The 237,702-nt window shown below is 45.9% G+C and overlaps 1 protein-coding gene, 1 long non-coding RNA gene and 1 pseudogene across 6 annotated transcripts; all 3 read left to right on the top strand.

The window, feature by feature from the left end:
• The first annotated feature begins 30,850 nt into the window (after positions 1-30,850).
• Positions 30,851-42,340, top strand: LOC132346005 (uncharacterized). Its single transcript, XR_009495679.1, has 3 exons — positions 30,851-31,321; positions 36,561-36,645; positions 37,710-42,340. It is a non-coding gene; the product is annotated as an uncharacterized lncRNA (long non-coding RNA).
• Positions 42,341-62,422: 20,082 nt separating this feature from the next.
• On the top strand, positions 62,423-229,845 carry PTPN3 (protein tyrosine phosphatase non-receptor type 3). 5 transcript variants are annotated; one of them, XM_010808232.4, is made up of 27 exons: positions 62,423-62,526; positions 148,732-148,886; positions 154,472-154,579; positions 154,656-154,698; positions 157,331-157,409; positions 162,162-162,206; positions 165,612-165,664; positions 170,253-170,373; positions 171,519-171,606; positions 176,757-176,845; positions 177,973-178,036; positions 179,451-179,623; positions 183,209-183,343; positions 185,682-185,858; positions 192,204-192,299; positions 194,798-194,984; positions 195,154-195,228; positions 196,508-196,564; positions 197,582-197,738; positions 200,189-200,349; positions 212,686-212,776; positions 213,050-213,111; positions 215,034-215,180; positions 222,338-222,466; positions 223,396-223,541; positions 223,999-224,134; positions 226,280-229,845. In XM_010808232.4, the coding sequence occupies exons 1-27, from the start codon at positions 62,478-62,480 to the stop codon at positions 226,355-226,357; spliced, it is 2,901 nt and encodes a 966-aa protein (XP_010806534.2). In that variant the 5' UTR covers positions 62,423-62,477; the 3' UTR covers positions 226,358-229,845. The 5 variants fall into 5 exon arrangements, with proteins under 5 accessions (XP_010806534.2, XP_059745007.1, XP_005210556.1 ...); XM_059889024.1 differs by lacking the exon at positions 62,423-62,526 and adding an exon at positions 108,715-108,809 and having other exon boundaries at positions 194,798-194,933; XM_005210499.5 differs by lacking the exon at positions 62,423-62,526 and adding an exon at positions 108,715-108,809.
• LOC112447939 (uncharacterized) lies at positions 163,522-163,639 on the top strand (annotated as a pseudogene).
• Positions 229,846-237,702: the final 7,857 nt, after the last annotated feature.

Below are 237,702 nucleotides of genomic sequence, written 5' to 3'. Positions count from 1 at the left end.
AACAGTGGAAACAGTGTCAGACTTTATTTTGGGGGGCTCCAAAACCACTGCAGATGGTGACTGCAGCCATGAAATTAAAAGATGCTTACTCCTTGGAAGGAAAGTTATGACCAACCTAGATAGCATATTCAAAAGCAGAGACATTACTTTGCCAACAAAGGTCCATCTAGTCAAGGCTATGGTTTTTCCTGTGGTCATGTATGGATGTGAGAGTTGGACTGTGAAGAAGGCTGAGCGCCAAAGAATTGATGCTTTTGAACTGTGGTGTTGCAGAAGACTCTTGAGAGTCCCTTGGACTGCAAGGAGATCCAACCAGTCCATTCTGAAGGAGATCAGCCCTGGGATTTCTTTGGAAGGAATGATGCTAAAGCTGAAACTCCAGTACTTTGGCCACCTCATGCGAAGAGTTGACTCATTGGAAAAGACTCTGATGCTGGGAGGGATTGGGGGCAGGAGGAGAAGGGGATGACAGAGGATGAGATGGCTGGATGGCATCACTGACTCGATGGACGTGAGTCTGAGTGAACTCCGGGAGTTGGTGATGGACAGGGAGGCCTGGCGTCCTGCGATTCATGGAGTCGCAAAGAGTTGGACACGACTGAGCAACTGAACTGAACTGAACTGAACTAGCCCATAAAATATACCATCAAATACTAAATGAATTAACTTCATTTTGTTATATAGACTATAATATTATCCAGCTGCCTTAATAGTTTTAGAACAGTGGAATTTTAGTAAATAGATATATTATTTATATTTGACTTCCTGGTGGCTCAGACTGTAAAGAATCTGCCTGCAATGCAGGAGACTGGGGTTCAATCCCTGGGTTGGCCAGATCCCCTGAAGAAGGGAATGGCTGTCCACTCCAGTATTCTTTCCTGGAGAATCTCATGAACAGAGGAGCCTGGTGAGCTACAGTCCATATGGTTGCAAAGAGTCAAACACGACAGAGCAACTGAACTGAACTGAAGAAAGTACAGTGTGCAAATACATTCAACATGCCCACAACTACTGATGCCTTATTTCCTAATCTCGGGAGTCACTAAGGCCTTGAGTGATTTACATCTATGTGCTATCTCCTGGAGATATCCAAGGGGGCTACCATTTTCCTTTCAGTCCTGACGTTATTTTCATAACCGTTTCCTCCTCCTCTGACCTGGGAGGCTCTTGCCTACCTTCTGGGGCTCTGATCTGTTCTTTCCCAGGAACATCCTGGTCTCAAGACCAGGTGAGTGCCAGAAACCCTACGAAGGCAAAGGGCACAATGGAGTTCCCCCAAAGCCGAAACTTTTTGCTTTGGGGGAACATTTCATTCTGCTGCACACCCTTTAGCTATTTTGTTTTCAGCTGGCCAAAGAGCATTTTATCGTGATTCCATCCTCAAGTAGCTCTTTGTAATTCATAGTATTCCAACACGTGCCTTGGAATCCAAGTTCTCTATGTTGCAAATGGACTTATACTACTTTGATCATCCAAGACTCAGGCTCTTGTCTTGGCCAGACTCAAAAGTAGCTCACCTCTGCAACCTTGCTACCAGGTTGTTATGAAAGCAGGTCTCAGACCAAATTCTGCCACATGTACAGATATCAACTAAACAGACTCTAATAGTGAGTAAGCACAAACCAGGTTATATAAGCCCTCTTGGTTTTTAGATGCTCTGATTCTATCTTACGTGGAACATTAACCAGAGGCAGATGCCTCAACGTCCCAGAGGCAGATGCCTCAACGTCCCAGAGGCAGGATTCTGCCACCCTAATTGTCCACAGACAGCAGCCAGAATCATTCCACTCTGCAACCTGACATAGAACTACTTAAGGACAAACCCCAGGGGCCATCCCCACGAGAGCAGGCTCTAAGACTGGCAAGGGTGGCAACTGTCTCTATAGTCTAGACAATTCACACATCGGGAGGCCCTTTAATTTCCACTAAGAAGTGCCTGTTTCTAACATCTGTTACGTAGATTAACAAGACATACATTTCATCCGTGAAAACTCATTTCTGACATTCATTATGCCAATTAATAAAGGCTCTGGTGGTGATTGAGATATAGACAGCTTAAATGCTGTAGCAGCTGCCTTTAGGGTCTGGCCTTTCTGATTAAGTACTAGCTGATCACCCCTGGGGTGTAAATTGTTGACTAAGGCAACTGACAGCCCCTCAAGAGCTGCTTAGAGCTCATACAAACACACACATGCTTATTATACACACACACACACACACACACACACACATTCACACATATACACAGTCATATCTATGCTGAAGTAATTTAAAGTTATAGACATAATGCTGCTGCTGCTGCTGCTAAGTCACTTCAGTCGTGTCTGACTCTGTGTGACCCCATAGACAGCAGCCCACCAGGCTCCCCCGTCCCTGGGATTCTCCAGGCAAGAACACTGGAGTGGGTTGCCATTTCCTTCTCCAACGCATGAAAGTGAAGAGTGAGAGTGAAGTCACTCAGTCGTGTCCGACTCTGTGCGACCCCATGGACTGCAGTGCACCAGGCTCCTCTGATAACAACATACAAATAGGAAAAAATATCGGCCCCAAAGTATCTCTTCTGGCATTGCTTTAATTGCCATTCATGACATTACATAGAAAACTGATTTAAATAATATAGAAATAATGAAATGTATTGATTTTATTCTTACAAAACTCCACCTTTCCATTTTCTAATTTGGGAAGCATACACAGCATGATACCTCAACCACAACTACAACCACAGTCAAAATCAACCACAACCCTACTTAGAACTTAAGTTAAAGGAAAATAATCATTTTTTTACATACACACAATAGATACACACTTTATTTTACAAAACTGGATAATCCTGAATGTTACACCATGAACATTTTCATTTGTCATTAAATATTTTTTCAAACACTCAAATTCAGATGGCTACATATTATTATGTCACACCACAAATTGATAAACTAATCCCCTACAATTTGTGATTATTTTAGGTTGTTGCTGATGTTTTAGTAACATAAAACATTTCGTACCTATCACTCAGCGGGAGAGTTTATACCCTTACGTTGGGAAATTTAAGCCGAGCTTAATAAAAGCACTACTACAAAGTCAAGGGGAGGGTTTAGGAAAAGCAACCAATGAAGGGCACACTACCTGGAACCTTGAAATGCCAGGGAGCTGGTACCTGATGGAGAATCAGCACGCACCAGGAACTCGGGAGAACACAGGAAGAGGACGTCCAGACGGGAGCTGCAGCCCACGGTAGAGGAAACATCCCAGCCACAGTGACCTGGCATGGAGGGAGCTCTGGGATGAACCATCCCCTCACTCCAAGTCCTCTGTCTGTGCTCCTGCTGCTACAACCGAAACAGAAGCCAGAGGGCAAGGAAGCCCATGGATGTAGTCAGACTACTGACATGGAGCAGAGTAAAGGATAGAAGTGAACCCAGAGCCACATGTGTGCCACGACCATGAGAAATATTAGTCATTTTCACGCCAAAGTCCACAAAAGATGTATATGTGGAAAGAAAGGTAAGTATAGGATAAGTAGTGTCAGCATTAAGAGACAGTATTGGTAAGCACAGTAAGGCAAAGGAAGTGAGTTCTCTCCAGGACAGGCTTCAAGGACCCAGCTGCCTGATCTTCTGATGAATCAAGCTACCATTGCATCATAATGTAGGACTGAGCAGGTTGAATCCCCACGGATCCAGCAGGGAGGAGGTGTTTATGTTTGGCAGGGATTCTCATTCGTGTGGGTGGGTCGATGAGGTGCAAGTCTGCTACAAGAACACTCTCATAATTACAGTTCCCATAGTTCTAACCCTTACTACCTGTTTAGAGCCTTGAACACTTTATCTCATTTAACACTCTTACTTAGTAAGACCAGAATTGCTTTATGAAGAAATAGTGGAAATGTGGTGAATGAAGACTGAACCATCCCAGGAAAAGTCTGTCAAGAATTAAAGGAAGAAGGAAAGATTTGGGGGAAGCAGCAGTACTAAGAGTACTGCCTGGGTTATACTATCATTTAAAATAATAACAAGCATTAGTCATTTTCAGAGATTGCTAGGATATCAATTCACTATTCTGAAAATTGACAAAAGGCAAGAATTGAGAATTTATCTTGATTTTCCTCTATGAACTATATTTCAGGATAACCAAATGGTTGATGAGTAAGTGGTTCTTTATAGAAGAATTCCAGATAACACATGTAGAAGTAATAATAAAATTTAAAAGACCACTTTGCAACCCATAATTAAAGAGTGTATCTACACAACAATCGTTGATGGATGTTAAATAATTGAGTTGATGGGAAATTTTTTAAATTTTGTTTTACTTTTAATTGGAGGATGATTTCAATATTATGATGGTTTCTGCCATACATCAACATGAATCAGCCATAGATATACATATGTCCCCTCCCTCTTAAACCTCCCTGCCACCTCCCTCCCCATCCCACCCTTCTAGGTTGTCACAGAGCACCAGCTTTGGGTTCCCTGTGTCACACAGCAAATTGATGGGAAATTTTTTAATGAATGGATCAGACGGACAACTCTTAAGCCTGTTGATCATCTTAGCATCACACAAAAACTGGGGGAAATGGAGCATTTATGCATCAATGTGAAGCACAGGCAAAACTGAACCTGGATCTAATTGAGTGCCTGGACCTAGCTACCGCTCTAGAGAAATTACAGAATCTAGAAGGATAGAAAAACAAGCTCAACTACACAAGAAGCAACTAGCCAAGTCCAGAATGGAGGAAAGTCTGCAGGAGAAACGACCATATGTCTTCCACAAATGAATGGTTTGACAAAGTGGGAAGAGGGGATTCAAAGAGATTTAAGAAAGCAACTGCTACTAATTTTTCCACTTTACACACTTCTGTATCTGTTACCTGGCCTATGAAAATTCTCTTTTCCAAGGTGACCTAGCCCACCTTGAAGCAGGACTCCACGGTTCATCTCAGCCTGCAACAACTACCTTCTGCAAGGCAGAGTGAGAAATATAAACTTTACCCAAGATTGTATTGACATGTTGGAGAGAGGCTCTCACAATCCACTGATCCCTATCCTACACATGCTGCCTCCCCAAAATCTTTCCACTTGGCTGCCCTCTGTTCGGTCTCGAATCCCAGAATGCCCAGGGTTATTATTCCGAGAAAGACTTTGCTTTCAGCAAACAAAAGAATGTTTAAGCACAACTAATCAACAGGAAAGTTATAAATTATGAGTAATTTTTCCTATCACACAAGCTAATGCCACCCATTCCTTAGACTGCTACACAAACATCGTATTTTTCCATTTTTCTCACTTTCCTAGACAAACACTTGAATTTCTTCAGTTTAGGTGTATCTGTCTTCATGTGTGGAACCAGAACCAGATGTAAAATCATAGTCTGAGCTGAAGAAACATCAAAAGGGGTCCTAATCTCTGTCTGTCTAATATTACTGCTGTAGGACTTCCCTGGTGGTTCAGTGGTTAAGAATTTGCCAACCAATGCAGGGGACATGGGTTCGATCCCTGGTCGGGGAAGATGCCACACGCCTTGGAGCAACCAAGCCCTCACACCACGACTACTGAGCCCACTTGCCCTAGAGCCCCTGCTCTGCAACAAAAACGAAGCCACAGTGAGAAGCCTGCACACTGCAGCTAGACAGTGGCCCCCACTCACTGCAACCAGAGAAAAGCCTGCACAGCAACAAAGACCCAGCACGGCCAAAAGTTAATTAATTAATCAGTTTACTGATACAGCCTAGGATCCCAAAATTCTGTATAGGCATCACTTTTCACCAGCTGTTTTTGTTGAGATTCCTGGCAACAGGAATTCTTTTCATGCATGCTTCTGCTAAACCATGTCTTTCCCTGATCTTACACCTGGGACTCTGCTTTCAGACTCAAGGGTTGAAATCTACAAGTTTTCCCTATTAAATATAATTTTAACAGACTAGTCTATCAAGTTACCTTTTCTCCATCAATCAACATTCTTAATGAGTGCTGCTGATCTCTTTATTTTCTAAATGTTCCCAAGTAGGATAGTTGACTGTCCTTCAGTTTTCCCAAGGATCACATCACACTCCTATTCTATAATTTCCTATAACCTACCATTTTTTTCTCCTAAAATCAGAGACTCTGTGCAAGGACTACCGGCGATACATTACTTAAGTGTGTCACTTATAAGGAGGGATGACATACACAGCAGATACTGTAGATTTGAGCACTGAATATTATAAAAATTGTTCTAGCAGAAGGCTGTAAAGTGTCCTACTCTTTAAAAATGATATTGTGATAATTTTCCAGCAGGTGGAAGCAAAATATCTGAAGAGGTGTCTTTTGCTAAATCACACAAAGACTCCATATAGGCCAGTGATGGCTTGCTGAAAACTGTGTTAACGTGTACTATAGACTGAATTTTCACGTCCCCCCAGAAAATTCTATGTTGAAACCTAACCTCCAGTGTGAGCATATTTGGAGTCAAGGCCTTCGGGAGGTGATCAGGTCATGAGAGTAGACCCTCACAAATGGGATTCTTACCCTTAAAAGAGACCCCCACAGTTCTTTGTCCCCTTCTGCTACGTGAGAACACAATAAAGACAGCCTTCTATGAGCTAGGAATAGGGTATTCACTAGACACTGAATCTGCCGGCACCTTGACCTTGGATTCCCAGCCTCTAGAACGTGACAAATAATTTTTTTGCTGTTTATTAACTAACCAGTCTTTGGTATTTTGTTATAGAATCCCCAGTGGACTAAGACAATCTGCCTGACAACACTAATTTTCTACAATTTCTCATAAATTATTGACAACAGCTTCAAATAGTCCTAACTCCTTAAATCTCTGGAATAGAGTTCATCTGGGCCTGGTTCTCCCTATTTCCTTACCAATACGTGGTTGCGATTCCCTTTCACACACTCTTTGTCCTACCTTGCCGGTTTGAAAACCGTGTCCTTGAGAGAGAGGATGGAAGGACAGATTGGAATCATTCTGCCTCCTTTGTCAATAGCCTCTGAGCCAAGCTTGTGACCCTATCATTCTCCTCCTTTATCCCCTCCTCCCCAGCTTCCTGTCCCCACTCTTCTCCCAAGTGTGGTCCAATATTGTCTGCCAGTTGTCCGGGGCTTTCTCTCTGATCCCATGTCACTGATTACTGCTATTGATGTAGCTTCTGTTCTCACACCTGCCTCGATGCTACTTGTTCTCATCAACTTAATGTGATTCTCAAGTTCTCCCTTTTTTGAAACAAAGATCTCCTTACAGGGTCCACTTTCCTTTCCCTATAACCCCAAAGTATAAATCCTTTCTGAGTCAGTTTCCTGTTGTGAAAGACCCACTGTTCATTTTATCAGGACTGCACCCCAGTTGGCCTGTGACTTGTCCCTGGAAGCCCCTTCCTCATGAGGCTATAAAAGCTTCCGCTGAGACAAAGCCACTGCTACACCTGTACACAGCATGCTCTGACAAACCCATGATTCCTCTCTTTTCACTCTAAAATTCTCATTGATTTTTCTCCACAGAGACAATAAAGCCTTTCTACCATAAGGTCAACAATGCCTTTCCTTTTATTTTTTAAAGTCACCTTCAACTTGTCACTTCCTTGAATAAATGTTTTCCTTCAAGCATTCTCTAATTTTGCTTTTCACATTTCCCGAGTGTCCCTCTCTGTCAGGAAAGCCATTGTTTATTATTAACTTTATTTGGAGCTGCTGGTCACTGTCACAGCACCTCCTCGAGTCAGCAGAGTTGTCAAATTATTGAGGATGGAAGGCCCCAATTGTAAGATTTTTGTCCTAGCAAATTGACACCTGTTCATTCATCCATGTGTGCATTTGCTCTAGAGTTATGGATTGAGGATCTACTATATGGCCAGCACTGAGATGGATAAACTCACAATCTCCATCATTAGAAACCTGAAATCATATTTCAAATGTAACTGGAGCCCTGCAAGAGTGCATTTTGTACATGCAGTTGTAATAAAACAAACCATAGTTTGATAATAATCAAAAGTAATTTGAAACAATTCAAATTGCTCTCTGGGGCAGGGAGAAGACCACATTCCTAGTCTCCCGCCAAACATCTTTTCCTTAAGTTAGAGTATAATTACTTTACAATGTTGTTAGTTTCTGCTCTACAACAACACGAATCAGCTGTGTGTGCTGTGTGCTCAGTCGTGTCTGACTCTTTGAGACCCCGTGGACTGCAGCCCGCCAGGCTCCTCTGTCCACGGGAATTCTCTCTGAATCAGCTATAAGTATACATATATCCCCTCCCTCTTGAGCGTCCCCTCCTCCTCCCCATTTCCCCACCCACCTAGGTCACCACAGAGCACCAAGCTGAGCTCCCTGTGTTATACAGCAACTTTGCATGAGCCATCCATTCTACACCCAGCAGTGTACACACATCATTGCCACTCTCTCAGTTCATCCCCCCCCCCCCCCGCCCCACCAGCCAAACATCTTAACATTTCCTTTGCACAATTCTCTCCTGGGTACTTTGATCACTGTAACAAACTCACCTGTCATGGAATGGCCTCCCCACCTCAGCTACACACATGTATAAATCCAGGATAAAATATACAATCCCCTCCCCATAAGGAGCTTTATTACATACCTAGAGGAGTTGTAAAGCAAGAAAGAAAATCTAAAGACATGATGAAGGAGAGATACGCACAGCTCAACTCAGAGGCAAAAACTAAAGCCAAGCGGTTCATAGAAGGATGAGAGCTGTACTTGGCTTTGAGTGGTCTGGAGGCTTAGGGACAAATAGCAAAGCCTGATGTTCTTCCAAAAAGAGAAGACAGACTGGACCCCACATGACACGTGGGAGCTGTGAAAGGCTGCCGAGGGCATCAGAGGGAGGCTGGAAACGCCACACACTGACCTGGCAAAAGGGAAGGAGATGTCTGCACCGTGATACTGGTCCGTTTTGAATCTCATTCATCTTCTTCTGCCCCTTGATCTGGACCCACAGACATACCTAAAGCATCAAAGGGCACCCCCAAGGGCTCCAGTCACATCCAGCTTCCTTTTCTGGGAAACCCCCACCCTCCACCCACCAGGGCCAGACTCCGGGCCATGAATATTGCCGGCGGTGTTTAAAAGGAAAAATGAATGAGAGGGTGGTTTCTGTCTCCTAATGGGACCTTGACCACTACGCATTAGCAATGACGTTACAAACAATGGTTCACTTAATGATTTTTCAACCTTACGATGATACCAAGCAGTTCACTTTCAATAGAAACTTGACTTGGGAAGCTTGGATTTTAAACTTCTCCTGGGCTAGTGTTACGTGGTACATCCTCTCTCTTGACACTAGGTGGCAGCAGTGAGCCTCAGTTCCCCATCCACCACCGATCACATGGGTAAACACGTGATACGCTTACAACCGTTCAATATTCATACAACCATACCGTTTTTCACTTTCCGTGCACTATCAAGAAATTATGTGAGATATTCAGCACTTTATTATAAAATATGCTTTGTGTTAGGTGATTTTACCCAGCTGTGGGCGAGTGCAAGTGTTCTGAGCATGTTTAAGGTGGGCCAGGCTCAGCTATGATGTTCTGTAGGTTAGGGGTTTTAAATGCATTTTTGACTTATGATACGTTCAACTTACGACGCGTTTGTTGGGATGTAACCCCATTGTAAGTCGAGGAAGATCCGCATGAGCCTTGAGCACCCTCTTTGAGTGAGCTCCTGTGGATGGTTTGAGGATGTGGCAAGGTGAATGAAAACCAAGTCTTACATTCCAAGCAGTCTGGATTTCTTCACAGACTGAAATCTACAGGTCTGGATGACCTCCACATTCTTGGGTAACCTTCACTTGTAACTGAAACATAAGGATTCGCTAAGTCAAGGATCAGGAATGATTTTTAACACAGGAGAAATCTCATTCAGAGTAGCTCTCCAACTCCCCCCAGAACACATGAGTTCCTGTCCGGTGGCTTCTTGAATTGTGATTTTTGCTTTCCAGTCTGATCTACTGCTTCTGCTTGATTCACTTAGATAGGCTTGTCTATTCTGGAAGCTTCTTCTTATTTAACAGGAGAAATGCCATGGAAGTTTCTTCTCTGAGAATACAATTGACTAGACAAATTTTGCCTTGCGAGTTTCTGGATAAACATTTACAAGCAGACACAAAGCAACTGGCACCATTAAGTCTGCAGTGTCATAAGGGCTCAAGGAATTGTGGTTGGTGCCAGCCTTGTATATTATCTCTTTTGTAATGAGAAGAGTAGCTGTGTGACGGAGACAGGTCCACAACAGAGTCGGGGCTCTCTGTCATTTCAGCTCACCTTATCCCCACAGTCACAAGACTTCACAGCCAACTCCTCCGGGTGTCCCCGGGTGTGTCTTGTGTGAGTTCTTTCATTGAGTCCTTTAGCCACTTCTAACTTCCTGCCCATGGGCTTCTCTCCTGCCTTTAGAGGAGCCTCCTGGCACCTTGCAACTTTATAAAGTGGTTCCTCACTCCTGCTGCAGCTATGAACACCTGTAGCGATGTCCACAGACTCCTCTGCCCATGGAATTTTCCAGGCGAGAACACTGGAGTGGATTGCCATGTCGACCTCCAGGGGATCATCCCAACCCAGGAATTGAACACCTGTGTCCTACGTCTCCTGCATTGCAGGCGGATGCTTTACCCATTGAGTCACCTGGGAAGCCCTTATTTCAGTATATGTTACAGGAAAAGCCAAGATTTCACCAGAGTCCCAACCACCCCTGCCTGCCAGGAGAGCGTGCAGGAGTGCAGGAAAGACAACCCTGCTTGGAAACCTTCGTAATTACCATGGGAACCTATTGGAGACCAAGAGGCTGGGAAGATGGCTTCATTAAGTGTGACCAATGACAGTTCTGATTGGGAAATTGAGGACCCAGTAACCGGGTGCCATTCAGGCAACAGTCTGCTCCTTTTGTTCAGACACAGGGAGGGTATCTGCCTTTGACTAAAACAAACAGGAGAGCTGTAATTACACAATGTCAAACTGCAGCTGGGCATGCTATTTTGGATTTTATGTTTTCCTGGAGAAGTTTTAACAACCAAAAAGATGGCATACCTCCCCTCTTGAATGGTGGCTGTATTTAAGGCACTTGAAGCCCTGTAACACTCTGCAGTCCCAACTCCACTTTTTGTGGTAAAGAGAGGGTTAGCCAGCCAAAATCCAGTGGTTGATACTGCACGCAGCTGTAGAAGACTGGCATGTTTGTTTCCTAGGGCTGCCATAACAAATACCACTAGCTGAGTGGCTGACACTACAGAAATGTATTGTCTCAGAGTTCTGGAGGCTAGAAGTCCAAGATCTAGGTGTTGGCTGGGTTGGTTCCTCCGAGGGCTATGAGACATAACCTTTTCTGTTCCTCTCACCCAGGCCTGGTGGTTTGCTGAAATGTCTGACCTTCTTTGGCCAATGGATGCATCAACCTAACCTCTGCCTTCTTCACATGCTGTCCCCGCTGTGTGTGTGCCCATCTCTGGGTTTAAATTTTCCCTTTTTATAAGGACACAGTCATATCAGATTACAGCTTGCCCTAGCAACCACGTGGACTTCCCTATAGCTCAAATGGTAAAGAATCTGCCTGCAATGCAGGAGATCTGGGTTTGATCCCTGGGTCAAGAAGATCTCCTGGAGAAGGAAATGGCAACCCACTCCAGTACTCTTGCCTGGAGACTCCCATGGACAGAGGAGCCTGTCAGGCTACAGTCCATGGGGTCACAGAGAGTCAGAAACGACTAAGTGACTAACACACACTAGTGACCTCATCCCCACTTGACCATCTGCAAAGACACTATTTCCAAATAAGGTCACACTCACGGGGACTGGGTATTAGGACAGTATCTTTGGAGGGAGGGGATGCTATGTCAACCTATAACATCTTGATTCCAATGAAATCTTACATGGATGCTCCCTGTGGAAATAAAAGACAAAAGTAGACCAAAGTCAAGCCTCTCTGATTGACATGAGGGTACAGAGTCTCCACCAGTCCTCTCAGCCCCCATTCTATGGGCTCTGAAAGGTCCCCACAGGATTTGTGCGTGCATGGAAACAGTATGGGTGCCTTGCAGTTCCCACAATAAAGATGCAACTATTTTCATATACAAAATAAGGTCCCCACAGACTACAGCTTAACTTTCTCTGGTTTTAGGGCAACTTGATTGAGAGAAAAGGAATCTGGATTTATTTTTCCTTTTTTTTTTAAATGCACATGTGTCAAAGATTTATTTAACTCATTAATAAGAGAACCAGTAAGGTGTTACAACCAGATCAAAGGAGCATTCAAAGAGTATACCTATCAAGGCAAGCTGGAATGCTGAAAGGAATTTGTAAATAAATGCAAAAACTAGTCAGTATCCACCATGCAATAGCTAACTGCATCCCACTGGACAAAATTCATTTGCACTTCTATGGGCAAGAATAATTTGCATTACTATCAGTTTTCCACCAATGACAGAATCACAAAACAGCTCAAAGGCAATGAAAGGGCAGATAACCAAAAAGGGTACGTTAGAAAAAGCACCCAGTAGTCTTTTGGGCCCTTTTCAAAATCTTTCACAATTTTTCCTGGTAGAATATATGCCTCCCAGGCGTTAGGACCACCTGCTCACATGTCACCTGTCATCTAAGGCATTTACATCCCAGGGATGGGGGAGGGGGATGAGGGTCTGCTGGTTGGGGAGGAGGTGCTCCCCTTCTGTCCTCAGAACTATTCCCTTCGCTCCACCTCACTCACTGCCACCCCCCACCACCCCCACTCCAGGCCCCCACAGCAGGGAAACAGGAATTCAGGAATTCGGTGTTTACAAGGCTTCCTTAGCTCTTCCTGGGAGTCCAGGCTTTCTGGAATCCAGCAGCAAGCTTTCTCCTCCCATCCTTTTTCCCTGTTGCCAGGTCCCTCCCCTCCTCTGCCCCTGGCCCCATCAAATTTTCTGTCCACACACTTCAGCGGTCAACCCAGCCCTGGCCAGGCACCCCACTCAGGCCACTCCCTGCACTGGAAGTCCCCCAGTCTCAAGATCAGCCTGGTCTGTCCTCTGTCATGACTTTCTGCCACTTTGAGCCTTCAAGCTATAAGTCTGAAACCAGAGACCTACGTTTTTCTAATTCACTTAGTGACTGTGTGACCTCCATGACATCTTTTCCCTAAACTTCAATTTCCATCACCTTAAACCTCAGTGCTATTGTGCCTATACACAAGCACAGCGATTGCCGTGGTCTTCCATCCAATTCCCTCTGGGACCCAGGACTGGGACACTCATTCCCCCAGCTCACGACACAGCCCTCCCTGGAACCTGCCCTCTGCTGAAGGGACCTGCTTCATCTGGGCTTACGGCCCCTCCCTGGGAGCAGCCAACATATGATGACTGGTCCAGGTTGGAGAACAAACTCTCAGTCCTCTTGCCTCCACTTGGAACATCTCTGAAGGGCCACCTCCGTCTCACCTCTCCTCTGGAGATCAACTGGGGCCTCTGCTGCAACAAAATCACAGTTCAAGTCCACCTGCCCAGTCCTGCCTCTGTCACGCCCTTACCCATGCGCTCCCAAGGGCACCACCCAATAAATTTCTTGCAACAAAACCTTAGGGTCTCAGAGTCTGTTCCCCTGGGAACACAATCCTACAGCAACGGAGTGATGCTGAGCATCTAGTAGGAGCCCAAATATGCCACCAGCAAGTTATATATTGTTGTTGTCAGTCGCCCAATTGTGTCCAACTCTTTACAACCCCATGGACTGCAGCACGCCAGGCCTTCCTGTCCTTCACCATCTCCTGGAGTTGGCCCAAGTTAATATTCATTGCATCGGTGAAGTTATATGAATGACATCAAATTTAAAAAGTTATGGGACCTTCATCAAGTCACTTTCTAACTGGCGTCAGTTAGAAAACCAAGAAATCCATGAATGGGAATATCAGCCCAAAGAGTTGTTCTGTTTGAGCACCTACGTTCCAACAGTTAGTTCCTAAATTCGTAGTAGTAGTGCGATGGATGAGTGCTCGGGAGACAGACAGAAGCCTGCCACTGCCTGAGCTTCTCCAATATGCACTACCGCACTGATGCAGTTACGAGGGAAAGGGTCAGCCAGGTTGGGTAAGTCAGCTAAGAAGTGGAGGGTAGGACTTCCCTGGTAGTCCAGTGGTAAAGGATCCACCTGCCATTGCAGGGGACACAGGTTGCATTCCCTGGTCTTGGAAGATTCCCCATGCCTTGGGGCAACTAAGACCGTGCCCCACAATACTGAGCTGCAGAATCTGTGCTCTGCACAAAGAGACACCACCGCATTGAGAAGCCAGCTCACCACAGCTAGAGAGTAGCCCCCACTCGCCACAACTAGAGAAAGCCCTTGAGCAGTAAGGCTGACCCCATGCAGCTAAAAATATAAATAAATTAATTAATTAAATTTTTAAAAAGACATGGAGTGGTGGGCAAGAGTGGCTTGTTTTCTGCATGCTTCAGTGGACGTTCAGTGTGATGGGGGAGAGAGGAGGGAGACCACCCTGCACAAGGTAAACTGGCCTGAGATTGTTTTTCCTCCACCTCCTGCCAGCCTCCTGAAACTGATATCCCTGGGAAAGCTGACATCGAACTGAGTTACATTCTCCCGAAGGTTGGAGTCATCGTCGTCGTGGCCAGGCCCTCTGCAGCCCAGATAAGGGCTGGGATCTTGTCAGTCAGTCACCCAGCAGCAGCCACGCTGGGGGCAGAGGCTCAGTCCCTTTGGGGGTCACTAATCCTTGCTCAGCAGTACTTAGGAGCAGAAGTATATGGTGGAGCCCTCAGTACCGCGACTAGGGAAGAGGATGGTCCTGAAAGTCACATTTTTCTTTCCTGTTTGAGATCAAGAAGGATCTTAGGAACCATACAGCCCAAAACACTGATAGAACTGTATCCCACAAACAACACACACACACACACACACACACACACTTGCCACTGCTGAGATTCTCACTACTTCATTCCCAAGGAGATAGACACACGTAATTCAAGCTTGCACGGATCAGCTCATTAGGTGTGAGACTGTAGACCAAGAAAATGTGCCAAGGCTCAGTTCTCTTACCTGTAAAATGGGGGTGACTACCAGCGTGAGGACCACAGCTGCTGTAAGTAAACTCCAAAAATCTCATTGGCTTAACACAAGTTTATTTTTGCTCCCTTGAATTCCAAAATGAGTGTTACTGAGCAGTGGCTGTCCTCTGAGATGTGATTCAAAAGCCAGATTCCATCCAGTTTATAATCCCAGCATCACTGTACTTGTCTTCACAAGATACAGGAAGAGAAAAGAACACGGAGAGTCAGAGATGTGGGGGGAGAGTGCAGGCAGGCCTGGAAGGAACACACAATACTTTTGCTAGCAAGGCTTTGACAAAAACTTAGTCCTATCGCCAGGCTTAACTGCCAAGGAGTTTGGGAAATAGAGTTTACCTGTGTGTCCACACAATCAATCCCTGACACAGGAGGATAACCTCAGAGCATTGTTGTAGAATTAAATGAGTAGCACTCAGGCACACACTGCATGTTCAACAGACAACAATTGAGGCAGATATTAACAACACAAAGGCATCTCAAGAGGTCCCTGAGAAGTGGCTGGAAATGCTGCTTCGGACATGGGTCCTCCCTGGGAGGTTGACTTTGCTATGCTTGGGCCCAAAGGACAATCATGATGAGCTCACAGGGATGAACTCAAGCTCAGGCTTCTGCTGACTCCCCTTGTGGGAGGAAAGGGGATGGGCTTTAGTTCTGAGTTAGGAGGAGGCACGAAATGGGGGGACTTCCATTTATATCTGCCATGCTGTGATCAGCTTCCCTGGTGACTGAGATGGTAAAGAATCTGCCTGCAGTGCTGGAGACCTGGGTTCGATCCCTGGGTTGGGAAGATTCCCTGGAGGAGGGCATGGCAACCCACTCCAGTATTCTTGCCTGGAGAATCCCCATGCACAGAGGAGCCTGGAGGGCTACAGTCCACGGGGTCACAAAGAGTCAGACACAACTGAGCAACGAAGCACACAGCACATGCTGTGATCAGTTTCTCCCTAAAATACCAGAAGTCTAACACGCACACCCCTGAGCAACATCAACAAGTCTTGGCGACATTTGTCATTTTGACTTGTGAATATAGGGGGAAAAGAGGGAAATGAGAAAGCAGAAAAGTAGGGGAAAAGGAAGGTGAAGTATACCGTAATTGAGAGAGAAAGGTAAGTACAAATTCTTTGGGGCTGTAAGTTACATGTGTTGTGAACTGTTGCCCCATTCCTAAATAACTTTAGTTCTAGTCATCTAGATTTAAGACAAACACCTTACAGCAAATAGTTTTTTTAGAGTTGAAAATGCAGGAAAAAAGAATAAAATGATTTTGTAACAAAATGAATTTGTCTTTCAGAAATACTGGATATTGGCTTGTTTTATTATACAATATCAAACGATCCTGCTTGTTCCATAACTCAAAAAGATACATGCACCCTGATGTTCACTGCAGTACTATTTACAATAGCCAAGACATGGAAGCAGCCTAGATGTCTATTGACAGAGAAATGAATAAAGAAGACATGTTCCATATACAAAGGAATATTACTCAGTCATAAAAAGGAATGAAATAATGCCATTTGCAGGAACATGGATGGACCTAGAGATTATCATACAAGTGAAGTAAGTCAGAAAGAGAAAGACAAATATCATTTATATGTAGAATATAAAAAAATGATACAAATGAACTTATTTGCAAAATAGAAACAGATTCACAGACATAGAAAACAAACTTATGGTTACCAAAAGGGATTGGTGGGCAGGGTGGGGGGAGGGATAAATTAGGAGTTTGAGATTAACATATACACATTACTATATATCAAAAATAGATAATCAACAAAAACCTGTGGTATAGCATAGTAAAGTCTACTCAATATTCTAGAATAAGCTACATGGGAAAAGAATCTGAAAAAGAATAGATGTGTATATGCATAACTGAATCACTTTTCTGTATACCTTAAACTAACACAAAATTGAAAATCAACTATACCCCAATAGAGCACGAAAAAATAAGTTTAATCTTGTTTGTTGATATGACTATCAGTCTCATCAGCAAACATTTTAAGTGTTGAGAAGCTGTCAAGCTCATGGTGGCAGAAATAAGTTTTCCAAAATTCTAATTTTTGCTTGAAAACTTGTACTTTTATCCTGGGAAACAAATACTGTCAGTTGTTTTCCTCGAAGTGACAGGCTTGTTTTGTTCATTTTCGAGAAAATATCTGCCGAATATCCTAACCTGAAAAACCACAGTTTGCCTGTCAGTCATCCTTGCAGATAAAAATGGTGTTCCATGAGAAACAAGCAATTAATTGAGCTCTCAACTCAAACACACAAGTGCTTTTATTTAGGACAACCATCATATCAAATGTGGCAAAGGCATTTCATATATACTTCAGCACTTAGAATGTCTTTAAAAATGAACAGAGAGGCCAAGATTTAATAAAATCAATAATTGTTACCACTTCCTCAGGTCATTCTTGAGTGAAACCGGCAGGTTTATTTTTTCACTTCAAATGAGTGGCAGCCCAGGCTATAATGATGACTCCTTGATTCCTACAAAGGACCTGTAGTTCTACACACCACTGGTTTTGCACCACGAGTCCAAATGCCAACACCTTGAAACAGGCGAATAACAACTTCACACAACTATGAAAAGCCAACACCATGAAACAGGCGAATAACAACTTCACACAACTATGAAAATAGTTTTGACTTCACAAAACTCCTGAAGGTGTCATGGGGACTTTTATGGATCCTTGGCCCGTCTCTGAACAGCTGTTATGGATCAAGCTGAAGTCCTCTTCCTGATCCTCTAATACCAACTTCTTTAGCACATCCATCATCTCCCAGCCACTGAAGTAATCACAACTGGTGGTGCAGTTCAGTCGCTCAGTCGTGTCCGACTCTTTGTGACCCCATGAACTGCAGCACGTCAGGCCTCCCTGTCCATCACCAACTCCCAGAGTTCACCCAAACCCATGTCCATTGAGTCGGTGATGCAATCCAACCATCTCATCCTCTGTCGTCCCCTTCTCTGGTCCTCAATCTTTCCATCATCAGGGTCTTTTCAAAGGAGTCAGCTCTTCACATCAGGTGGCCAAAGTATTGGAGTTTTAGCTTCAGCATCAGTCCTTCCAAAGAATATTCAGGACTGATTTCCTTTAGGATGGACTGGTTGGATCTCCTTGCAGTCCAAGGGACTCTCAAGAGTCTTCTCCAACACCACAGTTCAAAAGCACCAATTCTTCGGTGCTCAGCTTTCTTTATAGTCCAACTCTCACATCCATACATGACCACTGGAAAAACTATAGCCTTGACTAGACGGACCTTTATTGACAAAGTAATGTCTCTGCTTTTCAATATGCTGTCTAGGTTGGTCATAACTTTCCTTCCAAGGAGTAAGCGTCTTTTAATTTCATGGCTGCAATCACCATCTGCAGTGATTTTGGAGTCCAGAAAAATAAAGTCTGACACTGTTTCCACTGTTTCCCCATCTATCTGCCATGAAGTGATGGGACCGGATGCCATGATCTTCATTTTCTGAATGTTGAGTTTTAAGCCAACTTTTTCACTCTCCTCTTTCACTTTCATCAAGAGGCTCTTTAATTCTTCTTCACTTTCAGCCATAAGGGTGGTGTCATCTGCATATCTGAGGTTATTGATATTTCTCCCGGCAATCTTGATTCCAGTGTGTGCTTCCTCCAGCCCAGCATTTCTCATGATGTACTCTGCATATAAATTAAATAAGCAGGGTGACAGTATATAGCCTTGACATACTCCTTTTCCTATTTGGAACCAGTCTGTTTTTCCCTGTCCAGTTCTAACTGTTGCTTCCTGACCTGCATACAAATTTCTCAAGAGGCAGGTCAGGTGGTCTGGTATTCCCATCTCTTTCAGAATTTTCCACAGTATATTGTGATCCACACAGTCAAAGGCTTTGGCATAGTCAATATAATGTCCTTAATATATAATTTTATATAGGTCTATGTCCATTGAAAATCTATTTTTTATTATTTTCTTGTTGTTCAGTGGCTCACTCACGTCCGACTCTTTGCAACCCCATCCACTGCAGCACACCAGGCTTTCCTGTCCTCCACCATCCTGGAGGCTGCTCAAACTCATGTTCATCGAGTTGGTGATGCCATCCAACCATCTCATCCTCTGTCACCCGCTTCTCCTCCTGTCGTCAGTCTTTTCTCAGCATCGGGGTCCTTTCCAGTGAGTCGGCTCTTTGCATCAGGTGGCCAAAGTATTGGAGTTTCAGCTTTAGCATCAGTACTTTCAATGAATATTCAGGGTTGATTTTCTTTAGGACTGAGTGGTTTGATCTCCTTGCAGTCCAGGGAACTCTCAAGAGTCTTTCCAACACCGCAGTTTGAAAGCATCAATTCTTCAGTGCTCAGCCTTCTTTGTTGTCCAACTCTCACATCTGTACATGGCTACTGGAAAAACCAAAGCTTTGACTAGACAGACCTTTGTCAACAAAGTAATGTCTCTGCTTTTTAATATTTTTATATGTAGATAAGTATCACACCATGCATGTCATTTTGCAATGTTTTATTTTCACACAACCATGTATTTTTGAGCTTCACCCAAGCTGATTCAAACAGGTTTTGCTCATTCTTTGAATTATCTAGTATTCCATGAAATGTCTTACCCCATTTTGTTTATCCGTTCCTCTCTTCAAAGATGTTTTTTCTTTTTCTTTTGAAAATGTTAGTCTTACTTTTGTTTACATTTTTAAGCAGTGCCTTTGGAATTATATCATGAAATGTTCCATACATAGAAAGGACTGTAAAGAGCGTGCGTGTGCTATAAAGAATAACATATGAATGGAGCCCCAGCATAAAGGTTTACTCACACCCCTGAAAGAGCCTCAGAGTTGGCGGGAACTGGTGTGGACAGGCAAGGGTGAGCAGGTCTGGTTTCTCACTCATGAGGTTGGCAGGGCTTCAGGTATCCCATGAAGGCATGAAAAGACATCATTCTTGAAAGTTAAAGCGAAACTTGCTATTTTATTCACAGACAAGGCCCCTGTTTTCTGGGATTGAACGATACACAAAGTTTCCTTGTTTCCGCTAAAGCAGGCTCAGGTAGGAAAGACAGGTCATTTTCCACTGTTCCCTTTCAGAACAAGAAAGCACAGTGATTTTTTTTCTTTTAATGCTCTTCACAGTTCTGAGGTCCCCGGTTGTACCGTGATGAACAAGTGACTGCCTCGTTCAGCAGTTCTGAAAACCTGCATTTTTATTTTAAAAAGTAGTGACTGTGCAGTAGCAGGGTTTGAATTGCTTTTTCGGACAGTTAAAAAAAAAAAAAAAAGAGGAGAGTGTAGTTGATTTACAATGTAGTGTTAGCTTCAGGTGTCAAGCAAAGTGATTTAGTTATACACATACATATATATATATATATATATGTTCCCTTTCAGATTCTTTTCCCATGTAGATTATTACAGGTATTGAGTAGAGTTCCTGGTGCTGTACGTAGGTCCTTGTTGGTTATCTATTTTATATATACTGTGTATGTGCTGGGCTTCTCAGGTGGCTCAGTGGTAAAGAATGCCTGCAGTGCAGGAGACGCAGGTTCGATCACCGGGTGGGGAAGATCCCCTGGAGGAGGAAATGGCAACCCACTCCAGAATTCCTATCTGGAGAATCCCATGAACAGAGGAGTTGCAAAGAGTTGGACAGGACTGAGCACACACACATACGTTAAGCCTACCCTTCCAATTTATGCATTCCTCTATCAAATAAAAAGATAAATTAAATAAGCTACAAAAAATAAAGATTCAAAAGAAAATTTTTTAAACAGAGGAGAAGGTTTTAGGTGGAGTTGAGTTTCAGAGGAACGAATGTGGACTTTGGGGTGGATCAGAGAGGAGGGTAACTGGTGATTCTGGGACGGTGTAGCTGTGTGTGTGTGTGACATAGTGTGACATTGATTAGGTCAGGTGGATCCTCGGAACTTCAGTTTCTGCATTTTCAAGGGATGCCTTCCTCATCCCCTCCCTGGGATTATCACACCAGACACTGTGGTAAGAGCACACTGCGTGATAACTAGCACACAATAAACAACAACTGCAGATGCTCGCTTGTCAGCCGTGAGAACTACACCAGAACTTTCCGAGAGATTCTTTCAATTATCAGTTATGGATTTGACTCAAATCTATGAGTCTGAGAAATGTTATCAATACAACTTTACTCTTCTTTCCTCCTGAGCTGCCATTCAAACTAAACTTTGTGCAATCGACTTCTACCCCACCACTCCTTGGAAACTTTCTTCCAAAAGAAAATGTGTTGTTCATGGGGAACCCAATGGCACGTCTGTGCCCTGATTTTATCCAACTGCTCCAGAGCACTGATGCCAGGGATAGCTCACTGCTGCCTAAGACGCTGCCCTCCTTGTCCGCTCTGACGCTTATTTCTCCCAGCTTTCCCAAGCTCCAGGGCAACAGCATCCGTCATTGATGCCTGCCTGGCTGCATCCCTCAGGGCTTGGTCTTTAGCACTAATCTCATCTCACTTTTCACTTCTCTCCCTGAGTGATCTCATCTGCTCACACATATCGGAAAGACCCATATTTCTGTCTCCAGACCCAGCCTCCCCCTGAACTTCAGATTCTGCTTTCTGATGCTAATGATTCCCTCCACATTGCAATCCCTCTAACATATTTAAAGTTGATGTGTTCAAAATTCACCCTCCCATATGCCTTCTTCCCAAATCTGTGTTTCCTTCTGCTGGCCCCACCCTGGTGAATTCCCTGTCATCACTTGCTTGGTCCTCTTATATTAATGAAACATTAATACAAGCCTAGAAGGCAATGGCACCCCACTCCAGTACTCTTGCCTGGAAAATCCCATGGACGGAGGAGCCTGTGGGCTGCAGTCCCTGGGGTCACTAGGAGTCGGACATGATTGAGCGACTGCACTTTCACTTTTCACTTCCATGCATTGGAGAAGGAAATGGCAACCCACTCCAGTGTTCTTGCCTGGAGAATCCCAGGGACGGGGGAGCCTGGTGGGCTGCGGTCTGTGGGGTCGCACAGAGTCGGACACGACTGAAGTGACTTAGCAGCAGCAGCAGCAGAAGCACCTTAGTCACCAGTGTATAAATGCTGCCTCCTTAAAAAAAAAAATACACCTCTGTTCTGGAACTCTCCAGTCTGTCCTCAGCTGCCTGGTCCAGGTCCCTCCTAAGTGACCTCTGTCTCTAGCTTAGTGTCCTTGAAATCCAGGCTCCAACATGCTTTAAGTATGATCTTTCTAAACCCCCCCCACACACACCCATAGAGCTGACAAGCTGAGTACCAACTTGACATGACCATACAACTTATCAGCCAGAGACACTTCTGATTGTGAAAAGGTGTGCTGTGAACAATTACGCTCAAAACAGTAGAAAGCAAGGAGCTAAAGAGCCTTTTGATGAGGGTGAAAAAGAAGAGTGAACAAAGCTGGCTTAAAATTCAACATTCAAAAAACTAAGATCATGGCATCTGGTCCCATCACTTCATGGCAAGTAGATGGAGCAAAAGTGGAAACAGTGACAGACTTTATTTTTTGGGACTCCAAAATCACTGCATCTGGTGACTGCAGCCACGAAATTAAAAGATGCTTACTCCTTGGAAGAAAAGCTATGACAAACCTAGACAGCATATCAAAAAGCAGAGACATCACTTTGCTGACAAAGATCTGTATAGTCAAAGCTATGGTTTTTTCAGTAGTCATGTACAGATGTGAGAGTTGGACCATAAAGATAGCTGAGCACTGAAGAATTGATGCTTTCAAACTGTGGTGCTGGAGAAGACTCTTGGGAGTCCCTTGGACTGCAAGAAGATCCAACCAGTCCATCCTAAAGGAAATCAATACTGAATATTCATTGGAAGGACCGATGCTGAAGCTGAAGCCTCAATACTTTGGCCACCTAATGAGAAGAGCCAACTCATTTGAAAAGACCCTGATGCTGGGAAAGATTGAGGGCAGGAGGAGAAGGGGGCGACAGAGGGTGAAATGGTTGGATGGTATCACCAACTCGATGGGCGTGAGTTTGAGCAAGCTCCAGGAGATAATGAAAGACAGGAAATCCTGGTATGCTGCAGTCCATGGGGTTACAAAGAGTCAGACACTATTTAGTGACTGAACGACAACAACAATTTCAGACACTGTGCTAAGTGATTTATACACCAATATACTTTTCAGGTAGTTTCCATTATTATTTTTACTTTTATCATCACTTATAGATGAAGACCGGAGAAGGCAATGGCACCCCACTCCAGTACTCTTGCCTGGAAAATCCACGGACAGAGGAGCCTGGTGGGCTGCAGTCCATGGGGTCACTAAGAGTCGGACACGACTGAGCGACTTCACTTTTACTTTTCTCTTTCATGCATTGGAGAAGGAAATGGCAACCCACTCCAGTATTCTTGCCTGGAGAATCCCAGGGACAGGGGAGCCTGGTGGGCTGCCGTCTATGGGGTCACACAGAGTCAGACACGACTGAAGCGACTAAACAATAGATGAGGACAGGCTTCCCTGGTAGCTCAGACAGTAAAGCGTCTGCCTGCAATACAGGAGACCTGGGTTCAATCCCTGGGTCAGGAAGATCCCCTGGAGAAGGAAATGGCAACCCACTCCAGTACTCTTGCCTGGAAAATTCCATGGATGGAGGAGCCTGGTAGGCTACAGTGCATGGGGTCTCAGAGTCAGACACGACTGAGCAACTTCACTGGTTCACTGGATAGATGAGGACATGGGGCTTGTAGAGGTTAAATGGCCAGCCCATGAGCACACAGCTAGAATTCCACAGCGTGTGTTAAGTGGGATTCGAACTCGGTGTCATCTGACCCTGGAGTTCATACTCTTAAATCATCATCTTTTCATTTTTAAAAATGTGTTAGGCCTGCCTTTTATTTCGCAGCAAAGCTTTCACCATCTGACCTAACCCTCGCTTCCTCTGACTTCCCCTCCGTGGGAAGCCTTCCCTGCCCTGCTGCTGGCTGCTTCTCGCCTTGGCCCTTGCTCTGCGCTTCTCCCGGGTATCTCCATCTGCTCCCTTATACTTTATCAAACAGTCCACATGTGATCTCTCCAGGTGAGCTGCACCTCTGCTGGGTTCACTCAGCATCCTGTGTGTGGGTAAGTCAGAACCCCACGACTAGAGTTCGTTCAACTGTCCTCTTCAAATTATTGTAGTTGAATGTTTTGTTTATTTTCCTTTGAATGGTCCTGCTTCCTGATGGACTTGTTTAAAGCTGTAATTTTCCCCTCTAAATACTACTTGGTGCCTCATGAATTTTATATGAAGATCCCTTTAACCTAGGGATGTGGGGGACTGTTTCTGTTTTTGATTTGTTTTAGTTGTTTGCTGTTTTCCAGAAAAAGGAAAGTTTTTAAACTCTTTTATTGTTATTGATTTCTAGCTTTATGGCATTATCATTACAAAACATAGCCTGTCTAAGATTGACTCTTTGGAATAAACTGACATTTTCCTGTGGCCTACAACATAGCCTATTTTAATAAACACACAATGTATGATCAAGACATACATATTATCAAAAAGGCAAGATATAACAAATGTTAGGATACAGAGAAAAGGGAACCCTCATACACTGTTGGTGGGAATGTAAATTGGTGCAGTCGCTATGGAAAACAGTGAAAAGGTGCCTCAAAAAATTAAAACAACTGCTATATTATCCAGCTACTTCACTTCTAGGTATTTATCTAAAGAATATGAAAACAGTAATTCAGAAAGATACATGAACCCTTATGTTCATTCCAGCTTTATTTACAATAGTCAAAGTATGAAAACAATGTAAGTGCCCATGGATGTATAAAGAAGTGTGCCACACACACACAGACACACACACACACACAGAAACACACAGACACACAGACACAGTGGAATACTACTCAGCCATAAAATAAAGATGAAATCTTGCCATTTGCAAAACATGGATGGATTTTATGGGTATTACACTAAGTGAAATAAAACAGCCGGCAGAAGGCAAATGCCATATGATTTCACTCATCTGTGGAATATAAAGAAGTTTTTAAATAAATTAACAAACAAAAACAAACACAGATCCAGAACAAAGAGTAGCGGTTGCCAGAGGAAGTAAAATGCGGCCGGGGGGATATGTAAATGGGTCAACTGTACAGTGATGTATATTACACTCTTGGTGGCGATTGCACTCCTGGGTATACAGAAGGCAAAATGTAATATACACGTGGAAAGAACGTACACATTCTATTTGCTGGCTGTAAGGGATATGTATCCTTTTTTTCAGGCTTACGATGTAATTGCTTTGTATTTGTGCTGATTTTAAATCTGCTCTGTCAGTGGATGTCCCAAGAAAGCTACACTAAATTTTCTAATCCTTGCCAGGGTGAAGGATGAGAGGGAGGGATAGTTAGGGAGTTTGTGGTGGATACGTGCACACTGCTATATTTAAAATGAAAAGCCAACAAGGACCTGGTGTGTAGCAGAGGGAACTCTGCTCAGTGTTACATGGGAGCCTGGGTGGCAGGGAGAGGGGATACATGTTTGTGTATGTGTGTGGCTGTATGTATATGTATGTCCTTTCACTGTTGACCTGAAACTATTACAACAGTGTTGATTGGCTACACCCCAATACAAAATAAAAAGTCTAAAATAATTTTTTCCAATCTTTTTTAAAAAATTGTATTCCCAGCACTTAGTATAGATACTGGAGGCAACACAGTTTGTCATTAAATAATGAAGATGCCACATGGCTTTGATGCCTAGGATTTACTTTGTTAGAAACAAATCCCTTAGAGCCCAGCTGACTTACCTTTAGCTGTGACCCAACATGCCCTCAGCCACTCCGATGCCTGCTCTCTAGAGAAGGGGGGTTACAGAGCGGCCAGAGATCTTGGAAAAAGTTCCCACAAAAGAGGGGTGCTGGTGCTTTAACTGCATTAACTGTGGCAACTCTTTCACTTGTGAAAGTATTTCCTCTTGCCTTAGCTATTTGGTTTTAACTTCATGCCAGGACCACCAGCGAAGCCAGGCAGGTTTTATTATCCCAGAACTACAGTTGAGAGCCTGAAGGACTAGCTCATAATACAGGGTCACAGAGTTAATGAAGAAAACGCTAGCTAATGATGAACACACCCAGTTCAATGTTCTTTTCACACCAGTAGGCAGAAACCCACTTTGATCACTTTTAAAAAATTAAAGCGCATCTCATTTTGAAACATTTGAGAACTGGATTATCTCCCCTTCAATTAACTCATGATCACAAGGTATTGGTAAATCAACAAGGATTGACAAGTATATGTTGGTGGAAAGTATATGAAAAAAACTGAATGTGAAGTGGTGCAGCTACTGTGGCAAACAGTCGGAAAGTCCCTCAAAAAGCAAAACATAGATTTAACAAATAATCCATCAGTTCCACTCCCTGGTATTTACCCTAGAAGAATGAAAACTTATGTTTGCCCAAAAACGTACACCTAAATGTTTGCAGCCGCATTATTCAAAATTGATAAAAAGTGGAAACAACCCAAATGTTTATCCACTTTGATAAATGAATAAGTGAAATTTGGTGTATCCATACTGTGGAATATTGTTCAGACATAAAAAGGAAGGAAGGACTGATGTATGTTACAGCATGGATGAACTTTGAAAACATTATACTCTGTGAAAAAGCCAGTAAAAGGCCACATGTTGCATGATTCCTTTTATATGAAATGTGTGAAATAGACAAATGCATATGGACAAAGGAAAATTAGTGGTTTTCAGGGGCTGTGGGAGGGGAAAACGAAGAAAGAGTGCTAAAGGGTATGCATTTCTCTTTGGGGGGTGACAAAAATATTCTTCAATTAATACTGACAATAGTTTACCATCTTGCATTTATTATACTTTAAACCAGTGAACTGTGTTCTTTAGAAGGATGGGTTTTATGGCATATGAGTCATACTTTAATTTATAAGAAGAGTATGGCAAATTATGAATCATAAATCACTGTTCTAAACCCCCAAAGAAAAATCCCTCCCCCAAAAAAAGAGAAAAGAAGGAAAAATTGCTAAGATGCAGTATAGCACACAAGGGTGAATTTTGGGAAAAGAGCACGTTCAAATTCTACCCTTCCAATTAGGACTTCCAGAACTTGGGCGTTTTATTTAATTTCTGTAAGTATCAATCTTCTCACCTGTAAAAATGGGGGCGGTCCTACCTATTTTGTGGGATGGTTGTGAGAATTAAATGAAATCATTTCTGGGACACAGCTAGTACAATACTACACATTTAACAGGTATCAATAAATGACAGATACTCTCATTGTTACTTTTATTATTACTATTATCATATTATTTTCACATCTTTCAGATCTTTCCTAAGAATTTTGTAGTGCTATTCTTATTTGACACTTCTGATAACAGATATGTAGTGTTTCCAGTTTCCATGGGCATAACATTGGCTAATTCTTCAAAAGACATGGCTTAAAGGAAAGCCCACTTTTAGTATACTGAGATATCCACTGTGCCTGTTGCATGAAATAAATAATAATTAGCAAAACAGCTGTTGAAAAGCATGTCACTGAATTCATTCACGACGTTGTTAAAATAGAAATAGCCATAGAAATGTTTGCCCATTGCGCCCCCTTGTGAGAATTCAGGAGAACTACCTTTACTCTAGAGGAGGTCCCTTTGAGGTTAGCCATTCAGAGTTGAAGGGAATGGCAATCAACTCCAATATTCTTGCTTGGAGAATCCCGTGGACAGGGGAGCGTGGCAGGCTTCAGTCCATGGGGTCGTTAACAGTCGGACACAACTGAGAGTCTTTCACTTCACACACTGCTCAGAGTGGTCCTCAGATTAGCAGCTGGGACATCATGAAAAAGCTTGTCAGAAATGTAGATCTCAGATTCCACTTCCAGATAAGAATCTGCATTTTAACCCTCTCCCTGAGTGATTTGTATGCACACTGAATTTGAGAAATACCTGCATAAAGCATATAGTAAACACTGATTTTCTTTATCCAGGAAACATTCATTGTCTTATTATTGAACGTCATGGACTGTACCAGGAACTGAAATATTAAGACATATATAATTCTTTCCATAAGGAAATTTGGGATTAAAGTCTTGAAATAATTGTGCACCTTAAAAAGTGAATTATATGGTATGTGAATTCAACTTCCAGAAAGAGTATAGTAAAGCAAGAATCATAGAAAGCTGCTCTAAAATCCAACAAAAAAAATCCCAGGGAAGTAGCGCAGGACACAAAAGTGTGGACTTCGGAACAAATGGACCGTGTTCAAATTCTGTTCTTTCAATGAACAAACACTATATATAGCACAGCCATGTACAGAGTCCAGGGGTACAGAGCAGAGGGTGAACTCTGGAAGAACGGAAGGAAGCTTCAAGGAGGAAATTGTATTTGAAATGGCTCTTAATACCTATGAATCCACTGAGTGGAGACTGTTGGGCAGAGTATTCCTTTCTGAAGGAGCGCCAGGACCAAAGGCACACACGTTCAAAGGCATGTGGTAGATTAGAAGGATGTCAGGTCCTTTGGTATGTCTTAAATGATCAGCATATTAGCAAAAAGGCAGTTACCTCGGGGAGATGGGTTATGAGAAATTCTCACTTTCTAAGGTATACATTTCTACACATTTAAAAAATTTAAAAATGAGACAAAAACAAAAAAAAATCTAAGGTTAATTGTCTAAACTGCCACCAAAATAAACAAAAATAAGGACAGAAATAAATGAAATAGAATATAGTCAAACAAAAAGATTTACACCAAAAGCTCATTCCCTGAAAAATAGCAACAAATTTGACAAACCCTTAGCCAGACTGATCAAAAGAGAAAAAAAAAAAAAAAAACACCACAATTACCAATAGCAGAAATGAAGAAAGGGGCATCCCTACTAAGTTTAAAGTCATTAAAGGGACAGTAAGACTACAAAAGCAGAGACATTACTTTGCCAACAAAGGTCCGGCTAGTCAAGGCTATGGTTTTTCCTGTGGTCATGTATGGATGCGAGAGTTGGACTGTGAAGAAGGTTGAGCGCCGAAGAATTGATGCTTTTGAACTGTGGTGTTGCAGAAGACTCTTGAGAGTCCCTTGGACTGCAAGGAGATCCAACCAGTCCATTCTGAAGGAGATCAGCCCTGGGATTTCTTTGGAAGGATGATGCTAAAGCTGAAACTCCAGTACTTTGGCCACCTCATGTGAAGAGTTGACTCATTGGAAAAGGCTCTGATGCTGGGATGGATTGGGGTCAGGAGAAGAAGGGGACGACAGAGGATGAGATGGCTGGATGGCATCACTGACTCGATGGACGTGAGTCTGAGTGAACTCTGGGAGTTGGTGATGGACAGGGAGGCCTGGCATGCTGAGATTCATGGGGTCGCAAAGGGTCGGACACGACTGAGCGACTGAGCCACTGAACTGAACTGAACCGAAGACTACAAAAAGATTTTTCCCAATAAAATTAGCAACTTAGATGAAACAGTTGCAAGTCTCTTGAAAGATACAAATAAGCAAAAGTGATTTAAGAAGAAATCAGAAATCTGAGCAACCCAATCTCTGTTAAAGAAAATTAATTTGTAATTTAAAAACTTCTGACAAAGAAACCTTCAGACCCAGATATTTTTACTGATAAATTCTACCAAGCACTTAAGGAAGAAATAACACCAATTCTACACAAACTCTTCCGGAAAATAGAGGAAGAGAGAACATTCCCCAATTCATTTTATGAGACCAATATTACCATGATACCTAAACCAGGCAAAAACACTCCAAAGAAATAAAAAACTGAGACCAACAGCCTTCATAGTGTGAATGTGAAAATCTGTAACAGAATTTTAACAAACCAAATCAAGCAATGTAAAAAAAAAAAAAATCAGTTAATATCTCTTAGACCAAGTGTTTGAATATTTAACATTTTAAATTCCATATTTTGCTGTACTAATGGGTCAAGGAAGAAAACCCATATGATTTGCTCAATAGATGCAAAAAGAGTATTGGACAAAACTCAACACCAATTTCTTATAAAGTTAATCTCATATGTACCACAGATTCAGCAGTTCCACTTCTGGTTGCTATCCAAGAGAAATTAAAACACATGTTTTTGCAAAGACCAGTATGTAGATATTATAGCAACTTTATTCATAGTAATAAAAAGTAGAAACCACGCAACTGTCCATTAATAGGAAAATAGATAAATTGAAGTATATCCATATAATTGAAAACTACTCAGCAACAATAAAAATGACCTGTAACAGCATGGACGGACTTGGACAGTATTATGCTAAGTGAAACATCAGAGAAAGACAAATAGTGTATCACTTATATGTGGAATCCAAAAGGTATAACAAACTAGTGAACATAACAAAAAAGAAACAGCCTCACAGATATAGAGAACTAGTGGCTACCAGTGGGAAGGGGTAAGGGGGAGGGGCAAGACATAGGTAGGAGATTAAGAGGTATAAAATACTGTGTATAAAAGAAATAAGCTAAAAGGACATATTATGCAACACAGGGAACATAGCCAATATTTTATAATAATTATAAATGGAGTATAACCTTTAAAATTAGGAATCACTATTGTACACTTGTAACTTACATGATATTATACATCAGCTATACCTCAAAAAGAATTGACCTGTGATACATGCAATTGCATAGATGTATCTCAACACTCTTATGCTGAGTGAAAGAGGCATGACATAAAAGATTTCATTCATATGAAACTATAAAAAGACAGACCTATCGACAGGAAGCAGATCAGTCAGGGATGGAAGACTGAGAAAGGGAACAGGAACATTTTAGGATGATGTAAATGTTTTTTATATTGATCATGACACAGACTATACAGGTATATAAATATGTCACCAAATGTATAGATAAAGAGATGTGCTTTAATAGGTAAATTAAACCTTAATAAAATTGATTTTTTAAAGCAAATGCACATCTATGGGGGTTTTACTGGGAAGAAGAAACTGTCTTGGAGGATCTTAAAGTTGCTGGGCATGAGTTTGAGCTGGAATGTCCTGGCATCATGCATGAGGTCAGAGAATCCTGTCTGCTGGGGTTCTGGTGGCAGTTTGAATCCCAACAGTCATACTGGTGTCATTGGCGCGGGCAGTGCTGCTGCTGTTGCTGGTTCAGTGAAAATGTGAAAGTCTCAAAGGGTTGGGGGCTTTGATTTGCACTTTTGTACTTGAGTCATTCACAGTAGTTCCCAGAGAAGTAAGATCTGCCTGGTGACATGGAAAAAGGGATCAAATCCCCAGTCACTTTTCCAGGAAAGCTCCCCTCCACCGCCCCTGGTGCCGATGCTGTGCCTGCAGTGAAGAGGGACGAAAGGGAAAGCATCCAGAGGTAAGGAGAACATAGCTTTGAGAGCTGAGAGTCCAGTCTGGTGGCCCAAAGCTAGCTAGACAGGACCACGCGTTTCCTAGGGAGGAAGAAAGAGTGAGAGCCCGGAGTTTGTGACGAGGAGAAAGAGCAGAAAGGCATGAGAAAGGATAGCATCTTTAATGTCCTTCCCAGGGGACCCAAATGCCCTGAAGAAAACAGACTCTGTGTCTCAACCCCTACCCTCTCAGAGTTTCCCTCCCAGAGCTGCCTGCCTGTGCCCTCTGCCAGCCCCGGGTACACACACCTCTTACCTGGATCACTCTACTCAGACACAGAACTGCTGTTTCACCTAACTGGGTTCTTTCCTATACTTGCCTGTTTCCAACGTTTGATGGCCACCTGTAGTCACCAGGGTTAGAACCAGGTTTTCCCCTTACCCCCCATTTTACTGAGAAGAAAAATGGAGCCCTGGGAGGTGACATCTAAGTGATGAAATGGAAAGCTTTAGATCCAGTCTGATTCAAGTTCAAGTTTCACTCTCCCACTTACTAGCTCTGTCCAAGTGGACACATCTCTTAAGGTCTTTGAGCCTTCTTTGCCTTAACTGTAAAAGAGGTACAATGACTCCTACACTCTGGGGTTGTCCCAAGGATTACACAAGACTGTGCAGACAGCACCTGCAGGGCATCTACCACATAGTCACCAAAAATGGTCTTTAGGATCAAACAGGGCTGTATCTTGTGGGAAAGGTGGCTGCTCTGGACATCTCTCTGCCTTCTCTGGCCTTTGCTTCTGAATAAATGGACTTCAGCGTTCATTCTGGTCTTTTAGGGCCCATTAGCATCTTTTCTCTTTCCTCCTGAGATCCAAGTAGAGGACTCTAGTACTCGATGGTAGTCTTCTGACCCAACCAGTAATGATACCTTTCTTGCCTACGTAGGCAGGATCTGCCCCCTTTTAGAAGAAGCAAAGGGCAGGATCTACAGCAGGGCAGTGGATGACCACAATTATGGCCACCTAAACCCATTCACATGGAGAAGGCAGTGGCACCCACTCCAGTACTCTTGCCTGGAAAATCCCATGGATGGAGGAGCCTAGTGGGCTGCAGTCCATGGGGTCACTAAGAGTCGGACACGACTGAGCGACTTCACTTTCACACTTCACTTTCATGCATTGGAGAAAGAAATGGCAACCCACTCCAGTGTTCTTGCCTGGAGAATCCCAGGGACAGGGGAGCCTGGTGGGCTGCCGTCTATGGGGTCGCACAGAGTCGGACACGACTGAAGCGACTTAGCAGCAGCAGCAGCAAACCCATTCACATAAGTCACAGGGCAGTGACTGCCACCATATCCCAATGCTGAGCTTTCTTCCCATCCCGGCACAGCAAGCAGGACAAACTGGGGACCAGGATTTATTTTTACAGGTCTCACCGTGCCTGGAAGAGAAACTGCAGGCAGGTACACTTGCAAGAAGCTTTCAAACTCCAGATTCAAGATGTCCCTGATCGAGGGCCCGTGTGTATCAGTAACTCACCCCTGGCAATCCCTTCCAACGCCTCCCCAACTCATTCCGCCAGGGGGCGCTCATGAGCCACAGCTACTCAACCCTGATGATTATTTACCTCATTGGTGTAAGCATTGCCTCATCGCGAGGCTTCTCTGAGAGCTCAGTTGGTAAAGAATACGTCCGCAATGCGGGATACCTAGGTTCGGTCCCTGGGTTGCGAAGAGCCCCTGGCGAAGGGAAAGGCTACCCACTCCAGTACTCTGACCTCGAGAAATCCATGGGCTATACAGTCTATGGAGTTGCAAAGGGTCGGACACGATGAGCGACTTTCCCTTTGCATCATCATGATGCCATGACTGTCGAGGAAGCACTTCAAAACTCAGGCCACCAGAGAGACACTCAGATCATCTGTCATAGTCAAGATCCCCAAGGTCATCTTTCACTAGGGTCCTTGGCTCACTTTTCACTTCTGCAATCACAACAAAACCAAAACTTCACAACTTTCTACCCAAGTACTTATTACTAAAGCCTAAATAATAACTATAATCTGATATGATACAGCTCTTCACATAATGTCAATAATGGCTAACACTTCTGAGCACTTCCATTGTCCCAGGAACCATGCTAAGTGCTTGAAATGCATGATTTCATTGATCCCCTCAACACTATACGAGATAGTAACCACTATCATTCCCGTTGCACAGATATGGAACGTGAGGCTCTTAGACTTTTAGTCTAATAGCAGACAGATTGAACCCAGGTCTGCTGTTCTAATTATTATTCCCACCACTACCTTGCATCGTGGATTATAAATCACAGGGGAACATTTTCTCCTAGCCCCTATGCTGTGGGCACAATATTTTGACATTTAAAACACACACTGTCCTTTAATGGGGCTAACCCGGTGGCTCAGTGGTAAAAATCCACCTGCCAATGCAGGAGACGAGAGTTCAATCCCTGGAGAAGGAAATGGCAAACCACTCCAGTATTCTTGTCTGGGAAATCCCATGGACAGAGGAGCCTGCCAGGCTACATACACTCCATGGGGTTTTAGCAACTAAACTAGGTGACTAAAACAACACAACTTAGCGACACGACTTAGCAACTAAAACCAACACAACAACTGTCCTTTAATACACAGACAATGTGATCCTACCCTTCAGGCCAAGAGGGTCTCAAGAAGCAGCTTAACCTGGTAGTAAGTTGCTGCCAAAGAGAAGAGGAGACTAGTCATTCAGTTAGAACATTTTGCCATTTTCCATCCATCTTTGGTGTCCTGATGTGTGACGGCAGTGATACTGGGTGCCAGGCGCTATGATGGGTTGGGTTTTGGTCGGATGGCATCACCTGGTCCCAGTGCCCTATGGGGTCCTACCAAGGATCTAGCAAGGCAGACAGGGGCTCTCAGAGCCTCTAGCCTCAGCTCTCTGACTGTGCTCTGATGCCCCAGTCCCCCACTCCTTGCTCCCATGTAAACCTTGGGAACCTCTGGGGTGCTGGTATGAGCATGTGGGGGAAAAAATCTTCCAGTTCTTTCCTGAGAAGAGGCCCATTGTGCAGGCTTCCAGCACCCTTCCATGAGGCTGGATTTGGCGGGAGCAGGAAGTACATAGTGGAGGAGCAGGATTTTATGACAGCAAGACAAATGATGTGCTCCCTTATTCAGAACCAAATATCCTGCTGATTGGTGTAGGATTAAGATGTAAGTGCTGAGAAAGTCCGAGGAAACAGAGCCCAGTGGGAGGGGCCAGAACAGTAGAAAATGTTTCGAGAACAGAGAGCCTTAAGCCAAGGGGCAGGATTTGGATAAGAAGGACATTCCTGGCAGAGAGCAAAGACTGTACTGAAGGACCAGATGGGGGAGAGGCTGAGGACCCCACAGGAGCCTGAGCAGGAGAGCAGAGTGGGCGTTGGAGGGGGTGGGCAGTCAGAAGGATGGTCAGGAACAGGGCTGCACCAGGAGCGAAGTGGTTTCCCAGGAATACCAAACTCACAAGGTGTGCTGGACAGAGAAGCAGTGGAGAGGTTTGGGAGCGGGAGTCCAGGAAGGAGGTCCGAATCTGTCACTCATTTCCAACATGTGGGGTTTTCACCTACATCAGGCAACTCTCTAGCAGCAGCTGGGTGTCAGCTCACATCTGACACTATTGACCCAGAGATGGCATCACATCCTGCAGGTTAAGGGTTCAGTCCCACAAGACCAAACCTCCCCCCCAAACTTCCCCACTTGTGGACACTCAGCCCAAGTCACCTGTGCTCCTGATTGACCGGCTATAGATGAGAACTTCTCATAACCCCGCCTTGGGTTTGATCCATTTGCCAGAGTGGCTCACAGAATTCAGAGGAACACTTTACTTACTCGACAACTGGTTTATTAATAAAAGGCGATACCTCAAGAATAAGCAGGTGGAAGAGATGCCTAGCGCAAGGAGGGGGAAGGGCTCAGAGCTCCATGTCCTCTGAGTGCACCACCAGGAGAATCTCCAACCCAGAAGCCTTCTGAACCCCATTCTTTGGGGGGTTTCTGGAGGCTTCCTTACACAGGCATGGTTGATTCCATCATTGGCCATTGGCAAGGGAGGCTGGAGTTGGGGGGTGAGGTGACTGAAAGTTCTAGCCCTCTAATCACTCAGGGTTGTCCACCAGTTCCCCACCCACAGAAGCTTTCCAAAAGTCACCTCATTAACATAACAAAAGATACCTTTATTGTTCTCATCAGGTAGGAAATTCCAAGGGTTTGGGGAGCTCTGTGGTCCTGACAGCTGGGATGAGGAAGAAGTCTAAGTACATAATACTTACTATAGATCTCAACATTACAGGAGGCAAGTGACATCATCTTGTCACGCAGTCACCAGGTCCTAAACAGGATCCGACACAACTTCCTCTCCTTGGGAACACACTACAGGTCACCTGCAGGCCAGGGGGTGGAGTTGACTTGTGGAATTTAAGAAAAAACTTAGCTATGAAATGCTATCCTCACCCTGAGACTTGCTTTGATAAGCCAGGCTGGAGGTTTGCTTCTAGGTTCACAGCAAGAGATGGAATCTGAGACTTGACCTTGCCATCTTCCCAGGCTTTAGGCTCTGTGTACCTACCCTCTTCCTAGACTAGTACCATCCCTCATGTCTGAGGGTGTCTTCGGGTGCATGTGTGCTAAGTCACATGAGTCGTGTCTGACTCTTTGTGACTCTGTGGACTGTAGCCTGCCAGGTTCCTCTATCCATGAGATTCTCCAGGCAAGAATACTGGAGTGTGTAGCCATTTCCTTCTTCAGAGGGTCTTCCTGACCCAGGGATAGAACCCGCATCTCTAACATCTCCTGCACTGGGAGGCCAGGTTCTTTACCACTAGCACAACCTAGGAAGCCCAAGGGTGCCTTCAGACCAAAGACAAATCGCCAGGACTGATTTTTCCTTCCAGTCCTATGGATGACACCAAATGCTTGGGAGGAAGCAACCTTCCCCCAGCCTCTGATGTTATCTCTCCTTTCTCTCAACAAGATTCTCTGGACATAGATTCCAACCCCACTCCACTTCTGCTGCCCCTGGGGTCTCCTTAGAATCTGTCCAAGTCTTGAGCAGCTCAGGACTTGGCCCTGGAGACAACTCTCAGAAACAAAGCCCACCCAGAGGGGAGTATCCTGTTTGTCACCTCCCGGGAAAGCCCCTTGGGACACGCTTCACCACCCAGGAATCCTCAGGCATCAGAGATACAGAAGCCCATTAACTGAGCTCTTTCCAACCCCGTTTTTCAGAAAGCTGCACCTCCCTTCCTGCCTCCAGCACCAAGGACTTCCTACATTACCTGTAACTTCCCAGCAGCTCCACCTTGACTGACAGGTATGGATCCTCGGCACTGTGACAATTATTTGTAAGGTGTTTGTTTACGTCTTTCCCTATGTGAATTGGCAACACCCCCAGCAAGGCTGAGAGCCCCAGCTTAGATCTTAGATAAAAGGAAGCAGAAGTACAGAGAGGTTAAGTTGATCCTCCAAGTTCACAGGGCTAGAAGGGACTCAAGAGCCCAAACTCCTGACTCTCATGCTCTGGTGCCGGACTGTCCAATAGGATAACCACTAGCCACTATGGGAGCTACTTATGTTAAATAAACGAAAATCAAGTAAAATTAAAAATCCACAAAAAATAGAGATGTAGAAAACAAACTTAGGGTTACCAGGGGGTAAGGGTGGGGTGAGATAAATTGGGAAATTGGAACTGACATATACAAACTACTATATATAATAGGTAACTAATAAGGATATTGCATGGCACAGGGAACTCTACTCAGTACTCTGTAAGAACCTATATGGGAAAAGAATCTGAACCATATATAAGCTTGTATGTACAACTCATTCACTTTACTGTACACCTGAAACTAACACCGCATTATAGATCAACTAGACTCCAATAAAAATCCACTTTCTTGGTCGTAGAATTGTCACACACTCCAAGTGCTCACCAGCCACGTGCCTGGTGGTTACCACATCAGAGAGTGTTAAGTTCTTCCATCCTCATGGCAAGTTCTGCCAGACAACCTGATGCTTCTCACGTATACATTTGGGTAAGAAGTCAGGCTTCTGTGGTGGCTCTGGCAGGTAAAGAATCTGCCTGTAATGCAGAAAACACAAGAGGCATGGATTCGATCCCTGGGTCAGGAAGGAGGAAATGGCAACCCACTCCAGGATCCTTGCCTGGAAAATCCCATGGACAGAGGAGCCTAGCGGGCTGCAGTCCATGTGGTGGCAAAGAGTCAGATAGGACTGAGTGAGTGAGCACATGCACACACAGGGGGCAAAGTCACTACCAGCCCACCACCCTCGCTACCCCATCTCTCCACTAAAATAGCCCCCAATGCCTCTTCAGGGCAGCATGACCCTGACTTGTCTTTCTCTTCTTGCTGCCAGCTTGGCCCAGTCTCCAGGAGGGTGGCAGGAACCCTCAGTACCCAGACACAAGGAAAGAAGGTGATTTGAGGGCTGAGCCTGCGTGACCAGCCCTCCTGCACGCGCAGTGGCAGTCCCACAGGAGAAGGGCCGTGAGTGAGTCCCCCGCCGTGGCCAGACCAAGGGGCAGACGCCCTCAGCCTCACTCTGGACGCATCTGACCTTTCTCGGGAATCGGCATGTCCTCCCGGCCCCCAAGTTGCATTATGGCTGTCTCCAGCCTCTACTAGCTTCTGGAGGTTTTAAGGCCAAAGAAATCCCCCCTTTTTTTTTTTTTTTTCATAAAGCCCTGGATTTCTCTTGGCTTCTCTACACTCAGAGCTTGCATCTGGAGAAGAAAACCAGCGTCCACGTGGTTTCTTTTTAGAAAGAAACTTGACTGAAGGAACGTGCCCAGCAGGCTGCCCACTGGCCCCAAGCGGCACCTGGACTGGGTCTCCTCTACTGTTCGAACCCCTCTCCCCAGGGACATCCTGGTCCTTCTCCTCATCTATCTCCTACTCGCAGCATCCAGCATGGAGAGGGGGGTCCAGCTTCCCCGGTCTCTGCCTCAGCAATCTCAGGTCCATTTCGCATCCTGTTCATTTCTGGTCCAAACACAGACTCCTAATACCAAATGCTCTTTCTAGCTATTGGGCCAGCTTAATTTGCTCTTTTGGGCACCTATCTCCACCCTCTGACTCCAGGGAGTGAGGAGAGGAGAGAGGCTCTGCATCCTGATGGCATGTCAGTTGATAAAGTGGAAGTCAGGATGCCGAAGTTCTTCCTAAACCAGCATGGAGAATGTATCCTGGGCCCCAGGCTGCAGGGACCAGCCGGTGGAGGCATCCCCATCACCATCTTCTCCCTTTCCAGTGGTAGCATCTCTAGCAGAGAAACTGTGTCTTTTTCTCGAGGCTTGCACCTCCTCATCAGACTCAGGCAGGAGGTTTTTCAAGGGACACATCCTCCTGAGGAAGAATCTCCCTGTGTGTATGACTGTAGCCCCTTTCTCACCAAGGAGGAGACTGGCACTTGCTTTGGCATTTGGACTTGCAAGTAGTAGGCACTAAGGACCCTCTTCCTATTGGACAGCACACAGAAAGCAAGCAAATCTTGTAGGAAGAACAGCAGGATGAGGACAGGTATCGCGCCGAAAGGTTGACTGGATGAAAAAGTATTTGCAAAACGTTTGTTGAAGAGCCACCATCAGTCCATATTCAGAGCTATGTTATTACTAGGAAAATAGCTCACAGAGACTGAGAAGACAATTTTCAAAGGAAACTTTGGAAAAACGGGCAGAACTTATGAAAAGGCAATTCTCACGCAGAGACACAGATGCACATGCAAGGGGGCTGAAATGTCTTAAATGGAATATGTTCCATTTCAATTTCACTAGCCTTAGATGCCTTGCTCCTTTTCAGTCTCTTAATCTAAGTGCTTTCTAAAGAGATCATTTAAATGTAGGCATTTAAATTAAAAAAAAAAATAGAAGACTGTGAGAAGACAGTTTTAACCCATTAGACTGGCAAAAATGAAAAAGAATGATCATTCCCAGTGTGGGCAGGTTGCTCTGTCAAAACCTGTGAAGAGTCTGGAATGTTTTTCCACATGCACGGTTTTTGTATTTCATATACGTGGGTATTGCTGAAGTATGGGCCCTTGGGTCAGGGAAAAGAGTTCTTTATTGATGCAACCAATTCAATATAGTAAAGTGCACTGTCAGTCCCTGACGCCTAGATCCACGGGTAATGCTAGGAGGGCTGGTAAAGATTCTCTTATGAGTGGCAGACAAAGGATGGGAACAAAAAAGATTTCTTCCATTTGTATACAGGGACAAGGCAGCCATCTCTCTCCTCTCCAGATTGGAAAGAGAAAAATCTTATGCCCCTTGGAGAAGGAATGGGAAGAATCCTGGATTCTCACGCTAACCTTCTGGAATATAAAAACATCTCTCCAAAGGCCAGCTAAGCCCGGTACCTGTCTCAGGCTTTTACAACCGAGAAATGGTTCCAAGGTTCCAGTTCTCATCCCTTCTGACACTTAAACACTAGAGAGATAGTGGTCCAGTATTCCTGACATTTAGGAAGCTGAACCTAGGGATCTAATCCAGGTCATAATCATTTGTCCCACTTGGGGAGAGAAGAGAAATTTTGTTGTCTTTTTGGATTAGAGGAATTAACAAATGGCTGCAGACCTGACGTGCTGCAGTCCATGGGGTCGCAGAGTCAGACACGACTGAGCGAAGAGCTGACTCAGTGGAAAAGACCCTGATGCTGGGGAAGATTGAGGGCAGGAGGAGAAGGGGACGACAGAGGATAAGATGGTTGGATGGCATCACCGACTCGATGGACACGGGTCTGGGTGAACTCCAGGAGTTGGTGATGGACAGGGAGGCCTGGCATGCTGCGATTCATGGGATCACAGAGTCGGACACGACTGAGCAACTGATCTGAACTGAACTGAGTGACTGAACTGAACTGAACTGCAGACCTAATTCTCAGAGTGTATGGAAAATAAAATGTGCCAATGGAAAGTGAAGGCAAACATTCTCAGTCTTCACACCAGGTACATTTCTCTGTCTCAGGAAAAATGCTAGGGCATTTAACAGGAGGACTGAGAAATACAGAGAAGTTTTCTTTTCCCCCTGTAAGACTGCAGAGAGAAAAGGACATTCATTTGGCCTTTGCTGATAGACACATGTATTACTATAGCTCTTTGGGGATGAAATCTAGCCAATCTGTTCTGACCCTACATCTTAATACTCCAGGAATCCCACTTTATAAAATGTAACAGAAATGAAATGCAACCTCAAAAGAATATACATGTAAGAATGCAAATTGCAGGATTGCTAGAAATGGCAACACACGGAAAACAATCAAAATGCCTGCCCAGAAGAAATGTATAAAAGCTGAAACAGTTATACCATGAAGTATGTTGTGGGAATTTTTTCATGTTTATTCTATATCTTCACTTACATGAAGATACCTACATGAAGTGTAAGTAGCTTAAGTAAATATTTACATAGGTGGGAAAGGCAGAACAGAAGAGATGTATAATACACCCATTTCGTAAAACAATGAAAAAGCTTCCACGTACATGTCATATAGGTACATAATTATATGGAGAAAAGATAGGGTAGAACAGACTTTTAATATTAGCTGCTTTGGGGAGAGCGAAGGTGGGAAAGAAAGGGGAAGGGAAGGCTTAAATGCAGCAAAAAAGAAAAATATGCCTAGCTCAATATCAGTAGAAAATTTAGGATATAAAATTCTCTCTGTGATATTACTCTAGGTTTATACAAATTTGAATCTACTCCTGGACAAGGACTAGACTGGGGTGTCGACAAATGAAAATATTCTATCTGGGGGATTCAGGATTTATTTATTCACTCAACAAATAGATTGAATGTCTAATCTGTACGAGGCACTGTTCTCATCCTTGGAAGAATGGCACTAGAGGGAATCCTTGAACTCACGGAGTTAACTCTCCCGTTGGGGAGACAGGCACTTCAGTCAAGAATAAATGTGGTAATAAGTGCTATGAAGAAAAATTAAACAGGAGAAGGACCAGGGTGATGGGGTTGCCATTCTAAACAGGGTGACCAGGAACAGCCTCTCTCTCTCACCTGAGCAGGGACCTAAAGAAAGTAGGAAAGCAGTCACGTGCGTTTTCCTCCCCAGGTCAAGCCTCGCAGGCTCTTAGCTTTACCTTACATGGTCATTTCTGAACCCTCTCTCCAGGGCCCTCCAGTAAAGCCCCAAACCAAATGCAGCCCTCTTCCACAAGGTTTGACTAGCAATGAGTGGAGGCGATGAGTGCGTACCTAGCTTTCTCCCCTGGGGACGTACGCCATGTTGTACATAGAATAAAATTCTTCTGGAGGCAGTATGATGTCAGTGAAAAGTACATAATCTGGAGGCAAGTATTCTAGATTCAGTGCTTCCTGGGGGCATTGCATGACCTTGAGCAAGTAATTTTTTTTTTTTTTCTCTCTGGGATCTTGAGCAAGTTATTAGCTGCATGGCCTTGAGCAAGTTATTTATTCCTGGGACCTTCTCAATAAAATGAGGGTTGGGGGGTTAATAATCCTATCTACTTCCATAGAAACCATTAATTTTAAAGACTTACTGGATGCCTGGTACATAAACAGAGCTAAAAAGACCTAGCTCTTATTGTTACTACTGCATAGCTCTTACAGTCACTACTGCTACTGCGAATATTTTAAGGGTTGACTCTTGCAGTGTGGACTCCCATTGAACTCGTAGAGTTGTGAGGGCCTGATTGAAACTTACAAATGGTCAGCCCTTTTTTCTTAAGACTTACCTCCTATTGTTAAGGGAGGAAGGGAGAAAGAGAAGACAGGGATGGGGTGCTGCTGCTCTGAATCAGGCAGCCCCAGCAGGCCTCTCTGAGGAGGCAATAATCAAGCTGAACAAAGTAGGCAGGCAAGATATTTTCATTGTCAAGGAAAGGAGTGTGCATGAAGGAATATGTACCCAACTCAAAGGTGCTCTGGAACTCTAAACAACTGAACCAAACCAATGCAACCTGAAACATTTTTTACACCTGGAATGCTTGTCATATCACGAATAAAAAAGTAATTTGTATTAGTGTTCTTTTTTAATCTTTTATCAAAAATATCAAGTAGAAATCATTTTTGTATGTTGTTGAAATACGTAGCCTCATCATGCATCGGTTCATGATTCACACATGGTTCGTATTTGTTTAATATGTCAGGTTTTTTAAACAGGACATCTCTGAAATTTTGGCATAACCCTATCACAGAAAAAAAAAAAAAGGATTCCCAGTTTATTATTTGGGTCACTCATACAAGTAAAGTTATGAAAAAATATTTTTGAGATTTTTTTTTTTAGAGGAATAACATGATTTGAAGAATTCCAAAAAGCTTCTTTCCCTCCCCCCTTTTGCCCTGAAATCCCTAAAGTAAATACTTACCAGGAATTTGGAAACATCACTTTCTAATGGGAGGGGAGGCCCACAAAAACATATGGGAAAAATTAATACATAAAACATTAGGCAATGTTAATTACCTACAAAAAGCAGGATAAGGGTCTAGAGCAGTGGTCCCCAACCTTTTTTTTTTTTTTTTTGGCACCAGGGACCAGTTTCATAGAAGACAATTTTTCCTTGGATGGGCGTAGGGGGAGGGGGGTGGTTTCAGGATGATTGAAGCACATTTAGTGTGCACTTTATTTATATTATTATTATTACATTGAGATATATAATGAAATAAATTATACAGGTCACCAAATTGCAGAATCAGTGGGAACCCTGAGCTTGTTTTCCTGAGCTCAAGCAGTAATGCGAAACAATGGGGAGCAGCTATAAATGTAAGTGAAGTTTTGCTCACTCACCCACCACTCACCTCCTGGTGAATTGCACAGCAAGTAATGGGTTGGGAACCCCTGATCTAGAGGGAGATGAGGGCTGCTGTTTTAAATAGGGTGGTCAGTGATGAGGAAAACCCAGATAAAGACAAAGCATGAGAAATCTGAGGAAGGCTTCCAGCAATCACAAAGGAGAGAACAGTGAGCCCAAAACCCTTGGGGGATGGGGGGCGGTCCTTGTGAGTTTCAACTCATGGTTTGTGAATTTTCACAAAAGGAGATGTGGAAAAGTTCTTCCCAGGCACCTGGAACTCCTGTGTGGAGGGAGGGAAACTGAACCAGCCAGAAATGACAAGGAGCTGGGTGTGGCCCTAGGGCAGGAGCAAGGCAGATAGGAAGGGGAGGGGAGGTAGAACTGGGGCAGCTGAGGAATGCCTTGCATACCAGGCTTGGGAGTTTAGCTTACAGGAAACCAAGATGAGATCCTGGATCTGATCTGGTTAATTTCACAGAAGATACCTCAGGCAACCTGACTGATGGACTGAAGTCTTCCTCTCCAAAATCCCCACCAGGATTGTAGCCCGGACCACAGCAGCACATGCTCTTAACTTTCCTGCCTTTGCCTTCACACTTGAGAATCAGTTCTTCCTTCCTGGCACCCTTGATGGAAATCCTGGTTGCCCATCTCAGGATCCATTTCCTGTTCTGTTACATAGTGATGGAGCCCTTGGCTTTAGAAGAGCACAGAGCTACTTGGAATAAAAGCCTTATTTCCCAGCCTTGCTCACAGCTAGAGCAAAGTTCCAACAATGAAATATAAATAGAAGTGCTGTGGGAGCTTTCTGGAAATCTTAAGAGACCCCTGGAACATACATTCTCTCTCTTGCTTCCTCTTTCCCCTCTGACTTTGTTAGAATGGCGGTGGAATGATAGGAACCTGGGACCAATAAGATGGGAGAGAAACAAGAGCAAACTGGGTCCCCAATAACTGCATCCAGCTGCCATTCCAGCCTTGACCCCTGACCTCTGCACTTGGTTTAAATGATTGTCTTTCTGGGACTTCCATGGTGATCCAGTGGCTAAGACTCCATATCCCCAGTACGGGGGTTGGTGGGGGGGCGCCTGGGTTCAATTCCTGCTCAGGGAATTAGATCCCACTTGCTGCAACTAAGACCCAGCATAGCCAAATCAATTTTTTTTAATAATTTTTTTTTAATGATTGTCTTTTATATTTAGGTCATTTTGAGCTTTCTGTTCTTGAAGCCAAAGTCCTGGGCAAGAAAAGGACACTGCTTTCTGGGGTTTTGTTTTTATTTTGTAAATATCTTCCTGTGTTGCTGCTTTTGCGGAGGAGCGGTTCATTCCTGTGGACTCAAAGTTTAGAGGAGGACAGAGCCCTCCCGCCAGGCAGGGGTGCCAGGTGCGCCTGGCAATGCGTCCCAACCATAACCTCCCACATTCCCAGTGCAACTGGTTGTTTCTCTTTTACTGTATTTTATTGATTGCAAAATAGCTGCCTTATTTGCCTTTGGGAGAATTGCTTAAGCAGGATGGCTTGAGAATCACAGTTATCTTTTTATGCATTATTTCTGGAGTACCCATCATATGCCTGGCACTGGGATACTCATGTTCAGAACAAGGACCCCAAGGAGTCTGCTGTGTCCTGTGCAGATCAGATCAGTTGAGGAACAGTGTACTCCTCAAGATTTCACTGGGGGTAGAGGGAGGGTCACAGTGTGAATGGGATATTGACAAGCTCAAGCATACCCAGAGGGAACCAAAGATGGTGAATATCCGGGCCACACTCAAATCATGAAGTTCAAAATCTTAAGGCATCAACGTAAGGGGAATTCAGGGTGTGGCAGATGTCCTACTTAGGTTTAACCAGAATCCTTTGCCTCCATATTCTGGTAACCACTTCCCTTGCTTCATAGAGGACCTGCTTTTCCCCTATTCTTTGTGTTTCTAGGAAGGGGTTTCACCTGCACTACTCTGACCTCTAGCCACGGGGACAGACATGTGACCTGAACCAGACCAATCAAAGCCAAACCCTAGGGTTTTTATTTTTTCCCCCTTGGAAAGAAGTTAAAGTGTGTGTTTGCAGAGATGGTGGTACTCAGATCCTCAGCCACCTGGAAGAAGTTGAAATGGTGGAGCAAAACACAAATAGAAGACAAGCTGAGAAATGGCAAGATGGAGTGCCTGGGTCTAGTCAACCATAGGGATAGCTCTATCTTTGCCATCCTGCAGTTGGTTTATAGGAGGCAATAACTGTTTTTTTTTTGTTTTGTTTTTTTTTTTACCTTGTTTGAGCTGGGTTTTCTGTCACAACAGAATCTTAAATAATGCAGGCCATGATCTCATATGTTGAAGTCTACCCTGTGAAAGAGGGATTAGCTATCTTGGATCAAAAAGCCAAAACTGGACCCAAGTGCAAAAGTTTCATGGAGGCAGGATTGTGTTCAGTATAAAGGGTTTTTTTCTACCTGGAATGTTATTACTATAAGAATAAAATGATTGGCAAGTTGACTGGTCTGAAGGGAGGGAGCTGAAAGAGGTGACTTTGTATTTCCTCTACAGCTCAATGACTATGCTATTCTAAGGAGGAAAGAAGTTAGTCCTATAGTCTATATTATACAGAAAACACTTAATTACTTTGCCACTGGAGAAAATAGAGAAGACCGGGATTTGAAGGGGTAACTTGTAGTTCACTACTACATGCATGTATGCAACCATCCAGCTGTCCATCCACCCTTCTAACTTTCCATTCAGTAAACATCCATTCAAACATCCACAATCTTTTACTCTGTGTTGGACTTGTGCTAAGTGCTGTATCTACAAACACAGGAGGACTTGGAAACTCATTTGTAACCTGAAGGAATATGGAGGTCTTCAGAGGCAGGCAGATAGATAATCTAAGCAACACCACAAACACAGGTGTTGGAACAAAAGGGTATGACTCATTCCATGACACTATGAAGAAGGTGGTAGGGAGAGTGAGGATGGTGGGGAGGTTTAACAGGAGTCCAGAGTAGAGGTGATACCTGAGCTAGACAGGAAGGAGGTATTGGCCAGGCAAAAGGCAGATGTGCTAGAGGTAGGAAAACAGGTCAAAGAGCACCAAGGCATGGACCATCACTACCCTTTAGAGCAAGGCAAGTGGAAGAGATTGCTAAAACACAGGGTGAGACTGAGGTCAGAGGTTCAAGAGAGCCCCGTGTAACTGGATGAGGGACCAGGGTCCACCGCAGGATTGTGCTAACAGTACAATAATATTGGTTTTTCATCGGCTATATCTCATGTTTTAATGTCATGCTGAATTTCAAAGAGTTCAAAGCTCTGAAATCAAAGGATTTCATCTAAAGTCCAGGCTCTGTCACTCCCTGGCTATGAAATCTCAAGCAGTTCATTTAACTTCTCAGAGACTCGGTTTCCTTATCTGTAAAATGGGGATGATAATCCACTGTACAAGGTTGTTATGAGGATTTAATGAAATAAACTGTCTGCAAGCACCTTATAAATCTCACATAACCACACCAATGCACAGATTTGTTGTTGCTGCTTTATAAAGAACGTTTTTGTCATGGTATTATTATCAAATAAAATTTATGGCAATTTTTAATGTGTAGAAAGTATAATATGGAACTTGAAGATAATGGGGGTTATTTTGAGGTGAGAAGATGGACTAGAGGGAGAAGGCTGGGTCTTGCCGTTCAAGTAACCCAGGTAACAGGAGATCATTGGTTTACTGGAAAGGATAAGGCAAAGAAGGCTAAACCAGAAGATCAGTAGAAGCAAGCAGGCAGAGGCAGGAAGTAAACACCACAGGCCAAAGTCCAAACGAAGTACAAGGTCCAGGGGCCCATCAAGGAAGCAGAAAGAGGTGATAAGCAGAGATCCAGGTGGAAAACACTTGGATCCGAGCCACTGGAGTAGGTGGTACAAGAAGACTTTGATAACAGGTAATCAAGAGGCCTTTCTATAAAAACTCAGTTTTGTTCATTCGACAAACATATATTTCGTCCCAGTTACATTTCAGGGGTTCAGAATACAAAGTTAAATAAGGTAAGGAGCTTACAACCCAGTGAGGGAGATAGACATACGTAAGGTATATAATACATCTGACAAGAGAAACAACAGAGGAAAACATGGAGTATTCCTGGAACAACAGGAGGAGCAGCTAATGCAGGCCGAGGTGCATCAAGGGCAATTCTGGAGGAGGTGGTGACTGAGTGGAGCCATAAAGAATGAACTGGAGTGAGCCAGGGGAACCGCTCCCCCATTTGGAGCGGGAGGGCGTCCTGGCAGCACCAACAGCATAGCCACAGAAGAGAAACACAAAGCAGGAAATCTAAGCAGTTTAAGTCACTGCCACAAATGAAGGCCGAGAGTCAGGGAGGGGTGACAAGGTGATGGGAGGAGATGTGGCAATAGTTGGTAAGAAAGCTCCCTGGGCCAGCCTAGGAAGGCTGGGGTTTCTTCTTGAAGGCCACGGAGGCCATGGAAACCTTAAGCCAGTGAGTGATAGAAGAGAGAGAGCATTACTGAGAACCGACGCGCTTTGAATGAGGGACAAAGCAAGGGACCTGGGCACAGAGGGAGGTGGTAGACCAGAAAGACACAGAGAAACAAGGGCGCAAGATGCATTAGGAAAGGCTCTCCAGAGAAACACACTAAATATGTGTGTGTGTGTGTGTGTGTGTGTATACATATATAGTGTTAATATTAGTCTCTCAGTCACGTCCAACTCTTTGCAACCCCATGGACTGTAGCACACCAGGCTCCTCTGTCTGTGGAATGCTCCAGGCAAGAATACTCTAGTGGGTTGCCATTCCCTTCTCCAGGGAATATCCCCGACCCAGATTGAACTCAGATCTCCTGAATTGCAGACAGATTCTTTACTGTCTGAGCCACTAGGGAAGATTCTGTGTGTGTATATATATAGTGTATATAAATATATATGCAGTATATAAAATATATTAAGTAAATATATATTTAAATATATACTGACTCAATGGACATGAGTTTGAATGAACTCCAGGAGTTGGTGATGGACAGGGAGGCCTGGCGTGCTGCGATTCATAGGGTGGCAAAGAGTTGGACACGACTGAGCGACTGAACCGAACTGAGCTGAACTGAAGCATATATAGTTAAAAGCACACATACATACATATATTAGGACAGTTACATAAAGAACCGGTTCATACAACTGTGGAGACTAAGAAGCCCCAAGATCTGTAGTTGACAAGTTCAGGACCCAGGAGAGCCAATGGTATGGTTCTAATCTAAGTCTGAAGGCCTGGGAACCAGGAAAACCAGTGGTGTAAGTTTCAGTTTGAGTATGAGTCCAAAGGCAGGAGAAAACAGATGTCCCAGTTCAAAGAGTCAGGCAGAGACAGCAGATTCCCCCTTACTCCACATTTTTATTCCATTCAGGCCTTCAACAGATTAGATAATGCCCACCACTTTAGAAGGGCTATCTGCTTTATTAAGTCTACTAATTCAAATGTTAATCTCATCCAAAAACATCTTCATAGACATACCCAGGATAACGTTTAACCAAATAGGTTGGCACCCCGTGGTTCAGTCACGTGTGCTGTGTGCCCAGGTGTGCCCAGCTCTTTGCAGCCCTATGGACTGTGGCCCACCAGGCTCCTCTGTCCACGGAGTTTTCCAGGTAAGAATACTGGAATGGGGTGCCATTTCCTACTCAAGGAGATCTCCCCCACCCAGGGATCAAACCTGCTCCTTTTGTGTCTCCTGCAGTGGCAGGAGGATTCTTTACCACTAGCTCCACCTGGCATGTTGACACCTAAAATTAATCATCACAGAGACCTTACCAGAATCAAAGGCTCACAGTAAAGTAGCTCCAGGCACCTGATGGGCTTTGGTGCTGCACCCTTGAACTGATACTTGCAGCAAGACCAAATGGGAAGAGGACCACAGCCTGGAGGAGTGAGAGGGAGGTCAGAATGAGCAACGGTACTATTAGAAATTATGATTAAGGTATAAATCTGTACTTACTGGCAGAGACAAACGTCCACTTAATATTAAAAAAGTGTTAAAACGCAGTATTTCACATGTGTGAAATGGTTTCATTTAAAAATGTGTTGTGTGTATGAGCAAATGTACACACATCTACAGGAAAGTCTCGAAATAGAAATACAAGTATGTTAATTACAGATTTTTTTCTGGGTGTTGTAATTCTAGGTGATTTTTACTTTCTTCCTTACACCTTTCTAAATTGTCTCTTTTTATTTTCATAATAGGCATGGATTACCTTTGTAATCAGAAAAAATCAATAAAGCTAATTTCATTTTAAAGAAATAATGTTAAAACCAAATGAGGGTCCAAGTCACCCTATGCTTCCACCCTTGAATGGTTCCTCATTGATCCAGCTCCTTGACACAGCCCATGGAGTCTTCTGTGACATGCCTTGTACTGGGGGATATTGGCAACTGACCACTATTCTAACCAAATAACCTCCCCACCTCAAACTGTCCCCTCCAGCAACACTGAGAAGCAGCATATCCCTAGACATATACGGCCGTTTGGGGGTCTTTAGCTTCCTTTCTTTTCCTGCTAATTCTCCCCTCTTCATGACAAATGATTACTCTCCACAAAACTCAGTCCAGGCAGCTCTCCTCCCAGAAGCCATTTCTTGCTCTTTCCAGGCTGTGTTTAGTGCCGCTACTTCAGCTTTCCACTTATCCCAATATCACAGCACCTCCATACTGAATTGCGGTTGCCTGTGGGATACGTGTGTGCGTGTCTTTCTCCACTACTGGATGATATGTCTCTTCCCTTTGACTCTCTCCAGGATTCTGGTCCAGAGCCAGACGCGAAAACTTCTGGTTGACTAAATGGGTATGTTTTAGTGATGTGTAAGAGCTAGGGTCCAGACTGTATTTTATCATGGTGAGTAACAGTGGGCCAGTGAAAACCTAGAAAGGGAAGATGTTAATACCCTAACTCAGATAGTAGCCTCCTCTCCTCTCTTTATTCTCCTGCTTTGTCCCTGTTTTTCTTTCCTCTTCCCTCTAAGATCCCTATACCCGCCTTCTTCCTTTGCTTTCTGGAGAAGAGTTTCCCAAATTTTGGTGCACAAAAGAATTGCCTGGGGAGCCTGCTACATGCACATTCCCAGGCCCTGCCCATAGTTCTAATTTCTTAGGTCAGGGGCCCAAGAATCTGTATGTTAACAGGAACAGGGGGACCAGATGATTATGATACCAACTTGAAAAACACTATCCTAGAAAATGCAGGATTCTTCTTTTTTCCTTCTCTACTAACATTAGCTGAGGGAGCTATGAATGTGTTACCTACAACATTCTCCATTTCCCAGTCATGTTTCCTGATCCTCCAAGCTCAAATCATGTCATCCATTCAGACCTCACACGCATCCTGGGACAGAGAGTAGCTTTCTGTGTGGCTGACATATGTACTGTGACTAAGTAACATCCCCCTAAGCCTTCAATGCACCTGACTCACAAGTGTGATGACTGTGTCTTGTTATTTATACAACAACAATAATTACCACCATCATCATGGTCCCAGTAACTGCCATTTATTAAGTTCCTACTAAGTGTCAGGCCCTGTGCAAAATACCTTACTAGCTTTATCTCAATAGTCACAGCAACTCCATAAAACAGATATTGTTCACTATCCATACTCTACTGATAAGGAAGCTGAGATTAGGGAGGTTATGCCCAAGGTCACAAACTCGTAAGTAATGGAGTCATTTGAACACAAACTGATGCAACTACTAATCCCATGGTCTTCCCACTATGGGATTTATTTTGACTTATTCTCCTACCTGACTTATTCTCCTAACAAAAATTTCCTCGGATAACAACAACAACATTAATAGTATACTACATAACTCTTTACACCAAAATTAATTCCAGAAGGAGCACAGATTTTAAAGTAAAAAGATGAAACTTTAAAAGGATTATAAGAACATCTGGTGTCAGACAAAAATAGATAAAGCCCACAAAAGCCTTGTAGTTGCTGTTCAGTTGCTCAGTCATGCCTGACTCTTTGTGACCCCGTGGACTGCAGCATGCCAGCTTTCTCTGTCTTTCACTATCTCCTAGAGTTTGCTCAAACTCATGTCCACTGAGTCGATGATACCATCCAACCATCCTCTGTTGCCCCCTTCTCCTCCTGATCTCAATCTTTCCCAGAATCAGGGTCTTTTCCAAAGAGTCAGCTCTTTGCATCAGGTGCCCAAATATTGAGCTTCAGCTTCAGCATCAGTCCTTTCATTGAACATTCAGGATTGAGTTCCTTTAGGACTGACTGGTTTGATCTCCTTACTGCCCAAAGGACTCTCAAGATTTTTCTCCAGCACCACAGTTTAAAAGCGTGGAATCTAATCTCTATTTACAATGAAAAACTCTGTACTAGATTTAAAAAAGAAGCTATCTGAGGACTATGAAATGTAAAGTGAAGAGACAGAGAAAGGAAGTGAAAAACCGCACCAGCAACCTGTGCAGTGCTGAGCTCCCCAGGTTTGCCCTGAAGACAAGCCCCAGTCATGGAACTGTGTGCAGCAGTGCACGAAGCTGGAACTCCAATAGGAACTCTGATTCTCTGGCCAGGATAATTTGGGAAAGAGGCCTCTGCAGTCCCCAAAGTATGTGAGGAGTCCTTGTTTTCTCCTCTCTTTTCTCTTGCTTCTTTGCCCTGAGGATGGGTCCCAGTCATGGAGGGGTGCTATAGCCTGTAAGGATTCAGACAGATAAAACCCTAATTAAAACCCCATCTTTGTGAGCAGAGCATCAGGAAAGACTCCTCTATGATCTGGATCACAAAGAAGAATGCTGGGAAGGGAAGACCCAGAAAAAGGAATTTTCTAATTCTGTGTATAAACCTACACAAGGCTCAGACTTAACTCTGAGGTATGAATGCACTAGACAGATACAAAGCATCATGGGAAAGTCTTTGAGAATTGAATTATCATTTAAACCACCACTCGAGTCTCAAATTAACCCCAGAGTAGCACAAACATGGGACAGACCGCAAACGCCATAGCACCAGTTTGAAAACTAACACTGGAAAAGTCATCCGCAGAAGAGGGTACAGATCTTGCAATATGAACACAATAAGGTCTGCTGCTGCTAAGTCGCTTCAGTCGTGTCCGACTCTGTGCAACCCCATAGACGGCAGCCCACTAGGCTCCCCCGTCCCTGGGATTCTCCAGGCAAGAACATTGGAGAGGGTTGCCATTTCCTCCAATGCTTGAAAGTGAAAAGTGAAAGTGAAGTCACTCAGTCGTGTCCAACTCTTAGCGACCCCATGGACTGCAGCCTACCAGGCTCCCCCATCCATAGGATTTTCCAGGCAAGAGTACTGGAGTGGATTGCCATTGCCTTCTCCCAATAAGGTCTCAGTTCAGTTCAGTTCAGTCGCTCAGTCCTGTCCGACTCTTTGCGACCCCATGAATCGCAGCACGCCAGGCCTCCCTGTCCATCACCAACTCCCGGAGTTCACCCAGACTCACGTCCATTGAGTCAGTGATGCCATCCAGCCATCTCATCCTTTGTCGTCCCCTTCTTCTCCTGCCCCCAATTCCTCCCAGCATCAGAGTCTTTTCCAAGGAGTCAACTCTTCGCATGAGGTGGCCAAAGTACTGGAGTTTCAGCTTTAGCATCATTCCTTCCAAAGAACACCCAGGGCTGATCTTCAGAATGGACTGGTTGGATCTCCTTGCAGTCCAAGGGACTCTCAAGAGTCTTCTGCAACACCACAGTTCAAAAGCATCAATTCTTCGGCACTCAGCCTTCTTCACAGTCCAACTCTCACATCCATACATGACCACAGGAAAAACCATAGCCTTGACTAGACGGACCTTTGTTGGCAAAGTAATGTCTCTGCTTTTGAATATGCTATCTAGGTTGGTCATAACTTTCCTTCCAAGGAGTAAGCGTCTTTTAATTTCACAGCTGCAGTCACCATCTGCAGTGATTTTGGAGCCCAGAAAAATCAAGTCTGACACTGTTTCCACTGTTTCCCCATCTATTTCCCATGAGGTGATGGGACCAGATGCCATGAGCTTCGTTTTCTGAATGTTGAGCTTTAAGCCAACTTTTTCACTCTCCACTTTCACTTTCGTCAATAAGGTCTACTGAAATATAAATATCAACATTTGCCAGAGGATTTTAATAGCATACAGAGTCTCATGACATAATGTTTAGAATACAACCCCAAATTACCCAGCTAACACAAAAGAAGAAAATTTCAAGGGAAAAGACAAAAGATGCCAACTCCTAGATGACACAGATGTTGGAATGATCAAAGTTATTAAAGCAGTTTTCATAATGATGGTCCATAAGATAGAGGAGAATAGTCTTGAAATACATGAAAAGATAAACATTCTCAGTAGAAAAATAAAAACTATTTTAAAAAGGAAGTTTTAAAACTGAGAAGTATATAATCTGAAATAAAAGATTTACTAGATGGACTCAATAGCAGCATGGAGATGATAGAGATAAGAGTCAGTGAACTTGAAAACAGATGAATAGGAATTATCCAGTCTGAATACTAGAGGGACTAGAGACTGAAAAGCAATAAGCGTAGCCATAGAGATCTGTGGGACAATATCATGATGTTTACGTTCATGTCATTGGAGTCCCAGAAGAGTAGATATTGGTACATTAAAACATTTAAAGAAACAATGGCCAAAATTTCCCAAATCTGGTGAAAAACATCAGTTTACAGATCTAAGAAATTCAGTAAATGGCAACCAAGATAAAGTCAAAGAAAACCATGCCCAGACACATCATAATGAAACTACTAAATACCAAGAAAAAGTATTTAAAAACTTTGAAAGAGACTAAAGAAAAACAACACCGTGTTTTTAGAGGAAAGATAATTCATACGATTACTGATTTCTCATCATCAACTATGGAGTCTAGGAGACAGTTAAACATCTTTAAAGTGCTGAAAGAAAACGATGGCAACCCAGAAGTCTATATCCGGTGCAAATATTTTGTAGGAATGAAGGTAAAATAAAGGCAATTTCAAATAAAGGAAATCGAAGAGAACCTGTAACCAGTAGGCAGGTTTTAAAATAAATGCTAATGGAAATTTCTTTAGTGCAAAGGAAACTGATATCAGGAGGACATTTGGGAATTTAAGAATGAAAGAAAAACAAACAAAAATGGTAAAAATCTGGGTAAATGGATACTAATTTTCATCTCTTAAACTCCTTAAAATATTTAAAACTATTTAAAGCAGTAATTATAGAGTTGTATAGGGTTTTCAATGTACGTAGATTGCAGATACAATAAACAGGATACCTGTAACATAAAGGGATCCAGGCAAAGGAAACTATATGATTGCAGGGTTTCTGCAATTCATCTGAGTAGTGAAATAGTAACACTAAGTGGACTGTAAAAATTTAAGCATGTTTGCTATAATCCCTATCTATTTACTTAGATGCAAACAGATATAGCCACAAATCAGCTGATATGTTAAAATGGAATACTGAGTAAAGTGAAGTCAATCAATCATGTCTGACTCTTTGGGACCCCATGGACTATAGCCTACCAGGCCTCTCTGTCCATGGGATTTTCCAGGCAAGAGTACTGGAGTGGGTTGCCATATTAAGTATAATTAAATAATCTGAAAGGATGCAGAAAGCAGGGATAAAGGAACAAAAATACTAGAAGGAACAACGAAAATCAATATTAAATGGTAGGCCTATATCAATAATTAAATTAAATATAAATGGTCTGAATACACCAATTAAAAAACAGAGGTTGTCAGATTGGATTTTTTTTTTAAAGACCCGACTATGTACTGCCTACACAAAATCCACTTTAAATATAGAGACTGAGATAGATTAAAAGTAAAAGAGTGAGAAACCATATACCATGAAAACACCAATCAAAAGAAAGTTAATGAGGCTATATTAATATCAGACAAAATAGACATTACAAGGTGTGAAAAGGAACGTTACATAACAGTGAAACAGTCACTTGACCACTTCCCAAAGAAGATATCATAATCTTAAAAGTGTATGCACTTAAAACAGATCTTTAAATACATGAAGCAAAAAACTGTTAGGACAGAAGGGAGAAATATTAATAGATAAACCCACAGTCACACTTGGAGAGTTCAACATTTCCCACTCAGTAAGTGATGAAATGAGTACATAGAATACTTGTACAAATATAATAAACCTGAACAACACTCTCAGCCAACTTAATATAACTGACATTTATGGATCATGCTACCCAACAACAGCAGAATATACCTTCCTTTTCAGGTCCCATGAAACATTCACCAAGATGGATGATGTTCTGGGCCATACAATAAACCTTAACAAATTTTTAAATTTTGAAATCATACAGATTGTGAGTGGTACTCTGCTATTTTACCACCATACTAGTATTTGTATAGGAAAAATATGGAAATTTTTCTTATGACTTTCACGGCTGTGTGGGTTGGGGTCTTACATGGGCTGTTCACTTCGTGCTACATATTTAAATTTTTTGCAAGGCCCATGTACTATACAATACAGTAATCAGGAAATAGTACCAGGTTTTTCTGTTCTCACAGGTTAACATGCTTTCTTCTGCAGTAACCCAGATCCCTCAGGTATCCCTGGGGCTGATACTTACAACATGAACTTTGGAACTCATGTGACTCCAATCCTGGCAATTCACAAGGCCTTTTGTCAATTCACAAGCTCCCTCTATCACCACCTCTCCTGGCTCTTGCCTTACTTCCTGCAGTGTGGCCATTAGTATCTCCACATCAAGGAGCCAACAAATCATAATTCTTGTGTTAGACCTGGCATCTTTTTTCCACTAACTGACTTCTCCATCACTACTTTCGAGGGGTAGAGACAGAATCTTTGCTATTTTAATTTTCCTCTAATTTGATTATAGAGAAACTGGGGATTTACCGCACTTGTGAGTAGGAAGAACACTTGATGTCAAAGATCCATATTTAAATCACACCTCTGTCACTTACCAGCTATGTGACCTTGAGCAGCTTATTTTATTCTTCAGGCCTCAGTTTCTCCATCTGTAAAATTGTTTGACAGGGTTAAAAAAAATAGATTTCCAAATAATATTACTTAGAACTGGACATGGAACAACAGACTGGTTCCAAACCAGGAAAAGAGTACGTGAAGGCTGTATATTGTCACCCTGCTTATTTAACTTATATGCAGAGTACATCATGAGAAACGCTGGGCTGGATGAAGCACAAGCTGGAATCAAGATTGTCAGGAGAAATATCAATAAGCTCAGATATGCAGATGACACCACCCTTATGGCAGAAAACGAAGAAGAACTAAAGAGCCTCTTGATGAAAGTGAAAGAGGAGAGTGAAAAACCTGGCTTAAAACTCAACATTCAGAAAAATAAGATCATGGCACTTGGTCCCATCACTTCATGGGAAATAGAAGGGGAAAAAGTGGAAACAGTGTCAGACTTTATTTTTCTGGGCTCCAAAATCACTGCAGATGGTGATTGCAGCCATGAAATTAAAAGACGCTTACTCCTTGGAAGGAAAGTTATGACCAACCTAGACAGCATATTAAAAAGCAGAGACATTACTTTGTCAATAAAGGTCTGTCTAGTCAAAGCTATGGTTTGTCCAGTAGTCATGTATAGATGTGAGAGTTGGACTATTAAGAAAGCTGAGCGATGAAGAATTGGATGCTTTTGAACTGTGGTATTGGAGAAGACTCTTGAGAGTCCCTTGGACCGCAAGAAGATCCAACCAGTCAATCCTAAAGGAAATCAGTCCTGAATATGCATTGGAAGGACTGATGCTGAAGCTGAAACTCCACTACTTTGGCCACCTGATGCGAAGAACTGACTCATTTGCAAAGAAAAAAGACCCTGATGCTGGAAAAGATTGAAGGTGGGAGCAGAAGGGGAAAACAGAGGATGAGATGGTTGGATGGCATCACTGACTCAATGGACATGAGTTTGAGTAAACTCCAGGATTTGGTGATGGACAGGGAGGCCTAGTGCGCTGCAGTCCATCGGGTCACAAAGAGTCAGACACACCTGAGTGACTGAACTTTACCTTCTCCATCAACTAAGGAAAATTCTGTCTTTTCTTCCTTGGGCTCTGCCTCTTCCATCAAACCACCACCTCCACTCCCAGCATATTAAAGATGGTTCTGTCTTCTCCAGATTTTTTTTCAGATCTATATTATGTAGATAAAGTAATATTTACATTTGTGCTTAAAAGGGCAGGTCATCACTGGACTGGAAGAAGGAGAGGGGGGAAAAATGATAAAGAGAAAAAGAGGAAACTAAACTAGAAAATGGTTGAAAAACTTTTTTTTTTTTTTTTCCCAAAAGACTATGTCAGCTCAGTTTGAGAGATTTGGGTGGAAGTTTGGACTAGGAAAGAGCAAAGTTGACTGTGAGACAGATGAATGAATGTTAGATGATGGATGGATGGATGGACAGATAGGACAAACAGGAAAGCAAGAGGAAGAAAAGAGAAGATGAAAGAGAAGGAGGGAATTTGCTTCATGTAATGAATAGACTCTCTTTCAGGGCTTTTTTGAGAAACAGAAGTAAAAGTTCAAATTATTTCATGATGCCAGATTAATATTTCTCAGCTTGTTTCTCATCTAGAAGATGCTATTACTAAGTAACCTTGGCTTTATATAGGCTGCATGGAAATAACCCTATAAGCTCTCACTGAGGTAGAGAAAGTCCCATGGGATCATAAATACAAAATTATAATTGGTTTATTAAGTTTCCTTTTGCTTTCCACTTGCATCTTAGTTCAGATCAGATACCCAAAGTGGTGAGCCCCAGATGGCTTGGCTAACAGGGAAACTGTAGAACTGTAGTCTTCGTTTGAGTGTTCAGGGAAAGGGTACAGTTCAGTTCAGTTACTCAGTCATGTCCAATTCTTTATGACCCCATGGACTGCAGCATGGCAGGCTTCCCTGTCCATCACCAATTCCCAGAGCTTGCTCAAAGTCGCGTCCATTGAGTTGGTGATGCCATCCAACCATCTCATCCTCTGTCATCACCTTCTCCTCTGGCCTTCAATCTGTCCCAGCATCAGGGTTTTTTCCAATGAGTCAGTTCTTCGCATCAGGTGGCCAGAGTGTTGGGGAAAGGGTACAAGTGGCACCTTATACATTCTTCCAATCAGCCAACACCACTAAAAAAAAAAATGAAGTCGTTCAGTCGTGTCCAACTCTTTGTGACCCTGTGGATGGTAGCCTACCAGGCTCCTCCATCAATGGGATTTTCCAGGCAAGAGTACTGGAGTGGATTGCCATTTCCTTCTCCAGGGAATCTTCACAGCCCAGGGATCAAACCCAGGTTTCCCGCATTGCAGGCAGACGCTTTACTGTCTGAGCCACCAAGGAAGCCCCAGCACCACCCTACTGGTTTAAGTAGTGCACACAGCCCACAGTCTGCATCTTTAGAGTCCACCCCCATGTCCCTGCCTTTCTCACTAGGCTGTGAACATCCTGAGCAAGGGATAGAGCCTGTTCATCATCTCTATATTCCCTGACAGAGAATCTGAAATATAATAGACAAAATGATTAAACTCAGGACAATATTATGAAACATTAGCAGATTACCAGGCTTCCCAGGTGGCACGGGTAAAGAACCCGCCTGCCAATGCAGTAGATATAAGAGATGCGGGTTCGATCCCTGAGTCAGGAAGATCCCCTGGAGGAGAACATGGCAACCCACTCCAGTATTCTTGCCTGGAGAATCCCATGGCAGAGGAGCCTGGGGGGCTACAGTTCACAGGGTGGCAAAGAGTGGGACATGAATGAAGCGACTCAGCACACCCCCTCACACACGCACATAACCCATGGCTCTCCTCCAAACCTAGACAGACAAGATATTCCACCTTTACTGCTTCAAGAAAGAAAGAACAAACATAGTTATTAATAACTCATAGCTTTTGACCTTCAAACCTGAGCTCCTGGCAGAAATAATAGATTTGGATAAGTACTTGCTGGGTTAATTCTTCTTCCTCACCCCATCTCATCCCCTCAACCCAGAGGAGGTAAAATTTGCCTGCTCTAGAGGACAGTGTTGGAGAAGAGAACAGACCTTCACCCACCCTCTCTCCTTCCCTCGAGTGAGGGGACGCGTGTGTGGTCAGGGAAATGGGACACACCCCAGGTTGCTTTGGTAGATGCAGGGCACAGAGGAGACTTGTGCCCCATACCAGGCGACACCTGAGGAGGTGAGGAATGGAGTAGGGAGGGAGAGAGAAGCTTCAGATAAAAATGATGTATGACAAAGCTAGACCAAGAGACCTGAGACAATCCTATGAAACTCCCCCAAATCTTCAGGGTAGCTCAGGAGATCAGCCACGTGTCTTTCATACTTACAAGGAGGACACAGACGCTAGAAGCAGGAAAGCAAGCCAGCAGTTCTACAGATGCCTCAAAAGCTGGATTTTTAAAAAATCACGTAGCAATAATGCTAGCACTTACCAAATACTGGAAGGCCAGATGGACCACACACTCCAACAGCAGTCAGAATGAGAAGAGCCCAGAAGGCCATATGCTTCTACCATTTCCATCTCTCTCACACACACACCTTCTAATGGCCTGAACTTATATACAGCTACAGAAAAAAAAAAAAAAAAAAAGGTGGGGAGGAGGAGGAGATCCCTGATCTGGCAGAGAAAACCTAAAATTGACAAGTTTCTGCCAGCAGGGGGAATGAGGACCCAAGAGAGAATTTAATTGAAGTTACATAAAAATAAATCTATCATTTTGTAGATCTGAATTTTGAGGCCCCAAATTCATACTCACTACAACTGTTTGTTGATTGAATAACTGGATTGTGTTGAGGGGTGGGAGGGCAGAAATTCCACTGCAGTAAGTTCTAGGTAGAGCAGTCTTGCCTACTTTAACTCCAAAGTGAAAGTCGCTCAGTTCAGTTCAGTTCAGTTGCTCAGTCATTTCCAACAATTTGTGACCCCATGAATCACAGCACACAAGGCCTCCCTGTCCATCACCAACTCCTGGAGTTCACTCAAACTCATGTCCATCGAGTCAGTGATGCCATCCAGCCATCTCATCCTCTGTCGTCCCCTTCTCCTCCTCCCCCAATCCCTCCCAGCATCAGAGCCTTTTCCAAGGAGTCAACTCTTCGCGTGAGGTGGCCAAAGTACTGGAGTTTCAGCTTTAGCATCATTCCTTCCAAAGAACACCCAGGGTTGATCTCCTTCAGAATGGACTGGTTGGATCTCCTTGCAGTCCAAGGGACTCTCAAGAGTCTTCTGCAACACCACAGTTCAAAAGCATCAATTCTTCGGCACTCAGCTTTCTTCACAGTCCAATTCTCACATCCATACACGACTATTGGAAAAACCATAGCCTTGACTAGACGGACCTTTGTTGGCAAAGTAATGTTTCTGCTTTTGAATATGCTATCTAGGTTGGTCATAACTTTCCTTCATGGCTGCAATCACCATCTGCAGTGATTTGGGAGCCCCAAAAAATTAAGTCTGAGACTGTTTCCACTGTTTCCCCATCTATTTCCCATGAAGTGATGGGACCAGATGCCATGATCTTAGTTTTCTGAATGTTGAGCTTTAAGCCAACTTTTTCACTCTCCTCTTTCACTTTCAAAAGCCACTTTTCAAGAGGCTTTTTAGTTCTTCTTCACTTTCAGCCATAGGGTGGTGTCATCTGCATGTCTGAGGTTATTGATATTTCTTCTGGCAATCTTGATTCCAGCCTGTGCTTCTTCCAGCCCAGTGTTTCTCATGATGTACTCTGCATGTAAGTTAAATAAGCAGGGTGACAATATAAAGCCTTGACATACTCCTTTTCCTATTTGGAACCAGCCTGTTGTTCCATGTCCAGTCCTAACTGTTGCTTCCTGACCTGCATATAGGTTTCTCAAGAGGCAGGTCAGGTGGTCTGGTATTCCCATCTCTTTCAGAATTTTCCACAGTTTGTTGTGATCCACACAGTCAAAGGCTTTGGTATAGTCAATAAAGCAGAAATAGACGTTTTTCTGGAACTCTCTTGCTTTTTCGATGATCCAGCAGATGTTGGCAATTTGACCTCTGGTTCCTCTGCCTTTTCTAAAACCAGCTTGAACATCTGGAAGTTCACAGTTCACATATTGCTGAAGCCTGGCTTGGAAAATTTTGAGCATTACTTTACTAGTGCGTGAGATGAGTGCAATTGTGCAGTAGTTTGAGCATTCTTTGGCATTGCCTTTCTTTGGGATTGGAATGAAAACTGACCTTTTCCAGTCCTGTGGCCACTGCTGAGTTTTCCAAATTTGCTGGCATATTGAGTGCAGCACTTTCACGGCATCATCTTTCAGGATTTGAAATAGCTCAACTGGAATTCCATCACCTCCACTAGCTTTGTTCGTAGTGATGCTTCCTAAGGCCCAGTTGACTTCACATTCCAGGATGTCACGTCCAACTCTTTGCCACCCCAAGGACTATACAGTCCATGGAATTCTCCAGGCCAGAATACTAGAGTGGGTAGCCTTTCCCTTCTCCAGGGGATCTTCCCAAACCAGGGGTCAAACCCAGGTCTCCCACAGTGCAAGTGGATTCTTTACTAGCTGAGCCACAAGGGAAGCCCACTTTAGACCAAGGAAGAGGGTAATTACTAAAAAGAGTAAGTGCTTTCTAGTCCTTACTTGGTGCTTATTATCAGTGGTTCCTTGAGTAAGTTGCAAGACTATTTGGGACTCAGTTTTCTTATCTGTAAAATGGGCATAATAATACCTGCCTGCCCTCATGGCAATGTTATCAAGATGACAAAATAAGATAGCATGTGTGAGATAACTTTACATGGGTTGTGATAAGGGCATGTGGATCACCCCTGTCTTGTGACCCAAGAAGCAAGAGAAAAGTAAATGAAATCAAGGAACAGAGTTCTGTGGCAGCCCTGTTCTCCACCAGAATGTTTTTCCAAAACTGGCAAGGAACAGAGAGTAAGCTTTCCCTGGAATGGCATCCATGCTAATTGGAGACCATCAAGGGTTGCACTCTCAGTAGTCAGCAGAGCACACTTCATCAGGAAGAAACTCGCAGGGCACGAAACAGATTTAATTTCATTGGGAAACAGTCTTGTCTGCCTCACAACAACAAATTAAGCTCTGGGTGACTATTCCCGTAAAACACGTCCTGTGCTTAGCAAGGCTATTATGGGGTGCAGAGACATGGTGAAGAATCAATTAAACCTCTGACACATCCAATGGCACTCAGAGACCTGTTACACAGGTTTCCCCAGAGGAAAATAATCACGCTGCATTATACTTTGGAAGCTGATCGAGGCAAGATTGTGGAGACAAGTTTTGGGGTTTGCAAGACAGACTTTAGCTTTTCTACATCATTTCTGAAGTGCCAGTTAAAGGATTACGGCAGCCAGTCCTCCGTTTAGTCCCACAGCACCATGGTGGAGCAAGAGGGATTAACAGCATGTGGGCACCCTCCAGAAAACTGTGAGTTCTCTTTTTTAAAAGCATTTAAAGAAATGGTAAAAAGATTGCAGTGTTTACCTTCCTGCCCATTTTGGAGTGAAAGCAACTGCTAAGCAAGTAGAATCAGAGGGATATTGAAACTGAATTTCTTCCTATTTTTATAATAGGACTCCATCAGCAAAAAAGCAGTCATTGTCTAGAAAATCTGTTTTAAAAGAAGTAGAATTTCCAGAAGAGCTTTGAAAAAAAAAAAAAGAAATGAACAAGAGGGTTAATAGTGGAAGGTGAATAATGTTTGTGGTTACACTGCTTCAACCGTTTCTATGACAGCAAGTAGAGATACTTACAATAAGAATGATGTGGTTTGGGGGCTAATTCAGACACCCGGCTAAATCAACTTCAATCTCAGTTTCTGAATGACTTCTGTGCCTGAGTTTGAATACACCAGAAGAGATTTTGAGGTTCAGGCAGTACGTTTTCAGAAGTGTTCCCTCCTAATGAGCTTCTGCGGAAATAAAAAATTGAACAAGAGCAAGGCAAGCCAAGCATTACCAACGATCCCTGCGGAACGACAGGTTACAACTTGTCGGTGCCATAGGCGGGCCAGGAAGTGGTTTGGGGGGCTCTCAGCTAAACTTCCCCATGTTGAAGGCTAGTTCAAAAGCAAAGAACTAGAGAGAAAAGATAATGTGAGGGTGTAGTGTAAATGTCCTGTTTTCAAGACATTTTGCCAGGAGAGAGAGAGAGAGTGAAAGAAAAGGAAACCCAGAAAGTAAGAACGAGACCAGGCCTGCCCAGGGACCTGCTCAGCTGTGGTACCAGGCAGGAGATTTGCAGAGGAAATGCTCTCGTGTTGCAGGAATCCGTTCAGTTAGGAGAGTACAAATGTTTGACGATTCCGTTCATGAAGTCAACCTGCAGCACCTGTTTTTTTTTTTAATATGAGGAGGTGAGAAGGGAACTATGAGGAAGTATCCCCTTTTTAACCAGATGGATTACTCGATGCAATATTTCATCAAAATCTTTTGTTCTTTTCTTGTTGAAGTTGCTATCTCATTCCTTAAGCCCCCCTCTATTGCTTGGGAAAAAATACTTCTTTCGTAGAATATTCGCTTGTGTGCATTAAGGCTTCCTTGGTCTTTCTAGAACAGAGGTCTCTCAGAGCTACTGAATGCGCTGGGACCTGGGGTTTCGGGGTCCTCTCAGTCTCGGGGCTGCAGGGATCAGGGCTGCCCTGCCTCCCGGTCTGTGCCTTGCTCCACACTCTGCCCTCCCCTGACAAAGGCAGGGTGGGCTTCCAAGCAGTGATTTCCTATGAAAAAAACAAGTTCCCGTTGCTTAAAACAAACCAAAAAATAGAATATCACTCAAATATCCCACCTTTTCATTTGACAAAGAGGAGAACTGAACATTCCAGAAAATTAAAATGAGTTAGTTAAAGGCAAACGCTAGTGGTAAAGAACCTGTCTGCCAATGCAGGAGATGTGGGCTTGATCCCTGGGTCAAGAAGATCCCATGCAGAAGGAAATGGCAACCTGCTCCAGTATTCTTGCCTGGGAAATCCCATGGACAGAGAAGCCTGGAGAGCTACAGTCCACAGGGTTGCAGAGTCAGACACGATTAAATCGACTTATAGGAGGAGGAAACCAGCCATAGAAGCCAGGTCCTTGTGTATAACTAGTTCTGCCACACTGATCTTCTTTTCCCTTTGTCCAAGGCTATGGTTTTTCTAGTGGTCATGTATGGCTGTGAGAGTTGGACTATAAAGAAAGCTGAGCACCGAAGAATTGATGCTTTTGAACTGTGGTATTGGAGAAGACTCTTGAGAGTCCCTTGGACTGCAAGGAGATCCAACCAGTCCATCCTAAAGGAGATCATTCCTGGGTGTTCATTGGAAGGACTGATGTTGAAGCTGAAACTCCAATACTTTGGCCACCTGATGCAAAGAGCTGACTCATTTGAAAAGACCCTGGTGCTCGGAAAGATTGAGGGCAGGAGGAGAAGGGGACGACAGATGGTTGGATGGCATCACTGACTCGATGGACATGGGTTTGGGTAGACTCCAGGAGTTGGTGATGGACAGGGAGGCCTGGTGTGCTGCAGTTCATGGGGTCGCAAAGAGTCGGACACGACTGAGCGACTGAACTGAACTGAACTGAAAGGAATCGGCAGGAATTCTTCACCTCACCTACCCCCATCTCCAGTTAGCCCATCAGTCATATTCTTTACCATCTAAGGCACCAGGGAAGCACCCCCTCTTTTTAACATTTTTTTTCACCTTACCTACCCCCAATCTCCACTCAGCCCATCACTCATATTCACAGCTTACTACACACACCACATATTCCTCAAGGATAAAAACTGCATATAATCCCTCTACAGTCAATCCAATTCTACACGCATTTATTGAGCACCTACTCTGTGCAGCCCTGTAACAGGTACTGGAGATTCACAGATGAACAAGACCCAATCCCTGTCCTCAGATACATAGATAGCCTGTTATAACAAAATACCTAATTGAACTACAATAGAAATTCTCTTGAATACATTGTATTACAGAAATACAAAAGAAAAGAGGATTTCCTTAGTGGTGCAGTGGATGGAGTCCGACTGCCAATCCAGGGGTCAGTGGGTTTGATCCCTGGTCCGGAAAGATTCCACATTGCTCAGGGCAACTAAGCCCGTGCACCACAACTACTGAGCCCGAACTCTAGAGCCCATGAGCCGTAGCTACTAAGCCTGCATGTTGAAGCTACTGGAGCCTGTGCTCCGCTAACAGGACAAGCCACCATGATGAGAAGCCCTCGCACCACCATGAAGAGTAGTCCCTACTCGCCACAGCCGGGGAAAGCCCATGCGCAGCAGAGAAGACCCAGCACAGCCAAAAATAAAAATAAATAAACAAAATTTTTAAAAGGAGAGAGAAAAGGGAAGAAAATAGTTTGAAAATTCTTCAAAACATTAAACAGAAATATAATATGACCCAGCAGTTCCACCCCTGGGTATGTACCCAAAAGAACTGAAAACAGGTACTCATGCAGATATATGTACACGCACGCAGCAGTCACAACAGACCAAAAGTGGAAACCATCCAAATGTCCGTCATCAGATGGATGCATAAACAAATTGTGCTATATCCATATAATAGAATATTATTCAGTCATAGAAAGGCATGAATCGTTTTCTTTTGTTGTTATTTTTATTTATGTATATACTTATGGGCTTCCCTGATAGCTCAGTTGGTAAAGAATCTGCCTGTAATGCAGGAGACCCTGGTTCCATTCCTGGGTCGGGAAGATCTGCTGGAGAAGGGAAAGGCTACCCACTCTAGTATTCTGGCCTGGAGAATTACATGGACTGTATAGTCCATGGGGTCCCAAAGAGTAGGACATGACTGAGCGACTTTCACGGCCACATTGGGTCTTTGCTGTTGCGCTCAGGCTTTCTCTAGTTGCAGCGAGTCAGGGCTACTCTTTTTGGGGTGTGTGGGCTTCTCATTGTGGTGGCTTCTCTTGTCGTGGAGCGCAGGCTCAGAAGTCGTGGCACACAGGCTTAGCTGCTCCGTGGCAGGTGGAATCTTCCTGGACCAGAGATTGAACCCATGCTCCCTGCATTGGCAGGTGGATTCTTATCCATTGTACCACCAGAAAAGCCTGGCATGAATTTCTAACACAGTACTGTCACCACACAAATGAACCTCGAAAATATTGTATTATGTAAAAGAAACTAAACTCAAAGGTCACATATTACATGATTCCATACAATATTCTAGACAATGATTCTAGACATATGAAATAGCCAAAACAGATAAATCCAGGGACACAAAAAGTAGGTTGGTGGTTGCCAGGAGCTGCAGGGAGGGGCCGCAGGGAGTGACCACTTAAGGTGTAAATGGTTTCATTTGGGGGTGATGAAAATATTCTGAAACTACATCATAGTGATGGGTGCATTTTTACATGTACTGAATGCCATGATTTGTTTAGTCTGAAATGGTGAGTTTTTTTGTTATATATGTAAGTGGAGAGTTCTAAAAAGGCTGTGAAAGACCCAGGGATCAAGCTTACAGGCTCAACAGAGGGTTGGCTCACACAGGCCTGGGATATCTTTGGACCATATCCTGGAAGAAGTGGGATAGCTGGTGGGGATTTTTAGGCAGGAGGAGGACTTGCTCAGATCTGTGTTTAAAACGGATGTTCTCAGTGGTAGGCTGATAACACTAGGGAGGGTCCGGACCCATGGAAACTAGAGTCTGCCCAGTGAGAGTGTCAAGAATGTGCCAGGATATAAAATACTTGCCTGATCATGTTTCTGTTAAGTCCATGTAATCATCTTCCACTAAATCTGAGCTCAGAAAGAGCCACTGGGGTGAACAATATTAGCCACGATTCTTTTAAGATGCACTTTGGAAACAGTCCAAGCCTATACTTTTGCACAGCCTACCAGCTTCGGCACCCAACAGCCTTTTCAAAGTAAAATTAACCTGCTTCCTCTTTCTCTGATGATTACTCATAAGGACTTGTCTTTGAACAAATACTTCACCAAGGAAGAAAATCTGATGTTGATGACAGCAAATTGCACTCCAAAAATAGTTTACAAAAGGAACTATGATCCAAAATTAATACATGTATTTCCTTAGTCTCAGTGTTGGCCACTTTAGCACGTCAAGAAATACTTCACGTTGTAACTTTTTTTAAAGTTGCTAATGACATTATTTTGTACAGAGAATAAAAATTTGAATGGAATCAGAAAAAACATCTGATCTGCTCCATATTCACCTAAGCACCAAATTCAATGTAACTTAACAGAACTGTACAGAATCTATCAAATCAACCTTCGCTAAAATCGGGAATTCAAAAGATCTCTATCTTGTAGTCAGTGTGCCTGCCAGTCAGCTTCCCCTTGTCTTTCATTCTGAAGGAAACCCCAGTACTGAGAGGTTTCCCAGACGCAGGACTCAGCAATAAAACCATCCAGGCACCCGGCTTCCGTGTCCATTGAAACTTCCGAAATTCCCTCTCGGTGCAGGATCAGTTTCATTTGGAAAGTAAACAAATAACAGCAGCAGTGAAGAGGAAAAGTTGGGCATCGTTGGCATCATATGTGGAAAGAAATACATTCCAAGAGCAAGAATGCTTTCCATATGAATCCTCAGACTCATTACTTCACACTTATGTGCCAAGTCAAGGATGTGGCTTTCAGGCTGGCTTCAAGGGAATGCTTTTTCACCTTCCAAATCATTCAGTCAACAAATGCCTACAGAGACCCTACCGTGGGCCAGGCTTGGGACCAAGTGTTAGGATCCAGAGATGAGGATGTGCTAACTTGATCCTGGAGGTGCTCATGGGCTAGAGGTCGAGGAGTTATACTGGGTGTCAACCAAGTCTAACACAGCATCATTATTCATTAGGACTCCCAGTTTCCAAGAGCCAGAGATGTCATTCTCTGCCATTATCTGTCACTCTCACAACTACACCTCAAGTAGGTATAATTATCCACATTTTAAAGATAAAATATAGGACTTGCCTGGTGATCAAGTGGTTAAGAATCTGCCTGCCAATGCAGGGGACACAGGTTCAATCCCTGGCCCAGGACGATCCCACATGCTACAAAGCCCATGTGCCACAGCTACTGAGCCCATGTGCTGCAACTTCTGAAGCCTGCATACCTAGAGCCTGTGCTCTGCAACAAGAGAAGCCACGGCAATGAGAAGCCCTGTACCGCAATGAAGAGTCGTCCCCACTCACCACACTAGAGAGACTCCATGTGCTACAACGCAGACCTAGAGCAGCCAAAAACAGGAACAAAAAATTTTAAAACAACAAAAAAGATAAAATGAAAACTGAAGCTCAAAAAGGCAAAACTTGCCCCCAACCACCCAGCTAGCAGTGGTAGACACAGGCAGATTTGGGTGAGGTCCTTTTGATTCCAAAAACCCTGCCTCGTCTAGTCTGAGGTCCTTTTCACTGTGATCAGAGTTAAGATCAAGGTCATTCAGAACTTACTCCAGCTTGTCTTAGCCTTTCATCAAAAAGTGGTTGTATCTACATTGTGGATTGATAGCAAAATTGCCAGGTTTTAAACATTAATGCTAATGACAAGGGCAGGGTGGGGGAAAGTTAGCTATTTATGTCTAACTAGAAGACAAATAGAAACTGCTATGAGAAGCTAGATGAAGATGGCATAGAGAGAAGAAAACTCTGGGCTTCGTGACACTGGATTTGGCACTGATTTTTTTGGCTAAAACAGCAAAGGCACAAGCAATGAAAGAAAAAAACAGACAAACTGGACTTCATCAAAATGAAAAACTTTTTGTGCATTAAAGGACACTAGTAATAGAGTGAAAATGCAACCAAAAGAATGGGAAAAAATATTTGCAAATTACATATCCCATAAGGCATTAATGTATAAAGTATACAAAAAATTACTGAAACTCAGGGACAAAAAAAAATCAACCAACCTGATTAAAAAATAGACAAAATACTAGAATAGATATTTCTCCAGATAAGATATACAAATGGCCAATAACCACATGAAAAGATGTTCAACATCACTAATCATTCAGATCAGATCAGTCGCTCAGTCGTGTCCGACTCTTTGCGACCCCATGAGTCGAAGCACGCCAGGCCTCCCTGTCCATCACCAACTCCCGGAGTTCACTCAGACTCACGTCCATCGAGTCAGTGATACCATCCAGCCATCTCATCCTCTGTCGTCCCCTTCTCGTCTTGCCCCCAATCCCTCCCAGCATCAGAGTCTTTTCCAAGGAGTCAACTCTTCTCATGAGGTGGCCAAAGTACTGGAGTTTCAGCTTTAGCATCATTCCTTCCAAAGAAATTCCAGGGCTTATCTCCTTCAGAATGGACTGGTTGGATCTCCTTGCAGTCCAAGGTACTCTCAGGAGTCTTCTCCAACACCACAGGTCAAAAGCATCAATTCTCCAGTGCTCAGCCTTCTGCACAGTCCAACTCTCACATACATACATGACTACAGGAAAAACCATAGCCTTGACTGGACTGACTTTGTTGGCAAAGTAATGTCTCTGCTTTTGAATATGCTATCTAGGTTGGTCATAACTTTCCTTCCAAGGAGTAAGCGTCTTTTAATTTCATGGCTGCAGTCACCATCTGCAGTGATTTTGGAGCCCCCCCAAAATCAAGTCTGACACTGTTTCCATTGTTTCCCCATCTATTTCCCATGAAATGATGGGACTGGATGCCATGATCTTCGTTTTCTGAATGTTGAGCTTTAAGCCAACTTTTTCACTCTCCACTCTCACTTTCATCAAGAGGCTTTCGAGTTCCTCTTCACTTTCTGCCATAAGGGTGGTGTCATCTGCATATCTGAGGTTATTGATATTTCTCCCAGCAATCTTGATTCCAGCTTGTGTTTCTTCCAGCCCAGTGTTTCTCATGATGTACTCTGCATATAAGTTAAATAAGCAGGGTGACAATATACAGCCTTGACGTACTCCTTTTCCTATTTGGAACCAGTCTGTTGTTCCATGTCCAGTTCTAACTGTTGCTTCCTGACCTGCATACAAATTTCTCAAGAGGCAGATCAGGTCGTCTGGTATTCCCATCTCTTTCAGAATTTTCCACAGTTTATTGTGATCCACACAGTCAAAGGCTTTGGCATAGTCAGTAAAGCAGAAATAGATGTTTTTCTGGAACTCTCTTGCTTTTTCCATGATCCAGAGGATGTTGGCAATTTGATCTCTGGTTCCTCTGCCTTTTCTAAAACCAGCTTGAACATCAGGAAGTTAGGGAAATGAAAATGAAAACTGCAATGGGATACCACTTCACATCTATTAGGATGGCTATCATAAGAAAAAAAAAGAAGAAGAAAAGAAAAGAAGAAGTGTTGGCAAGGATGTGGAGATATCGGAACACTTATGCACTGTTGGTAGGAATGTGAAATGGAGCAGATCTAGGGAAAACAGAATGGCAGTTCCTCCAAAAATTAAAGTTAGAATTACCATATGAGCCAGCAATTCTACTTCTGGCTACCTGCTTCAACGAAGGGAAAGCAGGGACACGAAAAGAAATCTGCACACCCATGTTCATAGCAGGATTATTACAACAGCCCCAAAGTGGAAGCAACCCAAGTGTTCCTTGATGAGTGAATGGATAAACAGAACATGGTGAATGTACACAATTGAATATTATTCAGCCTTAAAAAGGAAGGAAATTCTAACACATGCTACAACGTGGTTGAAACTTGACATTATTCTAAGTGAAATAAGCCAGTGACAAAGGGACAAATACTATATAATTCCATTGATATGAGGTACTTAGTCAAATTTATAAAGACAGAAAATAGACAGTGGTTGCCAAGGGGCTGGCAAGGGAGGAATGGGGAATTAATGTTTAACAGGCACAGAGTTTCAGTTTGGGAAGATGAAAAAGTTCTGGAGATGGATAGTGGTGATCCTGCACAACAATATGAATGAATTTAATACCACTGAACTGCATATCTAAAAATGGTTAAGAGGTACGTCCTTGGTGGTTCAGTGGTTAAGACTCTGCTTCCACTGCAGGGGGTGTAGGTTCCATCCCTGGTGAGGGAACTAAGATCCCACATGCAACAGCCAAAAAAAAAAAAAAATAGTTAAGCTAATAAATTTTATGTTATGTATATTTAACCACAATTTAAAAAAAAGAAGATGGCATACAGAGCGCTTGCATTGACCTCAATACCACCCAAGATTCCTTTTAGTGACAGAAAAAAAATATACTTTTTAAAATTCCATTCTATGGGAGTTGTTTAAGGATAAGAGTTTCTTTGCAAGCTGAAAGTTATTGAGATAGATAATGACGAGCATTGCACAATGTGAATGCACTTAACACTACCAAACTACATACTTAGAAACCGTTAAGGTGGCAAATTTTAGGTTATTTGCACTGTGGTGGCATGTTTAGCCACTTGGTCATGCCTGACTCTTTGCGATCCCATGGACTATAGCCCACCAGGCTCCTGTGTCCATGGGATTTCCCAGGCAAGGATACTGGAGTGGATTTCCATTTTCTTCTCCAAGTGAAAGTCGCTCAGTTGTGTCTAACTCTTTGTGACCCCACGGACTATACAGTCCATGGTATTCTCCAGGCCAGAATACTGGAGTGGGTAGCCTTTCCCTTCTCCAGGGGATCTTCCCAACCCAGGAGTCAAACCCAGGTCTCCTGCACTGCAGACAGCCTACTTGCAGGCGGATTCTTCACCAACTGAGCCACTACAATTAAAAATAAAGATCCATTAGAACACTAGAAAGCAAGAATAGCTGCTACCAATGACACCAACCCACCAGAAAATGTGGGGAATTTCTGAATGATAGAAAGCAGTTGAAATTGGACTGAGAGAAGAAACCTCAGCTTGAAATACTTGCAAGAATGCTTGCTGTGAATGGGGGTCAAGGAAAAGAGTGATAGTCCAGGAAATTAACTGGGGTACTCTGCAAGACCACCTGAAGAGCAAGTTGAAGTATAGATTGAACCACACCCCGGAGTTTCTGATTCAGTTCATCTGGGACAGGGCCTGAAAAATTGCATTTCTGATAAGTTTCCAGGGAGTGTTGATGCTGCTGGTTTAAAGACCGTAACTGAGAACCACTTTGAGAAGTAGCTAGACCTGATGGCACTGCCCGCGCCTTCACCTGTAACAAGACACAGATGGCAGCATCTCTCCCAGGTGGAAACACTGAGTGTGATCCCGAGGCCCCAGCTGCCTAGAAAATATAGGGGGTAGAGGAGAACGAACCCCCATACTGGAGGACTGCTGCTAAGTCACTTCACTTGTGTCCGACTCTGTGCGACCCCATAGGCGGCAGCCCACCAGGCTCCCCTGTCTCTGGGATTCTCCAGGCAAGAACACTGGAGTGGGTTGCCATTTCATTCTCCAATGCATGAAAGTGAAAAGTTAAAGTGAAGTCGCTCAGTCGTGTCCGACTCCTAGCGACTCCATGGACTGCAGCCCACCAGGCTCCCCCGTCCCTGGGATTCTCCAGGCAAGAACACTGGAGGGGGTTGCCATTTCCTTCTCCGTTTTTCAATCTTAGTTGCACACAAAATCAATGGGAGAATGTTCTTAAAATACCACTGCCTGGACTCAACCCCCAGAGTTTCTGATTTGCATCATCTCTGATGGAGCCTGGCTTCACTGGTGGCTCAGACGGCAAAAAATCTGCCTCCTGCAATGCAAGAGACCTGGGTTCAATCACTGGCTTGGGAAAAATCCGCTGGAGAAGGGAATGGCAACCCATTCCAGTATTCCTGCCTGGAGAATCCCATGGACAGAGAAACCTGGCAGGCTACAGTCCATGGGGTCACAAAGAGTTGGACACAAGTGAGACACACACGCACACACGCACTGGGTATCTTTTAAAAGTCCCTCCAGGTAATTCGTATGATCAATCAAGGCTGAGAGATGGTGGGTTAAAGGCAGTCATTTCTGAAGATGGAGAGTAGCTTTTTAAAAATCATAAAATCTATATAACAACTATCACTAAAACAAATGACTTAAAAGGAAAATTTATACCCATTCCTGTCGCCCTTGCACGGCAACCACTCTTGACACTCTGTCTGCACAGAGCCATATTTTGGCACCACTCGATGCTCTGTGGTGATGCTGCAATTTTCCTTTTATTTTTTAAGTTCCCATTTATCATAAACATCTTGCTTATGTCCCTACCTAAGGAGGCAGTTTAGAGTAGCATTTCTGAGTGTGGGCTTTGAAGTCAAACCCGGGTTAAAACCGCAGATTTTTCACCTAGAAACTGTGAATCTCCAGCAAACACCAACACATGCTTGAACTTCAGAGGCTCCAGCTGTATAGTAGGAATAATAGTACCTACCTCATGATTTTATTCAGAAGGCTGATGTTTGTAAAGATACAGCAGCAAAACCCTGGGCAGACACACTTCTGGCTTTCAGGTAATGGGAGCTGTTAATATCATCGAAACAAGTAGGATAATCCATGAAAAGAATGCCATTCTAGGGCACTAAATGTAAACACACCTAGGGGTTCGGAGAAGGAGGAAGGGGCCCCGTTCAGTCTCCCAGCAAGGACTCAGACAGGCTGAGGGAGAGGCTTACAGAAGGCAGCTGTGTGTGTGCACATGTGAGTGCACCTGCGTGTGTCTACAGGCTGGTACAGGGTGGAGTTAACACAGTCAGGGAAAATTCTGAGAGAGGAAGAAGAATTCAAGACAGCTCCTAGATGGCCTGTTTCAATAGCAACACCGTGAGAGCAGCAAGAGCCACAAAGAATGGAATGGACAGGCCACCTGAGCTAGTTCTCTTGTTTTCCCTCCATGAGGCTAGAAAACCAGGCTGATTCCAAGGAGAACTGAGGAAACATCCCTGGGCGTCTCAGATGATCACAGGAGGTCAGGCCTGGAGGGTGGGGGAAAAGCTTTCCTGTGTCAGGTGGAGTGAGAGGATCGGGCCATTTAATTTGACCCTCAAAAATAATGTGCGTTAGTCAGTCGTGTCCGACTCTTTGCGACCCTATGGACTGTAGCCACCAGGCTCCTCTGTCCATAGAATTCTCTAGGCAAGAATACTGGAGTGGGTGGCCTTTCCCTTCTCCAGGGGATCTTCCCGACCCAGGGATTGAACCCAGGTCTCCTGCATTGCAGGCAGATTCGTTACTGCCTGAGACACAAGGGAAGCCCCTAAAAATAATAGCAATATGAATTTATAGAGAGGTGCTATTCTGGACCCTTTAATTAAATCATTCTCTCCTTACAGCAATCCTATGAATTAGGCAATGTTATTATCCTTGTTTTACAGATGCAGAAACTGAGACATAGGGCAGTTAAATAAACTTGCCCAAGACCATGCAGTAAAGGGTAGGGTCAGAATCAGAAACCCAGAGACCACGCTCTTCACTACCACTGTAACCCAAGCCGATGAAGTGAGACACAGCAGCTGTTTTATAATTAGATTTAAATGGTCATGATACCAGAATTTACTCCATCATTCCCTTTTTATTCAGTATTTTTCCACTGTCCACTATAGCAAACAACTTCATACATAGCTTTTCGCTTCTGTTGAATTATCTCCTTAGGCTTATTCCCCATGAATGGCGTTGCCAGGCCAGGGCGGTCGACAATGCCATACCTGTTGCCACATATTGTTGCTGTGTGTACCCAACAGGCGCACCAGTTGACACCATCACTAGCAGGGTAGGAGTATACCACTTTAACCACCACCTCAAGCAGCAGGGAGAGAATTATCGTTTTGTAAATGTTTATTTATACATTTTTTTTTAGATTTTATTGCTGTGAAAGTTGGAAATGTGCAGCATTAGGCTTGCTGGTCAGCTGGGCTCCTGGGATTTTCCTTTAATGCAAGGCTCCTTCCTTCACCTCACCTGAAGTTGAACCATTACCCCCACCGCCACCCCCTCCCCACTGCAGGCCAGGTCCTTGACTCCCAAACTGTCTGGAACTCTGGAAGGCGAGAGGCCCATATGTCTGGCCTTTTGTCTACAGCACGCATAGAACGCCACCAACATTTTGGCTGGGTTTTCTCTCCCACTGTACCAGCTGGCTTTCCTGTATGAATTGGAATGGCCTTTAAGACAGGCTAGCTGTCCCCCCTGGTTATAGAAACCAGTGTTTCTCAGACTTAATTGTATCTACAATGCACCTGAAGATCTTGTTAAAATGATTCTGATTCAGTAGGTCTAAGGCAGGGACTGATCCAACCAACTCCCAGGTGATGCTAATCTTGCAGGTGTTAAGAACCTAAATTAAATTATTTAAATTCCTCAGACCAGACAACAAATAAAGCCCAGGCAGTCCCATCAGAACCTTCTAATTCCAGCTCTGTCTCTGACAGCCTCTGGGGCCTTGGTCTAGTCAAGCTCTCTGAGCCTCAGTTTCCCCAACGGCAGGATGAAAGGATGGAACTAAACATCCTCTGAGTCCCTTCTGTGGTTTTTGTTTCCATCTTGGACTTCTTTAGCCCGTTCATATTATTTTCCCATAGTGTCTATTTAATAAGTTTTGAACTCAGAGAATGAACATAAGCACCTTTTTAAACACTAGGAATATAAAAGGTGAACAATTTAGACATAGTTCCTGCATTCGTGAGAGCTCAAGTCTAGTAGGAAAGACAAGCAAATTAGAGTGAGAAAACAGTTCATGTGTTTGGGTAGAAAAAAGCTCAGGGTGCTGGGGGAGCAAGTAGAAATTGGACTTCACCCAGGCCGACCGACGGGAATCAGAGGAGACTCCCTAAAAAAAACCATTCCTAAGGTGACCCCTGAAGGATGAGAGGTGGGATCCACGTGCAGTTGGGCAAGGGAAGTGGACTCTGGTCCATGCAGTGGGGAAGGCCTGGCCAAGGCCCAGGGCAAGAAAGAACATGGGGCTCTCCCAAAGCTGAAGAGGTGCGTGTAGACAGAGGGTGGAGGAGAAGGGGCGAGAGAGGAGCAGGGGAGACAGCAGGGTCCAGAGGATCGAGGTTAGGGTTAAGGATTCCACGGATGTAGACTTTTTCTAGGTGATCCCAAGCCCTTAGGACACCTGAAGAAGGGATGAAACTGACCTGGATTTTAGCAAGATCACTTTGCCGGCAGTGGGGCGATTAGACTAAAGGGGGTTATGACCATATGTGAGGAAAGCAGTAAAAAGACTTGCAAGAGATAAGAAAAGGCTGGATTAGAGCACAGCAGTGGGAAATGGTAGCGCTGGATGCGTCTAGACAGAGGCAGGAGGCAGAGCTGACAAGTCTTGGTTGAATGTGGGGAGGGAGGGTTGGAAAAGTACAGACATCTTACTGGCTTACAATAACAAACATTTATTTCTTGCACATGGGCCTGTGGGTCAGCTGGGCTCAACCTCAGTTGGGCTCAGCTCCAGGCTCTAGGTCAAGCTCAGGTTTGTCTCACATGTCTGCTATTCAGGCACCCAGGGCCTCCTCATGACAGATGGCAGGAGCCCCAGGGGAAGCAGGAACACAGGTGGCTCCCAGCACAGTGCCGTAAGAGCCTCTGTTAGGAACGGCCAAGAAGTCATTTGTTTGTTCAAACCAAGACCCATGGACAAGCCCAAAGTTAATGAAGTGCACAAGTATACTCTGCTTCAACATGGAAAGGAAGGCAGAAGGATTTGCTGAACAATAATACAGTCTACCATGGGGATTAAACCCAACCCCCAAATAGACTATGGAACCATTCACAGAAATAAGGAACACGTAAGGAGGACCATCTGAGCTATAGGGTTTCCCTGGTAGCTCACATGGTTTTCCTTATGTGTTCCTTATTTCCATGAATGGCTCCACTGTCGTGGGGGCTTCCCTGGTGGCTCAGATGGTAAAGAATCTACCTGCAATGCAAGAGACCTCGGTTCAATCCCTGGGTCAGGAAGGTCTCCTGGAGGAGGAAATGGCAACCCACTCCAGTATTCTTAGACTTCCCTGCTGGCTCAGATGGTAAAGAATCCGCCTGCAATGTGGGAGACCTGGGTTCGATCCTTGGATTGGGAAGATCCCCTGGAGTAGGGCATGGCAACCCACTCCAGTAGTCTCACCTGGAGAAGCCCCATGAACAGAGGAGCCTGGTGGGCTACAGTCCATGAGGTCTCAGAGTCAGACAGAACTGGGTGACTTTCACTTTCAAGGAGGACTATGGTTTTGGATAGAAGTGCAGAGAGAAATGGACTCCATCCACGTAGCGCAAAGTTCCTGGTGAGATATTCTAGCAGAGATGTCAGAGAAGCAGTTGGGTAAGTTGCCCACAGCTCAGGAGAGGGAGATGGGCTGGAGATATGTATCTGTGAGTCATCAGCACAGGGTTGGCCAGGACAGGGGATGAGATCATCCAGGGAGATTTGCAGAGTTAAAAACAGGGCAGGCCTAGCACAGAACCCTTGGGAACATCAAGGAATGTTCTTGGAAGAGAGGCCAGCAAAGGCGAGGGAGCTGTAGCCAACATAGAGCAAAAAATTGGATTCCTGGAAGCCAAGGGACAGAAGTGTTTCAAGAAAGAGAGAGTGGGCCAGAGTGTCCAACACCGATAAAGTCCAGTGGGTCTGACCACAGGGCATTGGTTTCCCTAAAACAAGGTGTTCTGAAGCTAGACGTTCAGACAACATATGGATAGAGCTCTTTGAAAGAAATTCAGCAGCCTGCCTCTACATTTGGAACAAGGCACGAGCAGACACACCCACTCCTCTCTGAAATTATTTACAAAAGTTTTTTATCAAAGTGCAACATACATACTGAAAGATGCACAAACTTTGAATGCGTGTAAGCGTACAGCTCAAAGCATTTTCCCAAGACGAGCACACCCTGTAGCCAGCACCCCAGCAGCACCCCGAAAGCCCTCCACTGGTCCCCTTCACGAAACCCCTTCCACACTTTTTCACAAGATTTTCACAAGATGCCAGTGCACTGAGAGATCAGCGGGGAACGCTGCTGAACCCGAGGCTCACTGCTTCCTATCTCAGAACTTCCTGTGCTCCCTGTTTCTCCCACCCCAACCTCTTCCCGGAGGGCTCCCTCTCTCTGTCTCTCCCTGATTCATTCCTTCTCTCTGTTCATTATCCATGCAGTAAACTTGATTAGAGGGCCTGTGTGTGATATACTCACCCAGGGGGCAGACAGAGAGACTACAAAGGTGAGTAACCGCAGGTCTCGTGCTTTAAAAGACAAACGTGTCGATAGGCAATGCGAAAACATCACGATGTGATGCTGTGGAAACAGAGCTGGTACTGTGTGTGGGTGTAGAGTGAACGTGCACCCGCTTGGGAAAAAGTGTATCAGAAATGGTTGAACTTGTGTGGGAAGGATGAACAGGACTTCTAAGCCTTAGATGGAGTGGAGCAGGACTAGCTTTTGCTTTATGCTGTGGACTTCTCCTGTGGCTGCCCTTCAGAGCTCACCACTGTGTCAAACACAGACTGATTTTTCTTCCAGTTGAACAACCCACACCACTGACAGTGCTATAACTGGTATTGTTACTGGTATTGTAACTGTACTAGCTGTTACTGGTATTGTAAGTGGTATTGTTGTTCAGTCGCTCATTCGTGTCCAACTCTTTGTGACCCCATGGACTGCAGCATGCCAGGCTTCCCTGTCCTTCACTGTCTCCCGGAGTTTGCTCAAATTCATGTCCATTGAGTCGGTGATGCTATCTAACCATCTCATCCTCTATCGTCCCCTTCCCCTCTTGCCCTCAGTCTTTCCCAGCATCAGAGCCTTTTCCAGTGAGTCAGTTCTTTGCATCAGGTGGCCAAAGTATTAGAGCTTCAGCTTCAGCATCAGTTCTTTCAATGAATATTCAGGGTTGATTTCCTTTAGGATTGACTGGTTTGATCTCCTTTCTGTCCAAGGGACTCTCAAGAGTCATCTCCAGAACCAAGTTAGAAAGCATCAGTTCTTCAGCACTCAGTCTTCTTTATGGTCCAACTCTCACATCACATACACTACTACTACATACAAAGATTTGATCATATAGACTTGGGTCAGCCAAGTGATGCCTCTGCTTTTTAATATGCTGGACAGTAGAGGGCGCTAAAAGACTGTGCTTGATACAAACTGCCATGGCCTGCAATCCAAGAGGAAACACTAGAATGAACAGTATGAAAAGGCTCTGGAAGATCTGGAAATAGACGAAGACCAGAGAGGGGAAGTGATGTGCCCAGGATCACACAGCTGTTCAGTAGCAGAACAAGCCCATTCCACCCGGCCCATGAAATTTACTCTGTGATCCAAAACTCAGAATTAGTATAATTTAAGGATGCTTCTTTCAGGATTTGAAAGAGCTCAGCTGGAATTCCATCACCTCCACTAGCTTTGTTCATAGTGATGCTTTCTAAGGCCCACTTGACTTCACATTCCAGGATGTCTGGCTCTAGGTGAGTGATCACACCATCGTGATTATCTGGGTCGTGAAGATCTTTTTTGTACAATTCTTCTGTGTATTCTTGCCACCTCTTCTTAATATCTTCTGCTTCTGTTAGGTCCATATCATTTCTGTCCTTTATCGAGCCCATCTTTGCATGAAATGTTCCCTTGGTATCTCTAATTTTCTTGAAGAGATCTCTGGTCTTTCCCATTCTGTTGTTTTCCTCTATTTCTTTGCATTGATCGCTGAGGAAGGCTTTCTTGTCTCTTCTTGCTATTCTTTGGAAGTCTGCATTCAGATGTTTATATCTTTCCTTTTCTCCTTTGCTTTTTGCTTCGCTTCTTTTCACAGCTATTTGTAAGGCCTCCCCAGACAGCCATTTTGCTTTTTTGCATTTCTTTTCCATGGGGATGGTCTTGATCCCTGTCTCCTGTACAATGTCACGAAGCTCAGTCCATAGTTCATCAGGCACTCTATCTATCAGATCTAGGCCCTTAAATCTATTTCTCACTTCCACTGTATAATCATAAGGGAATTGATTTAGGTCGTACCTGAATGGTCTAGTGGTTTTCCCTACTTTCTTCAATTTAAGTCTGAATTTGGCAACAAGGAGTTCATGATCTGAGCCACAGTCAGCTCCTGGTCTTGTTTTTGTTGACTGTATAAAGCTTCTCCATCTTTGGCTGCAAAGAATATAATCAATCTGATTTTGGTGTTGACCATCTGGTGATGTCCATGTATAGAGTCTTCTCTTGTGTTGTTGGAAGAGGGTGTTTGTTATGACCAGTGCATTTTCTTGGCAAAACTCTTTTAGTCTTTGCCCTGCTTCATTCCGTATTCCAAGGCCAAATTTGCCTGTTACTCCAGGTGTTTCTTGACTTCCTACTTTTGCATTCCAGTCCCCTATAATGAAAAGGACATCTTTTTTGGGTGTTAGTTCTAAAAGGTCTTGTAGGTCTTCATAGAACCGTTCAACTTCGGCTTCTTCAGCGTTACTCGTTGGGGCACAGACTTGGATTACTGTGATACTGAATGGTTTGCCAGGACTGGAAAAGTTCAGTTTTCATTCCAATCCCAAAGAAAGGCAATGCCAAAGAATGCTCAAACTACCGCACAATTGCATTCATCTCACACGCTAGTAAAGTAATGCTCAAAATTCTCCAAGCCAGGCTTCAGCAATATGTGAACCATGAACTTCCTGATGTTCAAGCTGGTTTTAGAAAAGGCAGAGGAACCAGAGATCAAATTGCCAACATCCGCTGGATCATGGAAAAAGCAAGAGAGTTCCAGAAAAACATCTATTTCTGCTTTATTGACTATGCCAAAGCCTTTGACTGTGTGGATCACAATAAACTCTGGAAAATTCTGAAAGAGATGGGAATACCAGACCACTTGACCTGCCTCTTGAGAAACCTATATGCAGGTCAGGAAGCAACAGTTAGAACTGGTCATGGAGCAACAGACTGGTTCCAAATAGGAAAAGGAGTACGTCAAGGCTGTATATTGTCACCCTGCTTATTTAACTTATATGCAGAGTACATCATGAGAAACGCTGGGCTGGAAGAAACACAAGCTGGAATCAAGATTGCTGGGACAAATATCAATAACCTCAGATATGCAGATGACACCACCCTGATGGCAGAAAGGGAAGAGGAACTCAAAAGCCTCTTGATGAAAGTGAAAGTGGAGAGTGAAAAAGTTGGCTTAAAGCTCAACATTCAGAAAACGAAGACCATGGCATCCGGTCCCATCACTTCATGGGAAATAGATGGGGAAACAGTAGAAACAGTGTCAGACTTGATTTTTGGGGGCTCCAAAATCGCTGCAGATGGTGACTGCAGCCATGAAATTAAAAGACGCTTACTCCTTGGAAGGAAAGTTATGACCAACCTAGATAGCATATTCAAAAGCAGAGACATTACTTTGCCAACAAAGGTTCATCTAGTCAAGGCTATGGTTTTTCCTGTGGTCATGTATGGATGTGAGAGTTGGACTGTGAAGAAGGCTGAGTGCTGAAGAATTGATGCTTTTGAACTGTGGTGCTGGAGAAGACTCTTGAGAGTCCCTTGGACTGCAAGGAGATCCAACCAGTCCATTCTGAAGGAGATCAGCCCTGGGATTTCTTTGGAAGGAATGATGCTAAAGCTGAAACTCCAGTACTTTGGCCACCTCATGAGAAGAGTTGACTCATTGGAAAAGACTCTGATGCTGGGAGGGATTGAGAGCAAGAGGATAAGGGGACCACAGAGGATGAGATGGCTGGATTGTATCACTGACTCGATGGACGTGAGTCTGAGTGAACTCCGGGAGTTGGTGATGGACAGGGAGGCCTGGCGTGCTGCGATTCATGGGGTTGCAAAGAGTCGGACACGACTGAGCACCTGAAATGAACTGAACTGAACTGAGAGATGCTTCTAGAAGCATTATCAGGGCTTCCCGGGTGGCTCAATGGTAAAGAATCTGCCTGCCAATCCAGCAGACGCAAGAGATGCAGATTCGATTCCTGGATTGGGAAGATCCCCTGGAGAAGGAAATGGCTATCCACTCCAGTATTCTTGCTTGGATAATCCCATGCACAGAGGAGCCTGGTGGGCTACAGTCCATGGGGCCACAAATGGTTGGACTGAGTGACTGAGCACTAGAAACATTATCCTTTTTCTTTTTTGCCATGATGAAGAGGCATATTTCAGCTTACAAACCTATTACAAATGTATCTAGATGTTTTATCTTTCTTCCTAAAGCTGAAGCTAGTGTCATGTTCCCTGGGAAATTACGATGGTTCAGAGCAAACACAGGCTCTGGACTAAGTCTGGGTTTGACTGTAAGATCTGCCTTCTTCTTAGTATGACTCTGGATGCATTTCTTAACCACTTCCAGTCTCTGGATCCTAATCCACCAAAGTAGGCCATGATCACACACATACCGTATGAAGGTGTTGTCAGGGTTAAGTGAGTTGATGCAAACCAAGTTCCTGGCGAGGAATGATTGCTCCGTCAATGCAAGCTCTTATTCTCAATCTCCTGACTGGGCAGCACTCGGCAACCACTCCTGCGTGTCCATGTGTGTGAGGAGCCCAGCCGTGTATTCTCAAGCCCTTGGAATCAACAGGCTTGTTTGGTTTTGAGTCCCTGTCCTGCCCCGTTTATGGGCTGTGTGATCATGAGCAAGTCCCTCCTCTGCCTTGAGCTGGTTTCCTCATTCCTTAAAGGGCTGATAATATCACTATTAATATTACTCCTCCTGGTGCAGCAAGAATTCCTTTTAGGTCAATTCAGAAAGCATTTTCTGATACCCCACTATGCCCTAGGCCCAGTCTGTGTGTGGAAGGGGGGCTCCTAGAAAGAAAGACAAATCAGTCTAAGCCATGTACTTGAGGATCTAGTAGTCAAGTGGGCTAGATAGGCTGGTGATCCTACAAATTACCAAAGACTATGATGAATACAAGAGAAGGAGAACTAGTTAGAGGGTTCCAGGAAGTCTTCCTGGAGGAGGTGAAATCTCAGTTGGCTTTTGAAGAATGAGTAGGAGTTTGCCAGACTCATTTTCCTTTAAAGTCAATGGAGATAGTTTGTGGAATCAGGGAGGTCTGTTGTACATGTGTGCACATGAGTGCACATGTGTGTACATGTGTGTGTGTGTCAGTCACTCATTCGTGTCCAACTCTCTGTGACCCCATGGACTGTAGTCTGCCAGGCTCCTCTGGAGTCCATAGAATTCTCCACGCAAGAATACTGGAGTGGGTAGCCATTCTCTTCTCCAGGGGATCTTCCCGACCCAGGGATTGAACCCAGATCTCCTGCATTGCAGGCAGATTCTTTACCGTCTGAGCCACTAGGGAAGCTCCTGAAGTACATACCAGCTAGAGCTTTTCTTTTGTCCTAACTTCATGGACCCCAGGCCCAATACTCTATCTCATCTCCCTCTTTTTTCCCAGATACCCCTCTGAAGGAGGCAGGTATGCTGGTGAATTAAACCTGCTTTAAGGGGAAACAGGGCTTCCCCTAGGGGCTCAGAGGGTAAAGACTCTGCCTGTAGTACAGGAAACCCAGGTTCAGTCCCTGGGTTGGGAAGATCCCCTGGAGAAGAGAATGGCAATCCACTCCAGTATTCAGGCCTGGAGAATCCCATGGAGAGAGGAACCTGGCAGGCTACAGTCCATGGGGTTGCAAAGAGTCAGACGTGATTGAGCAAGTAACACTAAGAGGAAACAAGTCCAGGGATATCTCCATGGTGCTCCACTGGTTAACACTCCATGCTTCCAATGCAAGGGGTCATGAGTTTGATCCCTGGTTGGGGAACTAAGAACCACTTGCTGCATGGTAAGACCAAAATAAATAAATAATAGAGTCCAGCATAATATGATTTAAAAAATAAAAAAGGAAAGGAGCCCAAATCATGGCAGTTGGGAAGGGAGACTTCCCCGCCCTCCCCCTCTCCCCAGCCCACACAGATCACCTGGAGGTGGAGGCATCCTGCCTGGCACCTGCCCAGAGGAGCAGTCCACATCTAAAGACTGAGGCATTCCTCTGCCTTCCAGCGGAGTGGGCACAAAGACCCCACCTCCATTCCTCCTGCAGGCAGTGATCCCAGACATTGCCATTCACATCTTCACGACTCTGTCTCTGCCGGAATCACCCTTCCTCATCCTTTTCCTGCCCTCCCCAAGTCCTCACGTCACTGCCTCCGGAAGCTTCTGTCGCCTACCACTCCCGGCACAGTGGTCCCCCCGCACCTCTAGTGTTACCCCAAGTTGCATCACCATCACCCTGCATTCTGAGGCTCTGCCTCCCCTTAAGCAGGGAGCTCTCTGCAGGCAGGTACCGTGTCTGAGTGAGCTCTGTGTCCTCAGTCGCTGGCACAGAGCCCGATTCAGAGGACCTCGCTTGGTAAATGTTTGCTGAATTGAGCTGAACTGAGCTGAACTGGGCCCAGAATTCCCGCCTCTTTCCAGTCAATGTTTTTGTTTTCCTATCTTGGCAGGAAGCACAGGGCACACTCAAAGAGGTGACTGAAGAGTACGCAATGAACAGATTATTTAGAGGTCCGGGTTCGGTGAAAAGAAACCAACATGGTGCAGCACCCAGAGACTGGGTGCTGGGGAAGTACCACCCGCTAGGCCAGAAGGGGTAAAGAAGGGGAGCTAGAGTAAAATTTGGCAGGAGCTGCAGCCAGCAGAGAGGGGCTGCCCAGCAGGAACTGAGGATGCAGCCACCGCCAAACCACAGCCTGGAGTAGAGGGGGAGTCAGGGCCCACCATGCTCCTCCCACCCACCTCCTGCTCTTGCTCCCCATTGGTTGAACCCAAATGGTAGTCAGATACCAAAGAAGCCCAGGTGGTACAGGCCCCAGATGGCAGCTTCCCTGGGCACAGAACAGAGTGAATGAAAGCAGAGAGCAGACCTGGATGGGGAAGTAGGGAAGACCCAGCACAAGTGGTTTTTCCCAAAATATCATCCACATTGCAACAACTTCAGGAGCTTGTTTCAAAAGCAGGTTCCTAGGCTCCAGACCCTGATGGTGGGCTTTTGTGGTGGCTCAGAGGGTAAAGAATCCACCTGCAATGCGGGAGACCTGGATTCGATCCCTGGGTCGGGAAGATCCCCTGGGGGAGGCCATGGCAACCCACTCCAGTATTCTTGGCTGGAGAATCCCTAAGGACAGAGGAGCCTGGTGGGCTACAGTCCATGGGGTCACAAAGAGTCGGACACCACTGAGCACAGGCTCCAGCCCAGACCTTCTAAATCAAAATAGCTGTCTACGGGGCCTGAGAATCTGTATTCTCAGGAAGTTCCCCCAAGTGATTCTAGAAATCACCTGAGGACCGCTGGAAAGTATGGAATTGTGGGAAATCTGAACTTGGTTAATTCAGAATTTTAACCCACAGATTCATCCCAGGGGTGGGGCCTAATGATGTTGGTTCTCCATCTGTGACTTCCAAGGGTCAGGGGAACCTCATTCATCCATTCGTTTACCCAGCACTCCTGACGTGTGCTAACCTCTGGGGCCTGGGGAAGCTTCTCCCCAGGTAGTACCTGGGGAGTGGTACTACCTCTCAGGTAGGTAAGGTGTTCCCTACCTGAACATCCTCAGGAAAGTGAAGTCGCTCAGTTGTGTCTGACTGTTTGCAACTCCATGGACTGTAGCCTATCAGGCTCCTCCATCCATGGGATTTTCCAGGCAAGAGTGCTGGAGTGGATTGCCATTTCCTTCTCCAGGGGATCTTCCCGACCCAGGAATCGAAGCGGGGCCTCCCGCATTGCGGGCAGACGCTTTACCGTCTGAGCCTAGGATAACGTCTTACATGCCACCTGGGGGTCCTTTTGGGGCTTCAGAAACCTGCCTACCATGTGGGGAGACTCCTCAGTGCTTCTGCCAACACCAGCTTAAGGACCAGGCCAAAAAGCAAGCAAACTCATAATTTCCACCACCTTCACACACAAGAAACCCAAACACATCTCTCTCCCGAGTTCGGGTGTATAACTGCCTGTGAAACATACACTTGGAGGTCCCACAGTCCCCCTGATCCACATAGCCGGTCCATCTTCTATCCCCAGCCCCCCACCCCAAGGCTCCCAGCAGAAATCTGGAAGTCACCTGTGACACCTCTCTCCCTGGACCCCTGCCCCCAGACACAAGGTCCATCCATCAGCCTCCTAACCCTACGGCCCCTCCCCTTGTCTAGGTTTCTGCCTACCCTTCAGGGCACCTACATCTCCCTGCTTTATCACTGCAATGACCTAACAAGCTCCCTTGTCCCTTCCCAAGGCATTGTTGCCCCAGGGATCTTTTAAATATGCAAAATCCAAACATGTCACACCCCTGCCCAACATCTTCAATGCTCCCCTGTGCCTCAGGACCTAGTCCAGACTTGCTTAGGTAGAATACAAGGCTCTTGCACCTGGCCAAGCCTGACTTTCTACCTCATTCCCACCACTTCGCACCCGCTCCTCACCCCACACACCTCACACTCTCATCATAGATTTTAAGCTCATTCACTTTCATATCTTCTCCCCAGAATCTCCCCACTTCTATACCTGTTAATTTCCCCCTTGCCTATCAAAGTCATCTCAAATGTTGTCTTATCCTTGAAGTCTTCTCTAACCCACGAGACTGTACTTCCTCAGAATCTTGCTGTCCTTTCTGAGAGATTTTTATCTCACCCCTGGAAATAGTCCATTTGTTTCTCCTATGAGTCTGTGATCTCTGTAAGGACAAGGATCAGTCATGCCTAATTTGCCTTTATTTCCCAGAGCTGACAGAATGCCTTCCAGCCCCCACCAGTGGGTAGATAGCAAGGTAGACTGAGAAACTGAATGGATCATAGTTTCTTGCACAGACAAGATTTTCCAAGAGAAGATCTAGGGAGGACTGCTTCATTAAATCCGCTAATTCTGACAGGAATTTCATCTGATTCTACAACTAGTGGAATGTACCATTCACTACACCAGGCTGCACCATCAAGAACAATCTCTCCTCTCGAGGACCTCATGATAGTAGAGGAGACATTGTCTTAGGCATTTTCAGACTACAAGGAAAAGACATACTCAGGCTTCTTAGATACTGATGAAAGGGCTAGATTAAGACACTTCCTGCATAGAAGCTTTTCTTGTGTGGAAGTAAGGAAGTTTGAGAACCCATCTAGCAGCAGCCCAGTCCCTCCGAGACAAGGATGTCAAATAGATCTCATGGAGGTTAGAATTAAAGTTCCTTGGGTCAGCCAGCTTTTGTCCCAGTAACACTGTATAATAAACCATCTCCCCAAAACTCAGTGTCTTAAAACAACAGTTTATTTGCAGTTTGATTATAGTGTGTGTGTGTATGTGTGTGCGCTAAGTCACTTCAGTCGTGTCCACCAGTCACGATGGGATTCTATCAGTGGGATTCTCTAGGCCAGAATACTGGAGTGGGTTGCCGTGCCCTCCTCTAGGGGATCGGCCTGACCCAGCGATCAAATCCGGGTCTCTTACTCTCCTGCATTGGCAGACAGGTTCGTTACCACTAGTGCCCCCTGGAAAGACCTTGGTTGTAGTACTTCACATTTTTCTCATTTTTCTGGGACCAGCAGTCTACTTGGGGCAGTCTTTTTACAGCAGGAGCAGAAGTTCAAGAGGGACCAGCTTGACCACACAAGCCTGCTGAAAGCCTCTGATTGCATCACATCTGCTAACGTCCCATTGGTCAAAGCAAGCCACACGGCTCAGCCCAAAGTTCAGTAGGGACAAGTCCAGCTACTTCTAGTGGAAGGAACTTCCCGGTCATGTGGCAAAAAGCTTGGATGTAGGGAAAAGGGAAGAATTGGGGGCCAAGGCAATCTATACAACTTATCAGACTCCTCATTTTTCAAGATAGAGGTCATCTTAAAAACAGATATTAATGACTTATTGACTATGCCAAAGCCTTTGACTGTGTGGATCACAATAAACTGTGGAAAATTATGAAAGAGATGGGAATACCAGACTATCTGACCTGCCTCTTGAGAAACCTATATGCAGGTCAGGAGGCAACAGTTAGAACTGGACATGGAACAACAGACTGGTTCCAAATAGGAAAAGGAGTACGTCAAGGCTGTATACTGTCACCCTGCTTATTTAACTTATATGCAGAGTACATCATGAGAAACGCTGGGCTGGAGGAAGCACAAGCTGGAATCAAGATTGCTGGGAGAAATATCAATAACCTCAAATATACAGATGACACTACCCTTATGGCAGAAAGTGAAGAGGAACTAAAAAGCCTCTTGATGAATGTGAAAGTGGAGAGTGAGAAAGTTGGCTTAAAGCTCAACATTCAGAAAACGAAGATCATGGCATTTGGTCCCATCACTTCATGGGAAATAGATGGGGAAACAATGGAAACAGTGTCAGACTTTATTTTTCTGGGCTCCAAAATCACTGCAGATGGTGACTGCAGCCATGAAATTAAAAGACGCTTACTCCTTGGAAGGAAAGTTATGACCAACCTAGATAGCATATTGAAAAGTAGAGACATTACTTTGCCAACAAAGGTTCGTCTAGTCAAGGCTATGGTTTTTCCTGTGGTCATGTATGGATGTAAGTGTTGGACTGTGAAGGAAGCTGAGTGCCGAAGAATTGATGCTTTTGAACTGTGGTGTTGGAGAAAACTCTTGAGAGTCCCTTGGACTGCAAGGAGATCCAACCAGTCCATTCTGAAGGAGATCAGCCCTGGGATTTCTTTGGAAGGAATGATGCTAAAGCTGAACCTCCAGCACTTTGGCCACCTCGTGCGAAGAGTTGACTCCTTGGAAAAGACTCTGATGCTGGGAGGGATTGGGGGCAGGAGGAAAAGGGGACGACAGAGAATGGGATGGCTGGATGGCATCACTGACTCTATGGACGTGAGTCTGAGTGAACTCCGGGAGTTGGTGATGGACGGGGAGGCCTGGCGTGCTGCGATTCATGGGGTCGCAAAGAGTCGGACATGCTGAGCGACTGAACTGAACTGAATGACTTTGTTTTTTGTCTTTTCAAATGTAAGCGCCATTAATATCAAGGACTTCACTCTCTCCCCAGAACCTAGAACAGACATGGCAGGTGGTTGGTGCTAATCCATATTTGTTGAATGAACAATGCCTCTTGCTGCCCCTACTCACATGGTCCCTTCCCAAGAGATGGCGTCTGATTAGACAGGTTTGTTACCAGCCATGATGGTGCAGGTGCCAAATAAGGAGTTTGGACTTCATTCAGTGAATAGGCCACAGGAAACCACTGGAAGCCTACCAGCAGAGGAATGACTTGTTCCAACTTGCACTTTAGTGAAATTAGCCTGTTACCAGATTTTAAGAAAAAAAACTGAGAGAAAATTGGAGACCAATTAGATGGCTATTTAAAGGAGCTCTGGTGAGAGATAAGGAGGTCCTGGGGTGGAAGGTGGAGTCTGGAAAGGAAGTGAGAACTATTGTGGGGGTAGAATGGAGAGAGAGCATGTCATTTTCTGAGCTGACAACACAGGGAGGTGTTGAGGCTGGGAGGTCAGGCAATGGGCAGGCAGGCAATGGATAAGAAGCAGATTTGTGGGATGGAGTTGATCTACTACTTTGGGAACTGTTGAGTTTGAAGCGCTTTAAATGGCAACTCACTCCAGTATTCTTGCTTGGAGAACCCCATGGACAGAGGAGCCTGGCAGGCTACACTCCATAGAGTCACAAAAAGTTGGATATGAACGACTGAAGTGACTTAGCACAGCACATGGGGATATCCAGCTGGAGGTATCGAGTGGACACCAAAAATTCAGAACTGGTCTTCAGCAGAGATTTCCCATAAATACCTTAATCTATTCATGGGGCTTCCCTGGTGGCTCAGACAGTAAAGAATCTGCCTGTAATGCAGGAGATCTGGGTTCGATCCCTGGGTCAGGAAGATCCCCTAGAGAAGGGAATGGCAATCCACTCCAGATTCTTGCCTGGAGAATCCCATGGACAGAGGAGCCTGGCAGGCTACAGTCCATGGGGTCAAGAAGAGTCAGAAATGACTGAGTGACTAACACTTTCACTTTCATATCGAGTATTATATGATACCCACGAACCCAGACTCTTCCAAACCTGCTGGATACCTTCACCAGTTAAAGATCAGGCCAAGCAGCTTGTGGTGAGTTGTCTAGTTTTCACAAGCCTCCACACGGAGGCAAAAAGGACGAAGGACTACAGCAGGAGATGAGAGTCAGGGAGAGACACGTGGCCAGTACAGGGCACAAACGCCTTTCTTTCTCTCGAGCTTTAAACCCCGCCAAAGACAGCCCCTGACTTTCACACAATCAACAGATAGTTGTATTAATCCTGTCTCTGTGCCAGGGACTGTGCTCAGGGGATTCCCAGAGACAAGAGGATGAATATGAAAAAGTCACTGCCCTCGGGGTGGGGGAAGGGCAGAGACTTCCGGGCTTGGGTAAATCCTACCAAGTAATTCAGGAGTTTGGATAAATATACAGTGGGCATTAAAAACAGGGGCTGGTGGATTCTGTCGATCTAGAGGGTGGAAGATAGTAACAGATACCAAAGTTTCAGCAAAGGTCCAGATGGATGGGTATCGATAACGATAAAGAGCATTCCAAATAAGGAGCATAACTTGAGTTTGGGCTAATGATGGAGGTGAACAGCAGACTGCATTCGTATTTTGGAAGGGCTGACACTTGAGGTCAGGGGGAAAGGAGAGTGCAAGGAGATGCTGCCTGGCTTTGACCCCTAGGTGAAGGAATTAGAAATGCAGCCAGGGTTTCCAGGCCCTAAAACATTTTACACAGGGGTTCCAAACTTCTGGCTTTCCTTTTTCCGTGGAACAAACTGCATACGTGCTAAGTCGCTTCAGTCTTCTCTGACTCTTTTCGACCCCTAGCTCGCCAGGCTCCTCTGTCCTTTGGATTCTCCAGGCAAGATACTAAAGTGGATTGCCACGCCCTCCTCCAGGGAATCTTCCTGACCCAGGGATTGAACCCAAGTCTCTTACATCTCATCACTAGCAGGTGGGTTCCTTTCTACTAGTGCCATCTGGGAAGGCCTACAGAATCATAATAAATTCTGATTGATTGATTATCTAAAAATAGGTAAAATATTTGAATCCCCTACAAGACATATTTATGGTCAAAAGCTTACTAATCACATACATGGTGTTTTCAGAAATGCCATCAAGCTTCTTACCTCATCCAGCCCTCTTGGTATTTGAGACGCAGGTGTTCCCAACATCTGATTGACATATGAGACCATTAGATTTAGAAGGAGTCCCGAATAAATACTTCCCACAGTGTTCATGAACAACTTTCTTCAAAAAGCCTTACAGATGAGCATGAGAATGTCTAACTAAGCAAGTGGGTCTTCTTTGCTCTGGGGAATGAGAAGTGTGTTCAGGCTGCCAAATGACTTTCCCAGAACTGTGCTGGCTGTGCCAATGGTTTTCACTTCCTCTTCAGACTGCGGACCAAGTTGCATCGGATTCACCCAAAAGTTTTCACTCCCCAGGTGATTCTGATTTAGAGTCAGCTAGAACAGTGGTCATTTGGCCTCTTTCAGTTGCAAGAATAACTTGAGGGCTTGATGGTAAAGTGTGCTTCATAGGCCTCCAGCCTTGGCATCACTACTCAGGTACTTAATAACCATGCACTTTCCTGGATCCCAGATCCACCAAATCAGAATCTCCAGAGGTGGGGCCCTGCAATTTATATTTTGAACATGCTCCCTAGATCTGCATGTTCATTTACTTGTGGCTATCTCTTACTATGGACTTCCCTGGTGGCCCAGTGGTAAAGCATCCACCTGCAACGTAGGAGATGAAGGTTTGATCCCCTGGGAAAGGAAATGGCAACACATTCCAGTATTTCTTGCCCGGGCAATCCCGTGGACAGAGAAGCCTGGCCGGCTACAGAGCATGGGATCGCAAAAGAGTCACACATGACTTAGCGACTGAACAACAACACAACAAATCTCTTACTTTGTGATGACAGCATTCCAGGATGGAGGTGTCATGGTAGGTAAGACCCACCACATCCCTCGCTTAAAGATACATTTTGACTCAGCTCTTTGAATGCTGGGGTTTGACAACGCCTGCCTTATAATGCACGGTTGCTGTATGACTACAGGGGCAGCTAGGGAAGATGGAAATCTCAGAGTATCCCAGAACAGACACCCAGCTGGGCCCAGGTGAGCCAGGGAGAGAAGTAGTTTGGGAAAGAAAGGACTCAAGGTGGGGGCCCCAGCAGCAGAAGGTCCCTCTCTGGCTGCCTTAGATAGCTCTTGCTGATAACAAATCACCCTCAAGATTTAGTGGCTGAAAATTACGATGTTTTTTTTTGTTTGTTTGTTTGCTTTTTTTAACTTTCTCATGATTCAGTGTGTTGGGGGGTGGTTCTTCTACTGGTCTTCTCTGGGCTCAACTGAGACAAACCTGGCCTAACTGGATCTCTCTCAATGGAGCCCTTTATCCTGGGTTTCTTAATGGAATGGTCCAGGGTTCCATGAGGACCAACCCTAGTATCAAATGCTTATTAAACATCTACTTGTGACCTGTTCATGATGTCCCATTAGCCAAATCAAGTTACTATGGCTCAGCCTCAGTGTGGGAGGAGACTATAGGGCACCCAAAAGTCACTGCTGTGGAGGTCATTAGTGTAACATTTGACCACAGCTCCCCTGGCTGTCTTTTGATCTGGGATCTCTTTGTGTGCCTTCTCATTTCTTTCCTCATGTTCTGCAGTTTAAACGTCTACATGAAGGAATTCAACTGATCTTTCTGAGCACTTCCATGGCTCATGGGCTTCCCAACATATGGGGATTCAGGAAGCTAGCAGGGATGGGGTAAAGGAGATGAGAAGGAAATGATGGGTATCTTGGGTTTCACAGTTAAACCTCCCAAAGAGGACTCATGAAACTCCTGTGGTCAGCGCTGTAGTCACCCTGATAAAAACAATTTCCTTCTATACAATCACCTGGGAGCAAAGTCGAAGCTTTGTGTTTCCTATTGGTTACCTAGATTTAAAAATATATATATTTCCTTCATATTTCAAAGTGCTATATGTATGTTACAGAAGCTTTGGAAAATATGAAGAAGAAAATTAAAGTCACCATTGCTCTAGACTGAATGTATCCTCCCCACCCTAAAATGTGTACATTGAAACCTAATCCCCCAGTGTGAAGGTATTTGGAGGTGAGCACTGGGGAAGTGATTAGGTCATGAGGGTAAAGCCTCATGAGTGGAATTAATGCCCTTAATAAAAGAGACCCAGAGAGCTCCCTCACCTCATCCTCCATGTGAGGCTGTCTATAACCTGATAACACATCCTTACCTGACATCCAGTCTGCCAGCACCTTGACCTTAGACTTCCCAGCCTCCAGAACTGCAAGAAATAAATGTTTGTGTTTATAGACACCTGTTGCTGTTCAGTCACTCAGCTGTGTCCAACTCTTTGTGACCCCATGGACTGCAGCCCAACAAGCTCCTCTGTCCTTGGGATTTCCCAGGCAAGAAGACTAGAATGGGTTGCCACCTCTTTCTTCAGGGGGATCTTCCCAACCCAGGGACTGAACCCGTGTCTCTGGAGCCCCTCCATTGGCAGGTGGGTTCCTTACCACTGTGCCACCTGGGAAGCGGGCATGAACAACTGAACCCGTTGTTGTTTAGTTGCCAAGTCGTGTCTGACACTTTTGTGACCCAGGGACTGTAATCATGCCAGGCTTCTCTGCCCATGGGATTCTCCAGGCAAGAATACTGGAGTGGGTTGCCATTTCCTTCTCCAGGGGATCTTCCCGACCCAGCAATCAAACTCACATCTCCTGCATTGCAGGGGGATTCCCTACCACTGAGCCACCTGGGAAGCCCTTATAGCCACCTAATCTATTTCTATTAAAAATGTTAAATCTATTTCTAGAAGTTTCTTTACTTTTTAGTGAACTCTCAGGCTTTTAATGTGCATAAATGTTTTTATTTATGATGTTATGGTATGAATAAACCTTATGCCTTCACGTAAACTGTATCACTCCCATTTTCTCATGTAAAATAATTTTGAGTTATATAATAATCAATAGGCAACAACTGTTATATATTCATTCAGTCCCTTATTTCATGTTTTTAGCAACAGTGCTAAAACAACCTATTTCTATTCATCAGTCTTTATCTGCATTTTGGATTTTTTTCTCTGAATAGATTAGGTCCATATTTTTTTTCCTTATAAAGGAACAGCTTTCAAGATTACTTCAGTGTTGCTTAATAAGTAGCTAAAGAGATATTTTTCCTCCTGAATGGGAAGGATACTCTCCTTTGCTCCATACACCAAGGCTGGCTTTGCAGAATGGGTCCATTTCCTCCCTCTGGACGGTCCTTGTCTATCCCCGTTTCCGTGTAGGCACAGGACAGCCAGGCTGGGTTGGGTTTTCAGTGACTCTGCCAAAGCTGGAGACAGAGCAGGACATGTTCCCACGGTCACCTCTTTATCCAAAGCGTGGAAAACTGATTTCATAACTGGCACAGGCTGTGTTTGGGTCAGGAACCCAATATTAACTACAAAGACTGACCTCAACCCAGGGAACTCGAGAAGAAGCTAGATAACACTGTTGGGAAATTGTTCCCTCCTGTGAGCTGGCATTTGAAATATGTACTAGCATTAGGCACATTTTTTTATGCCACTGGACGAAATATAATGGAAAATAATACACTGGCTTTAGGAAGTCAAGGGACCAGGGCTGACTTGAGTATATCGATAAGGCACTCCAATCTCCACTGGTTTTCTCTCACATCACACTCTTGGTAGGTTCCTGCTTCTCTCTAGGCTCCCGGAATAAGGAGAAACGATGTGAGAGTTCACAGCTAAGGTGGTAGATTTGCTTAATTATATATAATGTGTTCAGTGTGAATCTAGAGGAATCTCAGTGCAGAAAGGGGCCCCCTTGAGTCTGCCTATGTAGTCAGAGAAAGCCGGTTATCCAGACTGAACAAGACGGAGAGATGAAAGCTGCCCTCAACGCATCCACCCTACACTGGGAGGATGAAATATCGTCACGAGTGCTGGCAAAATTGGCCAGCTTCCCATACTGTAGACTGCTTATGATTCTAGATCACAATGAAATTGAAACCAGGAGACACTAAGTGGGGTTTGCTGCTGCTGCTGCTAAGTCGCTTCAGTCGTGTCCAACTCTGTGCGACCCCATAGACGGCAGCCCACCAGGCTCCCCCGTCCCTGGGATTCTCCAGGCAAGAACACTGGAGTGGGTTGCCATTTCCTTTTCCAGTGCATGAAAGTGAAAAGTGAAAGTGAAGTTGCTCAATCGTGTCTGACTCTTAGTGACCTCATGAACTGCAGCCTACCAGGCTCCTCCGTCCATGGGCTTTTCCAGGCAGTAGTACTGGAGTGGGTTGCCATTGCCTTCTCCAAGTGGGGTTTAGCTCCCTCTATTCCCTGGTCATTTCTGTGTTGCCTTTTACTCGCTCTTTTATTCCTGGTCCTGATGTCTCAAGATGGAGCTCATGGAATTAACTGCTTGTTGCTCCTGCTGCTAAGTCGATTCAGTCGTGTCCAACTCTGTGCGACCCCAGAGACGGCAGCCCACCAGGCTCCCCTGTCCCTGGGATTCTCCAGGCAAGAACACTGGAGTGGCTTGCCATTTCCTTCTCCAATGCATGAAAGTGAAAAGTGAAAGTGAAGTCGCTCAGTCGTGTCCAACTCCTAGTGACCCCATGGACTGCAGCCTACCAGGCTCCTCCGTCCATAGGATTTTCCAGACAAGAGTACTGGAGTGGGGTGCCATTGCCTTCTCCGTAACTGCTTAGCAACCCAGGTGGACAACAAAGGGGTGGGGCTTGACCTGCAGAGCTTCCGCTAGCATGACCAGGTGACTCGCAGGCATGAAGAGGCAGGACGACATCTTCACTCTGTGGATTGCTCCACACAGACACTGACAGTCATGGTGATATCTAATTGGAGCTTAGTTATACCTTACCTGGGACACCCCTGATCACATCGCTCCCTATCTACATCTATCTGTGTCTCTCTTTTATCTCTCTGTGAGTCAATTAATTATCAAATTCACAAACAAAATCCTGGGAAGGAATTCTGGAAAGACTTTATACAATATAACTTGTCTTGCTCACTGCAGAAAGGCAAGTGATTTTTCAGAAAGGACTCATAGCCCTTTGCATCTTGCTCAGAAATTAGAGTCACAGACACATCAGGAATGCCTCTGGCCCCATTCAGGGGATTTTCCAAGAGCCTTCCAAAGGGACATGCACATTTATAACTAAACGCAAGTCAAAATGAGCTGACTCTTGGGATACAGGAGTTAGAGAGCTCATAACCAGTTGGGCTCATCCAGGAAGAGGTAGCTGGTGAGATGGACCATAGAGGATGAGTAGGATTTCAGAACAGGTAGAGGTGAGGGAATGAGTCATTTCAGGAGGTTGAAATGGGTGGCCTTCATTCTTCAAGGGGAGACAAGAAAAAGGTTTGCACTTGGGCTTGAGCTAGCATGATCCAGGCTAGACAAGGTGGTGACATCAAAGACCAAACTGAGAGAAGCCCACAGAGGTAATAAAATGGAGAAGAATGATGTTTTCTCATCCAGAAGCTGGAGAACTTCACCCTGGAACGGACATTTAGGATCGAGAAGAGCAGTACCTGTGTCGGCTCTGGTGGCTGCCACAGGAAGTCAATCCCCGAGTGCTATTCAGGCACCTTGGCAGGAAATCGTACGATTCTCGTCAACCCATACCTCGTACGTGAAGATGATATGCCTAAGGGGCTCTGCTGTCTCTGAACTGAACACAGATCTCCTTAACTTCACATGTGACTCATGTTTACAGAGGCATCGCTCGACAGTCTATTTGGACTGTGATGCAGTGACTGTGTGTACCATGGAAAAAATGAGAAAGACACCCCAGCAGGACGCCAGGGCGCAGTTGAGGAAATCCTGTGATGTGTCATCCATGCAACGCTAGAAGGTCACCAGAGCACAGGGCAGGCTGAACAGCATCCTCCGTTCTTGAAATGTCACCAGGGGGTGGGAGCACAGTTCTCTCCCAGGCCTAGATCAGGTTTCCAGCGTCTCAGGGATGAAATGGTCAGCCAAGTTAGGACAGGTTTCAGATGACTGTCTTCCCGTGAATGCAGTTCTCAGTCGAGGCCTGGGTCGTTGAAGTGCCCCGTCTTCTTTCTCTAGCTATTTTGTTAACCAGTTGTGTCAGGAAAGCATCACTCTTGATCTTAAAAAAGTTACTGAAACAACTTTGTCCTTCACGTTTCTCCTCCAAAGCTCTTCTTTTCTGTTGCACGCCCCCAGCCACATGCATATCCAATAGGAAGGAGAGTTCTTGACCCATGGCTGTTTCTTTTGAGCAAGCTATATACTGTTATGCCCTGGTCATGGTTACAGCCTTGATTGTCAAGCAACCCAGGCTCTGTGCTTCATTAACAAAATTTAAAGGGAGTCAAATGTGTAAACCAAGTTTTTAAAAAGTATTGTGCACACATCACTATTTTTGTCCAGAGAGAACTGGTTTATTTTGAAATAGGTTATATGTCCCACAGCAGATAATTCAGAAGATACACAAATGTTTATAGAACAAAGTAAACACCCCTCCGCACCCTGCCCCACTTGTCCAATTCTCTTCAGGAGTTACTGACCTTCCTTGTTTCAGTTTTATATGTACTCTGCATACTTCAGTGTGTTTATTTTAAGGTCTATTGCTCCTAGCAAACGTGACCACCACCATGACTACCACCATTACCACCTCCTTCGGGATTGTTCCTGAGTCTTTCCCCTGCTGCTGCTGCTAAGTCGATTCAGTCATGTCCGACTCTGTGCGAGCCCAGAGACAGCAGCCTACCAGGCTCCCCCATCCCCTGGGATTCTCCAGGCAAGAACACTGGAGTGGCTTGCCATTTCCTTCTCCAATGCATCAAAGTGAAAAGTGAAAGTGAAGTCGCCCTGTCGCGTCTGACTCTTAGCGCCTCCATGGACTGCAGCCTACCAGGCTCCTCCGTCCATGGGATTTTCCAGGCAAGAGTACTGGAGTGGGTTGCCATTGCCTTCTCCGGAGTCTTTCCCCTAGAATCTTCTGTTAAGGAAATCCTAAGTGTTTCCTTTATCATTGCTGTTTTTTTAAGCCATGACATCTGTGTGGACTCTTCTGCAGTGCCTCGTGTTTTTCTCTCTCTCCTTCTGTTCTCGGGCATGTGAATCTTCAAGGTGTGGTTGGGAGACTTGACAAACCCATTCTCCCTGGCTTTTGTTAGATGACACCATTCCTTTCAAGGAAGGCCATTGCTTGAAAACCATCAGCCACAGTTCAGAATGCCAGCTCTCGTTCTCTGCATTTCTCTTCACTTCAGAGTCAGATCTCAAAGTCCCTAGACTAACATTTCCATTTTACAAGTAGCAAATCTATGTGGTGGCTCATGGGGCCATTACGGTCCTTTTGGTCTTCTGGCATATCTATAGCCCGTGCACCAGAAGAGTGTTTTTAAAAACCAGGTCTGTGTATCCCTGAGGGTTCACTTATATGTTCTTGAAGGTCTGAAAGCCCTCTGGGATAACTGGTAAATATTATCTTTCCATTTATACGAATGGAATGCTGATACTATTAAAAATGGATGCATGATCTGGGTCCTATGGCTGATTCCCTTACAATGGAGGGCTGTTACCTGAATTCAGTTTCCATATTCAAAGGGCCAATTTAAAGGGACAGCATTTAACATTTGACGTGTTGGCAAGCACATCTGACTTCCATCTGGCTCAGGCTGAAAGGCTGAGAGCTTCCTGGGGGTGACAAGGGGAGAGCCGTCAGGTTCCGGCCCCTGGAACCTCTGTGACTTCATCTCCTGCAGCTTTCCCCTTGCCCCCACCAGCCTCCCTACTCTAGATATGTTCCCTTTAGGGCCTTTCTGTCAACTATTATTCCCTCTGCCCAGAAGGTTTTTCCCCCAGATATCTGCATGAATAATCTCCTCTTCTCCTTCAAGTCTTTGCTTAAGTGGATTAAATTTCTCAGTCTTGTTTCAAAGCACAACTCGCCACTCGCTTCCCCTCCATCCATCTCCCTATCACCCTTACCCCTGGTCTCTCCCCACACAGTAATACTCACTTACTTACAGCCTGTGTTGTTCACTCTCTGGCTTGCCCCGTTAGCCTGCATGCCACAAGAACAGAAATTGTTGTCTGTTTTGTTCACTAATGTCTCCCAAGCACTTAGAGCAGTGCCCAACACACAGTAGGTGTTGAATAAATATTTGATGAAGGAATGAATAAATCAACAACAGCTTCCTTATCTCTGCTCTGGTACTCATGCTCAAGTTGTTTATCAGCTTTTCAGACCAAACTCCTCTCTTGGCAGTGATGATTTGCAAATGGAAAGGTTTTTTGCAACGGCTGAAATTTTACACTTAAAAATTTGTGTTTCTCCCAGCTCTGGTCACTTGAAAGCCCGAAAGCATATCCTAACACTAAAAGTGTACTAACTCTGTTCCCCTTTTCATTTCCCTGGTAGTTCAGTTGGTAAAGAATCTACCTGCAATGCAGGAGACCCCCAGTTCCATCCCTGGGTCGGGAAGATCGGCTGGAGAAGGGATATAGGCTACCCACTCCAGTATTATTGGGGTTCCCTTGTGGTTCAGCTAATAAAGAATCTGCCTGCAATGCAGGAGACCTGGGTCAATCCCTGGGTTAGGGAGGTCCCTTGGAGAAGGGAAAGGCTACCCACTCCAGTGTTCTGGCCTGGAGACTTCCGTGGACTGTATAGTCCATGGGGTTGCAAAGAGTCAGACGCGACCAAGTGACTTTTACCTCCTTTCACTTTCTTCCCCTTTTCATTATGCTTCTTTTTTAATTATTATTAATACAAGTTGTTCTAAATTTGTTACTTTTTTTTTTAGGCTGAGTATGCTCAATAGCTTTCTTCCCTCACACATTTATTTCAACCCCTTTAACTTGCAACTTTAAAAATGATTTTGTGTGTGTGTGTGTGTGTGTGTGTTAGTCGCTCAGTTGTGTCTGACTCTTTGGGACCCTACGGACTGTAGCCCACTAGGCTCCTCTGTCTATAGAATTCTCCAGGCAAGAATACTGGAGTGGGTTGCCATTCTCCAGGGGATCTTCCCAACCCACCCAGGGATCAAACCCAGGTCTCCCACATTGCAGGCAAGTTTTTACCGTCTGAGCTACTAGGGAAGCCCCTTAAAAATGATTAGGTATGATTAATATTGTTTTAAAACAGAAAATGTGTATTTTTTGTATGATAATCAATTGCAGTTAAATATAGTTTTTTTGTTTTAAAAAATAAAAATAAACATTTGTGTTTCTCAAAGTGAGATCCACATGGTTCAAGAATTCCAAAACACAAGCTGAGGGGGTTCAGTTCAGTTCAGTCACTCAGTCGTGCCCCACTCTTTGCGACCCCATGAATCGCAGCACGCCAGGCCTCCCCGTCCATCACCAACTCCCGGAGTTCACTCAGACTCACGTCCATTGAGTCAGTGATGCCATCCAGCCATCTCATCCTCTGTCGTCCCCTTCTCCTCCGGCCCCCAATCCCTCCCAGCATCAGAGTCTTTTCCAAGGAGTCAACTCTTCACATGAGGTGGCCAAAGTACTAGAGTTTCAGCTTTAGCATCAGTCCTTCCAAAGAAATCCCAGGGCTGATCTCCTTCAGAATGGACTGGTTGGATCTCCTTGCAGTCCAAGGGACTCTCAAGAGTCTTCTCCAACACCACAGTTCAAAAGCATCCATTCTTCGGCACTCAGCGTTCTTCACAGTCCAACTCTCACATCCATACGTGACCACAGGAAAAACCATAGCCTTGACTAGACGGACCTTTGTTGGCAAAGGAATGTCTCTGCTTTTGAATATGCTATCTAGGTTGGTCATAACTTTCCTTCCAAGGAGTAAGCGTCTTTTAATTTCATGGCTGCAGTCACCATCTGCAGTGATTTTGGAGCCCAAAAATATAAAGTCTGACACTGTTTCCACTGTTTCCCCATATATTTCCCATGAGGTGATGGGACCGGATGCCATGATCTTCGTTTTCTGAATGTTGAGCTTTAAGCCAACTTTTTCACTCTCCACTCTCACTTTCATCAAGAGGCTTTTTAGTTCCTCTTCACTTTCTGCCATCAGGGTGGTGTCATCTGCATATCTGAGGTTATTGATATTTCTCCCGGCAATCTTGATTCCAGCTTGTGTTTCTTCCAGTCCAGCGTTTCTCATGATGTACTCTGCATGTAAGTTAAATAAGCAGGGTGACAAAAACAGCCTTGACTACTCCTTTTCCTATTTGGAACCAGTCTGTTGTTCCATGTCCAGTTCTAACTGTTGCTTCCTGACCTGCATACAAATTTCTCAAGAGGCAGGTCAGGTGGTCTGGTATTCCCATCTCTTTCAGAATTTCCCACAGTCTATTGTGATCCACACAGTCAAAGGCTTTGGCATAGTCAATAAAGCAGAAATAGATGTTTTTCTGGAACTCTCTTGCTTTTTCCATGATCCAGCGGATGTTGGCAATTTGATCTCTGGTTCCTCTGCCTTTTCTAAAACCAGCTTGAACATCAGGAAGTTCACGGTTCACATATTACTGAAGCCTGGCTTGGAGAATTTTAAGCATTACTTTACTAGCGTGTGAGATGAGTGCAATTGTGCGGTAGTTTGAGCATTCTTTGGCATTGCCTTTCTTTGGGATTGGAATGAAAACTGACCTTTTCCAGTCCTGTGGCCACTGCTGAGTTTTCCAAATTTGCTGGCATATTGAGTGCAGCACTTTCACAGCATCATCTTTCAGGATTTGGAATAGCTCAACTGGAATTCCATCACCTCCACTAGCTTTGTTCGTAGTGATCCTTTCTAAGGCCCACTTGACTTCACATTCCAGGACGTCTGGCTCTAGGTCAGTAATCACACCATTGTGATTATCTGGGTCATGAAGATCTTTTTTGTACAGTTCTTCTGTGTATTCTTGCCATCTCTTCTTAATATCTTCTGCTTCTGTTAGGTCCATACCATTTCTGTCCTTTATCAACCCCATCTTTGCATGAAATGTTCCCTTGGTATCTCTAATTTTCTTGAAGAGATCTCTGGTCTTTCCCGTTCTGTTGTTTTCCTCTATTTCTTTGCATTGATCGCTGAAGAAGGCTTTCTTATCTTTTCTTGCTATTCTTTGGAACTCTGCATTCAGATGCTTATATCTTTCCTTTTCTCCTTTGCTTTTCATTTCTCTTCTTTCCACAGCTATTTGTAAGGCCTCCCCAGACAGCCATTTTGCTTTTTTGCATTTCTTTTCCATGGGGATGGTCTTGATCCCTGTCTCCTGTACAATGTCACGAACCTCATTCCATAGTTCATCAGGCATTCTATCTATCAGATCTAGGCCCTTAAATCTATTTTTCACTTCCACTGTATAACCATAAGGGATTTGATTTAGGTCGTACCTGAATGGTCTAGTGGTTTTCCCTACTTTCTTCAATTTAAGTCTGAATTTGGCAATAAGCAGTTCATGATCTGAGCCACAGTCAGCTCCTGGTCTTGTTTTTGTTGACTGTATAGAGCTTCTCCATCTTTGGCTGCAAAGAATATAATCAGATTTTGGTGTTGACCATCTGGTGATGTCCATGTATAGAGTCTTCTCTTGTGTTGTTGGAAGAGGGTGTTTGTTATGACCAGTGCATTTTCTTGGCAAAACTCTATTAGTCTTTGCCCTGCTTCATTCCGTATTCCAAGGCCAAATTTGCCTGTTACTCCAGGTGTTTCTTGACTTCCTACTTTTGCATTTCAGTCCCCTATAATGAAAAGGACATCTTTTTTGGGTGTTAGTTCTAAAAGGTCTTGTAGGTCTTCATAGAACCGTTCAACTTCAGCTTCTTCAGCGTTACTGGTTTGGGCATAGACTTGGATTACTGTGATATTGAATGGTTTGCCTTGGAAATGAATAGAGATCATTCTGTCGTTTTTGAGATTGCATCCAAGTACTGCATTTTGGACTCTTTTGTTGACTATGATGACTACTCCATTTCTTCTGAGGGATTCCTGCCCGCAGTAGTAGATATAATGGTCATCTGAGTTAAATTCACCCATTCCAGTCCATTTCAGTTCGCTGATTCCTAGAATGTCGACATTCACTCTTGCCATCTCTTGTTTGACCACTTCCAATTTGCCTTGATTCATGGACCTGACATTCCAGGTTCCTATGCAATATTGCTCTTTACAGCATCGGACCTTGCCTCTATCACCAGTCACATCCACAGCTGGGTATTGTTTTTGCTTTGGCTCCATCCCTTCATTCTTTCTGGAGTTATTTCTCCATTGATCTCCAGTAGCATACTGGGCACCTACTGACCTGGGGAGTTCCTCTTTCAATATCCTATCATTTTGCCTTTTCATATTGTTCATGGGGTTCTCAAGGCAAGAAGAGCTGAGGGGGTGACGGCTCCCAGGTCAGACTAACACATCTCTACAGGCTCCTGACTTGACCATTGACCACTTCCTCTCCCTCCCTCCTGGGCTAAAGGCAGTCATCCTGTCGCCATCTGCCACCACTGGACAAGCACAGACAGGCCTCCCTGAAAGGAACTGCTCACTTTTCCACACTGTTGCATTTTCCCTCTCTTCGCCTCTTTTTCTTTGGCTTGCCAGCTTTCAAGTTTGTTTCATTTTTCTTGATAATACATGAAACACACTTACCATAAAGCAAGATTTAGGGAACTCTAAACACATTAAAAGGAATTAGAGGCCCAAGACTTGAAATTTCCCCAATTTGTAAAAGATACCTTCTGTATCTTGTTTCTCTGCTTATAAGTCCAATACTCAGACACAGCCACAATTGATCTTTTGGTGCATTTGTCTGTATTAAGTCAAAATACAGAAGTTACCGCTGTTCAACCATTGTTGACCTACAAGATGGTGATTTTATATGGGATACCCTAGTCATTCATTCACACAGTTGGAGCCACACTATGCATATAACTTTACATCCTATCCTTTTCACATGTCATTACAACAGCACCACTTGCCCATGTATTTGTGAGCTTACATTAACAGCACAAATAATTGATGAGCGTTAGCATCACAGCTGGGAGTCCTCCCTTGTAAATCACTGAAAATGGTCCACGTGGTGCCCAGGCTTCCTGAATCTTGATATGAATGACAGTCCTCAGTGTCTCTTCCCAGAAACCCTTTCTGTAAATGCCCCCAGCCAATTGCCTGTGCGGAGTCCTTGGCATCAGATTTTCGGCCCAAATGGCAGCTTCTGGGAATGCTGCTAATAACTGTGTCCAGTTGTTCATCTGGTTCCTCTTAACTTGTATGAATTTGGTCCTTACCTTGCGTTTGTGGTACATCTTCCTCTCCAGTGAAATGACTCTCTTTGGCTTTTTGTGTTTACTGTTGTTTGTCTAGTGATTTCTGGGCCAGGTACAGTCTACCAGCATGATTTAAAGAGAGAGCTGTCTTTTTTTTTTTTTTTAGCTCATTGGCAGTAGGAAGGCTGTTTTTAGGGCCCTGGCTTTCGCTCTGCAAACATCGGCAGACTATCCGGTCTGTACTTTTTCAACACAGAAGAGTCCTGAGGAGTCCATGGACCATGTGGTTTCTTTATGCTGTGATTCTGCCTTCAAAATGGTTGCCTAGGGACAGTAATTTATGTAGGTCCTTATTATGTGAGACTTGGTATAGCCCTATTCTTCACTGGGCCATATGTGCTCTAGATCTGGCTGGGTTCAACCACACAGACTAAGAAGACTATGTGTCCACCCCAAAGCCCTATTCGCATAAGGTTTTGGAGTTTATGATATAAGATCAACTGCTATCACTCACACTAACATCATGTCACTCCAGGTACAACAGCTTAAAGGATGGACTTTCACATTTTGGGCCCAAGAATAAAACAGTAAAGGGAGACCAGAACATTTAAAGGTAATCTACAGCCCATAACACATCACAGGGGTATAGAAAATACAGCAAGAAGACACAAATGAAAGATGCCATCTTATGGGCAATACCCGCCACGCAGAAAGGCAGGATTATAAAACCTTAAACCCTAGTTTTGAGGTCAGTCCAACTTGCATTCAAATTCTGACCCTGGGGACTTGATTGGTAGTCCAGTGGCTAAGACTCCACATTCCCAGTGCAGGGGGTCTGGGTTCGATCCCTGGTCAGGGAACTAGAGCCCGCATGCCACAACTAAGAGTTCACATGGCTCAAGGAAGATAGAAGACCCAACACGGCCAAAACCACCAGATCCCAACCCTGTCTCTTCCTGGTTCTGAAAGGCTCCTGCATTGTTTCCTTTTCTGTAAAACTGACCTAAAACACCCACCATGCAGAGTGTCTGTACAGAGTTAAGACAGAACCCATGTAAACTGTTGGCCACATGTGAGCACGAAACAGGAGTTATTACTGTTGTGATTACTAGACACAAAACTTCAAGAATTTTTGATTTGTTATTTTTAATGTTTATCATTGCAAACACAACATTGCTACAGTAACAAACTTAAAAAGAAGAACCAACCCCCCCATCAACCCAAATCGAACTACCTACATTTTCCCATATTTTCATTATACAGGATATTTGTATATTTAGATTTTCTTCACTTAAGAAAGTGAAGAAAATTATTGTATTGTAAGTTTCTTCCTGTCATAACATGGTCTAGTTTAGTGTAAAATAGTTATTTCAACAAATAGACCAAAATCTAATTAATCACTCCTCTATTTGTGAATATTTACTTGTTTGGGGAATATTCTTTCCTTTGTTTTTGCTATGGTTAATTTAAACGGACGATTTTAAAAACATTTATGTCTTTTTCCTTAGATGTACATGTATTTTTTAGCTCGAGTTTGAGAAAATTGTATAAGCTAACGGCTGCTGACTGTGGACAAAGAAAAGTAGCTTCAGACTGGTTTCTAGTGGAAGGCAAACTGGGAAAACCCCAAGAATTCTCATGTTTGTTAACCTCAGCTTCCTCATCTCCACACTTGACAAACTGGTATAAGGCTGACCAAAAATTGAGGTAGACAGCCCAGAGACAGATCTTTAACGTGGACTAAACACACTCACGGGAAATAGATGGGGAAACAGTGGAAACGGTGTCAGACTTTATTTTTCTGGGCTCCAAAATCACTGCAGATGGTGACTGCAGCCATGAAATTAAAAGACACTTACTCCTTGGAAGGAAAGTTATGACCAACCTAGATAGCATATTCAAAAGCAGAGACATTACTTTGCCAACAAAGGTCCGTCTAGTCAAGGCTATGGTTTTTCCTGTGGTCATGTATGGATGTGAGAGTTGGACTGTGAAGAAAGCTGAGCGCCCAAGAATTGATGCTTTTGAACTGTGGTGCTGGAGAACTCTTGAGAGTCCCTTGGACTGCAAGGAGATCCAACCAGTCCATTCTAAAGGAGATCAGTCCTGGGTGTTCTTTGGAAGGAATGATGCTAAAGCTGAAACTCCAATACTTTGGCCACCTCATGCGAAGAGTTGACTCATTGGAAAAGACTCTGATGCTGGGAGGGACTGGGGACAGGAGGAGAAGGGGACAGAGGATGAGATGGCTGGATGGCATCACCCACTCGAAGGACATGAGTTTGAGTGAACTCCGGGAATTGGTGATGGACAGGGAGGCCTGGTGTGCTGCGATTCATGGGGTCGCAAAGAGTCGGACATGACTGAGCAACTGAACTGAACTGAACTAAACTGACCGCGCTTATGTTCTTGATTTCATTCATTCCCTACACATGGTTCAAATCGGAGTGATGGGTATTCATATTATTTAAGGCACAGAGAGGGTAAGGTGCTTACCCCAGGTCACACAGCAGCTGGGAAAGGACAGAGAATATTTTTCTCAGTTTCCCAAATTCCCAGCTCTCCCACTGAGTTTTGGGGGAAAAAAAAAAAAAAAAACAAAAGAATGCCCTCAGACCCCACCCTAATTGGGGACGGAAACTGAGTGGGCTGGAGGTCTGGCTGAACTCAGCAGGAGGCCTCGCCCACCCCGCCAGGAGGCTCCTCCTCCCTGTCGCTTGGGCCCTGCCCGGCTCCGAGCATGCCCAGTGAGCTCCGGGCCGTCCCAATGGTGCCACAGCTCCAGGTTTTGCTGGAGACCGGGGCGCGGGGCGGGGCACAGGGAGGGGCGCGGGGCGGGTCCTGTTCTGGGACTCCGTACCTCTGCTGAAATTCCCCGGACGCGATGCTCCGGGGGCGCCCTCTGCAGGGGCGCTACAGGGGACTTGCGACTCGGGGTTAAGGACCGAAGTGAAGTACCCAGGTTCTGCCAGCTGCCGCGAAAGGCCCTAGGCCGACAGGGCCCCTGGACCTTGGGCATTGGTCGGGACAGGATGATTCCACCCTTCACTCCCTTCGTTCACATATTCATTCAACAAATCGTTTTTGAGCATCTCCTGTGTGCCACGTGCTGTTATAGGGGCTGGGACAATGTAATGAAGACAGGCAGGACTACAGTCCCAGAGCTGAAATTCCAGAGGTGAATACACAATAGTGTTAGTCGTTCAGTCGTGTCCGACTCTTAGTGACCCCATGGACTGTAGCCCGCCAGGCTCCTCTGTCCATGGGATTCTCCAGGCAAGAATACTGGAGTGGGTTGCCATTTCCTTTTCCAGGGAAATACACAATAAGAAGTAAGCAGATCAGGGGGAAAGACAGTGACCGACCTCATCTGCTACTTTCCCCAGCTTGCTATTTCCTAAGCAGTCCTGCGTCTTAATGTCTGCACTGGCTGATCCCTCCGTCAGGAATGCTCTTCCCAATTTACCTGCGTGGCTGAAAGGTCTTACCACCTCATTGAAATTGCACTCCCTCCACCCCTTCTCTTTACTCTGTTTTTTCCCCCTCGTAAAACGTTATTACCTGGACTTCCCTGGTGGTTCAGACTGTAAAGCGTCTGCCGACAATGCGGGAGACCCGGGTTCAACCCTTGGGTCAGGAAGATCTCCTGGAGAAGGAAATGGCAATCCACTCCGGTATTCTTGCTTGGAATGGAAATCCCATGAACAGAGGAGCCTGGTAGGCTACAGTCCATGGGGTCGCAAAGAGTCGGACACGACTGAGCGACTTCACTTTCACTTGAGTTCGTTTATTTGCATGTTTATTGCCTGCCCAACTCCCGCAGGGAACAGGATTTTTGTCTGTTCATCACACGTAAAGAATTAAAGTAAGTGATCAAAAATTATCTGTTGAATGACCTAATGGATAATGATAAATGTGAAGAAAATAGACTGACGATACGGAAAGTTCTATGATCAGGGGACTAATTTAATAAAGTGTTCAGGGAAGGCCTTTTGGAGAAGGAGGACGTTAAGTACAATGAGAAGGTTCCAGTCAAGGGTAAAGGTGGGCAAAGACGTCCCACATAGAGGCGAAAAGGCATATGCAAATGTCCTGAGGCTGGACAAGTTCTGAGTGTTTGATGGACAAAAAGGTGCTCCTGGAGGTGAAGGAATGCAGGAGCCAAGTCAGGTAAAGGGCCCATAAGTCTTGGGAACAAAGTTTAAGCTGGGAAGTTTTCAGTGGACTGGGATGGGCATTGCATGGCAGTCAGCAGGACCCTAGCTGGGCAAGATTTCTCATTTCAAATATTTGTTTAGCGCTGGCTGCTTGACATTCCTAGGCATAAAATCACTGAGGGCTGGGCACACAGTAGGTGCCCAATAAATGGTTATGGCACGAACGCCTGCGTGCATGCGCGAGGGGACGCGGGGCTGCACGGACCTCGGCGGGAGAGCGCGGGTAGCCCTGGGAGACGAGGCCGAGCGCACCGGCCCCGGGTGGGGGCGGGGGCGTCCCGCAGGGCGTTCCGGGCGCCCGCCCCCAGCCCGGCGCGCGGGCCCGTCGCGGCCAGCCGGGCCGGCGGGAGCCGCCTGCGGGCGGCACTGGGCATGCTCAGACGGCGGCCAGGTCGCGCCGCGAGCGAGCTTCCGCGCCGCCCGTACGCGCGACCTACCTGGGCGCCCCGCGCCCCCGGATGCTGCAGGTACAGATCGGCGCGACCCCAGCGGGCTCGGGGCGGGGCGCGGAGCCGCCGGGGGCCGGGGTCGCGCTGGGCGCCGCCCCGCCCCCACCGTCCCCGGGCGCGCGGCGAACGCGCGGGCGGACTGGCGGACGCGGCGGCCCCGGTGTCCCGGTGTCTCTTCGGGGCGGGGAGGGGGCGCCCTGGCCGCGCTCACCTGGTGGGGCGCGGGCGGGAGGGAGCAGGCCGGACCGGGTGGGGCTGGGTCCCTGGCGGGACGCGGCTGCGGCCGCGGCGAGGCGTGGGCGTGCGCTCCGACCCGGGCATGGGCGGACGCGACCGGTAGAGCCGGAGCGGCTGGTGATCCGGGAGGCCCCAGCGCCGCCGCGACCCCCCGCCCCCGACGCCGAGGGGGCGCACAGCCCGCGCGGGGAGCCAGCCAAGCGCGGCGGCCAGACCTTCTCGGCTCCCAGGGCGAATCCGCCTCTCGGCTTTCAAAGATGGCATTTCCTGGGCCTGGCACGAAGTCCAGCCCCAATAAATCCTCCCCGTTCCGCGGGTGATATGGAATGATTTATCAGGTACCTGCGGCGAGACAGCTGCAGTGGGGGACTGTATGTGAGAGCGCCCAGTGCCCCGGAAATTCCCATTTTCAGCAACCTGAACTTACTGAGAAGTTGCGGTTGCCTTAAAAAATTCATGGGAAGTTGAGACGACTTGACACCTGGGTTTTCCGAGGTGGTGGAAAGAGCTTGTGACTGGGAAACTGGAGACCTCGGTTCAGGTTAGGCCCCCACCTTAAGCCAGCTGATGACCTTGGGCGAGTTGTCTAACCTCGCTGATCGTCAGTTTCCTCCCCTGCAAACAGCCGGTAATAATGCCCACCTCACTGGGTTGTTGGGTGGATTAAGTGGGATAAATGATGTGGAGGTGTTTGGCACGGTGCCCAGCACAAAGCAAGCGAGCAGTTGGCGTGATGTGAATTTAATTCGGTTAGAGACCCTCGTGGCTCCCATTTCACCAGGAAATTAGAATTACGAAGGCATCTTCAGGGCCCAGTGGCAGAGTGACAGACCCTGCCTTGTGCCTGGGAGAACTTCTCCTGAAATCTTTGGAAAAACAGTTTAGCTGAATTGTAATCGGAGAGCATCTTCTTTAAAAGCAGTTTTATACGTTTAGAAACTCCAAGAGTTGGCAGTTCAGCTTTACTTACAAAAGAGCTGTCTGGCAATCCATCTTGCAAGTGTTTAGGCAGCTCATGCTTGAAAGTAAAGCCTGGTTAGGAAGATTTCTCATCTAAAAAGCTCCCAAACTCAACTTTCAGTGATTATTTAGATTAGGGTTTTTTCATTCTGGCACTGTTAACATTTGGGGTTCAATAATTCTTTGTTGTGGCGCTTTTTCTCTGCATTGTGAAATGTTCAGCAGCGTCTTTCATCTCTGCCCAGTAGATCCCAGCAGCAGTCCCTCTCCCTCAGTTGTCTTCCCAACCTCCTTCCCTCTGGACGAGGGGCACATATTCCCTTTCTCCCCCTTTAGAACCACTGATTTAGATCCACCCTGCTTTTTGTCATTAGCCTATCTGAGTTGTTTGAGAATTTCATCTTCTGTTTTCTGTAGTAACCAACTTTTTATAGCCTTGTAGAACTGCACCAGAGTGCATCCACATGCATCAGCTCATTTAATTTTTACAGCTCCCACTGGTAAGGCTGGTATTATTCCCATTTTACAGATGAGGAAATTGAGGCTTTGAGCAGCCAATTACACAGTATGTGGTGTAGCCGGGATACAACTCGTGTCATCTGGTTCCACAGGCAAGTCTTTTTTCTTCTGCATCAGGCTGCCCTTTATTGTATTCTCAAATAGATGGCTTTCCTGATTAAATCAAGATGGAAAGTAGATTGTAAGCTGGAAACCTTTCTGGCTAGTTGAAAATTAACAACAGTAAGCTATTATCTGACAGAGAGTAGGTCATTCTAGTTAAATATTCTAGTTCATAGTGAGCTCCCGTAAATTCTATGTACAGTTAATGGAATACCAATTTGCAGAGAATTAGAGTAGAATACAACATGCCTAATACTCTGTATTGATCCTGCCTTGTCTCTGGTGATTTGCCGGCTCCTAAAAACAACTCCTCTATGCAAATTAGACATTAGCTGGAATGTAAAAGGTCAGGTTCCTGAAGGCATCTCAGAGTGGCTGGAGGGTCCTAGACATTCCATTCAGCATTTATTGAGCTGCTTCTGCCTGGCAGGTACAGTGCTGGGTGGGGATGCAGAGTGGGCCAGACTCCAGTAAACCCAGGGTGCCTGGGGAACTCCTCAAGGAGAGGGCAGGTCCTGGCCAGGCCAGACACTTGGGAGGCCAAGGTCAGGGACAGCCTGGGGCAGAGGAAAGAACCTAAGTTAGCATAGAGGCAAATTCAGGATCCCACACTGCTTCACCGTCCTTTCTCTGAGCCTTCCTTTCCACATGTTATCATAGAGAAGGTATTCTCATAGCTTTTTAACATTCCCATTCAAGTGTCAAGAACCTACTCAGAGACGGTCTTATCCCTGAAAGAAGTTGGGGTTCCAGGCTGGTCATTGGTCTCAGAGGATTGGGACCAACTCCTCAATTGTTGAGTGTGAACTAGAAAGTCCCACGTGCGGTGTTTAATTTCAGTGTAATCCCTCTCCCCTCTTACAGATGAGGTAACTCAGCAAAGGTGGTGTGGGACCAGGAGCTAGAGGAATGAATTGGGACTGTCTGACTCTCAGGTCCAGGAACATGAGGGATTCCGTTTTCTAGGATGGATATAACATACCAGAGGGGCTTAGGGAATGGTAGGAAACAGGAAGACATGGCCCCTTGCCTCCCCCGCAATCCTCAGGGTTTGTGGCCCATTGGTGGAGGGGGATCCTGCGATTTGTGGTCCTTCCCTCTCTCAGAGAAGTGCCTATTAACCCTAATTCCCACGCTCACTTTCCTTCCACCAGACAATGGGCCTGGAAAGCGGGGCCACCCTCTTCATTTCTCAGCAGGGGCTGGAATGCTGAGGGCAATCCCCTGGCATTGACAGGCTGGGTGGGCGGGGCAGCGTGGCTAGCGAAGCTTTCCAGGCCTGAGCTCTTCTTACCGACTCTTGAGACAAGACCAGGTCAGTGTGTCCACTCTGCCCAAGTCTGGGTCCTGGCCACTGCAGACCCTTGCTCTCACAGGTGTGTCCTTTCATCTGCCTGAGGGAGAATTAACAGGGAGTGCTAGGTAGGTCCCTGTCTGAAATCTGATCAGATCACGCATTCCAAGACCCAGAGATCCTGCATCTCTGTAGCTTCTCCTGATGCATACACGTGTAAGGGACTTCCACCTTCAGAGGAACCCCAGCTGTGAGCACAGATATGACAGCAAATTCAGACCTTTATTGAGCCACTTCTATGTGTCACAGAGATGGAAGGTGAACCTGTCTTGGAAGGATTCATGGGGGAGTTAGGAAGGCAGTGACATCACGACATTTCTGTGTGTGTATGTGTGTACGCGCATGTGGGCATGTGTATCTTGTCTCTCATCTGTCTGATTACTGCTTTAAAAGAGGATAAAGCTAGATGCAAGAGATCCCAGTGAAGACAGCCGTTTGTTCTGATGGGCATCAGGGACCACTCATTGGGAGTAGCTGGCATTCAAATTCAGCCTTGGAAGTAGAAAAAGATGGTATTCAGTGGGCAGACAGAACAGCAGATGGGACAACTTAGAGGCATGAAGAAACCTCTTGTATTTCAGGAGTGATGACTCTTCCCAGATCCAGCCTTCTGATCTTGGCTAATGCAGGACCCACCTTCTGTAGTTAGCGTAACCCCCCAAACCCCTGTCTCTGTATAGTGGCCTGGCCTCAATCAATCCAGGGGTAAAGCCTTATTTTCCCTGCATAGGAGCAATGCCTCTGGGCCGTGTCTAAGGCATGGGCACCTTCTGCCAGAGATACCTCTGTTTTTAGTTATTAAACACTGATATGACACTTACTGGCTGCCAGGCACTATCCTGAGAACTTTCCAAATATTAATCAGTCCTTTTAATCTTCGTAGCAACTCTCTGGCTGTGCTGCTTTCCTGAGTACAGGCCACTGGGTAGGTAGATGGAGGCAGAGCTCACATCCCTCGTCTGTGTCCCTCTGTGGGTGATGCTCTCATCACGGTACAGCTTCTCCTGGCCTCCAGTTCACATCCATGTGCCAGGAAGCAGCCGAGTCTGAGAGTCCTGATGGAGTGCTGACTGCCCCAGATTTCTCTCCCTGACCCCGTTTCCTTCTGGGGGCCAGCGGGGCTCCACTGACTGCATTTTCGGAACCAAAGATTGGGATCTGTAGTCTGAAAAAGAATGTTTGTACTACGTCTTTGTGCAAGAGGAGGCCTGGGAGGTGTTGTTTGGATACTGAGAGAGTGGAATTTTTGAGACATTTCAATGGTTTATGTGGAAAGTTAGGACAGAGGATTTGAAATTGGGATAGTCCTGGAAAATTCAGGTCCCATGATTTACTGTCAGGATACACAAGCTCTTTGTAAATATTTAAGCAATGTGTAGTTTGAATTTTCTGTCCTCAGCCTCTTGGCGCCTCAAAAGGGAATAAATAGTACCTTCTAGCCCCAGAACGTTGCTAGTATTTAGCAGCCCCAGTTTACAGAATGGGACGAGAAACTGAGGCTCGGAGCAATGAAGTGACTCCTGGCAGGGCACGCTGCTCTGCAAGGACAGCCAGGATTGGAACTCAAATCTGTCCCTAGACTCATCTTGACTGTAAAACCAGGATAATGGTAGAACCTGTTGCTGTTAAATCGACCATTTTAAAGGAGCCAGTGAACTGAAAACCCACTCGGGCAGAACTTGGCACAGAAAAGGGTCTCCTCCCTTTGTGGTCAGGCCCCTGACTCACAGACAAGCGTCCTGTTTAGCGTTTGATGCTGAGAGAGGCTGTGGTGAGTGATGGCTGGCTCCCAGGGCCGTGCTGAGGGCCCAATTCCCAGGGCTAGAGGATCGTTCCAAGGGGCAGGATCCAGGACCAGAAAGGGGCGGTGGCCAGCTGCATGCTGTGGTGATGAAAGGCACTGGTTTGACTTAAGAGAGGGGGATGTGAAGACCTGGTCCCTGCACCTCGCTTCCCTCAGGTGAGTCAGCCTCAGTGTAGACCCCAGGGTCTTGGTGGGAGAGGCAGCAACCAGCTTTGTCAACCACCCCTTGACCTGACCCACTGGTGGGCCTGGAAGGGGCGTGACAACAGCCTGAGCTCATGTCTTGCCCACTTTGCCTCCCTCTCTACCCTCAACACCCTCCCGCCTCCCAGCCCCTTTCCCTGGTCTGGTTACCAAATTCATACATGGTGGTTGTGGAAAATAAAGGCGTCAGGGAGCAGAGGAAAAATCACGCATGGTGTTCTTCCTGGAGGCGGCTCAATACCACCACCATGGTGGACTCCACGTGCCTGCCACGCGCCAGCCCGTCCTCTGCCACCCGCCAGAGAGTCTTTTAAAATCACTTCCTTTTGCTCCTAGAGTAAAAGACAAAACTAACGCGGGCATCTCTTGCGGGCCCCAGTGTACGTGCTTTGGTCCCCATGCTTTCTCTGCTGATGCGGCCAGTGAGAGCCTGGAACCTTGGTCCCCCCCTCATTAACTCATGCTTGGACCTTGGCTGCATGATTGCCGAAATCTCCCCTTGCCTTCCTGCTGTGGGTCAAACTGCCTGCTGTAAACGCTGCCATCGCACCACCAGGTCTCTCTCCTTTGACAGCACTTTTCACAGTTGCAATTTTGTGCTTAGTTAGTGCCATTATTTGTATTAGTACCTGTCTCACCAGCTACACTGTGAGTTCTGTGAATTCGGAGTCTGTCTTCCTTTAAACACACACGCACACCCCACACACATACACACTGTCCCTGAGATTTATTTTTTCCTTTTAACTTTTCATTTTGACCTAATTCAGACTTATAGAAGAGTTCTAAGAATAGAACAGAGAACTCCCATATCCCCTTCACCCAGATTCCTCAAATATTCCCATCTTATTCTTCTGTATATACATTTTGTTTTTTCCTGAACTATTTGAGGATCATTTGAGGACTCTTCCTATCCCTCCAGATACTTAAGTGTATTTCCTAAAACCAGTGACATCCTCCTATATAACTATGGTACACTTTTTTTTTTTTTTACAAGTTACTTCAATACTAGAACTATTTTATTAAACATATGAACGTACCGATTTTGTACAACACGCATTTCTTTCTTTCCTCTGCCCCAGGAAGCCAGCGCTCTAGAACCCCATGTTTATAAAAACACACTTTGGCAGCTCCTATGACAAGGTGAAAAAAGTGCAATTCCAAAAGTGACAACACATAACCAAAGTGGGGAACAAAAAAGGCAGAGCGGAGCAGGCCCAGTGCTGCTCATCTTCCTCAAGAGCAAACAATTTAAGAATAGAAACTCTTGAGCATTATTTAAGCAGTACCGCCCAACTCTCTTGGTAGCATCTCTGTTTCAATTCCATTTATCTTGATGTTGTAACTAACTAATCTGTTACTTCTTTAAGAAATTCTGCCCTGGTTTATATCCTTTTTAAAAGCAGGAAGTCAGTACTGATACGGTGCTGTTATCTCATCTACAGACCTGTAGGCTTTGCCAGTTATCTCGAGAGTGGCCTTTGCAGCAAAGACAACCCCAGATCAGGTGTTGCCTGTGGTTGTCATGTCTCTTTAGTCTTCTTTAGATTAAAGCAGTTCCTCCGGCTTTCTTTGTGCCCTATGATCTTGACATTTTTGGAGAATACAGGCCAGTTCTTTGGTAGGATGCGTCTCAGTTTGAGTCTGTTTTAGCCTGCCCTTGTATCATCACTGCCACTGAAACATCACACGCACTCAGTTAACATTTGGTGAATGAAGATGGAGGGAGGTGGGAGGAAGGAAGTCAGCAGGTTGTCTAGTTTGCCCCACTCCCACGCCTTTCCTTGCTGAAGGATGTTTTTTAGTTGCTGTCATGCTGTGTATAGGTTTGAATCTTACTACTCTTATTTTCATGCATTTATTTTTTAATTGAAGTGTAGTTGACATACAACATTATGTCAGTTTCAGGTGAACAACATAGTGATTTGACATTGGCCTGCGTTATAAAATGATCACCAGGATAAGTCTAGAAACCATCTGTCCTCCTGCAGAGTCATTACAGGAGTATGGTCTTTATGCCTTAAACTGTATCTTACATTCCCCACAGCTTGCTTATTTTATAACTAGAAGTTTGTACTTAATCTCCTTCACCTACTTCGCACGACTCCCTCACTCTCCCCTCCTGCCACCACCTTTTCGTCCTCTCATCTGTGAATCTGTTTGTTTTGTTTCATTTGCTCTTTGGTGTTTTTCGATTTCACATGTAAGTGAAGTCATACAGTATTTGTCTCTCTGTCTGGCCTACCTCACTTAGCATAATACCCTCTAGATCCATCCATGTTGTCACACACAGCAAGATTTTATTTTTTCTGGCTGCGTAATATTCCATTGTGTATATATGCCACATCATCTTTGTTCATTCATCCATCCTATTTTTGTTTCACTAACATAGTTTTCTCCCAAAACGAGAGAGGCCTCTGGTGTCTCTGCAGGAATACAAGCAGATGCCAGGTGATGGCTTGGCGGGGATGCTAGAGAGGGAAGGAGAATATTTGATGAGGGGCAGGACTCAGCCTGACTCTCCCTCCAGACACTTAAGTGCCTTTGCCAACTGCAGCTCTGACTTCCTAGGCCTAGGAGCCCAAGAATAAGGCAACTAGAATTTTGATCCAAATCAGAACATTTTGAGAATAAATAGGGGGCTGTTAATTGCATCTAATCGAGTAGTCTCAACTAGGGCTGTCCTGCACAAATCAGGCTGTGTGGTCACTCTGCCCACATGCGACTTTGAATGGGAGATCAGCGCCAGGGGATCAGCCTAGGAAACTCTAGCACTAAGAATTTTCTGCCGGGACAAAGCAAAACTCATTGCCCTGGCATCACCTGCTGAGTCGCGTGTTCATGGCTTTGGTCGCCTCTGTGGTCTCACTTGCCTTGGCATGCCCCTCCCAGCCTTTCTCCTGCTACATGAACCTTGTGTGAGCCCTTCCCTCACCTGCTGCTTCCTGCCACGGGGACTGTGAGAGAGTGGGAGCATCACTTCCAAGACCAGGAGGAGGGGGATAGGGTCTGTGATGGGTACACAGGGGGAAAGACAAGCCAGCTGTGCTTCCTCCTGACCCAGTCCTAATGAATTTTAAGAGCCAAGATGTGTAAGTGAAGTGGGGCTGGAGACCAGAGATCCCCTGGACCTTTTCTCCGCTCCCCCCAGCACCCACAGTGCTCACACTTCCCCTGTCTTTCCTGCCCACGCCACCCCCGCCACCCCCACCGAGTCCCAGCACCCACAGGGCTCACACTTTCCCTGTCTTTCCTGTGCAGGCACCCAGGTCTCTCTTCCAGCCCTAGGTCTGAGATTAGAACCGAGTTGCTGGTCTTTGGCAGAGGCACAGAAGCAGCTGGCATTGGGGACCCAGGCGCAAGAGGATGGGCATTGAATGACAAGAAGGTGCAGACAAGGACTTGGATGCAGAGAGACGAGGCAGGAAACCAGCATCGAGGGATTCTGGTAACAAGGCCATTAGGGGGCCATTTATCAGGAAGCCTAGACCTGCAGTATTGAGTGCCCAGACACTCATCATAGGGGGCAGGCTCTGGGATCTGATGAGTCCAGTTCCTTAATTCATTTTCTGCCTGGCAACAAACGCAAGCCCTGCCTGCCTGGATTAAAAAGTGTAGGCATGCCTCATTGTACTGTGCTTTGCAGACATTGCTTTTTTTTTTTTTTGATTACAGATTGAAGGTTTGTGGCAACCTTGCATCAGACAAGTCTTTTGGTCCCATTTTTCCAATAACATTTGCTCACTTCGGGTCTCTCTGTCACTTCTGGTAGCTCTTGCAATATTTCAGACACTCCACCAGCAAAAGATTGTGAGTGACCGAAGGCTCAAATGATGGTTAGCATACTTCAGTATTTTTAATCAAAGTACATATATTGTTTTTTTCAGATATAATGCTCTTATACATAATAGACTACAGTGTAGTGTAAATGTAACTTTTATATGCACTGGGAAACCAAAAAATGTGTGTGATTTGCTTTATTGCCGTATTCGCTTTTTTTGTGGTGTTCCAGAATGGAACCCACAGTATCTCTGAGGTATACCTGTATTATAGGGTGAAAATGTGAAGGTATAGAGAGATTTCCTGGGGGATCCTGGTCTTGTGGATTTCAAGAACATGGTGCAGTACGGTATCGTGTTTTTATAACCGAAGGTGTTGGTGGCTTTAATGGAAAAGCCAGTTAGTGAAAGAGTTTCTAGTTATTGGAATGCAAGATACTAGCAGTAGTATCTTGGAAAATTTTCTAGTTAACTGTGGTATGTTTACTGGTTAAAAATGTCTCCCTCATCCCCTGTGAGACTGTGTAAAAGTGTTGAGTTTGAGGTCACCTTTTGTAGGACAAAGGGTCATACTGTGTCTGAACTGGAAGGGACCTCAGAAGAACCTTTTTCAGCTCCCTCTCTTTACAGATGGGGAAACTGAGGCATGTCCAAAGCACACAAAGAAGCAGGGACCGGTACCCACATCATACAGGGTCCAGCCCCCAGACCCTGGGTGTGTTTTCTAGGTCTCATCTAAGGAAGTCTGTGAAGTAGACTGTGTATTTCTATCGTTTTATTAACCTCCTGTGGCATTTCTCTAACTGTAGAAATAAGCTGTGTTGGCATCAAAGCAGTTACTCATTTCTTGCTCTTTTTATGTAGAAGTTGCTAGGCTGATCTTTTTTTTTTTTTTTTTTTCATTTTTATGTAAAGATGATATAAACCCTTCACTAACTTTCTGTATTCCACACTAGTGTTCCTCAGACTTGAGGACATCACAGTCTCATCTTTTAAAACCCAGGCTGCTGGGCTCTACCTTCAGAGATTCTGAATCAGTGGGTCTGAATCAGACTCACGTGAGGCCTCAGAATTTGCATCTCTTAACAAGCTCCTCTGTGATGCTACTGGTGGGTCCAGAGACCAGGGACTGTCCTTTGAGGACCGCTGCCCCAGACTTAGTGATGGTTGCAGATGGTGTGCTCTAGCTTTACAGCCAGCGGGACCCTTCCTGCTGCCCAGCCAGGCTTCTGGTTTTCCCCTGTTGCTCCCATGCCAGCCAACCTGACCTTTCCACTCTCTCCAGCTCTCCCACCTATTGCCCTGCCCCTCCATGTGACCCCACCACCTGTGGCGCTGGGATGGCCAAGGCCATCTGGAGGGAGCCTCCTCACATTCTCTGCTCCCTCTTCCTTTTTCTCTTTTTCTTAGAAAATGAGTGTCTCTGGCTCAGGCTCACCTCTCCACTTCCAGATGAAGACTGTCATCCTGTCACCTGAGAGGGGAAAAGCCTCCTCCCAGCCTTGCCTCACCCACCGTTAGGTCACCACCCCATCATGCCGTTCCTTTCACTAGGAAGCCTCCTGGAGGAATAGTCTACAGACACTGAAAAAGATTGACTCTCACCTCTCTTGACTCAGACATACTATTCAGTTCCAAGAGTTCAGGTTTTCTATACCTCTGCTGCAAGAAAGACATATTTTTCAGTGTTTGTACAGTTCAGTGGCATCAAGCATGATTTTGTGCTGCCATCACCACCAAATAGCCATGGAACTCTTGTCATCTTGCGCAACTGAAACTTCTGTACCCATTAAATACTAACTCCCCATTCTCCCCACCACCAGCCCTGGCAGCCAGCCTTCTTTCTATCTCTATGATTTTGTCTACTCTAGGTACCTCATATAATTGGAATCATGTTGTTATCATGTCAGTACTTGCTGTTTTGGTACTGGCTTATTTCACTTAGCATAATGTTCTCCAGGTTTATCCATGTCACGTGTCAAAATTTCCTTCCTTTTTAAGGCTGACTAATATTTCACTGAATGTACATACCACATTTTGTTATTCATCTGTTAATGGCCACCTGGGTTGCTTCCATCGTTTTTGGCTATTGCAAGTAAAGCTGCTATGAACACAGGTGTACCAGAGGACACAGTCTTGAAGAAAGGGGGCTTGCAACCCCAGGTGAGATGTTTAGACATTTATTTAGCAGTCTCAGCTTTATCTACCGCTTGCAACTGCCAACCCAGTGTCCCCAGGCCTCCCCACCTGACCCTTAAGTGACACTACCCTTGCTGTGGTGGCCTGGGATCACTCACTTGTCAAGATCAGTGGCATTTGGTCATTCAGTCCACTTGGTCTCTGTGCTGATGCTCTCATGCTGGGGCTTCTGTGATGCAGCACCCCCTCCTGCCTCCCTGCCCATCCTGGCTAATCCTCAGCTATCTGTTTTCCCTCTGCTCTTAACCGTCCTGCATGCCTTCCTGGGTCGCATCATCAGGGCCTGCTCCAGCCCAGTCATCTCTGTGTGTATCACATCTGAGCATTCCCCCCACCCGCCCCCGCGCCCTGAGTGTCCCCAGGGTCCTCCTGTGCACGTGCATGTCCAAAGCAGAGCTCTCCACCTTCCTCCTTAAAAATGTTCTGTCTCCGAGTGACATGTTTGCTAGCTTAGAAATCTCAACATCTCCCTCCCCCTACAGCTGCACTGCACAAACCCCGCCTCTCAGCCCTTTTCAGCCCCTCCTCCAGCCCCCCACCCTCCAGCAAAACTGAGTGGGTTCACACCCTTCTCCCATGTGCCCTCCACTTTGCCTCTCTCCCCAGTGGGCCCCTGGCATCTATGCCTGCTTCACGTTGCTCCCAGTGTTCCCTGCAGAAACACCAAGATCACCTCTTCTCTGCGGGTCCCCTGTCACCTGGCTCCATGGGCCTTGCTTTTCCCTGGTCTCTCTCTCCCCTAAAGCCCTGCAGACCATGTGCTCTCAGCCAGGGCATCCCAAGCTTTAGTGCTGACGTGCTGATTCTGATTCGAGGGGTCAGGGGTGGGCCCTGCCTGCTGCGTCTCTAACAGGCCCCCCAGGTGGTGCTGAGACTGTGGCCTGGAGACCACATGGGGAGCAGCTGGACTCTAGAGGAGATCTGTGTTTCACAATTTTCAGCCTATAAATGGTGGAATTTAAAAACTCTTGTGTTGTAATTTTAAGGTTTTCTGTCTTATACAAAGTTAATCTTAAATTGCCTCGATCATAAGGCGGATTCCTTGTTGCAGTAGTTATCTGTTGCCAAAAGACATTTTCAAAGACTTAAGATTTGTCTCTTGAGAGTTCCCAGTGGATCCAGGTGCCTGAATGTATGGGCAAATGAGACTGTTCCCCCGCTGAGGGGGCTGCACACTCAGGGTCCGGCTCGCCCTCGCCAGCCTCCCCAGGGCAGAGAGGTCTCTTTTTTCAGTTCCTCCCCAGGGCCGAGCTGGTGTCTTCAGGCTGTGGGCCGCAGGGGAAGGAGGCAAGTCTCCGCCCGTCTTCTTGGAGATGATGGTGGAAACTGGTGATTCGATGTGGGAAGACTGGAAAGGAGCCCTGTCCTAGGAGAGGAGGGAAAGGGTTCCTGGCAGCTGGGCCTTGTTGAGGGGCACGTAGGCCTTCTGGAGAGGGGAGGGCGGGGCGGGCGATGGAGCCGAGCAAACCCGGGGGAGTTGACTGCATTGGCCACTTCGGGAGGGTTGGAGAAGCCTAAGAGGGGAGGGATCAGGTTTGTGAAGGAGGGGACGGAGTGAATGTCAGGGAAGGTGCAGCAGTTTAGGTCCAGCCTGCTCCAGAAGCGTCACTGCTCCTGAGCCCCGAAAGCCGCAGCAGTTGAGTCCGTCATTGAAGGGCTCCATGATCTGGCCACCGCCTGCCTCTCCCACTTGTTTGGTGACTCTGCCCCTGGATTCTAGGTCCAGCCAAGTAACTGTTCCCAGTTAAAATGCAGGTGTCCCTCCTCCTCCCCAGTCTTCTGCGAGGCTATGTGCGCACTCGTATCTCTTGATGCAGAGCGTGAACTGGGGCTGTCTCCGGAACCCCGTCTCACTAACTCCAGGACCCCAGCAAGCCTCCCAAAGTCTCAATGTCCTGATTTCCGTGGTGGGAATAACAGGTGTCTCCGGGCATGACAGGGTTGAGTAAAGATTCAGTGATGACCTGGGCTCCTCCCAGTGGCACACGGTCATTTCTCAGGAGGCAGTGCTGCTCATTCACTGCCTGCCATCTGTCCCTCTCAGTGAGCTTGTCAGGAGGACCGCAGGGTGACAGTTGACCCTGGGTGGGGCCGGGTGTCAGATGGAAGGGGCTGTGGTCCTGGCCTGCTGCCCGGGGCAGGGTGGGGCTGGAGCGCTGCCGCTGTGGGGTGGACGCGCTGCAGGTGGGGTATCAGCTCTCCGTGTGGATACTGAAGGCACCGACAGGTGGCAGCTGGCCACAGAGTGGAGAGGAGGAGGCCGGAGGCCTGGGGGTGTAGAACTGGGGCGGAGAGCAGGGCTTCTCAGGCTTTAACGTGCATATGATCTCAGCTTGCGGTTGGTTGTAAGATTGTGTTTTCCTAATGGCACGTGGTCATGTATGGATGTGAGAGTTGGACTATAAAGAAAGCTGAGCACCGCAGAATTGATGCTTTTGAACTGTGGTGTTGGAGAAGACTCTTGAGAGTCCCTTGGACTACAAGGAGATCCAACCAGTCAATCCTAAAGGAAATCAGTCCTGAAAATGCATTGGAAGGACTGATGCTGAAGCTGAAACTCCAATACTTTGGCCACCTGATGCGAAGAACTGAGTTAGTTCTCCATCTTCCATGCCCTTGTCTAGGGCATGTGGTCATGCCCTAGACAAGGCTCCCCACTCCCCACCCCCGCAGCCAGTGGTTCACAGCTGTCTTCAAAGACCCTGATGCTGGGAAAGATTGAGGGCAGGAGGAAGGGGACGACAGAGGATGAGATGGTTGGGTGGCATCACTGACTCGATGGACGTGAGTCTGAGTGAACTCTGGGAGTTGGTGATGGACAGGGAGGCCTGGCGTGCTGCCATTCATGGGGTCGCAGAGTCGGACACGACTGAGCGACTGAACTGAATGGCACATGGGTAACAGTGATGCCGCCGGTCCGGACACCACACCGTGAGTGGCCCTACTCAGGAGTGTGGTGCGAGGCGGCCAGGCGAGGACAAGCGGATGTGGAAGATGCTGAACAAGAACAGCTGTGTGGCTTTCTACCCAGCCTCGTGGAGCAGGTGCACCCTGGTGTCTGGGGTCTGGAGGGCGAGATGGGAATCAGCTTGTGAGTGATGGACAACAGGCAGCGGGGGTCCCTGCAGACTTTGAGGGAAGTGTTGGGTGACTTGATTGTGCTATTTGATACTCCATCCTTCAAGGTCTAGTTTTGCCATGAGAATCCCCCTGAAAGCTGTTTGCTTTGGTCCCAAGCTGAGCTGTGGTCATGCCCTAGACAGGGCTCCCCCACTTCCCACCCCTGCAGCCAGTGGTTCACAGCTGTCTTCACAGACGTACTTCCCACCCTGGAAGGAGATTATTGGATTATTCATGCATCTCTCTCTCTGACTAGCCTCTCAGTTCCCCGAGAGCAGGGCCCTGAGACAGCCTCTTGTCTCAGCCCCGGCACCTGCCGTGGAGCCAGGCTGCAGGTGGGCCTCATTAAACGCCTGCGAGGTCATCAGCGGCCTAGCGCAGAGTGTTCATGCAGGAGGAACAAAGCCCTATGACCCAAAGAACAGGAGAACCAAGCCCCTGTGTGGGGGGCCCGGGAGAGCAAGCGTTGGTGTCAGGGAGAAGGTGGGAGAACGTGGCGTCAGGAGCCGGCAGGACCTCAACTGAAAATGCAGGGACCGCTTTAGCAGCTAAGACAGGGACACGGGAAGGATGAGTGCCGGGAGCGTGGGTTTGGGCATCAGCTGTGAGAATTGGGCTCTTGAGTTTTCTGGAGCGCTGGAGGCTTCAATGGTGAGGATGGAAATTTCAGCCAAGAAACAGCTGTTTGGTCTGGGATCCCAGAAGCAGACCTGCTTTTCTGCTTCCTGCAGGGGAAGGCAAGATTTCTGCACATCAAGAATTGAGAAATTTCTCCCCAACCACCGGTGTGCCATAAGCAGTGCTTCTCAAGGCTGAGTGAAGCCGGGAGGTGGGGATCTGTCCTGTAGTAGGGGGCTAGAGGCACACTGCCGTTAGCATGTTGAACCTCTAGGCAGGGAAGAAAGGGCCCCCTGAGGTGGGGGGGGCGGTGTCTAACGCCTGAACCTCAGAAGCCCTGTGAGTTGGGGGTTCACCTCATTTTCCTGCGGGAATTGGAGTCTCACGGAGGATCAGCAACTCGCCCACAGTCACACAGCTGGGAGGCTGAGTCAGGCTCCAGCCTGGGGCCGGGGGCTGGGGGAGTGTCAGGGGGACAGCCCTGCCTGGGGGAGGAGAGGAGGGGGTGAAGCAGGGTCAGAGCTGTGGTGGGCTGGGGAGGGCTGCCGGTGCCAGGGGCTGGGGGCCGGCGGGAGCACCAGGGAGAAGCAGGGTCAGGTGAAGGTAGAAAGGGGCGAGGAGGTGGCTGAGTGTCATGGGGTGGAGGTTTAAGCAGTTACATACCCTGCGCACCAATGAGGCCTCAGTTGATAGCGTTTTAAATTCATTTCAGTTCAGTCGCTCAGTCGTGTCCTCTCTTTGCAACCCCATGAACCGCAGCACGCCAGGCCTCCCTGTCCATCACCAACTCCCGGAGTTCACCCAAACCCATGTCCATCGAGTCGGTGATGCCATCCAACCATCTCATCCTCTGTCGTCCCCTTCTCCTCTTGCCTTCAATCTTTTCCAGCATCAGGGTCTTTTCCAATGACTCAGCTCAGTAGCGTTTTAAGTGCTATCAATTTGATTTTTGAACTCATTATTACTCATAGAAAACTTAGGCAATACAGAAAGGTTGAAATAATGGACAGGTTAACAATTTTCATGTCCTGTGAGTTCCTGTATACTTTATACAATGACTGTTACAGTTGTGCTCACACTGTAGGTACAGTTTTAAAACCAGCTTTTTTTTTTAACTTATAATTTTTTCCACGTCATTATGAAGTAAGTCTTCATGGACATCCCGTGGCTGTTTTGATTTACTTAACAGGCCCTCTGAGCTTGGAAATCGGGTTTTTGTTTGTCATTTTCAATGTTATGTCTCTGCGAGGAAGATCTTTGCAAATAAAACTTCCATGTCTCAATATATCCTGACAGTAGGGTCCTAGAAATGGACCGACCGGGTCAAAACACCTCCCAGCGTTGTTGGAATGATGTGCTGTTAGGAGTGTTGACGCGGGCCTGCTGGGAGCGCAGGTGTCAGCCTTGTGCACATTAGCCATTCACTGGTGTGTGGGTGGGTGGGTGGGTGGGTGGGTGGGTGGTGTGTGTGTGTGTGTGTGTTTCACAAGCATTTGTTAAGCACCTTTGGGAAGAGACTCCATTCTCCGTGGCCAGGTGAACACAGCAGCAGCTGCTGGCGTCCTGGGCTTGGCTGGGGCAGGTGGGAAGTCTGATGGTACACGGTGTCCCCACTCTGCCTGTGCCATCACAGGCCTAGGAGCCCCGCATGGCCTGAGGGCCTCTGGCCGCAGGGTCCAGGCAGTGCCCGCCTGTGAGTCTGGAGCCGCCCGCCTTCCGCACCGTAGCACTCAGGACCCGGAAGTAGCTCCGGGTGTGTGTGATGGGGAGTGTCATGCTCCCCATTTTCCTTTTTGTCCGTGTCATCCGCAGGTGCATTACAGGGCACCTCAGGCTTGCTAGGAATGGCTCCAGGTGCTAAGGGCACAGCCGGTAACAGTAAAGCCCCTGCCTTTAAGGAACTCCTGTTCTAGTGGGAGGCACGGATGTGGGTATTGGGAGGAAGCAAGCTGTGAATGTATTTAACATGTCTCGGGGTGAGCAAGGAAGAAGGGAGATTGGGAAGGCCTCACGGATCAGACACTTCACTTCGAGTGCGGGATGGAGCCAGGTGGAGGATGTTGGAGGGAGAAGAGTTCCCAGCAGGCGGAACAGCAACTGCAAACACCTGCGGTGGGAACAAGTTCGGAACATTGGGGTACAGGGGAGGGGGCAGTGCGGCTGGAGGAGGGAGCGGAGGAGGTGGACGGCGAGGGCTCCCCCCTACCCGCCGCCCCAGTGCAGCAGAATGCGGCCCAGGACCCAGAGTTCACTCTTCCACTGGCTGGTTCTGGAGTCAGAGGGCCACTCCCACCACTGGAAGCAGTGGAGGCTAACCCGCTGCCTTGCCGTGTTCTCCAGCGGGTGATCGCTCAGGCCTGTGTTTGGTGGGGAGTGAAAGCCCTGGGAGTGAAAGCCCAGACTTTGGGAAGTCACAGGCTCCATTGGCCCTTTGATTTCCTCCTCTGTGCAATGAAGGACTTGAGCTAGGAGACTGTTAAGGACATGTTGAGCTTTCCAGGGCTGGGACCCTCTGCCCTGTCCTTAGTTAAATGTGCTGGTTAGATCTTGGATTGTTTTGGTTGAGCTAATATTGTTGTTGTTTAGTTGCTAAGCCCTGTCCGACTCTTCAGCAACCCCACGGACTACAGCCTGGCAGGCATCTCTGTCCATGGGATTTCCCAGGCAAGAATAATGGAGTGGGTTACCATTTCCTTCTCCAGGGGATCTTCCTGACCCAAGGATCAAACCTGCATCTCTTGCATTGCAGGCGGATTCTTTACCACTGAGCACCTGGGAAGCCAGTTGAAGTAATAGGAGTGTATAAAGTGCAGTTGTTGATACATATTTAGTTCTTAATATGGTTAGCCTATCAGGTTACTTTGTTACAGACCAGAGGCTTTCAGCTAGCTGTGGGTGTCTGACAGTAGTGATGAGAAGCAGGTGGGGCATAGGGGACACACACCGCCCCCCTCCCCATGGTTTATCCACTCAACTGTCCATTTATCCTACAGTTAATTCTTGAGCACCTGCTGGGTACCAGGCCCTGGAGCATGGTTTTTAAAAGACCCTGCCTTCATGAAGTTTTCAGTCTAGGGTAGCAGTCTTTTGCCAGAGGATTGTGGTAGGGAGGGATCCTGGTTAGAAAGACCAGGGTGCCTCCTGCTGCTGCTGCTAAGTCGCTTCAGTCGTGTCCGACTGTGCTACCCCATAGACGGCAGCCTGCCAGGCTCCCCCGTCCCTGGGATTCTCCAGGCAAGAACACTGGAGTGGGTTGCCATTTCCTTCTCCAGTGCATGAAAGTGAAAAGTGAAAGTGAAATTGCTCAGTCGTGTCCAACTCTTCGTGACCACATAGACTGCAGCCCACCAGGCTCCTCCGTCCATGGGATTTTCCAGGCAAGAGTACTGGAGTGCCTCTCACTTCGTGCCATATACGAAAATTGACTCTAAATGGATTAATGCCCTAAATATAAGAGCTAAAGACTTGGAACTCTTAGGGAAAAACAGGGATAAATCTTCATGACCTTGGAGTTAAACTTGGCAACAGAAGAAAAGTAAATTGAACTTCACTGAAATTACTTTGGTGCCTAAAAGACATTCTCAAAAAAGTGAAAAAGCCTGCAGAACGGGAGAAAATGTTTGCAAATCATATCTGATAAAGGTTTAATGTAAGAATGTGTGAAGAACTCCTATAACTAATCCAAATTAAGATAATCCAATTTAAAAAAAGGCGGAGGACTCGAACAGACATTTCTCTGAAGATCTGCAAATAGTAAGCCCAATGAAAAGATGCTTACCATCATTAGTCATTAGGGAAATGTAAATTAAAACCACAGTGGAATATCACTTGACATCTACTAGGATGGCTGTTATCAAAAGTACTGGTAAGGATGTGAAGAAATTGGAACCCTCTTATATTGCCAGTAGGAATGTTAAATGGTGCGACCTCTGTAGAAAACAGTTTAGTGGCCCTTCAAAAGGCCAAGCATGACCCAGCAGGTCATGACCCGCTCCTAGGTGTACACCCCAAAGCAGATACTGATATAGAGATGTCGTTGCAGCACTGTCTACAATATGATAGCCACATGGTGGAACCAGGCCAAGTGTCAACAAATGAATGGATAAACAAAATGTGGTCTCTCTGCACCATGGAATATTATTCAGCCTTGAACAGGAATGGAGTTCTTATGCATGCCACAGCATGGATGAACTTTACACATTAGCTAAGTGAAATAAGCCAGTCACAAAGGGACACATATTGTATAATTCCACTTATGTGAAATAGCTAGAATACGCAAATTCATAGAAAGTAGCTGGTTGCCAGAGGTTGTGGGAGGGAGCAGGGAGTTATTGCTTCATGGGTACAGAGTTTCTGTTTGGAGGGATGGAAGAGTTTGGGAGAGAAATCGTGAAGTTGGTTGCACAATGTTGTGAATATAATTAATGTCTCTGAATTGTGCATTTAAAAATGGTTGACATGCACATGTTCTGTTTAAGCACACACCAGAGCAGGCGGTGTGATGTCTGGGGGGAGTGTGGCTTCATCAGGAGCCACTGGGCCTGGGTTCTGCTCTGTGCCAGGTGACCTCAGGCATGGACCTCAGGCTGTCTTTATCCTGGGTCCCGCGTCTGATATGGGAGATGGATGAGATGAGAGAGGTATACTCCAGTGGGTCATGGGAGGTGGCCAGGAGATGCCTTTCCATCCCCTTTAAATTCCGTTCTACCTGGTGGACGACAGAACATCTGGTGGTTTTGTTCCAATTAGCATTAATTACCTGCTCATCTGTTTTTTGCCCCTTTTTTTTTTGGTCAGATGGTGGCCTAGCCTTTTCCCGTCATCTTGTGGCCATGCATCTTTGGTGGTTGGATTTTTTTTCCCCCTGAAGCAGGGCTCACCTGGGCCCCGATTCTTGATGTTTGGTCACCTGCTCCTTCTTCCCTACCTGGTTTCCTGTGGTTTCCTTTGGAAGTCTGCTGTGCTGTGCTGTGCTTAGTCATTGTTGTGTCCAAGTCTATGCTACCCTGTGCACTGTAGCCCGCCAGGCTCCTCTGTCCATGGGGATTCTTCAGGCAAGAATACTGGAGTGGGTTGCCATGCCCTGCTCCAGGGGATCTTCCCAACCCAGGGATCCAACCCAGGTCTCCCACATTGCAGGTGGATTCTTTACTGTCTGAGCCACTAGGGAAGCCCTTGAAGTCAGCTGCTGCTACTGCTGCTGCTAAGTCGCCTCAGTCGTGTCCAACTCTGTGGGACCTCAGAGACGGCAACCCACCAGGCTCCCCCGTCCCTGGGATTCTCCAGGCAAGAACACTGGAGTGGGTTTCCATTTCCTTCTCCAATGCATGAAAGTGAAAAGTGAAAGTGAAGTCGCTCAGTCTTGTCCGACCCTCAGCGATCCCATGGACCGCAGCCTACCAGGCTCCTCCGCCCATGGGATTTTCCAGGCAAGAGTACTGGAGTGGGGTGCCAGTGCCTTCTCCGTTGGAAGTCTGAGCCCTCCTAATTAGAAGTCATCTGAGCACCTAGCCATGGTTATGGTTCCACTTGGTGGAATACTATAAAACCATAACAAAAATGCCAGTAAAGTGAAATACCTGGACAAACGTTTCATCATGCGATGATAGGAAAGAGTGGGCTGTATGGTTATATAGATGTGAAAGTACAACTTAAAAAAAAAACCCTCCCCAAACGGACAGCGCTGTTGGCGTTATTTGACACAAGTGCGTTGGAGCGGCACTCTCCTTCCAGTGGTCAGAGTCAACTTGTTTTTTTCACAGGCGTGGAAGTAGGTAGGTTCTGTGCTGCCCAAGTACCTCCAGTAAGTAGCCAGATGAAAAAAACTTCAAGGTTTGGGTGCTGTGAGGCTGTCCTGAATCCTCCTGGAGACCCAGGCCCCTGCCACACTCAGGCTCCACTCTGCCACCCCCATCCCCCCACACCCCATGGCTGTCCTTATGAGGTCCAGTGGCTTGGAGCCAGCATGTGTGCCCCAAAGGTGAGTTGGCAGGGATCTGGTTGAGCTCAAGTTCACTGAGAAACCCAGGCTCCTGGGGGCTGCAGTGTACCCGGGCCTGAGTCTTCCCAGTTCCAAGATCCTTGGAGGCAGGTGCTGTGGAAAGGGATTGGCCGGACACTCTCAGGATCTCCCTGGAAGGAGAGCTGTTAGTCACGGGGTAGGAGAGGCCCAGGCCAAACCCAGGGCCTGGCCTCAGGAAATGAGGTGGCCCACCCTGCTCTCCCGCTGTTAATAATTAGCTCAGGGTGGCTGCCTGTGGAGCTGGAAGGGCCTTTAGATGTTCTGGGCACTCGCTCCAGCCCACGCCTTTTATACAAGTGAGGCGAAGTCCCTTGCTGCATCTCCACAATTCTGAAAGATTGCTGTTCCACACTTTTCGCTTCTCTAAAATCACGATCCTTGCAATCAGAGGGTACTTTGGATGTACTGTCCCTTTAAAAGAACTCTTCTGAAACACCTGTTGTCACTTTAGAACAGAGGGACGATGGTAATAAATACCCAGGCATTACTCAGGTTTCTGATGTTGCAGAATTAATTAGAGGGAAAAGGGGTTTTCTGGATCATTTCCTCCCGAAGAGGAAGTTTTACCAACATGTGAGCTGGGGGAGTGCCGATGAAGACGATCTCAAAGGGTGAGAACGTAGCTGTAGCCGGTCATGATGTGGTGGGGCCTTTTCCCTTCAGCAAAGCACCTGTAATTCACCTTCCTCTGAGCGCACAGGCCAGGGATCTCAGTGGGGAGGTACATGGTGCCCTGCACCAGGCTGGGGCCCTCACGCCCGTTTGGTGGCTGAAGTGCAACTTGGGCGGGGTTCTCCCAGTGTCTCCTCTACCGTCTGTAAAATGTGGACAGCTGAGCCCCATCAGATAGAGGGGAGTCAGGAAGAACGGGCGTGCATGTATTTGGAAAACCTCGAAGCCCTGTAGGGCCCTTGGTTGCTCCTCAGGGTAGGAAGCCTGGCAGTGGGAACGGCCCGGGGACTAAGAAGGAGCGGGGCAGAGGGCTGCTGTAAAGGCTCAGTCCTCAGGGTAGCTGGGGCTAACTGTCTGCACAGGGTTAGATGCGAGATCGCTGCTCCTCCGCATTACTTAGAGATGCGGAAACAGACTTTTGAGAGTGAATTCGTCCAAGGTTCCATCAGCCTGGGCGTGGCAGAACAGAGATTGGAACTCTAGTCTGGTGCATTCCTTCAAACCTCCAGTTGGCCCTGGCCACCGGGGTGGGGGTGGGGGGGCAGACAGCAGTGTCCCTGGTCAAGTGGCTTGAGGACTCCTGGAAATCAAAGAATGGATCATATGTCTGTATTCCCAGCTCCCAGCATGTGGAAGGTCTCAGTACAAATACATAAATGCAGCTACAGCAGCAACAAGATGTATTATTTTTATTTCATTATTCCTAAATACTGTTTTGATGAGCATTTTGGCATGCCTTTATAAGTCTTTTTTTTTTTTTTTTTTTTTAAGAGTTTGTTTTGTGGTTTCTTTTAATTAGTTTTCTGGCCCCCTCATCTCACCAAGTCAAAGCCCTGAAAATCAAAATAGGCTATATGGAGATAGAGTTTTATCTTGGTTTCTAGGCCTGCTGGCAGCCAGCAGAGTTACTGTAGCTAATATAACCAGAGATGGCTCCTCCGATGAAAACCTTACAGGCAGAGGATTTTAAAGCTGAGAAGGGCCTTAGAAGGCTTGAAATTGGAAAACCGAGCTGAAAAGAAATGGAGCAGTAACTTTCCAGGTCACTTGGCTGATGAGTGATAAAGAGGATGGTGCTTTAGTTAAGAATCTGCCGGCAATGCAGGAGACCTGGGTTCAATCCCTGTGTCGGGAAGATCCCCTGGAGAAGGAAATGGCAACCCACTCCAGTGTTCTTGCCTGGAGAATTCCATGGGCAGAGGAGCCTGGCAGGCTACGGTCCATGGGGTCACAAAGAGTCGGACACGACTGAGCAACTAACACTTTGGTGGCGGGAAGGGAGTTGGAGGGTATTTTTTCCTGTGTTTCCTTGAGATAAAATTATGGCGCAGGCTGCTGGTGGCAAGGACTGCGTTTCTCCGGGCAGGCTCCTGCTGGCCTCAGACTCCTTGGCAAGAACAGAGCTGGCGGGATGGTCCAGTCGTGAGATTCCAGCTTCTTGGCTGGGATGTGCCGCGATTAGCACATCTCAAACCTTTCAAAGTGACTTTAGCTGTTTTCTTTTCTGACTGCTTCTGGCTGTAAAGGGGTGGGGGCTGGAGCCTAAGATAGAAATATCATGGACTGACACCCAAAAGGGCGTGTCTGTGCCCCAAGGGCAAATATTAGCACAGTATTTTTGTAAAGTTTATGCAACTTGATTCATGTCCCTGTAGAGTAAATTTATTCCATCCTGTTTTCCAGCCTGGTTGGGGCCCAGTGGAACTATTCAGAGGGAGAATGAAGAGAGATGGGTAGCTTAATTTTAGGTAGAAACTGCTCAGTATAATATCGATTTCATCGTCTATATTTTTAGCTTTACATACTGCTTTTTGTCTGTTCATACTATTTTGTCCTCTGTTTCATAGTTTGATGGGCCATTTTAGTTTTTTTCCGCCCAAGATTGAGGTATCCGTTTTGAATTATTTCCCATGAGAAATCCAGCTCTGACCAGCGCTACTTTGAGCGCTAGTTTGGGTTTGGGCACTGTTGAAATGGAAGTCATAGAATATTGGTCCTGGAAGCTGGAGGAAGTTCACCTCTCCTACTCGTTCCAGTGCTGGCCTGCCCTCTGCAGCTTACCAAGGGCCTTATCCACCTTCTATGCTTTATTACCTCTAGCGCTGGGGAGCTCACTCTCTTCCAAGGCTGTCCCTGCCATATTTGTGCAGCCCTGAGTGTTCAAAATCTCTTCCATTTTTTTGGTTTGTTTTCATCTTCTAACTATTGAACCTTTGGGGTCTGAAACAATCAGGCTCATGATGGTAGTAGTAATAAGCACCATTCATCAGGCCCTCCTAGTGGCAGTTAGCGTGCATCCATATACCTTCAGTGCTTAAAACAACCTAGGAAAACAGAATTCCCCCCTTTCTGCAGATAAGGAATCTGAATCTCGGGCAGGGTGATCTCTTTATGTTCACATAGCTGCTAAGTGGTTAAATAGGGTTTCCAGTCCACATCTCTGCCTGATTCCACTGATGCTGACCTTCTTACCACCTCTAATTGTGTCCTGAATCCTCTTCTGTGTGACACCCTGGATTTTTTAAGAACCTACTCTCCTCTTTCAGATTTCTGTAGGATTTCAGTTATTTCTCAGACACTCCTACTAATAAATCTGTTTTTGTGGGGTTCCTAAAATGTGCATGTGCCTCCCCTCCTGACCTTTGCACACATGGTGCGCAATTTCCAGACTGCCACTGCTTCCACCTGGCCAATTCCCCTTTATCCTGCAGACTTTCCCTTGGAGCCTCTGTGAGCTAGTCCTGCCACCTACTCCAGCTTCCCTGGCTCGAATCGGGAGCCTCCCCGCTGTTTCTCTAGCACCCTGAGCTTTCATGCCTCTTAGAACGTGAAACTCCAGGCATCTCTGCCTTCACCCATCCCACTCCCTTGGCCTGGCACCAAGCAGGTGCCCAGTTAGTGAATACTAAGTAAGTAAAAGGTACAGAACTCCTGCCAAAGTGATAACAAAGGCTGGAAGCAATCATAAATGACATGGATTGGCCTGGAAAACTCCAATCCCGGTCCCATGCAGGGGTTTGGCTTGGAGGCTGTGTTGACAGCTTGTCTGGTAGCAGGTCCCACGGGTCATCTGCCCCAGTGTGGTTTGCTTCAGTCCCTCCATGGCTGGCAAGTGTCCCTCTTTTTTTTTTCTCTTACCAGAAGGCGGGCTTGCTGGCCTCTGAAGTTTCTGGGTTCACTGGGGTGGCACCCACAAAGCCTCCACATGCACAGAGAATGGTTCTAGGATGTCTGGATCCCGCCAAATGTGTGGTTTAGTACCACACCATGATGACCTCTTCCTAAACATTGTTTTTAAACTTCAGAAACTCTCATTTAAAAAAATCTGTGAAAGTGATGTTAAAATTTGGGAGCGTGCTCCCTGGGGCGTGGTGGGGTCTGGGGGGGCGTCATGTTTGGAAGGAGCAGGAGGAGACTGGCCCCAGCCTCCTCGACAGCGGAACATGTGCACTCGAGATTTGTGTTTTTCCCTCGGTGGTACTTCAAGAAAGAGGAGAAAAGGTGATGGGTTCACCCAACGTCCTCACAGGTTGAGCGTGGTTTTCTGGTCACCAGGGAGCGAGCTGTGCGCTTCAGGTGCTGGCTGGCTTCTCATCACAGCCCTGGACTCCCAGCTCGCGGGACGTCAGAGGTTGGTTTCTCTTTATAGCAACATTACCTCTGTCCCTGAAACTGCCTGCAGCTCCCACAGCATTCTTTGTCTTGCCCTTCAGGCAGCTTAAAACTACTTCTTGTTATCCTCCCAGTATCAAGTATAACTTTTATTTGGTTAGTTTTGTGAGTGTCATGGTGTCGGGCCTATAAATAAACCCAACTCCATAATAAGAAAACTATTTGACTTTTTGAAGTTGTAGGAGAGCAAGGGCGCTAGTTACAGGTCTCCATTGGAATACCACTGATCCTACATCTGACCCTACCCTGCTTCCCAGGGGCTCCTGGTTGGAGCTCCATTCCCTGAACAAGTTATAGATCCTGTGGAGTAAAGGAGTTGATCCCAAGATGGTACTTCCGGAGTATTGGGATTAATAATTGTGGAGATGGGGAGGGATAAATTAGGAGGTTGGGATTAACATATACATACTGCTGTATTAAAAAATAGAAAACCAACAGAGACCTACTGTATGGCACAAGGAACTGTACTCAATATTTTGTAATAACCTATACAAGAAAATAACCTGAAAAAGAGTATATATGTGTGTATAACTGAATCACTGTGCTGTACACCTGAAATGAACACAGCATTGTAAATCAACTGCACTCCAATTAAAACATAAAAACAAAAAAATAAACTAAAAAAAGGACTAACAATTGCAAGATAATTTGGGTACTGAGCTGTGGTATTAAGGCAACTTGTGTGAGCATTTTCTTCCATATGGTGAATGATATGAAGTCAGAGTTAAAAACTCATAAATGCATTCATGGAAGCATTTTTCTAAGTAAAATTTATTAAGCACTTTTATATATGCATAGCCAAATTAAAAATAAGTCTTATGCACCAATACTTCCATTGTCAGCTGTGATTATTGCATTCATTAGCAGGCTTAAAGCTTTAAAGATGTTATTTAAAATTTGTTTGGTATGTAGGCCCAGGACAAAATAGTTTATTGGCCTTATCATTGAATTTGCATCATGAAAATGCCTCTCTTGGTGAATAGATTTTTGTAATTTAGTATTCAGTAGTAATTACGTTTACATTCTAAGCTATTTTTAAAAATAAGTTAGTATATTTCTCTTTATTATTATGCAGCGTTGTACTTTGGAAATTAAAGCCAAGTAAGTGGGGGGAAAATGGCAGAAGGTAGTGTTGATAAATTTATGAAAATTATAGTCATGAGAATATTAAACTGCATTGTACCAGTTGTATGGTAACATGGTTATCAGGTGCACATAATTTAAAATAAAGTGAAATAGTTATTTCCAAGATATGGGCATGTCACAAATGAACTAAAATCACTGGTTTTTAATTAGTTAGAGCGAGTTTATTAACATTTGTGAAGCCTAATGAATCATTACGAACAAAGCTAGTGGAGGTGATAGAATTCCAGTTGAGCGATTCCAAATCCTGAAAGATGATGCTGTGAAAGTGCTGCACTCAATATGCCAGCAAATTTGGAAAACTCAGCAGTGGCCACAGAACTGGAAAAGGTCAGTTTTCATTCCAATCCCAAAGAAAGGCAATGCCAAAGAATGCTCAAACTACCGCACAATTGCACTCATCTCACACGCTAGTAAAGTAATGCTCAAAATTTTCCAAGCCAGGCTTCAGCAATATGTGAACCGTGAACTTCCTGATGTTCAAGCTGGTTTTAGAAAAGGCAGAGGAACCAGAGATCAAATTGCCAACATCCGCTGGATCATGGAAAAAGCAAGAGAGTTCCAGAAAAAACATCTATTTCTGCTTTACTGACTATGCCAAAGCCTTTGACTGTGTGGATCACAATAAACTGTGGGAAATTCTGAAAGAGATGGGAATACCAGAGCACCTGATCTGCCTCTTGAGAAATTTGTATGCAGGTCAGGAAGCAACAGTTAGAACTGGACATGGGACAACAGACTGTTTCCAAATAGGAAAAGGAGTACATCAAGGCTGTATATTGTCACCCTGCTTATTTAACTTATATGCAGAGTACATCATGAGAAACGCTGGGCTGGAAGAAACACAAGCTGGAATCAAGATTGCCGGGAGAAATATCAATAACCTCAGATATGCAGATGACACCACCCTTATGGCAGAAAGTGAAGAGGAACTCAAAAGCCTCTTGATGAAAGTCAAAGTGGAGAGTGAAAAAGTTGGCTTAAAGCTCAACATTCAGAAAATGAAGATCATGGCATCCGGTCCCATCACTTCATGGGAAATAGATGGGGAAACAGTGTCAGACTTGATTTTTCTGGGCTCCAAAATCACTGCAGATGGTGACTGCAGCCATGAAATTAAAAGACGCTTACTCCTTGGAAGGAAAGTTATGACCAACGTAGATAGCATATTCAAAAGCAGAGACATTACTTTGCCAACAAAGGTCCGTCTAGTCAAGGCTATGGTTTTTCCAGTGGTCATGTATGGATGTGAGAGTTGGACTGTGAAGAAGGCTAAGCACCGAAGAATTGATGCTTTTGAACTGTGGTGTTGGAGAAGATTCTTGAGAGTCCCTTGGACTGCAAGGAGATCCAACCAGTCCATTCTGAAGGATATCAGCCCTGGGATTTCTTTGGAAGGAATGATGCTAAAGCTGAAACTCTAGTACTTGGCCACCTCATGTGAAGAGTTGACTCATTGGAAAAAACTCTGATGCTGGGAGGGATTGTGGGCAGGAGGAGAAGGGGATGACAGAGGATGAGATGGCTGGATGGCATCACTGACTCAATGGACGTGAGTCTGAGTGAACTCTGGGAGTTGGTGATGGACAGGGAGGCCTGGCGTGCTGCAATTCATGGGGTCGTAAAGAGTCGGACACGACTGAGTGACTGAAGTGAACTGAACTGAATGAATCATACCATGACAGTCAACTATCATTGTCTTAAGAAAAGAGATACACGTAGGATCATTATTTGACAGCAAGAGTTGAGTGTCCCCCGTTTCTGAGAGAGTAAATAACACAAGGCACTATGGTCTGTTGTATATATATAACTTGGATATTATGATTGCTAAGAATTGCTGTCTGTGAAAGATATGAACTAATTTGAATAAGTCAAGAGGACAGACGATCACATGACAGAATCCTTTCTGAACTTTGTTGTCGTGTTGCTCTCTTCCTCTCTTATGACCACAGCACTAAATCCAGGACCAACATGCAGACTGGAGAGTCGATTACTTCAGCACCGCCTTAGGAAGTGCCTCCAGACTGAGTGAGGGCACAGCCGAGCTGTAGAAACCCCTTCTGGTTCTGGGAAGCCACTGGCAATACAGACAGGAAAATGGACAAGGAGGGAGTGCTGACCTAAACAAGCCCCTGACTGTAGGCACAGTCGGTCAGAACTGAAAGGTGATACCTGGCTGAGAGTTCTGCATGGCCTTGGTGCTCAGGCCCCCTGCATCAGTGTGCCCTTGGGACACTTATTACAAATGCAACTTCTGCCTACAGCTAAAGCAAGGCAAAGTCCTGGTTAGGAGCATCCCTGGATAAGGAGGAAAGAAAGGGGTATCACCAGAACAATTTGTGAAATTTTGGTATGGACTATAAATACTTTATTGATGTTAAATTTCCTTAGTGTGATTATGGTGGTTATGAAGTACCCTTGTCCTCGGAAGGTATTTACTGAACTATGGGGGTAAAGAGACATGATGTCTATAGCTTCCAAGCGTTGAGTATTAATAAGGAGAATGAGGGGTATGTGTATGTGCAGGGGAGAGTGTGAAAGAGTACATGGTAAAATGTTGCTTTTATAATTCAAGCAGGCGGGGTTTATTAAGCAGGCAGCAGATATTACACCTTCGAGATATGAGAGCTGGCCATCCCCCGTCAGTTCAGTTCAGTTCAGTTCAGTCGCTCAGTCGTGTCCGACTCTTTGCGACCTCATGAGTCGCAACACGCCAGGCCTCCCTGTCCATCACCAACTCCCGGACTTCACTCAGGCTCACGTCCATTGAGTCAGTGATGCCATCCAGCCATCTCATCCTCTGTCGTCCCCTTCTCCTCTTGCCCCCAATCCCTCCCAGCATCAGAGTCTTTTCCAATGAGTCAACTCTTCGCATGAGGTGGCCAAAGTACTGGAGTTTCAGCTTTAGCATCATTCCTTCCAAAGAAATCCCAGGGCTGATCTTCAGAATGGACTGGTTGGATCTCCTTGCAGTCCAAGGGACTCTCAAGAGTCTTCTCCAACACCACAGTTCAAAAGCATCAGTTGTTCAGTGCTCAGCCTTCTTCACAGTCCAACTCTCACATCCAGACATGACCACAGGAAAAACCATGGCCTTGACTAGACGGACCTTTGTTGGCAAAGTAATGTCTCTGCTTTTCAATATGCTATCTAGGTTGGTCATAACTTTCCTTCCAAGGAGTAAGCGTCTTTTAATTTCATGGCTGCAGTCACCATCTGCAGTGATTTTGGAGCCCAGAAAAATCAAGTCTGACACTGTTTCCACTGTTTCCCCATCTATTTCCCATGAAGTGATGGGACCAGATGCCATGATCTTTGTTTTCTGAATGTTGAGTTTTAAGCCAACTTTTTCACTCTCCTCTTTCACCTTCATCAAGAGGCTCTTTAGTTCCTCTTCACTTTCTGCCATCAGGGTGGTGTCATCTGCATATCTGAGGTTATTGATATTTGTCCCGGCAGTCTTGATTCCAGCTTGTGCTTCCTCCAGCCCAGTGTTTCTCATGATGTCCTCTGCATATAAATTAAATAAGCAGGGTGACAATATACAGCCTTGATGTACTCCTTTTCCTATTTGGAACCAGTCTGTGGCTTATACAATGGTTTTTTTTTTTTTTTTTTAATTGAGGGATATTTTCTTTACAGAATTTTGCTGTTTTCTGTCCACCTAATGTTAAGTTTTTGAAAGATGCTCATTTGACTGAGTCAGAGGCACTCAGCATCTTTGTTGCATCGCGCGGGATCTTTCGTTGCAGTACACAAACTCTCTAGTTGCGCACGGTCTTAGGTTGCTCTGTGGCATAGTGGCATCTTGGTTCCCCAGTCAGGGATTGAACCTCCAGCCCTTGCATTGCAAGGCAAACTCAACCATTGGACCACCAGGGAAGTCCTGCAAAATGTTAAGTTGAATCCAGGCCAGTGGGGAATACAGGAGTTCTATTTTTCTTGCAACTTTTCTATTGTTGTTTAGTCACTAAGTCATCTGACTCTCTTGTGACCCCATGGACTCTAACCCACCAGGCTCCTCTGTCCATGGGATTTCCTGGGCAAGAATACTGGAGTGGATTGCCATTTCCTTCTCCAGGGGATATTTCCCACCCAGGGATTGAACCCAGGTCTCCTGCATTGGCAGGTGGATTCTTGACCACTGAGCCACCAGGGAAGGCCTAACTTTTCTGAAAGTTCAAAAAAAAAGTGCAAGTTTTAAAAAGCAGTTTCTGAAGTCCTTGCAAAACCAGAATTTCTATGGATTGTACCCAGGGATCTGTGTTTTAGCAAGCTGCCCAGATGACTCTTAAGTACACTTGTTTTATTTAAGTCTCTGCTTAAAGAGTCTCCTTTTAATCACCGTTTTTTTTTTTTAAGCAAGTTAAGTATATACTCTTGCAGTTTGATCTGAATCTAGTGCTTGATAAGTGATAAATCCCCATACAGATTTTGTAAATTTTCTCTTTAGGATACCCCACTTACTGCAGAGGAGCATAAGGAATGCTGAGGCACAGGCTAAGAACAGAGTGGATCTAGAAGCTCCATTACGGGGTGAACTGGTAATGCAGCCCAGCTTCTGTGTTCACTGTGAAAAGGAAGAAGCAGTATTGGTATTAGCACTGAAACAAAACATTTATCGTAAATACATTAAATACTGATATTTGAGAAGCACGCAATTTGAGTCATCCGTCTAGCATGGCTGATTGTGTATGAATGTTTATTACCTTTCCGTCTAGAGGTCCCTCTTCTGCCTATCAGACATCTGTCGAGGCTTGTAAATAGTCTAAAAGAAAAAAAAAGGGGGAAGAGAGCTCCCCTGAGTTCAGGAGGGAAAGGGAGAGACTTGGGTGACAGAGAAGGCCTTGTATATTCTAGGAGACTTTTACAACGAGCTGAGCCATGGATGGTAAACCAGAAAGGAGCCTAACTGTCCATGTTTCCCTTGAGGAAGAGGGAGGCAAGTCATGCTCAGAGGTGAAGTGTATTCCTCTGGTGGCCACTAGGGGGTGGCATTGGCCTAGGTCAAACTTGGGGACGTCCGGCCAATTATGTAGGGAGCCAGCCGTGGTTGTCTGTGTGTTTTACTCTCAAATTGCTGCTGCTAAGTCGCTTCAGTCGTGTCCAACTCTGTGCGACCCCATAGCCGGCAGCCCACCAGGCTCCCCCGTCCCTGGGATTCTCCAGGCAAGAACACTGGAGTGGGTTACCATTTCCTTCTCCAATGCATGAAAGTGAAAAGTGAAAGTGAAGTCGCTCAGTTGTGTCTGACTCTTAGCGACCCCATGGACTGCAGCCCACCAGGCTCCTCTGCCCATGGGATTTTCCAGGCAAGAGTACTGGAGTGGGGTGCCATTGCCTTACAAATCAGCACCACTACCTTTTTTTCCTAACTGAAACTTTTGCACTCTTTCAGTTAGGGATGTAGTTCTTATTCTTAAAAACAAGGGTATGACATAACTTTAACACTCCTTTTAAAATGATCCAAATGGATTTGGGTTGCTTTCTAACTTAGTGGAGAAGACTCCTCTCCTCCCTTCATCCTGTCCATGATTCCTTGGCTTGTGAAAAGAACAGACTTCCCCAGATCAGCATGTAGACCCACAGGAGATAAAGCAACAGCATCGCTTCCGTCTCAGGCTCCAGGGCAGGTGAGAGAAGCCCTGTTCCCCAACTCTGACCACCAGGGCTCTGGTGTCCCACGTGCTCGGGGCAATGGACTCCTGCTTCCAGGCCCATTGAGTTGGTAGAGCAGCTGAAAGGTGTATCCCATCTGCAACTACAGGGAGCACTAGGGTATCTGTATTTGAAATAGTGCATTTGTGTTTATCCTGCGGAATCCAGACTCTGCAGTCAGCATCTGATGGCATTAGAAGCTTAACATTGCTTTTGTTTGTTTGGGGCCAGTTATGCTCAGAGACTGAGATTTAACCTGGGTTTGCTGTGGGAATTATGATTTATAGTATTTTACAAGCCAATATGGAGAAGGCAATGGCACCCCACTCCAGTACTCTTGCCTGGAAAATCCCATGGATGGAGGAGCCTGGTAGGCTGCAGTCTGTGGGGTCGCTAAGAGTCAGGCACGACTGAGCGACTTCACTTTCACTTTTCACTTTCATGCATTGGAGAAGGAAATGGCAACCCACTCCAGTGTTCTTGCCTGGAGAATTCCAGGGACGGGGGAGCCTGTAGTCTATGGGGTCGAACAGAGTTGGACACAACTGAAGCGACTTAGCAGCAGCGGCAACAAGCCAATAGCATGCAGGATGTCAGCTGAAAAAAAAAGCACAACCTAAAAGTTGAGAAATGCGTTTTATTTGGCACACTTTCTGAGGACTTCATGCCTGAGAGGCAGCCTCTCGGATAGCTCTGAGGGTCTGAAGAGGTAAGGGAAGAGCCAGGATATATAGGGTTTTGTTTTCTTTTCTTTTAGTAGTGACCGAGTAGTTGGGACATCAAAAGATTACTGTTCGTTAGAGAAAACCGGATGTCTCAAATTAAGGAATTTCGCTCATTTCTGTGTGTGAGAGGCTGCAAGAGTCTGGGCTCATTGAAATCGTTCCTCTGATATGCACCCTAGCTCTCTAGGACCAGCGTCCTGGGCTTTTCCGTCCCCAGCAATGAGGGTGGCTGCAGGGGCCGAGGGCCTGGCAGCGGGCAGGCTGTGTGTTTCCACCCTGAGTTCCCTCAGGGCTCACCTTCAGAGGAGGCTGTAGCGGCAATGTCCTCTGTTTACTAATATGGCAGGCAGCATTGTTCATTCACTAGGATCGTGTCTCTTAATAAGCCAAGAAAGAAAGAACATACACCACACCAATGACAGATTGATTGCATTACTGTTCCAGGCAATAGGGAGTTGAAAGAAGTCCAAATTTAGTTGAGATGGACCTTTCTAGGAGGTGATTCTCATAGAGATCATCTTTTGAACCAAAAGCTGCCAGTTTGGGTTCCTCGCTGCTGGGGCACGTAGCTTATGGGCAGTTGGCACCAGCATTGCCGGGCTGGGTGAACTGCTCCAAAGGTTATTATTCCAGGAACCATTACTTGGCTGGCACCGCTGCCTGTGTACGAGGAGTAGCCTCGCCAAGGCAGGAACAGATGTCCCTTCTCTTCCTGAGGCTAGTGCGTGCTTTAACACCTCTGCAACCAACAGTAGCCTGGGCGTGGCAGGAGCAAGTGTCTCAAGTGCTTTGTAGAGCTATTTAGATCAGCAAAGAGTAGCCTTGCTCAGGTTAAACACTCTTGAGTTGCTGGTCAACCTCCTGGTATTCAGTCCATCAGGTGATGGCCACCAAGCCGTTACTATGGTGTCAGTGACATGATGGTCCTTGCCACTTCAGGTTTTAAGAGTTGGATTTTAAAAGTCCTAATAACCAACTTCCAAGCCATTTCATCAAAACAGGCTCTTCAAACAAGTTCCAACCACAAACAACTTTTGTCTGAAACCAGCTTTCACAGCATAGATTTGAAATCATAAGTCAGAACAAAACAGATTGTTACTAAAATGCCTGCTATTGAGTGTCTGGTGTGTGTCGCACTGTGTAGGCACTTAACGCGTGGTGATCCCACGGCTCGTGGTGGGTATGGAGCCCCCCATCTCATTGTACTGAGATGTGGCCTCGTTCTATAATGTTTTATAAGTATAATCTTCGTTAAAACTATAGTCAACAGTAGACCCTGTAGTGTTGCTGTGCACGACATTTTTTTTTTTCTCTTAATGCAAAGAACCAGCTGGGCTTCCATGTTGTAAAATTCATCAGCTGCAGATGCAATCATCTGTGGTTGGAGAGGCCAGTGTGTTCCTGGTTGGGTTGTCGCTTTGTTTAGAATTAAGAGGCTTATAAAGGAAGCCATAGAAACCCTGAGTTCCCCAATTGCCGCGGTACAGGAAACAGGGCTGTTAGTCAGCATCCATTGTCCTGACCGGATTGTTTAAGATGTAATTTCAAGACAATCGGAAAACACCACATGGCTCAATTATGTGGTTATTCAACATCAGGCTTGCTCGTATTAAGGTTTGCTTTGGGGATAATTATGGGGAGAACGTTTGTGCAACTTTCATGAAATTTCACCGAATTATGATGATGTTGGGCCCCAACCTGATTATGTAACAGAGATCATGTGAGGAGGAAAAAGTAGATCTCTTCTGGGCAGCTAGTCTGCTTGAGTTTGTCAGCAGCTGGCTGCGGGATCATGCCAGGAGCACCACTAACCCTGGTTAAGTTAGTTAAGTCCCCGGCGTACACACGCTGGCGCCGGACACAGAGCTGCCCAGGTGCAATCGGTATGAAGATCAGACCTGCCGTGCCGCCTCAGCCCACGGCACTTTGATTTGGAGGCTCCTGTTTGAAATCACGTTTGGTTTTTTCCTGTCCAGGGTCGTGGTGTGCTTTGCTCTCAGTTTTAGCTGCTCTGAGCACCTCCCCGAGTGTCGCACATGTGGCCTCTGAATGGCTCAGATTTTGTGGAACCTGTACAGTTGTCCCTTTGGTATCCGCAGCGAATTGGTTTCAGACTGGGATGTGAAAACCTGAGGATGCTCAAGTCCCTTATATACAGTGGCATAGTATTTGCATATAGCATGTGACATGATTTAGTGTACTTTAAATCATCTCTCGATTACTTATAACAGCGGTCCCCAGCCCCAGGCCATGGTTGGTATGGTCTGTGGCCTGTTAGAGACGGGGCTGCAGAGCACAAAGCGAGCTGTCAGCAAGCGAAGCTTCATCCATTTTGACAGCCGCTCCCCACCGCCCTCATTACCCCTGAGCTCCACCTCCTGTCAGGTCAGCGGTGCTGGTAGGTTCTCAGAGGAGCTCGAGCCCTACTGATCTGTGCGTGCGAGGGATCTAGACTGTGTGCCCCTTGTGAGAATCTAATGTCTGATTATCTGAGTCTGCATTATGGTGAGTTGTATAATTATTTCCTCATATATCACAATGTGATAATAATAGAAATAAAGTGTACAATAAGTACAGTGCGCCTGAATCATCCCAAAGCCATCCCCCCTCCTTCTATGGGAAAGTTGTCTTCCACGAAACTGGTCACTGGTGCCCCAAAGGTCGGGGACCACTGACTTGTAATGCCTAATGCAGTGTAAATGCGTTAATAGTTACAAATATGGCATAAATGCTGTGTAACTAGGTGTGACCTCATGCATGACAAATTCAGGTTTTGCTTTTCCCAACTTTCTGGAATTTTTTGCTTTCCTGAAGATTTTTAATCAGTGGCTGGTTGGATCCGAGGCCAGGGAACCTCGGATCCAGAGGGTTGACTGTATTCTAAATCTGACCATCTGAAACACACTCTGAGGTTCCCCCCAAAACTCACTCTTCTAGCCCAGGCGGGCCTGACCCTCTGAGGGCTTCCCAAGAGGAATGTCATTCTGCACCACACCCCGAGATGCTGAGTCACCACCTGTGGGGCAGGGACGGCATATTTTCTGAAAGCTCTCCAGGTAGCTCTGATGTGCACCTCCCACCAAGAGCCATACTGGAAATGGTTGTATTGTATCTTAAAAAAAAAATTTTTTTTATAACCCACCTGAAATTCTTTGACAAGGACTAAGTAATAAATTTGACATGTGAAATTCAAGGCAGTTAAGGCATTATGGAACACATTTGTTGTCTTTTGATAACTTTTGGTATTACTCAGAAAACGCACCCCTTCTGATGACATTTTCCTTGGAAAGGGCACAGTGGAGGTGGTGGGGTGGGTGGAATTTTGTAAGTGACAACAAGTTCCCATCTATTGCCAGTCCCAGGAATCTTTTTTGATGACTTTTTGAGATTTCCTGTCCCCATCTACAAAAGAATGGAGGTTTCCCTGGAGCTTCTGAAGTAGGATTAGCTTCTGAAATACCCAAGGACACTCTCTGTCCTGCTGTATCTTCTGCACAGCTTTCATCTCTTCTTTGTCATTGCTGCCTGCAGCTAAGCTGTGCTGCTCTGGTTCCTGAGACTCGACTCTCCTCAGGCCTCTCGTCAGCTTTGTCATCATTCCTTCCTTGCTTCCAACTGCCACATCTTGATCTCTGGCCCTGCCCTGACATACGTGTGTGGTTTTCTGAGTGTGCGTGACTGCCCTTCAAAGTGTGGGCCCTGAACCTGCAGCTTTGGCATCACCCAGTCGTCTGAGAAATGCAGGTTCTCAGGCCCTGCCCAGACCTGCTTAAATCCTTGTCTGCATCTTAATAGTCCCATGGACTGCAAGGAGATCCAACCAGTCCATTCTGAAGGAGATCAGTCCTCGGTGTTCATTGGAAGGACTGATGTTGAAGCTGAAACTCCAATACTTTGGCCACCTGATGTGAAGAGCTGACTCATTTGAAAAGACCCTGATGCTGGGAGGGATTGGGGACAGGAGGAGAAGGGGACGATAGAGGATGAGATGGCTGGATGGCATCACTGACTTGATGTACATGAGTCTGAGTGAACTCCGGGAGTTGGTGATGGACAGGGAGGCCTGGCATGCTGCGATTCATGGGGTTGCAAAGAGTCAGAAACGACTGAGCGACTGAACTGAACTGAACTGACACATTAATAAGGAAACTGAGGCCAAAGCAGTTAACTGACTTGCCTAAGATCAGGGCACTCTCTTTATATGTGATGGAGCACAGGTTTTTTAAAATAGTGATAAAACATACAAAACATAAAATTTACCATTTTCGCCATTTTAATGAAAAAATATCCCTATTCTGGGCTTTCCGGGTGGTGCTAAGTGGTAAAGAACCCACTTGCCAATGAAGGAGACCTAAGCATCTTCATCAGACCCCCAGGTGCTGTGTGTGCGTGGCAGTGTGAGGGCCCTGGCCGACAGCACCCCAGTTCAGGGTGGACCTGGGGTCCACTCTATGTTCTAATCGAAGCCTCCACTCTCACCCCATCCTTTTCTCCTGCCTCTTCCCACCATCCCGTGTTTGTCTATTAGGTTGTTTTTTTTTTTTTTAATTTTTTAATTTATTTTATTTTATTTTTAAACTTTACATAATTGTATTAGTTTTGCCAAATATCAAAATGAATCCGCCACAGGTATACATGTGTTCCCCATCCTGAACCCTCCCCCCTCCTCCCTCCCCATACCATCCCTCTGGGTTCTATTAGGTTGTTCTATTTTTTTTTTTTTTTCCAGGCTATAATCTTGGCTTCAGTTTTCATTTTGTTCATTGATTCATTCAGATATTTATCAACTGCTCCCAGAGCTAGGTGTTGGGAGATGCAGTGAGCGAGACCAGACCTGGTTCCTGCCCTCATGAAGCTCAGCTTCTGGTGGCAGAAGCAGATATTAAGTTCATCATCATTTATAAATGTGAAGTTATGATAAGCAGTGTAGGGAGCCTATAACAAATATATGAGTCATTAGGAATGCCAGGGAAGGCTTCCCTGAGGAGGTGATCTTCATGCCAAGCACTGAGGCCCGAGTAGGAGTTAACAAGGCGAAGAGGAGCAGAAAGAGCTTCCCAGGCGGAAGCAATAGCACACGCAGAGGCCTGGCTCATCAGAGAAAGTCTGCAGAAAATAGATTTTTAAATGGACGTTAAATTGCTCTTTAAGTCCTTCATCTGTATCTGCTTTTCTACCCAGTCTTGTCAGATTTACACCTCTGGTCCTAAGCCGAGGAGCTGGCCTGGACGCGCATGCCTCACGCCTGCACGAAGTGGCCGTGTCCTAGGTTGCGTATGGCTTTAGTCTTGTTAGTCTAACATTTCACGATTGCATTCATTGGTAAAGCCACTTTCCTTACTGTTCCCTGAGTATACCATGCTCAGATTGCAAACTGCTCTCTAATTCCCTCTTCGTTCATGTTCTCAAAAAGTAAATTCTGTTGAAATATACATCAAAAAAAAAGCACAAATCATAATGATGTTTGATGCATTTTTACAGAGTACATCAGTGTCATTAGCACCCCAATCAAGAAGTAGACTATACACATCCTAGAAGACCCCTGTCCACCCCCTTGGTCACTGCACCCAGAGGTAACTGCTGTCCTGTCTTCTATCGATTAGTTTTGCCTGGAGCTGAACTTTGGGTAAATTGAACCATGCTAGGTCATCTACTGAGTCTGGCTGCTCTTGCTCAACACAACACTGGAAGAAATCCTGCCGTGTATCACAGTAGTTCATCTGTGTTCTTTGCTGTGTGGTCTGTGCATGGTGTGACTCTACTACAGTTTATCCATTCTAGTCGGTCTTTTACAGTTTGGAGCTATTATGAAGTCTTATGCATGTCTTTTAGCAGATAAGTGTATACTTTTCTTTTGGAAATATGCCTAGGAGTGGAATTATTTCACAGAATATGCGTATGTTCTAGTAGATACTGCCAGTTTTCCAGATTCAGTTCAGTTTAGTTCAGTTCAGTCACTCAGTCGTGTCGACTCTTTGCAACCCCATGAATCACAGCACGCCAGGCCTCCCTATCCATCACCAACTCCCGGAGTTCACTCAGACTCACGTCCATCAAGTCGGTGATGCCATCCAACCATCTTGTCCTCTGTCGTCCCCTTCTCCTCTTGCCCCAGTCCCTCCCAGCATCAGAGTCTTTTCCAATGAGTCAACTCTTTGCGTGAGGTGGCCAAAGTACTGGAGTTTCAGCTTCAGCATCATTCCTTCCAAAGAAATCCCAGGGCTGATCTCCTTCAGAATGGACTGGTTGAATCTCCTTGCAGTCCAAGGGACTCTCAAGAGTCTTCTCCAACACCACAGTTCAGAAGCATCAGTTGTTCGGCGCTCAGCCTTCTTCACAGTCCAACTCTCACATCCATACATGACCACTGGAAAAACCATAGCCTTGACTAGACGAACCTTTGTTGGCAAAGTAACGTCTCTGCTTTTCCAGATTAGCTGCACTAGTTTCCCGTCCTCACTCGTGGTGCCCAAGCGCTCCAGCTGCTCCTCGCTGTGGCCCTTGGTTTTGCCCGATTCCCTGGCAGCCGTTCTGGTGGGTGTGGCACTGCTGCTTTGCGGTTTCACTTTGCATTTCTTTGACAACTGATGTTCCCATTTTTTACCTACTTGTTTTTTCTCTTTTTGATTTGTAGGAGCCCTTTGTATATTCTTTGTAGTTATTTATTACAGCTGTCTCTGGGTTGCCTTTTCTTTTAAATAGCCTCTTAATGAATAGATGTTCTTAATGTAGTCTAATTGATCAATAAATGTCTTCATATTTTAAATAATTTCTGTACCGCATTTAGTTCTGTGGTGCAAAAAAAAAAAATTCTTAGGGGTAGAATACACAAATATATAAAGTAGTAAAACATCAACAATTACAGGCATGGAAAATATGAATTAGAAGATTTAGACTAGAGAGATAATAAGACACAAATAAGCCATGTAATTCTCTGAATGTGTTATAGTTGAGCAATAAATATTGTCTAAAGCAGCTTAGAACTCAAAACTCAAAGGGAACATGGTTTGTTATCCAACTCACATTTATCTGAGGTCTTCGGACGGTTTTGTGAGGATCAAGGCAGACAGGTGAGGGATGGATAGACTGAGAGATACATTCAAATGGAAATGGTAATTTTCATGTTAGAGCTAACAGGCGTGTCTTCTGTTACAGGTTATTCAGCGATAGTTATGACCTCCCGGTTACGTGCGTTGGGTGGAAGAATTAATAACATACGCACCTCAGAATTACCCAAAGAAAAAACGCGATCAGAAGTCATCTGTAGCGTCCGCTTTTTAGATGGCTTGGTACAGACCTTTAAAGTTAACGTAAGTTCTCCAGATTTAATTTTTTCTGAATAAATGCCCCTAAGAAATAGTTTTTCATCTCTTGGTTTATAAAATGAAGAGAATTATTTTAAAATAAAAGCTTGATGTCTCCAACCTTGCATGTTGAGCTTGAACTAGAAATAGCCATAAAAACTTTGCCCACATTCTTGTCTCTACCTGACATGTCTTTCCCTCTCTTATTTGTAAACCGTGTGCGTCTTAGATGTTACTGCTTCTGTGACACCTTTGACTTCCTGAACTGACTCTCCAGTAATGGTGCCCTGTGTGTGCTTTGTTAGAGCCCATGTCACATTCCGTGGATAGTAGTTACAACTACCAGGTTACATGTCGCTCTTCAAGCTTTTGAGCTCTGTAGAATAGTAATAGTGTCATTTTCACTGTGCCTGCCACACAGCAGGTGCTCATTAGACGTGCAGATGGTAAATAGCGGGTCCTCTCTGGAGGGTAGTGAGGTGGTTAGCTACCCAGATGGCAGGGCTTGGGGATGGCCTGGCTTCTCCCACCTCAAGCCTGTAGCAGAAGCAGGGCCAGAAATGAGGTCTCCAGTCCTACATCAGCAGTGTGATGCCTAACCAGAAGCCGCCCCCGCCGCCTCACCCCACCCCACTCACCACCTGGGTTTTTGTGACCTTTGCCTGTCTCTCCCATCCTCTGGCCAGTCCTAAAGGGGTCATCTCCAGTCCCAGACTGGCTGCCGGCAACTGCCCCAGCCTGGAAAATTCAGTGTGCAAGGGAAGGCATCAGAAAGAGAAAAGAGGGTATGGGAGAACCATTGGGGGATGATAGGAGGCCACAAGAATTTAAAGGGTAACAAAACTGGTCCCTTCTGGAATGCCTCCCACCCCAAGAGTCTGCTTCCTGCTGACCCCAGGTCACTGTGGACCTGAGCAGGCAAGAGAAGAGGGCGGTGTATATGAAGTCACCGCATGGTGGGAGCTCTCTAAAGGCCCCACAGGTCTCTAACGGTTGCTATAAACTGACAGCTCAGCTTAGACCTGGCCCTTCTGTTAAAATTTACATTGTCCTGGAGCTATTCCTTAGCTGTATATCTTCTTCCTGATAAGAACGTGAATGTTTATTCAGCACGTGTTTACTGAGTACCTACTCTGTGCCAGGCCCTGGTCTGGGTACAGAGAATACAGCAGTTAACAGAACAGAACAAAGTCTGGGTCCTTTTAAAGCTTACCGCCCACACGGAGGAAACCATAAGTCAGGTGATAGTCAGGTGATAGTATGTACTTAGAAGAAAACTCTGGATAACAAGGGTGGAGAGTTCAGGGCAGGGCAAAGGGTGGAGTTGTCATTTGTCGTTTTACAGATTAGGGAAGACCTCACTTGTAAGATGACATTTCAGAGATGACCTAAAGGAAGTAAGGGAGGAACCGTGTGCTTCTCTGGAGGAAGCACATTCCAGGTAGAAGCAGCAGCAGACCAAGGCCCTGAGGCGGGGTTCCCTTAGTGCGGTTACGGAACAGGCTGGACGCCAGTGTGTCTGGAGCGTAATGAGCAAGGAGGAGGAGAGCCAGAGATGAGGCCAGAAATAACAGGTGATAGGTTGTTTGGTTTTTCTTCTAATGCACACGTGCTCGGTTGTGTCTGACTTTGCGACCCCCTGCCAGGCTCCTCTGTCCATGGGATTCTCCAGGCAAAAATACTGGAGTTGGGCTGCCATGCCCTCCTCCAGGAGATCTTCCCAACCCAGGGATCGAACCCATATCTCTTGCATCTCCTGCATTGGCAGGCGATTCTTTACCACTGCGCCACTTTGGAAGCCCTAATAGCCATTTCAAAAGATTTTTTTTTTTAATATCATAAAATGGTTTTGTGAACAAATGAGCTGGCGAACACACATACACCAGCGTGCTTTTTGACAAAATGTCCCTTCCTCCCACATCACGGTGGACACAGGATTGGAGGAATGAACACGGCAGATGGTACAGATAGAAGGGAAAAAAATCAGTAAGGATGGAATATAACATTGTGCTTGATTATTTTGCTATGTCACAACAAAACATTGGGGTGCAAATAGTTAATTTTTCTTCTTTCCCACTTAAGTCTGGAGAAGAAAAAACCAACATTTTCTGTAATAAAATAGGTAGGGTTTTGGTGTTTTTTGTTTTTTGTTTTTTTACTTTTTTAACGTAACTTTTTTCCTCTTAAGGGGACAGGGGATTGTGAAGAGCCTTGTAGGTCATGCTGAGCACTGGCTGTGTTCTGAATGAAGCAAAGAGTGTTGAAGGGTTAGGGCAGAGACCTGATGTGATCTGACTCAGGTCTCACTCAGGATGCTGTATTGACTGGGAGGTGGGGATGGGGCAAGGGCTGAGACTCGCATTCTGTGGCGGAGACCATGATCGATCATTAGATGGTGTGGTCATTCGGCCAAGAGTAAACCAAGCCTGGAAGTAACTTAAAATGTGGAACCAGTGGGATCTGGGATGTGAAAGAACCCTCGAGGTGATCCCCAAGGTTTTTGACCTGAGCAGTGGGCAAGATGGAGTTGCAATTTATAGAAATGGGAAAGGCTGAGAGAGAAACAGGATTGGGGGCAGAAATAACTGGTTCTGTTTTAGACGTGGTCAGTTTGAGATGCTTGTTACTTGTCTTTGTAGACATGGCAATATGTACACAGATGAGTTGAAGGAAGAGTCTAGGCTAGGATACACGTGTGGATGTAGAGATGTTATCTCAGGATCACTTGAGACGAGACAGGGAAGATGACTGAGGTTCAGTGTTTAAAGCCTGGGGAGATGAGGAGCAAGCGGGAGACTGTGGAGATGAGGGGAGGCTGAGAGGGAATGAGAAGCCCAGGTGAGAACATGTTTTAAGGAGGGAGAGTGGTGAGGACGGCATCCACCCAGAGGTTACGCGGAGCCTCGGAACAGAGCCTGGCGTTCAGCTGGCGCCCGTCATCATCAGTGACGGACATCGCCATGACTGTCACTCCTGCCTGCGCTACTTCCCGGGCTTCCAGCAGCCTGGTTAAGGCTGACCCGTGAATACGAGGGCCCGGTTCCAGCTTAGAATCTCCATCGCTTTGTATGTTTTTGCTCCCGGGGGTCACATTCAGCTTCCTTAGCCCAGGCCCTCTCATGACCAGGAGCGGGCATCCTCAGGCAAGCTGGCCTAGATGTCAGCTGTTCTCAACTCAGCCCAGAGAGCAGGGCTGTCTTAGGCAGTGACCTGATGTAGCCAAGATGACCTCTGGTGGGGTGCTGGGCCCGGAGGCCTCTTCTCATCAAAAATGTGTCTTATTTCGGGTCCTTTTGAGAACTGAGTGAGTTGTGCAGCTACTGGAATGATGGATGATGCATTCCAGAGGGGAGAGAGGCAATGCAGAGGGCACGTGCAGGCTCTGGCATCAGACCCACCTGAGTCAGGCAGTCAGACACCCGTCAGCTGGTGGCTCAAGGCATGGAGCCTTTGGGACCTCAGTTTGCTTCTCTGCACAGGAAGTGTGGTGATGGCTATGTGATGTTGCAGTACAGATTGGAGATCCTATATAAAATGTGCAGAGTACTGAGGCTGGCTCCTTGTAGATGCCCCGTAGATTACAGTGATTGATTTTGTTGTCGTTCAGTTGCTCAGTCGTGGCTGACTCTTTGCCACCTCGTGAACTGCAGCACGCCAGGCTTCCCTGTCCTTCACAATCTCCCAGAGTCTGCTCAAACTCATGTCCATTGAGTCGATGATATGATCCAACCATCTCATCCTCTGTCGCCCCCTTCTTCTGCCCTCAGTCTTTCCCATCATCAGGGTCTTTCCCAACAAGTCAGCTCTTCGCATCAGGTGACCAAAGTACTGGAGCTTCATCTTCAGCATCAGTCCTTCCAATGAATATTCAGGACTGATTTCTTTTAGATTTGACTGGTTTGATCTCCTTGCTGTCCAAGGGACTCTCAAGAGTCTTCTCCAGCACCACAGTTCACGTTAAACATAATATAAAATCATACAACTAATAACCTCAGCAAGGGCAACGGATGGCTCTTGGCATTGTGAATATCTTGTAATTCGGGGAGAGACTATGTCATGATTTGGAGTATGTGGACTAGGTCATCTTTTCCAAACCATCCTGACTCCCCTGGGATGGGAGGTGACCTGGGAAGCGGAGGCAGCGGCAGGAGCCAGGGCCCCGGGGCAGGAAGGGGACGTGTTCAGGACACGGGTGTGTCTTACGTTCCCACGCTGTGCGCCAGATAATGTGACTGTCCTGGAGAAGTGGCTGCAGGAGGGGGTGACAGTTATCTAATTCTCCCCATGCTGGTCATGGTGACCTGTTTTCAGGTACATCATCTGCTCTCAGGCGCTCAAAAAAGCTGCCTTTGCTGGTTCTCTGTGTGGTCTATTTCTGACTCACATTGCCCTTAAGTTAAAGGGTTGGGTTCAAAGGATTCTGGAGAAGTCTGCCTGTTCAAGTAGAATTTGCAGTTCCCACCCCCGCGCCTTTGTGCTGGGCCATCCACTTGCTGCCTTTGCTGAATGCCTGCACCTGGAGAAAAGGCATGGCGCTCAGCTCCTGTCCCCCTTGCAGACCGTGGTCAGGGGCTGCCTTGCCCTGCCCCCCTGTGTCCACTGTGCCCGGAGTGTTCCATGGCACTTGACACACCGAGTCCCGGTCACTGCTTGCACAGCTGGCCTCCCCGGGACGGCAGAAGAGGGACGCGTGTTGTGGCTCTGTCCCCGTTCCCCAGCCCCACGCCTGCTCCCTGAGCAGCGAGTGGAGAAGGTGGCTGAGCCCTGCCCTGGACGTGAAGTGGGCTGAGCGTCTCCACTGGCTTCTCACTTCAGATGGCGCAGAGTAGGGAGGCAGATAATCCTCCAGTGTCCCCTGCCAGATCCCTTTGAGAGTATTTCCAATGGCATTTGAGTATTCTTAGCTGTCTTCCTTCATGCCATTAGAGTTTTCCTCCCTGCATACGCTTGCCTGGCTTCTGAGGAGCCAACACGGACCGATGTGGATTAGCATTTTGCTGTGGATAATCCATGAGCAGGTCACGCAGAATTTACTGTCATCAGGATGTCTTAGTTTTCCAATTCAGACATTATCACTTGAGAATCTCAGCTAAGAGGAAGGAAGAAATCTTAGAAAATTAAATTAATCTCATTCTTCTAAGTCATATTTACCTTAGCCTTATTTTCCATATGTTCAATTGTGCTTCTTGACTTGGAATTTATTAAAGCATTTCTTATTGTAGGGCAGGGCTTACCTGGTGGTGCGGTGGTAAAGAGTCTGCCTGCCAGTGGCAGGAGATGAAAGACACATGGGTTTGATCCCTGGGTGGGGAAGATACCCTGGAGGAGGAAATGGCAACCCACTTCAGTATTCTTGCTGGGAGAATCCCATGGACAGAGGAGCCTGGTGGGCTACAGTTCATAGGTCACAGAGAATCGGGCATGACTGAGCACATGTGCGTACACACACACACACACACACGTATTGTAGGGTACGTGTGTGCATGAAATCTCACCACATGTTTTAATACCTTCTTATCTGCAGTAAAGACTCTAGAGACCAGCTCTTAATTTGTTTTAAAATTTTGTCCACTGGACGTTTTCTTTCCTAGAAACAAGATACCGGTCAAGTTCTCCTGGACATGGCTTACAACTACCTGGGTGTGACTGAGAAGGAGTATTTCGGTTTACAGCATGGTGATGACTCACTGGACTCTCCTGTGAGTACGCTCTCTTGAGGACATGCTGCGCTCCTGCAGGGGTTGGTTTTATATCTTATGTTTTCTTACCCAACAGAGATGGCTTGAAGCAAGCAAACCCATCAGGAAGCAGTTAAAAGGTGGGTGTGAGCTTCCCATTTCGCTTGAACACTAGGTGTTAGCGTATCACGGCCCGTTTCTCTCCTCCAGTTCTCAGCATACCTGAAACATCTGGAACCTGGATTCCAGGTGGCCCAGGAGACGTGAGTAAGCTGGCTTCCTCCTGCCTGACTTCTGAGTTAGCAGAGAAACTTCCAGATCAGCCCCCAAGGCTCCTCGGCAGCTGTGGGCAAGAGAGGGAAAGGTAAAAGAAGGCGGCTAAGAGCAGAGGAACCCACACTTCTTTTTATAGGAAAGAAAGGGGAAGGACGATGACCTTTTTCAGCCCATGTGAGAGCCAGGATGGGAAAGAGACACACACACGCACGCACGCACACACCCGCCCGCCCCAGTCCATTTCAGCAGCACAGTTTTTCAGCCCAGTGTGAGAGCCAGGATGGGAAAAAAATGATACACACACATACATCACACTCTTCCCCCTGCACCCCCCCACCACCAGTCCTTTTCAGCAGCACAGTTCCATTCCCTGGAAGCGGAGGCATGGATAGATAGTGTCACAGATACACACATAAGTATATCCTGTTGCTGTAGGTTACCTTCCAGTTAGGCGGGCTGTCCAGCTACACCTCACCCCACTCTCTGCCTGGCTTTCCAGTCACGCTCTCTGTTCCCTACATGTACTTTTTGCCCCAAACCTAGCTGACACGCAGGACCACATACCCACCTCTGCACCTTCCCTGGGTCTGTTCCCTCTATTAGGAATGCTCTTCCCTCTCACTTCCCTATATCCCAGTCTTGCTATTTCTCTTCAATGTCACTCAGATTCCATTTCCTCTAATAGAAGCCCTGCCTCCCTCTCCCCTCGTGTACATTGATCACTGTCTGCTTTGTGCCTCAGAATACTCTCTCCTTCGCTCTGAGTTATTGGCCTTTATCGTCCTTGCAAAACGGCCAGCTCTTTGCAGTTAGGGTACTTGTCACGCCCCGCGTGGTGCTCTCCATATAGGAGGTGGCCAGTAGATGATCGAGGGGTGAAGGCAGGTGGATCTGTACACACAAATGTGCACACCCATGATGACACGTTCCCCACTGGCCTGGCGCCAGGGCGGGAAGAAGTAGCGATCAGGGGACCTGACTCGGATCCCATGGGTGCCCTCACCTGGAGTCAGGGCCTCAGCCCTCTTTCCTCCTGTGAGTTGTGTCCTTAGCATTCAGAAGTACCAGGGGGAGCTGCAGAGATGCTGTGCAGGCAACTCTGTGCCCCCATTTGAATTCACAGAGGAATGAGCTCACATGTGCATGGACATGTGACAGCAGACAGGTTCCATGCTCAGACTCTAGCATGGCACTGGGCTAAGCTCTGGGAATGAGAGTTGGACCTTGCCCTCAAGGAGCTTACAGCCAACTGTAGGGATGGAGACAAGGGTAGAGGCAGCTCTGGGGTGGCCCTGAGCACGTGATAGGATGCTCTGGGTGCACAGAAGAGGATGAGAAAGGCAAGGAGGCATGCTTGGGACACAGAAGTGAGAAGTTCAGAGCGGGGAGGCAGGGAGGGGAGCCAGTAGGGCGTCCAGACCATTGGGAGGACTTATCCATCCCCTGATGTATAGGTCGTCAGCCTGCACCTAGAGCTACAGAATCACCCACTGGCCCCAGGTACCTGCACAGAGGTACATTCACAGGTACACACACACTGTTAAAGAGTTTGATACAAGCTGGAGATAAAGGCAGAAGTTCTACTGAGATAGGAGGGTGGATCCCCGAAGGAGCTACGGTAGAGGAGCTCAGTGGAGGAGAGCAGGGTAGAAAAGATTTGCGTTTCAGAGAGTAAGAAGGTTCTGGAAAGGATCAGTGACTAGATACTGAGTAATGGACAGGCGAGAAATGGACATGAAGAAGAGCGTGGGATCTTTGAGACAGAATCTGATCATCTGTTACCACATCCAGCAAAAGAAATGGACAAAATCTATTCTTACAAGCAAATGGACTCCTGGCCTTGTTGCATAAAATATCTGAATATGTTAGCTGTGTAATATTTGCTGGTATATGAATCATTTTTAGAATTCACTTTGCATTAAAAGCATGAAATATTTTCCAGGATCAAAATTAATTTTAAAATGTGGGCATGCAGAGTCAAAAGACTCAGTGCAGTTAACCATGGTGTTATCCTCAGCTGTGTGGCCTAAGGCAAAACTCTGAGGGGTGGGTGGCCGGCCAGCCTGGTGGCTACGTTGTATGCTGCAGTCGACAGCACCCTAGCCTATTCATAGTCCTGGCGGTGTTTGCATTCAAGAATGTATCTGAAAATATTTGAAAAGTGTGGAGTCATTATATATGTGAGAGATTTTCTTTGTGAGTTCTGTTTAATCTGCTAAATTAAGGATTTTTAAAATTCCTAATACAGATGATGGAGTGCAGTGTTTGAACACCTCCCTAAGTTAAACATGTTTCGGAAAATAGATTATATCTCATTTTATGCTGATGTTGCAAAAATATTTTTATAGGCTTGGAGATTTCTGAACAGTTAACTAACTCATGCACTCCTTTTGTGAAGCTAGTCCTTTTATTGATGGAAAAAGCTGTGGTCTAGTAAAAAACATGCATTGCCTTTTTTAAAGGGAAAATTTAATTTGTTTTTGAAAAATGTTTTAGGAGGTTTCCCCTGTACCCTGCATTTTCGAGTAAGATTTTTTATACCTGATCCCAACACACTGCAGCAAGAACAAACCAGGTAATAACATTTTTTCTTAAGTTTCCTATTTAGTGTATAAAAATTGAGTAACCACTAAAAATGTACTCTTCAATTTGTCACTGTGGTCAAATCTTTCATTTGGGTGTAACTGCAGCAACAGTCACTTAAGATCCCAGTAAAAACTGGGGGACATGTATTGAAATTTTAATCAGCAAATTAGTTTTCATCTTGAGTCTCTTTCTTCTGATTTGGTGCAGTCCCCAGCATGCTCCTACCAGCACCTTCCCTTCCATCCAGGCTCCTCTTCGAGCTGAGCACGCTTGGTCTCAGAACGCAGGTATTTTCTGCTCCTGCAGGAAAGGAAGTTTGTCAAAGTCCTCTACCGATCAAGTAGTGCAGTGTCTCTGAAGGGCTAGGAGTGAGCTCTTGAGGAGAACCAGAGGTCTCTTAACTGAGAACTTTCTATCAGATCCCCAGTTGGAAGGAGAGGAGGCTGGCCAGCATCTTGCCTCCGCCTCCGCGAATCTGTGAACCAGATAAGGGGAGAGGGCTGCAAGAGTTGTTTACCCCTCCAGGCTTGGCTCAGGTCCTGGCCCTCCTGTTGTGCTGGCACGTGGGTTTTGTGGGTGGGGACCCGTGTTTGGAACCAAAGAATGGGCACAGGAGAGTTGATGCTGTTTAAACCCGGGCTCTGCAAACTCACCTGGCCTCTCCTTCCCCTCCCCCAGGGCATCAGCCAGCCCTTCGGTTATTGAAAGGTTTGTTTTTCTAAGGGAGGGAAACTCTTCCATCCAAAAAAAAGCACTGAATGTTCAGGATTGTTAGATCCTGTCTTGTGCCCATGGTGGCCATGAGACCATCACCAAGGAGGCAACACTAACTTGGACAGAAAGTGCTGTTTCACTTTTTTCCTTTTTTTAAACTAGTAATCACATGACCACATTTTAACTTGTAATGTGTGTAAAGGCCAAATATTATTCTATTACTAGTTTGTCTTCTTCGTACACCTCGTCTCTGTACAATAGAAGGCATTGAAAATTTGACTTGTGTTTACTATCAAGTTAAATTTTAAGCAGATATAAGATGTCCCACATGTCTCACTGGGTAACCACGGGACATACATGTGGTGCCTTGAGTTTTCCCCATAATAGCTCTTCACACAGATGGACTAAGGGAAGGTGTAGGATGCTCAACCCAGCAGAATAGTTCATGCTGGTGGATGCAAAGTGGTGACATGATCTATGAGATTTCCCCAGGCTACCTACCACCAAATACCAAGTTTTTTAAGTTTTGTTTTAAAATGTCATGATGGATTATGTGTGTGTGTGTTTTTAACCAGTGGGAATTTTTTTTTATCACAACCCCACATATATATTTTGCTTTGTAATATATTACACAGATATATGTAAATTACTGAAGCAGACATTTCTTGAAACAGTAGTAAGTGCAAAGCACCCTTAAGCTTTCTCTTTTCTTCGCTTAAAATGCCAGTTGTGGCTCATTAAGTTGATTTTACTATCCACTGAAGGGTTCCCATCCCAAGTGTGAACCACGCTTCCTCTGTTAGCGGGTTGAGATGCTGGTGCCCCAGGGTTGTGGCTGCCAGGGTACCTGAGTGAAGGGATCACTCCTGCCAACTTAGCCCAGGCGCCCCTCTCCAGGGCCCCCCTCGGGCGTCAGACCCCACATCCATACCCACCAGGAAAGCCTCTGCCTGCTGAGCCTCCTGAGGAGATGTAGGGAGTTGAGGACTGAGAGAAGATTCAGAAATGAAGACTGCCTTCAGATCTGCAAAGGGTTGTCATAGGAAAGGGGGAATTAGATGTGCTTGGTGGTAGAATTATAGCCAGTGAGTGGAAGCTACAGAAAGGCGGATTTTGGCTCAAGACAAGTAATAGACTAAATTTTGTTCTTACCTAAGTCCCAGGTAAAATTCGGTTTGTCCGTGTCCCTCCTAAGAGTCACCGGTTGCAGACGGACACCCAGCCCCACCACCCCCCCTCCCATCTTAAGATGGGTGGTCGCCCCAGTGTGGAGAAGATTACAGCTGTCAGTCCCTGGGATGTGGGCACCACTTTGCTCCTAACACAGCAGGAGCCATGCTAGCAGCTGCCCCTGTGCCTCCTAAGAGCTGGGAAAACAGCCAGGACTGCCAGATCTTCTTCTTAGTCTGGGCCAGGTTTCCACCATTAATTTTTTTTTAAAATGGTCTTTTGTCTTGTTTTTACTTAAAGGAAGAATTTTTCCTGTGTTCCTGACCCATAGTATTTCTCTCTTTTTTTTTTAATTGAGGTATAATTGATGTACATATTATACACAGTATCTTTTTTAAGCCCCAGCTCTATAGCTTATCCAAAAGGAAGTTCCCCTTTAAAGAAATTTTGATTTCAAGGGTCAAAGAAGGAATACAGAGGTGGTGTGTGTTGTCTCCTGTTTGTTTACCAAGGATCTAGGCAGGGAGGCCTTCATTGCTTTTTTCTGAAGTTGAGGTCACGGATGGGGCAGACTCCAGCAGTGAGCTTTTACATTTCTGAAGTCAGACACACGGAGCGTCTCTTCTAAATGACTTCCTTTATCCTAATCACTGTATCTTTGATTGTGAGCCTCCACAACGGCTGTTCCTGATAAATTTAGACTATTCTATATAGACTTTCATCTACTGGCAGTCTCAGAATCAGGCTCCTTTAAGATTCTTAGGGAGATCCAAGATTCCTAGGGACTTGGGCATCATTCCACTATTCCTGTCTTTTTGTGTGATATCCTGGGGTTGACTCAGAGACATTGCTGAATATACAACAAGGTAGCATGTGGTGAACGGGGGTCTGCAGGTTCCTGTTCTCCTTTACACCCTGAGGAAGACCTGCCACCTAGCAGGACTCAGCAGTGAAAATCCAGATTTACCACTGGATTACCTGTGATTCTCTCCCTCCTCTTTTTTCTCTCAGCAGCGTTATAGGAGGAGAGAACACTTAATTCCACTTGAATATCAGCTTGAATAAACATAGGAACAAAGTAGAAAGGACCCGTTGTGTTCCCCTAGGTGGCAGAGCTAGAGTTTCCGATATGGAATAAGCGTGAATCAGCGTGTGTATGTCACACCATCCCTCAGTGTTCTGGCGCTGAATGCATTAAGAGTAATTGACAAGTCTTATAATCAAAGTAATATCAGGAGATTGATCCTAAGGTTTTTAGTCATTAGACACATAAGAAATTTGTAATAGAGCCAGATTTTTTTTTTTCATAACACGAGTGTCCAGGTTGAAATAAGACATCACTGACCCCACGTCACCCATCTGAACATCCGTGTCCTCATCAGTAAAAAATGGAGGTAGTGGTACCCACTTCAGAGTCCTTCAGTTCAGTTCAGTTGCTCAGTCGTGTTCGACTCTGCAACCCCATGGACGGCAGCATGCCAGGCCTCCCTGTCCATCACCAACTCCTGGAATTTACCCAAACTCATGTCCATTGAGTCAGTGATGCTATCCAACCATCTCATCCTCTGTCGTCCCCTTCTCCTCCTGCCTTTAATCTTTCCCAGCATCAGGGTCTTTTCCAATGAGTCAGCTCTTCACATCAGGTGGCCAAAGTATTGGAGTTTCAGCTTCAGCATCAGTCCTTCCAATGAACACTCAGGACTGATCGCCTTTAGGAAGGACTGGTTGGATCTCCTTGCAGTCCAAGGAGGTTGAAATGAATCCGTAAGTTGTGAAATACCACACACAGCCCAGAACTGTGCAAATACAAGGTTGTAACACCATGTGAAACATTCACATCTCAAAACACTGGCGCCTTGACCTTTAAACATCGAAATTAGGACTATTGAGACTGATTTGTTTAAACTGCCAAAATTCTCTCTCTCTCTCCTGCCCCCTGAACACTTCTACTGCCTCTGTATTAGATTTCAAGAAGTTTCCCTTTTGTCACCTTGGCCAGACACTGGAATCTGTATCCCAAGTGAATCCAGGCTTTAAAAAAGAGTGGGGACAGCGGCCAAGTGTCACATGTGTGCCGTGTCCCTAAATATAACGCGCTCCAGGGCTCTTCCTGGCCTGCACGGCATTGTCGATGCCCTCCACTCCCTGGATGGAGGCGCCTGTGACTTACCAAGAGCTTACCAGGTTCTGTCCACAGATCAAGTCCCAGGTTTCAAAGCAGCAGTGCTGGGAGCTCACAGACATGCGCAGAATTCAGCCTGGAGGCCTGGCAGCCTGGAGTCGGCTGATGTCTGTGCTTTTGCTCAGGCACCAACAGTTCCTGGGACACAGGAAAAAGCCCAGCTGGGTGTTTGCACTCCAGCCAAGGAGGTGTCTGCATAGACCCTCCTCCTCTCGGTAACTTCACACAGCGGAACGTGGGTGTGCAAATGCTGTGTGCAGAACGGCAGCCCCTTGGTGTGTGGGGCTGCCTGTGGGTACTGGTGCTCTCAGATACCCCAGGTTTGACTGGGAAGGTCCAGGGCGGGGGCGCCCACTGGCAGCGGCACCAGCCAGTCATTGGTGGGCTCCTCTTACTCTGTCCATCCCTAAGACAGCATTTGCATGCGGGGCTGGCAAGAGGCTGGCTGGAAATCACCCCCTGGCCCATTGAGACTAAGGCAGCCACATGAACCACTGTGATGGAAACAGGCAGCTTTGCAATGTACGGGAACAGCATCTGATACTTGAAACAAAAATATGTTTTTTTGTGTTTTGTTTTTCAAATGTGTAGGTCTTGTCCTTCACTCATCTGTCATTTTTTTTTTGCATGTTTTCCCTTGTGTATTATGAATTAATGAGATCAATTATTTCATAGGCATTTGTATTTCTTACAACTGAAGATGGATATTTGTGAAGGAAGGTAATGAGAATTTTTCATCTTCTTTTTCCATCAGTTGCCCTAGACTACTGAAATTCCTGGTTTTAATCTAATGAGCGTGCATTTCTGGTAACAATATTAAATGTAAACAGCAATCGGATGTTGAAAGCAGCATCCTGCTTGAGACATCTGTTTCTGGCTAGGTCTGGACTTAGGAAGCTGAGAACCGATAAACCTCATTTTGTTTGTTTCAGTTTTATTACAGAAGGCAGTTATCTTTCTGGTAAAGACCTGAGAAACTGTAGAGAGAGGGAGGGAGAGACCCTGAACATGAAATGAGCTTCATCCAGGAAGGCACATCAGGCCCAATTAGGTCCCCTCCGAGCCCCTTAGTACCCAGAAGTGACTCTTTTTCTCTCTGGGAAGCTTTGCTGGAAGACTGGAGCTTCAGCCATGCTTCAGCAGTTCTTGCGTATGAGGACCGTCTCCATGGCTGCAGAGTATCTGAGCAGCTCAGGAAGGGGAGGGGGACTCCAAGTCAGTGGTCCCTGAGCCGCCACCTCCAGCATTCAGAGTTTTTCTTGACTTACCAGAGACACTGCAGCAGGTAAACGGGTGGGAACAGCCGTGTTTTGCTCCTGTCCTTCCCACTTCCTCTTTCCTTCTACTGAGGAGGGTCTTCGGAAGCCCCCTCTGGGCTGCCAAGTGGGAGCTTGTGGTCTCACTGGAGAAACGAGACAGGAGCCCGTGAAGCAGCTGGGACCAGTATGCGGAGTGGAGAGCACAGCCGCTGTAGGTGTTAGGAAAAGATGCCGCCGGTGTGGGCTTTGTGAAGTGTGGACCGCTGTGACGAGCTGGGGCTTGGGGGCTGGTGGAGATGTGAGGAGTCAGATCTCCTGGGGCAGAGAGGACAGCACCCCATGCCCCACAGTCCTAGTTGGAGACCACATGCGGGGGGCTTAAGAGAGAAGAGAGAGGGCGAGCTCTTCCTATCACACGTAGGTGTGCGTCCTGGATCCAGCAGGCAGAGCAGCGCTGTCACGGGTGTTTAAGCAGGAGGGATCTGGCAGGAGCAGCGTCTACAGGGAAGGCTGGAAGAGGCTGAGGAGCTTCCGTCTAGGTGGGAGGGAAGGTGCAGCTCTTGAGAGAGCTGTTAAAAGGCATCCAGGCCAGAGAATAGGGGGCAAGGAGTGTGGGGCAGGAGGGACGGTTAGAAGCAAGAGATCCCTCAAAGAAAGGATCGCCAGAACTTGATGGCCTAGGGGCCCTAGACCGGTTCTGTAATTTGGCTCATCCTCCCATTTGAGGGAGGAACAAGTCCCTTCTGTAGCACAATAAATAGGACACGAGGAGATAAATCACTTCTCGGCCTCTTGGCTAAGATCAAGCGTAGTGTCTGTTCTTACCAGTTTAATAAATCTCACTGGGCAGTGAGGACACCGCCCTACCCGCACAGTCCCAGTTGGAGACCCCCTGCTTATGAGAGAACACAGGGAGAGAGAGAGGACCCCTCCTGTAACCTGGTGCCCACCCTTGCCTGCGGCAGCCTCGTGTTTCAGGGGACCTCTCAGCTGAAATGGTCACCCCTGCCCTGGGTCCAGGCTGCCCTCTGTGGCAGCAGACACGGTTGTCTCTCTTGTGTGCACACCGCCGTGTTTTCCCCACACGTTTTGTGAGCACCTGTTACAAGACAGGCACTGACTGTGTGGTCAGATGGGGCTGGGCCCCCCACCCCTACGCTCAGGAGCTTCCAGTCTGGCTCTCCAAGTGTTGGAAGTTGGATATCTGCATTTTCAATGGGAGAAACCTATTGAGGGCCACGTCCTGGCTTAGACCCCCGGCACCTTGTGAGGCCTGCAGGCGGCCCCCATCTCGGGGGCGAGGGGTGTGGGGTCAGGGTGGCATCTGGCCCTTAGGAACCGTGGATCTCTTGACAGAGTCGGTGGAGCTGGTTAGCGTTTCTCCTGGGCTCAGAAGGGTTTGTTCATCCTCTCCTTCCTGCTGAAATAGGCGATCTTGTCTGACAGATGGAGACCCTGAAACTTACTGAGAAAGAGAGGAATCTGTCGAAGAACATGGTGTTCTTTAGTTTGTTATAATTTACGCCATCCTTTGGAAATGTTCTTTCTGACTTACTCATAGGGTTGTTCCTAAGCTGTTCCCCAAATCCCATTCACAGGCTCTTCCTGTAGCAAGGACACCAGCTTTGACTTCACTGAAGCCCATCTTGGTGGGAGAGTGAATGCTGACCTTTGCTCTCCCCATGGGCTGAGTCTCCAGATGGTTGAATAGATAGCAAGTATCCCTAGATGTATCTGCATTTAGAAGTTCTAGCAGGAATGCATGGTTACTTGAAAGATGGTGGCCCCCTCAGGGCTACCTCCATATTCATATTCTGCTTCAGGACCAGCGCACAGCACAGCAGGCCAGGAGGGGAACCCTGGTGAGCCAGCCAGATTAGTCAGAGAGGTGGGGGTGACTCATATCTTGGGAACTTCACGGGCTGCCATGGAAACTGCACGTTTTCTCCACTTCCCACGGGGTTGCTGGGCGGAATGCTTTTAAACTCTGTGTCCCCCCCACCCACCCAACCCTACAAGCCCTCACCCTTGCTGCCATTCATGTGTTGCTCTACCTGGCAGTGATCCCTGGCCCAGATCTGCTGAATGAGCTCCTAGGCAGACTGAAATCCGAGGTTGAATGGAGAGAAGGGAGCCACCAGATGGTTCGGAATATGTCAGAGACAGAGACAGAGTTTTTGACCCAGACGGTGTTTGGGAGGGCACGGAGCTCAGGAGGAAGGAAGGAAGACACGTCCAGCTTGGGTTTGTGGATTTCTGATGGACGTAGGAAGACTGAAGTGCGGCTGACCATTGCCTCTAGGTGGGGAGTTTCAGGAGGGTGAACAGATTTAGGAGTCTTAAATCATAGTAACTAATCAAATAATTGAAAACTCACAGGAGTTTTAAAATTCAGAATACGTTTCTGTTTTTCCCTTCGGAAAGGATGTGACCCCTTTTGGAAAGCAGGTAATGAGAGTTAACAGAACTCAGGAATTCAGTTAGTCCTAGGAGAGGTCTCATGTCTTTACCAGAAAGAGACAAAGGCTGCCTGCCCATTGACCTAAGAGTACTCTTTTCGTCTTAGTGATGTGAACCTGACCTTTCTTGACCAGCCAAACCCTGGCCAACATCAGACCTTTAGCCTCATGGTATTTGTATTAATAATGAATGATTTTAAACATGGGAAAATTCTCTCTTAATTTCAAAAACTCTTCAGTGTGTTACATTTATCTTTACTGTTTGAGGATCCTGAAATTCTTTGTTATCATTCGTGATGTTTTTAAATGATTAATCCAAGAAAAAGGCACGTGCTACCCATGATCAGTTGCTGTTTCGGGCTGTGGTGGGTTCTGGTAACTCTCCTAATGTGTTTTTCTCCTGACAGGTTAACCTGCCCTCTTAACTCAGCGGTGGTTCTAGCATCCTATGCAGTACAATGTAAGTCACAAACGAGTGTTTCATGGATGGACAGCTTGCTCTGACCAGTATATTATGAAACTCTCTGGCCTCTCCTCTTTGACCGAGTCGCTTCCTCCCTTCCCCAGGAATCCTGTTGGGCAGCATCTCTGGCTGTCCGGATGGTCCCAGTCTTCTTCCTCACTTACACTGTCCTGTGGTTCAGGGATGTTTGGTTGGGGAAAATGAGGTTTTCTCCCAGGGGAGCCGAGAAGACAGGAGAATCCTATCCCACATTACATTTTCCAGTGGCTTCAGTCAGTTTCCAAAGGCTTCAGTCACAATCAGATTTGACTCTGTAACAAATCCCAGTGGGGCAAATGCTGCCACCAGTCACTTCGTATAGATGTGGAAACTAAGACCCAGATAGGTTCAGAAATTGCTGGAGGTCACTCCCAGCACTTGCTGGGTACTGCTCAGAAACACTGCTGGGATCTTAGGAATTTTATTTTTAGTTTCAGTAGAGTGATGGGTGATAAGCCTGGAGCAGCACAGTAGAATAGAAATATAATGGGAACTGCACATGTAGTTTTAAGCTTTCTGGTAGCCATATTAAAGTAAAATAAAATGGATCATATTAATGTACTTAGCTCAGTAGATTCAGAATATTATTTTAATATGTATTCCATGTAAAAACAGTAAAGGTATTTTCCTTTTTTTTTCACAGTAGGTCTTTGAAACCATTCCAGGTTTTACAGTCCCAGCACATCTCAGTTTGTACCAGCCACATGTCAAGTGCTTGCTAGCCACATGTGGTTAGTGGCTGCCATGTGGGATGGAAAGTCCAGGTGGAATTTTCCATCAAGGCCTGTTTAAGCTGAAGGAAGAATCCTCTTATTCAGTCATCTCCCCACATAGCCTGCATCTCCTTCTCCCCAGTGGGAGACATGGAAGAGGTGGCACGGGGGTGAGCCTGGGTGGATGAAAGATCCCCTCTGCCTTCAGTACCGCTGAAACAGACCTGGCCTTGTCCCGTCCATGTGGGAAATGACACCAGCCAACCTGTGTTCTTAGTGGTCACTAGACCCAGTGGGCTCCATCTCTGCCAGGCTGGTCTGCTGAGGAGAGGTTTTTTCCCATATCTCAGAGTGAATTTGGTACCCAGAGCTAGAGCTTCAGGTTTGAAGGGCAGGAGCACTAGGAAGGACTTAGCTTTGTATGCAAACTCCATTTAACCCTGGCCCTCCATCTGCTTCTAATGTAGTGTTACCTTGCTGAGTCTCAGTTTTCTCACCTGTAAGATGGAGGTGATGATGGTGATTAGGACAACTTGGAATAGGCCTATTCAGTTCATGTATCACCTGGGAAGGTGATAACTAGAAACTCTAGAGTTGGACCATCGCTGTTAACTGAGTCAGTGAAAGCACAGGCTGAAGCCACACTACCTGGGCCTCGGGTCTTCCACTTACACCTACCTGACTTTGAGCCTCTTTGGGTCTCAGCTTTATCTGTCGGATAGGGATGATAACAGTATCTAATTATAGGGTCATAGCAAAAATGAAATAGACGTAAAACTGTTAAAATAGTGCCTGGCTGATGGCAAATATTACAATGTTTAACTTGTACTATACTTTATTTTCTGCCCAGCAGAAAACTGTCTAAGGAACAGCCTATTGCGGACTTCCCTGGTAGTCCTTTGGTTAAGACTTTTGCCTTCCCATGGAGAAGTTGTGGGTTTGATCCCTGGTCGAGAAGCTAAGATCCCATATGCCCCATGGCCAAAAACCCAGAACATAACAGAAGCAGTATTGTAACAGCTTCGATAAGGACTTTAAAAAATAGCCCACATCAAAAAAAAATCTTAAAAGGGAACAGCCTATTGTAAACAAGCTATTTGTTGTTGTTGTTTAGTTGCTGAGTCATGTCTGACTGCGACCTCGTGGACTGCAGCAGGCCAAGCTCCTCTGCCCTTCACTGTCTCCTAGAGTTTGCTCACGCTCACGTCCATTGAATTGGTGATGCTGTCCAACCGCCGCATACTCTTGTCACCCCCCTTCTCTTTCTGCCTTTCATCTTTGCCAGCATCAGGGTCTTTTTCCAGTGGCCAAATTTAGAATCCCAAATAAAATTCCTAAGTTTCAGCAGTCAGGTTTTCTTCTACAAAGAACCAATAGAGTAGGGACTAAAGAAAGTTATGAGCACTTAAAAAGTCTAAACTAGCTGCAATGCAAATTTGAGCATGACTGTCATGCTAATAATATCATAAGTTGTCAGATGAGCAGTTTTAAGTAGAGGTTTCTTATTCCTCCACCCTCAAGTGTATATACCTACATACATTTTCTTACGCTTCTGTGCATATATTTCTGTAAGGTTAATTCTTAGATATGAAATTGCTTGATCAAAGAGCAAGCCTAAATTTTATCTGATACACTTTGCCGGATTGTCCCAGAGAGACATCTGACATGAAGATAAGCCTACCAGTGGTCAGCGATGCCAACCAAAAGCACATGTTCTGACCAGATAAAAAGTAAAGTGATCTGTGGATAAAGAATCTGAAAGGACTTGATGGTGAAAAATTGCTGGGGGCCTGCCAAGAATCTGTGAGGGTCAGAGAACAAAGTTTTTGAAAATCACATATCTGTTCTATAATGGTCTCCGAGCCTCTGCTGTGTGTGGGTTCTGCACTATCCCCAAGTTGCACAGAGAGAGCATGACTGCTCTCTGCAAGGGGTCTGCAGCCGGTGGGAGACAGAGATGGAGCAGCTGATGCTGGCAGTGAGGATGCACACGGGGGAGGCGCTCGCTCTGTCCTCCTTGGCGGGGGGAATAGAAGGTACAGGGGGGCGTAGTGTGGGAAAGCTTCCTTGTGACGGCCCCTAAGAAGAGCCTCCAAGATCAAGTCGGACTATGATGAATAGCAAGTCAAGGGCTTTCCCAACAGGAAAGCTTGACACGCCATACATTTGAGTACCTGAGACACCTTCTGTCCCGCAGAATACAAAATATCAGCCAGAAGAATGCATGGGACTTAACACACAAGATATTTCCCACATAAGCGCTTATTTCCTTTTCTTTTTGCTCTAGTTAGCTTTCTAATGTGTTGCTTCCCCACAAATAGAAAAGTGTGTTGCTCTGGAGTTTCGGGCATGTGGTACAGTAAGTAGATAAAGAGGATGGACTGTGGTCAGCATCTAGGCTCCAAGTTACCAGCCTGGGCAGCAGTGGGCAGGTTCCTTCCTTGAGTCTCAGTTCCTTTGTCTGTTTAATGGGGATAAAAGCAATGCCTGTCACTAGGTTATCAAGAGCGTCTAGTGAGGTGATGTCATTGGTCATTAAATTCACTGTGGAAACTGCCCTGTGCTTTGCAGAGGGTTTCCAAAGACTGGTTTAACTTTGTTTCCCCCTAGTGGTTAGCACAGGGCATTGCAGAGTAGCCAACTAAGATTTCAAGGGTCTGTGAGGGTCAAAGAATGAAGGTGTTGAAAATACGTATTTTTATATAATGGCCTTTGACTCTCACAGAACCCCCTAGAGGGAGTTCTTTGGTTTTATATTAAGTACAGATATTTGTCAGTGACCTGACTAAAGAGAGAAACTTGCTTTGTGTTTGCAGAAAGGCACAGGGGTTAGGACTATTCGTTAACATGATGGATGACCAAGTCAAGCTCTAAGATCTTCATGAGCTGATGTAACATGCAGCATTCAATTTAATAGGACTCTGCCTTGAGTTGTTCGACCTCAGGAAAGCCATTTGCAGTGTTTGGCTTCCCTCTGGGGACATGACCACTGTCATCTGCAAATGGCCAGCAGCAGCTCATAGGCCTGGCAGGCAGGCTGGTGGAATGGTGGGAACTCTAGCTGGGTTCTGGCCTTGACTGCTGAAAAATGGCTCTGTGATGGGGGTAGGTCCTCTTTTGTCTCTGGACCTCAGATTTCTTTTCCTTCAAGACTCAGAATTCGGATGAGCTGATTCTAAGGCTTCCTCAAGCGTTCTTCATTGGGGACCCTGCCTAAGGGCATCTAAATTACTTCCTGTAAATGCACTGTCATATACTTCACCATGAAAAGACTCACCTGTAGGCCACACTTGTGCTTACATAGTACAGCCCTGGCACTCCTGGCCACAGCTTAGCCACATTTAGCTGGCCTTCCTGGCCTGTGGTCCACCCATGACCGAGTCTGCCCTTTTCCCCTTGCAAAGCTGAACTTCGCAGTAGCCTCTGTGCAGGTCAGTTCCAAGCACCCAAGTACCTACTGTGTGCCATGCCTCGGTGCAAGGCTCAAGAGATGAATGTGAGCCACTCCCAGCCCTCAAGGCACAGTGAAAGGAGAACACAGATCCCTTCATCACAGCCCGGGTCTCAAAGAGCAGTCCTTCTGTGTGACGGCAGTCGAGGGTGAGCCAGACCACGTGAACGTAAAGGAAACACCCTTGCATCTGACTTTGCAAATTGGGGATGAAATTCACTTAAGCAACCACCTCGCTCATCTCCTTTCCTTCTGGGATGGGAGACATTGATATTAATAGCAGAGAGTATTTCCGATGAATTTTTTTTCTTGTGATGTTGTAGGTGCTTATAAATACAGACCACACTGAAAAGGTGCTCTTCCCCTCATTTTGTCTTGATAGCTCATTTTGGAGACTACGATTCTTCCGTTCATCTTCCGGGCTATCTCTCTGATAGTCAGTTCATACCGGATCAGAACGAGGACTTCTTAGCGAAGGTGGAGTCTCTACATGAGCAGCACAGGTGAGGAGGGGCAGGTGACCTACTTTAGGTACTCAGGTCGGTGCTGTCAGACCTCGCATACCCTTGGGTTTGATGTCGTCTTCTCTGGCTTTTGCTTGTGGATGCTCTTTCAAGAGGTGGGAGGTTTGTGAACCTTGAGCTCTTATGGTGACAGATATATTTGGCATAACTACCATTTCTGTAAAGTAGGAAATCCTATGCGAATTCTGGATGACTTGCTGTGTTCTCTTTCAGGATGTCATTGACATCTATTAATTCCTGAACGAGATGCCCATTGTAAATTTGGCTGCCCCACACGCTGACTCTACCAAACAAACTTTTGAATGGTTTCCTACATTTAATGAAATGGACCGTTCCCTTAAGTGGTGTTGAATAGACAGGCAGGCAGGTGGACCCATGTGCCGTAGGCTGGGTAAATCCCAGCCCTGGTTCAGTTGGTGAATCTGCCTTCCTTCCAGAGGGGAGCACCAGCCGTCTGTAGCTGCCTCGGGCCAAGCCTCCATTCCAGCAAAGTCACCCTACTCTGGCCTCCTCTTCCCTTGCCTCCTTTCTCTTCAAGCTGCAGTGGCTCCATTCAGTCCGGGTCAAATAAGGGCCACTCTGACCCAGAAGGCCAGGTTTCAAGGGGCCTCACATTCTCAGGAAGGCCTTAAAAAACAAAGGCCTAAGCAACCAGTGTCCCTTCAAAGAGGCACTGCCAATCCTCTCCCAGAATCGCTGCCCATGCAGGAGCCAGCATCCTAAAATAGTACAGTGACGTTTGGAAGTTTGAGGCTGCTGCTAAAAGGATAGATAAAGGCCGAAAGACCTAAAGAGCATGTGCTCCTTTAGCAACTTGGAAAAAGTGGGGTGGGGATTGCAGAAGGTGACAGTCTTTGTCTCTGGATGTTGAGAACCCACTAAATGAGAGGTGTTATTTAATATAGGAACATGAGGGCTAAATGAAGTCATATTCAGTGGACAAGAAAAAAAAAACAACTTGGTTTAGTAGCTTTGGGGGTTTAGTTGTTTAAGATTAACAGTGTAAGGCATTTAATCACCTTATAGTAATGATACCAATTTTTTTAGATTTTTATTAGCTTTAAAATTTGGGGTTAATGTTCAGTTTGTTGGATAAACACTGTGTATTCCCTCTGCCTCTGTAGTGGGCTAAAGCAATCGGAAGCAGAATCTTGCTTTATCAACATAGCTCGGACTCTCGACTTCTATGGAGTGGAGCTGCACAGTGGTAGGGTAGGTACCTTTGGCATGTTGTAATTCAAAACTTTTTTCAATTTTAATTTCTGAACATCTGAAAGCTGCTTTGAAACTTTTCCAGTTTCAAATTAAAAAGATCTTTTTTTTAAGGTATCTGAAAAGTTTATAAAATAATATTAAGTTTTGCTGGTTATTTATCCACTATCCACTTGTTTTTTTCATCTTTTCCTTTGTACGTGAAGACTTTTTACTCTTGGAGGGTGATGTGGGCTAGAAACAAGTAATTTTTATAAGACCATCTCATGGTTAAAGAGGTGAAAAATGTATAGATTTCCATTTTCCAAGTGGCTCTTTAATGAGCCAAGGTTTCTACTGTTTAATCTTAGTGCTGTTCAAGTTACAGCCTATTATGTACTCAAATATGATAATTTTTATTATGATGATCAGTTCAGTTCAGTCGTGTCTGACTCTTTGTGACTGCATGGAGTGCAGCACACCAGGCCTCCCTGTCCGTCACCAACTCCTGGAGTTTACTCAAACCCATGTCCATTGAGTCCGTGATGCCATCCAACCATCTCATCCTCTGTCATCCCCTTCTCCTCCTGCCCTCAATCTTTCCCAGCATCAGATCTTTTCAAATGAATCAGTTCTTTGCATCAGGTGGCGAAAGTATTGGAGTTTCAGCTTCAGCATCAGTCCTTCCAATGAATGTTTTGGACTGATCTCCTTTAGGATGGACTGGTTGGATCTCCTTGCAGTCCAAGGGACTCTCAAGAGTCTTCTCCAATACCACAGTTCAAAAGCATCAATTCTTTGGCACTCAGCTTTCTTTATAGTCCAACTCTCATATCCATACATGACCACTGAAAAAACCATAGCCTTGACTAGATGGACCTTTGTTGGCAAAGTAATGTCTCTGCTTTTTAACATGCTGTCTAGGTTGGTCATAGTTTTTCTTCCAAGGAGCAAGTGTCTTTTAATTTCTTGGCTGCAGTCACCATCTGCAGTGATTTGGGAGCCCAAGAAAATAGTCTGTCACTGTTTCCACTGTTTCCCCATCTATTTGCCATGGAGTGATGGGACCAGATGCCATGATCTTAGATTTTTGAATGTTGAATTTTAAGCCAGATTTTTCACTCTCCTCTTTCACTTTCATCAAAAGGCTCTTTAATTCTTCTTCACTTTCTGCCATAAGTGTGGTGTCATCTGCATATCTGAGGTTATTGATATTTCTCGGCAGTCTTGATTCCAGTTTGTGCTTCATCCCACCTGGCATTTTGCATGATGTACTCTGCATATAATAAGTTAAATAAGCAGGGTGACAGTATACAGCCTTGACATGCTCCTTTCCCAATTTGGAGCCAGTCTGTTGTTCCATGTCCAGTTTTAACTGTTGGTTCTTGACCTGCATACAGATTTCTCAGGAGACAGGTAAGGTAGTCTGGTATACCCATCTCTTTCAGAATTTTCCATTTGTCATGATCTACACAGTCAAAGGCTTTGGCATAATCAATAAAGCAGAAGTAGATGTTTTTCTGGAGCTCTCTTGCTTTTACTATGATCCAGCAGGTGTTGGCAATTTGATCTCTGATTCCTCTGCCTTTTCTAAACCCAGTTTGAACATCTGGAAGTTCGTGGTTCACATACTGTTGAAGCCTGGCTTGGAGAATTTTGAGCATTACTTTACTAGCGTGTGAGATGAGTGCAGTCATTCAGTAGTTTGAGCATTCTTTGGGATTGGAATGAAAACTGACCTTTTCCAGTCATATGGCTACTGCTGAGTTTTCCAAATTTGCTGGCATTATTGAGTGCAGCATTTTAACAGCATCATCTTTTAGGATTTGAAATAGCTCAACTGGAATTCCATCACCTCAACTAACTTTGTTCATAGTGATGCTTCCTAAGGCCTGCTTGACTTGGCATTCCAGGATGTCTGGCTCTAGGTGAGTGATCACACCATCGTGGTTATCTGGGTCATAAAAATATTTTTTGTATTGTTCTTCTGTGTATTCGTGCCACCTCTTCTTAATATCTTCTGTTTCTGTTAGGTTCATACCATTTCTGTCCTTAATTGTACCCATCTTTGCATGAAATGTTCCCTTGGTATCTCTAATTCTCTTGAAGAGATCTCTGGTCTTTCCCATTCTATTTTTTTCTCTGTTTCTTTGCATTGATCACTGAGGAAGATTTTCTTATCTCTCCTTGCTGTTCTTTGGAACTCTGCATGCAAATGGGTATATCTTTCCTTTTCTCCTTTGCCTTTAGCTTCTCTTCTTTTCTCAGCTATTTGTAAGGCCTCCTCAGACAATGATTTTGCCTTTTTGCATTTCTTTTTTGGGGGGATGGTCTTGATCCCTGCCTCCTGTACAATGTCACAAACCTCCTCTACAGTTCTTCAGGCATTCTGACTATCAGATCTAATACCTTGAATCTGTTGCTCACTTCCACTGTATAGTTGTAAGGGATTTGATTTAGGTCATACCTGAATGGTCTAGTGGTTTTCTCTACTTTCTTCAATTTAAGTCTGAATTTGGCAATAAGGAGTTCATGATCTGAGCCACAGTCATCTCCTGGTCTTGTTTTTGCTAACTGTATAGAGCTTCTCCATCTTCAGCTGCAAAGAATATAATCAATCTGATTTCGATATTTACGATCCGGTGATGTCCATGTGTAGAGTCTTCTCTTGTGTTGTTGGAAGAGGGTGTTTGCTGTGACCAGTGCATTCTCTTAGCAAAACTCTATTAGCCTTTGCCCTGCTTCATTCTGTACTCCAAGGCCAAATTTGCCTGTTACTCCAGGTATCTCTTGACTTCCTACTTTTGCATTCCAGTCCCCTGTAATGAATGGAAAGGACATATTTTTTAGGTGTTAGTTCTAAAAGGTCTTGTAGGTCTTCATAGAACCATTCAACTTCAGCTTGTTCAGCATTACTGGTTGGGGCATAGACTTGGATTACTGTGATAATGAATGGTTTGCCTTGGAAACAAACAGATATCATTCTGTCATTTTTGAGATTGCCCAAAAGTACTGCATTTTGACTCTTTTGATGACTATGAGGGCTACTCCATTTCTTTGAAGGGATTCCTGCCCGCAGTAGTAGATATAATGGTCATCTGAGTTAAATTCACCCATTCCAGTCCATCTTAGTTCGCCGATTCCTAGAATGTTGACGTTCACTCTTGTCATGTCCTGTTTGACCACTTCCCATTTGCCTTGATTCATGGACCTGATATGGCAGATTCCTTTGCAATATTGCTCTTTACTGCATTGAACTTTATTTGCATCACCAGTCACATCCACAACTGGACGTTATTTTTGCTTTGGCTCCACCTCTTCATTCTTTCTGGAGTTATTTCTCCCCTCTTTTCCAGTAGCTTATTGGGCATCTACTGACCTGGGGAGTTCGTCTTTCAGTCTAATTGGCAACTTTACATTTTCTACCTGTAATTGGACTACATCATATCCAAAGAAAACAAATAGTAACTGAATACCTAGTCCATAGTAGCCATTGTTCCAGATGCATCACTTCTGATCATAGCTCATTAGCCAGGACTAGTCACACAGTCCTGCTCCACGAGCTGGGAGGTGGAGATGGGCCTGAATTTAGACAACAGTACCTGTCCTCTCTGCTGTGGGTGTGGTGCAGATGGGAGCACCATCCAACCAGGAGATTTGAGACCCATGTCACTGGCGCATCCAAAGCATTCATTTATTGCTTTATTCTGCACTCGATTTTTATTTTGTTTGCTAATTTCCTCTCCCACCTGCCTCATATTTCCATGTATTCCGATTCCAAGTATCATGTTTCGATGCCACCGTGGTTTTCAGCTTGCAGTTTGGTGTTGCTTTCTGTGTGTGATTTCAGCTGGGGGCCCAGTCGTAGTTACTCTCTGGATGCCCCATGTGTCAGCAGCATTTGCTTTGAGCAGTTTCTCCAGCTCCCCACATGCACGTCACCGTTCATAAGTGGTTCATCCCACTGTCCCTTGAGAGGCTAAGGAGATGAATGTTTATTATACCTAGCGATGCCAGGCCCTGTTCTATGTTCTTACATTCTCTAAGTTCAACCCGATAAAACTCTTAGAGGTGGATTCGATAATCTTTATTGCACAAAAGGAAAAATTGAGGCTCAGTAGCCCAAACCAACATAGCTAGTAAGTGACAGACCTAAGGTTCACACTCACTGGTAACTCTGCTCCTTCTTAAAAATGAAGAGGGACTTCCCTGGTGGTCCAGTGGCCCAGTTATTCACCTTCCAGTGTAGGGGATACAGGCTCAATCCCTGGTCGGGAAGCTAAGATCTCACACTCCTTGGGGCCAAAGAACCAAACCTTAAAAACAGAAGCAATATTTTAGCACATTCAATAAAGACTTTTAAAAAAATGGTCCACATCAAAAATAAAATTATGAGTATCCGAGTGGGTAAAGAGAATATTGATGATTCAGGGGGAGGAACTGTTTTCCTTTGGTTCGTTTTGTTCCTTGGCTATGCTGTACAGCATGCACGATCTCAGTTCCCCAACCAGGGATCAGACCCAGGTTCCCAGCAGTGGAAGCTGAGTCTTAACCACTGGACTGCCAGGGAATTCCCCGTGCTGGAACTGTTTTATTTTAAAATTACTTGTTTTTTAACAGATTTAAAACAGCTTTTGTCACTGTATCTTTGTCATCTTAATTGTCTACAACAATGCCTAGCACATAGGCTCTTAAAAATGTTGAATGTATTGGATCTAAAAGCCATATTTTATTTCTTCATTGGGTTTAGAATCAGCAGTGCTTCACTTCAGCTAAAGCCTTTGCAGTGATGGGAGTTGAGATTTGTTTAAAGCAGTGTGGGGGACGAGGCTTTTCTGTTTTTAATACGGTGTCTGATACTAATTATTGAAAGTATAAAGGCAGATGTTCATTTCTCTGATTCTGTGGAATGAGTAAGCTTGCCTAATAACTTTGTAAACTGGCAGGACCCAGGTATTGCTGTCAGGCAATATATTTTCACTTTAGGAGAATTTGGTGCTAAGTACTTAGATCTTAAGTTTATCTGTTAAGAGGAGATTTTTGCCTGTTTTCTGTAATTTTCCTTTTGGAGCTTATACTTAGTGCTATTTATAAAAGCGTGGGTGCTTGAGTTACCAGAGGCCATAAGCATGACAGTAACACTGTGAATCTGAGGTCTTCCTATTTTACAGGATCTGCACAATTTAGATCTAATGATTGGAATTGCTTCTGCGGGCATTGCTGTGTACCGAAAATATATTTGCACAAGTTTCTATCCTTGGTAAGTGCAAACCAGTTCTAATTATTCTCTGAATCATGCTTTAAAAATATGCTGAACAAAAGTAATGGTACCTCTAATTTTAAACTTTTACTTCTAAAGAAGGGACAGAGACTTTCTCCCAAGTTTTTACCTCTTACCTCTACAATTCATCCAGATTCTGTACTTGGGAAAATTCTTCTGGTTATTACTGGAGATCCCCTTCCCCCTTGGTCACCCTATGGTTTGGTATACCCTGTGAAACATGGATAAAAACAGCACAAGGCAGGTTTTGGTGTTAAGGAATCCTTCCTGGGCGGCACATGAGCCAGAATCCAGAGAACTTCCTCTGAGCAGGAGTTGTATTCTCTGTGCAGTTCCTGAGTTATTAATTGAAGCTTTGTGCCCAATTCTGGTCTAAAACCTGAGGAGACCCAAAAGACTCGAATCATCACAAATCTGAGAAAGATCGTGCTGTCCCCATTGTTCCAGAGGCTCTCTGCTGGAGGAATTAAGAGTACATGCTCCCATCCTGGCTTCAAGCATCTCTGGATGAATGATCTTGAGCGCTTACGGGATATCTCCCAGCCTTATTTTCCTCATCTGAAATTGGTTATAACAATTTGGACTGTTGCAAGGCTTAGTAGAGGGGCTGCCATAAAGCTTGAAGTAGAGGACGTGGTGCATAAAAAAGGCTCAGTTCGTGGTGGCTCTAATTGTGTTACTCTGCAGACAAGAGGCTAGTCGACCCATGGCTGTTAAGTGGCTTTTAAGTTGCAAAGCAGCTGGGCCGTGGGTCTAGGTCCGTCTGTGCTCCTCCCACTGCTCCACACTGCCCTCAGCTGTCTTGCCCAGGTACACACCAGCTCCCGTAAAGCTGCAGCGTCACAGAACAGCTGACAGCAAAGGGAGCGCCTTGCCCACGGTCCTTGTTATTTCAGAGCTACATCATAATCCAGTGGCCGCGATGTGACGCTCAGCTTCGGTCAGCTACTTGGTGTTTGGCCGGGGCCATGGGGCCGCCATCCTTTCTACGCTGGAGCGAAGTCTAGGAAGCCGAGAGCCCCTGGCCATCACCATGAGGCGTCAGCTGCAACCCGGCTGCTCCCTGATGTGCTTTTTTTGTGTCATGTTTTATTTTTTTTTGGCAGGGTGAACATTCTAAAAATTTCTTTCAAAAGGAAAAAATTCTTTATACATCAGCGACAAAAACAGGTGAGTTAAACCTCTGCTTGCTTTGGTTCTTTTGCTGTCAGCCACTTCAGCTCTTAGCCCTTCGGTAGGTGAAGGCGTTTGTCGTACATGTAACAGGGGAGAGAGAGCTCAGCAAGCAGTGGAAAGAAAGTAGGTATTGGGATCCAGAGGGCCCCGTGGTTCTCTGTGTAATTCACTCTGCTTATCTGGCTGGGGAAGTCGCTTGCTTTGGAGCCAGAGATGTGGGGTTCAGGCCCTAGCTCTTCCACTTGCCCAGCTGAGCGGGTTACTTAACCTCCCCTAGTCGGAGTTATGTTGTTTGCTGGAACACAGCAATGCCCACTTCTCAGGGAATCATCTGATTTAGGTAGAGGTGCCATTGGTCAAAGCCCCTGGCCAAGCCCACCGCAGAGATAGCAGTGAAAGTCAGCAAGGTCAGTTTCTGCCCTTGATGTGTTTAAAATGCATGGTGGCCTTGGGTGTATGTCTCATAGGAGGAATCCACAGCCCTCCACATAATTCAGCTTGCTTTTCCACTTGGAGAAGAGTGACTTAGAGGTGAGGGAATCCATAACTAGCAAGGTGGAAGAGCTGGAATTTTAGCCAGTCTTTATGAATCTGAGCTGCCAGCTCTTACCATGACGCCACCCTCTGTCTTGTTTGTTAGGCTGCATATTTCTCACTTACCGTCACTACACCACTTCCCAATTTTCCAAAGACAGTGTGTGCTTAAAATGGCTCCACACCACAGTGAACTCTTAGGAATGAGAACACTAAAGCTCAGAGCAAATAAGGACTAGAATCTGAGTCTACTAAGGACTAGAATCTGTGCAGTCCTGAGCTGCATATGCAAGATGCAGGGTACCAGAAAAATGCTCACGATGGTAATTTAACATGAGAACAGAAAGCCTGAATTCAAGTAGGAGGGAAATTGAGCAAATGACCAAAATGATGATTTTGAGTGAGCACTAGATTTAACTCGCTTTGTGGAAAGCGAATAGAGAGATCCAAAGCATTATGAGTCCTGTCATTTGACAGGTGAAAGATTATTTCTTCAGGGGAGAGATTTTTTTCCCAGAGCTAAATTTTAAAAAGGATTGTATCAGGCAGCCTTTATTCGATTGTTCCAAATATATCCAACCTAGAAAGGTAGACAGATGTGAAACGAAAGCATTCATAAAAGACCACAGAGTGTGATAGAGAGTTTGACGCTGGTCATCTTTTTTTTTTTTTTTTTACCACATTCATAAAGATGGTTAACAACTCCTGCTGTTGAATATTCTTAGAACCCTGTTTTGTGGCCTAAGGAATTTTGAAGCCAGTTTTCCACTGTCTGTTGTTTCTTCCCGGATTACCACACATGTGGGCATAAAGTGTTCGAGACCCTACTTCTCCAGCTATGCAGTTGAAATCTCTACTGTGCTTTTTCTCCCAGACGGAATCCAGGGAGCATATAGTGGCCTTCAACATGTTAAATTACCGATCTTGCAAAAACTTGTGGAAGTCCTGTGTCGAGCACCATACATTCTTCCAGGCAAAGAAGCTGCTACCTCAGGAAAAGAATGTTCTGTCTCAATACTGGTCTCTGGGCTCCAGGAACCCCAAAAAGTGAGTATTCTCTGGAGGCAGTCTCCACACTAGCCTGAAATGTAAACCCGACCTAGTAACCCCTGGGGAGCAGATATCCTCCGGGAAAGAGATCTTTCCCGGGAGGCCCCCACGTCCTGGGGCCAGAGCTGCTGGTGGATATTAGAACCTCAGATGAAAGTCTCTGCAGGGACAAGCAGCGATGTCTCCTTCCACACACACTCAGGTACTTCTATTCCTGTTGCTTGCTTCTGCCTCCTCAACTCTGTATTACTCAGAGCTCCCAAACACCCACATTTGCAACGACTCCCCAATGAAAGCACACGGCAGTGACTCATGGTCATCTTGGTGGCATTAAGAGAGCCTCTCCCACTGAACGTTAACTCCATAAGATGCTCTGTGATAATGAATGAGTGAATGAGCACACGGAGAAGGCAACGGCACCCCACTCCAGTACTCTTGCCTGGAAAATCCCATGGACGGAGGAGCCTGGAAGGCTGCAGTCCATGAGGTCGCAAAGAGTCGGACACAACTGAGCGGCTTCACTTTCACTTTTCACTTTCATGCATTGGAGAAGGAAATGGCAACCCACTCCAGTGTTCTTGCCTGGAGAATCCCAGGGATGGGGGAGCCTAGTGGGCTGCCGTCTATGGGGTCGCACAGAGTCGGACACGACTGAAGTGACTTAGCAGCAGCAGCAGCAGCAGCAGAATGAGCACAAGTAAAGATTTCCAGAGTCAGCTGACTGACATACACGACAAACAACAGTCACATGGTAGTAACAACAGTAATTGCAGTTGACGATTACTGAGCGCTTACTTTGCTCCTCACACATATGTTGTTTAACTCTTTTTTAAATATGGCAGTTCCATGTATGCTGTTAGTCATAGGAATGATATTCAAAATACCTAATGATTAATACAGTAAAATAAATCTATAAATTGAAATTTTTTAGTTTATAGTATATTGTCTAAACTAACCATGCAGTGTATATTTTTGTATATGTTTTTATCCTGCCTTCTAAATAAAAGATGTAGCAAAAATTGCCTGTCAAATTATTTAAATTGTTTGGTTGGAAAATTTATTTTTGTGATTTTTTTTTTCTTTGATGCTGCTGCCACTAATGCTAAGTCGCTTCAGTCGTGTCCGACTCTCTGCGACCCCAGAGACGGCAGCCCACCAGGCTCCCCCGTCCCTGGGATTCTCCAGGCAAGAACACTGGAGTGGGTTGCCATTTCCTTCTCCAGTGCATGAAAGTGAAAAGTGAAAGTGAAGCCGCTCAGGTGTCTACTTGAAAGTTACAGAGTCGTGTCCGACTCCTAGCGACCCCGTGGACTACAGTCTACCCGGCTCCTCCATCCATGGGATTTTGATGTGGCTGTTACTAAAAATGGTGCCCCTATCTGAGCCATTATCAGATACGTGGGACTGTATCAGACCATTTGACCATTTCAGTGACTTTCCTACTATATTGGCAATCAGTAGCATTCTAGATTGAATAAGTGGTAAATGTCTGTTGATATCATTGATAGTATTTATGGTGCTTAATGCTCTCTCTCTGTTTCTGATGAACCAAGAACAAATATATTTTTCAAGGTTTTGGCTTATAAAACCATTCAGTATTTTTATACCTGCAGAAACTATTTCTATGAATATAATTTGCTGGAATGTAGCATTTACTTTGGTTGGACTTAATCCTCTCGGCGAGCTGAGAAGTGGCATTGAGAGCAACTGAAAGCTTGGACTCTGTTACTAAGAAACCTGGCTTCAAATCTGATCTACATCAGTTTTAATTTAATTTGCTTCTTCAATTTCTTCTTCTATAAAGTGTGGCCAACACGGAGGATGGTTTTTTTTTTTTTTTTTGGTTATCCATTGTGACAGATAAAACCACTCCTATTTTGGTGGCTTAGAGCAGTCATCATTCTGTTATATCTCAAGACCTTGTGGGTCATGTTTTCAGGAAGGGTGTGCGTGACTGGATGGTTCTTCTACTGCATGCAGTGTGTGGATTGGGGTTTCTTGGTGAGATGAGGCTGGTGGCTGGGCTGGGCTAGGCTGAGGGTCCAGGACCACCTCTCCACACCTGGTGCCTTGACAGAACTATCAAAAGGCTATACTCATCCGGACCCCCATCCTCTCTGTGTGTTCTCAGGGCCTCTCCCGGGATAGTTGGCCTTCTTACGCGGAGGCTCAGGACTGCAAGAGTCTAAGGCAGAAGCAGCTGGTCATCTTAAAGGCTAGGCCTAGATCTGGCACAGTTAATCTTGGTCAAAGCAGTCACAGGCCATTCTGGGTGGAAGAGTCAGAGAACTTGTCCCCCGCACCCCCCTTTAATCTGCAGCTGTGGGTCACTTGGGATATGGAGGGTGACTTGGTGGCCATAGGTCAGCAGTTCTTGACCACCAATCCCAGCTTCAGCATACTGGCAAATCTCATCCCTTATTATCTCTGTTTCACAGATGGAGAAACTGAGGCTTAAGTTACATGATTTGCCCAACCCCTAGAGATACAATTACACATTCGCATGTTGGGCCTCTGAAAGCTTCTACATGAAAGAAACTTGTTTGGTATTTTCCAGGCTTATAGGACAATGGAACACTTCTTTTTCCAAAGAGTACCTATTAATAACCTGTGACGCATACTTTGGGGAACTGCTGCATTCAACCTTTGACTCATCGGGCTTGCTCCCACTATTGTGATGCTGTGCTCTCAATCAACGATAACTGGGTTTCTGGTGTAGATTCTCCTGGTGATGCTGCTGTGAGATTTTGATCAGGGTGACAGCCATATTTCTCACTGAAAATCAGGACATTGATATTCCAGAGGGTGTGCTTCACGTCACCTATGTTCTTTTGAGGTTTTTTGTCATGATTTTTGTTGGCTTGCTGGCTTTAGGCTGCAAGGAAATGTGTCAAATGTTTTAAGGTATTAAAATATCCTTTAAAATTTAGAAGCTCCAGACTGAGTTTTCCGGAAACTAGTTTCCAACTCCATCCTCTCAAATAATTCATACTCTGAGGGGTCTAGAGAGCTGAGATTTAAATTACGCAGGTATAAATGAAATCCGAAAGTAACCTTTAGGGTGGCACATTCAAAGAACACAGCCCAAAACTGTGCTGTCTAAGCATATTTTCTCAGGTCTGCTCTTAAAGAGTTCTGAGTGATTTACGGTGACAGCTGCTGCCAGCTCGAATGACAGAGAACCCCGGGAAGGATGGTGAATGTGTGTACTCATGCCAGTGTGAGTAAAAGTGAGAATTCCTTCAAGTTCCTTGAACGGTGTTCCAACATTAATCCTGAAATTCCTTCTCATCTGGTAAGGTGTGGTTATGTTCTGAAAGCAGTTTTGTTGCTTGCAGGAGTAAGGACAAGAAAATATTTTTTCACCCAAAGAAAAGAAATAACGTCAGGGAAAGCCGGCCCAGAAAGGAATCTCTGGCCCAGGTGCCTCCACTCCCGGGAACCTTGGCCGGGGTCATCAAAGTGTTAACTGGCCCTGCGTCAGGCAGGGAGCGTGTGCAGACTGTTCGTTTCGTTTAGGCTATCACTTCCATCTCGTTGAACATGTCAGTGTAAAAAGTGAACCTGCGTCTGGTTTTTCAGGTCTGTAAATAACCAGTATTGCAAAAAGGTGATTGGAGGGATGGTGTGGAACCCAGCCATGCAGAGATCTTTATCGGTGGAACATTTAGAAACCAAGAGTCTACCGTCCCGGTCTCCACCTATTACTCCCAACTGGTATGTCTTTCTGTGTTTGGTGCTGTCCACCAGTAAACACTTTATTTCTTTTAAAAACTAAGTAAAAATAAAAACCTAACTATAGATGGTCTATGATGAGAGTTTATATTTGCATATTTGACTATTGCAGAAGTAACTTTTTATGAGATGCACAAGTATAGCTAGACATTTTTTTTAGTGTATGATGTTTGGATGTTATTTTTATATATATATATATATTTTTTTTTTTTAAGTCTTTCAAACTTGTTACAACGTTGCTACTGTTTTATGTTTTGGGTTTTTTTGGCCGTAAGGCATGTGGGATCTTAGTTCCCCAGCCAGGAATCAAACCTGCACCCCACCACCAGACCACTCGGGAAGTCCCTGGGATGTTCTTTTTTAAAAAGTTATTTGGTCTAAATAAATTGGAGCACTGCAGCCTACTGAAGTGCCCCTCTTGAAATTGTATTATGCATTAGTATATTCAGGTTTTGAGAAGTTCTGTGATAAAGAAGCATGTTTAACTTTTATTTAATCTCATGTTTCCCATTAATAGCAAACAAAATAAACTTTGAGAAAACATGGTAAAGGTATGTAATACAACTGACAGAGGATGTGTGACCCTCAGCAACAGTAGCAAATGCTCGTTGGAAAGTAGCCTACCAACTTCTAAGTTGATGGACTTGGCTTAAAAGGAGGGAATTGGCAGTTTGGTGGAGTGGGTAAGGGCACTGGGCTTGCAGCTGGAACACCTGGACTCAGATTTTGGCTCTTCTGTTCATTAACAAATTTGTTTATCTCTCTGGTCTCAGTCTTTCCATCTGTAAAGGGGTTGAATGAACTAACAATGTACAAGTGCTTTGTAAGCTATACAGAAAGGATCAGGTAGAATTGTTGTTATTGTTAGTATTATTTTATTATTATTGTTGTTAGTATAATGTTCCTTAGAGACATCAGGCCATTTTTTTAATGCCTCCAAAACAGCCAGATGTTATGGGGGGAGGGGGGAACCAAGCTGGAAACCTTGGCTCAACTCTGCCCTAAAATAGGATTATGGCTTTCTGTTCATTTCCTGATAGGGTGCACCTATAAATTCTTAAGGAGTGATCTACCAAGACTAAGAAACATTCTACCAGGCAGGCAGAAAGGGAGTGGCTGTGCAGGACTGCTGGGAAAGGAGACTCCGCTGGGGCCAGATCCTCTGGGCAGGAATGGTGATGGTGTTTAGTGGTGGAAAGTTATAACATGACCGAGTAGATGGATTCTTGGTTCCTGAAATGTAGCACTCATCCTATAGTGGTCCATGTGTTCCATAAAGTAGCAGCTGAATTTGTCTGCAAGTCTCTTAGCAGCAGAGGCCAGGACAACATTCAGGAAAACAGCGGGCTTTGGCTCTCACTGCTATTTATAGGTCCTCTCCGGAGGAGTCACGAGCCTTTCTGCTCAGCTTTGGGCACCGTGTATTGATCCTCCAGGCCCAAAGGGATTGCAAAAGTGGAGGCCCTGACAGCCCCAAGGAGAAGTGGTCAAAAAGGAAGGGCAAGATGAAAAAGCAAGGACAATGAAATTTAAGAAAGTTCAGCCGCCTAGAGCTGCCGATCACAGGAGCCGCTAGTGCCTCGGTGCTGCCCCAGGTGTCACCCCAGGCATTCTGAGAACATTGCCTCATTTGCTTCATTGTCAGGAGCCAGATGGGTACAGCTGAGGCTCAGAGAGGTAGAGTGACTTGCCTCACGGCGCACAGCTACTGCTGCTATTGGAAGGACAGAGCGGTGCTAATACAGTCCATGCGGTTGCAAGGAGGTGGACATGACTGAGCAACTAGCACTTTCACTTTCAATGCCACGTAGATCTATCTTGAAAAGCAAACATTTCATCTTGGATCAAGTGAAATTGACATTAGGGGATATAGTTGGAAGAAGGTTCAAATTTTGCCCCCCAAAAAAACACCTTACTTTAGCTTCTGAACCTTCTATTTATACTGCACAAATGAATCAGAAAAATTGTCTGATGAGCAGCCAATTTGGCCTCCTTATGCATTGAGACCTACCTTAAGTGCTCTTGGAAGAATAACTCCCTCTAAACCAACACTCAACAGCTTCCCAAAGGGCACAAACCAGTCTTATCTGCCGGTTTATAAAGTTGAGGGGCCGTACCACTGGGCTCAGAGTCTCTGGGACCACGCAGCTCCTGGTTGGATTCTGGTATAGTAAGGCGGTTAACCGGCTCTTAAATTCCAGCAGCATCAGCAAAGCCACCCTTGGGACGGTCAGGGCACAGAGGTTAGATCACTGATGTCTGATAGAACCCTGAAGTAGAATCTGCTTTCAGCGCTTCGCTCTGCACCTTTCCCCACCAGGCGAAGTCCTCGGCTCCGGCACGAGATCCGAAAGCCACGGCACTCTTCTGCAGACAACCTTGCCAACGAGATGACATACATCACTGAGACCGAAGATGTGTTCTACACCTACAAGGGCTCCCTGTCCCCTAAAGACAGTGATTCCGAGGTCTCTCAGAACCGAAGCCCGCACCGAGAGTAAGAAACTTGTGCTCCTGTCTTTCCTGTGTCCCTTGGTTGGGGCTGTTGAGGAATTTGCACAGGCCCCATGGCCATTTAAGAGGAGGCAGAGGCTAGAGCCAGCAGCCAGCTCCCTGGGGTGCTCTCTGCCAGGCTGAGAACATCAGTCCACTCCCTTCCCCCAAGAGCTGTGTGCCTGGGGTCATTAGCTCGCCCTGCTTTTTTGTCAGTGACAGCAACCTACCGTCCACACACCCATTAGCTCTCCTGAATGGTGTTTTCTCCAGTTGATGAGCAAAACGCAGTTTAAACCATTCCATACACCAGAGGTTGAGGGCATGTTGACTAGAGCAGTATGTCTCTAGATTGTCAGCCTTCGTCCGCTGCAAGATTCCCCACCCTTGAAAGTGTGCTCATTTCTCTCTGCCCACAGAAAACCTTCTCAGATCCACAGTCTGTCCTCAGGGCATTTGTTCGCTTTGGTTTTTAATGAATATTTAGAATAAAGGAAAAAAAAAAACACGCGCAGAGAACATCTCAGCATCTCGGATTTTCTTTGTTAAATTTTTGTCAAGGACAGTTTGCATCAAATTCTTTTATGTCCCCATAGTCCTTTTTTTTTCTTTTGTGACAAACTCCCTTCACATTTCAAGATCAGGAAAAAATATGTCTCTCCTAAAATACTGCCTTGAGTCCTTTTATTATTCAGTAAGATAATATCTGATTTACTTGTTCCCTGTTCGCTTGACTAGCAAGGAGCTCAGAGCTGCATGTCAGACTCCGTTGCATTAGCTTCGCAGAGCCCAGATTTCTGACATAGTCCTTAAGCTTTCTTCTCTGTCTTATTAATGAGTCTTATTTTTTCTCTGGTCTTAATGAATTCACTGTTCTACCATGTCTGCACATTTTAGAGTAAGCTCTCTCAAATCATTTTTTGAAGGGAATAAGACACAGATCATAAATGACAAAGTGTGATGGGCATGGATCATTTTTTTTTTTTTAGGAAGTCAACCATGGTCATTGGGTATCCATTCTGTTTAGCCCCATGCTGTGCCCAAAATGTAGAAACATACGATGCCTCCCCTGACAGCAGAGGATTAAAAGAACGCACTTCGGTTAATCTGTAAATTTTTACCACTCTAACTCCTAGGATTAAAGCCTTAAATGCATCCTGACCATTCTCTCGGCATCGCAGGTGAATCACGGATCTCACTTCACACTTAAGTGTGAGATTGCTCTCTCTCTGTTGTCGCTGACCGCAGCAAACATGGTTTCCAGCTTATCTGTGTTCTTAACACCTCTGGCTGAATAATCCTCTGGTCATTATTTCCTTGTGACCTGAGCTTGGATGATGCTTCTGTTGAAATGATCGCTAACTCTTGCTCCAATTTACAGCGCCGTTGAGGCTACAGTGGAAGGGTGTGAGTTCCTCTGTGGGGCACAGTGGTTGTGCATGTCCCACAAGGCAGGAGCCCAGGCGAGCATGACTTGAGCCAGTATGAGCCTGTCAGGGGCTATGTCGCTTTGGTGAAGGAAGGAGGAGGTTTAGGAGCTGACTGAGGGCTCTGAGATGCCCAGTCACACCTTCCTCCGTGTCAGACCCCCCTGTTGTGGTTTGCAGTCCCATCATGGAATTGCACTGTCCAGTACAGTAGCCTCTAGTCATGTGTGGTTATTCAGATTGAAATTATTGAATATAAAATAAAATGTAAGTTCAGTTCCTCAGTCACACAAACATCATCTCGAGTGCTCTGGACCACCTGTAGATCAGATCAGATCAGTCACTCAGTCGTGTCCGACTCCCTGCGACCCCATGAATCGCAGCATGCCAGGCCTCCCTGTCCATCACCAACTCCCGGAGTTCACTCAGACTCACGTCCATCGAGTCAGTGATGCCATCCAGCCATCTCATCCTCTGTCGTCCCCTTCTCCTCTTGCCCCCAATCCCTCCCAGCATCAGAGTCTTTTCCAATGAGTCAACTCTTCGCATGAGGTGGCCAAAGTACTGGAGTTTCAGCTTTAGCATCATTCCTTCCAAAGAAATCCCAGGGCTGATCTCCTTCAGAATGGACTGGTTGGATCTCCAACATGTAGATAGAGGCTACCAAATGGGACGACACAGATATAGCACACTTCCAGGGTGGCCAGGTGGACAAGAGATGGATCCTGTCCACGAATACGTGGATGTCCTCTGCTCATTGTGGGTACGTGGACGTCTTAAAGGGCTCTACTCGTTGCTGGGTCCTGAGTGCACTTTCTATACCCTTGGCTGCTCCTTGAGGGAACGTGAAGGTGAAGTAGACAAGTCTTTGCTTTCAGGGACCTCAGGCCACCTGAGCAAATAGCACATTATCAACCTTCATCAGCACACTGTGGGGCTCGGTCCGTTTGATGAAAGGAGAAGAGAGTTTAGGAAAACAGCGGTTTCTGAGAAGCCTGATTACAGGTCCTACCTCAGATCTTCCTAAGTGCGGTCTGTGACCCCACAATGGAATTACAGAGCATCCAGACCTTCACAGGCCAGGACAGCCACACACACGTGGCTGTTTGAATTTAAGTTTATTAAAACTCCATTGAAAATTGACTTCCTCAAGCCCTGTTTGGTTTAAGTAATTCCTGGCCCTGCTCACCCATCAATTCTTCCTGAAACTCCTTTGTGAGACCTAGGAAGGTGTATCATCCTGGGACACTATTTTGCAGTGAACCATTAAAAGTAGCAAATAATGGTGATTCAGAGGCAGCCTACCTCGCCATGGCTTTGCCAAGTGAGCCACAGTAGACAGCTCACTGAGTCCAGTTAGCAGCTATACTTTGCAAGTGGGATGAACAGTTGAAACAAGTTCAGCCCCTAGCACGTCACATAGGTAGGGGACCCCGTCCCACTGGCAGGAAGCCACCTTCTGCTGAGCTTTCAGAGGCAGCAGGCCTCCATTGGTCCTCCATTGCCCAAAGCAGGAAGGGAAGGCTGGTCTGTACTTGGTGAAAAAACTGTGGTGGTCTTTTCAGTGAGTACAGTCATCCCAAAGTACCTCAGGGGGATTGATTCTAGGACCCTCAAAGGTACAATATCCATGGACACCCAAATCTCTCGTAAAATGGTGAAGTATGGTTGGTCCTTCATGTGTGTTAGTGTTAGTCGCTCAGTCATGTTCTACGCTTTGTGACCCCGTGGACTGTAGCCCGCCAGGCTCCTCTGTCCATGGAATTCTCCAGGCAAGAATACTGGAGTCAGTAGCCATTCCCCCTTCCAGGGGATCTTCCCAGCCTAGGGATAGAATCCAGGTTTCCTGCATTGCAAGCAAATTCTCTCAGGATTCCCTGAGCCACCAGGGAAGCCCTGATCCTTCATAACTCTGGATTTAATTTGATCCACAATTAGCTGAATCCACGGACTCCCAGGGTCAGCTGCAGTATTTGCAAAATGTTTAAGAAGCATTGAACATGTTTTATATAGCAAATTGGCGTGTTAAGAGGCAAGAAGAAATATCCTGTCAGAGATATCAGATGAATACAGACAGCAAGGAGAGTTCCTTTTGAAAGAAGGATGACGTGCAGTGTTCTGTACCCATGTAAACAAGAGGAAGAAGGAGAGAAAGGAAGAAAAGAGTGATTCAACTTTGGCTCTCAACCCAGAGGCATAGCTCCGACTCTCTGAACATTGTCCTCGCGGATGAGTCACTGTGGTTTGTGGCGTATTTATAGCAGCGCGGCAAAGTTTATGATTATAGTTACGAGTCCTTGGCAGTTTGCTTTGTGCCCGAGCAGGCGGTCCTCTTGTTACCCCTCAGCCATTCTGTGTTCCTTGCCTTGCTTCAGAGCCAAGGCCAGAATCTGCAGAGAAGGAAGTTTCCAAAAACAAAAACAACCTGCCACCCAGGGAAGAAATTAAAAAAAGAGGGGGAGTGCCCCAGAGGAGAAAACGACTTTGCAGAGCAGAAAGCTGGAGGAAAACAACTTTGAGGGCAGATGAGGGTTGTGTTTGATGAACTTTTCGGCCCCCATGATGTCTTGGCCATTTTCTCATTTCCTTCTCCAGAGCCTGCCTTGTTCCGGGGACACGGGGCAGCTGTCGGCTTTTATTTCCAAACTTCTGTACGTACAGCCATATGAATACACTGATCTGTAGCGTGAAGTGTATTGAAAATGGTTAAGATGGTAAACTTCATGTGAATTTCACCACTGTTTTTTAAAATGTTTTAAAATAGCTTCTGTGCATTGGAAGGAACTCTAGGTATCCCCTTCTTCAGCTGCATCACCAGGGGTAGGAATTCCCTCTGCCTTGTCACCTGGTCACCCAACCAGTGACGGGCAGCTCTCCTGCCGTGGGGCAGCCTGCTGTCTTGGACAGCCTGGTTTCCAGACTGTGTCTCCCCGCAGGAGACCAGCCAGCGACAGGGTTTCTCAGGAGTTTTGTTTTCATTTTCCCTGCACCTTGCCTGCCCTTCTCTTGGTCTCAGGCTGCTTGCATGTGGACGTCTGATGACTACTTTAAACCCAGCCTGGCCCAGCCTCAACTCATCATCTTCTGTCCAGCCTGCGGCTGCTCCTGTGTCTTGGTGAGGCCGTGTTCAAGAACCACCCTCTTGGTACCTGTTGGAACGTCAAGCATCCTCAACAACTTCTCTTGCTCCTGCATCATCCAGTTCCTCACCCGTTGTTTCTCTCCCGCAAACATCTCTTGACATGGACCCCTTCACCATCCTCCCCATCGCATTGCCCATGTATAACTGCCATCATCTCTCAAAGGGATGCTTGCAGCAGTGTTCTAAGTATCCTCCTGTCTTTGGTCTCTCCTCCTCCTTCCAGACCATCCTTAACAAGGGCTCAGTTCAGTTCAGTTGCTCAGTCGTGTCCAACTCTTTGCAACCCCATGGACTGCAGCACGCCAGGCCTCCCTGTCTGTCACCAACTTCTGGAATTTACCCAAACTCATGTCCATTGAGTTGGTGACGCCATCCAATCATCTCATCCTCTGTTGTCCCCTTCTCCTGCCCTCAATCTTTCCCAGCATCAGGGTCTTTTCAAATGAGTCAGCTCTTCGCATCAGATGGCCAAAGTATTGGAGTTTCAACAAGGGTAATAGGCTTATCTTCCTGAAATTCAATCCCGAGCACATCACTCCCCTGCTTTTCTTTTCTGTGCTTTTTCAAAGTTTCATGCCTCTGCAAATGCTGCAGATTTGCTTTTTTTTAAATTAGAGTTTTATCTAAAATACTTTCTTCTTCCCTCCTGACTACCTGTCTAAACTGCTACCAGTTTGTCTTCGCCCCCTCTTCTGTGGAGTCTCTCCTGGCCTCCCCAGACATCTGAGCATCTCCCTTAGAGTGTGATGATAATATTTGACTTATCGCTGTACCTTAAAACAGATAGTGAGCTCTTGGAGAGCAGAAATAGTACCCTGTTCACCTCTCCTTCCCCCAGACCTGGCATGATATCTGGCACTTAGATATACAATGACTATGTGGATAGATGGACAGACAGACACATGGTCACATGAAAGCGGATGCAGCCCTTGGGTAATGCCCAGACAAGCTCCCAAGTTTTCATAATGGGTGTCTCCTCTGCCACTTCCTGGCAGGTCCGCACATCACATGAGACACAGCATCTGATCTGCACACCAAGGACTCACACAGATTTACTGCGACAGGTTTTGGTTAACTGTCCTCCGTTAGCAGTTCTCTGTGGTAGGTGCTGCTGCAGGGTATATGTGGGTGAGAAATTCTCAGAAAATTCAAGCACAAACTGACCAAAATATACCCAGTGCTTTCTTGTTATTGAGGTATCACAATGACCAGGGGGGCAGCCTGGGGACGATGGATGACCTGTGACTCCATTAGTGATGAGACAGAGCTCAGAAAGCAGCATTTCTGACCCGTTTTCCCTCCGCCACCTCTGCTACTTCTTAGGTGAAGTTTTGATCTTGGGCCCTTGGCGTGTATTGCAGAAATAAAACAGTGTCTCCACATCACAAACACCCGAACTACGGAGACACTTTCTGTTACTCAGTGCGCCTTACATCAGGATCCATGTAGATTGGCTGGCTACGTGTTAAGTGCCCTTGGGGAGGAACAGACAGAGGACTAGGGTCTCTCCCAAGCTTGAGAAGCCCATAGACTTGGGAGAGAAATGCCATGCGGAACAGCTCCCACTCTGTCACCCACCAGAGCCAGCGCCTCCTCTCAGGCGCCCCCAGTGAGAACTGTGAAACCCTTGGTGGGAGCACAGCTTGGCTTGGCTGACAGGTTTGGGGGCGGTGGGGGGTGGTCTTTAGAATTTCCTAAAGTTTAGGAAAGAGTGGTATAGAAAATATCACGTGGTAAATCTTGCCATTTTAACTTTTTCTTTAACCTTGCTTCTCTTCAGAGAAATGAACTCTGTCCTGGCTTTTGTTTCCGATGCCTACTGCGTTTACAGTTCTGAAGCATCGGCTTCTGAGGGCGAGCACCCGTTTGTCTGCCGGTCAGTCCGTCTGTCTGTCTCTGCCCCTTTCTCCTCCGGGAGCTGGGGGTGGCCAGTCCGTCCCCAACTGCTCTGGCTGCCCCTTCTCCTGCCTCTGGGACAAACGGCTTGCTGCCGGTCTCTCTCCCTGCCTTTCTCGGCCCCTTTCACAGTTGCCCCCTAATCCTCAGCGGCCCCCCTTGTCTCTCGCTCAGTCACACCTCACGTCCTGCCCCAAGAAGGGAGGACGGCTGCTCAGCCTGGGGCACTCACTCGTGGCATACCTGTGCTGTGTCCAGCTGCCACCTTCTCGTTGCGTCTCCTCATTTGATGTCCTCCTCGCCATCTGTCTGTCCATCTTCCCCGCTGAGCCGAACGTTACTGCAGCCTGCAGGGAACGTCTGTACGTGGTGGCTCAGCCAAAAAGAATATTGTCATGTTTAATAAATTACCATCTAAAAGTAACCTCTCCGCCCCTACTTAGAAAATAGGATTGGGGACATAATGACTTTGAATATGTTATTTTTAGTACTGTGGGTTGTTTTGGATAGACCATTATACTGAAAAAGAAAAATACTTTAAAACCTTATAGAATGTCATCTAAATTCTATATGACATATTTCAAAATTCAGAATTTAGAAGTTAGATATGATGAATACAAAAATACATCACACTTTACTGAGAAGCCTGACCTCTTCTGCTGTGTCGCCTTGCTCTTCTGTTTGCATGTCGTCACCGTTTCCATCACTCTTATCTCCAGATTCTTCCAAATACTTGAAGTATGAATGCTGTTGGCAGCTTCATGTTAGAGGTTCAGTTCCACGCCTAGCTGGAAATAGCGTTTCCTGAATCCTTTGGGTTTTATCTTGTTTAGTAGCGTCATGTCTCCCTTTCTGCCACTAGGAGGTGCTCTTAGAAACATGAAAACAGAAAAGTTGCCTACTTGAGAATTTTTTTTTTAGTTTCCTGTTAACTAAAGTCATTTATTTTCAGCCTGAAAACATCCCACTAGTACACAGCTTTAAGTCCAAAATCTCCTCGCTCTGAAATGCTTTCCCATCCATAATACCCCTTAACCGGCAATTTGAGCACCTTAAGTTCAAGCTCTTCTCTTGCAAATAGCTCTATTTCTACACTACTCTGTCACTGAAATTTTGTATTCAGATGAATTGTGATTGTGAATCACTTTATATGAGTAAAACAATACAGATTTTATATTTAAAGTAAGCTAATTTAAACTTTCTGGGAAACAGAGAGGTACTCCATTAATGGAAAAAAAAACCCTGGAAAAGGACCTGAAATACAGGTTTAGTAAGAGGCAGCAGTGACTGTCGTCTGTCTGTCTCACTGTCTTTGTCTGCTCACCTTTCCCATCACTAACCTGAAGTGAGGTCAGAATGTGCAGGAGTCTGTGCAACATGAGGACAGCCCCATATTCTGTAGGTGTTTTGAAGGCATCTTTTGCTCAATCTGTGGCCCTGGAAGGAGTCTAGTGTGGGTGTGCATGATGCAGAGGAGTTGTGTGCGCTACGCAGTGTTCATCCTTGCAGCCCTGAGAGGTTGGGGAGGATGGTCTTAGGAGCAGATCCGGTGGCTGGGAGAGGGGAGAGGTGCTCAGGGACTCATGTTCATCAGACTCCCGGCGGGTGAGGAGAAAGCTGTGTGACCTGGGGCAAGTTACTCAGTGCCTCTTAACCGGTTTCTTCATCTGTGACATGGGAATGGAACAGATGACCCTAGAGGTCTTTGACACTTCTCAAAGACAGCATCATCCAGTAGAACTTCCTGCAGTGGTGGAAGTCTTCTGTGACTGGTCTTGTCCAGTGCAGGAGCTTCTAGCCACATGTGGCTGTTGGGCATTTTTGAAATGTGACTGGCACAGCTGAGGAATTTTCTAATCTTCACTTCTTTAAATAGCCACTTGTGACTGGTGGCTGCCATATTGGGCTGTGCAGCTCCAAGGTACAGAAGGACCTATATTAGAGAAAAATAAAACCTATGATCTCAGCGGAGGCGATGAGTGGATGTCACAGGTGAATAATGTAAACTCGGATTGATATAAATTGTCCTGAATGTGCAGAGTCAGTCCCATTTCCTCTGGGTAGCAAACTGTCCTGTGAAGCAGAGTTATGAGCAGGAATGAGATGGAAGGAAAAACTTTCAACAGTGGAGACCCACACGTCTGAGTGAGCTTAAATAATTAAGCACCAGAGTAGCTGGGCACAGCTCCCTTGTTACCCTTCTAAAGCTGCTGAGTTGTCAGCAGTTCTTGGTACTGCCCTGCCCTCCTCCCCCTTTACCCCAAAACTAAAAGCTGATGCTGTTGAGGCCAGCTGGGGGTGTGGGCAGCCAGTAGACTCTGGGTGTGCACGAGCCCTGGGCTTGACCTTCAGAGCCCCTCTAAAAGTTCTAAGGATTGGTGACAGCCATGAGATGCCAGGCTCCAGCAGTCAGTATTGTGTGCTCTGATAGAATATTAATCCAGTTATTAAAATATCTCCTCCTCCCCCACGATGAAGGAGTATATCCGAGAACAGCCCAGCACAAAGCTGCCTGACCCAGAAGTCATCCAGTTCTGTGTCTCCATCTTCAAATGCTCCAGGCTCCTGCTCCCCAGATGGCGTCGACCAGCAGTTCCTAGAGGACTTCCACAGGGTGACCAAAGGGGGCTCCGCCGAGGACTCCAGCCAGTACTACTGTGACAAGGTGGGGGGGCGGGGCTCAGGTGCTGTGGCCAAAGCGGGCCAAGCCAGCCGGGCTTCCTGTGTGGGGCTGCCTCTTGGGCAGTTAAGTGGTTAGGACTCAAAGGAATTAGGTTATCACCAATCACTGGAGAAAGAAGTAACGTAATTGACGATTTTCTGACATTTTCCAGAATGATGGTGACGGCTACTTAGTCTTGATCCGCATCACGCCAGATGAAGATGGGAAATTTGGATTTAATCTAAAGGTACATTGTGTGTAATTTATAAGGACGTGTGATGCTCTGAAGCATTCTTTAGATGACTTTTAAACTTCCATTACAAATGTGCCATAGACCTAAGGCTGTGTAGGAAAATTGGCTTGGCCTTCAGAATTGGGAGCTTTTCAATGGGGCCATAGGAGTTGCCTCATACCAAGTGCCTACTCTATATACTTGTTTATATCCCCTTATTGAGGATATAAAGGGGATTGTTCATATCCCCTTATTGAGTCCTTTTATTAAGTGGTGAAGTTGGTATTTTGAAACATTTTATAGATGCAGACTAAGGGGCTTCCCAGGCGGTGCTAGTGGTAAAGAATCCGCCTGCCAATGCAGGAGATGCAAGAGATGCAGGTTCAATTCCTGGATCAGGAAGATCCCCTGTAGGAGGAAATGGCAACCCACTCCAGTACTCCTGCCTGGAGAATCCCATGGATAGAGGAGCCTGGCGAGCATCAGTCCATGGAGTCGCAAAGAGTTGGACACGACTGACTGAACACAAGGCTCGGAGAGATGGGAACCCCTCAGCACTGCTAAGAGAGAACAGGGATTCAGGTGCAGGGCCATAACCTCCTCTGTTTCCCTCTAGGCCGGCTCTGCAAACTATGACCTACGGGCCCAATCCCATCTGTTCTTACAAATAAAGTTTTATTGAAACACAGACACCCCATTCATTTACAAATGGTTTATGTCTCCTTTGGCATTTCAATGGCAGAGGTGCTAGAGTGCCCTCTGTCCCACAAGCCACAAAAAGTAATATCTGGCCCTTCCCAGAAAAGGTTTATCAGCTTTAAAGCAGAGTGAGGGCAGGTGATCTTTGCTGCACACCCTGCAACTGCCATCAAACACTCCTTTCTGATAGCCCAGCAGCCCCGCTGACAGCCAGTTCTCAGAGGTCAGAAGCCCTCACAGTCTGGGACCTTTACACAGCTCCTCCCCTCCAGCGTAAGCGCCTCTCCCAGCAGTGCTTATGGGCTGGGCTTTTAGAGTCTTTTTCCTGAGAATGTTTGCATTTTTTGAAAGGAGCCTACTTCAGAATCCATCTTTAGTTCATGGATGGTGGGGATGGCACTGGGAGGCTTCTGAGTGGCCTTCTGGTTGACCCACTAGACCCATAGCCTCTGTAACCTTATCATTCTAAAAGGCACCAGCCCTTGGGAGTAGAATACATTTAAGTCAAAGTTGAGCCCTCCCTTTGTGTCAGAGATACCTGCATGTCTTTGGTGCTGTGAACAACTCAAGTGGTTTTTAATGTATATGTTTACAGGGAGGAGTGGATCAAAAGATGCCTCTCGTGGTGTCAAGGATAAACCCAGAGTCACCTGTAAGTACATGTATTCTGTAATTTCCCAAATCCGTTTTCCCGTAAATGTAACAGATTTCTATTTCTGTGTCCTGTTTCTTTTTTACTGGCAGCATAGAGTGTGTGTCAGCGCATGCATAGAGATAGGAAGAAAGCATTTTCCAGAAGCTTGCTGCTCAGTGTGACCCCCGAGGCTGCAGCACCAGTATCCCTTGGGAAGCTTACTAGAAATGCAGATTCTCGAACCCCCACCCCAGACCATCTGGACCAGAATCTGCATTTTTAACCAGATCCCCAGGTGGCTGGGAGGCACATTAAAGTGTAGGAGTCCTGCTCACAGGAAGGCAACTGGGGCATAGAGTTCACTGTTCTACAAGCTCTAAGTGGGCTCGTGGGTCTTGGGCCTCTAGGCATCTAGGAGATGATTTGTTTTTTTTTAAGCATTGAGCACCAAAGAGTCCCTGTACCTCCTAAGAAAGGGACCCATTTGGGGGTTTTACTCTTAAGTTGTCTTTAAGCTTGTGCTTTACATTTTCTTACTGCTTATGGCCTCTATGAATTAAGAAGCCTATCAATCAGTTGCACGGCTTCTTGTCCATAACGGTTTGTGCCTTGGGGGTTATGCTTGCAAAGGCTTTCTCCATCACAAGATACCTATATACTTGCTTTTAGCTGACAAATCATTTTCTAACAAAACACCTAGAAAAACAGAAGATAGAGGTATTAGAGTCATGCTGACATTACAGTAATAAGTGAAGCTTGGCTGCCATAGAGAAATGGCCTCAGTACTCTTTTTCACTTTATTCTGAAATGTTTTCATTCGTAATGTAGGTTCTGAGTAGCACTTCTTTAAAATCCCACCACTAGCTACCATGTCAACATAGCAGTGGCTGTAATAAAAATAAAGGCGGTAATGCCAGGGGGAGAAAAGCAGAACTTGGTCGCAGTCTCCAGTGTCCAGGCTCAGAAAGCACCAGGTTCTCCTCTTGAGGATTATGTTATGGTAACGAAAGAAACTCGCTCTTCCCCTGCGTGCAGGCAGACACCTGCATTCCTAAGCTGAACGAAGGGGATCAAATCGTGCTAATCAACGGCCGGGACATCTCAGAACACACTCATGACCAAGTGGTGATGTTCATCAAAGCCAGCCGGGAGTCGCACACGCGGGAGCTGGCCCTGGTGATCAGGAGGAAAGGTAACAGCCCCCGAGGGAGAGGAGCCTTAGCGAAGAGGGCCTTCTCGGGCCCGTTCCTTGGTTTCGAGATGTTGTGCTCGTAGCCAGCATCGGAAAATCAAGAACTTTCCCCCGATGGGAAACAACCCGCTGGCTGCCTTCTCACTTGAAAATGTGGAGATTTGGCCCCACAGGGCCCCATCCCTCATGACCAGTCCTCTGCAGGTAGGCAGCACCCCCCGCCACCCCCACTTTCAATACAAGACATGACACTCCTGTCCCCTGTTCCTCGGGTCCGTCTGAGCCCCCTCCACACACCCCTCTTAGCTGCCTGCCTCTGCCTTCATTTGCATTTTCAACCCTTTCTCAAAGGATCGGGTTATATTTCATTCATGTGCATTTGGTTTCGTTGGAGAGGCTTTAGCAGAATGGGGCCTGAGCCTGGCTGCCTCAAGGCTGTTCTAACTCTGCCTCCTCCTGGGTTCCGGGACCTTGAGCAGATTTCTTACCCAGTCTATGTTTCAGTTTCCTCTAATGTAAAATGAGGATGACATAGTCGCTACCTCCCGGGATCCCTGTGAAGATACAATGAGGCTCATACTGGAAAGCATCAGAGATGCTGCCCGGTTCTGGGTGGGTGTCGGAAGGGCATCCTCTGTTGACTACGGCTACTATTAGTGTTGTTGTTATAAAGCAGGAAGCCTAGTCCTCGAATCCTCCTTCCCAGCTTTCAGACACCGAAGGTAAATGAAGCACATGCCTCAGGCCCTGGCCCTGCATCTCCATCTGGACTCAGTCTTCGGCACAGCCCACACCCCCTACATACCCGCCGTCTTTGTTCCCACTAAAATTCTCAGTGCCAGCGCTCATCCCACCTCCTCCGTGAGGTCCTCCCGAATCTCTCCAGCCCCCAACCCAGCTCCTCCCACCACCCATCTCCACCAAACCCAGCTCCACCCTGGGCACACAGTAGGTGTCACTAGTGACAGTGGCCGATGTCTGTGCAGCTCGAGTGACGTGCCCGCATGGTGTTAGTTGCTTTGCGTAATTATCCTCTTCCATTCTTACGATGATCTCATAAGGTTGGTATTCTGATCCCCGAACAAGGATAACAGTCACAGAGAGGTTAAGTAAGTTGCTGTGAGTCCCATAAGGCCACGTGATGGTAGAGAAGGAAGGAACCCAGCAACTGGAAGCAAGCCTGTCCATCACGTGAAGTGCCAGCTGGCTGATAAGGGGCGGGGCCTTGGGGGAGGGGGAGGGGAAGTGGCCTGCGAGCGCTCTGGCCAGGCCCTGGGTGGGCATCCTCCACCGACCCATGGCAAGGGGCTGGCACCTGTTTGAGGTGAGGAACAGAGATGTTTGTAGACTAGTGGAGTTGCAGGAGCAGTGCCGCTGATTTTCTATAGCTGTCATGATAAGTTCATTTTTAAAATAAACATTTAAATAAAAAAATAGTAGTAACAGAGAGAGTTACAGAACCCATGAAAATCAGTAAAGAATCTGAGCTTCTGTGATCAATGAAACTAATGTGCCCTTTAGGGTCAGACGTGTAGACTGAATCCCCGGGTCCCACCCTGACAGGCTGGGTCACCTTGGACAACTCTTTTTCCTGTGAGCCTGTAAAGTGGGAATAAATAACTAAATAAGGTGGGAATACTGGTCAGCGCTGTGAGGATTCAGTTCAACTGTGTGGCAAGATATAAAAGTTGTTTCTTCTCTTTTACCTTGAAGACAGTAGAGAGTCACTGAAGGCTCTGGAGTAAGGGAGTGACTTCTCTTTCTGGGTCGAAAGGGGCCATTCAGAGATGATCCCAAAGTTTGAAGTGATGGTGGACAGAAAGAGGCACGTGAGGCTGGGGAAGTGGTGTGCATGGTGGGGAGGAAGAGGTGCTCTGTTGGTTTTTACCCGTATTAAGTCTAACGTGAAGGGAGAATTCTGAAGAAGAAGCTAAGAGATGTCTACTCCAGAGCCTCCCACCTAACAAGAGCCTTGAGTTAGAGATGAACTGACCAAGCTCTGTGGGACAGGGTGTGGGCAGTGCCAGACCCCATACCAGCTTCCTGGGAAAATGCCTGTTTGAAGGGCACTAATGAAAGGAACCTGACAAGGAAAGAATAGCATGGGTAAGGGAATAATCAGGTTGGAGAAAGCAAAGGGAGAAGATGTGTTCTCTTCAATGACATGTGTTCCCTTCCTCTTACCTCTGACAAAAGCCTCTTGAGTCCTAAACACCATCATTTAAGGCTAACCAGAAAAATTAGTATGTCATTTTGTATAATTAGCACATATTGAATCATTCAACGGGAAGTAGTATCTTTGGTGAAAATGATTACCATGTGCTTAATCATTTAATAAGATGTTTTAAACCATCTGCATTCAGGTGTCACAAGTGTAATTTGAGGGGGAGGAAACCGATCCCCTGCGCATGGCTGGGCAACCCTGACTCACCCTTTCTTGTCCACTGCAGCCGTCCATTCGTTTGCCGATATCAAATCTGAAGATGAACTGAACCAGCTCTTCCCTGAGGCCATCTTCCCTGTGTGTCCAGAGACGGGGGACACGCTGGAGGGGTCCATGGAGCAGCTAAAGAAGGGCCTCGAAAGTGGGACGGTGCTGATCCAGTTTGAGGTAAGAGACCCCTGGGGTCTCGGTGGGCTGCCCAAGTCATCACCAGGCGGCCAGACTCATCGAGGGACCCTGAGGGGCTCAGGGCCTCCGGGAGAAAGCCGGGGCGGTGTGGCTGGGGGCCATGGCCCATCCCTGAACTCTGACTCCCCTTCCTGTTCTAGTAACGATCAGTAGTCATGGAGAAATGTGTCAGAAACCGAGGAGGTGGGACTCTGAGCATGTTTAGCTGCCAACACAAAAGCTCAGAACACTCACAGTCGAAGGTGGTGGAGAGGCAGCGTGGGCGAGTGCAGAGGGCTGACGGAGGAGCCAGGCCCTGACCCCACCAGGCACGCTGTAATTTGGAGCACTTGAAACCATCCCATGAGGGCGCAGGGGCTGGGCTTCTCAAGTCCCCCAGAACCTCGGGGACACGAGTGGGGATCAAAGTCAGACCCTGTCTTCCCTCCCCAGGAGACACCTCTGCTCATGGGATTGAGGCTGTTGACAAAGGCACACGCAGAGACTGCAAAATAAAGTAGGACTCAAGGAGGCTCGGTTTTACTGACCGAGTAAACTCAAGTCAGTTTTACTGACCACTGACAGAATATAAATAGAACGTATTTATTTTCCACATTTTTTCAAAGTGGGAGAAGACAGAGTAGTTCATGCAGTTAAAGATAACAGAAGCGAACAGAGAAAGCATAAAACAGGCCGATGGAAGACAGTTGATCATGATTAATGACAGCATACACAGTCTGGATTCATAAATTAGCAAAGTCTCAGGTCAGATTCAAAAGCCAAAGTCTGCACTGCATTGTTTATTGGAAAGCCATATAAAGGGAAGAGTCACAGAAGCAAAACTAGGGAATTTGTCAAATGTTTATGATTGCATATTGGTTTAGGAAAGCATAAGTAATGTGAATATCAAACAAGAAAGATGCAAAGCACAGTTTTGAGTGAGAGAGAGGTTTATTTTATAACAGGGGAAAAGAATGTAAATAAAATACATTATTAGAGCAATGTGTATTGAATAACAGTAGAAAGTAAAACCCACAAGTGAAAGGTGAATTGACCCCATCCAAAAAATCAATAGGGAATGTTGAACTTAACAGCCTTGACAGATAACATAGACAAAAAATAAGTTGAAATCAGGATAAAAGGGTAGGAATAGTAAGATTCAGTTCAGTTCAGTCGCTCAGTCGTGTCCGACTCTTTGCGACCCCATGAATCGCAGCATGCCAGGCCTCCCTGTCCATCACCAACTCCCAGAGTTCACTCAGACTCACATCCTTCGAGTCAGTGATGCCATCCAGCCATCTCATCCTCTGTTGTCCCCTTCTCCTCTTGCCCCTAATCCCTCCCAGCATCACAGTCTTTTCCAATGAGTCAACTCTTCGCATGAAGTGGCCAAAGTACTGGAGTTTCAGCTTTAGCATCGTTCCTTCCAAAGAACACCCAGGGCTGATCTCCTTCAGAATGGACTGGTTGGATCTCCTTGCAGTCCAAGGGACTCTCAAGAGTCTTCTCCAACACCACAGTTCAAAAGCACCAATTCTTCGACGCTCAGCCTTCTTCACAGTCCAACTCTCACATCCATACATGACCACAGGAAAAACCATAGCCTTGACTAGACAGACCTTTGTTGGCAAAGTAATGTCTCTACTTTTTAATATGCTATCTAGGTTGGTCATAACTTTCCTTCCAAGGAGTAAGCGTCTTTTAATTTCATGGCTGCAGTCACCATCTGCAGTGATTTTGGAGCCCCAAAAAATAAAGTCTGACACTGTTTCCACTGTTTCCCCATCTATTTCCCATGAAATGATGGGACTGGATGCCATGATCTTCGTTTTCTGAATGTTGAGCTTTAAGCCAACTTTTTCACTCTCCACTTTCACTTTCATCAAGAGGCTTTTTAGTTCCTCTTCACTTTCTGCCATAGGGTGGTATCATCTGCATATCTGAGGTTATTGATATTTCTCCCAGCAATCTTGATTCCAGCTTGTGCTTCTTCCAGTCCAGCATTTCAAGATAGAATTGATGAATATATACTAAATATCTATTAATACAAAGATAAAAACTTTTTTCCAGTGGCCTGCAGGAGGCCAGGTAGGCTTAAGACTTTTAAGAGAAAAAAAATTGTAGACTTTTTGCACTGAAAAAACCTCAAAACTGAGACATACATTTTAAACACTAAAACTCAGGTTTTTGGGTGGGGGTGGGGGGTGATGTGTCTGATTTTTTTTTAACTTTTAATTTTATATTGAAGTTTAGCCAATTAATAGTTGTAATAGTTTCATGTGCACGGCAAAGCGACTCAGCTTTAAACATGTATTAAAACACTTAAAACAAGGAGCACTTGAAAGCCAGAACATATCAGTTTTATTCTATCAGCAGGGAATTGGAAGGAAACGTCAAAGGGGAATGGCACTTTGGAGTCGTCCGTTCATTCATCCAGCGAGTGTGTGTTAGATATTTATCATGTGCCAGATGCTAGATCAGGAACACATTCAGGGAAGGAGAAGGGGGATTTCTGGCCCCAAGAAGCTTACAGTCTTAATTTTGGTATATTGGTGGGAATGTATCATGAGTCCCAGAAGCAGCTGAAGACCAAGGTTTCATTCCACAGAATTTATGTTCTGTAGGAACTGGAGGTGAGAGGTTTCCAGGAGGCCCTCTAGGATAAGATGTAGTATTAATAGAGGGTGGATAGGATTAAGTGTGGAGGGGAGGGTATCCCAGGATGGTCGCAGACTAAGCTCATAGGCTCAGGTAGGCAAACAATCCTCCCTGGGGTGACCGGCACTCAAGAATCCTGGGAGATGTCTCCAGGTGATGGAAGCTCTTCGCCCAGGCTGAACCAGGTCGCTTTGATCAGACTGCCCACAAGGAGGCGCTGTGGGCTCTCGGTGAGGGAAAAGATGGCGCCTGGTCTTCAACGGTGCTCCAGAAAATCCCTTCCCCCCTTCGTGTTTTCCGTGTGAGAGTCACCTAAGAGGTTTTCCTTGAGCAGTAATGTTCATTGAAATTCATTAGGAAGATTTAAAAAATGCTTTAGCAAGAAGTATCCGCCTGCCTCCCTGTGGTTTTGAATAGTATTTCTCACAGGGTGACACCCTGACCACCTGTGTGGGTATCACCTGTGAAGTGAAGTGAAGTCGCTCAGTCGTGTCCGACTCTTTGCGACCCCATGGACTATAGCCTACCAGGCTCCTCTGTCCATGGGATTTTCCAGGCAAGAGTACTGGAGTGGGTTGCCATTTCCTTCTCCAGGAGATCTTCCCGGCCCAGGGATCGAACCCAGGTCTCCCGCATTGTAGGCAGACACTTTACCGTCTGAGCCACCGGATATCACCTGAGGAGATTGTTAAACAGCCTCAGCCCACAGCTACTCAAATCAGCCGTACTGGGAGGGCACCTGGGTACTGGTTCTTAATAAGTTCACCAGGAGGCTTTGATGCACAAGCTGATCCTGAGGATGGGAGAGTAAAGATCATACCAGAACCACTGTCCCACCTAAGTCCTGCCTTTAGAGCCTATAATTGGACTACAGAAGAAATAAGAAATGGAGAACATAGAATTTTTTTTTTCTTGTATGTACACATTTCATTCATTTAATCAAAACATTTCCTAGAAATTAAGTAGGAAAACCCTCTTTTTAAATAAATTAATTTTTTCCACACTCCGAAATGTGGAACAAATAACAGCAGAGCTGCTCTTTGATGGGGCTAGTGGGGTCCATGGAGCCCGGACTTTAAGTCTCTCCACATTGCCCACTAAGGAATCCTAGACTGTGAAACTCAACAACCACTGCTCTAGGTGGGGGAAGATGTCTTACACAACTGCCGAAGGAGGGGAATACCAGAGGAAGGCAAAAGGTGCCCTGAATGTGCCTTTACCGTGTGCCAAGGGCGTTATAGACATCCTCTCCCAGTAGCCCGTGTATGTGCTGTCATTATCACTATTGTATACAGATTTGTATAAATGAAGGATCAGAGTCTTGGAGAGGTTCTCTCACAGTAAATGGCACAGCCTGATTGGAGCCCAGGCAGGCTCAACTCAACTTGTTCTCTTAACAACTATAGAACCTTCATGTAGTTATATGCACGTGTGCTCAATTGCTCAGTCGTGTCTGACTCTGCGACCCCCATGGACTGTAACCCGCCAGGCTCCTCTGTCCGTGGGATATCCCAGGCAGGAATACTAGAGTGGGTTGCCATTTCCTCTTCCAGAGAATCTTCCTGACCCAGGGACCAAACCAGTGTTCCTGCGTGGGCAGGCAGATTCACAGTACCACTGAGCCCCCTGGGAATCTCCTTATATAACTGCTGTTTCCACATGAGAGTTGTTAGAATAGCATGACATCAGAGCTAAGAAAGATCTGAAATGCCGTCCAGCCACGTGGAGTTGAGAAGACTTTAAATCCTGACTCTACCACTTGCTTCCTGTGTGACCTCAGGCATGACCCTTAACCTCTGTGGCCTCTACTTCCCCATCTGTAAATTGGGTATTTCATGGCTGGTTGTTTTCTTGAGGAATAGCCGATTAACAATGTTGTGATAGTTTCAGGTGAACAGTGAAGGGACTCAGCCGTTTGGAATGGACAGGTACACACTGCCATGTCTAAAAGGGATAACCAACAAGGACCTACTGAATAGCACATGGAACTCTGCTCAAGGTTATGTGGCAGCTTGGATGGGAGGGGAGTTTGGGGGAGAATGGAAACATGTATATGTATGCCTGAGTCCCTTCAATGTTCACCTGAAACTGTCATGGGCTAGTTGTAAGAGTTAAGAGGAGATAAATACTTAATGTGTTGTCTGCCACATGGTCAGAGTGCAATAAAAAGTAACAACTATTATCATTTATAAATAAAGTCTAAAGAACTGGCCCCATCCATACAAGAAGTGGAACCCAGCGCTGTCTGACTCCAGAGTCTTGGCTATTCTGTTTCCCCACCTTCTGCTCTTCCAGTGCCTTCGGCAGGTGGCAGCTTGACTGTTGGAGGCTGTGTCTGAGAGCAAGAGGCAGGGCCTGGTTCCTAGCAGGGGCCCAAGCCACCCTCTCCCCGGCACAGAGGACCTGCCCTGGGGGATCTCGGCTGTGGATGGAATCCCTTTTGCGATGATAACAGGCTGGTTTTCAGAACAGCTTGCTTGGAAGCATTTTTCATTAATGGAATTCCCCTGTCCCTCCTGTGGCTTTCAGTAAACAATTACAAATGTGTTCCAGAAAGCATTTGGTTCCAGCTGTAGTAAAATCACACTTAATAATTAGCGTTTCTATAGCACTTTGGAATCCACCAAGTGCGTCTCACATGTGTCGTCCCAGTTGACTCTCTCAGCAGTTCTGTGAGACAGATAGGGGCAGAATTATTCAAATCACTCCTTTTGTAAGTGGCAAGAACAAGGCTCAGTGGCTGCAGGACTCTCCCAGTGCCACCCTGCCCGTCAGAGATAGAGCTGGGATTAGCATCTGTGTTGAAAGCCTATTGTCAGAACTCACCAGGTGTGACCCAGTTCTCCACCCAGCCTCCAATGGGAGCTCTTGTCTTCAGGAGCCACACAGTGTGAGCCATTCCTCGTGACCCATTTGCCAGCGTTGATCACCAGCCTCAAACTGCCTCAATGCTGTGTTCGGCCGAGGTACGGCATTCCTCTGTCTCTCACGTAAAGGAGCCCAGACTTGGGGTTCACAAGGCCCAAATCCGTTACCACCTCCAGGACGCTCTCCTCTAAGGAACTCATTGGCCCTGCCCCAGGGTCATTCCTTCCTGAGTAACCTGTGGCTCATTTCATGCTTTTTCCCGAGTTGAGCTTTCTGTGTAGGCAAGGGAGGGGGAATGCATTCAGTACAGTCAACCCTGGATAAGAGCTAAGTGATGATGTGAACTGTCCTTTGAGAACCAACTTCCCAGCACACGGAGGTCCCTCGTGCCCATCCTCACCCAGTGGCCGTGCAACCTCTTTGGAGATTTGTGGGATGCAATTAATAGAAAACGAGCAACATCTGTCCTCTCGCCTCCCAGGACTGATGAGTTGGAGGAGTGTCTACAGAGCTCCATCAAAGGTCATGCCAGGCTTGGAGACCCCTGCCCCTCCCACCTCAGCATCTTCCCTATTTACCAAAACCAGATGCCATCTTTTTATCTCTTCTGACCACTGTTTTTCCTGAACCTGCTCCTACATCATCCGTTAGAAGAAACATCCATTACTGTCAAAGCACGTGACTTACTACTTACTGGTTGCTATGATCATTGTAAAGTTGATTTGGAAGGACAAAAACAGCTGAAGACTTAACATATGTAGGAGTACCTTCAAGATTGACGCTCACACCAAAAAGCTTTTTTTTGATTTTTCAGATTTTTGTTTTAGGAAAGGCAAACGTTATCAAGTATAACATCTATGGAATACAAGGAGCAGACTGGGGGCTTTGGAATGAACACGTGTAGCCTTTACCTTTCAAATGCCAGGGACCCATTTAAAGCAGTTGCCACCCCAGCTCATTGCCAAGGATTTCCCTGTGAAAGAATAAGAATCTTATAAGAATGCTTGAGTCTGCTAGCACTGGGACCTGTATTTGGGACTGGGATCTGAAGTAGCACTCTCAAAAGTCCCCAGATTGCCAGCCACAGTGTCAGTTCATTTCGGCAAACCTGTATAGGAAGGTAGGGAGAGATTCTTGAGTCCCCCCAAGGCAGTGTCCTGGCGCTCTGACTGGGTCAGGTACAGGAAAGATGAAAGTCCCCAATGTGGGTGAGCTGTTGATGAGCGGGGAATTGTTCTTATGTCTGCAAAGTGGAGAATAACCTCTCAAGGCCTTCATGAAAAGGGGCTACTCTTAGCCTAGTTACCTGCTTCTAAGCCACCTCTTATCCTGCTCTGTTGTTCAGACCAGCAGATCCCATCATTCTGCCTCACTACACATTTTTATTGACCACGCTGGCCTAGGGCTTTAATGAAACAAGCAAGTTGCCTGCTTTCATGGAGACCGCAGTTTAGTGCTTGGTACAGAAAGCACAGTATATGACTGTCTTGAAAGTCTTTGCCCTGCATTGGACCGTGGGTCATCGCCAAGGGCATGAAAGGGAGTCTCTTTCCACCGTTTGCTCTCCTTGCCCATTGTCCCTTCAACTCCCTTCACTTTTTGGTCTTTTCTTTTTTTCTTCCTCCTCCTTGAGTTGTCAGCCTTCAGGAATTCCAATAGGAATTCCCTCTTGGTCTGGTGGTACAGTTGATGGGGTGCTTGCTTCCACTGTGCCCAGCCTTGCCAGCATGTGCTGGTTGGAGCCAAGTGGGTGTCCAAGGCCTTTATCTGAGGGGTGTGAGCAGGTTTCATATCTTTGGTTGGACCAGAAGTCCGAGGAGATCAGTGTCGTCTCCTGATGTCCTCTCTCTCTGCTTTGAGATGATCTTTTCAAAGCAGAAATGTTTAAACTGGAAAACTGATATCTTATCCAGCCCACGCAAACCATGCTGGTCTGCTCCAGCTCCCAGTGTTCAGTTTTCTGTCTTTGAAGGCCAGACCCAGTGATACTGTATTTAAAGCTCTACTTGAAATACAGCTGTCCCAGAGCAAACCCTCTCAGCTGATCTTCTTATAATTCACCCTTGGTTTCACAGCTACTCAGAGCTAGACCCTGGTGGCTCACATGGTAAAGAATCTGCCTGCAGTGCAGGATCCTCAGCTTTGATCCCTGGGTCAGGAAGAGCCCTGGAGAAGGGAATGGCAATCCACCACAGTACTCTTGCCTGGAGAATTCCATGGACAGAGGAGCCTGGCGGGCTACAGTCCATGGGATTGCAAAGAGTCAGACATGACTGAGCAGCTAACACATAGAATTACACTCTGATAGCGATTTCACTTTCACTTTTCACTTTCATGCATTGGAGAAGGAAAGGCAACCCACTCCGGTGTTCTTGCCTGGAGAATCCCAGGGACGGGAGCCTGGTGGGCTGCCGTCTCTGGGGTCGCACAGAGTCAGACACGATTGAAGTGACTTAGCAGTAGCAGTAGCAGTGATGAGAACAAAGCACTTGAGGACATAAAAATTAAGATTTTAATAAAACTAAGTGGTCTTACAACCCTCCCTGCCTATGACCTTCCGCAGCCTCCTGATTGCTCTCATTCTAGGGCAGAATTGAGGGGATCTTAACGACTGGCAGTTCTTGCCTGCTTCGCATACCTTTAGCCCAAGAATGAACAAAACAAACTGTGTCTTTCCAACAAGTAGTTCTTGAAAGAGCCGTGTCTCGAGTTCTGCCTAATAGTCTTCAGCTCATTTTCTCCCATCCCTGATTCTTCCAGAAAGCCATACCTGTGTTTCTAACACATCACTGTCCAGTCTGGACCACTCTTCCTCTGGGCGGTGTGTTCACACCCAGCCTGCCACACAACTTACAAAGTCTGGAGAAGAGTCAGTAAATTAAAAGAACTTGAAAACCAACTGCTAACTCCTTCAGAAACTAAGTGTGTGAATAGGACTGAAGCAATCCAGTGGGAAGAACATTCAGTATTAACCTTGGCAAGGCAGGCATAAAAATGAGTGTGTTGTCAATCCTTCTAAAGCCGCCCCCCCCCCAAAAAAAAACAAAACTTAGCTTTACTCACCCAATTTTTTGTAAAAAATTTTTTAGTTTTATATATAAATTTCTTTTGTTGTAGCTCTTTTTATTATTTTATTTGAATTTTTAAAAATTCACATTGTAATAATTCAAGCAATTCAGAAATCTCCTTTAATTTCTTTCTGTTATAATTTACAAATAATAATTTGATGTGTATCCGTGCGTACTTGTTCTGTTGCTCATGGAAATATATTTTATACACACGTGTATGTAAGTGCACATACACACATTGTACACTCATTGTACATATGCTGCTGTGTATAGAAATGGGATCATCATTGTGTTGTTCTGCCACTTGCATTTTTCACTTAAATACATGAGTGGATATCCTTTTGAATCTGTACTTTTAGTCCATCTTAAAAATCACTGCAGATGGTGACTGCAGCCATGAAATTAAAAGACGCTTACTCCTTGGAGGGAAAGTTATGACCAACCTAGATAGCATATTCAAAAGCAGAGACATTCCTTTGCCAACAAAGGTCCGTCTAGTCAAGGCTATGGTTTTTCCTGGGGTCATGTATGGAAGTGAGAGTTGGACTGTGAAGAAGGCTGAGAGCTGAAGAATTCATGCTTTTGAACTGTGGTGTTGGAGAAGACTCTTGAGAGTCCCTTGGACTGCAAGGAGATCCAACCAGTCCATCCTAAAGGAGATCAGCCCTGGGTGTTCTTTGGAAGGACTGATGCTAAAGCTGAAACTCCAATACTTTGGCCACCTCATGCGAAGAGTTGACTCATTGGAAAAGACTCTGATGCTGGGAGGGATTGGGGGCAGGAGGAGAAGGGGACGACAGAGGATGAGATGGCTGGATGGCATCACTGACTCAATGGACGTGAGCCTGAGTGAACTCCGGGAGTTGGTGATGGACAGGGAGGCCTGGCGTGCTGCAATTCATGGGGTCGCAAAGAGTCGGACACGACTGAGCGACTGAACTGGAACCGATTCTATTACTTGCACATAATTTGTGGTATGACTGTATCATAATTTAAGTCGACAGTTCTCCCTATTAGGAAATATTTGGGCTGTTTCCAGTTTTCTACTAAAAAGAAAATATTTTGATGCAGATAAATTTCTTTGATATGTGTCTTTATGCACTTCTGTCAAGTAAAGCCCAGGGTGTGCACATTTAAAGTTTTACAGATAGTTCTATAGTACTTTATTTTTTTATTTTGCTTTAATACTCTATAATCTTATCAGCACTTACTCCTGAGATACTTCATAAACTTGTTGCAGTTAAAGCCCTTTGCTAGATCTATGCTTTTCCACTAAACCATCTCAAGTTGATTACATTTACATATTTGTTACTTGGAAAAGAAAAACTTCCTGCCCCCAGGTTAGCATTACTGATTATATTCACTTAATTAGATTTCACTTCTATGAAGTTAGTTAGAACCAAAATGACATTTAGGGGAATTGACTGACTCAGATATTCTCCTTCTCCCGGAATCAAACCAAAACTTCTAATAAATCACGAATGTATTTCTAGAAGGAGCCTGGAGAGCACATTAAAGCTCATAGACATCTAAGAAGTTGCTCAGTGGCTACTTGATTGTTAGGAGCTGAAATTGTAAAGATGATTAATACTTGAACTTAGGGAAATACCGGAAATTCTGAACATTTGGTAAATGTATCAGACATAATTATCATTACCAAAAATCTCTCTGCTAATTGTCTGCTGTGCAGTTTGTTTGTTTAGTAAAAGAACTAATTGGAGAAAAAGAAGAAACAGACCAACAAAAGCTGGTTTATAAAATAAAAACTACAAAATATGCAAAAATATACAGGGAGAGACATTGTTCTGCCTCTCTATTCACATTGCAAGCACATTTTAATTGATGATGCTGGCTGCAATTTGGCAAACTAACCATTCTCATGTTCCCCTATAGGACAACTCCACTATATACATACATATCTCCTCAAAAATATGCTTTAATTCAGTAATTCTGTTCCTGGGAATATTTAATAGTAAAAAATGGAAAACAGTTTAATCAAGAAGTGGAATAAAAGTTAAACTTTGAAAACTTATAGATTGTTGAGCTAGCTGAAATCATGTATATAGAGAATATTTCAAGTATTTAAATGACACAGGAAACTAGACATTATATAATAAGTAGGAGAAACAGCCTTCAAAATTATGGTGATAGTTCCCAGAACACTTCTTGTGAGACGTGAGATCCTCCATGGCCAAGTTAGCTTGAGAAGTGCTCTAATCAGAATTAAATAAGCGTATGCACTGCAGGTCTTGCCATGCTAGAGATTCATAGAATATAAGATGACTTACAGTATTACCTAAATTTCCTTGACCTTGAAACTTATTCTAAGCACCACCTAGTATAGTTTTTTCCAGAATACTTGGGTTCCATAGAACATAATATAGGAAGTGCTAATATATGTTGTCTCGTTTTTTGTTTCTAAAAAAATAATGTATCTGTGTGTTATGTGTAGTTATGATTACATATGATTACATACATTTGTATACATGTGTGCATAAAAAACAGATAAAATAGATGAAAAGGGATATCTCAGGTTTTTTGTTTATATTAGTCTGAATTTTTCAAATTTTCTGCAAAAAATCACTTCCAACACTAAAAAAAAAAAAACCTTGAGAATTCCCACAAAGTTAACAAAAACCACTGGTGAATATTGTTTCACACTCTAGTTTGAAGTGGCAGATACAGTTGTATAGAAAAGAGAACTCAAAAGGGCAGGAGGAAACTTTGAGAAGGAATAGATGTGTCTTGGGGCTTCCCTGGTGGCCCAGCTAGTAAAGAGCCCATCTGCTAATGCAGGAGACAAGATTCGGGTTCCATCCCTGGATCAGGAAGATCCCCTGGAGAAGGAAATGGCAACCCACTCCAGTGTTCTTTCCTGGAAAATTCCATGGACAGAGGAGCCTGCAGGCTACAGTCCATAGGGTTGCAAGAGTCAGACACGACTTAGCGCTATCTTTCTTTTTCAAAGAGAAAAGCTCAAGCATTAGAGTCAGATCTGAGTTCAGCCTCTCGTTTGTAATCTTGAGCCAAGCTTTTCATCTGTGCCTCTTGCTTGCAAAATAAGAACACTATTAAATACCTTTCCTAGAGCTGTTGTTGACATGACATCAGGTACAGTACAAATGTGTCTAATATGTGCTTCTAGATATGCAGTGAGGGTTTTAACAATTTTTGCTAGTGATTGCATGCATAGGGTAATACCTCTTTAAAGGAATACTTAATTGAAGTTTACTATGTATTGAAATAAATGTTTTTACTGTGGAGGTATACTTCTCAAATGATGAATGAAAATGCTCTTGTTCTTGGCAAAGAACGTGGTTCACTCCATTAAATTGGAGGTAAATGTTTTTAGACTAATGTAAATGATTTCTATTTAATTTTTAGTCAGAACTCTTTTCTTTTTTCCTCTGCTCGCTTTTAGCTCTTGTCAAATAATTGTCATGAAGATGAAGTTTTACTTACTGTGATCCATTATCTGTGACTCACACTCCTTCCTATGACTTTTTTCCCCCAAGAGTCTCATGTTTAAAAAAAATCCATATATATTGAAGAATTTAGTCAGTTTCTCATGGGATTATAGAATTTCTTACTGGGAAGATTTTTCTCAATATATAAAACCACTATTAAATGTTAAGATTTGGCTGCTGTGAATGATAAACTTTACTGTTAGAGTATGTTTTCACACTCTTCATAGCTGTTTTTTCCAATTTTTTTTTTTTTCACTTCCCTGTTTGTCATATAGCAACTCTATAGAAAGAAGCCTGGTTTGGCCATCACGTTTGCAAAGCTGCCTCAAAATCTAGACAAAAACCGATATAAAGATGTTCTGCCTTGTGAGTATCTGGCATGAATGCCTCCTCCCCCCACACACACTGAGATAATGTTTCCCTTTTTAAAACAGATTGTCTGGTATTCTGGAACGACTCTCAGTGTGTCTGTAAACACCACCGTCTTTATTGCAGCCATTTCAAACTCAGAACAGTTGGGGAATAGTGTTTATGCTAATGAGGCAAGGGCTGCAGATGGGCTGGGAACTGAACCCTTGTTTACTTGGGGTGGTAAAAATAACACTCCGAATAATCAGTAAATTTCTTTCTCCTCCACAGATGACACCACCCGGGTATTGTTGCAGGGAAACGAAGATTACATTAATGCGAGTTATGTGAACGTAAGTTAGAATTCCAGATCATGAGAAAAAGCACATTAATCGTTGTAACAAGCGTGACAGCGACATGCGCGGTGCTTTGCAGTCGGTGAACTGCTTTGCTATTCACGGTCTTGTCTCAGCACCACAGCAGCCATTGAGGGAAGGCAGGACAGTCTCATTATACGGAGAATGACACTAAGGTTCAGAGATGAAATCATCTGAAAAGTCGTAAAGCTAACAGCAGAGGAGACCAAAACTCAGCCTTCTGTCCTCAACTGCTGACCTTTAGGTGTTTTGTTTGGCCATTGGTACATTTGTAACTTTTTGTCTTTTTCCTCCCCATCTGATTACTACAAATAAAACCACCATAGCCCCAAAACAAAACGTCAACAATTTCAACTTGTGGTGGGGAAAGTATTCATTTCACTCTGAAAATGCATCTTGGGCAACTTAGCCTCTCTGAACCTCAGCCTCTTCATCTAAACCAGGGCTCAGCACACTATTTCTGTAGAGGGCTACACCGTAAATATTTTGGTCTCTGCAAGCCAAGGGACAAAATTGAGAATATTAATTAGGTACTTATATATACCATTTCAAATGCAACCATGCAAAAATATCAAAAAAATACTGTTAGCTCGCAGTGCAGCATTTAAATTTGGCCCTCAGCTCACTGTTTATCTGATCTAAATAAACAGGACTTCTCAAATTCTCAGATTATAGCATGATGTCAGTAACTACCAGCAAGAATGGGTCTGATCAGTGATTCTACTCATTCCAAAGCATCTGTGAGATTCATTGACCCTCACTTTCAGCATTTCTGGTGTCCTGTGATTAGAGCACTGAAATGGTCGGGGCGGTAAGACCATGCACTCGGGTGGAGAGTGGCTAAGACCAGGGCTGAGAAAGCCATTAACCAAGCACCAACCAAGCCATGAATTAGGCACCTCCATTTACTATCCCCACCTAAGAATGAGTGAATCACTGTGCTGTTCCAAAGCTCAGCCAGTTCTGAGTGTTCTTTTACAGAAAACAGTTTAGGGACTTTGCTGGTGGTTTAGTGGTTGAGAGTCTGGCTTCCAATACAGGGGATGCAGGTTCAACCCCTGGTCGGGAAAGCAGGATCCCACATGCCAGCTAATAAGCCCACACACTCTAGATCCTGCATGCCATCACTAAGACCAGACCCAGCCAAATAAATACTTAAAAATTAAAAAAAAAAAAAAAGACTTAGTTTAGAAGTAAAAGCAGAGCAGGGTAGGAGAGGGATGACAGTTGCACTTGTTTTAACATTTTAACATTTATCAGTTTGGACAGTACCTATTGTGAGGTGGTGATGTGTTCAGGAACTTGACTCTGATAATCATTTCACAGTGTATATGTATATCAAACCATCATGTTGTATACCTTAAATATATACCTTTTTTATTTGTCATTTATACCTCAGTGAAGCTGGGGAGAAAAATTGATCAACTGAGTGGCACAGACATTGGCAGCCATGCAGAAAGCAAAGTGTATCAGTAGTTGGTGGCATAAGCCTATGTGGTTTATGCTTCAAAGAAAATATTTTGATAGAAAACCCTGCATAGGAAAAGTTGTGGGCATAAGGATTGGCATGCGTTGCTGAAAATGCAGATTCCCAATATTGATTATATTTAGGATACAGCAGAGAAGGTCATTTAAACTCTTTTCATCTTGTAGGTCCACTTCTGATTATCACCTATTGAATTTCACATAGTTTTATCTTGAGTAGCTAGCATTATTGTCAAACACCTTTGAAGCATTTTCTAAAGTAGCTTTTTCTTTGATTATTCTTATTGGCCAAACACTTGGTAGAACTGTTCTTCTGGTGTGCTGACAGTCACCAGCTCAAAGTGTGTGAGCTGCAGTTCCCTGTCCACCTTGTGGCAGTAACAGATTCTAATGCCTGAACCATCTCCTGCCAGATGGAAATTCCTGCTGCTCACCTTATGAACAAGTACATTGCCGCTCAGGGACCCCTGCCACATACCTGTGCGCAGTTCTGGCAAGTGGTCTGGGACCAGAAGTTATCACTCATCGTCATGTTGACGACTCTCACCGAGCGAGGCCGGGTAAGTGGCTTGACGTCCAGACAGGCGTGCGTCACTCTGTTCTCTGCTGGAACTCGAACTTCAGAGCTGGAAAAGGCCTTACTGAAATGTCACCCAGTTCAGCCCCCTTTGTGACCCGTGAATCTGTACACAGCTCCTGATGGACAGCTCCAGGGATGAGAAACTCAGCCCTTCTCCTTCCCACTTGCTGGCCTTTCCGAGCTAAGCAGTAATCAGACAGCCCCTTCCATTCCTGCCTTGAATCTGTTACAGCAAGCTGGAAGGCGCTTCCCCTTGCCTCACCTGCCCCAGAACTCCTGGGTTAGCTGTGATCTCACCCACCCAGGACATGTGCTGATCCTCAGAAGAGCAGTGTAAGGGCCAGGTTCACAATGGAATACAAAGTAGAAGAAATTACCTCTGTCAGTCTCTGCTTGTGTTACAGCAAAACCTGATGCAAAAAAAAAAAAAAAAAAAGCTAAGAAGGGCTTAATTAGGAGAGCAATGGCAGCATGCCATGTTCAGCCTGACATGTGTGTTTCACAGGAACAGATCGCTGATCATGTAACTGAAGTCAGTGTGCAAGGAGTGCTGCGTAGCATGAGTTCTCTAACTTCTGTCTGCATCTAGATATCTTCATGATGAAATGTTCATCCGGAAACATTCAAAAATCAAATATAAATTAATATTTAAGGGATCTATGTGCCACTTCCTCCCAGGTCTGTCCTCAGTATATAGTTCAGAATGCCAGACAGATCTGTGCCAGAAGTCAAGAGTATAGAATTGGAATGGATCGTACGTGTGAGGAGATCAGTCTACACTCTCACCCCAAAGAGCAAAATCAGGATTCCTGCTAATTCTGGAGAGCCTTGTGGGTTCACCTAGGCTGTCCCAGGCTGATGGCTCCCCACCTTGGCTAAAACACTTCCAGGGTCCATCCATGGGTTATTCAGCTCTGATTTTCCAAAAAAAAAAAATCCCTCTTCCTAATGAACTGAAATCCACAGCGCTTTGAACCCCACCCCACCAGCTTCTCTTGCCTGGAAGACACAGTAGTAAGTGGCCCTTCTCTTGCATGCAATGCCCTTCCAGATATCTGAAGATAGCCTTGGACTGCCATTAAGCGGGTGGTCAGCAGAAATTGTCTGGTCTTTGTCTCAGTGTTGCTGTGGAATCAGTCTCCCCATTTTGTACTCATGCACTTGACTCCTGAGACCTACACTGTGGCATGTCGGTGGGGCTCTGGAGCCAGACTCTGTGGGCTCAGAACAGGTTCTTCTGGAGCAAGTTATAAATACTTGACCTGTCTGACCCTCAGCTTCCCTGTACGTAAGCTGTAGATAGTAGTGCCGTCTCAGAGGGTTTGTGGAGACAGAGACAATATATACAGAAAGCTTAGAGAGCTGTCTGTCACAGGTGTCTGGCAAACATTAGCTCTGTGTGTGTGTCCGTCGTTATCATCCCTGGGAGGATTTGCCATCAGATCTGGCCTTTTGTGTGCCTTCACGCTCCTCGGGCTTCCCATCTGTCATCGTTCACCTCGGCCCTCACTCTCGGCTTCTTCTCACTCATAGTGTTGATCAGAATCTCTCCACATAAGTCACTGTTTAAAAATATAAAGGCCCTCAAGAGACAACCAGAAGCTCCTCCTAGAACGCTGTGAGTCAGGGGCGTTGCAGACACTCTTCGGGGAGCAGTCGCCGCCTCTCCCAGCTCCGCTTCCAGCCCTGGCCGTGCCTGCATCTGGTTTACCTAGTTACTGTGAGAACTCGCAGAGGCTTTGCTGGAATCACAAGGCGGCAGGTCTGTGGCATCCCTTTGTCTGGGAGTCTTGCTTTTTGCCTGTTTTTAATTTTTGTTGATATTCTGTTTCTGTGTGCCTGTGTGTGATTTTCTGATCTTGTTTTGGAAAGGCAGTGAAGTTACTGGGACCTTTTTTGAACTCCAGGAATGCCAGCTGGCTCGCAGTCCTATCTGCGCTCTCTGTGTTTCTGGATCACCTGCACCTGTCTTGTTCTCTGGCGTCCTGAGTAAGAGGGCAGACGCCAGGGCCACGCTTCCTGAGTTCATACTCCTGCTCTGTCACTCCCTACCTGTGCGGTTTCGGGAACTGGCAGAGCCTCTGCGTGACATGGAATGCGAATGACACCTGTTGTGTATTCAGGAGGCTTCCCAGGTGGCGCTAGTGGTAAAGAACCTGCCTGCCAATGCAGGAGGCATGAGACGCAGGTTCGATCCCTGAGTCGGGAAGATCCCCTGGAGGAGGGCATAGCAACCCACTCCAGTATTCTTGCCTGGAGAAGCCCATGGACATAAGAGTCTGGCGGGCTACAGTCCGTGGGGTTGCAAAGAATCATACAGGACTGAAGCAACTGAGCATGCATGTCCACATTGTGCATTTGTGAGGCAATTGAATGAGTTAATGCAGTCAGCCTTCTTGGAAGAGTACTTGGCACACAATAAATACCATACAGATGTTGGCTAGCAGTAACAGTAGTTTGGGTACCACCTTAATTGTTGCTGGGACTACATATATTTTCAGTTCAGTTCAGTCACTCAGTCGTGTCCAACTCTTTGCGACTCCATGAATCGCAGCACGCCAGGCTTCCCCGTCCATCACCAACTCCCGGAGTTCACTCAGACTCACGTCCATCGAGTTGGTGATGCCATCCAGCCATCGTATCCTCTGTCGTCCCCTTCTCCTCCTGCCCCCAATCCCTCCCAGCATCAGAGTCTTTTCCAATGAGCCAACTCTTTGCATGAGGTGGCCAAAGTACTGGAGTTTCAGCTTTTACTGCAGTATTATTATTTTTCTTCAAATTGGCTCACCTTTCCTTGCTTTAAAAAATTTGCTTTGAAAGATATGTCTTAAATGGAAGCCCAATATCATTTGCCATAAAAGGGGGGTATGTGTAAAAATGCAAAAGCCACAAGACAATATATATATATATATATATATATTTTTTTTTTTTTTTTAGTTCTACCAGTTTATTGCTACCAACCCATGACCCTCCACCCTCATGCACACATGCTCAGTCATGTAACCCCATGGACTGCAGCCAGCCAGGCTCCTCTGTCCATGGACTTTTCCAGGCAAGAATACTGGAGTGGGTTGCCATTTCCTTCTCCACAAGACAATATTATTAAAGTCTAAATAAATATTCTTACCTTCCAGGCTCTTAACCCGAGGCCTGCTTGCCCACACCCTTGCTTGCTGTTTCCTAAAAAGAGAATTAAAGTATTAAGGTGATAATATTAAAGCTATCCTAGGTCCAAATTGAGACACTCTTCATGGCACACATGGAAAAAAACAGGTTCCCACCATGTGGGTCTATGCAGCTTAATACTCCTAGTGAAGTGTGAAGTGAAGTCACTCAGTTGAGTCCAGCTCTTTGTGACCCCACGGCCTGTAGCTCACCAGGTTCCTCCATCCATGGCATTTTCCAGGAGAGAGTACTGAAGTGGGTTGCCGTTGCCTTCTCCAGGGGATCTTCCCTACCCAGGGATCGAACCTGGGTCTCCCGGATTGTAGGCAGATGCTTTACCGTCTGAGCCACCAGGGAAATTTGTTTAATACTCCTAACCTCCTACCAAATCCCACACTGCAGGCCTTAATCTGGGCCATTCTGGCATTTTATAGATACAAGACATCATGTTTATGGCCTTGCTGTCACCAGAATCTCCCCATATGAAACTGTGCTGTGTGTGCATGTCTGTTCTGTGACTCTGGCAGTGGGGGGAGGGGAGCTGAACACTCCAGGTTTTCTCAGAAACTACCCGTGGAGGTGCCGCTGCCCAAGCTCAGGAGGTCTTCAGCGATGGTGCACTTCCTCAGAGCCAAGACCTGAACCCACAGGGCAGCCGGGCGCTTTCTCCTCACCTGTGTTGGGCCGCTCTTTCCCCTTCTCAGTTGTCTCGGCCCTTCCCAGCTGCAAGGCCATTGTTCTCCATGGAGTCAAGGGAGCTCCAGCAGGCGTGGCTGGTGACAGATCATCTGCCCTGATGGCAGCCCCTTCTTCCCTTCCTTCTGCCCACGCCAGCATGGGAGAAAAGGCCCTTTCTTTCATCCAGGAGGCCTCACTTCCTCCAGCTGCTCTCGAGAGTCCTGCCCCTCCTGCTCTGTCCTGATTGGAGTCCGCTCTGAACCTGAGCTCCTCCGAGGTCTCCTTGTGACCCGGGGCTGGGTGGGGGCGGGGGGTGGGGTGGGGTGTTTGTTTTCCAGCCCTTTCTTCCTAATCGAACCCCTTCCGGCTGGTTCCTTCAGGTTCCTGAGTTAGAGATCTGCATCTCCCGTGAGTCAGAGCATTCCATTCGCCATCTCTGGCCCCAGGAACTGACTTCTGTTGTTTATGGGTGGCTGGAAGCCTGTTCTTCTCAAATCCAGGCTACTATGTGTTTCCTGCCTCTCCTGTTACAGACTCTCAGCTGACCTGAGCCTTTTGTCCTGAGGTCCCTCATCGGGTCACCACCACTGTCCCTGAGTTCCTCCCGATTAGGAGCCAGTCCTCCCGGGCCAGCAGCTCTGTCCCCTGCTTTCCTGAGAGATGAGGCTCTCAGCGTGTCCCATTTGCTTTTTCCCCTGTTCTGCGTTTAGCTGAGCAGCCTCCCGGTGGGCACGTGGCTGGTGGCATCTTCCTCTCCGCTCTGTACTGCTCTCACGTCAACTGCACGGAGCCTCCCCCAGAGGCTGAGGGTCTGGGAGGCACTCCCACCACAGGCTCGCTTTCATTGCCCTCTCCTTTTATTCCCACCCAAAACGTTTTCCATTGTGTTCTCTCTTCAGGTCCATTGTTTCCTCCAAGAGGAAACAGAGCTATAAAGAATGGTCTTTCCATTGAAACACACATCTACGTGTGCCCCACTTCCTATCTGTAGGACAGGACACAAGCAGATTCTGTCTCTGAGCCTCAGTTTACTCTTATGCAAAACAGAGGCAGTGACATTATCCACCTCATATGGTTGTTTTGAGGCCCAGATAAAATAATGTCCATAAAAAGCACCATTTAGTGCTTAGCATATACCGATCAAAAGAAAATAGGTATTAGAGACTTCCCTGGCGGTCCAGTGGTTAGGAATCCATGCTTCCCACTGCAGAAGGCATGCGTTCAATCCCTGGTCAAGGAACTAATATCCCACAAGCCTCAAGGCACAGCCAAAAAAAAAAAATAGTCATTAGCATCATCCCTTCCCATAGCAGCAGCATTCATGGAGAAACTGGAGGTCAAAACAGTGAAGTATCTTGGCCAGGATGGCACAGTCAGTTAGTGGAACTTAATAACCAGGAGGGAAATTCAGAATGTCCACAAACTTCTTGCTCTTTCTTCTACACCCCCAAATGCTTTGAGATCCAAATCAACCTAAAATCTAGATTTGATTGAGAGGTAAAGAGAGTCCCGTTCTGGTCAGATTCACTGGGAGTCTCTAGAAATAGAGATATTTGTGGTTCAGCCCTGAATGGGCTCATCATTTCAGACAGAAGCTTCCCATCAGCTGTCCTGTGGGCAGGACACCAGGAAGCCTGCAGCAGAGAGCCAAACCCCTTGTGCAGAGGAGGAGGTGGGCACAGACCTGGTGGGCATCCACTCTGCCTCGGGTTCTACAGACAGCTTTCCTTTGTGTCTGAGAGGAGTTGGGAAGTGGTCAAGAACCAAAACCCTCAGGTTTAACATTTACAAGTATATTCTTAGCTCCACCTTCCCAGCAGTATGCTTTAATTCCAAACATTGAGTGTGATGTTTGAAAATAAAAATAGGAAAGCTCTTTCAAATTTTTGTGCATCTGGGGGTTTATACCCCCTCTTCACTTTAAGTAAGCATAATTTTTACCCAAGTCGATGCAGCTGTAGGCTTGGAGAGAAAAAAAATTTTTTGAATGAGTCAGAATTTGACTGATGGATCGATGATGGGACAGGCAGCTTGACCTTGAACTTTGCTTTGAGGCCAGAGGCAGGAGCGAGACTGCTAGGAAGAGGATGCAGAATTTAGGAAGTGAAAGTGAAAAGTCCGTCAGTTGTGTCCGACTCTTTGCGACCCCGTGGACTGTAGCCCACCAGGCTGTGCTGTCCATGGAATTCTCCAGGCCAGAATACTGGAGTCCATAGCTGTTCCCCTCTCCAGGGGATCTTCCCAACCCAGGGATCGAACCCAGGTCTACCACGTTGCAGGCAAATTCTTTACTGTTTTAGCCACCAGGGAAGTTTCTAATACCTCTCCACTGGATCTTCCTGACCCAGGAATCGAACCAAAGTCTCTTACATTGCAGGCAGATTGTTTACCAGCCAAGCTATCAGGGAAGCCCTAGGGTTTGGTAGGGGGAAGAAGAGACTGGGGAGAGGGGTGGGGGCAGGGGGCAGTCCTCCTGTGAGAGGACTCACTGAGTCCCACTGAGCCCGGGTTCCTCCTCTGCCGTCTGCTGAGCATCGGCTCCGTATGAGTCGTCTGTGAAAGCGCTCACGGGACTGTAACAACAGTGATGGCGGCGGCCGCTGACTGTCCCCGCCTTCCCCGCAGTGAGCCGGGCACTGCACACCATCACCTCCAGCCTCTGTCACCATCTGGGAAACAGGTGCCGTCCTGTCTTTCAGGTGAAGAATGCGGAAGTCAGAGAGGTTAAGTAGTAGCAGGTTTGAGGTCACGGGGCTCACAGAGGAGGAGAGAATAATCCTAATGGAGTTCTGTCTGGCTCTCAAATGTACACTCTTAGCGGCCGTGCCTCGAGGCCTTCCTCCTCAAGGGGGTAAGGAGTGGACGATGAAGGACGGATGAGGTAAAAGGGGGAGTTGAGAGCAGGGAAGGGGCAGAGGCCTTGCAGTGGGGGAGGGTGGGGAGCAGAGGTCGCTCCTAAGTCAAGGCCTCTCACGTCTGTCTGAGGCTCTCCTGCCCTTCCAGCAGTTGGACCTGGTGATGAGGAAAGAGTCAGTGCGTTCCTCCTGGAGCTCCAGCAGGGGTGAGAGCTGTGGCCTGGCCCCTGGCAGGCTGACCGTGCCCTTCCTCCTGAACAGTACAGCACAGATGCAGGGCAGAGCGGCCTCTCCCGTGTTTCTTTCCCCGCCAGCAGCTCTCAGAGCATTTAGTACGAGTGAGAGAGTTGTAGCCCAGTGTCCGACCCGTCTGTCCGGTTAACCACTCACGAGCACCCCCATAGCCCAGCCTAACTCCTGCCCTGCGATTCCCTTGCAGACCAAATGTCACCAGTACTGGCCTGATCCCCCTGATGTCATGGAACACGGCAGCTTTCACATCCGCTGTCAGTCAGAGGACTGCACCATCGCGTACGTGTTCCGGGAAATGCTGGTCACCAACACCGAGGTGAGCGGGGCCCGTGTGGCAGGGGCTGTGGGGGGACCCGGGAAGGCGCGAGTTAAAGGCTGGTGCTAAATCAGCATCCACCGTAGGCCCGGGGAGGCCTCTACTTCTGGGTCAGTCTGGGTTTTCAGCCGGTGAGCATTTCAGTAGATGTGCAAGGTTGCCTGGAAAAGAGCCAGCATCTGTGTTCACAGCAGCGTATTCACAACAGCCCACGGGGGAGACAGCCCAGGTGTCCACTGACAGATAAACAGAACGTGGTATATTCATACCGTGGAATCCTAGTCCCCCCACAAAGAAGGAGATTCTAACCCATGCTGCAGCATGGCTGAACCTGGAAGACGTTGTAATGAGTGGAAGAAGCCAGACACAAAAGGACAAATACCATGTGACTCCTGGAGTAGTCATTTCAGAGACAGAAGTAGGATGGCGGTTGCCAGGGCTGCAAGGCTGTGGGACGAAGAGTTAGTGTTTAATGGGCATGCTGTTTCAGTTTGGGAAGCTGAAAAGCTCCTAGGAAGAGTGGTGAGGGTTGCACAACTTTGCCAATGTACTTAATGCCACTGAACTATGCAGTTAATAATGTTTAAAATGGTAGACTTCTTGTTATGTATATTTTGCCCATTAAAAAAAAAAAAAAGCCAATGTGGGTGGCCTTGACAGCAAGTACCATGGGAGCAACCAGGAAGAGATGGCTGTGGGCAGAAGTGGTGGAGAGCCATCGGGCAGGAGGTGGCCTAGAGACAGGGCGGGCCTGGGAGCATCGGGGAGGCAGGTGGGTGGGAGTGGGCAGGGCGCATGGCCGGGAGATCCCCAGTGGGCAGAAGAGCGTCCAGAGACAGGAGCTCACTGGCTGGAGGCTGGGAGGGGGCCGGGGTCCTCCTGCCCACCAGTCCAGATAGACTCAGCGAGGCTCCCCTGCCCCTTCGCAGACGGGGGAGGAACACACAGTGACCCATCTCCAGTACGTGGCCTGGCCAGACCACGGTGTCCCCGATGACTCCTCAGACTTTCTGGAATTTGTGAACTACGTGCGGTCCCTGAGAGTGGACGGTGAGCCTGTCCTGGTTCACTGCAGGTACTGTGGCTTGTTGACCTGGTTTTACCAATACTCATACTCCTTGGGCGAGGCCTGGAGACAGTTGGCAGGCATCAAACCCACCTACATCCCACAAGACTCAATATGCACTTATAAGGCTCTGGTTGCTTTCTGTCTTCACTCTGTCCAAAGATTTGGACAAATTCTGACTGCACCCTAGAACTGGACAACAGAGTCCCTACCTCGTCTTTCCCTCTGTTCCTGTGGTAGATGTGCAGGAGATGGGGGTGGAGTTTGCACAGAAAGATGGGTTTCTTCCCATTGGTTTTATAAGCCTCTGGCCTGTTTGGGAGCATGCCCTGAGCATGTGTTCCATGTCCTTTGAAGGTCAGGGAGGAGAACTCCATCTGAGTAAAATGGGAACTGGCGAGGAGCTGAGCTGGGCTGTGCAGAAATGCTGTCTGAGCAAATTCTGCCTCTGCTTCTCTTTCCCCAGTGCTGGGATAGGTCGAACCGGTGTCTTGGTCACCATGGAAACAGCCATGTGCATGATCGAGAGGAACCTGCCTGTTTACCCACTGGATATTGTTCGGAAAATGCGAGACCAGCGCGCCATGATGGTGCAGACATCAGTGAGTAGAAATCTAACAATAAAAATACTAACAATGGCCAGGCCTGTACAAAGGGCTTTGCAAGTCAAGAGACCAAGGCCCCAGGGGACTGAGTCACTCGCCCATGGTCACAGAGCTCGTCAGGGGCTGAGCAGTTCCAACGCCCATCCCATCTGGCCTCTGCGGCTTGCTGCCCTCCACTTCTCCTGCCGCAGTTTGTTTCCTGACAGCCACTTGCTCCCTGCCGACCAGGGAGTAGCCCTGACTGCCCTCTGCACTGTCAAGCCACTGACCGATCATCACCTTTCTGTCAGAAGTAAGCAGGGGTCACCTGAGGGTTTCACCCCACCCACCTAGACGTTTCACAGGGCCCCACTCTCTCCCACTCTGGGCTGTCTTCCCCTTGGTACCCAGAGCTGCCGGTGTCCTCAAGAGGAAATAATCTGGGGACTTCTTTGGTGATCAGTGGTTACGATTCTACCTTCCAGTAGACATGAGTTCAATCCCTGGCTAGGAAATTAAGATCTAGGTGCCTCATGGTGCAGGCCAAAAAAAGAGGAAATATTCTGGTTTCCCCTAGATCTACAAGAGGGGCAGGGGGCTCTGGGGAAGTGCACGATTCACTCTTCCCCATGTACAGGGCCACCTTTGAATAGTCCCTTAACCTCTCTAAGCCTCAGTGTCCCCATCTGCAAAATAAAGACCACCCCCTATTCATTCATTCATCCCTTCAACAGATAGTGCACCAACAGGAGAGGCCTGAGCTTTTATCCAGCAGGACTGGCTCAGTTGACTGTGAATCTCAGCAGCAGTGAGAGAAGTCCAAGAGGAGCCTGAGAATTCAGGAAGAGTTTCTGAAGCTGACTTGGAAAGGCAGGGCTTTCTAGAGGAAAGGCCTCCAGAACACCCCACACACCCCCACACCTACCCACCCCACCCCTGATGGATGAGGAGGAGTTAGCAGAGAAGAGAGCGGGACTTGCACACAGCTCTGTGTCCTCACAGGCTCATGGCCTACGTTCGTAAGATTTCTCTAATGATTATGAGCTCTTGTTTTTTTTTTTTTTTTTTTTTTACATTTCTTTACAATGTTGTGTGAGTTTCTGCTGTACAGTAACGTGAATCGGCTATAAGTAGACAGATATCCCCTCCCTCCCACTTACCCATCCATCCCGACCCCACTGGGTCATCACAGGAGCTCTTGTTTTAAATTCATGTGCACTCCTGGGTGGCCCTAGTGGTAAAGAACCCACCTGCCAATGCAGGAGATGTAAGAGACGCAGGTTCAGTCCCTGGGTCGGGAAGATCCCCTGGAGAAGGGCATGGCAACCCACTCCAGTATTCTTGCCTGGAGAATCCCTTCTATGAGAAGCCTTTCGGGCTACAGTCCATGGGGTTGCAAGGAGTCGGATACGACTGAAGCGACTTAGTGTGCACGCACCCAAGAAATCTGGTTAAGAAAAGAAAAAAGTTGTTAAGACTATTCTCTGCCCGGTTTTGTGGTATGGAGGACCTCATTGTTAGTTTAAAAAAAAACTGTTTCAAGTGTATCTTCTGGACACATTTTCCTAGCTGGGGCAGCTCAGTCTGAGGCTTTCCTTCACCCTGAACACATCCCTCAAATAAGTCTCAGGGGTTTGTTAATGAAAAGAACCGTATCCTGCAGAGTGACTTCCAGTGGCTGTCCTTTCAAAAAGACAAAGTCCAGACCCCTGACCCCAGTGCGGGGGTCCCCCACAATGAGGTCCCAGCCCACCTGTGCAGCCTCCCTCCAGTGCCCCCACACCCAAGTGTTCCAGGCCGGGACCATGATCCCTGACCCTGCTCCTCTGAGCGAGCATCTTTGTCAGAGTGGCACGCTGGTGCATCTGCTGGAAGGGCCACCCTGCAGCGACCTTTGTCCCTTCTGGACTTCCCCAGACTGCTGGTCCCCCTCCGCTGAGTTGCCCAGCCCTCCCTGGGAGCTACCCCAGCCCTTGTCACACAGAACAGTGAACTCACAGGTGTGTCCAGTCCACTGTGTGCCCCTGGATGTAACCCAGGGCCGGGCCCAACTTGAGCTGGAGCTCAGGGTGTTTATAAATGAGGTGAAAGAATAACTGTGTCTGGGGTGAGAGGCTGTGTTTGTGGAGCTGCTGGCTTGACGGGCTTTCATGTCCTCCCCAGAGCCAGTACAAGTTCGTGTGTGAAGCGATCCTTCGCGTTTATGAAGAAGGCTTAGTCCAGATGCTGGATCCCAGTTAAGACTGCTGTGAAGACGTTCATTCCTCTTTCCCCGGGGCATCCTCCTTCTCTCTGGAAGCGGCAAGAGGAACCAGTAGGCTGTGGGAAAGGAGTGAGCACATTTGACCCAGGCACTTTAAATTTCTATTAAAAAAAAAAGGTATCGTGTACATAAGAACTGTGTAGGTAACGCATGCGGTTATAGCATCATACAGGCCTGCGCCTGCTCTGGACAGAACTAAGCGGAAGGGGAGCTCAGTCTGGGGCCTGTCCTAATGCCTTCCTCTCTCTCCATCTCCATATTCCTGTAAACCATCCTTGGGCAGTTGGGAGAGGACACCAGCCATGCTGTGGGCCTCCCATAAGCAAGATGGTGTGGCTGTTCAGAGTTATTTGGATGCGTTGTGTGTCTAGGACTAAGAGCTGAGCTTTCCGTGGGTCTGGGCGGAGCTGAAACAGTGTTCACCAGCCTCAGTGATGCTCGGGGGACCCCATGAAAGTACTGAGTGGCAGGGGATGGGGTGCCAGGCAGAGGACGAGCAGTGCCTTTGTGCCCTTGTGCCCTCCCTTCCTTTGTCCAGTCTCCCTGCCACGTCTGCCATTGGCGTTTCTGAGAATCGTGTCCACGTGCCCTGCCTCCTCCCTGCATTAGTGACCCTCCTCAGGTTCCCACCAGTGCCTGAACTGGACGAGCAGTGCAGGTTTCAGGTGAGTCTCCAGCTGAGACCCTGAGAGAGGACTCCCGGTGTCGCCCCGCGTGTTAGCTTTCGGAGCAGGCGCCTCTTGTGCCTGCCTCCCTCCTGCTGCACACCCAGCGCCCAGGACTGGAATCATCCACTACTGAATCTAATACATGGATTGCTGCTACTTTGAGCTATTACACTTGAACCATTACGATTTTCCTGAGGGGAGATGGGATGTCATCTAAATATTCAGAATCTTTGGCCCTTCTGAGGAAAGATCTAGATGTTGAACCATGGGAAACCCAGCTTCGAGAGGGTTGCCTTTGGATGTGTGTGTGTGTGTTGTGTTGTGTGTGTGTGCCCACGGGTGAGTGTCTCTCAGGATTCCTAACTTGATTCAAATTACAGTTGAGTTTATATAAATGAGTCTCTGTATAGAAGAACAAACGTGTGCATTCACTCTTAGTCACAATGGTCTCCGTTTCATTTCAAAGGAGAGGATCAGACTATCTGAATATAAACACAATTTGATGTTAATTTATTCTAAGTACACCAAGATTTTGATTGTCCTAAAGAATTCTGCCTTTGTTAATACTGTGTTAATTTTTTTTTTTAATTTGTGCCAGGATTGTAGCAAATTATTATTTAAGGAAAATAAATTACGTGAAAATTCGAACATGGTATTTTGAAATAGTGGTTTTATGTATCCAGAAAAAGCAGCTAACTAAGTATCCAGTTTCTTGACGGAATTTATAGAAAAAGGATGGTTCCATGTTACAGCACACTGAAATGAGGCCGTTTTGATGTTTAGCAAACTCCAGACCAACTGAGCAAAAACGTTTCCTGGTCACAAGATGGGTAAAGACCTTTACGTAGGGGCCAGGTTTCTAAAGTTCTTTGTCTCCAGATCTAGCATATTTACTGCATTCTTTCCATCTTTTCCCCACTGACATTTTACTGTTAAATGACAGGGGTTGGGGGAGCTGTGTACAGTGTCATAACCCACGCTGGGCAACAGGAGATGACAAAGCCCCAGCCTTGTCAGCATGGTGCCAGGCTAGCTGAGTGTAGCAGCAAGGCTTGGAGCTAAGGGCTGGGAGATCTAGTTTCTGATTCCACTCAACAGCTAGCCCTGGGCCTAGTCACCTGAAAGCTTTACCTCCATTTTCTCATCTGTAAAGTAGGCGAACTAGATAATACTGAGGACTCTAGGTCAAATACGAGGATTGAATGAGATCACGCTGCTAAAGTTTTCATCAGCTGGAATCTGACTCTGCTCTGGATGCATTACTTGGAAAAATTAATTTATTAGTGACTAGCCCCCAAATCCATGAAACAGAAGTAGAATCACGGGTTTTTGTAAGAGGAAATCGCTTTTATCCTCAAGAGAACCAAGGGCACAAAGGAATATCGTACAAGTACTTCTATTCAATCTGGACTCAGAAAATTCCATCAGCCAGGCACCAGAAAAGAGAGAAGCCTGAAGTAAATTAAAATGCCATCAGGATATTGAGCAAATCATTGCCATTTGATTAAAAAAAAAAAAAGGCGTCACCACCCTGTGTATAAAAAGCTTGCGAAGTTTAAATGAGTTTGGAGATTTGTGTTTGTGTGTGTGTGTTTTTTCTTTAAAGAAACGCATTGTTTAATATGGTTGCAGAAATGCTGCCATTATTTTACATCAATTTCCCAAAAGTTTACCAAAGATTGCCACCAGCCTTTTTCCGCCACTGTGCAGGCCAGTAGTTCAGACTCAGCAGATGTGACCAGGAACAAAATCCATGCGATCCTGGGGAAGAACAAGACAAGACAAGAGAATTATCAAAAGGAGTAAAATGTGCAAGTACATATTATAGATGCTACTGATCAAATTGGGGAGTTCAAGATTTCAGCTTCACTACCTTATACACTTACACAATTGGACCTAAGATGCCCTTTTCAGCTGTAAGTGAAGAACTTCATCAAAATCAGGATAAATAGTTTGCCCAGGAAATTGGAGTATGCATGTAGAAGACATTTACATCCTGCATTCTAGCGCTCTCGGAAGATCTAATAAGGCATCAGTGTGCAGACATAAGACAGGAGGTCTCTCCTGGTGTCACTCCTGAGAACCTGCGCTTGACGTTGTTTGACTTCCCAGAAGAAGAGACTCAACTCAGTTCAGTTAGAGAACAAACTTGGGCTGGTCTTCAGTTCCTACCACAGTAATTTCATTTTTCACTTTGCTTTGAGACGAGCATAGAGGCTGTTGCTGCAGTTGCTGGTTGACGTTTTTTTGTTCCTCACAGAAGTTATCATAGAACCAGAGGCATTGAAGAGGCAGTGTCAATGGGGAGAGGCAGTTAGAGGCAGGATGTGGGTCCAGACTAGACTTAGACAAGACACGCCACCCTTGGCCCTCACTTTCCTCATCAGTAAAAGGGAGGTTGGGCTAGAGATGAGCCCTCAACGTCTACCATTCTGGGAGTCTGTCTTCCAGAGAATTGAGATTAATCCTAAGCCCAAGCCTCCAGTAAGCTACGAGAGAGAGATGTATCACATTTCTAGAACTTGTCTCCAAGAGCTGGTCCCTCATTTCTTGGCAAAGAGTCTGACTTTAGTCTGAGGAGCCAAGCAGGGGTGGGGGGCTGTCCAGCATCTCTGATAACTCACGTTCCATCTGGAACAACCAAGGGATTTGTGTTAAGTCGTGTCGTTTTGAAAAGTATCTTAATTGATCAGCAATATTTTGTCTGTAAATTTGGAATGTTTTTCATTCTGGCCTGTTCTTACAGTGACTCTGCTGAAATACAATTTGATCAATATAAAAACATTCAAGCTATGCAACACTGTTATTGTGTGTTGATACTTTTATTCTGATGTCTTGATTTTCTGGACATGTTTTCTCATTTTGTTTGCTTTTTTTTTTTAAAGTAAATGTTAACCCTCTTGGAGGAGATTGCTCTGTGCCTGTCTCTACCTTCCCTCTGGTCAGAAGCATGACCACGGACAGCCTTGACCTGTGTGACAGGCTCTAGATCAGAATCCAGTTCAGCTGTCATGACAACAGTAGTTTACATAAAGGGGAAATCTCTTTGCCCACTGTCGGGCAGGACTGCCAGGTGGGTCCATGATCCCTCGGGTCCCAGGTTCTTTCTGACTTGTTGCTCAGCCCTCCCCAGTATGCAGCCATCTACACTGAGGTCCGCGATGGCGGCTTCAGCCACGTTCACATTCCAGTGGACAGAATGGAGGAGGGGGAGGAGAAAAGCAAGACGTGTTCCTTAGGGTGTTTCATGTGGATGTTGTACATTTCACTGATCTGACCGTACAGGGAAATACCTACAGCACAGAAGTCTGGGAAAGGTAGTTTTTATTCCCAGATGCTATGTGCCTAATTGAAATGCAGGAGTTCTATTTCTGAGGAACAAGGAAAGGATGGGCTTGAGGGACAATTAGTGGTCTCTGCCATAGCTCAGTCCTGTGGTGTCACCTTCCTTAGCTCATGTGGCGCCCGTGCCTCCTCTCCCCTCAGGTGAATAACCTAAGCCCCTTCCAGATATGGCATGGATCTAAAATGAAAATCTTGTTTGAATGATCTGTGGTCTTCTCCGTCAGCTCTGGGTGACTTCTTGTGGTCTAATGACCTATAAACTCAAGTTATCTTCTCCCAAGGCATCCCATAAACAGGAGTGAAGTAGAAACAGGCAAACAGCCATTGAAAACTCAATGAACAGGACACACTACCGCGGGTGGTTATCCACTCCCACTGCAGGAATAGTGAAGATGCTTCTGGCAGGCCAGCAAGTCCTTTGGATAGCCAGCTGCCATAGCAGTCCCACTCTCCAGGAGGGCCTCCTTGCCCACTGACCTTCATGGCCATATCCAAGGTGGGACTGTAGAGCTTCTGTAGCCCTGCTTACTCCTGGGGCAGTTTGGGGCGGACCAAGGGTTACAGTTTCTCTGCCAATAGAATTCCACCGAGTACCCACAGCCAAAGGTCTGGTCTAGCCCAGTGTTCTCTGTTCTTCCTGTGCCTCATCTCAACTTAAAGATCGTGACCTTAGGGCCTCCTGACCAAGACGTTTGAGGGAGGAGGGCAACACCTTCAGTCTGGTCTTTGGAGCTACTGGTTCGTGTTTTCTGGCAAAGAAGTCTTGACAGTGGCTTGCTGCCGCCAGTCTTGTCTCCTGCTCAGGCTGCCACTTCAAGGCCACTGTTTCTAATAGCTGCAGTTTGGCAAAAGGCAATTGGCATTGTCTGCTTCAAGACCTCAATCAGTTTTGAGCACAGGCTCCAGCCAGTGCCTCCCTTAGTAAAGCAGGATTGTCTTCCATCTCTGCTGCAGTCTGGCTGGCTCTAGCCCTTGTTCATCCCAGTTTTATATGACGTTGTGAAAAGCAACAAGGAACAGCGTTCACCCTTTGGCACTCTCCTACCATTTCCTCTATGGCCATACCCTCAGTCAGCATGTGGTCCATCCAATTTCATCAAATGTTTAACCATTATATAAAAGATAGTATCTATTCTTGCCATCCACAGCCTCCTAATTCCACTAAGCTAGTGCTATGTTTTAAATGTTGTTAGCAGCATCCTATCCAAAGTAGCAAAGTGGAAGCAAAGTTGGAGCAAAGTGGAAGTTTATTTCTCACATAAAGATAGGAGTCCAGAGCTGGTACGATGGCTCCACGGTGATTGGGACCTATGCTCCTCCAATCCTCAACATACACTTTCACCTCATAATCCAAAATGGCTGATATAGCTCCAGCCATCACATCCATATTCCAGCCAGAAAAAAAGAGGAAAATAGAGAAGGGGGAAAGAATGCCCTTTCCCTTTAAAGATACTTCCTGAACATTCCATAGGCTACTCAGAATAACACACAGTTGGCCAGAACTTCATCATGTGGGTACACTTAGCCACAAAGGGGTTAAGACATGTAGTCCTTACTGTGGATGGCACTCAGTCTGGCTAAAATTCGGGAGTTTTATTATTGAAGAAGGGGAAATGATTATTAGGGAAAAAATTCCAGCCTCTCCTGCAGATTCCTTGACTTCAGATCTAGTGTAGGGCTGGCATATGAGGAGCTAATAGTCCTAAGACCCAGCATACAGGAACAAGCAATTATGTCATTTAAGCAAAACTGACCCACCATCTTGAAGAACAACACTGACAGCTCCTAACATGATCAGCCCCCATACGTTACATACATGAATCATTTGGCTAAGAATAGACTGATCACAAACTTAACCTCTTTTCTAAAACCCCAGATCGCCACCCATTCCCAAACTCCAAATTATACAGGTCATTCTTCTTCTATGGCCACCCTGTATCCTTTGCTGGTTAGTCCCAAAGCCTCTGGATTCCTCTCGTGGTTGAGGAAGGCTCCAGAATTTCTCCTTAGGCTGCCCCAGGGCTTCCAACATCATTGTCCAAAACAGGAAGAGCCAGAGAAGAAGACCTGTTGGGATGCGGTGGCAGAGATCCGGGGAGGAGGGATGGTGGCAGTGAAGGCAGTAGGTGGTCGTAGTTTAGACATATTTGAGAGGAAGGAGTATGGCTTAATAACGTGTGCCAGGGGAGGAGCCATGGAGGGGGCCAGTTTCAAAGCTGGGCAACTGGGTGGGTATGGATGCTGCAAACAAGAAGTAGGTGTGGAGAAGACAACAGATTGTTCTTTGGGTCTGAGATCTAACATTAGGGACATGTGTAACCAATCTGAGTCTCACACAGCTATGTCTGAACGTGGAAGTTTATTCTTAAAATTGATGTCGACATTTCTGGGTCTTGAGCACTCTATATAAACAGCCACAGTAAATGTCTTATGTGCCATTCTTATTTGAATTTTAATCCATTCAAGTGATTTCTGTAATAAAATCCAATTATTAAAGTAGCCCGTTTTGGGGTGAATGTGCAGTTGTCTTTGCCTCCTTGGACTGAGATAACAAAATACCACTGACCAGGAGGCTTAAACAGCAGACATTTATTTCTCATGGCTCTGGACCCTGAGAAGTCCAAGATCAAGGTGCCAGCAGATTTATTAATTGGTAAGCGTTCTCTTCCTGGCTTGCAGACAGCCACCTTCCTGCGGTGTCCTCATGTGATGGAGGGGGAGCCCTGGTGCCCCTTCTTTTTATAAGGGCACTATTCCCATCACAGGGGCCCCTCATGACCTCATCTCAACCTAAATATCTTCTGAAGGCCCCATCTGCGAATACCATCACCTGGGGAGTTAAGCTTCAACATAGGAATTTGGAGGAGGATGTAAGTCAGTCCATAGCAGCAAATTCTTATTTGATCATGTAATCAGAGGTTCAAGTTCTCTCTGAATTTCTTTCCTCACCCCTCCTCTTCCTACCTGAACACTCAGAGACCTCACTCCCCTCTAGAGCCCCACAGACAAGACAGGTTGAGGGCACAGCACACTGGGACTAAGAGAGGTCCCCAACCTCGGTCTGGATGTCAGCCTCTGGGGGCCGGTGTTCTCAGCACAGGTGTTATGCATGATTTTCTTTAGTGGTGGTAACCGTTACCCTGACTCCCTCCAGCCCAAGGGAACAGCCCTCTTTCTCCTTCCTGGAAGGGTGGGGTAATGGAGTGGGGCAGGATGTGGGGATACCCTCCTTCAGCTCCCATCAGTGGTACCCACCCCAGCATACTTCCAGAATCATATATTCCATCCCTCAGCCAGGTGGCTCCTGGGTAACTGCACGTTTTTGGCATCTCTGTTCCTCCATCAGTGACGATACAAATCACATCCCCAGAGTTGTACCCAGTGACAGTTCCCATCATGCTTTCTCACATTGACCAGGGGAAACATTGGGTCATCTGTCCTGCTCTGGAGCCCCACAGAAAACCCTTCAGTGCTTGATGGGTTCCTGGCCTAGGCTGAAACACCCTGCCCCACCCAGAAGTCCATCCACTTCTCACTTGTATTTTGGGAAATGAGTCTACCAGAACTGCTCGTCGGCCACCTGGTGCCAAGCCTGAGATTCTGATGAACATTTTCTGAAAATAAGCCTCATGCCTCAGAGGCTTTAACTTGCAACTCATTATTTAATGCCAAAGTGAAAGTGAGTGAAGTCGCTCAGTCGTGTCCGACTCGTGACCCCATGGACTGTAGCCTACCAGGTTCCTCCGTCCAAGGGATTTTCCAGGCAAGAATACTGGAGTGGGTTGCCATTTCCTTCTCCAGGAGATCTTCCCAACCCAGGGATTGAACCCGGGTCTCCTGCATTGTAGGCAGACGCCTTACCGTCTGAGCCACCAGGGAAGCTTAATGCCAAGCAGACACTTAAGAATACAGGGAGGAAATATCTCTCCCCTGGCCTCTTCCTGCTACACACACACACACACACGCACACACACACACACACACACACCACACACACACGCAGGAAGGGTGGTGAGTGGTACTCTGAAGTGGTGTGGCCAGTGTCAATGTGAAAATCAGATCTCCAAATTGGTCCCTGTGGATGCCACTGCCACTGTCCCTAAGTACGGAACATGGCAGGAACTCCTGACACCACTGAAGCCCATCCCACTTTGGATACTGGATGGAGCTGACCCTGCAGCTGCCCCCCTCACAAAATGAACCCTCACAGTCCCTGCAGCCTGTCCTCTCTGAGTCCTGGGGCAGGTGCTTCTCATTGGCAGAGTCCAGCTCATGAGCCCAGGCCTAGCTGCAAAGGAGGCTGGAAAGCAAACGTGTGGCATTTTCAGGGTGTGTAATGGGAGATATGGGAGGTGATATCTGCCTCCTATTGTAGAAGGGTTTCCAAATTTAGAAGCTGGGTAACCAAAGCCAGATGCCCACTATAATCCACTCCTTTTGCCACCTAATACCCAAACTCCTCAAGCATAACAGTGCACCTGCCTGACATGAAATAACCATCCCTTATATAACTGAAATCTGCTCACTCCTCCCACAAAGATGTCAAGCAGAACAGACATCAATTACAGCAACAGTGATTCCTTTTCTCCTGGGTCATGATCTATCTCAATTTCCTATACTCTGTGGTCTAAATTGTATATGACAGCTATCAGCAGATCCTATAAAAGAGTACAAGAAAAAGAAGAATTAGATTAAATATTTTAAAATATACACAACACATCTAGGGGAATGGGGGACTACAACAGAACTACCTGGTGACTCACTGGAAAAGATCCTGATGCTGGGAATGATTGGGGGCAGGAGGAAAAGGGGGGCAACAGAGGATGAGGCGGTTGGATGGCATCACCAACTCAATGGACACGAGTTTGAGCAAGCTCCAGGAGAGGGTGAAAGACAGGAAAGCCTGCTGCAGTCCATGGGGTTGCAAAGAGTGAGACATGACTCTGTAACTGAACAACAGCAACATCTTGGTGTGAAGATAGCTGCCTGGGCTCTATCCAGAGTATGAGGTCAGAGTGACCTTCAAGGCTCCGGCCAGGAACTTAGCTCTTAGATTTCACTGGCATCAGGTACACAGTTTTGGTTGCAGTGAGAGACCTACCTGGCAGAGGCAGAGGTGTGCAACTGAGAACAGGCTTGATAGTAATCAAGACCAGTAAGTCAAGTTTCTGAACAAAAGTTATGCATGCTGTTTATAAACCAACCATAAAAACTCAGAAACCCGAAACAAAAACAACTGAGAAATACCTAGAAAAATGTGTTCTAAAAGCATTTTTAAAAGTTACTGTCCTTCAGCAGTCCTTCGTTTCTTGTATTACATCCAGATTGTCCTCAACAATAAAAAGCTTGCATGGATTCTATTTTTGCCTTATGTAGGCATTGTCCAAAAGCTCAGGAAGAGGTGATCTCTTCCCCCCAGACACCACCACGTCCAAACTCCTGTATGTCTATATTTCACTACTTAAGTAAGTTGGTGAGCCTTCCCCCACAAATCCTTTTATCATCTTCTTTCTGCCTATAAAAAAACCCTCCTCTCTCTCTCTCCTTCATAACATCAAGAACTAAAAAAAGTTCATAACAGTTCATAACCTTCATAAAGGGTGAAAAGTGGAAACCACCCAAATGTCCATCAGCTGTTGGATGGATAAACAATTTGTGGTCTAGCCATACAGTGGAATATTATTTGGCCATAAAAAAGAAAGAAGCTCTGATACATGCTACAACATGGATGAACTTTGAAAACATGCTAAGTGAATGAAGCCAGACATAAAGGGTCACATTCTGGGGACTTCCCTGGTGGTCTAGCAGTTAAGACCCTGTGCTCCCAATGTAGGGGGCCAGTGTTCAATAGCTACTCAGGGGAATGCACACGCCATAGTGAAGATCTCGTGCTTGATAACAAAGATCCCATGTGCTGCAACTAAGACTCGGCACAGCCAAATAAATAATTCGTTTTTTTAAAAGTCACATACTGTGTGCTTGTATTTATGTATGTTATTCAGAAAAAGCAAATACATGGAGACAGAAAGTAAATCAGAAGTTGCCAGGAGCTGGGAGGAAGTGGAAGGGGTGGTGACTGCTAATGAGTATAGAGTTTCTTTGGGGAGATGGTGAAACTGTTCTGAAATTAGAGAGTGGTGATGGGGCTTCCTAGGTGGTGCTAGTGGTAAAAGAAGCTGCCTGCCAATGCAAGGAGATGCAGGAGACATGGGTTTGATCCCTAAGTAAGGAAGATCCCTGGAGGAGGGCATGGCAACCCACTCCAGTATTCTTGCCTGGAGAATCCCCATGGACTGAGGAGCCCGGCCGGCTACAGTCCACGAGGTCGCAAAGAGTCGGACACGACAGAAGCACAATGGCTGTACAATGTTGTGAATAAATGAAAAAATATGGAATTGTACACTTTGAAATGGTGAATTTTATCTTATGTGAATTTAGTTCCATTTCTTTAACTGTTAAAAAAGAAACCAACTAAACTAAAAATCAGTGTCACAGCTCCCAGGCAGGAGAGCCTAAGCTGTTCTGAGGAGTAGGTGGCTGCAGATGTCAAAACCACAAAACCATCTGCAGACCCACCAACCCAGTTGTGGGTCTTCTGGGAATCTGACGTCACTTCTGGGAATCTGACCTAAGGGAATAATTTAAGGGTCTTGTCTTATGTTATCAAGACAGTTTTAAAATATATTCTTGCATCGAGATATTTTTATAATAGTGAAAATTTGGAAGCAATCTCAATGCCCATCGGTCTGAGTCTGTTTCAGTAGAGTTTGGTGCATTTTTGTTACAGGATACTGAGCATCTCTGAAAGTCACAGTAGATAGCATATACAGAAAGAATCCAGCATATTTTGATAAGTGACACAGGATACAGAAGAGTATTACTGTGTGATTTTAACTTTAGATACAGTCAGTATAGTGTGGTAGCCAAGAATATAGATTTGAGAGCAAAACCACCTAGATTCAAACCCCAACTCCTTACCATTTGCCAGTTTAAGTCCATGGGTTAGATAGCTAACCTCTCTGAGCCTGTGTTCGCTAACCTTTCCATGCTTTTCTAAGCTTCAGTTTTCTCACCTGTTATACTGGAAGTAATAATACCTATGTCAAAGGGTTGTGGTGAAGAGTGAGTTATTATGCAGAAAATTAAACCATTTGTGACATATAATGAATAGATAGATGATAGGTAGATGACAGATCAAAGAGATAGATAAAAGATCAAAGAGATAGATCAAAGAGATAAAAAGAGATCAAAGATAAATAGATACACAGATGATAGTCAAAAGTGAGGGAGCAGGGAATCCCAATGTGCTA

This window comes from Bos taurus, chromosome 8 (genome assembly GCF_002263795.3).
Source record: "Bos taurus isolate L1 Dominette 01449 registration number 42190680 breed Hereford chromosome 8, ARS-UCD2.0, whole genome shotgun sequence".
Taxonomy (NCBI): domain Eukaryota; kingdom Metazoa; phylum Chordata; class Mammalia; order Artiodactyla; family Bovidae; genus Bos; species Bos taurus.
The sequence above is the reverse complement of the archived record's forward strand: the minus strand, read 5'-3'. Positions and strand labels throughout refer to the sequence as shown.

What these genes read in the sequence shown, in the direction of transcription:
- PTPN3 (XM_010808232.4), top strand. Translation starts at nt 62,478, where the DNA reads ATGGTGGAGCAAGAGGGATTAACAGCATGTGGGCACCCTCCAGAAAAC. An exon ending in TGGAGCTGCACAGTGGTAGG is followed by an intron (nt 171,607 to 176,756) that starts GTAGGTACCTTT and finishes CCTATTTTACAG; the next exon opens with GATCTGCACAATTTAGATCT. An exon ending in CTCTCACCGAGCGAGGCCGG is followed by an intron (nt 215,181 to 222,337) that starts GTAAGTGGCTTG and finishes ATTCCCTTGCAG; the next exon opens with ACCAAATGTCACCAGTACTG.